Source organism: Desmodus rotundus, chromosome 8 (assembly GCF_022682495.2).
Source record: "Desmodus rotundus isolate HL8 chromosome 8, HLdesRot8A.1, whole genome shotgun sequence".
In the NCBI taxonomy this organism is placed as follows: Eukaryota; Metazoa; Chordata; class Mammalia; order Chiroptera; family Phyllostomidae; genus Desmodus; species Desmodus rotundus.
The window spans coordinates 4,608,336-4,891,698 of NC_071394.1; the positions used below are offsets into that span (position 1 = coordinate 4,608,336).

The 283,363-nt window shown below is 53.0% G+C and overlaps 1 protein-coding gene and 1 long non-coding RNA gene across 5 annotated transcripts in view; both read left to right on the forward strand.

Moving 5' to 3' along the window:
* The window catches only part of LOC112315351 (uncharacterized), a 30,900-nt gene extending 16,699 nt beyond the window's left edge, over positions 1–14,201 (forward strand). For all 3 annotated transcript variants that reach the window (XR_011651523.1, XR_011651524.1, XR_011651522.1), the window contains 2 exons: positions 6,149–7,111; positions 13,538–14,201. This is a non-coding gene — a long non-coding RNA (uncharacterized lncRNA). The remainder of the gene's footprint in view (positions 1–6,148; positions 7,112–13,537) is intronic.
* A 33,988-nt stretch (positions 14,202–48,189) lies between these two features.
* Positions 48,190–176,585, forward strand: ZFAT (zinc finger and AT-hook domain containing). Of its 2 annotated transcripts, none has more exons than XM_024572202.3 (16): positions 48,190–48,383; positions 68,895–69,071; positions 80,554–80,805; positions 91,866–92,054; positions 93,981–94,131; positions 98,614–100,070; positions 100,820–101,052; positions 112,012–112,099; positions 113,283–113,432; positions 115,136–115,309; positions 124,338–124,426; positions 143,570–143,708; positions 153,163–153,281; positions 156,161–156,287; positions 159,055–159,185; positions 175,667–176,585. In XM_024572202.3, exons 1-16 carry the CDS (start codon positions 48,365–48,367, stop codon positions 175,904–175,906), a joined length of 3,735 nt encoding a protein of 1,244 aa, XP_024427970.2. In that variant the 5' UTR covers positions 48,190–48,364; the 3' UTR covers positions 175,907–176,585. The 2 variants fall into 2 exon arrangements, with proteins under 2 accessions (XP_024427970.2, XP_053786139.1); XM_053930164.2 differs by lacking the exon at positions 175,667–176,585 and adding an exon at positions 159,437–159,922.
* The last annotated feature ends 106,778 nt before the right edge of the window (positions 176,586–283,363 follow it).

The following is a 283,363-nucleotide window of genomic DNA, read 5'->3' on the forward strand; positions in this document are numbered from 1 at the left end:
GGTTTCGATCGAAAGCAGATTTACTGTATTTTGCCTAGTCTTTCTCTCTTTCAGGAAAACTGGGTGAGAAGCAAAATGATTTCAGTGTCAAACCCAAGGTCATGAGTTTGTTCCTTTTTTTATTGACTTGTTGATTTCCGTGCACTGTGTGTCCCTAACCGAAGTCGACCAGAGACAGAGAAGGAAGTGGCTGGCTCCTACTCAGTGGACATCACTGCCAGCACAGCCCACCGTGCAGCGTCTGAGCCGAGACACTCTAATGAAGGGTCGCTTTTAATAGTAATAGGACAAGGGGAATAAATGGGGACTCCGGGCGCAGATGTGTGGTCACTAATCATTAGGATTGTCATTCTAGTGTGTTTATTATTTTAAATCTCAAGATTTAGGGAGAAAAGGAACTCATTTTTGCATGTAGCAAATAGAAAAATGTATCTTCATGTAAGACAGCTGGGTAATACTTTAATGCGTATCTGCCAACATAAATTTATAATGCAAATTTTGTAATTAAAATATGTAGGAAAAATTATGATTGATGAACCACTTACTATCTTGAGAATAGCATTGACTTACTATTTTTGTTCCAAGATGTCGCAGAAGTCACCCCGCACTGGAGAACCTACGAGTCACGGATACTGCCGGTGACCGGCAACATTTGGGCCTTCCCCTCCGTTCGTTGTCCGGAAAGCCTGCGGCTGTAAACATCCCCGACTGGAAGCTGTAAGACACAGCTGAGCTTTCAGTCAGATGTTTGCTGCTCCCGGCTCTTCACAGACGTCACTGGGGTGCACTCCTGTCTGGAATGGGAGTGGGGGGGGGGCTGTGAAATGTGTGGGACCGCGGGAGGCCCTGAGACCCCTTCCCTGACCATGCCGTGAGGGAGCGGAGTGTAGAACACTGCCCTGACCACAGGACACCCTGTCGCAGATGCCCTTCCCGCTCCCCCGGCCTCAAATGCTGCCTCTGGGACGCAGAGAATTTACTTTCCCCCCACTATGGGTTCTCATTTCTGTTTTTGCCCTATTGGAGGAATTTTAATTTGCTGCTTTTCCTAGTAGCTGCAGTTTAACCTTCTGGCAGTTGCGGAGACTGCCTCCTCCTCTAGAAATGCCATGGGTGTTCTGGAGGGTCCTTCCCCACCACCACCCAGCGGCACGCAGCCTCGGGTGCCAGTCTTCTCTGGGGAGAGGGGGTGCGCGTGGCCATCTCCCTCCTTTCAGTGCCGCCCCGCAGCTTCTTGGTCTCACCCCGGGTGATGTCACAGCTCCTCATCAGAACTCTTGCAAAAGCTTCCATAACTTCAGACCGCCGAACCTGCTCATGACATTTATCATTGGTTGTGTTTGGCTGTGTTCATTGAGTGTATTTCCCTGAGTGCTGTCGGGCTGTAGCTCTAGCCTCTTCCCTTCCTCGGTAGAGCGCGGATGCTCCGTGAGCAGGCGGGCTGTGTCTGTTTCCTGTGTTTGCGATCAGAGCTGAGTGACACAAGGCTGCTGCGTAGGTGACACTCAGTGCGGACAAATGGGCAGTGTATAATTTTATAACAGCTTTCTTTCCTGAGTTTTAAAAATGCTTTATTTCTGTTTGTCTTTTAGACACTGTGAAACATTTCATTCTAATTTTTCTTCAGTAAAACATTGTACTTACATAATTTTTTATTATTAAATTGCTAAGCATTCTGTGTTAGGTTCAGTGCATAATTAAAGAAAAAGGTAAAGTTTTGCTAATTTAATTTTAAACACTTCTCTTCCTTGATTAGATTACAAGCTTTTTTAAGGGCATGGACATAAATAAAGCACCTTGCACGTAGAGGACTCTAGTAACAATTTAATTTTATCGTAGCAGTGTCTACTGTTTCCTTTTATTTTTTATCCAGATGAGCAAATGGCAGTTTGAGTCATAATGTAGCTACTCTGAATGTATCTGGGCTACAGCATTGATTTGCAAATGTTCCTTTGTTCAAGTGGCAGCTTGAAGACAGACTTGGCCAAGAGTGGACGGAAGGAGGGGGGTAGTTGCTTCAGGCACAGGTAGCTTTGCGACTCGCAAGCGTGATCTCTCTGCCTGCTGATTGGCATGCCTCAGGTGTCCCTTCCTGCTCAACTCTTAATAAAGCAGATTTATTGTACATCCTGTGAAGCCTTGGGTTCCAGGGAGTGAATGGATAGAGCCAATTGAGAGCCCAGGAACTATTTCCCGGCAGAGGAAAAAAAGAGTTCTCTTTACAGGATTATTTTGTTAGACTGGGTGACATTTTTTATTTCCAATGAAAAAGTTGGTTATGTAGCTTTAAAGTTCAGTAAGATGGATAAAAACCACCTACTTCACACAGCTCAATTAGAAAGGTGGTCCAAATCCAAGCTAACAATGGGGTAGCGTTCTGCGTGAAGCTTTGATGCAGCTAGTCCAGTTGTCCCTGGATGCTGCGGGACTCCTGGGGCCATCGGTGTCACATAACACTTGTTCCATGATGTTCTGCCCTGATGAGGTCGGGGACCATGGCAGCTTTAATCCCGGTGCCCTTGCTTCACTGCACTCGAGCACAGCTTTTTAGTCGTTTGCAGATGACTTCCGTGTGTGTTCATTTTGAAGCATCACAGACTCCCATTGGCCTGCAGATTGAGCAGTTGACTGTTTAGAACTGATGCCTTAAAATGTTAGGTCACCAGTATTCACCAGTAACCTGTAACAGCTTGGTGCCCGTCCTCTGTTCGTATTTAGGGAGAAATACTAACAGAGGTCTGTGGTCTTTATTGACAGGTCACAGAAAGCTCAGAAATTCTTCACTACTTAAGGAGATTCTTAAAATCTAATATTAAAATATTTTTAGTTACTGAGCATCATTCAGAAAATGACTTTTTTTCTTAGTATTTGCTTTGAGATTATTTAGGGATTACTTTTTTGAGAAAACCACTATAAAATTGTGTCTTCAAGTTCATTTCCAATTAGATATGCTTGTGTACAGATACTCTTGGTTAAAGTTGCATTGTTGGGTGGGTTCTCATTGGTCTCTGTGCCTGAGGCTTTTCTGCACAGTCAAGGCCTGGGGGTGACCAGAAGTGGACAGTGAGCCTTAAACCCTAACGTGCCTTGCTCGTTCCATGTAGCACATTCTGACTCCCTTCCGGTCCTCTGGTTAGAACTTCATTCACTGAAAGAATGAATGAGTCTTTGTCTTCTGTGCATATTCAGGGAAAAAAATGTTTTTAAGTCTGAATATCAGTCTGAGCTTAATTACTTTTTACAGTTACGCTGTTACAGATCGTCTCTGCAGCAGTTTCCCCAGCCTGGGTAATTACAGGTGGACATATGATACATGTTTTGACATTGCCTTTTTAAAAAATCTGCAGTGTATTACAGACCTCCTAATAACTGAATGTTTGTTGCTGTCTTTGCTTTGTCTTTCAACATATTTGGTGAAACAGCCGGCTGGTTTTCAAATGTTAGTGTGTATCACAGTTAGTTGGAGGGCTTCTTCATTCAAAAAGAGATTGCTGGGCCCTGCGAGAGTTTCTGATTCTGCCATAGGTCTGGGGCCGGGCTTGAGAACGGGCATGTTTTCCCCTCAGTTCCCATGCCCTGCCGGTGGCGGTTCTGAATTCCTGCTGTCCGAACTCCAGGGCTCGTCTCAAAGTTTTCCCCCGTCCAGTGTTATGTCCAATTAGTGGCTGAAGAAAAGTACATAAAATCCCAACTTAAAATACATAGTAATACAGAAGTTTGAGTTGTACTATGATGTGTCTTGCCAATGATACCTTGGACAAGGGTTTGATCTCCAAAATATATAAAAATTCACACGACTCCACTCCAGGAAGACAATCCAATTTAAAAAAAAAAAATGAGCAAAGGACTTGAACAGACACTTCCCCAAGGAGGACATACAGGGGGCCCAGAGACGTATGAAATGATGCTCAGCATCACTCGCTATCAGAGAGATGCAAATTAAAACCGCAGTGAGATATCACTTCACACCAGTCAGAATGGCCAACATAAACAAATCAACAAACAAGTGTTGGAGAAGGTGCGGAGAAAAGGGGACCCTAGTGCACTGTTGGTGGGAATGCAGCCTGGTGAGGCCACTGTGGAAACAGTATGGAATTTCCTCAAAAAACTAAAAATGGAACTGCCTTTTGACCCAGCAATTCTACTGCTGAGATTATACCCTAAGAACCCTGAAACACCAATCCAAAAGAACCTGTGTACCCCAATGTTCATAGCAGCACAATTTACAATAGCCAAGTGCTGGATGCAGCCTAAGTGCCCATCGGTAAATGAGTGGATCAAAAAAACTGGTACGTTTACACGATGGAATACTACGTGGCAGAAAGAAAAAGAAGGAGCACCTACCCTTTGCGACAGCATGGATGGAACTGCTGGATTTTCACTTAGCATTATGCTAAGTGAAATAATCCAGGCGGTGAAAGACAAATACCATATGATCTCACCTGTAAGTGGAACCTAATCAACAAAACAAACAAGCAAGCAAAGTGTAACCAGAGACATTGAAATAAAGAACAAACTGACAGTGACCAGAGGGAAGGGGGGAGGGAGATAATGGGAAAGAAGGGGAAGGGTTGTCATGGAACATGTATAAAGGACCTGTGGACAAAGCCAAAGGAGGGAAGGGTGGGGGTGATGGCAGGAAAATGGAGACAACTCTATTTGAACAAAAATTTTTTTTAAAAGATTGATTTTTTAAAAGATTTGTTGGAAGCCTGAGACCTATTTTTCTCCCAGGGAAAGTATCACTTTCATTGTCTAGCGCCCAAAAACCTTTTTGAATGTATTTGCAAAGAAAAGCAGAAGAAAAAATACTGCAGTAGGAGTAGCGGAAGCAGGAAAACAATGTACTCATTGAGGGGTGGAGGAAGGCGTGCAGGTCTTGAGAGCTGATGCTTCAGGAATAGTAGCCAGAAGGGGATGAGAGGCCAGGTTTCTGGGGGCAGAATCGGGTGCCTGTGACATTCCAAAGATTTTTAGAGTTTTCTGGCAGTGGTTCCTATATTTAATTTTACTTCTGAATTTGAGGGCTTCCTTCTTCATGCAAGAGTCTCGATAGGGCCACTGTCGATGCTTCGTGGTGGTACTGTCACTGTGTTTGAATCAGAGGGACCGGGTTACTGCGGGGCAGCTGAGGATGCGGGGGGCCATGAAGGTGGAAAAAGATCAGGGCGTGCGGGGAGGGTGCTCCTGGGGTGCAATTACCCGAATTAAGAGTGTGGGGGAAGACATGGGGAGAGGCAGCTGGAGGGGAGAGAAGTGAGGAAAAGGCCACAGCTAAGCCTGGAGCTCCGCAGAGGTGTTTTATGAACTTTGTCTTTTACCCGAAACAAGGATCTTCTTAATGAGGAAGAACGGCTGATCAGGGCCCCATACTGGCCATCAAATGAGCTCCCTCAAGTTCAGTGGTTTTGAAGACAGGGATGTCGGCAGACGAAAGGCTGGCTGTGAAGGCAGCCCGTTGAGATTGGGACATTTACAGAATGTCTGCATGTACTGCCATCCGTGACTGCAGTGGAGAGAGTGTCACTTCTGCCTTTTCCCTGATTCCCAGTTTTCTCTTTCACCTTGACTCGTGCCTCGTCCGTGTGAGTCACGGTAACTGCTCTTTTTTCAACCGATTCTGTAAAAGTTATCTTTTTAAAATAGAATAATTCGTCATGTGTACCTTAATGTGAATTTGAGTCTCAGGTGAAAGACCAGTATAAACGTAGTAAAGCGTTTTGGAAGTCCTGCTTTAAACCAAGTCCAGTTCATGTAAACATCCTACACTCAGCTGTAATGCATGGATTGGCTGGGAGGTGGATGTTTACTTCAGCTGTCTTGGAATATCAGCCATTGACACCAATGCTGTATTCGGCAAGGGGAGTATGTAGAGGCAGGGTTTTTTAAATGTGATTGCTATAAATTTAAACTACCATCCTGTCTTTTCATCTGTGCTTCCCTATCTGTAACATGACAAGACTGCGTACTGAGACGACAGTGTCATTGGATGTTGGGTCAGGTTTGTGGGCGTCCCGGTGCCCTTTAGCAAGCCTGGCTTTGACCTCACAGCCTGCAGCCATCTGGGCGCGCTCAGTGAGATTGCTGCGTGGTTTGGAGGAGGAGACAGAGCTGCTGTTTCACACTCCGGTGCTTTTCTCATTTACAGAACAGGTACAGGACCTGCTTCAGCTGGGAGGATGAACCTGCACGACGATGGGAAAGTGGCTCATTAGGCAGCGCCGTCCGCCGAGTACTCGGGAAAACCTCGCCCTCACTGGTGCTCGCTGCAGGGCCCCGCACAGCGCATGCCCAAGTTTAGGTGTGCAGTAAGTCACCGCTGGTACGTCTCCAGGAGACCTGGCTGTTTTCATCTTAGCAACAGAGAGGATGTCGGCTTTCTGATTCAATGGAAATGTTTTGAACCCTGGGTACCACCGTAACTTGGTGATAAAGAGTTTTGAAGCCCAGCTTCTTGAGCTTGTGTTCTGGTCCTGCCACTTACCAGCTGTGTTACTTTGGGGATGTTCTCAACCTCCCCAGGCCTCAGTTTTCACAGTCTGCTGAAGGGGGTGGTAACAATACCTGCCTAACAGGATCTTTATGAAGTGAAGTTAGTTAATACCAGCAGTGTGTTAGAGTAATTCCTGTACATACTAAGGTCTTGATAAGTGGTAGCTGCTATTATTATTTTAATACGTGTGTCATCTTTTACGTTTTCCCAGAGTAAAGTTGTGTCATACATTTCTAAATAATTTAAAGATAATACCTGATAATTCTAGATATGTATTACTTGGTTTAAATGACATTTTCATATTTTGTGCTCTTACTGAAGATACTTAAAATTTTCTTTAACTTTGTTTTTTGACTCCATGAAATCAGCTTTTCGGTTTTTTTAGTAACATAACCATATTCTGGATAGGTTAAAAAACAAACAACTACCACAAAACCAAAGTCACTTAAGTACACATTGTTCTAGCAGCTTGGAAGGGGACTCTGAATGCGTATTTGTGCCTGAGTCGGAGATGGGAACTTACGTTTGATGCTCCCCTGTGGGAGACACGTACGTGGTGTGAGAAGTTCACATAAATAACCGCGTTAAATGAAGGCACAGAGACTTGTTCCGGGAAAGGTGGGTGCCGTCTCTCTAATTATATTTGTTCAGTAAACTAATTTTTCATTAATTTCTTTGTTATTAAATGGGAACTGTTCTGTTATGTTCTTGGATGCAAAACGTATATCTCAGTGAGTTCCACATGTTCATTCAAAACTTGTCAAGCATTTAAATTATTTTGTAATTTATAACACTTCAAGAACAGTATTACAATGCATTCAGAAAGCATCATAAAATCAAAAGGTGGTCTTATGAAATTTATTTTTCAAATTAAGCATATTTGGGAGTTCCTATCGACTTACTTTAGAACCTCTGAATAAAATAACAAATTTACTTTCATATTCTCCAGTATAAAAAATATTTTGCATATTGTGTGTTTTAGGCTATCAGATGGCCTACAGGCCTAATTCTAGTGTTTTTTTACTTCATTACTTTTTTCCTTTGTTTAATGGTCCTGTGTTTATGTCTTTATATTACATACTTTCCTGGTGACATAATGGGGTCTTTGATGATGTGGGTTATCAGCCTGTCCCCCTTTGTCACTTAGAAAAACTCTGCATAATGTTGAGTTGTAGTAAGTGAAAATTGGAGTGTTTATCTTGTTTTAATTAATCCAGTGAAACATTCTAAGTTATACTGAGCTGTTTCCACCCTTATAGGAAAATATGTGTCTTGATATCTTTAAAAACTGTACTTTTATTAGAAATATAAAGGAAACTTATTTTCTGATGAATATGTGCTTATCAGTTTTAAATGTTACAGAATTTCACTAAGATGGTTGAGGAGTAAGCCACACTAACCTCCTCCTGGGATAAGTGTTACAAAATTTGGGTAAATGTTAAAGTGTCCCATTTCTCCCAATTACCATTTGTTATTTGATTGATAGAGAACAATATCAAGTTGGATTTCTTTAATATTTGGGTATGTTCTGAAATTAAACTTTTCTGTCATTTGAAGCTTTACTCTTTCTTCTTACCATAATTTTGTCAGTGTTTGGCATATATTTAACTTGTCCCAGTTTTGTTATATCTTGCTCATCTCATCGATTCCCAATAGAATTTTATAGTTCCAAATACATGTTTCCTGCAGACCTCAGTAAGTAAAAAGGTTGGTTAAAGTGGGGACTCTGTGATGCGCGAGAACTCACCTTTTGGCTCTGTTCATGTCGGCGACTCTGCTTTCTCATGAAGGGCACGGGGGTGTCCAGGCAATTGTCATAAGCGACTACGTGATCTTTGTTTATTGTTAATTGCCTGATGTTAAGATTTTTTCAAAAGTAGGAATATGCTAGTATCAAATTCTGGGTGAAAATGAAGGGGTGGTTTCAAAAATAAAATGAAAAGTGGGCTGGTTTTCACTTTTAGATCTTCGTGGAGCTACCAGTCAGTATATTGTGAAACCGACAGCAGTCTCACATTTGGCATTTTTATTTGTATGTAAGTTAGGGCTACTCTCTTTATGAGCCTTGACTTCCTTTAATGTGATGGAAGAGAAGCAGTCCCAAAGGCGTTCTTATAGTTTAATACACACTCCTCCTGTGAGGCTGAGTGAGCAGCAGGACCTGCTCGGCCGCTGCGCTGTCTGGGGACTAGCGAGGTGCAGTTGGAGCCGGTTTGAAAGCGCTGACCTTGCCTTCCTTTCCCTTCCTTACTCGGAGCGCTGCCTTAAAGACTCCTCAGCTGCGTGTTCACTGTCTGTCCTTCTGTCTAAAAAGACTTAAAAACAGGATTTGGGCTGTTTGTTTTGTTTCTTTCAAACTAGTTTGAGACGGTTCCTTGGCTACTTGTTCTCCACACAAATTTATGAGTTCCATTCCCCAGAAGAAAGGATTTTTGCAAGGTTTCTTTGATTGGAAAAGTATCAGAGGTCCCTAAAGGTATACAGTTGCCTTAAGTGTGACATCATAAGTTCTCCTTTTTCTGTGGGTTATCTGTGAAAACATTTGTTTTGGGTATCCTGTGTATATGTAACAATCACTTGCTAACACGACCTTCTGTGTGTGGTCAGCAGCACAGCCAGACTCCATGTTGACCGGAGTACAGTCACTTTGCGTAAAGGTGTGAGTGCGAATGAGAAACAGAGTTTGGGGACTGGTAAGCCCTTCGTTTTCAGATAGCGTTCCAAAGGTTTGGGCGTTTGCTCTGCACTGTTTAGAGTAAAACGTACAGGTGCCCTGTTTCCCTTCGCTTTCACGTCCCTCCCACAGCCCTCCCTTCCCTTACACGGAGTTGTTGACAGCGACACACCTTCCAAACTCCTGTGTTTGCACACAGGTACCCGGCTGACATGGGTGGTGTTTTCAATATCGCCATGAGATCACACTATGTGTATCTTGTCCTCTTTCGTGCATTTTGGAGAACTTTCCTTATTTGTGTGTCAAATTTTAAAAATCCTCGTATGAATGTACCATGACCTATTTCCTTCCCTGTCGGTGGATTTGGAGGTGGCTCCAATCTTTCACTATTATCGGCATTCCTGCAAAACACAAATACGTGTTTTCATGCAAAGCTGTGACTGTTTTTACAGGACAGTTTATAAAGGCGTAGCTGCTGTGTCAAGGAACAAGTCCATTTAAAATATGGGTAGATGCTGCTCAATTAATCTCGAAGAGGCTGTGCCAGTTTATACTTTGATTAACAGCGTAGGAGAGTACATTTCCTCACGTCCATGCCAGGGCCTTCTCGCCTTGTTCACGTTTTGCTTGCCTGAAGGGTAACCTGAAGTAGTGTGTCTTTTCTATTGCGCTCCCTTGTGGAACGGTCAAGTTAGCGTGTTTTCATGTATTTATTGGCTTCCTTCTCTCATTGCTTTTTATTGTGTGTTCATACCCTTTGCCCATATTTCTCTAAGCTTGTTAGTTTGTTCTTGCTGCTTTCTAGTAACTCTACGTATTTTGGATATTTTTTTCTTACATGTGTTACCAATATTTCCTCCTAATCTGTTATGTGTTTTTTAACTTTATCTAAAACTGTTATGTAATCTTTTGTGACTTCTGGGTCTTGTTGTCTTTTATAGGAATGCCTTTTCTACCCTCAGTATCATAAATACATGATCCTAAATACATTATCTTCCAGTGTTTTAAAACAGTATTTCACCAATGCTCAGAAATGCCACTGATTATACACCGGAATTTTATATACTTAAGAAGAAAAAACAAACTTGAGAAACAGTATGTTCTAACCATTTCAGGTTTTATTTTATAGTTAAAGAGCTGTATTAGACATTTATCCAGATCAATTTTTTAAATGATAAAACATATCAAAAGGAAGGTATTTTATCAATTCTAGATCTTTGCATTAGTAATCCTTGGTCTCTGGGCGTTCCTCGGAACTGTCACTCACTTGAACACACCTTTCCTTATTGAGCCCCGAGTACTCGTAAGTACTGCCGTGTGTGCGAAGCGCCTGTTACGGTACAGATGTTACCTAAGTGCTTCCATGCACGTTCTCACGTAACCCTTGCAGTGGGTCTTCAGGGCGACTGCTTTTCACACATTTTACAGTTGAGGGGTCTGCGCCTGGAAAAGTGAGGCTGCTCGTTGCCGCGAAGCAGTTCCAGCGTCGGAGACCCCTGCCTCCAGCGACGGTGCCCGGACGCTGCGGGTGGTTCGCGCCCAGGGTCCGGGTCTGAGTCACGTGTGGAGGGTAGAACAGTTCAGACGTGGGAGACGTCTGCCCTGGTGTAGTCACTCTAGAACGGACCACCCGTGACTCAAAGTGTGTGATAAAACGTGTGATTCTGGTGTTCGTGCCTTTTCAGAACCAGCATATGCTTTGCTCCCAAGTAAATGTTTACTTACTGATAAGTGTGATATTGTTTGTCTCCTGTCATTTTCATATTGAGAGTTTTAGAATCAATAGCATTTTTAATGGGTCTTCACTTTAAGGTGGGAAATAAACACAGTGACTCCAAGAAAAGTGTGTATTACTCTTCCCATTTGCATGTTAAACTGAACCGGAACAAGAGGGCGTGGTTGCACACTAGCCTTGAGCAAAGTCATCTACGTTAGAACCCTGGTCAGCATTAATGGTTGCCCGCCTTGCACCTTTAAAGTCTATAAAACTGCACGCACGATAAGAATAATTAGGTTTTCATTATGACCCTAAGGAAGTCAAACTGAGTTTCACATAAGCATTGAAACATTTAGCTTCAAACTGAGCAAACAAGATAAACAATTGGCACTCTTTGCTCATGTGTAAAAAATGACTGGCCATGTGCCAGGCAGCTCAGACAGGGCAGACAGAGGACGACCGAGGGCTGCCGTCGGGACAGCGCGAATCAGAGCGCTCAGGAAATGTGATGCGGCCGTGCCGTTCAGGGCAGTGTAACTGAGGGCTGGGGAGCGAGCTCCGGGTAGGCCCGCGCACAGGTCTCCCCTGCAGTCGTGTCCCAGCGCCTGGGGGCGGGATGCGTGCCTTGTACGTGCGTCCACACAGTCGGTCCCGTGTGTGAGCAGCAGTGTTCCACACAGTCGGTCCCGTGTGTGAGCAGCAGTGTCCCTAAAAGCTGGCAAATCTGTGTTACTTGTTTCTTAGTCTTGCAGATCATTGTTTATCAAACACTGACATTTACGGTAAACACCTTGTTTTAAACACAGGCTGGGCCTGTGAAGTCCAGTGTCCTTGTGCTGCCCTCGGTCAGTGACACCCCCTCCAGTGAGCTGGCACGTGACCCGAGGTGTTCTCAGTGCCAGCAGAGTGCTGGAAGGAGCTAAAGGGAAAAGCAGGAAGAGAGTCACATTTTCGGGAAAAGGTGATCACGCAGCAGACAGGCCCTTGAGAGAAGAAAGAATGTCTCTGTCTTTTTATGTGACCTTTGGCTCGTTCCTGAAGTCTGCTGACCTCATATTCCTTGTACATAAATGAGAACATTGTAGTCTTAAAAGTCCTTTTACCTCCGTGACTCCATCCAGTGGCCTGGTGGTTCTTTGTGTGCTTGTATTTGTGTGTGGCAGTAGAGCGCGGTATTTAGGAGTGTGAGTTCAGGGTAAACCACTTGGACTCATCTGTGAAATGGGCTTCCTAGCTCCTCAGTTGTAATGAGGGTTTAATTAGATAATCCAGATGGCACTTAGCACGCTGCCTGGCACATACTGAGCACTCCGGGATACCCCATTCTTCAAAGCTCAGTTCCGATAGCAAGTCGCACTGTCTGGACAGCTCTGAGCTTGAGCTGCAAGCCACTCGGAGCTGGGGATGGTACTCTTGGCGCAGAGCCTCACAGGCGGATGGTGGGACTTCAAGAGTGAGAGCCGTGGCTGACGGAATGCAGGGAAGGCCACCTTTGACCAAGGCCCTCGGGGAGGGGAGCAGAGCTCCACGCAGCAGCTGCCAGGGAGGGGCGGAGCACCCCTGGGAAGGAGCTGAGTGCACAGGGCAGTCTTTCTCACCGAGGGGCGGCCCCACTGCACTAAAACTCCTGCGAGCTGCCCTGGCTGCGGGGCTCGGTTGCTTGGGTGCTGTCCTGCACGTGGAAGGTTGCGGGTTTGACCCCTGGTCAGGGCACACACCTGGGTCACCGGTTTGATCCAGGTCAGGTTGTGTACAAGAGGCGCTTAGCGATCAGTGTTCCTCTCTCATCATTTCTCCCCTTTCCTTTCCCTCTGAAACCGATAAACATGTCCTTGGGTAAGAAGTTTTAAAAAAATTATGGCAAGCACCTCCTTCATGTGCCAGCATGAGAAGCAGCCCCTGAGAAAGAGCTGAGGTGACACTGCGGTCTCTCACGGTGTCCGTGCTAACTTAGACGTGACCGTGGCACCCGCCTTACTGTGCCGGCACCGGGAGGTACTCGCCGAAAGCAGGGAGCAGCTCGGAAGTTCCTGCCCGCTTGGGCCTCCTGTTCAGGAAGAATTTACTTACGTGTCTCAGACACACCTGAAGACAGTTTTTGAAATGTCATTTAGGAATAAGCTAGAAACAGTCTTAACTCTAGCTAGAAAATAGTTTGATATTTGTTTCCTATTCAGCTACCTGTGAAGACAGTAATAAGGATCTGTGAACTACACTGTCTCCTACATTGGTCATATTTTGGCTTTCCACAGCTGTCTAAGGCTTACTTCATAACCTTGACATTCATGCTCACAAAGGGTGCAGTCCATATTAGGAGAAAGTATGCGTAATAAAACACTGACAAAACGTTCCCTTCTCTGCGTGTGTCATAGCAGGAAAACAACAGAGCGATTTGTTGCTTATGGTAAAATGTACATAATATAGAACTTCAGTATTTCTGAGACCTTTGCTTTAATCTACTAGTATCTGAGACGGGTTTTATATTTAGTTCACTAGTTTGTGAATGCAGTTTCCTTATTAAGAAAGGCTGACATTTTATATTCTTGCATCTAAATCATGTTTAAGTCTCAGTGATTAGCATTATAGATTGATTTTCTTTTAAAAAGAGTGACATATTTTACCCATGTCTGATTGCACATTTTCATTTCTGAAGGGCGGACGTGTGCCGTCGTCCCCAGGACACGGAGCGAACGCCTACCACAGGACATGTTTGAGATGGTAGAGGAAGGCGGCGACTTCTGCCCCGACACTGGGGTCTGCGCTACCGTGCCGCCCGTGGCCCTGGAACTGAGAGCAGCTTAGGTACTGGTGCAGTGAAGGACCGACTTGGCAGAGCTGGCCGTTCGCATCCTGCACATTCCAAAGAGAGGGCTGGCCCTCGACCAGCTCCTGAGAGAGAACCTCTGGACTCGGAATGTCCTGCCCCAGACCCGTGAGCGCGTTTGTTTACCTGGGGCCTTGAGCAACAGCAGATAGGTATGCTGACCACGAGGTGTGGAGGGGCCTCGCGCCACGCAGTACCAGCTGACCGCTGGAGGACCTGAAACTGAGTGGGGTGGGCCCCGTGGGTGTTCCGGGCCCACGGCCCCCAATACAAACCTTGGACATGAAGCCTCAGGTGAGTTTCCCCAGCTGGCAGCACTCCCTGTGTGTCTCCGCACATCGTCTGTGGAAGGTAAATGACATGTCCTCACAGGGGCGGGGGAACCACCAGAAGCTCGCCTCTGGTCTTGCGGACTCTGCCCTTCCTGTGTGCCTTTCACGTTTGTGGATTTTAAACTGTTTGTTTTTGCTACAATAAATTGTGACTCATCATAGCCGTTTTTCTGAGTTCCGTGAGTCATTGAACTACAAGATGGTCTTGGGGACCCCACACAATGTGTGAAGGATTATGTTGTAATGTGCAGTGGCACCGTTAAGTGTCCTGCAGGGCCTAAACTGCTCTCTGACTCTTTACAGAGAACATTTGTCAGCTAGTGCAGAGACGTAGTAAATAAATCACCTGTATGGTGTTTTACACCGAGCCCCTAACAGTAAAAATGGGTGAATATCGATATAAACAAATCTCAAATTTTATTAAATGAAAGAAGTAACAGAGGGTAATACGTTACCATACTGTTTATGCTGTGTGTAAATGTACACGTAAACCGAAAAGATCCCGTCAGGGGGTGTCCACGGATTCAGAAGAGTGGTGACCTCGGCGCGGGGGGGGGGGGGGGGGGGCGGGATGGAATGGGAGGTGGGACTTAACTACTGTATCATTCTTAAAAAGAGATTCGAGGGGAATCAGATCTTATAAACCAAATGGAAATGCAGTTTTATTTTGTCATATTTTCATTTATTTCCTTAAATCAGCTTAGCTCAGAATTATAAAATGATTGTCCTAAAGACCTCAGCTGCTTCAAACTCCTCTTGTGCTAAGTTAAGGAACCAGCCTCAGTGGGTGAATTGCCCAAGGTCCTGCTGAGTTCTTGTTTGTTTAGAGGCCATTTTACTGGCGGCCTGTTAGCGCTGGCAGGTGCCTTACGTACCTAAACACAGAGGCGTAACGGCCGCGCCTGTGGCACTTCAGTTCTCTGTCCGCTCTGTGAGTCTGTGAATCGAAGACCATTGAGAGATGAGGTTAGTCAGGAAAAAGAAACACTCTGAAAATTCACGAACTGTCTCTACAAATGACAAAGCATCTCCTTCTCACAGGTTGATGTCCTTTCTGCTGGGGCCGCTGACCTCATTGTGGGTTCACAATGGGAGCCATGTACTTAATTCGTTGGGGTCTTTTTTTAATTATTTGTGCTTTGTGGCAGTCATAAAGATCATACCACGTGTCCATTGATAGCTAGGAGATTTTTAAGGGTATCAAAATTTAAGGACTATTAGGATCTTAAGTTATCAAATAAGAAAAGTTTGTTTTAATGATTTGTAAACTGTTAATTAGGATACAAATGTTACTACTAATATTAAGCACACGGTATTAAGATTTCCAGTATATAAAATTTAATGACACCTTTCCTGCCTACATTCTGGGAGTCACTGGAAAAATCAAATGAGACAATAAACCCAAAAAATGTTCTTTATAAATGCTGAAATACTTTGTAAGTGAGTTTTATTAAAAGTATTACTGTCACCCTGCCTGTGGTGACACTCACTGGGCTAAATATGACAGCGAGGAGGAAAAAATCACCTACTCTCTTTGGTTTCCTGAGGCCAAAGGTGAGTTGTGTCAGCTGTAAATAAAGAAGAGTGACTAACTACCATTCATCTAGTCTTGTCTTTAGTCTGTATCAGGTTATATGAAACATTTATTGAGCACCTACTATGTGTTAGGTGGAGGGAAGCTAAATACTTTATGAATTGTGCTCACATTTGCCTGACAAGATACTATCCTTGTTTCTCTATGGAAAATGAAGCACAGATAAGTAACTTAAAATCTGATAGATGCAGAGCTAGCATTTGAACCTGTTTCTCCCATCAAAACATACCCTTAACAAAACAACCAACAATACAAGAAAGCTAGGGGCTGAGTGTTAAAAAGTCTGGTCAAGAGAAATCATAATATATGAGGCAAGTGAAAGAAGGCACTAGTGTGGGAGGAGCCACTTAGGAGAGGCTTCTCGAAACAGGTAGGACTTGAAGGAGAGCTAGAACTTGGCGGGTGAAGATGGGCATTGTTAGCAAGGGGAAGCAGTAACTGTGGCTCCCTTCTCCTGGGTTCCCTGCCTCGGGGTGCTGAGCACTGTGGCTTGGAGAGGAGAACACCCACGCTGGCTGTGCCACCTCTGGCAGTCCTTGGGTCCTGGGACAAGGTGGGCGAGTGGGGGTGTCCTGAGACCGTGTGGGGAGTTGAAGACACATGGGGGTGATGAAAGAGTTGGCTCATTTCAGACCTTGGGAACAAGGCCAACCCCAAGGTCAGGACAAAGGCTGTGATACCATATCCATTCTTTTGTAAACGCACCATATCAGAGAACTATTGAAATGTTTTGTGGATGGCAGCTGACTTTTTAGGATCCTTTTCACAGTAGGCATTAAGGTGAGTGACGGGTTGGTGGCTGGAATCCCTGGGGTAGGGTTCGGTAGGCCTGGACTCTGCCTTGTCCGTTTGCACAACTCGCTGATAATTTGCACTTAGGTGAATGCATCAGGCCTCCGTCGCCACATCCATCCTACCTTTGGGGCCATGAGTGCAAAGTAATCGACATAAAAATACTTTGGAAGAGATCGAGATTGGTGTCGGTGACAAGTGTCACTTTAAAGCATCAGTGACACTTACTACAGAAATGATTGTGGTAGGGAGTTCATCCTTACATGCGCTAATACGGTTTTAAAGGCTTTCCCCCAACTTTGAAAGGCTTATAAAATAGGTGTTTATGGGTGTTTTATTTCTATTGGCAGTGACTTTCAAAGAGGACCGAATCACACCCCTGTAGCCAGACTTCCCTAATGGAAGCGGTAACCAGAGCCACGGGAAGCCTCCCATTGGACTGTAAGTCCTTGTGGGTGTTGTAACTGTTGAGTTTCCACGTGTTTAGTAACTAACTAGAACGAACTGCTGGTGAACTCCCCTACTTGCACGTTCTCTGCTGGCTTCCGGAGTCCGGAGGGGGTGTGAGCCACCAGGTAGGTGTGTCCCTGCACCCTCAGTGTGTCCCACGCTGCACGCGTTGAGCGGCACAGCAGCGCTTTGCAGCATTTTAACCCACATCCCACCAGCCGACTTTGTCAGGGCCCGTTTCCTACAGTTAGTATTGCTGAAACAGCACCCAGGTTTTTCACAGCCGAAGCTCCTGTTGAGACGCACTGCCTTTGGGGAATGAGGCAAAAACGAGACGTTCTCTCCCTCAATGTGACGATAAAGCCCAAATTCCTCCTCTTAGCACAGACCGTTATCTAGATGGGTGGTTTCCGAGTATTAGTTGTGGTGGAACTTACTCTCTAAAGAGAGGTCTTTCACTGGAGCCCAGCGTTCCAGGCCCACATGAGCCCACCCCCTGAGCCCCTTCCCCAGTCTTCCCTGGGAGCATGTGAGGGCGCGGCTCGAAGGCCAGGGATGAGATCCTGCCCTCTGGACCGTCCTCTTCGGCCACTGGCCTCAGAGAAGTCTCCACTCTAGTCATTCCTAACTGTGTTTAGTTCTCCAGAAAGTTCTGCTTTGTAGTCCTGTGCCTTTGCTGGCCTTCGGTCGGGAGTGCTCCACCATCCTCCTGAGCCTGTATTTCAATGGCACTTAATTTTCCCCTATATGATCTTTTCCTAGGATTCTTCCTAATACCCTTGGTCTGGACTCGCAGGGCATTCATTTTATTCCTCTGACGTGGAAGTTACTACATTATAATAGTTATTTGTCCAACTCTTCCATGCTGCGATTGTGGGGGTTTTTTGTTTGTTTTTTGAGGGCAGGAACACATTTAATAATCTTCTTCCAGTTTGAGGCACATAGTTGGTAATAAAATCTTTTGTAAAATACATATTTTTAGGGGAAGGGAGCGAGAAGGAGGGAATAGAAACATTGATGTGAGGGAGACACATCGATCGATGGCCTCACGTGCGCCCCAACCCGGGACCAAACCCGCAGCCCAGGTGTGTGCCATGGCCAGGGACTGAACCAGCCACCCTTTGCCTTGCGGAATGGTGCCCAGCCCACTGAGCCATACCAGTCAGGGCAATACAAATGTTTGATGGCTGGCTGGACAGACAACAGAACTAGAGACAAAGCAGGCACTGACTAATGGGCCATGTGAATGAAGTGTCCCAATACTTTGCACCAAGACAGAGTAGAAGGGACTGACAAAGAAGAGAATGCTCTTACTGTGGCGGGCCGGTGTGGAATGTGCTGTAGGTCAGGAGTGGGCCTGGTACCACTGCCCAGAATGCAGTCATCTCTGAGTTAGCCCTGGGGAGCCGGCCAACATGAGTCATATGCCTTCTCCTCGTATCTGGTGCCGGGTATTTATAGCTAATGCTGGTGGCGTTTCACTTGTTAAACAGCACAAGGAAGATGGTTGTATGACGGCCAAGCAAAAGACTAATGGAAATGGTTTTAATAATTAATTTTTTAAAAGCTTACAAATGACAATTCAGCTGAGAAGCTATAGAAACATTTAAGCTGAAATTTTAGCTGAAGGATGCTGCTCTTTGGATTGTACTTCTGGAGTTGAATGGGGGTAATATAAAAACTGGAAGGAAGAAGGCCAATGATTTCTTTATTCGCTTGCATTTTCTTCCTCTTTAAACAGCAAACCATATCCATGAAAGGAAGATTTTTTTTTTCTTCACATTTAAGAGCTACAAATTAGAGTCAGTAAAACATAGAGTGCAATGAATTGGAAGCTGTATGACTTAATACACATTTTATTGTATAACAGTTTTCAAAATCACTCTTCGATAGTGTTTTAGCTTCTTTTATCTTATGCCCTACTTGGCATATGACTTCCCCCAGACAATTATCACAGAGCAAAGTTCTGTGGAGGTGTTTACTTGAATTTTTCTCTTCCATATGTAATTCCATGAATGGGCTTCAATGAACTCAATAAATGGTTAACAAAATTTAATTCATAAGTTCAGCAGTTCCTCTATATGAAAGAGAAAATGGAACTCACATTTATTAAGCACCTACCAGCCCAGAACACTGTTAGGCACTTTTTCATGAGGTATCTCAAGAAATGTTCACAATTACCCCAAAAGGCAATTCCTACTTTAGAGGTAAAGACGCAGGCTTGGAGAGGCTAGGGAGTTTTCCCGCCCACGCAGCATGTGTCTCGGGTGGAGTTAGACCAGGTCCGTCTGACTTAAGTCCATATTTTCCACTTTGTGACCCAGGGACTCTGCAGTAGGAAACCTTGTTATCAGAGGTGAATGGAAGAGGCAGAGAGGAGTGCCCCTAAGCTGTTAGTTTCCGAGCTCCTTCGCTCTCCTCTGGAGAAGGTGGACGAACCTGGCACCCAGCTCCCCTTTCACCATCCTGTTCAGTGCCCAGACTGATGTTATAAAAAGATGGTAGTTTACATTTGAACAGTAATTAAAGCGTTTGCAACACCTCATTTCATCCTCATTTACAAAGGAGAAAAATTAAAAACCAGACTTGTGACTTACCCATAGTCGCATAGCTAATTAACAGCAGAGGAATTTTAACTAAATCCAGAATTCCTGATTTCAGATACTCTCCACTACATCCTCAAGTGAGGACGTGTGATATTTCTCTAAAGATGAGAATTTTACTCTCCAGGGATTCATCTGTTTCTTCTCTTTAAAAAAAAAAAAAAAAAAAAAAAAAGCTTATCCCTCCAAGGCATCAAATTTACTAGGCGCTCTCTTACAAGTCTCTCCATATCCTGTGGTAATTGTCTAGATGTGCAGGTACCACTCTGCACTGAAAAACAGACCACTCCACAAATGGGTGTAGGGGGATGCATGCGAATGGTTAAACCATCATTTACTCTTAGTGATGTGAGAGCGGTCCTCACTCAGAGCAATAGAGAAAGTACAGATGGTAAATCTCACATATCAGTAGTACCAAACCCTGAAAAACAAGCGAATTCTGATCTCAGCAGATTTCTAGAAGCCATTGGCAGTGTTTGGCAGCAGCTTAGACACAGAGAGAATGAACAAGAAGCTTAGAAGAAGTTACACAGAATGAATGGAAAGAAAAGTATGGGAAGTGAGAAATAAACAGGAGTAGTTTTAAAGAATTCACTGTGAGGCTCTAGATGTTTCATCGAAGTCCCAGGAGAGAATTGGAGTTCATTTTGTATTTTCTGGAAATGGTGAAAGGCATTAGCCCACAGGTTCAAGAGACTATACAAATGTCAAGGAAAATAAAAAGGAATCCACAACATAGTGAAATTGTAGAAAACTAAAGATAATTAGAAAATCTTAAAAGCATACAAAATAGGGGGAAAGTGAGAAGTAGACTCAGCATTAAGAGGAATCAAAAGAGTGATGAAGTGAGGAAAAGAAATTGTCGAACTAGAACTGAACACTTAAAATACCCTCCGAGAAGGAGGGACAAAGGTATTCCCGGTGATCAAGTCCGAGAGGTTAGCACCAATAGCGCCGCACGAGGGAAACCCTGATGGTAATCTTCGAGCCAATAGAAGGTTGCCGATGCCAGAGTGAATGACGAGCAGAGATGTGATAGTATCTTGTGGAGTAAAAATATTTGGAACTAAAATGCACGGCACCAGGATATCAACCAGGAAGCAGGAAAGTGCAGCTAACGTTCCAAGGCCCTCGCGTTGTGTGAGAAGAACGTAAAGGTGCCAGGTTCGCGTCACACTCGGACAAGTCAACGGTGTGTGTGTGCTAATTCGCGTGACCGCCAAAAGGATAAAAGCGTGTTCCTCCCGATGGATGGTGAGTCCAAAGTGGGATGATTCAAAAGGACATAAGCAGGACAAATAAACAGTTAATAAAGTTAGATTTAAATCTAAATACATCATTAATGTCCAATGTAAATGGAATAAATGCTCCAGTTAAAAGATAAGGATTGTGAGACTGATTTTTTTAAAAGTCCAATTGTATGCTATTTACGAGAGTCATCTAAAGCATGTGAATACCAGTAATTTGAAAGTGATGGAATTAAGTTATACCATAGTATTATCACATGAAATAGAATTTAAGGCACAAAGCATTACTAAGAATAAAGATCACTTTATAACGATAACAGGTCTGAACCACCAGCAGAATGTACTAATCCTAGATTTTTATCTACTCATAATATGACTTCAAAACACATGAAGGAAAAACTAGTATCTACAAGGAGAACTATATAAATCCATAATTATAATGAGAGACTTTAACATGTTAAAATCCCATGGGCAACCCTTACCCACCAGGGGATGAAAGCCAATTGAAAAATATTTGCCCACCCTCAGGCAATGGCTTCTGCATGGCCCCCCGGCAAAATATCGCCCCGGTTCCTCTCAGCAGTGATCAGCTCAGTAAAGCCCCCTTGGGTGGATTGTGTCCCTTCCCTGTGTTACTCTTTCTGGTCCCATTCCTTTGCCTTGAGCTAAGACCCCCAAATAAACGTGTATGCAAGTACTTCAACCCACTACCTTGGGAATCCAGGCTAAGACCTTTGGTATCACAAGCAGTATTGAACCAATCAGGAGTGAGAGGGCCCCCATTAATGTTGGGAAGGGACGGGGCAGCATCGCCATCGCTGAGATCTCCACCAGTGGTGAGTTGGAATGAGGAAGGTGGGAGGAGCAGCCCTAGGCCGTGTGCTCGTGGTAATGTCAAAAACGTGGGGTCAGTGTCAATTATAAGGAATGTGGGACTCACTGACTTTGGTTCCTGGTCTTTAGAAGTCTCCGGAAAGGAAAAGAAGATGGCAGGCTTGGTGAGAGCCAACCACCAACCTCGAGCGGTGCCGTGGAAGTCAGAATGCTCCCACAGCAGCACAGAGGCCCCCTCTTCCACTGCCGTGGGAGGGCGGCTGAGATACTGTCCCAAGGCCAACTGTGAGTGGGCACAGTTTTCTCAGAGGACAAGTCCAGCCTTGACAGCCCCGGACGTCATCGTCAGGGCTCAGATAAGGAGCAAGGAGACCTTGAGACGTGGGAGAGGGATATTTGGCCAGACAAATCTGCGAACCTTGAACCCCAGAGAGCTCGGAATACCAGGAGGAGCAGCAACCTCCCCTGCCCCGCTGCCAGAGGAGAGCTGTCGTCTTTGACTGTGGACACTGCAAAGACACGGCCAGAAGCAGAAGCCCCACAGAATGACCTTTGTCCTAAGATCTGCCTCTACCTCCCTTATTTCCTCCAGACCAACAGAGTCGGGTCAAGCCCAGCCCACACTGGCCAATCAAAGCCCTTCTCCAGGAAGAAATATTGTATACATCCAAAGAATTGCAAGATTTGCAAATACGCACTGACGTGAATCAGGAGAGCCGTGTTGGAGTGGGTCTGACGGACAGCTGGGGAAATACGACTTCTGCTTGTTCGTTCATCTGTCAGGCCTGACCACTAGTGCCTTCCAACCTACTTCCGTAGTTACTGGAGTAAACGAAACGAACATTCATAGTGAGCTCACCATGAGGCTCTGTGTCGGACACTTGACCTAAATTAATTAGGGTCAAATTGGGTAAGTGTAAACTTCTAAAAGTTACAGTCTGGTTTAGAACATTTATAAATGGTATGCCCTAGGAAAACTCAGTTCGAAGATCTGTGAAACATCGATGTGTAGCAGTTAAAAGGGAAGAAGAAGGAAAGGAGCCTGACATTTTGAATTACAAACATGTTAGAATATGGCTTTAAATGAATCATTCTGTTGTCTGGGGGAGGGTGGACCCCCTGAGTTGTCTTTTAAGGAAAGTATTCACCGGGCTTGAGAAGCACTTGTCAGTGACCAGTCCCACGCAGAAGCTCTGGGTGAGCGTTGAGCCCAACGATGTGAAGTCCAGGGTAGACGCATTGTGGCGTGGTGGCTAAAGACGGCGCCTCTGCACCCAGAGGGCCTGGGCGTGAATTCCAGCCCTGGCGTTTCATTGACTGGATGATGATGGACAAGTTACTTAATCTTGGTGCTTCAGATTCTGCTGGAATTAAATTGTTTAACATACAAGACAAGAAGCATTGTGGCGAGTGTCATACAGCGGTCACACCACACTGGAGCGACTGCTTGCCCTGAGGAATTGTGTACACAGCGCACAGTGTCTGGATGTAAATTGAGTACATGAGATGCCCTGACGTCTGTGTCGGGGGATGCATGAAACACAACCAGCTGTGCGTTGAGAATAGTGGAAGCTTAGTAGTGGGTATGGGGAGATTTGTTATACTGTTTCCCCTCCTTCTTTGTACATTTGAAATTTTCCTAACTAAAAAGCTTTTTTTTAAATGTTGGACTAGGAAATCCAACAGTTTCATATCTGTGTGCTGTCACTTTAGTTCACCTCTGTACTTGACCATTTAACGGTCTGGAAGGTCGAGAACTGATGTAATTATATAAAGTAATGTTCATCTATTCCCATTTTTAGAGAGCATTGGATTTATAAAATATTTGAACTAAGTCATCGAAGAAGTAACTTTGCCCAACTCTCTGGTCTCAAACCGTGGCTGGCTGTTGGTTCTCCTCTCAAAGTCCTTTCTTCCCTTCTTCTTAGGCCCAGAACACCCCAGCCGAAGACTAGATGCCCCAGTCTCCCTTGCAGCCAGGGGCGGCCAAGTAATCACTCGAATGTGAGCAGAAAGGACGTGTGCCTCTTCCTGGGGCCTGAGCCTGGCATGCTGCAGGCCAGCTTCAACCCCGCCGATGAGGCAACACCCCGAGGGATGTCAGAACAGCAAGGCAGAAGGATCCGTGTCCCTGAACGACCTCCTGGAGCAGATTTACTCCACTAACTCGGTCAGTTAGGCTACTGTTGGAGAGAGAAATAAACTTTCATTGTCGTGAACCTACCTTCTGGTAGGAAAGCTTTTGGTGCTTCTTTGTTCTTGCAGCTTGGCCCTTACTCTAACCCATATGTAAGATGAAGAGTTTGAGTGCCAGATAGGAGAAATGACTTCCTGCTCAAGTAAGCAACACTGAACTTGAACCAGGGTCTCCTGAAACCCATTACGTTGTGTTTCTCCCCTTGCTTAATCGATAAACAGTGTAATCTGTGCCAGAGTGATCTCATTCAAGCTAGATCTTTCTACATTTGTTTCTTTTGGTAAAGGGCCCAAGTTACCATTTCTTGGGCCAAAGAGACTTATCAGTGTCCCGAAGTTTGGATTAAGCTATGAAAGTAGTTACCCCATGCTTTGGTCTGAATGTTTGTGTTCCCCCAACCCCCACCGAAATTTTTGTGTTGAAATCCTAACCTCCTAGGTGATAATATTAGGTGGCAGCACCTTTGTCAGATGATTAGGTCATGTGCGCCAAGTCCTCATGAATGGGACTAGTGCCTGAAGAAAGGAGGCCCAGAGAGCTTGCTTGCCCCTTCCACCATGAGGGGGCACAGCGAGAAGTCGGCAGTCTGCCACCCTGAGGAGAGCCTCTGCCAGCACCCAACCAAGCATACTGGCACCTTGCCCTTGGACTTCCAGCCTCCAGAACTGTGAGAAATGCATCTCTGTTGTTGAGGAGCAGCCTGTGGTATCTCGTTCCAGCAGGCTGAATGGACTAAGACAGTCCCACGGCCTTTGCACATGCCTCCACTGTGGGCCTTAATCAGAGTTGCACAGCTCAGCTGCAGCGTCGTCCTGATAGGCCAAGGCTGCGGGTTCAATCCCCAGTCAGGGCACATACAAGAAGCAGCCAATGGATGCATCGATAAGTAGAACTACAAATCTATGTCTGTCTGTCTGTCTCTCTCTCTCTCAAATCAATAAATAAAAATTTTAAATGTATGTTTCTCATGCTGGACTATTAATTCCTGAAGTTCAGGGACATACTTTATTCATTCTCATTTCCCCTGTGTCTTGTAAATAACAGGGGCTTTGTCCATGTTCTTTGATGACTGAGTTACTGAATGAGTGAGATAACAGGTATTTGAAAATAAGAAGAAAATATGGCTAAATGTTAAGGCGCGCTCCAGGGACAATTTAGGAAGTGCTTCTGTGTAAACAAACACCCAGGTTAGCGACGCGGCAGAGACAGGGTCCAGACCCCCAGCACGCAGACAGCGTTATTCATTAATCAACGCTGCAAAGTGAAGCAGGGGCTAAAACGCCTGAGCCAACGTGTGGAGGGCTGGTCCTTGCCGCCTCCCAGCACCTCGCTGAGAGCGGGCTCCTTCACTTTGCTTGCGCGCTGTAAGCCGCGGCACCTGGGCTGCAGGACGGAGCTGCGGCCAGGAGTTAGTGAAGCTCAGTTGGGAAGCGGATGTTTCCCAAAGCTGCTTTGCTGGGCTCCGCACTGTACCCTGGTGCTGGCAGCCAATGACTTTTCTTTAAAAAAAGAAAAAAAAGTACATTGGTGGTGGTCAGGTAAGGAGGTTTTTAGAGTCTAAATGGCAGAGCTCCTAAATTTCATCCAAGTCCACATCTGAGATAGACCTGGGCCTCCGTCCAGTGTTTTCCTCCTGAAAGTTGTAGGGTTTGGGGTAAGTTTCCTAACTGTCTGAGCCTTATTTTCCTCGTTTATAAAGGAGGGTCTCTGTCAGTCTCCAGCAACTGGTAAATGTTTCACAGTTGGCTCTCAGGGCAAAAAAACAAAAACAAAAACAAAACCCACCAAAACCCTGGTTTTATAGCGTTTGCTGACCTCCATGGTGTAATTCTTCCCACCATGGCGTATTTCACACTGGCGGCGTGATGTCCCACACTCGGGGCAGGGACGAGACCCTCAGCAGTAGGACGATGTTAGGTGCTATTCCACTGCACAGTAGGACGCAGTGACCTCCAGGGCCTAACAGCAGCACAGTGTAGCGAAGTAGTGAGGAAGTGGTGGGGTTGAAGTACGTATTTCTTTTGGTTGTAATGTCATACTTGTATACAATATACACGATATACTCACATAGGTACTCCAACTTTTAGTGATGGCCCAATATAGAAACCAGCTCGGCAAATGCCTGGAATTTTAACCGTTGCCCCTCACGTGCTGTACACACCAGTTCCCAACGCACAGCCGCCCCCACCCCCACAGCTGCTGGATGTCGTAAACACCTCTGTAATGGATTGCCCCGTGGCGCACACCTGCGTCGTCACAGGTGTGAGTGGGATGCAACCCAGCGTGCGTCCAGGCTGTTCTCCAGAATGGCCGTGCAGGCCTGCCCTCCCACCAGCAGTGTCCCCCGACGAGGGGCGTCACCCAGGGGGAACTGAAATGTGGGTGCTGCGGTGCTGAGCAGGGCTCCAAGTGGCCGCCAGGCACCTACCCTGGAATGTGGACGGGTCCCCTACGCATAGTACTTAGTGACTACAAGTAAAAGCAGAGAGATTTGGAGCACAATGTTGTCATTTAAATGCATACAAAACAATAGATTTTTTTCCAAGAGCGTTAAGAAAATGTACATCAGGTATATGGGAATGGCTGCCCCTGGAAGACAGGGTTTCCTGTGTTGGCAATGTTTATTGTGTACCGAGCCCTAAATGGGATGGTGTATCTGTAAGTTTCTAACGTGGTTCTTGCCGCGTGGTCTTTTCCCTCACCTCTGGCCAGCAAAAGCCGTGCTGACTTTAGGAGCCACGTTCACGGTTGTATTCTTACTGCCTTTAATGATTTGTGCAAGATTGATTGCATGTTTAAATAATTTATTTCCCAGAAAAAATGCATGGACCCTGCATTCACGCTAGTCCCATAGTTAAGCAATGTTTTCAGTATAGGAGCTACCTGTGGCAATCTTCGAGCCGCTGTCTGCAGACCTTCCCGGCCAGTTTGTCTGTGTTGGCAGTATTTGCTACAGTTGCGGGGCGACAGCAATTTCAACTCTGTCTTAAGTATATTGCCCCACTTCATCTTCACAAAAGAGATTTGAAGCTTACAGAAGTCAGATGTTTTGCCCGAGACGAGAGAACTAACAAGGACAAGGGCAGCGGCCGCTCAGCAAACCCACGAGTTCCTGGCAGTCTGCCAGGGAAAAGGAAGGGCCGCGTGGACTTTGCAGGGTATGAGGCCACGGAGCTACACATCTACATCTTGATTAGGTACAAGGTCCCCTGCATTTTGTGTTCTAAGGCAGGAAAAAATACTACGACAGTGATTAACCTACAAGTGTGCATTTAAAGCTGGTAGGGACCTTGGAGATTTTAGAACAGCCCTTGCCTTTATTTGCGTGATTAGAATAACGTGGCTGAGAAAACTCACGTTTTCTAGTTCGCCCAGGATCACAGGATTGCCCACATGGCCAGGACAGAGAGCCCAATTTTCTAACTCTTAGGCCAGGTGTGGTTTAATGGAATCGGACAGACGAGGAACCCTTTAGAAGTCCACAGGGTCATTCTCTAGCTATAATGCTTGTGCCTGCTGCTGGCCATTCTCAGGCTTCTGTTTCTTCAGTCATAAAAGGCGGCGGTGCTTCATGTGGCTTCCCTGGTTCATGGCTGCTGCAAAGATCATTAATTCACACATTTATTCATTTACTCAACGAATATTTACAGAGGCATCTTCTGTATGCCAGGCACTGTTGTAGGCACAGGGATACAGTAGTGAGTATTTCAAAATCCCTACACTTGTGGAGCCCTCCCTTCTAGTAAATTTATATTCAAGTAGCTAATACAGGAGTTGGCAAAATAGGTTTACAGTCGTAATACAAATAAGTAAAATAATAAATAATAATACAAGAATCAGCTGTGCTTTGCGTACTCACAACTGGAAGCCTATTTTTGCCCAGCCCTGTGTGTATGTCAGTAAATCGGTCAGTGAACTCTGTAAGAAAATAGAATAATAAGGCAGAGTAAGGATGTGGAGAGTGATGGAGAAGGCTGCGTTTCGTTAGGGAGGTCCAGTATAAGACTGGAGCAGAGACCTCTCACTCTGTCCCTCTCAAGCCTGCAGCTTTCCAGGATCCTGTGGGGAGCTCTGGAGCTACGGTGGCCTTTCCCTTGTTGCCCACTGAAGCGAGGAGGCCATTCGGTGGCCTTGAGTGGCAGTGCAGTCCCTGCTGCTGAGAGCGGTTCCCAGCGAGGGACACGGCCGTGCGAATCTGCAGCCAAGGAGCCAGCGCCCAAGAGGATGGTGTGCAGGCCCTGAGGAGCTCGGGGTGGAGCTGCTCAGGATCCACACACCTGACCACTTTCCTTGGGGAGTGGGGGGACCAGGGGTCTGGCACTGGGGGCTGTGTGTGTGTGTCTGGTCCCTGTACTTACTCACCACGTGGCTGAACGTCTGATTCCTCATGTGAGAAGTGGACGTGGTCATAGGAGCCCCTCGCCCCGCCGCCGCACACAGCTATCGTCGGACGGGAAACTGCATGTGGCCATTGACGAAACGCTGCACGAATGGGAGGGCTCATTATGAATGTGGTCTGACTTCAGAGGAGAGTGTGGCGGGGCTGGTGAGCTCCAAATTCTTCCTCTGTAAGAGCGGTTGTTCTAGTGGAAGACTTCCGCTTGCAAGTGAAAGAAAATCCAAGTCAAACTGTCTGAAGTAAAACTGAACTTGGACTAGCTCAATTAAGCAAAGCAAACAGAAAGAAAAGGAACATGTGTGCTCTACAAGCCGAGGGAAGGGCCGGTAAGAGAATAACTTGATGCCTGGACTGCAGGGGTGCCCCGAGGTGCGACTTCTGTCTTCCCTCTCCCAGCTCCGCCTCCCACCCCACTGGCAGTGCCCTCGGTGCCTTCGTGTCCACTGGGATGGCAGCAGCTCCAGCCTTTCCCGGCCGGCTCCAGATCCACTGAGGACAAGGACCTGTCTACTGCCTCCTCCGTTCCTGCCCAGATCTCACCCTCCGCACCTGTCCTTGGGTCACACACCCTCCCCCACCCCCACCCATGTCCAGGGAAATAAGACGGTGCACGGCCCCAGGCCCACACAGAGCACGTGGACTGAGAACCGGGGAGCAGAGGTTCTGCAGGGGGGCGCAGTTATAAGGACTGGTGTCGTGGGCAGACGCAGAGCTGCCCAAGCGGAGGATCCCCTCAGGGGCCTTCACTCCATTGCACAGGCGAGGGAATTGGTGCTGACAAGGCTGGCCCGCCCAGGGGCGCCACACTGTCCTACTGGTTGTTGGAGGGAAGGCACCGGGGAGACCTAGTTAGAAAGTAGCAGTTCTAGAGTTTCAAACTCGGTCTGTACAACTCTAAAGCTCTGTTTCTATTCTGATACTATAGACTGAGCAGAATCCAGCCATAAGTAGTGCCAAGTATATGGTTCTCTCTCTTTCCAGTACTGGTGTCAGGTGAGAACAAGCTCAGCTTTGCTTCCCTGCAGCTCACAGGTGCACAGGGGTCACGTTTCTCATCCTGCACATGGAAGACCACGGATGCTCTGGCCTGAGCGAGTGGTCCCTTCAACAGTTCAAGTCCTCCTTAACCCCGCGTGCCCTGGTACCACTGTTCCGTGCCTCACCGTAAACCACGTGCTTCTTCCCACTGTACTGACCCCAGATATTTCTCCAGTGGCCCTGAAGGCCAGGCATTCATTCGGGCCGGCTGCAAACCAGGACAACTTTGCGAGGCTCCGCCTGCAGACCAATGGGCCAGACGACCTGTGACCTGTGCGTGGGCCGGTGGCTTGCAGCGACCTCACACACGGTCTGTGGTCATTTTTCCCAGTGTTCCCCTGTCGTTTTGTGCCTCTGCTGTCACTGTGTTTATACAGCGGTGGGCCTCTCTTGTTACTATTTTATATTTTGTTCATTTTACTTACTTTGAAGACTTTTTTCATGCGGTTCACCTGGACTACTTGACTGTTTTAGTTTCCACTTCATATTCAGCAAGCATTGTTAGTTCGTTCAGCAAACGTTTATTTGATAACTACTTAAGCATTCCTCTGTGGGTTTCTCTGTTTTCATTACTGTAAATAATGTAATAAATATCGTTGTGCACACACCTCTCTTGATCTTGCGGATTACTTTCTTAGGATAAATTCCCCAAAGTGGGATTATTAGGATGGGCATTTTTATAGCTCTTCAAGCTAATCACCAACCACGTGTGAATGTGTCCTGGAACCTGTTTGCTCCTGCTCCTAGTCATTCAGGAGATACACTCTGTGCTTCTTGGTGAATACAGACCCTCCCACGAACTGGCCTTGGCCTGTCTCTCCTCATTTTTCAACACTCCCCACCTTTGCATTTTCCTCACTTCCGCCCAGACACAATGTGGGCCGTTTGTTGTGTGCAGGGTGCCTTGCTCAGAACGTGGAATTCCTGCCCCCGTGGATGCTGTGATAAACCCCTCCCCTCTTTGCTCAGTGCCGTGGGTTGAACTGGGCCCCTTGCCCAGTTCACATGTGGAAACCCTGGCCCCCAGGGGGATGATGGCACCTGGCCATGGAGCCTTTGGGAGGTGGAGACTTCAGATGAAGCCGTGAGGGTGGGGTCCTACTGAGGGGCTAGGGTCCTCAAGAGAAGACAGCAGAGAGCTTTGCATGTCTCTCTCTGCCCTGCGAGGACACCGGCAAGCAGGCAGCCATCTGCGAGTCAGGACGCCAAGTGGCTGGCGCCTTGATCTTGGACTCTCAGCCTCCCGAACTGTGAGGAACAAAGGTCCATTGTTTAAGCCTCCCGGTTACGGTGTTTTTTATGGCAGCCCAGGCAGATGGTACACTCAGAGCCTATCAGTCTTACCGTTTGTAGTGTTCATAGATGATTGAATTGATATCTAAATACATCATTTAGAACTGACTCTATTTCCACATCTTACTCTATTGACTTGTCGTGTAGCCCAGTAGACATACCCATTTTATAGAAATGAAGGTCAACAGGGACATTTGGGGACACATGAATGGTTCAAGATGGCTTAAGGGTGAGGGGTGGTATATGAGGGAAGTAACTAAATGAGAGGACCAGGGATGGAAGGGGGCCAGAGCGTGACAGGACCGCCTACCAGACTCAGGAGCTTGGCATTTGGCCAAGACAGGCTGGTATGTGGGAAGTTTCAGCAGAGGAGTGCCGTGGTCAGATCAACAGGTTCAAGTGCCTCTGCACAGTATGGCGGGAGGACTAGGCTGGACAAACTCCCCAAACTGTCCCCTCAGGCACGTTCCATCGGCCCTTGTCTTTCTTCCCGCTCACTTCACCTGCTGCTTTGGTCCCTTTTTCTCTGGCAGCAAGTCCCAGCCCAAGATGACTAAATTTTAAGTCACTTCTGCTGCTCTCCCAGCCCTGTGCAGAGGCTGGGACCCTGGGGGCCACGCGTGGGCCCTCCTTAGAGGGAGCAGCCACTGGGACTCCTTGTACTGCCCCTTCTCTGCCACTGCCGATCTGTTATCTCATGGATTCCCCCAAGAACCTCCCGAGCGAAGGAGTGTCATTTCCATTTTACAGCCATGGGGACGGAGGCGTACGGAATGTAAGAAACTCATCAGCGATACACCGCTGGTGGTGGCAGGGCCGCCTGCCTTGTCCTTGTACCCTGGTGCCTCTGTGGGAGTCAGACTTGCCTCAGAACCCTGCGTCTCAGTGAACTTCCTGCCGCTACTTCCCACTTTATCTTGTAACCCCGAGAAACCTCTCTTACCAAGGTCACCATAACATAGGGGTGTCCCTGTGCGGCCCTCCCCAGGCCTGACTACCTAGGTCAATTCTCCATCAAGTTCATCCACCATAGATTCTGGCCCAGGAAAGCAGAGCAGGCAAGCAGCATGCTTCTCTGGCTTTTTTTTTTTTTTTTTTTTTTTTTTTTTTTTTTTTTTTGAGGGCTAAATGAGGTGGGGAGGGAGAAGAACTTTTGAAAATTTGCATCGAGAATTCAAAATTATCTCAAACCTCTACACATCATTGTAAGAGAACTCTGTTGGCTTCACACTCAGAAGATCAGATAGGAAAGGGCAGCTGGAAACAGCAACCACTCAAGCTGAGCACGGGAGCCAGGAACCAGGAGGGGGGCCTAAGTGGAGAGGTTTCGATGGGAGCCATGAGCCCCAAGTTTAGTCTGGTTTCACTTTCAATCGGTAAGGGCCCTTTCACTGAACAGGTAAGATGGATCGCAAGGTGCGGGAAGGTCGGGGAGGGGGAGCACGGCTTCTCTGCTACCCTTGCAGAATAATTGTGTGTGACGGGAAAGAGAGACAGGACAGTCGTCATTGGGAGGAGGAGGGAGGCGGCTTGCTAAAGACACTGCGTTTGGCCTTGTCGCCACCATGGCGGACACTGTGGTAGGCATTCAGTATATCTTTAATTCATTTATTTTAAATTACTTAATTGAAGAAGCTAGGGAAGTACAGGTAGGAGGGGGTGATGTATGTGGTATATTTTATACAGCGTGCTCCTCTACAGCAAGAAAATAAATATTTTAGATGTATGCCCACAGTGTGATACACCTTGCCATGTTGAGTCAAAAAAGCAAGTCACAAAGAATGATACCATGTAGCTCCATTTTTAAACAGTTTAGAAACAGGTAAAACTAATGTGTATGGTGCAGGGATGCATCCAAGAGGAATAAACCTACGAAGACAAACAAGGAAATTATTCCCATAAAAGGAAAGCGGTCACCCCTGGAGGGCAGGGGTTGGTGCTGATAAAGGCTCCAGAGGGGCTTTGTGGTGCTGCTAGTAGCGTCTCTTGGGCCCCGGATGGGGGGCGGGGTGCAGGAGGGGGTTGCGTGGGTGTTCACTTCACAGCCATCTGTTAAACCAACTGGGCATGTGTGTTTAATGCACTTGTCTTCTTACTATATTTTAAATTAAAAAATGCTTTGGAAAAGACAGCCCAAGTCCCCTGATATTTCTGAGATGCAATGGATACTTGATATTAAAATGATATGGACAGGTGTAACCAGCCAACATGCGCTGCAGGTTTCGTGTGGGAAGTAAGCTTTGATTCTTCTTTGCCACACTTCACGTATTCCAGACCTCCTCAGGAACAAAACCCAGGTTGCTTTCAAATGGCACCAGAGACCAGAGATGCTTCAGATCGATTTCCATCTCCTCTGGTCTACTCAGACCTGGATAGAGGATGATGCCTTCGCGTGATAAAACAGGGGAATTAGAAACACAAAATCCGAAGGCCTCAGGAAAAGGGAGGCAAAGATTATCTCAACATAAGGACACAGAGAAACAAGTGGCCTAGATTCCTGCAGATCTCAAGGTCGTGACTTACCTGAATTTGGTCTTCACAGTTACAAGTTCCATGAATGTATTTCACAAGCTTGGTATATTTAGCTATCTCTTGAAAGTATGTGGATTATAAATAGCAGCAGTTAGAAACATTGTTAGAACCTTGCTGATTTGGTGTTTTGAAGAAGTGTTAAATTTTTTAGAAAATCTAGTAGGAAAAATATTCACATAAGTCAATTATTTATATAAACGAGATTTCAGAAAGTACGCTTAAACAGGTTTCCAAACACTCTAAAGAGCTTTAGACAGGGGAAGAAGTTCTATTCCAGGAATAACTTATAATAGCATCAATCCTCCGAAAACACGAGGCTATCATTTTTGGCAGATGGTTAGTGATTATTAGTAATGACTAAGATCAGCATGGTTTTTCCAAGGGAAGATTATTTCTCATTAATCTCATTTCCATTTTTAAGAGAATTACCAGGTGCTCGGGGAAGGAGAGTATCACAGACAAACCGTGTCTCAGTTCTCACCAGGCATGGGTGCTAGTTCAATCAAGACATTAATAATTCTTTTAGAACTGTCAGGTTATGCCCTGGCCAGGTGGCTCAGTTAGATGGAACATCGTCTCATACACCAAAAGGTTGCAGGTTCAATCCCTGGTCAGGGCACATACCCAAGTTGTGGGTTCAGTCCCCAGTCGAGGTGCATACCGGAGGCAACCGATCGATGTTTCTCCCTCTCCCTTCCTCTCGCTTTAAAATCAGTAAACATATCCTCAGGTGAGGATTTAAAAAAAAAAACAAAACTGTCATGTTAAAGAAATTTTCTTGCCACCCTCAAAGAACTTGGTTCTTCCCTTTCGGTTAAAACACTGTATTAATATCTGAATGCAGAGGTACTTCCCTAGCGCATGTACAGATGACCCAGAACTGACAGAAGGGCTAACCCACACTGCCTTGCAGACTCGCAGGTGAAAGGGTCTGAGCGTGTTCTAAAAGAGAGCTGAAACACGACGGAAAAGAGCAGCTTCCTGAAGTTCAGCAACACACGTTCGGGATTGAGAGGGTCTGGTCTGACGTCAGTATGATTGAGAGAGACCCCGAGTTCAGCCAAGTGCCATCGAAATACGAGCCAGCGATGCGGCGCGGCTGTTTACAAAGAGAGTGTGACGCTCAAGTCATACTCACGTGTGCATTGGTACAAGTGCAATGCCCATATCAAGTGAGTGATGGTGTCACGTGCTCTAGATGTGCCCGGCTTAGCAGGAATGCTTGTCACTTTGGGGTGTCTCGTGATGAGAGGATGGGCCAGAGGCCTGGCGGGGTTTGGAAAGGTCGGAAGTCAAGCCGTGTGCGCAGATCTGGGAAGGGTTAGACGGAGGGGAAGGCCAGAGAGGCCTGTAAGCGTCAGAGCGGCTACTAGTAGGAGGGGCTTCTTTTCACTGAAGGCTGGCTGGTTGATTGTCCGACGTGCTGCAAAGGGTGGAATTAAGATGAACTTCGCCAAATGACAGATTTCAGATTCGAGGATTTCCACAGTCAGGGCAATGAAACCTGAAAGGGCCGCCTTGTAAAGTAGCAACGGGACTCCAGAGGGCGAAGAGCGCAGGGAAAGGGGCTGGGTGGGGAGGGAACACCATACTTCACACACAGTCACCAGCCAGGGCTCTGGAGCCAGGCCTGTGACCAATCCCACCCTCTAGACGTCAGAGCTCTGTGGCTTTCAGCAAGTTACCTGACCTCTCTCGGCTTCGGGTTCCTTATTTATAAACTGGGGATGATAATGGTAATATAGTATTCCCACTGGGGTTTATTTTTATTTATTTATTTATTTTGGTGATTGAGTAAAGCAATGCTATTTTCAGTGGGATCTTAGATCAAACCCGCAAGGAAGCAAGGGAGGGAAACCTTGGCTTTTTGTCCCCTGATAATATCTCCTTTGCCTAGAAATTACGTCTGCCTATGTTGGATGCTTACATTAAAGTTGGGGTGTATACAGCATTTGTACTAACCAAATCAGGCAAAATAAAGTCGTGATTCCATGTCGTCATCGGTCACGGAGAAAGCACTAAAGTTCAAAACCACCTCTCCTACTTAGCTCTCCCCTCTTCTTACTGGAACACTGGCCCAGCTGTATCAGGGCTCGGCCTCTCTGCATGCAGCCCCGTGGCCCAGCAAGCTTGGTCAGCCGTAGGGGGCAGGACTGTGCGAACTACGGCAGAATGCCACCTGAGCTCAGGGACTTTGGGGCAGGAGGTTGGGTGGGGTCGGGTCATCTAATGCTTGTTTTCTTTGTGCTCATAAAATGACTTCCTTTTCTACGCTGATGGGAAACCGAGGTAAAAGCCACATTAGACCAGAGGGATGGAGACCATGACAAGAGGGTGTTCTCACCGTTGCTGTGCCCTGTGAGTGGGTGAAGTGGGGCCCCACGTGTTCACAGTAACTGCTACAAGAACCGGGTGGAACCACATGCACAGCGACCTCCTGGCACACAGATGAGCCCTTGCCTCTCTCTTGAGGAAATGAGGTCCTTTGCTTGAATATTTGATCAGAAAGCCCCAATCTTGAAGACCATGAGGAGGATAGGAGTTAAGAGACAGGGGTCTGAGGAGTGGCAGAGTCAGACTCCTCCTTACACCCACCACCCGCCTCTGGGCGCATCGCCTGCCTCGTTCTGGACTCGATCTGACTTGAAATTTTAGTGAACCGATGGGCCTCAGCTCCTCCCCGTCCCACTTGGGTTCCCCGCTGCTCGACCCCTGACCGAGCTGGGCAGTCCCAGCTTCCACATGTAGCATTAGAACCCCAAAGATAGATCCTCAAAATCCAGTGTTCGAAAGGGGGTTTATTCCCTCATCTGTAGACAGCTTTTTGTATCTGCTTGGCTCCGATTGAACACACAGAGCCCTGACTTAGTGTCTGGGAGCTCTAACAAACCCATTGAGTGCTTTTCCCCAGCTTATTATTGGTGCCATAGCTGTCACTGCCCTTATTTTCATAAAATAATAATTCTGGTAAGGATAATAGAACTATATTTGACATTTTAAAAAAATGTTCCAACAGCAGTACCTTTTCTTCAAATGAAATCTTGCAGGGAGCCTCCTATAGCGGCTGGCGAGGACAGAACTGGTCGCACTGGAGGACTTCCGGGGACGTGGAGCCCCCCTTCCTCCAGTGACCACTTGATTCCAGGGGGCGGGCAGGGCCACCATGTCATACCTGAGCTGTGTGCTTACAGTCCCCCAAACTTGGGAGAGGCGAGCAGGTCTGCTTTTTGCATGGCCCGTGGTCATGGGGGCCAACCAAGAAAGAACCTGCTGGCTGTGAGAAGAATAAGCAAGCAAGGCGGCCTGCAGCAGGTGGCTGGAGTGTGGTCGCTTTAATTTCTTCTCCGCCTCCATCCCTTCTCCGCTCCCTCCCTAGGGTGCTCTGATTTTAATAATTGGGGTCCTGGCTGTGCTCTTCACCCATCACCCAGCTAACGGACTTCACTTCTAACGCCCGGGACCAGTGCAAGCTGGGAGCCTCTCCAGCCTTCTTTGGAGGGTCCTCTGAGACCCTATCCAGCTAGGACCTGCCTGCTCACCTCCTTGGAGACCGTGTCCCACCTGCCTCCTGAACTTGCCATCATGGCCGACAGTGGCATTCAAAAATGCCCGACGTTATTTTTGTTGTTGTTTTGACTCCTCACAAATCCTGACTGGTGTTTTATTTTACATAATCCCGGAAGTAGTGAAAAACCCCTGTTTTAACCTCTTGGAATCAAGGATTCCGGTGTAAGCTCACCCTATGCATTTAATCTCCACTGGAGGCCTCGTGAGGGAGAGATTTATGTTATAACGAACGAAGAAACACGCAAAACCGCACTCCCTCGGGTCTCGTGACTTCCTCGGAATTTCATTTATAGGTTAGCTTGTCAGAGAACCCCCACTGGTAAGGGAAAGGAGAGCAAAGCATGGAAGCACACAAATGTTTAAGAAAAAGCCATTTAAAACCACGACAATATTGGATAAACTAAATAGTTGAGTAAATCATCACTTCAGGGGCCGCAGGATCAGCTTCCCCCACTGTCTGAGTTCAGTGCTGGTCCCCAGGCTGCCCCTCAATGTGTCCCTGCTCTTGGTAAAAAGAGCCCGTGCCTCTGGGGAGCTTTGGTTGGGTGTTAGCCAATGAAAGGGCCTGAGAACCTTTCAGGCTCTGAGAAAACCTTGGGAAACTTTCCCGACAAAACGTTGCCTACGATTGCAGGATGGTCACATGTCCCCCGGAACACTGGACCCAGCTGAAGACGCCTGCTCTGAAAGCCCTCCAGCTCCGAGCTCAGCGGGGATGACCAAGCAGACCTGTGCTGGATGGAGCAGGGGCTGGACCGCCTCCCCTAATAAATCATGGAGCAGGAACAGGTGATCAGCAGACGTCTGTACCCACGTGACCTCGCTCCCACCAGCCCACCCCAGCAGGAATTAATTGCAGGTGTGGTTCACACGCCCCGGATGGTGACCTGCTGACAAGCTCCAGAACGACAGAGGGGCCAGGAGTGGAGGCAGGACCCAGGGACGCAAAGCTGATAAGCGGATTAGGTTTCAGCTTCCCTCCCCATCCCTCATGCCCGCAGACTCTGCAGCTGCGGGAGCTCGCTCTTTCTCCGCTGGAAAATGACTCTCTGCCTGGGCCATGGCTGCAGGCCAGCACCCCTGAACCCCCCGCCTTTCCTGAACACACCCTGTGCTTTCACACCTGAGCCCGTGCTGTGCCCTGGGCTGGCGTGCCCAGTGTCAGTCAGGTACCCACTTGCTCTGCAGGACCTGGCTCGGGTTTCGGCTCTCAGTCCTGGGGTGGGTTTAGCAGCAGCGTGTTCCTGTGCTCTCCTGGCCCCACTGATCTTTTTGCTGTCTCTCTTCTTCCCCAGCATGTCATGTGGTTGGAAACATACAGTATGCAGCCTTGTCAGACAGGCCTCTTTCACTTAGCATTTAAGGTTTCTTCAGGTAGCTCCTAAGTTTTAACTATTGAGAGCTCACTGAAATTGTTGCAAAGCACAGAAAGGCAGACCTTCACCCTGCACCATTCTCTGTGTGGGAGGAGGTGGGAACTTTCTCTTGCTTTTTACACTCAGTATTGGAAGCTGGGGCGGGGCAGGGTGGAGGGTGAGCAAGAGGGAGAATTCTGTCAGTAGTGTCCAATGTGAGGGTCAGTGGCTCCTGACCTGGGCATGGCTTCTGGTTTCCAGGCCCATTCAGCTTGTGACAAGTCCCTTCACCCACAGTGTGCCTGCCCTGCCTTCCAGCCTGCCCTTGCTGGGAACCAGCGACAGCCAGCCTCTCGCCTTGTTCCCAATGTCCTTTCTCCCATGCTCACCCCCCACCGCTTACTTCAAAGAGAGAAACCACAGTGAAAACGCCTTGGGAGGCCAGGTCTGTCCCAGCTGGGCCCGTGGCCAGTGCTGGCCCAGAAGCAGCCAGCACAGTTGACCACTAATAAGATTTAGCCGTCCTGGCCACAGGCAGCCGAAGCCAGTGATAACTGGATAATATTTCTTAGTGTGGGGCTTACCATTTATTTTGATACTCATGCAGTGCTCCTATAAGAACCACGTTAGCATTTAAAGCCTGTGGAACAGCTCAGGAGGGTCAGAATCTGATGGGCCCGGGACCCCATGACATTTTTGCTGCCGCACACTAGGTTCATACCCTCCCTGGGCCTCAGTTTCCGCATTGGCAAAAATGAGCACGACAATTCCAGAGAGTTATTAGGGGGGTTGACTTTTAGATGGGCCTTGCACACAGGGAATGTTCACTGGGTATCGATTCCTTCTCCTCATGGGGACCTGGGTTTCTGTACCAGTTTGGGGATTATCTAGCTTTGTGACCAGGGACTAGTCACAGACTCAGAGACAGAGATTCTCACAGGCGAACAGCTGCCCTGTATTTATCTATTTTTAAACTTTCTACTGGAAAACTTTCTTATTTTAATTTATTGATTTGAGAGAGAGAGAGAGAGATCGATTTGTTTTTCTACTTATTCATGCGTTCATTGGTTGCTTCTTGTATGCGCCCTGACCGGGAATCAAACCTGCAACCTTGGCCTATTGGGATAACACTCTAACCAACTGAGCTAGCTGTCCAGGGCCAACACTTTTCTTATTGAAAATCTTTTTATATAGACATACTCAGAAATACCCATATCATAACTGGGCATCTCGATGAACTTTCAAACACCGAGCACACTGTGTACGGTGGCCCCAGACAGGAAACAGAATCGCAGGAGCCTGCTCCTTCCCCTTCCAGGCCCACCCTCAGGGGTGCAGCTCTCATCCTGGCTCCCACGCCTTGGACAGCAGCTCGGCCTGGCCCGCACCCGCCTGACACAAAGGGAGCCAGGCACTGTGTGCTCAGGGTCTGGCTCCCTGGGCCCGATGTTGCATCCGTGGTGCTGGCCCACGTTGTTGGATATGACGACCGTAGGCTGTCCGTTCTCAAGGCTGTGCCGCAGGGGTTGGCCGGCACGCCGAATCCAGCCTTCCATCACATTTTGGCTTTTTTTTTTAACCACAGCCAGGGAGACCGTGTGTTCTGGCCCTTTACAGAACACGTTTGATGACCCCTGCTGTGTGGTAGCCCATCGCGTGAACATACCACAGTCTGTTCCCTCTGCGGCCCGTGAGCAGGCACCGAGTTTCCAGGGTAGGGCTCTTCTGAGTGGTCTGAGCTCTTCTGCGCGTCTTTTGGTGGAACAGGCCTGTTGAGTCTGTTCCTGGGAGCGAACTGGTTGGACCACAGGGTACATGTACGCCTAGCCCGATTACCGACTGCCCACCAGTGCTCCAGAGTGGATGCATGCCCCCCTGCCCCCACTCCCACAGCGGTGTCTGGGGGTCCCAGTCGCTCCACGTCCTCAAGAGACTGGGTATGTCTGTCTGTATCATTTTAGCCCTTTCCCCTGCACCTGTCTTCATGCTTCTCTTCTCTCTGTAAGTTACCGCTCAGCTTGTGCTGGGGCACCTCCGGCCACACAGCACTCACCGCGTCTGGGGCCACGGTTCATCTTCGGGTGCTCCTGGTCTCTTAAGAAGCTCTTCTCTGAACACTGGCCCTTCAGATCTTTATCTATATCTGTATCATCTATATATCTAATCTCTATATATTGATGCTCCTGTTCCTGCCTAATGCTATCTTCTCCATGAAAAGAAGAAAACACAATTCCAGCTTCTCTAAAGTTGCTTGGAAAACAGAGATTTGCGTGTCCTCGTCATCCTGGGGAACATGTTAAGCTTCTCTGGGCCTCAGTTTCCCCACCTGTTAAATGAAGGGATTTGATTGACAGATTGTGGAAGTCATTTTCACTCCAACACCCCGTCGAACGTTGTTTTGGGAACTCTCGCAGAGATGTCTGCGTGCGTCTAGATGAGAGACCTTCCCCCGCCAAGTGGCCCCATGAACGTTTACCTGCTGACAGTAGAGAACAGAGACATTTCTTCCTTCAGTGTCTCCTCCTTCTGACACATAGTTCCTGAGCACCAAGGACGTTCCCGGTTTTCCAGATGGTGACCTGGTCTGGGTCTTTCCCGCACACTGTGCGCCTGGGGACCCTGTGGCTTCCATGGGATGCTGTCACAGTGCCAAGTGTATTGCAAAAAGGCAAGAGTTGTGAGACATGTTGACACCGATGAACATCAGCAGAGGCTGGAGGGTGGCTGGGGCAGGCGCCCGGTCCCTGGGGCAGTGCGGCTAGGGAGGGGGGTGGGAGCAGGCTTCCCCCCAATACTCTCGAGATTCCCTTTGCTTGCAGCAATGAATTCCAACCCCAGACTCCTCTTCCTGATGTAGGCGTAGGCCGGCCAGCCGGTCTGGCTGGCAGTCCCCTCGGATATGCGAAGTTTTCAGATACCAGCCCACATGAACTGACCCAAACCCTGTCAAAATGCAAAGGCAGGGGGAGAAAACAGAAATACTAATTATGTTTGCGAGATGTCAAACTCCATGGTCTAGTAGGAACACCGGTTTGAATATTTTAAAAGAAAACCCAGCTAACTGCATGTTAATTCATTTAAGTCTCACAGCAAGCCCAGGCCTTCGATATCGTCATCCTTGTTATGTAAGCGGGGACGCAGCAGAGACACAGTTTTAGAGTTTGCCCAGGGCACCAGTTTGTGAGGGTGGGGCCGGGATTACAGACTCAGGCAGCCTGGCTTCAGATTGCTCTCACTCCTGAGGCTACGTCGAGTGGAAGGGCAGGGATTTTCCTGTTCGGAAGGAAGGAAACCTTCCCAGGCAGGTCAGAATCGGAGGCCTGGCCGCCTGGCTGACCCTGGTGCTGGAAAGGGGGGCTGGGTGACACCCTAGGAGGAGCTCCCTGATCTAATCTTCCCTGAACTTCACTGCAGAGCCCAGGAACCTGTGCCGCAGGCTCCCAGGGCTCAGCAGTGTCGGTGACAGAGTCTGTACTGGTGACAGAAAACCTCTCTCCACAAGGGCAGGAAGTTGCCTGAGAGGAAGCAGGAGGGAGTGTAGCTCACCAACGAAGGGCAGAGCCAAACTGGAATCCACATCCTTCCATCGAAGCCCGTGCAGCAAGTACATCACCTTTTTATACCAAACCCTACTGGGGAGTCTTCCCACCTTTACTCAGCCAAGCCTGTGGACGGTCCTCTGTTTGGAAAGAAAAACACTTTACAGGTGTTTTTCTGTGGGCGTATGATGGTTTGTGTGGTCGGGGGCATTCATGGCCCCAAATGTTCGCCCCACGGAATGGCATGCCCCTTCCCACATGACTATCTTCTCTCACCATCAAAGCAGAATACATCTCCCTGCCTATTGATTCTGAGTTTGGCCACATCACTTCCTTTGGTCGGTGGATGGTAGGAGAGACTTGAAGAGGTGTTGGACACGTCTACTTGCCATTTTTGGCCTTGGCCATCACCATGGCCTTACACATCACAGCGTGTAACAATCATGGAGAAGGTGTCTGGGAGTCACTAACTCTGCCTGGGAAGTAGACGGCTTCCCAGAGCAAGGGACATTTGGTTAGGGTTTTGAAGGATGTGAAGGAGTCCAACAGATGGAGAAATGCAGGCGATATACTCTAGACACTTGTGAAGGTTCTGAGTGGTAAAAAGGCCCGACATCTTCAAGAAATGGTTGGCTGTTAGGTGAGGTGTAGCTTGTCCGCTCTGACACAAAGCAGTTAAAACGTGCACCAGAAACCACCGAGTGGTCAAGAACATTCATTTCCTCCACGCCGTATCCTCCTATTCCACCAGCCCGTGAGCTCTTCAGTTTGGGCTGAAAAGGCTTGAACGAGAATTTTATTCCTTCCTGTGATGGAGGCGGCAGAGGGCAGGCAGGCATAGCAGCTGGCTCCTGAGCTTGAGTTCGCTTTAGAAGAAAAGCAGCCGACCGTTTCCAGGGAAGCTGTAACTCCAGCAGCCTACTCATCAGACACTCGGGGGAAACCGTGGGGACGCGCGGAATGCCCTGGGTCAAATACAGGCCAGCAGGGCGAGTGGGACGCGGCATCTCACAGCGAAGATCTGGGCCAGGCAGGCCGGGCGTAACCTTTTACTAATGAGGCTTCCTCTGCCACGCTGCTCCCACTCCACACTTCTGGCTCAACCCCCACGGGGCTGCTGTGCCCCGGCCGGCCTGCCTGCCTGTCTGCTTGCTCCGTGAGCCGCAGAGAGAAAACGGCGTCTCCCACGATGCACCACGTACCACCTATGCCCTGGACAAAGCTTTAGAACCCGGGTGGGTGATGGAGGAGTCGTGCAGAAAGGCCTGGGCTGATTGTCACTGGGCTCTGTTTCCAGTCCAGAGGTTACCGTTGTCCCTGTGACTTTGGGGAAGTCACTTAACCGCTTTCCTTTGCTGTTCCCTTGCCTTTAGAATGAGGCTTCTTCTCCACGCCCTCCCTACCCCGCCGGTCGGTGGTGGAGGCTGTGGTGGAGGCTGTGCCAGAGGATGAGCAGGAAGGGGCCTGGCCAACGCCAGGAGGCTGGTCACCACTGTTTGTTTTACTGGGCTTCCTCTCCAGCTGCCCTGGCAGCAGCCGCTGACTCACTTCCCCAGCAGCTAATCTGGCCATCAGAGTGTCTGGGCCCCAAGTGCTGGATGCGGTTTGACAGCTGCCCAGCCAAGAGCCGAGCACAGTCACTGACTCTGGGGTTCTTCGGGAAATGCCTGCTTTCTGCCGCCTCCCGTGCTCGCTTCCCGCACAACTCACCTCTACCCTAGAAAACTGTTCACCGACCGCAGCGTGCCCCGAACACTCTGCACCCCGCCTTTTTGCCCTGCAACATGTCTCAGCGCACGCCCTCATCCCTCATCTCTATTGATTCACTCTGTGAGGCGGCCACATGGTATTTCCACGTTTGGATGAACCATCCGTTCCACCAGCCCTCCGGCCACGGACACGCAGCTGCCTGTGGCTTTTCCCTGTTCAAACATCTAAAACCGTGCTGCTCACACCACAACCACGAAATGCATGTCCAGTTACGCACGGTCCCTTCCCCTCACCCCCTGGCTTCCCCCCAGTGCTCCCCTCCCCCACCTCTCCACCCTTCCGTCCACAACTGTTTTATGAATGAGTCCCCACAATGGGCCTGGCACTGTGCTAGGCTCTGGGTGCTCCCCTGTTTTTTCCTTCATGTTGTTGGGATCCCCATTTTTTCATGCCTCTCAGTACTACCGCTTGTAGTTGGTTTAAGGTCAGTCTGTTACCCTTATAAATCTACTAACTGTTTCTCTGAACTCTTTCAACACTGACAGCTGGTCAAAGCTTAGGACCTCACAAAATAAACTGCCTTTAGCATTTGCACACTTAGTCAAATTATCCTGTTTCAGTGTGTCTGCTATCACTTCTCCTGACTGCTTCAGACACCTTAAAAGCACCCACGTTTTTACTGTACCCACACCTAAGCCCATTTGTAAAAATCGTAACAATTGTACTGGTCAATATGTTATCCCTACAAAACTTATTTTTGTACTTTTCCAGGATTGTAAGAGCAGACCCAAAAGAGAAAGATGAACTCCGTCCCAGGTGCACTGGAGGAAATCCCAGCCTCTGGGTCCGTGGTGACTGATGGATTTTTGGTTGGAACACAGAATCCTTCAAGGTGACTCAAATGGCAGCTGGTTGGGGCTCCCTGTCTCAGGCCAGGTTCACCTGCTTTGTCAACAGGACTTGGAGGCAAGTCCTTGCAGTCTTTACCTCTGTGTACCTTAAATCCCGGGCACATGGTGTTCTGCCTCAGTTTACAATTAACTTCATAATGCATCATTAGCCTTTCGTTTTAATTAGCAGGGCCATAGGACAGCGTCCTCTAGCAGCCACTCTCCCAGCACACTTGGCTAATGCATGAAGTCACAAAGCCAATCAATCACCAAACTCTCTCTCTCCCTGGTGATTTGTGAGATCACTGGTCTTGACCCACCCTTCCTGATTTTCATGCAGTTCCTACTCTTTCTGGAAATCTCTGACTTGCTTATAGTAAGCTCATCTGCTCTTCTCCCCTTATATAGCTGTAGCATTTTATAAACAGATATACAGAACTTCAAGTGAAAAGTGAACCCCCTGTATGCCAAACTTACCTACTCACTAAAATAGCCTATTTTTACCCTTTGAATTACAACTAGCACTGTGATTACACATTTATATGTGTGCTTCAACACATGTAACATTAACCTTTCCTTTTTATCATGGTTTTCCATAGACTCAGGCTGAACTTGGTCAACAAGGGTAGATCGAGTTATCTTCTGTGACAGGCATGTTGTCACCAGCTGGCCAGAGGGACACCCTTTCCCTTTCCCCGACTCCTCTGTCTTTTCAGCGCCGGCCCAGGGTTGTTTGCAGCATCTTGGTTTGCCAGCAACAGCGACACGTGTCAGGCCGTCCTGATTCTCCTGGCTCCCAAACAAGGTCTCAGCTCTTTTGCAGGGGCCCTGGCTCCTGCTAATGAAATACTCTGCCAGGACCGATATGTGGGTGCAGAGGGGAAGTGGACTGAAAAGACAGAACAACGAAAGGTGTGCTTGCTCGGGCCATAATTATCTGCACTGTGAGACTGCTTGTATCGCTCTACCAACACTGTACTTTCTTTCATGCAATTTTATAAAGATTTTATTTATTTTTAGAAAGAGGGGAAAGGAAGGAGAAACATCAATGTGAGGTTGCCTCTCGTGCACCCGCTACTGGGGACCTGGCCTGCAACCCAGGCATGTGCCCTGACTGGGAATTGAACCAGCGACCCTTTAGTTCGCAGGCTGATGCTCAATCCACTGAGCCACACCAGCCAGGGCTCTTTCATTCAATTTTAAATGGACTCTATAACGTGCCTACTGATTTTTTAACACTTCACTCAGACTGATCATCCCCATCTCTGACTTTATCATTGCTGTGTACCTCAAGGACCATTGTTTTGAGGTCACCTGTATGTATTCTTTAACGAGAAAGCACCTTATGTGTACAATTAATCTGTTTTCATGTGAATGCATATGTGCCACATGGCTTTTAGACATAACTATAAAATTATTAACACAAATACAATTATGTAAAGTAACTGCTGACTTGTCACTAAATGCCACCTCAAGTTGACACATTTATTGACACAAATTCATTCATGTGTGGGCTGTCAGAGGCTGGTTGCCACCAGCGGGCCCTCTGGGAGGCTGAGCTCCTCTAGGGACCGTCGAGGAAGCAGGATGCCATTAATTATATAATTTTGAACAATTTACATTTAATTCCACTAACGCCTTTTCATTAATTGAGGGCATTGGAGATACTCCTGGCAAATGAAAAGAATAAAGATGGTTACTGATTGCAATCACCCAGCAAAGTGATGGACGAGCCAAGGGTGGACTCATCTCTCCATTTGCAAACCTGGTCCCTTGGAAAGGGACTTGGTCATTTCTGCACGTCTGTGGCCAGGACGGTTTTCAGTGTAGCAGGTGCTAAGCGACTCTTCTTTGGATGGAGAAGGAAGAAAATGATGGAGAAAATCATAGCTGTCCCAATAACCCAGGACTGTCACCCGAAGTCCACAGTTCCCTTTTTTTAAGATTTGACTCTGATACATTCTGAGATAATGGGGTTTTGAAACACTTTCTAAATTGCTTCATTTCCAAAATTCACTGTGGTTCCATCCAGGAGCAATCCATCTGCTAATCAATAAATAACATTAAATGCCACTGCAAGAAAGGCATTCAGCACAAAACCAATACTGTCAGCAACCCAGAGCAACTCCAGTTTCCTGACAGAAATCGATCCACAGCAAAATAGTGATTATTGTCAATATTTATTGTTCCAGAAGGAAGAGCGTGTCAACGCGGCGTTCTGACGGGTGGCTCGTTTCCAAACGAGACAAGTGTTGGGCTCCACTGAGCATCCATCTCCCGATGAGGGTGAGGTGGGCATGTCGCGATGACCCAGCGTTGCCTTGGACGTGGCTCTTGTGGGGTGTGGCGGGCCATCTGGGTGCCTCCCGGACGACAAGGCGATGATGTGGGAAGAACACTGGGCATGGAGAGACCAGTTCCACACCTGGGCCTTCGCCGACTTCCTGTGTGATCTCAGAGAGCACATAACCGTTCTGAACACGCCTTTCTGCATCTGCCAGAGAATGATCCTCCTCTGGGCCGGTTTCGCCCATCAGTTAGTGGTGGGGACGAAATGAGGGGCAGCCGGCAGAGCTATCTCTGAACGTATATTTAACTGGCAAATTTGGGGTCTGGTCCTGACTGCTTACATCCCGAGAACAGGATTAAGGACCAAAGTGGAAAGGCTCCTGAGACATCGGATGCCATCAACCTGCGCTCACTGTTCTCAGAGTTTTGTTCCTGACAACCAGGAGGCAGTGGGCGTGAGCGTGAGCCCTCAGCAGCCTACTGGGCCCTGGGTGCTGGCAGACACGGACAGCAGGGACCCGGGCCAGGCTTCTCCTGGGCTCATGGAGCTCATGGGGCGAGGGCTGTGCAGACAGGTAAGTGTGAGGGGGGTGGGGAACACAAGGCGGGCGCGTGTGAGCAGAGCCCTGGAACGCGGGGCACAGCCGCGGGGCTGTGTGACGGAGAGTTTCTTCAAACCCAGCAGCAGCAGAGGGCAGGTTGTTCCAGGATCAGACACGACAGGCAAACGGGGGCACTGCAGGAGAACTGTAAAAATAAATCGGTCTCCCAACCTTCTCATCACTTGAGGTTCCCTTTGACATTTTTTTTTTTGCTTTGTTCCTGCTCCATGTGTAACTTAAAAGAGATGTGCATAGTTGTATTTGAAAAGAAAACTTACTACTACCATAAATGAAAAAAACCCCTATTATTTGTTATGAACAGAAGATAGCCTTAACAATACAAGCAACACAGGCTCATTAATTTCTTGAATAAATAGCTGTCAGGCTCCGTTCTAGTTTCTGGGGCTACAGGGGTGAGCGACGGACAAAGGGAAGCAAATGAGAAAAATTAATGTCGGGTCGTAGTAGATACTATGAAGAAAACGGTGACCCAGAAGGGTTACTTTAGAGGGGGTGGTCTGGGAGGACCCCCTTGGAGATGTCATCTGAGCAGAGACCTGAAAGCGCCTAGCTAACCAGCTAACCACTTTAGTATCGAAAACCGAAAACAAGGCCATGACTTCTCAACCAGATACTGCTGCGGGCAGGAGGCTGTGCTGACTTGCCGCAAAGCAATCCTGAGGGCGGAAGGGAGGCACGTTCTCAAGGTGGTTCCAGGTTTGTTCTGTCTGCACGGACCCCTCCAAGTCTGGTACCTTCAGGTGAAAGCATCCCCTTCGCTTCGGGAAACGGGAAACGCTGCAACCTGAGAGGGAGTCAGGCCGAGACCAAGGACTGACATGGTGAAGTGAGACCAAGTACAGTTACTTCGCTGCCCCAGGGTAGTTAGTTAGGAAAGGGACACCAACTCTGAAGGCTCCTTCCAAGTCCAGCCCCATCGCTGTACACCAGGCGGGTCCAAGCACTGGCTGGCAGGTAGCAGAACTGGGGAGACTCCCAATCCTGCGATCCGCATTCCAGGACTACCGACAGCCCCTTTCCAGACATGGCCCAAAACGCGGAGCGGCGGAATTTACGGATCGGGATACGAAGCGTGGCCCCCGGCGCGATCATGCGCAGTAATCCGAGCCAGCCAGGCCGCGCTCGGCGCTGGGGGTGGGCCATCCGAGGCGGACGTCCGCTACGCCGGCGTCAGCACCCCGTGAAGAGGAGGGCGAAGACTCCATCCGCCATGTTGGATGCCGCAGATTCGCCATAAGCTAGACGGCTCTTTTCTTAAAAAAATAAAAATAAAGAGCGAAGCATCAGCGGGGCGCCCCGCTTTCTCGGTGGGCACGGGAGGGGGTCCGGAAGAACCCGAGGCTTTTTTTTCCTCCGCGGTGGGGGCGTTGCCATGGAGACGCGGGCCGCAGGTGAGCCGGGCTGGGGGTTGGGGTGGAGAAGAGGTGGGGGTGGGGCACGGCGCAACTCGCGAAGCCGCTTCGAGTTTGGAGTCGGGAAGAAGCGCGCAGGCCTCCGGGCGGCGGAGGGATTCGCGGTCCGGGGCGGAGAACGGACGTAGCGGCGTCCTTCGACAGCACGCTCAGTCACTGGCAGTATACCGCTAGTATCCCGCCGCCTTGGGTTTTTATTAAAAAGAAAAAAAAAAAAAAAAACAAGGGTGCTAGCGGAAAAGGGGAGACGGCGCACGCGCGTACTCGGGCCATTTCCAGGGCAACGGGTTGGGCTGGCGCTCGCGCCAGCGACGGCTAGCTGGGGAAGACCCGGAGGGAGGTTCGAATCCCAACGTTGCCAATTTTACGACCGAGTGGTCGTGCCTCCTTTCCTGGTTTCCGTTCCTTCCTCTGTGAAATGGGTAGCTCCTTTAGACCACGTACTCGGCCAGGATGCTTTGAAGGGACAGGATTCAATTGAGCTACTGAAGGAAAGTTTGTGTCCTAACGAGGAGGCAATAAACGGGAGGGATTAGCGTTGCAACTGTGTAATCGTGTATGAATTGTAATTTACCCTCTGCTGCTGCCGCCAAGCTCTGCGGGGGCCTTGATTCCCCTCTCCCACACGCTTTAAAGTTAAGCACAAATGCTACCTCCACCAGGCAGCCCTTTCTGGTTTTTGGCCTCCCAGCAGAGGCAGCCTCCTGGCTGGCTGGATGCAATGGCGTGATGGGCCTTTCACTTCACACCAGGTGCAAGTCCCTTAACCTTGAACTTGTCACCCTTCCACACCCCAGCACTGACCTCAGGTTTTACTGCTCAGTTCTCCCAAGAACTCTAATTTGGGTGGCATTTACTGATGGGGAACAAAAGTTTAGAGAGGCCCATTTCATCCACTTTTTAAATGGCAGAGCTGAGGCTTTCAAAATCCACTTCCTCCCATTTGGGATGAAGTCCAAACTCCGGTCTGTCCACAGTCAGGGCTCAGTGTAAATGTATTGGATGAAAACATGGATGCAGACCCGCTCCCTCACCACCTTCTGTCCCTGTGGGTCTGCTTTCCTCGAAGAGCCCGGTGCCCCTTCGCAAATGCAAACTTAATATCCCTCGGACTTACCCTCCACAACTCCCCCTCTCCAGCTGCTTCTGAGCCTGCTGATTCATCCTGAAGCAGCTATAGTGTCTCCAGAAGACTCCAGGACCTTATATTTGCTGGCTGTTGGGTGCCTTTCCCCCATCTCCAGGAGCACCTTCCCCGGGCTGAGTTTACGACAGTTGCTGTGGATGGTGCCCTACACACCAGGCGGGGCTAAGGAGCCCTTCCAGCCTTGGTCCTGCCCTCATCCTGCTGATGTGTCTTATTCAGGCGTGGGTGGCGTGGAGTGACAGCGGTCGCACCCCTAGCCAAGAGTGTCAGGGCTCTGAACTAGCTGGCCACACTTTCCTAGGTCGATGTGAAAACGTCCAAACCTGGAGAGCACGTTTACAGTAATGTATTTGAGCCAAACAGAGGACATGCCTGGAAGCAAGACCTCAACAGGCTGAAAAAAATGCTTCCAAGAAATGAGAGTTTTCAGCTCCTTTTATGCGTTTGGAATTAAGGAGGGAATGCAAGGAAGATGACGTGAACACGTGGGAAAAAGCCAGGCTGGGGTTGGCTTACTGGGTGGTTAAGGAGATCACCAGTTCTTTTGAGGCCCCTCGCACTTTAGAAGGAGGGTCTGAAAGGGGCCCCTGGAGGGTAACAGGACTGGCTTAAGGCAAAGATAAGCCTTTTACTAAAGAAGTTAGAGGCCTAGGGCATAATCACCCCTCCAGGCCTGCCCAGTTAGGGATTGGAGATCTCGCCCAGTGAGGTTGCTTTCCCTGGAACCGAAAAATCGTGACTTCTTGGTTTGGGGGCCCCTCCTCCAAGTCAGCCAGCCAACTACTGATTCACAACGTGAATTGCCCTTCTCTGGAATTGGCAGTTTTAAAAAAGAAAGCTGGGCATTTGCAGTAGTTTCCTTTCCTTTCTGGTAATAATAAATGAGAAAAGACCACATTTTTAAATTAATTGCTGTCAACCTGTGGTCAACTAACTTCTGAAGGTTCCTGTTTCGTTTGGTTATATAATTGAGGAGAGGCAGCGCAATCACTAGCGAGACAGGGTTGCAGAAGGTCCTCGAGGCCCAGCCTTTAGGTGGTAAACTAGCTGAGACGTCACTGCTGCAAATTAGATTTTTTACTACCTGGTTCCCTTCTCAGCTGGCTTCTCCTTTTCCTTGTAAAATGGTTCCTGTTTACTTTGCAATTCACATACCTTTTCAAAGATAGCCATCAGAAGTCTTTGGGTTTCCGCCCAGGGCAAGGGCAGTCAAGAATTAGAAATATTAAAAAGAATGTCCTCTGTTGCATTTCCTTTTATAGATAGGTCCATGCCTGCCACCTCTGAGCATCTCCCCATCCAGACGGGCTGATTTAATTACGTGGAAGGAATTTAGCCTAGAGTTAAGTTTTCTCTTTGTTCTCATCTGTTTATTCTTTTAAGATTCCACTGTTTTTGAAATTTCTCAAGGGCAAGTGTCAACTGTGAGGGCTGGAACTGTTGGGAGGGTGGAGGGAAGATGTGCTCTGGGTCCAGAGATCTGCAACTCACCAGATTCCTCATTCGGGCAAGTCCGGGGACTCTGGGAACGCTGCCTCTGCTTCCTGCTTCCTGCTTCCGCAGGAGCCTTGCCTGCCCCTCGCCCTCCCTACTTGGACCCGACCTCTCTCTCCATTGGGTAGCTCCCTGCAGTGTCACCCAGTGGCTTCCTGAACACATTTGTGGATGGAAAGGGGGATAGAATTTAATTCGTAAAAGAAAAGGAAGTTGCCCTGGCCAGGTAGCTCAGTCGGTTACAGTATTGTCCGGATAGGGGTCTGTCTCTACTCAGGGCGCAGACAAGAAGCAACCGATGAATCCGTAAATGAGTGGAACAGCAGATTGATGGCTTTCTCTCTCTCAAAAAAAAAAAAAAAAATCAATAAAGACAAAAGAAAACAGTAGTCTGAGAGTGAAGCAAGTAGACATTAACACTTATTGTAGGTTTGAAGTTTTTCCCTCCCCCCTGTTTTAAGAACATAAAATATATAGATAATTGAGTTTCCTGATAAAAAGGTTATATTTGGCATATCGATATCAAAACTGGGGTTGTAATATGGGTAACGGGCTTTGTTGTTGTTCTTTTAAATCACGTAACAAGTGGAATTGCAAATTGTTGAACTCTGGATTCTGGCACCTTCTGCCCCAGACTGGGTCTGGGCTGAGGCGGGTTGGGCAGAAGGGAACAAAGTCATCAGGAAAACCACCTGCAGTTTTTGTCAATTCACCCCTTTGCTCTCTAGGTGGAGCCACGCGAGAAGTGCCCACGGGAGGGGCTTGATCAGGAGTAGAGTTTGGTGGCAGGAACTGGCCAGAAGGAATGGAAAGACATGAGTGGGTAGGGACATGATTGGGATGTGGTGACTGCCTCCTGGCTCGTGTCCAGGGCCAGGGTCAAAGGTGAAAAGAAGCCAGGAGACTGCTGTGCCCTAGTCCTCTGGTGATCCCCAGGAAGCTGGTCTTGTCGGGTAGGACAAGAGTCCTGGTTTGGACATTGGACATTTGGTTGGATGGTTCCATTGACCTTTGGAGGTTGGAGCCTGAGCTGTGGGCTGGAAGGACTACAGGTGTGAGCAGGGCATCCTTTGCTCTCCTGTCTTTATCTTAAATAAGAACTCCAGGGCTCGTCTGAGTGAGCGGTCCTGCTCTCTCTGGCCCTCCAGTGTCTCTCGAGGTGGCGCTCTGTGTCCCTTTCACCTGGTCTCGCCTTTTCTGCTGCTGCTGGTCTTAGGTAGTTCTGCCTGCGTTCTGACCCGCTCTGGTGACTGGCTCTTCCCCACGGTCCCGAACGGTGCTCCCTCTGTGCGGTCTGTCGGGTGAGAGGAACATGCGAAGTGAGGGTTCCGTGGCTAAAGACTGGGTGTGTCGGGTGTTGTGGGCGCATTTCTTCATGAGGGTGTCTCAGAATTTCTAACGTGCCCTCTCCCTGCCTTAACCATTTGAGATCAAGTGGCAGATGTAGTGCCCTTTTACCCACTCCTGAATACTTTGTAAAAACAAGGACTTTCTCTTACGTAACCACACTGCAGTTGCCAAGGTGAGACAGTAACGCTGACGCAGTGCTCTCCCGAGTTCATCAGCAGAAATTCATAGTTTGACCCGCGGTGTTCTAATAACTGTACATAAAGCCGAGGGAAGTCCTGGGTCACGCACGGCACTCAGTGGTCGTGCCCTGCCCCCTGTTTGTCTGGGGCATTTCCTGTCTTTGTGTTCCAGGAGATGCATAATTTTGAAGAACACAGGCCAGTTATTTTGTAGAGTGCCCTTCCTTTGGGCTGTGTGTGACGTTTCCTCGTGACTGTGCTCGAGTTCTGCTGTTTGGGAGGAATACAGAGAGGCCACGCTGAATTCTCGGCCATCCCGTCAGGAGGCCACACAGTCCTCTGTCCCATCGGGGGTGATGCTGCATTCGAGGTCAGGTTCTTTCACGTGAAGTTACAGTTGTTCTCCTTTGTAATGAAAAGTCTCACAACTAGCTACTCGGACCCTGTGTACTTGCTCTGCTAGTCCTCACTCCCAAACTCCCTTCCCTCACCAGCGTTAGCGTCCACTGATGGTTCTCGCGGGAATCAGTTACTACCCTGGTTGCTGGGTGATTGGTTTCTAATTCCATCCTTGCTTCTGCATCTGCCAGTTGTCCTTCTGTGTGACCAAAAATGTCCTCTTCTCCTTCGCCTACCTCTTTATATTAATGCGAGCTCCTGACTTCTCATTTCCGTTAGTGGTTTATAATCCTTTATCATTATGTAATCTAGCACTGAAGGTGCCGTCTGTGGCCGTTGGAAGTGCCTGTGCCACACCCTCTTTCTGGGAGCGCCTGCTTACTCCCCGTGCAGCGGGACAGAGCTTTCCGGGCTCTGGAACGAGGAGACCCGGCTTCTTTTTACAGAGAATGGTGTTTAGAAGCCGTGATCTGGGCACGAGGTGAGCGCGGTGTTGCTGGGGTGTGGTGACTTCTCAGCCTGCCGGGTAAACACAGCTGGGAAACAGATGTGTGTGTGCGTGTGAGAGAGAGGCATGCACAGAAGTTCACACCTGCTCGCACATCTGTGTCTGCTTTTATCTTAGAAACCATCGAGTTCATACGGATCTTTCCAATTCTGACCCAGTGGCCCAGGGTTTGTTCTCCCCTCTCCCCTTCCATAGTTGTAACCCTCTTCCGACAGAGAGCGCACCGCCTCCCACTGCGCACGGCGTAGCCGCGGGCTTGCTCAGCCCTAGACCGGTGCAGGGTCGTGTCCGCAGGAGGAGCCTGCTGACTGAGGTTTAGTATTTGCCCACGGTAGTCCCCGCCTGCCACGGCCTCCCTTTCCGCAGTCTCAGTTACCTGCCCAGAGACAGCCGTGGCTCAAAAATATTGAAGGGAAAATTCCAGAAATAGCCAACTCGAGGGCTTTAAATTGTGCACCATTCCAAGTAGCGTGGTCAAACCTCGTGCCGTCCTCGGGACGTGGACGGTCCCTTTGTCCACATCCCCGCGCTGTGGACGCTCCCGGCCGCATCTCGGTGGTGGGATCGGCTGTCGGGGTGTCCCGGGGCTTGGGTTCAGATCCCCCCGACTGTGATAACGGCCCCAAAGTGCAGGAGCGGCGACGCTGGCCCTTCGATGCGCCAGAGACCCGCTCAAAGGGCTTTTTAAAAGTGAAAACGTGGAAGTCCCAACTTGGAGTGCAGCCTAGGGCATATGGCCAGTGACGCTGTAATGACTGTGTGGGGCTGGGGGGCACCAGACTTATCCGGGGAGCACTTGGTAAAGTATACAAACCTCTAGCCGTACGCTGTGCACCTGACACTAATACGAAATAATACTAAATGTCAAGTGTAAGTGAAAAATTAAAAAAAATAAAAATTCTAAGGAAACATGCATTGGTGTTGGTTGCAATGAAAGCTTTCTCTTTGAAATTAAGAATAAAGTAAGAATGCTTTTAACTGTCACTTCTATTTCCCATTTTATTGAAGATGCTAGCCAATGAGAAAAACCTAGCAAAGGGATAGAAGTTGAAATAAACATATAAGCGCTGGCCGGTGTGGCTCCGCAGGGTGGAGCGTCACCCTGTAAGCTGAAAGGTGGCGGGTGGGATTCCCAGGCAGGGCGCACGCCTGGCCTGCGGGTTCCGTCCCGGTCGGGGCAGGTGCGAGAGGAAACCGGGCCACGTTTCTCTGTGACGTTGATGTTCCCCCCCCCCCCCCCCCCCCCCCCCCCGTCTCCCTCCCGTTTCCTCTCTCTCAAATCAGTAAGCATGCCCTTGGGAGAGAATGAAAAGAAGAAACAAATAAACAGGTAACATGTATTGCTCACAGAGAACATGACTGTGTATGGAAAGTATCTGTGAAGAAAACATTAGAATTCCTAAACAGGAGTCCTCAGCTCAGCGAGGAAGAGAGCCTCGAGTGCTGAGTCTGCAGAGGTATCTGGTCACACTGCGCATGGTGCTTCGTGGCGCTGAGTGAAGATGGAAAAGACGTTAAGTCTGTGGGTGGAAGACACGAGCTGAAGGTGTGTCCCGACTGATGGCAGCGTGTCGTGCCATTTGAGCCCCTACGAGGACTTCCGGCAAGGCATCCCCGGGAGCAGAGGACACCGAGACATTGACTGCCCGTGAGGGGCAGTGGCAGGGACCCAGGAACGGGTCTGGCCTCTTACCTGACACTGTCACACAGACGGTGAGCACGATACAGCGCGCTTTCCAGAGAGACTGCATTCCCGTAGCTTTTATTGCAGCGTGTGGTTACAGTTACTCTGTTCGGTTAGTTACTCTCGTTGATCGCTTATTGTGCCTGATTTATGAATTACACTTCATCACACGTACGTGCACAGAGGAAAAGCAGTACACGCAGAGTTTGGCACTGTCTGTGGTCTCAGGCATCCATGGGCTCTCAGGCCGTGTGCCCTGTGGACAAGGCGGGGCCACTGTGGGTCTCTTCTTCTCGTAGCCTGAGGCCTGTGGCGCAGCCAGCTTCCCGAGTTGCTTGGGTTTGTCCCCCCGCCCCTCCCGTGTCGGTGCCCTCGTGGATGGGTGCTTCTGTCAGATAGGTTCCATTCACTTGTTTCTGTCTGTGTTTCTTTTCAGGGTTTCCCCTCACGCTTGTTTGCTTATTTATTTTTTAACTTCTTTAAGTATGTGACTTTTTGGATGGGTTATATTTCTTGTATTTAAGGGAAAGGAGTGAATTTTGCTTCTCTTTTTGTGGGGACTCCGGCATAGGAAGTGGCAGAGACGCCCAGGGGGAAGGCTTCCCAGGAGGAGTGGAAGACGGATGTGGGACTCCCCCTGTGCTCTGAGCTTCCATCTGGGCTCTGCCCACCTGCCCCTTCCGGGGCACCTGTCTTCCAGCCCCTTTGTCTGGGTCTGGTTTCTCTTCCTCATGACCTCCATTCCGGATGCCATGTCTGTTCCCATGCTGTAGACAGGACTCCAGGACCAAAGAGGTCAAGTGCTTCCCCTCTGCCGGGTCGGCTGGCGGCTGTCCCCCCCGCCAGCTCTGGCCTTTCTTCCCGCACACTGCCTTTTTGGGGGGTCGGAGTTTCAAGGGACTTGGTTAACTTGCGTGTTTCTCAGGGCTTTTCCCGAGGACACACTGGAAATGATCTCGTGACAGGAAGTGTAGCGTTTCTCTGTGTATTGTAAATATGTTTATTGACCTTTAACACTGATCTCTTTAAGCTTTTAACTGTATTTGGAATTAAATGATATTGATCGTTTCGGGGGGGGCAGATTTAACAAACATACCATTAAATACTTGATTACAAATTGTAGTGATTTCTACTAAGGTGAATATTGCGGGGTGGGGGGCGGGTGGGCAAGGGAAAGTAAGGGAACCTAGCTTATATTGAAGGGTCTCTAAGAAAAGTCTCTCTGAGAAAGTGAGGTTGGAGCTGAGACTTCAATAATCAGGCTCCTGAACTAAAGCACAAAAACCAGTCTGATAACCAAGAGCAGGCGCCTGCCAGTTCTCTCCACTTTGCGGAAAGAATTTCAAGCACGCAGCTCAGAACCGGGTCCCTGAGGCCTGTTCTCCTTTGCCCTTCACTTCCCACTAGGGGACATGCATGCCAGTGGACCCATGCAGGTCACATGGGAGATGCCCCTGTCTGCAGAGGTGGGGGCTGTGAGCTGAGCTGGGACTGTGGGCCCCGCCGGAGTCAGGGCCTGTCCAGCTGGGCTGGGGACTGGGTGCTGACCACAGGAGAGAAGTCCGGGGGTTGAGTGAGGCTTGCAGATGCTTACAGGGCTGGGTGGGAGCAGTGGCCTTGCCGGGGTCGCCCTGCAGGTGCACCAGCTGGAGCTGGGTCTGGGAGAAGGGTGGATTGCCTGCCCTTCTAGAGCTGCCCAAACACAGTGGGGGTGAGGGTCAGGCAGGGCTCTGGGGGTGAGAGCCCCCAGCCCCCCACCTCTGGCCCCAGATACTGGCTGGGAGGCTGGACCTGCTCCCTCTCTATCCCTTCCAGGGCAAGAGTCTATGAAATCAGACCACAGACAATAACACTACAGTCACTTAAAATTAGTGTCATCAACAAAATGGAATTATTTATGTTCCTGGAGGGCAGGTCTGTGCCTTACTCATTGCTAAATGTGCCTAGCATACTGTGTGATTTATTTTATGCACTCATTAAATGTTGAGCTACGAGATTAATGAACAAAATAAGTTAAAACTTTTTCCCCCTCCAATCAGAACAGAGTGGCCCAGGTATTTGGAGAATGAATACTTCTAATACTTGTTTCATATCTCAGTTACCAGGAAGTATGGGCCAGATCATTCTGGTAGGGTGTGGATGGGAGCTGGTAGGGTTTAGAGAATTCCTTTTTTCCCAGTTTCTCTTGCTTAAATTTAAAGATCTCTTCTGGAATTAAAAAAAACCTTAGACATGTTTGAATATTAAAGAGCAGTTCTTTCTCCTAGAATTAAATGTTTTTAAAAGATTTCATTTATTTTTATTTTTGGAGAGAGGGGAAGAAAGGGGAAAGAGAAGGATAGAAACATCGAAACCAGAGAGAACCATTGATTGGTTGCCTCTCGCACTCACCCTGATGCGGGGACGGAACCCGAAACCCAGGCATGTGCCCTGACCGGGAATTGAATCAGTGACCTCTTGCTTTTCTGGATGACACCCAACCAACTGAGCCACAGTGGCCAGGGCTCTCCTAGAATTAATTGTCGAGTTCAGAACACTTTATAACTGAGACTGGCCTCAGCCTTTTGTAATAAATAAAGTGCATATTTGAAGTCTGAAGATGAATTTGCATGTCTCCGACATCTGCCTTCAGTTCCACCCAGGCTGTTATTTCATCTCTTTGATTACGGCCCCGCGAGCCCAGAACAAGCAGCCAGCTTCCGAGCCTGCAGCAGTAATAAATGAAAACGTGTCTCTCTGTTCTCCTCTGCACTAGCAGTGTGGACAGGGACTCTGGTGGGGAAGTTCTGAGTTTCCTAATTCTTCCCCTTCAGAAGTAAGAAGCATGCATCAGCCGCATAAAGGAACCAAAATAGACCAAAATAACAAAACTGGAAGCTCAGGGCCTGGTGGCAGAGTGGCTGCGGGCATTGCTGTCCCCTCAAATCCGCTGTAAAATGGGAGGGGACTTGGCACATTCTTTTATAACCCTTACCCAAGGATACCTTTATTGATTTTAGAGAGAAGGGAAGGGAGAGGAAAAGGAACGTCAATATGGGAGAGAAACATCCATCAGTTGCCTCCAGAATGTGCCCCGACCAGGGGTCCAACCCACCACCTAGGTATGCTCCCTGGCCTGGGGTCTGACCCACAGCCTTTTTTGGTGTGGGGGTCGATGCTCCAACCAACTGAGCCACCCAGCCAGGGCTGCACATTTGTTTTATCATGGTGACCCCGGAGACCTGGGCACGTGAGAGGCACAGCGAGTTCTGGGGCCAGCTTGGTAATTGTACAGGGCAGCTGTGGCATCAGAGGGCTCCCTGTGATTGGTGGGGGGCTCCCCACATCCTAAGAGGTCCCTGTATTTCTGTCTGGGGTCTGCTGGCACATGGAGAGCGGGCGCTGTTCCTGCTTCCCCAGGGAAAGGCCCGACCTCCGGCAATGACAGTGTTAAAGGCGAGCCTGCTCCATTGCCAGGGCTCTTGCTTTGAGAGCGCTTAACGATGACTTAAAAACATGCCAAGTTTTAACATGGAAGAAATGTGGATGCATAAAATTAAAATGCCGCTATTGGCCCAGCCTTAATTATAGCTGACACCCAGCATTTCTCATGTTGTTTTGTTAATCCAGTTTCAGCAAAGGAACACTCATGGGATTTCTCCTTTGCATTTAATAAAAATGTTAACTTTGTGAGCTATAGAAGTCGGCACATGCATCAGCGTTTCATGAGATGCATGATAATAATGCCACAAATTAGGGTGAGCATGTGTGGGAACTGCTGCCCCTGAACCTCGGAGCTGGGAGAGCACCACGGAGATTATTTGCTGGTGGGGGTGGGAAGCAGGAGGGCGGGTGCGGAAGGAGCCCCTCCAGGCTGATGGGGACATGGGTGCTGGGTGGGGCTGTCCTCACATCCTAGTGTTGGTCCAGGTGGTCTGTCCATCTGCGTACATGTTGGCCTCTGGGTGAGACTTGAAGACCAGATACTTGAAGTGTAAAACACTTGAAGGCCTCTTCTAATTAGGACCCCTCATCTCTCAGAGGGGAACACTGAGGCCTAAGGAGGTTCAGAGTCTCAGTACACGCCATATTGGAAGTGAGCTGCCAGGGGTGGGGGACCCAGGCCCTGACCCAGGTACACTGCCTCTGGAAGGACAGTTCCTGGGGTGTGGGGGTCACTGATGAGCTGGGCACATCACAGACACCATGCCCTGCCACCCTCGATGGCCCTGTGCAGATGAGCAAGTGTAAGCTCAAACGCCAAGTACACGAGCAGGGGTCGCAGGCTACAGGGGCGAAGGCAGGTCCCAGTCTGGGCTGCAGGGCCGCTCTTCTCTCTCACCCCACTGTGCCATCCTAAGTAAGAGATTCACTTGTGAGTCCGAACCTACTCTTCTGCCAGTGTCTTCCTCCAAATTCACCATTTAAAGTTGTAAAATTTGACACGTACCTTGTATGTACAAATGTGTATGAAATAGAGGTGTGGCTCCATGCATGTTCACAAACATGCATGAATTCCCCATGTGACCAGCCAGAGCTCCACCTCCCCAAAGCCCCCGGCTCCAGCTCCCACCCAAGGGTAACCCGTCGCAGCTCAAACAGGTCCGAGAAGTCGTGCCCCTTTCCCCTGACTGTGGCTGGAAGCGCAGGCCGCTGAGCCACGCTTCCTCGCTCGGCACCGTCTCTGTCGCACAGAGGGGTGTGCGTGTGGGAAAGCTCCCCCTAAGAGGTGAGACTCACTAGCGTGTGCATTGAGACCTGGCCAAGCAAGCAGGGCCTGACTGCCTCCATCGTCTGTGGCATGGCCAGGCCTGGGCTGCAGGGACAGATCCAGCCTCAGCAGCACTTCACGAGGTGACCCCTGCCTAGGGCCTCGAGCAGCCTGGGTTCGCCCCTGCTGCGGGTTCCCCTGCCGTGTGACTGCGGCCCTCTCCCCGGGCCCAGCTGACTCATCTTAACATGGGGAAAGCAGCCCCCTTACAGGGCTGATGTGAAGGCCAAACGGGTGGCAGCCAAGGATGGCTTCGGGCAGAGGTAGGGGTCAGGGATGGGAGCCCTCTTTCCTGCACCCTGCTCAGCCCTGGTAGCGGCTCCTCAGTGCGCGGAGGGTGTAGTGCCCTGGACGGCCACCAGGGGGAGCCGCTAGCACGTGTATGTGCTGCCCAGGAATGCCAGAGGCCCTGTGCTTTCTGTATGGGTGACAGCCCTTGTCTTTGTTTTCTGCTGAAGTAGCTGTCCGCCCTGGGCATGGTGGTCCCCTTCCCCTGGCTCCGGACCCGGTGCCGACCTGTGCAGTGGGTGTGGTCCCTAAGTGTGTGGTCTGGGTGAGTGCTAGCACCCACCGCCGGTCCCCCCATCTTCCAGCTCACTGCTGCCCTGAAATGAATTGCTGCAGTGAATTGTTAACAGACTCCGGGAGCAAAGTCCCCCTTCTGGTGTAGCTGCTCTTCTTAGCTGTGATTAGTTGTGTGAAATGTCCCTGTGACCGTGATGCCAGCTGTGGGCTGGGGACCACGGCTTGTCTTCCTCACAGTGACCCCTGTCCCGTTACAGGAAAGAGCACATTATCTCCTGGCAGGGTGCTGGGCGCTGGGGGGAAGGGTGGTGGGGTGGGCAGAGGTGGTGGTCAGCTTGGAAGGTCAGCTGGGTCCAGTGTGGGCTTTTTAATGTGTCTGGCTGGGGCTCCTTGGCAACTCACTCACTGTCTGTGCCCCAGCTTCCTGCTCCATAACGTGGGGTGATGGTGGTGGTGGAGGTGGGGATGGTGACGGTACAGTCCCCTCCCAGGCCACTCCACAGGACAGCAGGGAGGATCCAGTGCAGGCACAGATGACACTCTGTGTGAACACAGGAGGGAGCTTAATATTATCCTGCAGCCAGGGTGGGTGGGGAAGGTGGGTGCGCCACTCTGAGCCGTGAGCTCCTGAAGCTTTTCCTCCCCGTGGCCACACGTGGGAGTTTCCCCAGAACACGCAGCTCTGGGAGCTTGCCTTCCCCTGCCTGGCCTGCCCGACCACGGGCCCTCTGGTACCTGGGCGCCATGCTCGCCTGACCCAGAGCTGGACAGCGCACACCCACCCAGTAGCTCATCGCATCGAGTGTCTCCTGTGTCAGGAACACCTCTTCCCCGTGGGTTCTACATCTGTCTCCCTCCCTCCCTCCCTCTCTTTCTCTCTCTCTTTCTCCCCTCCCTCCATTCCTCTCCTTTCCTTTTTTACCCTGAATATCTGCACTTCTCTTTACCTGACATGCCAGCATGAGGGGACGACAGGTGGAGCGCAAGTCGTAGCGTCCCCTTCCAGTCCTCCCCGGCCCAGCCAAGTGTCTAATCAGCCTCAAGGAGAAACACCAAAAACTCATCAGTCGTGAGGAAACCTCTTTAATTGACGGCATTTAAAAATCAGGAGACTCAGGACCCAGATTCAGCCTTCCCGCCCCGGTGACTGCACCTGGGAGGTCGCTGCCCTTCCCCACAGGGAAGGCTTTCTGGGTGCCTTGCCCTGGCCTCTCTCTGACGGGCCTCCTGCTGGGGAGGCCGGTGCCCCTTGCCATCCCACGTTGGGTCTCCGAGGACCGGGAGCTGCTGTGACTCTCCTTGGCTGCTGCGTGCTCCAGAGGCACCCAGCTCGCCTTGAGTTTGCGCTCCCCATCTCTACCTGAAAGGCTCTGCGAGGGGCACTGGCCAGCCTGCGTGCGTGCCCGGCCTGCAGGGGTCCCCTTCTCTTACTGCTCTGCCTCCAGCTGTCTCGCCCAGGAAGCCTCCCCAGTGCCGCAGCCACAGGGAATTTGTGTTCTCCACGCGCTCCCTGTGGCAGGCACGTGGTTGGAATGTCCTGGTATAGAGCCCTGCACACCATGCACGCCAGTGCACTCTGCTTTCCTGCCTCGTGTTTAAGCTGCTTGTGAGCGGACTGAGTAGCTCTGGAACCACCCAGGCTTGAATGTGCTCTTGTTAGGCAACTTACAGCTTCCTCACCTGTAACCACGTGGGGTGCCGTCTTCATAGCTGGCTTGTTAGCAGGGCCGGGCACAGCTGTGCAGGTGGCACACTGTGGGAGGGCGCCGCGTTGATGGGGACCCACTTCATACGATGGATTTGCATTCGTTAGGACAGTTGTCAGGAACTGGCAGTAAAGTGTCTTATTCCAATAAAATCATAATATCGTGACCACTTTCTGATGGGGAGCTGGGATCTTAAGGAAGGGGTGCATTTTTCTGTGTCTCCCGGGGGGTGCCCCTTGGGCTGGCAGCGGCCCTGCTGGTGGGAGTAAGTGTGACCAGGGGTGTGGAAGCACCTGGCACTCAGAACACGTTTGCCTCCTCCCCGCTCTGGACATCAGGGTGTGACGGACTGCTATGGCGTCACCCCCTGCCCCGGAAGGGGGGCTCCCAGCCCGACCGTGTGTGGAGGGTACTGAGTACGGAAATGTGGCCTGAAAGGGAAAGAGCCGGAGTCGGGGGTTGGGCTTTCCCAAGTTCATGTCCAGCCTCCCCGCACTTCCACCGTGCTGCACCTGACGTGGAATCTGGAAATGTCACCGAATGTCATGACTCACATTTTCACATCTCTAAAATCAAGAGGCATCTTTCGATCGGTGTGATAAGAGGCTGGGGCCCCTTAGTTTACGTGGTGGTGTTTCCTTATTCAGTGGCGTGCGTGTCAGAGCAAGTGGTTTGCAATTCAGCGCCTCCCGAGGTGGCTGTGTCAGATGGGCGGCAAGGCAATAGTGAAACCCATTCCACGGGGCTGTTGTGAAGGTTAAGGAGGCCTCGCCTGGGCCTTGCGCGGCGTGTCGCACATGGAGGGTGTTCATCTTCCCCTCTGAACCCCGTTACTTGCTTACTGCAAGTTCTCGGTGAGTGTGGTGATGGTGATGATGGCGATGACGTTGCATGTGGTCCGTAAAAGAAACTAGTTGTAAGTGGAAGGACAGCTTTTTGTCCCAACCCAAGCCTCTTTCCTGAAGGTAAAGGAAGCAGGCCTTTTAAATCGTGCTGAGCTCTGCCCCGTGAGACTGCGTTTGTTACGAGGGCCCTGATGGCCATCGGGCTCTGCGCTGTTAAAATGCTCCCGTTCCTGTTGGGAAGCTGCCCGCCCTCCTGAATTTAGTAACTTCTGGGCAAGTGGAAAACACAAAAACAAAACTACAAGTCCGAAAGCATTTGCCACCCCACTTCTCATCAGCCGGATAATTTAATAGGAGCCGAGCTTTGGCCGTGGAGCTCTCCTTACGGTTAATCAATCCCGGTAAAAAATAGTCACGGAGCAGAGAGGATGATTTATACTAATCAAGGGCAAGAAGGGAGGGAGTTTTTTTTTTTTAAAGCTGTAGCTTTTAAGTGAAGTAATTTGACCGTCTGGTGATGTAGCTTTATCTTCCTGTGGTTATTGATAGATGTCTGGCACGGCTGTGACCCTTGGTTGCTCTGGCACTTACTGCGTGCCCACTGTGTCCCCGGCAGCACCGTTGTTGGGGGAAACGGCCCTGGGCCGGGTGGGGCTCCAGCTACAGGTGGTACACGCAGTGACGTGGATGGCACCCCGCAAAGGCATGGGGTGCAAGGCAGTCTCTCAGAGCTCGCGTCTCTCCTCCATCCTGAGGTTTGGGGAGGCAGCACTCAGGAGCAGACCAGCACCAGCTGTCATGTGTGCCTCTGGTGCCCAAAGGAAGGGGGGGACCTGTCGGAGACCAGCAACCCTGCCCAGAGCTTGAAGGGGCCCCATCAACCTCCTGGGACCTCCCAGCCCATCCCCGTGCATGGCCTTCTCCCAGGAGGAGTGGGGTGAGAGGCCCTCATTTGTTCCTGGGTCCCCAGGCAGGGTGACGGTCAGTAGGGGCATGTCAGAGGTCACAGACAGGACCTAGCTGATTGCAAGCCAGCGTTTGGAAACCAGGACTTGTTTATTTTAAGGCTTTCCTTTTTAATAGTACTGAGTAGCAGATTAAAAACCAGCACATAATTCAGAGACATTGAGCTCTCAGACCCCAAACTTCTGTGGTTTCCCTTGTGCCGAACACGTCATTTTCTTTTGAATCCTTTTGTTAGGACAAGTGCATAGTAATCGGGCCTAAAAATGCGTCCAAATTACAGCGTCTTCATCATGATTAGCTGACAACATAATAACGGTGTTGCAGGGTGTAAGACACATTTTTGCACGTGAGCCTGCTGGAACAGTGAAGACAGCTCCTTTGCTGTTATCTGGCAGATGAACGGTGCCTGGTGCTCGGGGAAGGCAGCCTGATCTGACACTGGCTCCGCGTGTGCGGGCTGTCTGCTGTCTCCGAGTGGCTCTGTGACATCACCGGCCCTGGGGGGCAGTCACAGATCCTGGGCAAGAGCGGACACCGTGCCCTCTGCCCGGCTTTTGCTCTTAAATAAAGATTGCATCGTTGGCAGCAAAACAGCCTCACTCCTCACCGGTGCTGGCCCTGGGAGGGTCATGGGGCTCTGCGGGGGCCCTGGGCTGGGTCGGGTAAAGCCGGGCTCCACCTTGACCCTGCGCTTGGCCAGCTGGCTGTGTGGCTGAGAGAGGTCTGCCTCTCTGAGTGCCAGCCCTCCACCTATAGAGGGCTCATAAGCCTGGGCTGGCCAGGAGGCAGGGACCGCCTAGGCTAATGCGTGGAGGGTGGCTTTGAGTCCACGTCTGGTGCACTCCTGAGTACCAGTATCCTTCATGGGATTGCGTGTCCTGTTCCTGGCCTCTTTTCACTTGAACAGCCAAGCACCTCCTCCTGGAAGCCTTCCAAGCATGTCATTCAAGGATTCCTGCCTTCCCTCACTCATGTTGTTTGTCATCTGCAGTGTGGCTGTTGGCTCACACAGTAGTTGGACCGTCATGTGCCAGCCTGGGGGATGTGGCCTTGAACACGACGCCGTCCTTGCCTGAGCAGCTCCAAGCTCCTCCTTTAGAACTACGTCCCAACCTCTGTGCTTGTCTGTTATCTTGCTTTTTAGACGGTCTTTCCGTTTTTATGACTTACACAGGCTCCTTGTGAAAACATGTAGGTGATAAAGAGTCCGACAGTCAGGATTTGGGGGCATTTCTCCCACCCTGGCTGGCTGCTCTTCCATCCACCCACTCGTAAGTAGCGCCCCTCCACCAGCGGCACAGGCACATTCCCCCGGGGTGGTTGTCCCACTCTTTCACACTTAACGTTCATTAGGAGCCTTTCCCCACGTCATCCGAGATTCTTTGAAAATCCCATTTTGAGCGGCTGTACCGAATTTCCTGGTGGGGATGTGTCACGGCTTGCCCGAGCGAGCACAGAGGTGGTTTGGAGCTCGCCACCCAAAACACCTCCGTGTGGAGTGTCTCCGTGCAGAGGCCCTGTCTGCATTTGAGTGATTGTGTGGCAGGGTCTTGAGAAGTAAGGCCACTGGTGAGCATCCCGGGGGCTCCTAGCCCCTCTGCCGGTGGCAGCCAGGCCCCGTGGCCCTTCCTGCATGCCCCTACTGCACGAGCCAGGGGTCTCGGGCACAGGGCTGGGGCTGTGTACCAGGCTTTCCAGAAGCCTTTGAGCTGTCTTCTGAGGACGAGTGACCTGGAGGAGACTGTGTTGCAGGCCCAGCGCTGCTGAGGCTCCGGGAGCACTTGCCTGTCTCCTCGGTGACCTGTGGTGCCCTCCTGCAGCCAATGCCACCCTGCTGACTAGGCCCCTGGTTGTTCCGTGACTTCAGTTCAGAGGCTGGCCAGTCCCACGGTCTGCATCGCACGGCTGAGCCCGGGGTTGACAGTCATCCTAGGTCCTGTGTGCTGTCCCCACTTGCACCCGGGGAGCTGCAGGTCCAGCCCCCTCACCTCACAGGGCTGGACACACGGCAGATACTCGGGAAACACAGGCTGGTTGATAGCAGGTGGCCAAGGCCTGGCGCCCCCCGGGGCTGCTGAGTCCTCCTGCTTGTACCGCAGCCCCCAGCACTCTGGCAGCCCCCTGACAGTGCTTGCCTGGGGACTGAGACCCCTCACGACAGCTCTGTGGTCCCCAGGAGCTCTCTCCGTGAGATGTCACAGCAGTCCTTTTCTCCTGAAAGCAGACAGGAATCACGATTACTTACAGGCCCATTGGGAGGTAGTGTAAGTAAAAATGCCAAGATGCAGTTGTTCTGTGATGTGTCTGCTTGTCTGTCTCTCCCATGAAGCTGTGGCCCCCTCTGTGGCAGGGCCTCATGCCTGCGTCATCTCTGTGTCCTGGTGCCTGCTGTGGGCCCACCCCATGGCCGCTGCACACCAGCTGCTGAAATGAATAAGGGAGACACTGACAAGTGATCTGGGGATTATGTGCTTCTCAGCGATGATTGTCATTTCAGATATTGTTGCGGCAGTGGTAAGCACTTCAGCTTTCACTCGGAGGAACTCGGCTCGCGGTCTGCAGCCAAACAGCTCCTGTCAGAAGCAGGTAGCAGCAAGTCTGGTCTCTGCCTCCGCCAGCTGTGACGTGGGTGGGCTTCTTGTCCTCTCTCAGCCTCGGTTTCCCCACCCTTGGAGTGGGGGTTACAGACCCCTTTTTCCTAAACGATGGGCTCTCTGCAGGACCAGCAGAAGTACGTTGAAGACAGCATGGCCCCACACGAAGAGCGAGCTATGACTGCAATCTCTTCTTAGTGGGGAAGCCTTTTGGGTTCTTTAGGAATAAAGCATATCTTGGAAAAAATAAAATATCGATTGACAGTATTCACGGGAGGTTTTCGTTGATGAGGCAGTGTTCTGCTCTGTTAAATTTCTATTTCACGTGCTGCTGGGGAGGAAAGCAGTCTCTCGGGCGGTACTTCGCCAGCCTGCTCGCAGAGAAGCCCTTTCTTTTAGTCTGGAGGGGACTCGTTCCTGTGACTGGTGGGTCCTGTCCACACCGTGGCCGGCTCGTGTTGGCCGACTGCCTTTCTTTCTGGTCTCTGCCCTATGGGGGAGAAAAACGAGGTGGGGGAGAGCGGGGAGTGGGGAGCAAGAGGTTTTGTTTGAAGATGGGAGAACTAGTAGCAGTAGGGAGCACAGAGAGGGAAGACTTGACCATCTAGAGGGAGAAGCAGACGTCCCTGCCTCAGTGCCGCTGGCGGGTGCCCGAGAGCCTTCACCATGCCCTTTGCCCTTTGGCCTTCTGGGGCCAGAGCTGAGAGGAGTCCTTCCAGGTGCAGGCGTGGAGGGTGCGCCGTCTGCAGAGTCTGAAAGCTCTGCCAGCGACTCAGCAGTGTCCGTCTGCTTCTCTCCACGAGCCACCAATTGCAAACAAAGGCAGCGATGGAAACACTGCCAACCCAGGTGGGCCTGTCCCCTGGCCTCCCGCCCTGCTCGCACATAGCTGGCCACAACTGCCTCACGCCAACAGGAGCGAGGCTGGTGGACGGGCGGAGGTGTGGGGCTGCAGGTGTGGTGGGTGAGGCTCGGGGAGGCCTCTCCTGGCTGCTTCAGTGACACAGGAAGCAAGGTGAGCAGCTGGAAGTGAGGCTGGGGTTGCGGAGTGCAGGAGGGATGGTATGTTCGTTCGCCAGCATGGAGAGTCCGTGGCCTCGAGACTTGGTAGGACTGCCAGGTGGCCTTCAGAGGCTGGGGATGGTGAGTGCCTGCGGGACCCATGAGGGTTCCAGCTGTGCTGCTGGGTGGGCGGGGACACAAAGTGGTACGGGGGGTGGGGGGGGGTGGGGGGGGGTTGGCTCAGGCTGCAGTTTTCCGAGTGCCTACTGTGTTCCGGCTGCAGAGTGGGCCCGCTGCCTGAAGTTCCTGTGAAATTCTGCACCCGACAGGTGACTGCCGCTCCTCCAGGGTCACCACCACTACGGCATTCAGGGACCAGGGCTGGACATCAGACCTGGGTGTCTGGCTGCAAGGCCATTGTCCTGTCCTTCCTTTCAGTGTAAATGTTTAAAAAAAAAAACAAATCTAGCTTTTAATTGTTATTGGATCCTAAATTTAATATGTATTTTTTAGCTTATTGATTTTTTGGAGAGAGAGAGAGAAACATCAATTTGTTGTTCCACTTACTGATGCATTCATAGGTTGCTGCTTGCGTGTGCCCTGACTGGGGACTGAGCCCACACACAGCCTTGGTGTATCGGGACAATGCTCCAGCCAACTGAGCTAGCCAGCCGGGGTCCAAAGTTTAATATTCTTCTATGTGCCCGCAGTTATTTTATCAGACTCAAAAATCCGTGTTTTTCCACCATGTCTTCCTGCCTAGTACGATGGATGAACATGATGGACTATCAGGAAGTATTTGTGAATGGTGGTGATGCTTTAAACAGGAAAGCAGTGGCTTAGAAAAGTGACAGGTTCCTGTGCTGCTTCTCAGTTTCTGTGCCAGCCAGTGAAAAGGTCTCAGCTCTTGAGAAGTGTTATTTTGGTCGTTTCTTCTTGCGCCTGACTTAGGAGGGTGCAGCTAGAATACCTGATTGCCATCGGTGTGGTTACTCATTTGAAGGTTGGATATAATTTTCAAGTCCCATACTCGTTTTCTCCTTTGCTGTGCTGCTTCTGAAATCTAGGCTGTGGAGTAGGTCTGGGTCACAGGGAAGTCCATATTAGACTTGATCCAGAGGACTGAGGTTCTGAAAAACTGAAGAAAGACTTTTCTGGCAACAGGGGCGGCCGGAAGGTGGGAGTGAGCTTCCTGGCTGGGCAGGAGTCCACGAGAGACACGGTCAGCTGGAGGCCAGCGGTGGCCCAGACTGGTGACCTTCAGTGTTTTGCTTAGGCGGTTGGAGATAATTATTGTTTCTAGGAAGATGCAGTAACATAATAATACCTTTTTTCTTACAGAAAACCCGGCCATCTTCATGTGTAAATGCTGTAACCTGTTCTCACCGAGTCAGTCGGAACTCCTCTCCCACGTGTCCGAGAAGCACACAGAAGAAGGGGTTAATGTTGACGAGATCATCATTCCCCTCCGGCCTCTGAGCACGCCTGAACCCACCAACCCGAGCAGAACAGGAGATGGTAAGGGGGTGGGGGTGCCGGGCGGGAGCCGTCCCCACAGGTGTGTATGTCTGTGATGACGATGCTGATGTGCTGTCAAATACACTGACTCCAGGTTTCTGTCTGGTGTCTTTGGCTTTTGTCTGGGGCATAGATACGTGGAAAATCCAAATAGCCAGCCCAGAAGTCCGATAACAGTCTAGGTGTCGATCTGCTCAAGTGAGGTTGTGTTTGAATTCCCTGTGCCTGGTTGGTAGATGGAGGAAGGAGTGAGTGACTGAGTGATTGAATGAATGAGGGAAGGTGGCGTCATCCAACAGGCTAAAGGCGTGAACTTGTTGTCAGGTGAGTGGGGGTTTAACCCAACTCCAGCACCTACTGGCTGCATTCCCTGAAGCAAACGATGTTACCTGTCTAAGCCTCAGGCAGGTATTCCTGTGGCAAGGCAGGCTGTGAGGATTAAGTCGAAGAATACAGCTCTAGGAAGCTGTTCTTATAACATACGTGATAAATAAATATGTGTACTCTTAAAGACAGCATTTCTGAACTGATTGTGTATACTTGGACCAAGGATTCTAATTGCAGAAAGCTTTGCTTTGCACAGGATCCTGCATGGTCACAGCGTGCGAAGGGAGGTGCACCTGGGGTGCAGTGTCCAGTCATCTCCCGAGTGGCATCAGATGCAGCAGGCGGATGGGTCGGAGGAAGCGTCCGGCAGTGTAATGAGGTCCCCACAGACGAAGGGCGTATTCGGCACAGGAGGAGCAGCTGCAGACAGGAGTTAGCAAAGGCCCCCACAAACCTCTCGTTGCCAGGTGACAGACAATGGCCAGTCCCCTGTGCAGAAGCCCTGTCTGGGGCGGCGACCGTCCGTCCCCTTGTAGGGTTCATTAGCCACACCAGTAATCCAATTGCTCGTGCCTGGGGATTCTCAGATGCATTTCTAGTAAACGGGCCGGCTCATTGATCCTCTGCCTGACTCAGCGAGGAGACTCCAGACAGCAAACGTGTTGGTTAATGAGTCTCTGGCCGTTCCCGGGGTGCTCGGAAGAGTACACCTGACGGAGTGTTATGTTGTTGAGACGTGAGAAGTTGTTCCGGTCACTCTGAGCTGTGCGAGATGAAAGTGGAGAGAACCCACACCCGTGGCACTCACAGTAAACAAGAAGCCTGCCCCGTCGACTGCCGTGGGTAGGGTGTCCGGGCCTCCCCCAGCCCATCCTGGGCCTGTGAACAGATCTGCCCTCTTGGCACGGGGAAGGCAGGGGCGAGGCGGGCAGTTTCTCGTGCTCATGTCCTACCGGCAGTTCACATTTGATTCTGTTTGTGCTGGGGATGGGGAGGGGGCACGAAGGTCCGTGTCAGGCCCCAGGAATCTACCAAATAACCCGATACAAAACAGGCAAACACCTGAGTCGACTTTGTCCAAAGATGATGTTCAAGTGGCCGACAGGTACGTGCACATCATCTCAGCATCACTACTAGTCGTGAGGGGAATGAGCGTCGGCGCTGCCGCGAGAGGGTCACTGCACGCCTGTCAGAACGGCGGTCACGAAAGAGACGAGAGCCCGTGCGCTGGAGGGGACGTGGAGGGAAGGGAACCCTTGTCGCCTGGTGGGGGAGTGTGACTTGGTGTGGCCACCGTGGAAAAACAACATGGAGCTCCCTCAGGAAATTAAAGATGGAGCTGTCACAGGACTCGGCAGTCCCTCTTCTGGGCACGCGTCCAAAGGAAGTTAAGTGGGTCTCTCAGAGGGATGCCAGCCTTCCCGTGTTCACTGCAGTGCCCTTCACGATAGATGAGCTGTGGGCAAGACCGAAGCATCAACGGACAGGTGAACGGACCTGGCAGATGTCTCTCTCTCTCTATCTCTCTCTCTCTCTCTCTCACACACACACACACACACACACACACGTGAACGTTACTCAGCCATAAAAAATAGGGCGGTCCTGCCACTGGCAGCGTGGATGAATCTGGAGGGCGTTCTGCTAAGTGAAATAAGCCAGACACAGAAAGACAAGTCCTGTGTGGTCTCATTCACGCATGGAATCTAAGATAGCAAACTCCATAGAGCCAGAGGAAAGAACATGGGTTGCCAGGGCTTGGGGGGAGGGGAGGTGTTGACGAGAGTGCACAGACGTGCAGGTGAGACCTGGGGATCGAATGTACAGCGTGCTGATTGCAGGTAGTAGTGCTGTGTCTGTCCGTCTACTGGAAATTTGCTGACAGCGTCGGCCTTCAGTGTTCGCACCACACACCCAAAGGTGGTTACGACGTGAGGTGATAGACCTGCTCATGAACTTGATTGCAGCAAGCATTTCACAATATATGCGTATACTAAGTCATCTTGTGCATCTTGAAAATCGCATGTACAACCTAAATATGCACAATCTTTATTTGGCAATGATTTCTTAATAAAGCTGGGGGAAAAAAGAGTCTCCTAGTGCCAGGGGCCTCGAAGCTCAGCCAGCCCGCTCTCTGCCACCCAGTCTGGGGGTAAGTTAGGCGTAGCCTTCCTGACCTTGCAGGTGGAGCCTCGGTGACCCCGCGGCCACTCCCTGCGGAGCCGTTCAGGTGTCTTGGCTCTCCAAAGGGTATAGCTGAGCAGGTAGATGGCATCGGAGTTTCAGTCAAGAACTTCAAGGGTTTGTGTCCCTGCCTCCGGAGTTGAACCTGTCAGCTCAGGACAATGGGTAATCTCTTTTGTAAAATTCATTGGCAGACGGAAGTCTGAAGGATTAACATGAAAAGAACTCTGAGAAAGCCTGTTACAAAGCTTTTAATTCTCTTTTTACTCAGCTTGGCTTATTAAGATCTTCCTACTAAAATGAAAGGTGAACAAGAGATAAAGCAATTGGCATTTTTCACTTCCCTCACAAACAGTAAATGCAGGGCTGCAAGCAGATAGAAGGACCCGTGGAGTTGCGTGCGTTGGTGTTTTATAAGGTGTACACACCTGACTTCCACCCCGTCCCTCTGTACTGATGCTAGTGCAAGACAGCACAGGGCTTCACTCTGAACTCCGCCGTCCTTCCTGGGGACCCCTCCTCTGTGCCTCTCCTGCAGTCAGCACCCCCCCCACCCCCCCACCCCCTGCCCCATGCGCATCCTGTCTCTCTTGCTATCAGTCTGCAGCCACGGGCCACCGCTCTTCCCGGAAAGCCCCTCGGAGGGGTCTCAGCCTGGATCACCCTGCACATTCTCAAGACTTGTTCCATTTGAGGTGGCCTCTAGGAACTTGACCTTGGCCTGCTTGGGGTAGGAGGCCCTTCTCTGGGCTCCAGCAACCCCACAAGCGTGCCTCGGTTCTGCCCTTCCTGGGAGTGCTTTCATTGCCTCTGTCCCTTTCTCTTGCTTGTCAGGAATGCCGGAGGAAGGCATGTGGGTCGTTTCCACTCTTTGGTCCCGGGTCCTGGCACAGAGCCTGACATAGGGCACATCCCCATCCCTGTGGGACAATTGAATCAACCACCTTGTGTTGTTTGTTTTTGTACCTGTGGGTTTGCTGCCCCTCTGCCTTCCAGAGGAAACATTCCATGCCACCCATCACCAGTCACTCGAAAAGGTTCGTGGCTCCCCCTCATCCCAACGAGAGCTCCCCAGACTTTTGAGACCTGGGAGCCCTGCCAAGGAGCTAACCCTTCTTACTGTCTGTGCAGTGCTTTGGTGGTGTGATTTCATGGGTGGGCCCGTTCCTCCTCTTTGTCTGGCACTGGGGGCCCCACTAACAGCTCTCAACAGGGTCTCGAGACCCCAGAACTTGCCCTCCTTGCTGTTGCAGGTGGACCCACAGGTGTAAAGCTCCCATCACTCCCCAGGACACTTGGGTGCCTCTCCTGGGTCAGGCTCAGTGCAGGTAAACACATCAGAGCCGTTTTATTATTCCTTTGTACCTCCTTTTTTTGAATTGCAAAAGTAATAGCACCTCGTTGAAAAGATTAAAACAGTGTGAAATGAGGAAGCACGTCTCTCCCCCCACGTTCCTCACTGGGTGGTCTATATCCCCTTGTCAGAAATCCTTGACCTCAGAAGTATGGGTTCAGTCTGGATTCTCAGTTCTCGTCCACTAGTCTGTGCGTCTGTCCTCAGACCAGTAGTACATTTTGAGATGGGGGAGCTGTGTCCTCTAACTTGGATCTTTTTCAAGATTGTTTGGACTCTTCAGGGTGTCAGAGTTTGTATGATTTTTAGGACCAGTGAGTCTGCGTCTTCAAGGAAAGCACTTCGACCTTGGTAGAGACCGTGTCGAATCTGTAGATCAGTTTGGGGACTATTGCTGTGTTAACACTAAGCCTTCCTATCCACGAACATGGCGTGCCTTTTTATTCATTTAGGTCTTTAATTTCATTTAGCGGTGTTTTGTATTTTTCAGTGTATAGGTCTTATACCTCCTTGGTTTTTTAATTTCTAAGTATTTTATATGTGTTAATGCTGCTGATAAGGAAGTGAATTTGTTAGTTTTAGTTTTAGGCTGTTCACTGCTAGTTAATAAACATAACTGTTATTTGTGTATCGCTCATGTGTCCCGCCGCCTTGCCGAACTTGTTCGTTAATCTAATAGTGTTTTGTAGATTCTGTAGGAATCTACCTTTGTAAGGTCTTGTCACCCGCGGCTAGAGGTAGTCTTACTTCTCCCGTCCCAACCCGGGCGCCTTCTATCTGACCTCCCTGCCTCACTGCCCTGGCTAGGAAGAGACTCTGGTTCGGTGTCGAATGCACGCGATACGAGCGGACTTCTTGCTTGGCTCCTGACCCCGGGGAGAAAGCGTCCAGCCCTTCATGGACTGTTAGGGAGGGTGTTACCTGCGGTACCTACTTTAAATATACTTTGTCGGGTTAAGGGAGTTCCTGTCTCAGTTTTTTGAGTGTTTTTATCATAAAAAGGTGTTGGACTTTGTCGGACATCTTTTCTGTGTCTGTGGAGAGGCTCATGTGGTTTTTCCCTTCATTCTATTGATCAGGTGTGTTACATGGGTGGCGTTTCGTTCGTGGAATCACCCTTGCGTTCCCGGGGTAAGTCCTCCTTGGTCATATTGTATAATCCTTTTAACGTGCTGATGGATTTGGTTTGCTAGAATTTTGGTGAAAATATCTAATTCAGAGACATTGACCTATGGTCTTTTTCTCTAATGTCTTGGTCTGGTTTTGCAATCGGTTAATAGTGACCTCATAGAATGAGTTAGGAAGTGTTCCCTCCTCTTCGATTTTTGGACGATTTCTGAGAGTGTTGGTGTTAATTCCTCTCATATGTTTGATAGAATTTACCAGTGAGGCCATTTAGTCAGGCTTTTTATTTTTGGTGGGAAGTTTTTTGATTTCTGATTCACTCTGTTTGCTTGTCATAAGGATATTCCTGTTTTTCTGTTTCTTCTTGAATTAGCTTAGGAGTTTGTGTCTTTCCAGGACATTTTCTGTTTCATCAAGTGTATCTGATTTGTTGACCTACAGCAGTTCATGGTGTTAGGATTTCTTTGATTTTTGTCAGGTCGATGGTAATATCCCCTCCTTCATCCTTGATTGTGGTGATTGAACCTTAGCCGCTTCTGGCTGAGCTGAGCTAAAGGTTTGTCATTTTTGTTGACTTTCTCGATATTCTATATCCTCCTTTTTCCATGCTAATCTTTATTATTTTTGTCCTTCTGCTTGCTTTATGTTTAGTTCACCTCTGTTTTTCTAGTTTGTTAAGTTGGAGGGGAAGGCTGTTGATTGGAGATCTTTCTTCTCTATTTACCAGGCATTTGCAGCTATAAGTTGTCCCCCAGGAACTGCTTTCACTGCATCCTGTAAGTTTTGGGGTGTCGTGCTTTTGTTTTGTTCATCTCGGTCAACGGGTTTTGTAATTTCCCTTACAACTTCTGCTTTGACCGTTTGTTATTTAGGAGAGGACATTTAGTTTTTGTTCTTTTTTGGAGTTTTCAGATTTCTTTCTGTCATTTTAAATTTTAGTCTACATATGATCTCAGTCCTTTTAAATTTATTGAGATTGGATTTAATATGTATGCAGTCTCTCTGGGAGGATGATCCGTGTCCACTGGGGAAGAATTCGGATTCTGCTGCTGCTGGGTGGCATGTTCTCTCCGTATGTGTTGGGTGGTGTTGGTTAACACTGTTGTTCAGGCCCTCTAATCCCACTCGGGTGCCCCGACTTTGTGATTGAGGAATGTGGGGCTCAGAGGGCAGAGGAGGGCAGATAGGGTACAGGCACACCTGGGAGGTACTGCAGGTTTGGCTCTGACCGCCCCGGTAAAGTGACTACCGCAGTAAAGCGAGTCGGGACCGTTTGGCTGTTGAAGAGTCTCACCTTCACGCTGGAAGACATGCAGCGTCTGTGAAGCGCAGTAAAGCGTAGCACATGGGGTGGGGTGGGCCTGCTCTCCCGGTTACCTAGTCAGTAAGCAGGGGGATGGGATCTGGGGCCAGGTACTGTCAAAATGTCCTCGTGTTCCTTTGGAACTCTGGGTATGGTCAAATTCTTACCACTGAGCTACTTTTGTAAATTATTTTCCTTATTAACCAATTTATTTTTTAAATTTTATTTATTTACTTATTTGATTATTTTTAGAGAGAGGGGAAGGGAGGGAGAAAGAGAGAGAGAGACATCAATGAGCAAGAGATACATCAATTGGTTGCCTCTCGCATGCCCCAGCTGGGGACCTGGCCCACAATCCAGGCTTGTGCCCTGACTGGGAATCGAACTAGTGACCTTTTGATTCACAGGCTGGTGCTCCGTCACTGAGCCACACCAACCAGGGCTAATTTACTTTTGACTTAAATTCTTAAATACATTTTCTCTTATTTACTTGTATATACAAAGATTAGTTGCCTGTGATAACTTAAAAAAGTATTTCTTAAGTCTTTAGTAACTCAAACTCTAAATATGAGAAAATTTCTTCAAAAATCTTTTATTAAGAATTCCAAGTTCTTCTATTTTTCTATGTGCAAGTCCATAAAATTTGAGGCTTGTAAAGGCTTAGTTTGTCTCTTTAATGATTTCTATTCAGGTTTAACCTCCACAATTCATTTTAGGTTGAGAGATACTTGAAATGGTTTAATTAAACTTTTAACTGAGTAGTAATTGATTTATTATTTTGGTCTCCCTTTATAACACGAAGGTTCCTAAATCCTCTGGTTTATTTTATAGCCTTTAATCTTCTTGGTCATGTAGGAAGTGGTCTGCAAAAGACCCTTCTGTTTTTCTTCCCTTTTTCTAATCAAACCTGTGTGTGGTCCAAGAACAAGTTGTCGAACGGACCAAGCTCATTCTCCCTCTTGTGCATGTGTGTGTGTGTGTGTATAAGAGAATGTGTGTGTGCACACTCATGCATCCTGAGGGAGGCTGGGCAGTTGGGCTTGCCCGAGGAGGAGTTTCCGTGGGGCTCCTGGGAGTCTTGTTTGGCTCCTCCATCTCCTTCCTGCTTTCAGACTTTCCGTAGAAGGTCTTCTCTTCTCCTTTTTGTCTTTCTTTCCCTCCCCTCCCGTTTCCTTATTACATTTCTTTATTTGGTAGCTGGGCACCTGCAGTGTGCCTGGGGGCAGTGCTGGGTGCGGTGCTGGGTGCTGGGTCTGGGTGGGCCCGGGCTCTCCTCCTGTTGGGTCTGTTTCCTGGCTTGCTGGGCGGCAGCTGGGCACAAACCGACTCCAGAGCTTCTCTGGATTAAGTCTGGGCTGGAAGGGGGTGCTTAGTCCAGGCACCAGGTTAAAGGATGTGTCCCAGGGGTGGTGGACATCTCAGTTTAAACCTGTGCTGCCTCTTCTGGGCACTTAGCCCAAGTAAGGCCATCCTGCGTGCATGTAGGCACATGGTACTTGTTGTTCCGGTGGCCACTGGAAGCTGAGCCACTCCCTCTACTGGGGCAGGCAGCGCAGGGCAGGGGAAGGAGTCTTAGACTTGGGTTTCAGTCCTGGCAGGGCTGAGGCTGGCCTGTAGTCCTTCGTGCGGGTCACAGAAAGGAGCCCCATGTCTGGGCCGATGAGTTAGGAACAGCCTTGCTCTCCGAGTAGACAAGCATGAAATGTGCTCAGGGCTAATGCACCAGTGCCAGGGAGCTCAGCTTGGCTCAGGGAGTGTCAGCTCCCACCGTCCTCCATGGGCCTAGTGCAGGGCTCAGCCTGCACGGCAGCCATGGATAGTGCTGGTGGTGCAGGCGGGGGGCTCTTGTCATCTGTTCACTGGACATAAGACGCTGGCCCTCTTTTAGAAGAGGCTCTGAGACAGATACTCATAATGCCTTAGTCCCTGCCAGGCGCACAATGGGCTTAGTAGCCCTCCCCTTGCCTTTGTACCCACCTGGTGTTCAGGTCAGGGGTCAGCTTGCGCTGAGGCAGGTGGCTGGGCGGCACCGTCGTCATTTGTCCGCAGCACTTAACAGGTCAAAAGGTGTTATTTCCATGCTGGGATTTTACCCGAGCCAACACAGAGGTGAAGTTCACTGACTCTGAGGCCAACAGGACTGGGTTCCCGTCACACCTCTGCCATTGATTAGTTCTGTTTTGGGGCCAAGAACTCACCTTCTGAAGCCTCAGCACCCTCCTTGGCAGAAAGGGGGTCACACTAAAGCTTCCCCGGGGCTGTGATGAGGATGTGTGCGGGAGTGCTCTGCGCAGGGCTGAGATGTGCGTGCTTCATAAGTAATGATCCCTGATTGGTGTGGCGTGTCCCCGTTATTGCTGGTGACATGCAGGCAGGCAGCAGGGTCAGGGTGCCTTCGGCCTCCTGCTGCCTCGCGTCCCAGGCCCGGCTGCAGTCTGTCCCACAGAGCGGTTTCTGTGTGGCCCATCGGCCTGGAAGGTGCGTGCACCCTTATTTCTCATCAATAATTCATCATCTCCCTGTTACTTCCTGGGCTGGTTGGAAATAAACATCATGGAGATCGACCGTCAGGGCCTATCGGTGTGAATGTTTGGGATTTTTCTAAGTTCTCCAGTTGGTTTGATGAGAGATTGAGCTGCAAAGTGAGAGATTGGAAGGCTGGCCCTGTCTGTGTGTCCGTGGGCTCAGGCGTAATGAAGCCACTAAGTCTGTGTTGGCGTTCTTGGTGTGTGAGGTGTTTTTAAATGAAGAAATCGGGGAAAAGAGCCCTAATGAACATGAATGGGGGTACATAGAGGAGTCACATGACCTACCAGTGGACTGGCTGGGCGGGGGCCAGTTTCTTCAGAGAGAGTCCACGGCAGAATACTGATGACTGTGTCCGTAGCCCCTCCTGAGTCCTGGGCTCAGCATTTCGGTGGATTTCTCTTATTAACAGTGACTCGGTACGATAGTCAGTCTGTGTTTCTCTTTCATGTTGGAAAGCAGGTCTCTGGGAGGATTTGAACCCAGGTCCACCTCCCCCTCGGCCAGTATTCTCAGCACCCCACACACGAGCTTTCTTTACCTGTCTAGAACCCACCTGAGGGCCACGTGACTGAGCAGAAGGGTCTGGGCTGAGAGGAAACCCAGACCCGAGCTCTGTGAGTGCAGCAGCTACTTGGAAAACCAGCCAAGTCCCTCAGCCTCTGGGACCCTCGTTTCTTTTCCTAGAGTGAAAACTGCATTGGTTCCATCCATCTTTAAGGTTTTTATGAAGATAAAATGAGGTAATAGTCGGGAAAGTGCCTTTCAATTTTGACTGATGTGCAAATAAAGGGCTTATGTTATTAGATTTTTGATAACGTTGGGCTATTTTTTTCGTAATGCTCACGTTGACTTTGAGTAAAAATCTTGGGCTGATTCTTTCTGTTCCTGGCTAGCTTTTGTCCCTGGGTGGGCAAGGACTGTTCTCTGACTGCGGGGATGCTGTCCCCGCACTGTGGGTTTGGGACAGGCTTGAGATACGCTTTGCTCACCCCTTTCTTCCTACTGGAAACTTGGGCCAAAGCAGACGACTTATTTGCCAAATGCTTCTTTTCCTATGTTAAAAATGATTAAAGAAGGTAATTTAGGTGATATAAACAAACTTCAATGCTTCACAAAGTAGACAGTCTCCATTCAGAGAACTACAAAATGAGCAGAAGGCAGGAAGCTTTTATAGGATAAAGAAGAGGAATAAGAAGGAAGTACAGCCCTGGCTGGTGTGGCTCAGTTGTTTGGGCATCGTCCTGCAAAGGGAGAGGTTGCTAGTTCGATCTGAGGTCAGGGCACATGTCTGGGTTGCGGGTTTGGTCCCCGATTGGGGTGCACACGAGAGGTAACAGATTGATGTTTCTCTCATCCACGTTTCTCTTTCTCTCCCTCCCTGCATCTCTCTCTCTAAAGATAAATAAGTAAAATCTTTAAAAAAGAAAGAGAAGGAAGTACAGAGGCCAGAGCTGGCTTGGCGTTTGGGGCGACACAGCCTCCCTGAGTTCTCGGGGTCCTGTGTCCAGAGCCCTCTCCACCGTGCTGCTCCTGCCCTGCAGACTACGCTCCAGGGCCGTCCTGGGGCCTCCCTGTCTGGCTTGGGAGCAACAGTGACACGCGTAGAGGTTCTTCACAGTGGTCTCAGTGGGCGGTGTGGCCGCCCTGCCGTGCAGAATCGTAGCCACAGAGAGAGCAGGGAGGGACCTTGAAGGCATCCGAATCCTGCAGGTGGCCATTCCCCCAAGATGGTACTAGAACCTGAGACCCCACCCCCAATGCTCTGACTTGAAGAGGATGCTGAAATGTGTGCCTGGCTGGACAGGTGATTAAGGTGGGATGTCAGCCAGGAGGTGCCGACTCCCTGCTCCGCCTTGCTCAGCATCTCTCAAGTCACATCGCCTAGGACCCTGCCACTCACCCTCACACCAGAGCACCAGGCTCCCAGACCCCATTCACCCCTCTTTGTTCCCACCTGTGTTCTGGAGACGGGTGCCTGAAAAACTAATGCTAATTAAGAAGAAACACAAGCGGTGAAATGACTTGAAACTTGCTCTAAAGCAGCTCTGACCATAACATTTAAATCATTAGGTCGCTAGAAAACGTGCAAATATTGTTATCTTTAGTCCTGTAATTTGTGGCTTTAGATTATAATTATGTTTTCTTTTTTATCTGAAAAATTTGGCCGTGATGATTTGCCTGGAAATAATTTGAATAGGTATGTACTCGGCCTCTCTGTGAGAAGCCCTCAGGCGGTTCTGACACCTGGAGGGGCAGGGAGCCCCGGGGTTGGGGGGGGCGGGGCTGACGGCCACTTCACAGAGGCGGCACGTGCACGGGCCCCGCCAGAGGACTGCTTCAGTCACAGCATTGCAGAACCGATGGTGCAGGTTTACAGTTGTGCCTACACACAACACAGAGAGTTCTTCTGTTACCACTTACTAATTGTGTACTCTTTTGCACGCGAACCACTGTAGACCTGCTTTTGCCCCACCCCGCCCTTTAGCCCCTGGACGCAGATGTGTTAGCGTTAAGGGTATTGTTTGCAGTTGTTAATTTCTGGAACGGCCTCACACTCTTTTCAATACAACGTGGCAGCAAACCCGCTCCCAGGCGTGGAAGTTGCGTGCCTTCCTGCGCTGTCGCCAGTGTGACTCCATTGCTCCCTCTGGTTTCCTTGGCAGAGCTCTCCGTCATGAAGAGGAAGAGGGGCAGGCCTAAGGGGTCCACGAAGAAGCCGAGCACTGAGGAGGAGCTGGCAGAAAGCATCGTGGGTCCGAGCGAGGCCTGCCCGCTGGCCCCGGAGGAGGGCCGCAGCCCGGCTCCGAGCCGCCTGGAGTGCGCCAAGTGCGCGCGGAAGTTCTCCAACATGCGCCAGCTGAGGAAGCACATCTGCATCATCGTGCTGAACCTGGGCGAGGACGAGGGCGACGCAGGTAACTGCTGCGCCGCGCTGGCCGTGTGGGTGGCTGGTAAAGAGCTCCAACCGTGCTGAGCAGCGTCTGCTGGTTCCGTTATTACCTGGAAGTGGCACATACTTATACCAACCTCGCCTCTCTGGGAAAGTGCTTCTGTTGTAGTGATTGTGGGCTCTGACCCCGTGTGGTGTTTGAATTGAACGAGTCATCTGGGGTCCGATGCCCACCGAGCCCAAGTCTCAGGGGTATCTTAGTCGGTGATGAGGGGTTGCAGAGAGGGCCAGACAGTCTCTGCCCTGAATGAGGTAAGACAGATATATATTCGACTCATAAATATGGGCAAAGGGATTGTCTTCTTACATGCAATCTGGTAGATAAAATATTTCAAACTGCAGGGTCCACAGAGAAAATAACAACAGTCTGGTTCAAAGTCTAAGAAACCCTTTAAAAGATGAAACTTTTACTTTGAAAATAATGATGGAGTCACAGGAATTTGCAAAGATCATAGAGCGAGGTGTCGGGTACGCTTCACCCTACTCCCCCAGTAGTCACGTCTGACACAGCGTCAACATCAGGCCGTCACAGGAGGTGGTGCATGGGTTTGTGCAGCCACTGCTGCCATCGGAGACAGGAGTGCTCATCACCAGAGGTCTCCCTGCTGCTCCCACGTCACAGCCACCCCCCCACCCCCGGCACCTGCCCGTGTTCTCCCAGTTCTGTAAGTTTGCCATTTCAAGAATAATAACTGAGCCCCACAGTATGGGGCCCCTTAGGATTGGCGTAGAAACCCGCCTTTTCAGACCCAGTTTCATAATTTTAGACTTGAGGAAGCTAGGGGCCCGGAGCCACACTCACTTGAGGCGGGGTTGGGGCACCATCCTACGTCTCCCCACTCCCACCCTCGGCCAGCCCCACGCTACCCCCTCGTGTTGTGTAGCCGGGCTCGCCCCTGCTTCATGGATGTGGGTTGCCTTCGTGGGTGTGCGCCTCTCTCAGCTCCTGCTCTACCTCCTGAGAAATGGAAGTGCCCTCCGTGTGGTTCTGATGCTTGTTTTCTGCTCTGCAATGAATACGGCGGGGTCTCCAGCAATGGCAGCAGACACAGGCCTTCCAGTGAGATTGCCACCTTGCTGTCGTCACAGGCTGTAGGAAACGGCCTTCTGCGCCATCGATCTGAGTGACTGAGTGGACCTCACCGAACACCACATGGGAAGGGAGCAGCTCTGGCCGCTGCCGGAGCCGTGCAGGAGTGACCTTCTGCCCAGCCGTCCTGCGGCCGGCGGCCGCCCCATCGCTCCGCGTTTCTTAGCGTGCCAAGCACAACATCACACTTCGGAAAAGTCTCACGTAATTGTTTTAATACGTGCTCTCTAAGGAGCAGCTTAGTGACATTTCCAACAATTGACCTTGACTCTGTAGCTTGTTAAAACAATTAGAGGAAAACAAAACAGACTTCTTCTGTGCACTGAACCATAGCAAGTTAAAATAACACTTTTGGTATGTATTCAACATTTGTTTTAAACTGCATTTGAAGAGTAAAAGAAACCAGGAAAACAGATTTTTTTTTATGCCATTATGTGCAACAGCTGGTGTTTTTGAAAACCATTTTGCAGCCTACAGAAATCACTGTGTCAGGTTTATAAAAGTGACTTCTGAACCTTTCCCAGCTTGTTATTTCTGGGGTCATTTTATGCAGAGAGAGTTGTAAAAGGTGCTCTTGCTCTTGTGAAATCCTTTTTAGAGAAGACAGGGCATTTATGTTAAGATTTGTTTCGAGGTCTTCTGCCGTATTCGTGTTGGCGGCACGGCTGACTCGATGATAGCTGTGTGGATGGGAACATTCGGAGTGAGTCATGTTTGGGAATGCACAGTCGGGCGGGGAGGGCAGCGCTGGGCTCCACGTGTCACACTCGTCTCCGTGCCCAGCATGTAACACTCACGTCCTCTCTCCGTGCTGCCTTGTCAGCCCTCCCCTGATGTCCGCACTAGTCAGGCGAACGGAACCCAGAGGTGACCTGGGCCGGGGTCTCAGCCCTACCCTGTCTTCGGCACGCTCGCAATGTGGGGTCTGCCCTGGACAGTAACGCTCCCTTCCTGGAACCCCTCTCTCCCCACTCTGTCCACCTTGCAAGAGGGGAGGGGAGCTCTGATGGTTTCCCTTGGCTCAGGGTGGCATCTGTCGTTTCTGCCCATGCAGTTCATTGGTCAGAACTGATCGCGTGGCCCCATCCGACTTCACGGGGCCAGGAAGTGCAGCCCTGCCTGCGCCCAGGGTGGGGAGCGCTGGCCGTGTTTGCCGACTGTCCCTACACGCTGCTGCGTGGCTCCTCTTCATGTGCTGTGGGTTGTGTCCCGGGCGGTTCGCGCTGAGTGGTGTGTGCGGTCCTGCGCTCGGTGTCCAGCTCCTTGTAAGTGTCCCCCCTGCTCCGCTCCAGTGGCCAGCCCCACTGTTCAGATGTCTCAGCTAGAAACCGCTCCCCAAAAGCAGGACTTGTGCCGGGGACACTTTTGTTTGAGGGAAGACTTTCTTGTTCAGCATCCTGGAGGCCAGCGTGGGGCTGTGCTGCTTGGCGACAGTGGTGGAAGCCTGCTCCATGGTGCTGGGAGGCAAGGGGCTGACTCTGTCGCATTTGCTCTCTGAGGTTCCGTGGGCTGTCGCATGTCCTGCGTGGAGGAACTTGGTGGCATGTGACCGAGACTGTGACACAGTGGGCCTTACTCTAAGTAACGGTTCTTCCCGAGACAAGTCTCTGCTGAGCATTGTGATCCCCATTTGAAAAGGAGTGCTCTCTCCCGCTACGGCCGTCCTGATGGGTGAGAGGTGCTGGATCAGGTGGCCACGCCGTGGCCTTGGCCCAGCAGCCTTTAAAGTCAGAGGCACAGCTGTGCCTGGTGCTGCCAGGCTGCGTGGAGCCCACTCCGCAGGAGGTGAGGAGGTCCCACACCAGCAGAGGAGGACAGAGAGGTGAATGAATAGGTAGTAGAAGTCAGGCCCACCTCGTGTGAGAGGGCAGGGCAGGGCAGGGCCCCGGGTTCAGGGGGAGCATCCTGGAGGGCGTCCGGACTGGCGTGGTAGGGGCGGGGGAGCAGGTGGGGTAGGTATCGTCCCCTCACAACAGTTCACGCAACAGCCTGCAGCTGTGGGAGCGCAGGCACCTCCGAGGAGTGCCGGGTGGTTCTCCGCAGTGCGTGTGCCGTGAGGGGGTCACCTGGAAGACAAGGTCGCGCTGCCCTTCCTGTGCTGGTTTTCCTGGCTGGCTCTCTGGGGACGACTGCAGGCTGCAAGCAGGAGCTCACCTGGCCTTCCCTCAGAGCAGGGAGATGGGCGGACGTGGGAAGGCCTGAGCGAAAGGGGAGCAGCGCATATTCAGCAGGTCGGACAGAATTATCGTGGGCTAGTTCGTTTCTTAAACGGCTGTGTGAGCGTTGGGGGCCGGGTTGTGGGAGCCCAGAATGCAATCCCTTATCAGTCTGCTGTTCTGGCGACTGTCCTGGGCCTTGGAGTGATATGGCCGGCGGCACTGGGCTCTCCGCGGTGCTCTGAGAGTTAATACTTCTTGGGCAACGTAGAGTGGGTTCTTTAGGGTGTGAGCGCAGCGTTAGTTATGAATGAATGCGTGCGAACATTGCTGCCCATGTGCGATTGCCTATACAGTTAGCTCCTCACCCGCCCGTTCCCACCTCAGCCTGTCCTGTTGGAAGGCATGGCCTGTGAGGACCCTGTGAGGGGAAAAACCCAGAAGCAGTCCCCCCTCTACAGGTGTGGGGTCAGGAAACGGAGCAGCACCCCTCCTGAAGGACTCATGTAGGACAGGGGAAGGGGGTTGGTGAGCCCAGAGTGAGGGCATGGTGATGTGAAAGGAACTTATTTCGGATGTTTGTACTGATGAGCTTTGTTTTTCTTTGCAAGGTTTCAGAAGCTCGTTGGAGTTAAGGGTGTGCTCATGTGCGCATGCCTGGGCTGCAGGTGGATGTGCACGTGTGGGTGTGCACCTGCGTGTGTGCACGTGAGGTTATGGGCTGGAATATGGGGGTGGTTTTGAACCCTCGCGGTAGGTCACTCATTCATGGATCCCAGCAAGGACTGAGCCCCGCGGTGTGGGTGCAAGGCGGGGGTGGTCACTGGCCGTGTGATGTCAAGGGACGGTCATGTGCTGGTGGCTGCTCGGTTCAGTGGGCCGGGCAGACAGTGACAGGGACCCTTTGTGTTCAGCGTGACGAGCATCTGTGGACTCAGGGTCTTGGGGGAGCTCAGAGAAGGTGCTTCCAAAGCAGCCTGGGGGAGCAAGGTGGTGGTCAGCGAGGGCTTGGGTTGGAGGTCTGGGGGCCCTGGGGCCTCGTATTCTGAAGAAGGGCTGGCAGTGGAGTGAGGGCAGGGAGAAGAGGGTAGGAGGTGAGGATTGCAGTGCTGGCGGAGGGAGCAGAATTTGTTAAGTCCACACGTGGCCCATGTGGGGATGGTGAGGGAGGGGGTGCCGTGGCATGACGAGATCACAGTGTCTGAATTCAGCAGTGGTGCCAGGGGGGTGAAAGAAGGGGACATATTCTGGAGCTGTTGAGGACGTGGGACTCCCAGGACCAGGGCAGAGTTCGGAGTGGGCAGGAAGCTGGAAGGGCTGAGAGGGGCCATCTAGGTTCTGGCTTGGGTGCTGGGGTGGAGGATGACCTCGAGAACCCATGGGGGGAAGCAGGTTTGGGGGAAAGAGGATGAGTTAGTTTTGGTCCCATGTTGAGTTTGGTGGCTGGTGGGTTTCCCTGGGGATGTCATGTACCTGTGTGTGTAGCCCTGGCTTTGGGGCCCCCAGCAGCTGGCCATCGGAGACAGGATGGAAGCAGAAGAATAGGACAGCAGGGTGGACTGCTGAGGACCCTGCTGCCGGGCATCCCTGGGGATGGGGGAGGACGGTCAGTGATGGAAGTGATGTAGGGAATGATCGTGAGACAAGCCTGGGTGAAGCGTCCACCCATTGGTCCTGGGACCGAGCCTCGTACTGACCTGGGTGGGAGCCGTGTCAGTTGCTTTAAATGGGAGGGAATGAAGATGAGACTGGGGACGGAAAGAGGAGCCAGCTGGGATGGCCCTGGGGAGCCCGCAGGATGCAGTAGGAGGCCAGTGGTGCACTCAGGTTGACAACTTGAGAGTTTGACAGAGGATTGTTGGTGACGGTGTGGGCAAGGCCAGGTCCTGGGGAATGTGGGGACAGCAGGTGGTGTTGTCACCTTGGGCTGAGAGGAGGAGGGGACCGTGGTCACCAACACTCTGTGGGAGAGCAGGAGGCCTTGGTAGAGGATGGAGCCAATCTAAGATGACCTGATGGGGACTGCTCTGTTCCTGCCCATCTCCTGCTGGTGCCTCCATCGGCCAAACCCAGCAGGGAGCCAGGGGACAGTGGGCCCTGTGTGAACCCCGCAGGTCAGCCTCTGGGAGCTGGGCGGAGAGTCCTGGAGGGTGGACCTGGAGGGGCGAGTGGAACTTTCTACAATAACAGGGACATTGGATTTTTGCTCATTACTCCTAAAACAGGATGTGTGCTTGATCTCTGCTCCTTAGGCAGTGCTGCCAGTTTTGTCGTCAGAGCACCTCCCTGTGTGTGAGCTGCCAGGGGCCTGCAGGGTGGGGGTGTCAGCCCCGAGGGGCGCGTGGCCCCACCTGTGAGCATCTGCTCCCACGGCAGGGTTTGCACTCCACCTCGTCCAGTGGGACCGCTTTTTAAAACACTTTCTTTTTACAAGGAAATGAAACACACAGAATTGTGTTAATGTGCTGGGGTTGAAGAGCAGTAACGTACAGATGTCAAAAAATTACAAGTCACGGTTCCTGATGTCAGAAACCCGGCAGACACGCAAGCTGGAGGCTGGCGTGGGGTGACCACTGCTGAGGTCACCTTTATCTGCACAAACCAGAGGGAACCATGAGGCAGTGGGAATTCCAGCCCCAGGCCTCAGAGTGATATGACTCTGCCATCATCCTGCCCCCTCCACCCCCACCCCGCTCCCGACTGGCACCTCACAAAGACTGTAAGGTTAGAGAGTTCCCAACGGATTCAGCTAAAAGGCAGCACCTGGCCTTGAGCTCACTTACCCGTGACCCTCCCTAGGCCCTTGGAGCAGGGGCCGTTATTAGAAGCATTATTTATTTTTTAAATTATATTTTATTGATTATGCTATTACAGTTGCCCTGGTTTCCCCCCTTTGTTCCCCTCCACCCAGCACTCCCTACTCCGTCAGGCAATCCGCCACCATTGTTCATGTCCATGGGTCATGCGTGTAAGTTCTTTGCTATGCCATTCCCTACACTGCACTTCACATCCCCGTGGCTATTCTGTAACTGCCTATCTGTGCTTCTTAATCCCTCACCTCTTCACCCGTCCCCCACACCCCCCTCCCATCGGGCAACCGTCAAAATGCTCACAGTATCCATGATTCTGTCTCAGTTCCTGTTTGCTTAGTTTGTTTTTAGATTCAATTGTTGATAGATATGTGGGGTTTTTTGACATTTTATTGTTCATAGTTTTGATCTTCTTTTTCTTAAATAAGTCCCTTTAACATTTCATATAAAAATGGTTTGGTGATGATGAGCTTCTTTAGCTTTACCTTGTCTGGGAAGTTCTTATCTGCCCTTGGATTCTAAATGACAGCTTTGCTGGGTAGAGCAGTCTTGGCTGTACGTCCCTGTTTTTCATCACTTTGAATATTTCTTGCTGATCCATTCTAGCTTGCAAAGTTTCTTTTGAGAAATCAGCTGACAGTCTTATGGGAACTCCCCTGTAGGTAATTAACTGATTTCTCTCGCTACTTATAAGATTCTCTCTTTATCTTTAACCTTTGGCATTTTAATTACAGTGTGCCTTGGAGGGGGCCTCTTTGCATCCATCTTGTTTGGGACTCTGTGCTTCCTGGACTTAATTGTCTATTTCCTTCACCAAATGAAGGAAGTTTTCTTTCATTGTTTTTGCAAATACATTTCCAGTTTCTTGCTCTTTGTCTTCTCCTCCTGGCTCCCCTGTGATGCAATGTTGGACCTCTTGACGTTGTCCCAGAGGCTGCTTACACTATCCTCATTTTGCGGGGATTTTTTTTCTTGTTGTTCTGATTGGTTGTTTTTTGTTTCCTTATATTCCAAGTCATTGATCTGATTCTCAGCTTCACCCACTCTACTGTTGTTTCCCTGTAAATTGTTCTTTATTTCAATTAGTGTGTCCTTTGTTTCTGAGCGAATCTTTTTTATGCTGTTGAGATCCTCACTAAGTTCCTTGAGCATCCTTATAACCAGTGTTTTGAACTCTGCATCTGATAGATTGCTTATCCCATTTTATTTAGCTCTTTTTCTATAGTTTTGATCCGGTCTTTCATTTGGGCCGTGTTCCTTTGTCTCCTCATTTCGGGAGCCTCCCTGTGTTTGTGTCTATGTATTAAGTAGAGCTGCTTTGACTCTGTGTCGTGGTAGTGTGGCCTAATGCAGTAGGTGTCCTGTAGGGTCCAGTGGCACAACCTCCCCTCTCAAGGTACACCCTTTCTGTGGGTTGAGTACACCCTCCTCTTGTAATTGAGTCTTGGTTGCTGTTGCCAGATCAGTGGGAGGGATTTGCCCAGGTCAGCTGCAAGGATTGGCTGTGACCACTGACCACCAACCTCCACCCTCAGTGGAGGATCAGTTGTGCAGGGGCAGGGTGGTGGTGCTCCGATGTGGCCTGTAGCTGCCCACTGGGTATGCTAACCCTGGTGCAGGCCAAGGTCAGCCCCCACCTATAGTTCAGGCAGGGTGTTTGGCCCCGGGGCCACCCTGCCTGAACTATAAAGCAATCTGAGAAGGCTGCTACTTGTGTTGGGCTTGGAGATTCCCAGGTGAAGACAAGCTATGAAGCTAATCTTGCTGCTGATAGGGCCCGGCCTAGAGCTTACTGAGGCCAGCTGTTGCTTGTTTGATAGGAGTTAAGAAGTTGTGAAGCATGAGCCAAGACCAGCCATTCATCTAGGAAAGCAGCTTGGGTGGGCCCTTAAGTTGGGTGTGGCAGAGTCTTAGGGGATCTCCAAGGCAGGTCAAACAGCATTAGCCAAGTTGCTAGGGTCTCAGATACGGCACCAGCTTGTCAGCTATGTGTGGGGAGGGTTCAAAAGGGACCATAGCCTCTGCTTTGATGTGAGACACTTCGGTTCCTCCCTTCATGTCACTGGTGCCTTTCAAGCTGCTATCCTGTGCTGGAGCTCAGAGGGAGTGAGTCTGAGTAGGTGAGTCCATGTGTAGGTTCTTTAAGAGGAATTTCTTGGGGCTCCAGAAGTTTCTTCCACCAACTCAGTCCCTGCTGGTTTTAGCAGCCAACAGTTGTGGGAACTTATCTTCCTGGCACCGGAACCCTGTGCTAGGAGATCTGGTGTGGGGCTGGGACTCCTCGCTCCTGAGATAGCCCTCCTGAATTTTTATCCACCACACGTGGGTGAGAGACCAGCCCCTTCCTCGTCTGTGCCCCTCCTACCAGTCTGAATGGATGTGGTTTCTTTAATGCCGTAGTTGTCAGACTTCTATTCAACTTGATTTCTGACAGTTCTGAGTGATGGTTGCTCTATATTTTAGTTGTAATTTTGATGTGGTTGTTCAAAGAGGCAAGCCATGTCTGCCTACACTGCCATCTTCCCGATTATTTATGTCAGAGCATTATTTAAAAAGCGCAAAAAAATCCCATAATGCATTGTTTCTACCTCTTGACATCATCCTACATTCTGCTGTAGATATTAATGCAGGTGGTCACCCAATGTAGAGGCCACAAAAAGAGCTTCTGTGACTCAGGCAATTTGTAGACCTTTCAACATGTTTTTATTACAACCATTAAACAGTGAAATAAAATGAAACAAAACCCGCCACCAGGGACGATGCAAATCAGACATCACAGAAAACCCGTCACTGGCAGCGACTTTGGAGATCACTTGTTCAGCCCCGTCCTTTAGCTCTTCAGGGGCCATTGTGTTCTTTGAGGGACGGGCATGCACACCCGTCCTTGCCTTTTTCCCTCTGGCCGCAGAGAGTGATGTACCGCTGTGTGTGATCCTGATCTCATCTGCCATCATTTCCTCTCAGTTCTATGTTAACGTCTTTAGTGTTGGTACTAATTATATGCCTAAGGACCTTGTCCATTCGGTTCATAAAAATCCATAGAACTGCTTCCACCAGGTCTGAAAATGTGCCGAGCCCCTGATGGTGGGGACAGGCAGCCAAAGACTTCCTTTCATAGCACATAGGAAGCCAGCGTTGGCTTTGGTCAGTCCGCATGAGCCAGGCCCTTCCCTGCCTCCTCTTGAGAGAGACTTGTCTTCCTAAACATCAGTGCCTGGCCATCCTATCTCTGCCTTCAGGCATGTGTTGGGACGTGGACTGTTTGTTGGGTCTGGCTGTAGGCGGACCTGAATCACAGGAAGCTCGGAGTTACCCAGGCCATCTCTCTTTGGTCTCTCCCACGTTCTTGCTTCTGCTGCATCACTGCATGGTTCCAACCTTGCCTCTGATAACTCAGCCCTTTGCAAGTCCCCGCTGTCCGCCTGCCTGCCTGCTGGTCCCGCAGCCAGCCATCTGCCCCTCGGCTCCTCTCTGATCGAAGGCCGTGTATGTTTGTCATACGTTCTGAGGAAGTGGTCCTCGGACAGATGATTTGAGGTCTGCGGCTGTGATTCTGTGTAAGGGAAGAGCCCTGCCCCTTCCTTCTCTCTCTTTGCATCTTGCTCTGGAATCTGGGACGGCTGTGCATTCAAGAGCTTGCTCCCTCCTTCGCCTTCACTTGGATGTCCAAGCGGCTCCCACCCCTCAGGCTAACACCAAGCTTGGCCGTGTGGAGTTAACTCTTGTTCTGCTTGTGGCTGACACAGCCATCCTGTGGTGTGTTTGAATGTCTTTTGAATGCATTCAGTTCATTCTCCCAGTGGTGGTGCAGATTTAAAGCACAAATTTAATTAAGCCCCCCGCCCCCCAAACAATGGTTCCTTGGCTCACCATCGCTTCCAAATTGGCAGGGGAGGGGCAGGTCCCATGGGGCCACACACATGTTTTGGTTGGCTGCCCCCATTATTTTAAAAATCTTTAGATTAGAGTCAACCCTGAAAATACTAGATTTCATATAAAAATCTGGATTTCCAGTCTGCCTTTGAACAGCCACAAGATTTGGTAGCTGTGTCCCATGACCTGGCAGCGCAGCCCTGGCTGCTCAGGAGCTGGGGCCTGTGTCCTGTCCCCTGAGCCTCGCCTGACGGTGTCGGTCACTTGTGCTGCTCGGGCCTCGTGAGCATCGGCATTCGCGGAGGTGCCAGACTTCTCACGGCCTTCCGGTCCTCTGGGACCTAGCTGTTCCTCCTCTGGCTTTATTTCTACCGCCCTGCTTCTCCACAAAGTGAGCCACGCGGGGCACCTGGGTAACAGTTACTCCTCATCTCTGCGACCTTTTCTTCGAGTGGAATGCTGCCCTTTTTACCACCCGCCTGTCCTTTGTTCCGTATACCGTTGGCACTGCCCGTTGCCGCAAACGCTTGTTTTTTGTATTTAATGGAAGGGTTGCCTCCTTAGAAAGTCTTTTCTGACCTGTCAGCTAGAATCTGCCCTCCCTCCCCGCCATTGCACCAGCCCCTTCCCAGTTGAGGTGGTGTGTGGGCCTCTCCCCGGAGCACGGGCCTCAGGCAGGGTCTGCGACTGTGCCCTAGAAGGCTAGGTCCATGTGCCTGGCGTGCGCGAGGCACCTACTCAACCATAGGATGAGAAAGTGCCAATTTCTTCTCAGGCTGTAGGTCTCGGTGGTCTTCTCTACCCCCCAGAGTTGTTTGATACTGACTGTGAAGTCTGGTGGGGTTCATGCCAACAAGATGGGGGCATCCCAGTGCCTGGGCCTTGGCCTGCGGCAGGTGCAGTGACTGTTACTGACTCAGTGACAGGCGGAAGAACCCAGGATGACGCCTGAAGGGACGCGGTGGCCTGCCCCACAGGGGACCAGTGTGCATGTCACACGCACATTCCCTCACCACCCCCTAGACGGGTTCTGGGGGCCCTCCAGCTCTCTCTGCTCAGAAAGGGTGTCTTATCCATCACGGTGCTTGCTCTTCAGGTAACGAATCCGACATGGAACTGGAGAAGAAGTTTAAGGAAGAAGATCGAGAAAAGGCCCCGAGGCGACCGCGGACGCAGAGAATGGAGAAAGTCCAGAAGGTCTCCTCGGGAAAGGAGGCCGGGCAGGTTTCTGGAGCAAAGAAGCCCATCATCAGCGTGGTTTTAACTGCCCACGAAGCCATCCCAGGTGACCGGGACAAGCAGGAAGTGACCAGATGGGGACCTTTGGGCAAGGCGGTACCGAGGGCAGCCTGACCACTTGGACCCTGGGGTCCCCATTTCATCACCCATTAACCTGGCACGACGGCAGGGCTCTGTGTGCTGTGTACGGGAAAGGTGGGAGGGCCCCTCCTGCCGCGGTCGCCCACTCTGCAGCCGCCACCTGCCCATCCACCCCCATGGCTGCACAGGCGCCGCCGCCAAGGACAGGCTCTCTGTCTTCACTCTCTAACCCAGCCCCTCTCCTGGATGCCCTCCTTCCCCTCCCCACGCTCAGCCGGGCTGCTGCTTCTTCAAAACCCATGCTGATTATTCAGTTCCCTGCCTCACCCCTTTTGTGATTTGTAGTGGGTTCATCAAATATTTTATAATGCTGGAAATTTCTGTCTCCCTTTCCTTTCACATAAAGTAGCAAGTGGATATATTATGCTACTTTTTTTTAAAGTCTCTTGCAGGAAGGGTTACTTTAGACTAAGAGCAGTTTGTTATTGTGGGTTCCAAAGTAAAATAATGTTTTTTTCCCTAACCATTTGTAATGATAGGTGTGAATTTAAAAACAAGCTACTGCCTTTTAAGCATCTTTTTTTCAATACTAACAGTAATTCGTTATTTAAAATAAGAATGCTGAATAAATGCCTCTTAATACTTCAGTGCTGAGAAAGTAGATAAGTGAAGAATAATCCACGTAAAATTTGTAACTGGAAGAACTTTCTGGAAAGTCACTTTACCTGCCCCACCCTACTTCAGAGCAGTGTCACTCTGTTCCGGGGCGTGAAAACCCTAGGTTCCTGTTCTCAGCCATCTCTAGAGGAAGTTTCTACAATAATTTCTTAAAACTTGAAGGTGGTATGTGTTGAGATTTCTGTTAAATGGGAGTGAAAAGTAGAGTTGATTTCCTTTGCTATTGCAGAAGCGAGAGGTAGACGGGAGCCTTTCCTTTAACGCACCCGATGGACACCTGTGCGTGTGTGCACACTCGTCTGAAGTGCCCGCTGCCGTGAAAGGTCTTCGACCATTTCGCAGCATAGAGCTGCACTCGGGAAGGTGACCTCCGAGTGTGTTCACTCCCAGCCCTTCACCCCGTGTGTGGACGCGGAGGCCGTGGGATGGGAAGGGAATGGACCTCACACGAGCGCTGGACCCCAGGCGGCGTGCGTGCCTGTTCACTGGGGGCTGGTGGCTTCTCTGCTCCGTGCTGCTTTGCTTTTTTCAGCTGTTACTTTTAAATTTTTAATATATTTTTATTTTTGTTCAATTGCAGTTGTCCCACCTTTTTTCCCATTGCTCCCCCCTGCCCCGCCCACCACCCTGTTTTTTTTTTTTAATAAAGATTTTATTTATTTTTAAAGAGAGGAAGAGAGGGAGAAAGAGAGCAAGAGAAATATCTGTGTGAAAAACATCAATTGGTTGCCTCTCACACGCTCCCTACTGGGTGCCTGGACTGCAACCTAGGCATGTACCCTGACTGGGAATCAAACTGGCGATCCTTCGGTTTGTGGGACGATGCCCAGCCCACCGAACACATTATCCAGGGCCACTACCCTGTGCTATCGGTGCAAGTTTACATTTACATAAAGTTCAACTCATGTGATTTCACCTAACACCTGGCAGGTAAACATGTCTGTATCTATCTCTCTGTGTATTTTTAATAAACAGATCAAGTGAAAATGGACCTCAGGACTGATAGGGAGGTCCCTATTGATAGGTTATTAGAAAGTGTCCCCATTTCCCCCAAGTGCACACGCAGGTTAAAGGTGTGACCTGAAGGGAAACTGATGCCTGGGTGTCATCCAGGACAGAAATGTGCTTCCCAGGCTCTGCTCCCTGCATGGGGCTGCAGTCCGGGCCACTTGTGGTGCCTCTTTAACACATGGTGCAATCTGCCTCCTCTCAGGTGCTACCAAGATTGTTCCTGTGGAGGCCGGACCCCCAGAAACAGGAACCACAAACCCCGAGGCCACCTCAGCCGAGCTGGCGCCCCGGAGAGGGTACCAGGAGTACGCGATCCAGCAGACACCCTACGAGCAGCCCATGAAGTCAAGCAGGTAGAGTGTGTGTCCTGTGTGACTCCTGCCAGAGGCTGGCGCCAGTGCCGCCACAGAGGACGAGAGGACAGCGCGCTAGCTGATCGGGGCTGTGCTCTGTGAAGGACACTGTTGTCTTGGTTTAAGCGCAGAATCCGCTTCTCTCTCATGGCGATGCTGTAGCCCCCAGTGAAGGAGGGCGTGTCCCCTCCACGTGCTCCCCGGGCCCCTGTCTCAGCCATGTGTGTGCCTGCTGAGGTGGGGTAGCAAACTGATCCCCTGAGCTCTGCAGATGTTTTTGCAGCTGAGAGGAAAAGCAAAGAAAATGCTAGACGACAGGGGCTCCCTCTGTTTCTGGAGGGGGAACGAGGTGTTCCTGAAGAGAGAGTAAGCTTTAGTGCTGAATCGACCTGGGTTGGTTCTAGACTCTCCTAGAGTTCAGCTCGGCAGGTAAACACCTGGTCTGGGTCCGGGACTGGGGATGTGAGAGGGGACAGGACAGACATGGCCGCTGCTGGGACAAAGCTCTCCCTCTGCTGTGACACAGGTGATTTTGCCTCTGAGCTCCTGTGACGCCAGCCAGTAGAGTGGGACTCAGCCTAGTGGGGAGAATGAATGAAAACAGCCGAGAAGCGTCTGACGCCCGCGGTGCTCTTTCTCCATTGGAAGGTGGTGCCACGTGGGGCTTCCTTACTTCGTAGGCTCAGTCCCCTCTTCTCGAAAATGTAGGGGACGGAATTTATTGATGAAGCTGTAAAAGTACTCATTCCTTTGGCAAACCTGTAATGGAATTCAATTTGAAGATCATTCGGGTCTCAACTCAGGTTGATTTGTAGCCCTTAGCTGATTATCTTCATGCTGTTTCAAGGTCTGTTGGGGAGGGCTTCCGCTAGTTGCAGGTGTATATACTCAGTATTTAATCAACAGATCTAGGCTGTATTTCTATTGTTACACATTCTATTAATATTTGATAATGTTCGTTATGAAAGAGACTTTTTTGGCATGACAGTTTTGCTTTGTAAAACATAGGCGCAAACCTTTCGGTTACAGCAATCTGTCACTTAGGCCATCTTAGTTAAGGTCCTCGTGCAAATGTTCAGATTTCGTACGTAGGAATTTTAGGGTGTCTGGAAAAGTACCAGTAAAACCGTTTGTGATCTCACTACCCTGAGGTAACCACTGCTAGTAGTTCAGTGTATTCCCTTTCAGCCTTTTTGCAGCCCATATATTTTACAGAATTGAGTTTATGTTTTAGGAGTGATTTTGTATCCTGCTTTTAATACTAGCCACATTGTGCTTTCTTTTTGCTGAAATTATTCACGAGCTCTGTTTCGGGGCGACATGCTGTACCATGATGAGGATATGCCATAACCTTTTCCACTCTGGACACGGTAGCCAAGGGGGTCTTTGTAAAATGCCCATTGGATTGTACCCTCTAAGGCCTCCCATTGCTGTCAGGAGAACTTGGCCTCAGGCCTTCCAGGGCTGCCCCCTCTCCCGCCTGGCCTGGCCCCCTCCCATGTGCCCTCTGGTTCTGTGGCTCCAGCCATCTGGTCACGTTTTACTTCCTTAACCTCTACTTGCAGGTGCCTCCTGCTCTTCCCGGATACCTCCCCTCCCCCTGGTCATGCCTCAGCTCTCTGCTCAGCTGCCCAGTCCTCAGGGAGGCCTGCACTGCCCCTTAGGGAACTCAGTCTGCCCTCACCCGGGTTCCTGCCGGGTCCTGCCCTCTCCCATCACAGTCTGGAGCCCGCAGTCTTCCCTGCTCAGTGTTGGGACTGTTGGGCTGGCCCATGCTCCTCTACAAGGTTAGCTCTAAGAGAGCATGGGGTATGTTTGCTCACGTACATTCTGAACAACACAGTCCTCCTCCTCCTCCAGCCTCCCTTCTCCTTGTTCTGTGCCTGAACTCTCAGACATCTGTGCTTCAGCAAGTTTCCTAGCCACCTCCATCGGGGTTAGGGGTGGCTTTCTCTTTTACCCTGCTCACATTCCTGTGCATGTGTCCCACACGGTGGCGCAGCCATGTGTTAGCCTGTGCATCCCCAGTGTCTGGAATACTTTTTTGAAATAACAAATGAATGAAAAAAAACATGCAAAGTCATTTCCTATGTTGGGAGCCTCAAACAGCTTCCTGCTCCGAGCTATGGTAAGAGAGAAACAGCTCAGTGAGCCCCTTCATTGGAATTTTGTATTCCTTTTTCTGGATCCAGTGGCCTGGCCCTTCGAATGGAGTGCCCAACTGCATTCTCCCGCAGTGGGTTGGGGGGGGTGGGTATCGGCAGCATAACCTAACAGGAGCTGGCTGGGGGGGCCTGGCAGCCCGGTGCGTCTGTTCATGGTCACAGGCAGCAGCCTGCACTTGAGAGTCAGACATAGGCTGCTTAGCGTCCGCGTCGGATTCACCCCCTTCGCAGGAAACGGGGCACCAAGGACGTTCTCAGGTATTTGTCTGATGGCACACCACAGCAGAGGATTCTCCTAAGACCATTTAGATCTTGCATTAGAGAAGGAAGTGCCGTGAGATGTTTGTTTAATTAACGTTCTGAGTCCAGGCTTGCTTCCTTTGGTGTTCTTTGCACCAATAAAATTTGTCGCCTTCTGGATATCTTTATCATTTGAGAAAAGTCCAAATGACTTTCCTTAAATTAGCCTTGGATTTAGCATGCAGGCTTACCAGTAACTTCCAGATTTGAATATTTTAATTATACCCTGTGAAGTGTACCCTCTAGGGTTCGTGGACCGCGATCCATTTGAATATTTTTGATTTAAGGACAAGGCAGCTTGCGGTGATCAAACACAGTCGTGGGGAGAGTCCCGTAATTACAGGCTTAGCAGTTCCGGTGGGGGTGGCTCAGCGCTCTCTGGTTCACAGCGGAGTGTGGTTGCTCCTGTCTCCATGGGGAACCTGGACATGCGTCCAGAGGGAGCCCTTGTGGGGGAGGAGGCCTCACCTGCCCCCTTGGCTCATTGCCAGCTCCCATTCCCGCGCTTGTGGTAGTGGTTTGGTGACCGGCGCTTGCTGATTTCAGGAACAAGGCACGGCTGTTCCAACAGCCACTGACGCCCCGCACAGGGGCCTTCTCCCTGTGCACGGTCCCCCTGCACAGGGGTTGGTGTGTGCGGTGTTCTCAGACAGTTCGGAGGATGAGGAGGAATGAGCAAGCTCTGGAGGCAGTCTGTCTGCTCAGGTTCAGACCCGGGTCTCTGGGCTCACTGTATGACCTTAGGCAACGGCTCAGTCTTTGTATCTGTGACATAGGTGTAATGATAGGGTTGGATTAGAGACAGAGCACAGGGGGCTGGTGTAGCTAAGTGCTCAGTAGTCAGTAGCTGTTACTACTACTGGCCCTTCCCACACATACATCGCCCTGTTGAAAGGGAAGGGGCCCCGAGGGGGACTGTGCTTCTCTTCTCCACCCCATAAGTGAGACCCACCAGTGCCTGAAGCACATGGCAAGTGTTAATCAATGGCACTCATTTGTTGATCAGTGACGAACGAGGTTAATAACCGACCGCTGAACTTAGCTGTCCAGTTTCAAAGCCAGCGTGACTCTGGAGGAGGAAGATGGGGATTCTCTGTCAGTGGGAGAAAGTAACATGGCACAAGTCAGCACTGGGCCTCCGGCGACTGCCAGAGAACTAGACAGCTGACCCCCACCTGCTCCACCCTGCAGCCCTTCACTGCGGCTGGCCAGGCCCGTGGATGCCCACCTCACTAAGAGCTTGGTGCCACACGCGTCCACGGGCAGACTTGTCCTCAGCAGAAAGGGGGAGGTAGCTCAGTTCTAAAGGCTTGGTCCTGCTCCAGACTCCCGGTCAGACACCACAGTGTACTTTTCCTGGGAGAAGTACGCATCTGGAGAAAGGCTGGGGTCTTTCGCTAATGGGCGGCCCTCCCATGGGAACTCACAGCAGAAGTAAAGGCTGCCACCCCTGACAGCTGGTTGAAGGGACAGGTGAGTCTGCGTTACTGGAGCTATTGAGTGAGCCGAAGCAGGTGGTGGTAGTCTCACGGGGCATACTGGGTTCATTCTGTTAGGACTGGCCCTGTTGACTTTCCCGGGACCCTTGTAGGCCAGCTCTGGCACACAGCAGGTGCTCTCGTACATTCTGAACTACAGAGTCCTCCTCCTCCTCCTCCTCCGGCCTCCCTCCTCCTTGTTCTGTGCCTGAACTCTCAGACATCTGCGCTTCAGCAAGTTTCCTAGCCACCTCCATCCGGGTTAGGGGTGGCTTTCTCTTTCACCCTGCTCACATTCCTATGCACGTGTCCCACACGGTGGCGCAGCCATGTGCCAGCTTGTCCTCCCTCCCCCTAGACTGTGGGCGCAGGATCACCGGCCCCCGCTTCCATCCTCAATGGTCCTTGGTCCCATTGGTTGATAAGTGCATGCGTCCCTCCACCCTGAGCCCCACTTAGTTCCCTCTCAAGCCTTTGCTGCTTGCTTCCTAGGAGGAGGTAGAGTCTCCAGCAGTAACCATGCTGTCGTCTGTTTCTAGGCTAGGGCCCACCCAGCTCAAGATCTTCACCTGTGAGTACTGCAACAAGGTCTTCAAGTTCAAGCACTCGCTGCAGGCCCACCTGAGGATCCACACCAACGAGAAGCCGTACAAGTGCTCCCACTGCAGCTACGCCAGCGCCATCAAGGCCAACCTCAACGTGCACCTGCGCAAGCACACGGGCGAGAAGTTCTCCTGCGACTACTGCTCCTTCACCTGCCTGAGCAAGGGCCACCTCAAGGTGCACATCGAGCGGGTGCACAAGAAGATCAAGCAGCACTGCCGCTTCTGCAGGAAGAAGTACTCCGATGTCAAGAACCTCATCAAGCACACCCGACACGCCCACGACCCGCAGGACAAGCAGGTCCAGGAGGCCCTGGACGAGCTCTGCCTCATGACCAGGGAGGGCAAGCGGCAGCTGCTCTACGACTGCCACATCTGCGAGCGCAAGTTCAAGAACGAGCTGGACCGCGACCGCCACATGCTGGTCCACGGCGACAAGTGGCCCTTTGCCTGTGAGCTCTGCGGCCATGGGGCCACCAAGTACCAGGCGCTGGAGCTGCACGTCAGGAAGCACCCCTTCGTGTACGTCTGCGCCATATGCCTCAAGAAGTTCGTCAGCTCCATCCGGCTGCGCACCCATATCCGGGAGGTGCATGGGGCCGCCCAGGAGACGGCCGTCTTCACCAGCTCCATCAACCAGAGCTTCTGCCTCCTGGAGCCTGGGGGCGACATCCAGCAGGAGTCCCTGGGCAGTCAGCTGCAGCTGGCCGAAGAGGAGTTTGTGTTCCAGGGAGTCAGCGCGCCCAAGGAGGTGGCCTGCCCTGGAGATGTGGAGCCTGAGGGGGGACAGAAGGAGCCGGAGGCCCTGCTGCAGGTGCCTGCCCCGGCCTTGCACTTAGCCAGTGCCTCCCAGGCTGAAAGCACTGCCCTGCCGCCCTGCATGCTGGGAGCTGCCGCTGCGGTGCCCTCAGACCTGCACTCCCACGAGGCCGTTTCCGGTGAGCTGCTGTTGAAAAATGACACCTTCTCTGCCAAGGCTCAGGCTGCTCCTGAGAAGACTCAGGACCCCCAGCCTGGAGGCCCCACCCAGACTCAGGGCCAAGAAGTCACCCTGCTGCTGCCCAAGGCCGGAACCCCTGCCGCAAACCAGGAGACCCAGGCCTCCGAGAGCCCCCCAGGGGAAGGGCGGAAGGCCACTGTCCTCCCGCCGGAGGGGCCAGATCCCAGTAGCTGCCCCAGGTCAAACCCAGCTGAGGCCTCGGACCCGCCTCCAGTAGCCGGCAGGAAGGACGCGGCCGTGGGCCAGGCCGACTTCCGCACCCCTGCGCCCGAGCACCGGGCGAACATGAACGCCTTCATGCGGGTCCTGGACAGCTTGCAGAAGAGGCGCATGGACACTGGCCTGTGCGAGAGGCTCCGGAAGGTGTACGGAGACCTGGAGTGTGAATACTGTGGTAAGAGAGGCGCAGGGTGCAGCTGGCGGGCCTCTCATCCCATCCGCCCACATTGTGTGCGGTTGGAGCGCACGTCTCTGCCAAGAGCAGCTCCCAGAGAAGCTGTCCTCCGTCTGTAGGGAGGCACGAGCGGCCGCCTGTGTGCGATCTTTGCGGAGATGGCCGGGGTGACGGGACGGAGAGCCATGCGGCTCAGTCAGGCTGCATGTGGAGGTTTAGCCCACGGCCTCTGCCGGAGCTTTACCCAAGAAGTGTCTTTCTTCTGGCGCAGGACGCAGTTGACGTAGAGCTTTATGTTGTGGCCGAGGTCTAGATGAGCAGAGAGAGAGGTTAGGGATGTGGCGGCAGCCCTGTGTAGGGAGGCCCTGAATAGAACCTTCCAGCAACAGAGCAGGCACGGCCTCTGCATTCCTGGGAGCGGGAGGTCGGCGCTGCCCCGGTGACCCAGGTGTCACCGGCGTATGAGCGTGTGCATAACAGTACTGGGCACCGTAATCGGTCCTCGGCAAACGTTCGTGTCCTCCCCTCCCGGCTCTGACATCAGGTGGAAGAAGTAGCCCCCTTAATGTTTGCAGCCGCCCGCTCTGAAAAGCAGCCCCCGACAGCAGCGTGGTGGGGAGTGTGAAGGGTGGCCTGCACAGGCAGGAGGCATAGAGGAATGTGGTCGTTACAGAGTGGTGATAATTTTTAAAAAGTCAAATTCAGTCTAAAAGAAACTTTCTTCTTCTCACATGAACATATTTTTTTAGGCAAACTTTTTTGGTACCAAGTGCATTTTGACATGCATGTCCGCACCCACACCCGGGAACATCTGTATTATTGCTCCCAGTGTCATTACTCTTCCATCACCAAAAACTGCCTTAAACGCCATGTAATTCAGAAACACAGTAACATCTTGCTGAAGTGTCCCACTGATGGCTGTGACTACTCGACTCCAGATAAATATAAGCTGCAGGCACACCTTAAAGTGCACACAGAGCTGGTAAGTAGAAGCCCGAGTGGCAGCCCCGTCCCCCCTGGGTGCTCCCGGCTTGCTCACTGTCATGCATTTGGAGGTGTCCCCGCTGCGTGTCAATCTGGCGTGTCAGTGTCCACCCTGAAACCAGAGAGGTCCTTCCCATGGGACCGGCTCTGCGGCTTACAAGAGCCTTCACCCCAGGGTGCCTTTTGGATTGAGTACATTCGCTTTCTGTGTGAAATTTCCCACCTGGGATGGAGTCTGCAGGACAAAGGTCTACAGAGCAGAAGGGAAGCGAGGGTGTCCAGTGCTGCGCTGAAGGGTCACTGCCCACAGTGATGGCAGTGGCGATGATGACAGCACCACGGGAAGTCGTGGAGAGATCAAACCAGATAACGCCCGGCAAGGGCTAAGCCTGCTGTCTGGCTCATAGTGACAGCAGCATGCACCTGCTACCTAGTAATTGTGTTGTTTGTAGGAGATCGAGAGGCTACCTGTGAAGCAATTTTATTTTTTAAAAAAAGGATGTTTATTCAGGGTGCTGGTAGTGTTCACGATGGTGAATCGGTGTCATTCTTTGGTTGGGAGATCTCGTAGCCCAGTGAGTGAATGTTTGTTTGGCGAACCCTGACCTACTGAGGAGGCTGACACCCAGGAGTGATCAAGACGCGTTGTCAAGGGGACGTGGTAGCCCCGACAGACGTGCTCTGTTCTCTCTGCGTCCCCTTCTGTGCTGCAGGCGGCGCCGGTGGAGGCTCCACACGGGAGGTTCACGCTGCTGTCTTCTGGCATCAGTGTTGCTGACACTGTAGCACTTTGCCACCAAGGGCGAAGGCGGGGTTTTTCAGGTTTTGTGGGTAGGTCGGAACATGCCCTTTGGGATTAGAACCCTGCATTCAAATGCTGTCTCTAACGCTTGCACTGGCTGGGTGACATTGGACAAGTCACTTGTCCTTTCTGAGACTGGGTAGCCTTCGGTATGAAATACATATTAAAAAGGACACATCCCTTTTATGCACACACACACATATACACACCTATGCACAGACGCTAAATCCTCACCCGAGGATGTGTTTATTAGTTTAGGGAGAGAGAGAAACATTGACGTGAGAGGAACATTGACTTGTTGCCTCCCCTAGGCACCCCGACCTATAATGGAACCTGCAACCTAGGTGAGTGCCCTCACTGGGGATTGCACCTGCCACCTTTTGGTGCACAGGATGGTGCTCCAGCCAACTGAGCCACCCGGCCACGGCCACTAAACGTAGTTTTTAAATGACTTTTTTCAGTTACAGTTGGCATTCAGTGTTGCATTTTGCTGTACATAATGCACACCCACGTTTTTGGCCCAAACTTTCAGAAAAAAAGCTTTCATTTTAATTTCTTAATTCAATTTTGTATGTATATTTAGAAACAAAACCGATTATCGTATCCAGAAACAAAATAATTATCGTGTTATTCTGCATATGGATACCATTATTGCTTTCTAGATTTACACTTTTAATGCATAAGCATAAATCAAAGAATTAAAAGCATTTACATAGATGCGGAATTAGTACTACCATGTACAATGCGCACCCTTATTTTTCCCTTAAAAATCTGGGCAAAAAGTGTGCATTATACATGGTGAATACATAGCACAGGGGTTAGACATTTATATAATTTATGAAGTGACCCCCTGTAAGTCTCATACATGTGCACACATCACACACTATGAACACAGTACACACATGCACGCGCGTGCACACATCTGTATGTTTGTATCTGCGCATAGCTCTCCGAGAGTTGCCAGCAGGTTACGGTGGAGTGCTCTGGATAAGGAACTCGGCTCGGTGCCAGTGTGGTTGGCTGTGCCAGCTGTGGCGCGTCGCCTGGCTCACTTAGGACGTGTTCCTGTTCCCTTCCAGGGTTGCTGTCAGGTCGCTCTTGCCTCCAGTCATCTCTCAGGGGCAGGTGGCAGAGGTCATTACCGTGACTTCCCCAGGAGCTCGTGTGAGGTCACGAGGCAGTGAGCGACAGGAGGACAGCGCGGGTCCTCAGGGGCAGCCCTGCAGGGTAGCTGGAGCCGGACTGCCCCCCGCTGCTCCAGCCTCGAGATGAGTCACAGAACCGTGCCTCAGTTTACCCACCCTCAGAACAGTGCCAGCGTGGAATGAGCATTACAGACTCACGACCTCAGTCACTGTCACTGTTTAGTCCGCTTACCATTTGGGGACTTGGGGCTCTGGAGTTAGAGAGTTCGAAACGCAGCCTGTGGACCGATGGGCGTGAGGGAGCTGGGAAAGAGGCTGACGGTCTGGGCCTGCCTGTTTCTTCCACCCCCATTTCCCTCTCCCGTTGTGCGGGACAGAGGGACTCGGGGGCCCAGCCCAGCCGAGCTCTTGCCCCTGCACGTGGTGCTCAGTCTGCTGGCCGCATCCCTGGAGCTCCTGGTGAACAGGTGCGCTGGGGACACGCCCTTCGATCTTCAGCCCCAATTTCATATGCTTTTATTCTTGGTAAACTCGCATTTAAAGAACCTTCTCTTTTCAACTTCCTGTGGTTATGAACCTCGCTTCAGGGAGGCCCTCTCCTCAGTCTTGGCACTCGCGAAGGAGCCAGGTGGGGGTGCGGTGTGCTGGGGGAAGAGCCCTCGGGTGACCTTGCTTAGTTCTCATGCCACCTCTAGGGGGGAGGGGATGACTTCCGCCACTGTGCAGGCTAGGACCTCCTGTCGTGGAGTCCTGCGGTAAGCTGCCCGTGGACACGCTGCTGGGAAGGGACAGAGGCGCAACTCAAGCCCCTGTGTTTCTCCATGAGCCACGCTCTTGTGACTGCACCCCACTGTGGTTGTGAATTCCCAGCATGTCATTCTTGGCAGGTCTCTGGGCCACTGGCACATCATTTGAAGGAGTGTGGCGGCAGCAGACTTTGTCCCCGGAGAGCGGGGACTGAGTGGTGCTTCTGTGCTGTGCTTCATGCCGTGGTGATGAACCATCTGGGAGTGACCACCAGGGAGAAGCGGGAGTGAGGGAGCGCGACTCCCTTGACCTGAGAGAACAGGAGGGTGTCCTGGCTCTCATCAACACCCCCGTAGTCTCGGAGGTGGTTCAGGTTTAATGTCAGCCTTTCCCCTCGCTGACACAGGCAGTTCTTCCGTGTGAGACGCTCCTAAAGGTGAACGTGCACTGCTGCCCCTGAAGCTCTGCACACCAGGCCTTGGGGTGTCCCGTGTGGGTAAGAGCTGACCCTGCCTTCAAGGTGCCCTGGATGTTGTGGGGTGGACAGGTGGACAGGATGGCCGCAAGGGAGGTAAGCAAGGCCAATGCAGACAGACCTGGAGAGGGCCAGGTTGAGGTAAAGGAGGGCTGCTTGGAGGAGGTGTTCTCAGTTTGCTGAGTAGGACTTGGTCTGAGAAGCGGTGGAGGAAGCCCTCAGCAGAGCAGGCAGCACGCACCACGGGGAAGCCTTCCGCACTTACGTGAGGGCACAGAGGGGCTGAGCATGTTCCCCGGAGCAGGTGGTCTGCCTTGCCGGTGTAGGAAGATAGCATCTCTCATGAAAACGGGTCCAGTATTACAAGTTTAGACAACATTTGTCTTTCGAGCCTGTAAATTGTTTTTGTAATGGAGCCAAAGGTACCAAGATATGCCGATGTGGTAGGAAGCTCTCTTGTTATTGTCACTGCTGACTTTCCCTCCCCGAGCCCTAGGCAGCCGTTCCTCTGCTTCTGTCTCTGTGGATTCACCTGTTCTGAACACTTTACATGGAATAGTGGGGTGAATGCTGTGCCCACCTTTCTCAGGCAGTGGTGGGGCTCCCCCCAGGTGGCACGAATGAGCTTCGTGCTGAAAAGGTTCTGTGCAGACGCCCTTGTCCAGCTGAGGACTCAGCTCAGGGGTGGGTCTGGCTGGGTCGGGAGTGTGGTGCTGTCCTGACCTGGACGAGCCCTTGTGTCTGCTGGGGGCTTGGATCCCCTACCTGTGACCCAGGGAGTGAGGCCAGGTGTGTTGGAAGTCTGGCTGGACCCTCCCATTTGATCCAGGACTTAACCTGTTTTCAACACAGATTCCCTTGCAGTGCGAAAGGAAGGAAATTTAGAGTTACCCCCATTCCCACGCTCCACCCCAAATGGCCCTACGTCCAGGTCCGTTCTCATTGTGAGAGGACTCCAGGATAACTTGGCTAGGTTCCCGTGTGACTCTCGAAAACCAGGTCTCAGCCAAGGAGCCACCTGAGGATTGGAAGGTGTGTACACGCTTAATGCAGTTTCTCCCCAGCACGCCCCACCCACCCATCAGTAACTAGAAGGGGTGACCGACCATCCAGGATGTATCCGAATCAAGGGAATGTGGGGGCCCAGTCGAGGGCACGAGTCCCCAACGTTCCCGGAGCAAGCCCACTTTTCACAGTGCAGGGCAAGCTTTGCGAAGGGAGTTCCCAAGAGAACATGGTGTTTGTCCAGTGGGAGGGGCTCTGTGACCTAGGGTGAGGCCTTCAGCCTCCTTGAGCCCCACCTTTGTCCTCCAGCGGGGATAAGGCGCTCTGTCCTGTCCTCGGGGTTGTGCGACTTAGACTAGAAAGCATGTACGGCGCCCCAGGCCGGTGTGCTTCCGTCCCGGGTCACGATCCCTACAGAATCGGTGACTTGGTGTAGGGGACCACAGCTGCTTTGTCCGAGAAGGGAAATGGAGTAGAGTAAGATAGAAATCACTGGCGTGGTTCACCCTTGCCGAAGGTAAGTGTTCTTTTGCTGAGACCTTTGTTTCCGTGATTCAGTACGTGCATGTGTCAGTATGTACATGTATGTGCGGGGCGGCCGTGGGAAGTGGGTGATCACCTGTGAGTCCCATTAAATAAGCGTGTAAGTCCCTGTCCCAGGTGATGTAATTCGCAACGTCTGGAATCAGAGTCCCAAGGGGGTGATTGTTACGATGACCCTCCTGGGCTCACGCCCCTGTCATCACGTGAGAGGGGCCCTGGGAGTTTGTTAATTGAGTAAGTCTCTCCTGACACCGACTTCTGAACTGTCAGGAAGTGCAGCATGTGGTGGATGTGCAGAGCGTGTCAGTGCGTCCCCCTTGTCTCCGGCTTGTGCTCCTGCTCCACAGACCTCGCAGGTAACCGGCACGGGGTGCAGTCACGGCTCTGCACCCAAGCTGGGAGTGGGCACGTGTTTGGTGTTGCGTTCGACTCTATCACTTGTAAGCGGTGTGGCCTCACCACCTCACCTCTCCGGGCCCTGGGCTGTACAGTGGGGATAACAGGCCCCACCTCCAGGGCGTGGTGCGAATTTAGTGAGATGGCCTTTGTACAGGGCACAGCACAGGTCCTTGTTCTCAGGAGCAGGGACAGCAGGAGGTGGACGGGGGTGGTGATTTTTCACAGGTTTAAAGTTGACACTGGCCCTTGTCTTTGAGAATTGCGTAGTCTATTTTTGGCTAAAAAAGGTACACATAGTTTAAAAAACCTTACCTGTACTTGCTGGAAGTAAGCTAAGACCACATGTTTCCAGCAATGCACAGAGCAAGTAGAGGGAGCGACCCCCAGTATCCTTCTGCAAATAAGTGGGTCAGTCTTGGTTTTTTCTTAAGTGGAGGAGAATGTTACTGAACCTAAGTGATTGGATATAAGTTTTCCTTTCTCGGAGCTCCAAGAGGATGGTCTTCTCTTACTTGATCACAGGCTGGCTTGTTCCTGTGTCGTCCTGCTGGGTGCTTGTCCGCAGCACGGAGACCTCGGCTCGCCAGGGCGTCCTGTGCACAAAACGGCTTCCTGTTGGCAGCCCGAGGCCCAGCCCCGAAGGGGCTCGGCCTGGCAAACCCGCTGCTGTCGGTTAAAGGAAAATCCTTGAGCCGAAATGCCCCGTGGAGCCCCTTTCTGGCTGTTTTCTAACTGTTCAAATTAGCCACAGCCTCAGTGTTGCCTGTGGTGTCCTCTCCATGCTGTGGCATACCCCCGATGCTGTTGGCCTCTGGGTGTTGGCATTCTCTTTCTGTTGCAGCCCATGAGCCCCTCAGGGGCAGGCTCAGTGTCTCACCCCCTTGTCCTTGGCACAAAGCCCAGTACTTAATAGGCCCTGGGAGGTCTGAGGGATGAAGGGTGGGTCCAGGGAGGACAGCAGGTGCACTAACTGTGACCTTTATTCCCTATATACTGCTCAGAATGGAGTGTCCTTATATTTTTAAGGTAGTATCAAATCCTTCATAGGTGAACCTTTTATGCAACGGTTAATGGCGGTGCAGAGGTGGAGACCGGGGCCAGGGTTGCCCAGAGCAGAGCTGGGCTCTGAGCCTGGGCCCTGGGCTGCATCTGCCCCGGGGCCTGGGCCTCCTGCTGACACCTCCCTTCTTGCAGAGTCTTGTGTTGCTTTGAAGGTCACTTCCCTCAGAACAAACAAACTCCCGGGCTGGGCTCTCTTACCGTCACTAGGCGCAGATCTCTCATTCTCTGCCGCTGCCAGGAACGCTTTTAACTGCTGCTCTTTGTAGGTCTGCTTTGTCAGTTTGGGTTTTCATCTCCGGTACGGAACTGAGGTTTTAAAAAAGGAACAAATGAGTCCTAAGAGTGCACCCTTCTCCCAGCACCCTTTCCCGCAGCCTGTGTCCTTCCGACAATCTTCAAAGGCATCAAGAATGAGGGGCCCTGATAAGCTCTAAGATAAATTGCTTTCAGACTACCAGAGATTAAAAGAAAAGAATCAAATAGCAAGGACTCAGGGGCGATCACTGTAAACTCCTTCAAAGCCCTCCTGAAAGCCTCCATCATCTCCGGTGACAAGGACACCAGGGCGGCAGGGGCTGGTCTCCTCCAGGACGAGTGCCGGCCCCTGGTGTCTTTCAGAATGTCATTGTGAACACAAGTTCCTGTGCATGGATCTGGGAGTGCTGAGGTCCCGTGGAAGCATCAAGGGCAGAGGAGGACAGTGACGGGTGGGCTGAGATGCCTTGAGCCCATGATGCAGTCTGGGCGGATGTCTGTGGCACGGACTGGGCAGAAAGCTCAAGACAGCTTCCCGGGGCTGCCGCCTGGACCCCTCGGACATCGGAGCTCGGCAGGCATCGCTCGGAACCCAGATGTTTGCTGGGAAGGGCGTCCACCCACACTGTTTGGTTGTCCAGAGGGACATTCTGCAGTGGCAGGAGACATTCTGCAACGGCAGCTGACCACAGGAGTCTGGAGGCGCGCTGGTTCAGATCTGCCTTCGGAGGGTCCCAGGGCATGTGGCCTGCAAGAGGTTTGTCATCTCTGGCTAAGTACAGCCTAACCTCCGTTCTCGAGTGTCTCCATCTCGAACAATTCGGTGCTTGACCAGGTTGTTCACGGAAAAAATGTCCTGGCTGTTGGACAGACTTCGGTTTTCGACCTGACAGCCCTTTCATGCGGATACTGCATTTCTAATGGGAAGAAACGATTCACTTTTCGAACAAATGGATTCTCGAACCGCCTTCCAGAACGAGGTGTGAGAACCGAGGCTGCACTGTGACTCTGCACCGCAGCAGCGGTCTTTCAGCTGTGCTGAGCTCTCACACTGTTCCCAGCACTTCGTTTCTCTTAATAAACGTCAGCCGTGAGAGCAGTTTTAGGGGCACTGTGAAATTAAGCAGAAAGTACAGGGAAGTCCCGTGTACCCCCTCCCGACACATGCCTTGCACACCTGGGACGAGCCCCACTTGGTCGTGGTGCACAGGTCTTTTTCTACATCGTTGGGTTTGATGTGCTGATGTTTTGTTGAGGGTTTTTGCGTCGATGTTCACGAGAGATACCGGCCTGTACTTTTCTTTTCTTGTAATGTCTTTGTCTTGGTATGAGGGTAATGCTGGCCTCCTAGAATGAGTTAGGAAGCATCCCCTCTGCTTCTGTTTTCTATAAGAGATTGTAGAGAATTAGTATAATTTCTTAATTGTTTGGTAGAATTCCCTGGTGAACCCATCTGGGCATGATGCTTTTTGTTTTGGATGATTACTAACTATTGGTTCAATTTCTTCAATAGATATAAGCCTGTTCGCATTGTCTTTTTGTGTGTGTGTGTGAGTTTTGGCAGTTGGTATCATTTAAGGAATTGTTGTATTTCACGTCGGTTGTCGAATCTGTGGACAGTTTTTCATGGTGTTCCCTTCCTGCCCTTTCAGTGGCCACGTGGCCTCGAGTGCGTCCCCTCGTTTGCTTCTGATACTACTAATTTGTGGCATCTCTCTTCTTAGCCTGGCTAACGGCTCAATTATTGTATTGATCTTTGCAAAAATCCAGCATTTGGTTCCATTGATTTATTTCATTATTAATTTTCTATTTCATTGATTTCTGCTGTAATTTTTATTTCTTCTGCTTAGTTTGAGTTTAATGTACTCTTTTTTCCCCCTACTTTCTTAACGTGGAAGCTAAGACGATGATTTGGGATCTTGCCTCTTTTCTAACGTCCGTGTCAGTGCTATAAGTTTCCCCTAAGCATAGCTTTCACTGCTTTCTACAGATTTTCTTAAGTTTTTATTTTGTTGAGAATATTTAAATTTGTTTCTTCGACTTGTGTTAGTTGAAAGTGTGCTTTTATCTGCATGCGTTTGGGGACATTCCACCCGTCTTTCTTTACTGACTCCTTGTTTACTCCCGGGGGTCTGTGCAGACACGAGGTGGGTCCCCATCTTGCCTGTTGGCTGCATTGCTAGTTTCCCCTGAGGGCGGGCTGGGTGAAGAGGAGGAGGAAGTTCTGGCGTATCTCAGAGTGGTGCCTTTTCCCCTCCCCTGCTGGTAGCTGAGACAGCTTTTCTCTGATAGTTACTGTGGGAACAGGCTGAACTTGTGTGGGTAAAACTCAACAAGAGTTTGGGGTCTTCACATCTCTGGGCCCCCTGGAAGTGCCCCACAGTTGTCTGGCTTCTCAGGGAGGGTTTGCGTGTGGGGTTTTGCCACAGGCAGCATAGTTCTCTGCTTTCACCTGTTTGGGGGCGGTGACTTTCCCTGTGACCTCCTGCGGGCCTAAGAAGAGTTGCTGCTTTTTCAGCTTATTCGAATTTTCATTTGTGGGCCTGCAGCTGGAAGTCCACTTTGTGTGTGTAGTCTCCCTGACCCTCCCAGCAATCCTATGGGGGAGGCGGTCTTCACTGACATTTTGACGAAACTAAGGTGCTGATATGTGTCCCGTCGCTTGCCCCAGGCTGCCCCAGCTGGCACGTGGTCAAAACAGGGTTTGAACGCAGGGGTTCCGAGCCCCGAGACTCACAGGGCGGTGCTCCGGAGTGCGGAGGCCTGGTCTGGACCTCCAGCTCTGCTCTCTGTGGTGGTGTGGCCTGGGGCAGGCGCTCAAACGCCTGTGAGCACGGGGCACGTGGTCAGTTACTAAGGCATGGCTGCTCTTGCTATCATGATTACTTAGGGGTGTGAGTGGACTGCACTTGGGGGGCTGTGTGGACGGCAGTCAGTTGCTAACTCACAGAGCACTTGGAGCCCCACCGAGCTCCCGGAGGTGCTCAGTTGTGGCGGGACTCAGCCCTGTAAACCCGAGGGGCGGGGCCATGTTCCAGCCTCCGGAGCACGTGGCCCGGTGCGCTTCCCGGCTGCCGTGGCCCCTGCAGCTCCGCGTTGGCTTTGAGCTCATCTGGCCACGCAGGGTCCTCACCACCAGGTCTTGACATGCTGTCACACGTGGACGCATGAAGGTTGTTCATGCTGCTCACACTTGTGAGGCTTGCTGTGTGTGCATCTGCCCCTGTCTCTCTGCTGGCCCAGCGTGCACTGAGGCTGCCTCACTTGGGTGTCTGCCCTGCCGGGGGCACTACGGGTGAGAGCAGGAACGGAACCCGACGCCCGGGACTAGCTGCTGCTTCTCTGTCCACCTTCTGCAGCACCTGCCCCTGTGTTGCCAGGGAGCCTTGGCTGCTGTTCTGTTTCCTCGCTCAGTGAGAGCCCTGTCCTTGCCTCTCATGCCCTGCACGCTGAGTGGCTGGAGCAGCAGCTGTGCATGTCCCGCGGTTGGTTCTGGAGGCGAGGAATCAGCGACCAAGGTGTTGGCCTGACACTGCTCCCCAGGCGGCAGGGCTCTCCCTGCTGGCAGTCTTCTGGGTGCCTGGGCTTGTGGACTAGTCCCCCGTGCTCTGCCTTCACCTTCACAGGGCATCCTCCTGGGGTGCATGTCTGTGTCCAAGTGTCCCTTTTAAGACACTTAAAAGGGACATTGGATCACAGTCTTCCCTGATGGCCTCATCGACCTAATTACACCTGCCATGACCCTGCTTCCAAGTAAGGGCTGAGACGTGGGGGTTAGGACTTTCATATGTGCATTTGGGGGACACAGTTTAACCCCTGACACATACCTTCTGGGATAATTGTCCCGTGAAGGAGCCCCTGAGTGAGCTCGGGGCGAAAAGGCAGATGAGCAAAGGCCACAGCCTGGTGGCTCACAGGGGCATCTCAGTCGCTGAGAGCGTGGTCCCGCAGTCAGCCGGGTCAGTGAGCTCCGTGCCCACAGCCTCAGTGGGACACGACCTCGGGTGGCAGGAGGAGCCTGGGGGCATCCGTACTCTGTACACTCGGGCGCCGACTCTGGTTCTTCCTCACAGCCCTTGGCCTCAGTTTCTGAACCTGCCGCCTGAGCACGATAGTGCCTGTCCATGGGGAGTCGCGGTAAAGGGCCTGTGGACCCCCATGCCCACCCTGCCCTGGCGCCAGAGGCCATGGTGGCGTGGAGCCGTGGAGCAGCGCTGGTCTATGTGTGAATTTGAGGCCCAGCCCGGCCTCCCCTGGCTGCTCACCTCTTCAGGACTGCCGCCCCTCCCTCAGCCCGTCCCTCCTGCTGACATGGAGGTCACGTCGGTCCCCTGCCATTGTTGAGCTTGCCAGGCTGTGCGGGGCCAGGTGCCAGCTGCATGTCATGTCCTTGGAAAGGTGCACCACGCATCTGGCTGCTATGGTGGTGGCGATGGTGGTGGCGGAGGTGACGGTGGTGGTGGTGTCTCCACAGAGCCCCGGGGGCAACAGACAGCCAATTGATTATGTTCTCTTTCTGTTAAGGACAAAAGGAGTTATTCTTGTCCTGTGTGTGAAAAGTCTTTTTCAGAAGATCGATTGATAAAGTCGCATATCAAGACGAACCATCCCGGTAAGGTTCTGCAGCTCAGAGTGGGAGGTCGCTGCCGAGATCTCACACTTATTTTAGGACAGCGTTGCCCATCAGCTGCACTTGATGGAGGCCGGGGGGGCGACGACAGGGGTAGACTCGAAGGAACAGCTATCCTCATTTAGAGCTGGGAGTTTGTACAATCACGTACCTCATTTACCCCCGCAGTGGCACGAGTCCCCCCCTCTCTCGAACGTGAACTTGGAGTTGCCTCTGCGCGGCCACTTCAGTGCACGGCTGACCTAGAGCCCACCTCCAGGCGCCTCTGCTGCCCCTTCCGTCCATAAGTTCCTGCTGCCCGATAGGGTGGCTTAGGAGGGGTGCGGGCTTCCTCCCCAGCCCAGGAGCCTCTGTGGGGGGGAGCGGCTGCCACCTGTGGTCAGTTCCACACCACTGAGCTGCGTGAGGGTGAGGCTCCAGCGCCTGGGCACTCCTGTCTTGTCGCTGCTATTCTCACCGCCCAGGATACGTTGCCTCCACTCTGCCCAGTTGATGCCTGGTGGTTTTTTGTGTTCTGTCTCAGAGCCCTGCCCTCAGGGAGGCCTTGGCGGCCCGTCTGGGGGGCAGAGCTCCAAGTTCCTGCTACCGAGCCCCGCAGTTGTCTCCATGTTGCTGGACGTGTCCCTGTGTCAGCCCCAGACTGCTTTTCCTGGAGTATTTGGAAGTGTGTGCCGGACATCCTGTCATTTCCCCATGAGCAAAATGTCATAATGCATCTTTAGTTCCGGTGTTGTCAACGTGGCCCCTATGCCAACATTAAGACCGAGAATCCCCAGTACCCTTCTTACCACCTCCTATCAGTCCATTTAAAACGTGCCCGGTTGGCACAGGGTTTATTTTCGCCCTTGGCCCACTTGAATCAAGATCCAAGCGCTTTGCTTTCGGTTGTTGTATCACATCAGTTTCCCATACGGGACACGCCCGCCGCCCCCGCCTCGTGTTCCTGCACCGCCCCCCCCCCCACGTGAACGTGTGTTTACACTTGAGGCTCGATCAGGTTCTGGGGCAACTTTGGGGAAGGACTCCTCTCTCATGACCCCGCGAGGCGCGTGCTGGTTTGCCTCCTTGGCTGCTGGGATGGACCGGGGCTCAGGGGCTCTCGAGAGGCTCGTTTGTACATCACCTGACCTGAGGTCCTCTGATGACCCGCCTGCACTTCTTCCAGAGGTCTCCATGAGCACCATCTCCGAGGTGCTTGGGAGGAGGGTTCAGCTGAAAGGGCTGATTGGAAAGAGAGCCATGAAGTGCCCGTATTGTGACTTCTATTTCATGAAGAACGGCTCCGACCTCCAGCGGCACATTTGGGCTCATGAAGGTGAGTGTGTCCCTTTCCAGGTGGAACACCCTTTGCGTTTTGTGCCCTCACACTTCACGGGGGAGTGAGTTAGGAGGAAGCCATGTCTTTGGGTCTGCTGTGGTCAGTATTTCCTTAGCACGCTGGGAAGCGGGTCCACCAGTCTGCTGTGGCCAGTGGTTTAAATGCTACTGATTTAGTTGCAGTTGCAGTGATGAGAGACCTGCAGTTCGTCATAGCTCTCATTGCTATGTCAATAAATCTCCGTGACTCCTGCACCAGGAAGCAAGGACCAGCAATCTCAGTTACAGCAGTACCTCCGGTGCCCTCAAGGGTGCGCTGTGCCTGGCAGGTGCTGAGCGAGTGAGTGTTGGTGTTCTGAGTGGATGAAGGCCAGGAGGACCTCAGAACTCAGAGCAGGGAGGAGATGAGTATGGATGAGGTAGCAGAAGGAGGAATGCAGTTGGTGCTTTTGGGGTGCTTGCCCATGAAGGGAAGTGTGGGGAGCACTCTGGGACTTGGGGGAGTTGGAGGTGAGGGCACTGTTAGAGGCAGCAGGCCACCAACTCTGTTTTCTCCCCCAGGGCCAGGACTCGGCTCCTTGGGGATGAGGCTCAGAGCTGTGGGGTCCGGGGGAGCCCACCCAGATGTCTGCGTGGGCCCCTTCCTATGAGTCAGGGACCTGGTGCTCTGCAGGGGGAGCAGGGAGGATCCTGGAGGGGTGGAGGCCTCAGTCCTTTCCACAAATGGGATAACAGTGGCCTGTTTTTAGCCCACAGGGAGGGGGCCCTTCAGAAGGGAGACAGTAACAGTGGGCAGAGGGGCTGGTTGTGAGGGAGGAGGAAGCGGGCGAGACGGGAGGAGCTGGGGTCAGAGCACGGCTGGGCTTTCCCGCTGAGCTCACATGAGCACCTCAGCTCTGCGCTCCTGAGCGCCTGCCACAGCGTGGTCCAGCCTGGTTTCCTCCACTGCGAGGTCACGGGTGCATAGGTCAGGGGTGAGCAGGCCGGGCTCCCTGAGGTCTATTATACCCCTGTGCTCAAGTGCAGGCACAGCCTTTCCCCATGTCACATCAGGTTCTAGTGGCCCTTTTGCTGGTCTGCATTTCCCGTGGGACAGGGCAGGTGGGGCTGGGCCCCTCAGCCTCAGATCAGGCCTCAGTCTTTACTGCGAGGCAGGTGCTGTGGGTGGTTGAGGAATGACAGGGGCCGTGGGGGCCAGGGCGCCCACAGTCCCAGTCGTCACCCAGCCCGCACTAGCGTGGGGAGCTCTGCTGGTCTCAGGAAGTAAAAAGTGCTGTCACATCTGGCCCTGTGCACCCGACCCCACTGATGTTTGCAGAGGCTCGTGGCTGCTTTAATTCTGTTCAGTTTAACTCAGTTCAGCTGGGTTGAACAAACACCTGGTAGATAAACCGCTTGGGGCCTGTGCCCTGGCGGGGTTCCCAGGCGTCGGGGAGAGGCAGGTGGTGAGAGCTCACTGTGGGGCGCCTTGAGCAGGCTGCTGGTTGGGAGTTGTAGGCTTTGGGCATGTTGATGGGGAAGCAAGGACTGTCTTTGAGAAGGTCTGCGAAGGCTGCAGAGGGGGGGCCTCCCTGTCTGGACAGTGAGGAGGGGGAAGTGCGCGGGGCACTGAGGGACCAGCACTCACACCGCTTCATTCCAAATGGGCACGGACACACACAAATAAGTAAACGTGCGCGTGTATTTTCTCTCCTCCGGTAGGTGTGAAGCCCTTCAAATGCTCTCTGTGTGAGTATGCAACTCGCAGCAAGAGCAACCTCAAGGCTCACATGAACCGTCACAGCTCTGAGAAAACCCACCTCTGTGACATGTGTGGCAAGAAATTCAAATCGAAAGGGACATTGAAAAGTCACAAGCTCCTTCACACTGCTGACGGTGAGTGAGTGAAAGTGAGGCTTGAGGCTGACCCCCCAGTGCAGCAGAAGCTGCGGGTGCCCTGGAGGCAGGTGAGGGTGTGTGCCTTGTGGCGTTCCCACCCCGAGACGAGCAGCCACGGATACCTCGCCCGCCTGCTCGCGGCCCTGAGCTCCGACAGTGCTGGGGCCTGCTGAGGGCCTCCAGGGCTCGGTAAACACCCTGAGTGTGTGCACGAGTGTGTGCTGTGGGGGTGGGGGGCTGGCTCAGGGAGTGAGGCATCCGCAGATGGCCTCCACCTTTGGTTCTGCAGACGGCAGTTCCCTTCAAGCCTCCATCCCCACCCGAGCCGGAGAATCCTGAATGTCCATGGTCACCCCTGGCCAACGTGCCCGGTGGACGCTCCTGTCATCCAAACTGCGTCAGGGTCTTCATGTTCAGTCCAAAGAGTGACTGAGTCCAAAATACACACAGTGTCGGGCATGTTTGACCTTAATAAAGTGTTGAATGGATTTCTAACTCCATTCATTCGTGAAGAACCATTGATTGTGTTCTTACCACATGCCAGCTGTGAAGGCAGGTTCTGGGGAGGGACAGGGTCAATAAGAACAGTTCCTGACTTCAAGGGGTATACAGTCCCGAGGGAGGAAGAGGAGCATGCGGCCTTGGGGAAGGTAGGTGCCATGATGGCAGGGCAGATGGGCGCTCCGGGGAGGCGGGTGTGAGCCGTGGTGGGTGGAGGTCACAGTGGTGGGAACAGCATCCTGAGAGGGGCTGGGTGGAGGGAATCTTGCCTACCTACCACTGCCTAGTAGGATGACCTTGGTCGGATGACTGTTTCTCTGAGCCTCAGTTTCCTTGTCAGTGAAATGGGGAGAACTGTACCCCTGCTCCCTAGCTGCTCGTGTTCGGGTCCTCCGTGGCTCTGATCTGTGTGGCCTAGGAGGCCACAGGGCTCAGTTGGTGGCCCCTTCTTTCTACGCTCATGCCCTAGGTGACCTCTGCAGTCTTTAACCACTTACATGGAAGGCTTCCAGACTCCTATTTAGCTCTATCCTCCCCTCTATGCTCCAGCCTTCACACCTGCCGTCTCGGCATCTGTTCCTACAGGTCAAGAAGGTACCTTGGTGCAGCACCGAGCTCCTTGTCCCCTAAGTCCATGTCTCCTGTGGTCCAGGCGTCGCCATGCTCTGTAAAGAGAGAGTAAATATTTTATGTTCCGAGTGCCATCTAAGGCTTCTGCTACATGTTTTTGTTTTCTGTGTTTGTCTTGTTTTGTGGAACAAACCTTGTGAGAGCATTCCTTACTCCCAGCTGTGCAAAAGCGGGCAGCAGGCTGGATGGGGCCCCTGCCGTCCCCATCTCAGTCACCGCTCCTTTGCCGTTGCTCCAGTCACGAACCTGGGGTCATTCTGGACTGTCTGGGAGCAGACCCTGGGTGACCTCCCTTCGGCGTGACCCAGGATCCCACTTCTCCACAGCCTCGCAGCACGGTTTTCGTACAAGCCATGAGCCTCCTAGCAGTCCCCCTGCGTCTGCCCTTGTCCCCTGCAGTCCGTTCTGCCATAGCAGCCAGTTCCCCTGTTGAAAAAATGTCAGAGTAACAGCCCAAGTCCTTGCTGAGACCTGGCTGACCCCTCACCCCCTCTGCATGTCCGACTCATCTGCTCCACGCCCCTGACCCACCTCTCCAGACGGGTTGGTCGCCTTCCCGTTCCTTAGACCCACCAGGTCCAGGCCCATGTCAGGGCGCCAGCCTGTGCCTGGCACATTCTCTCCCCCAGTCCTCAGTGTGTACTTGGTTCACGGCCTTCGGGTCTGTACTGGACAGTCCCTTCCCCAGGATGGCCTTCCCGCCCCACTGTGTGCTGTCAAGTCTCACACCCACCCAGGCAGCCATGCCACCCGCGTCTCTCATTTCTCGCTTGGCTTGTCTCTCCCTTGGGAACTGTGTGGTGCCCTGCTTTATCATTTTTCGTCTGCACCCCCGGGCTCTCCACCCATCACTTCCTACTCTTTCCCCATTTCCCTCTTTCTGCACTTCCTGCCATTTCTCCGCAGACTGTTCTCGGATGCGCAGTGTTCTCGTACGTCCTTATTTGTGGTTTTCCGTGCTCCCACTGGACCGTAAGCTCCACAGGCAGGGGATTTTCACCTTATTGTTTTCTATCCCCAGCACCTAAAATAGTGCCTGATTTGTAGAAGGTTTTTGTTGATGGAAGTTTTGTTGATCGAATGGGGGGCAGGGGAGACAACATGCAAGTACCCTGCATAAAATGGTTGGGACAGAGTGACACTGAAAAAGGGCCAGTCATTTTCCCCGTCTCATCCCTCAGTTGTATTACATCACATGCTTGCGAATTAGGTACTTTAAAGTGTCGTAGAGGCATTCACTATAAATGGATTTTCTTGGGCATCTTTTAACGAAGTAGCAAGGAAGCGAGTAAATACCCTGTCCTTTACCTGCTTGTGAATTTAATGTTTCACATTTATTGTCATCTTGAAAGCAGTCTGTCCCTGCTTGTTCATTCTCGTTTCCCAAAGGAGCTCGTTACTGTGCCTTCTAAGGGGTAGGTCAGTCTGGGCGAAGACTTCAGTTAAACAGGCCTGCCAGTCGGCGTGGACGAAGAGAGACACCGATCGGTACAAGGCCTGGTTAAGCCCTTCGTGTGCACACCAACGGTGTGCAAGAATATGCTGCCAGCACTGGGCTGAAACACAGGTCCCCTTCCGGACTTCAGAGAGGGCCTGGACACGGCGTGTGGTCTGGAGGCTGACTCCTGACTGTGCTCCCCTGTCTTAGGTGGAGAAGGGTAAATGGCCCAGTGCCTGTATGTTATGTAATCAAGCTAGAATTCCCCAATCACAAAATGAAAAGCTCTTTGAAGTTCGGTGCTGATTCCCCTGGATTCCCCCTCCCTGCAATCAGACCTGGCCTCTGCACTTGAGTGAAGAAGCGTTCTGGTAGAATTTGTGGAGAGAAGTTATCCAAGCTCCAGGCAGTCTCGTGCCAGGGCTAATAGACCAGTGGGCGGAGAGTTCCATGTGGAAATGAGGCCTGAGTGCAGAAAGCACCTTTTTCCTTGCTTCTTCAGTTTGCAGTAAGAGGTCTCGTGACTGCACCTTCCAGGAGAGTAAGTGTGGAATTTTCCCTCCCTCTTTCCTCTAAAAAGCAGGAGCCCTCTAGGATAAAGTAGCCCAGCAGCCCATGGGTCCAAAAAACATGCGCTCTAAAAGCAGGGAGTCGATAGCAAATGGTCCCTGAGTTGCCAGCTGGTTGATCTCCCCACGGTCATTTACTGGGCATCAGGGACTGGTGTCTGCAGCATCCTTGCCCCTCTGTCACCGTCCCTAGTATGGGACAGGGATAGGCCCGGGCAGCACAAACAGGGCAGTCTGTGGCATGTCTTTGTGCACAGGATCTGGGTAGCAGGCAGGAGCTGGGCTGACCTCAGGGCCCAGGGTGCCGCTCTGTATGTGCACCCTGTGTGGGTCCCCTGACGCTCTCGTTCTCGGTTTTCAGGAGCGACAAGGTGCATTGGAATCACAGAGTCCACACTGTAAAGTGAACCATGCAGCTTACAGAACAGATTTACCTGGACTAAAGCTCGGTTCCCCGAACCATCCCAGGTGGCGGGGTCTTGGCTGCCCGTGCCCGGCACAGCGGCAGTCCCTGCAATCTGGTTCTGGTCCTGTGCTCTCTCCCATCCTTTCACCCGACTCTGGGCCGCCTCTAGTTTCTTCCCCAGGCTCATCCTGACCCGGCCCTCCTGGCATCAGAGCTGATGTACTAATTACAGAGAATCGGCACTCTCAAAGTCTGCAGCGGCTTTAAGTTCAGCCTTTCAAGCACAGGGACTTCTTAAGCTGCATTTTTATAGCCGAGGCTATTTCTGTTCTGATTTGCTGTTGCAGAAATTGCTGCAGATGCTGGAGCTGTGGGGCCGTGTGCTCTGCAGAGCGCCTGCCTGCTGCAGAACGCGCTGTGCCCTTGCCTCACATCAGGTGGCAGAATGCTGCGTGCAGGGGCGGCAGGAAGGAGGGGCAGAGCCCTGGGCCTGCACGGCCTCGGGCGAGTGCTTTGCCGTCCCCATTTGTAACGTGGGTGTGTGCGTTTCCCGTGGCTGCTGTCACGAACTCCCACAAGACTAGTGGCTTACAGATTTATTATGTGACAGCTCTGGAGGTCAGAAGCCTTAAATCGAGGTGTCAGCAGGCTGCACTCCTTCTAGAGCCTCTGAGGGAGAAGCTGTTCCCTTCACCATCCCAGCTTGTAGGGGCTGCCCCGTCCTCAGGCTTGGGAGCCCCTTCCTTCCTCTCCGAAACTGGCCGCGTAGCAGCTTCCAGCCCCTTTCCATCCCTTCGCTCTGGCGTCAAGCCTCCTGTCTGACTCCTACCCCCCTGCTACTCTCAGAGACTCCCCTGATTTCATTGGGTCCGTCAGAATGATCCAGGGAATCTCCCATCCTGAGATCCTTAACTGGATCACATGTGCAAAATCCCTTTTGCCGCAGAAGAGGACATAGCCAGGTTCTGGTAACGTTGGGACCTGGATGTCTTTGGGGAGGGTGTGACCAGCCTGCCACGGTGGGGTGTGGGACGACTGTGTTCATATTAAGTGTGTCCGGTCATTCTAAGTGTTGAGCAGATGTACTTGTTCTTTGCGGTCTGTGTTCCCACAGTCCCCCAAACTCAGCGGCACAGTGTGAGAATGACGTCTGTAGTGATGAACCTCCGTCATCTGTGTACACAGGGAAGATCAGATTACCCTCCTCTCAGATACACTCTCGGTAGGAAGCCGCCGTGCGATACTTCGTACTTGAAGAGTGTCTGTGTCGAAAGGGTCAAGTCAGTTTTCTGAAAAATTGACTTACGTAAAATACCACCTTTTGCAGTAAGAATGGATACAGTCATGTGAAGGCATCTTCACTTTCCTGCCCCTAGCTGTTATTGCTAGTAACAGTTGGATTTATGGAGACTTCATTTTCTAAGTATTTTAATCTCCTTCAAGTTCGAGGGGCACATGAAGTTGGGTTTGGCAGGGCCGATTGACTTTAACAAGCATTTAAACAAGGTGCTTAAAGTGGGAGGAACTCTACTTCACAGTCTCGCTCTGGGATCTGGTGGACTCCACACGCTGGAAGGTGAGGGGGATGGTTTTGTTTTCATGGGATGGTGTCAGATCTCTCTGTCACTCTGTTGCTCTGTAGTCCCACACAGAACTCTATTTAAAGGAACTGAGCAGCTGGAACTGTCCTTGGGGAAATTTATCAAGCAGATGAGGCTGTAGACACAGGGAAAGGACAGGTGCTGAGCTGTTGTTCACCAGGCGGGGCTCCTCTGTCTGAGAGTGAGCCCCACAGCTGCCTGGGCGAGGGGACGGGGGTGGCCCTTCCTGCCCGAGCACGGGGCCTCTGCGAGCAGGTGCTCTGCTGGCTCCCCAGCCTCTGGCTCGCTCACTGTCCTCCCCAGCAGAAACAGGTTCAACAGGAAGGGCCGTCCTGACCCTGCTGGGTTTGCGGTGCCTCTCTTTGTCTAACCCAAAGCAGAGGAACAAGGATTTCGGCTCCTTCCTTCTTCCTTCCTCCTTTCCAGTCTTGTTCCCTCTGTCCTAACAGGACAAGCTGAGTACCTTTCCACCAGAGTGAGACCCCAATAAAGGGCCGGCTGCCTCCAGCCCCAGGCTTTCCTTTCCTCTCGGTGGTACTTGACCTTGCAGAGACTCCGGTCTTTGTGTTTTCGGTGACTTCTTCCCAGGCAAGTTGCTCAGATTCTGGACCCTGGAGCCTCATCCTTGTGTAGGGGCGCTGCTGCCTGCCTCCCCAGGCTTTGGGGTGCGTGGTCAAGTTTAGCACAGCTGCTGATGGCCAGTCGCTCAGCAGGTCCAGCTGGTCAGGTGTGTTGTGTGAAGTTTATAAAAAAGTCAATCTTTTTTTTTCTCTGTAATCTTACTTTCCTTTTCCTGGGGTGCTGTGTGACTTGAATCCAGATGCAGCCACTGGGTATTTGTCTGCCAGCCCTTTGAAGTCAATCTACCCTCAAGGAAATGCTAGGTCCCTGCAGTTCTCAGGAGTACACTAATAGAAAACAATCTCTCTCGGTGTCTCACAGTGCTTTTGTGAGTATCACGAATCTGCACTGCACTTTCTTAATTAGGCAGCAAAGGATTATGTCAGGCGCTCTCCCAGGCCTGCTGGGCAGCCCTCTCCGTGGCTGCTGAAAACGGCAGGTGGCATTTCCTGCCTGGCCTCTGGCTTCAGGGGTGGCTTGTAGGAGCCGCTGCCTTTCTCGTGTTCTGCAGACTTGGGAGGGTGCCCACAGGCGGCTGACTCTGGGTCTCCAACGAGGTGACGCCGTGTGTTCAGTGCTGGGCATCTTTTTTGCATGTGTTCTTTCCCTCTCTGATCCTCTCTGAGCCTTTCTTTGTAATGAGTGGAAATGCCCATCAGCTCAGAGAACGGTCCTCCCAGCTTTCCCCCCATGGCTGGTGGGGCCCCCAGACCCTCCATGGCTCAGGTGCCCGGCACAGCGATGATAAGGAGCCGTGAGTCAGCGGCGAAGTATGGGTGGCCACGATTGTACTGAAGATGCAGAGAGATGTGTGAGAAAAATGATACTGTGTTTAAGAAAAAGTGTTAATTCCTTTCTAATTGTGACTTAACTGCCTTACATGTGAAAAAGGTTTTTTTGGACTTGCAGACTTAGTGAAGTCTAGAATTCGGGGCTGGTTCAGCTGCAGTGGTGGGTGTAATTGCAGTGCTGATGTGTTTACACTGTTGGTTCCTCATGCTGCTCCTACTGAAGGTGTTATCATGTCAGCTGTTTCAGATTTCCTCTTTGTTTCAGTTCAGTCTAATAAAATGCACAGAATGTGGTCCATACGTGCCACCTACTCAGGTGCCGGGGTGCCAGGCTGAGGAAGGCGTGGCCCCTGCCCAGCCCCAGGCTTGTGAGCAGGTGGTGACAGTGCAGGGACAGGAGTGGGTGGTGTGTGTGCGTGGCAGCAGGTGGAGGGGGGCTGGCCCTTAGCCTGGTGGCTGAGATGTTCAACTTGTGTTTTGAGTTAAAGTGAAGAACGCTTGATCTGAGACAGTGCATCCCGGGATGGAAAATGTTAGCAAAGGCTTGGCGGTGGTGGTGGGGGGGGGGTGTTCTGAGACTACAGAGGCAGAGTGGAATGCTCCAGAACTCAGGGGCTCTGTGTTCCCGAGCCTGATCGGGGAGGAGAAGCCGGGCAGGAAGCCGGGCGGGGAGAGTGAGCTCTGGCTCTGGGGGCCCTTCTGGGCCATGCTCCAGGCCTAGGTGGGTTCTGCAGCTGGAGGCGTCCGTGGGTTACTCAGGAAGGGCTGTGGGAGAATTCGTGTTAGGCGATCTGGCCGGAGGATGCGGCATCGGAATGTGTGTGTGAAGGGGTGTGTGTTGGATGGATGTTCGATGGGTGGGTGGATGGGAGGGTTAGTTGAAGCCAAGGAAGCTGATCCAGAGGTTTGGCCACTGTCCAGGAGAGAAATTCAGAGGGCCTGAAACAGGGGTGGGAGTGAGGGTGGCTGGTATCAGAAACAGATCAAATGGACAGACACATCTGGGAGAGAGAAGCAGAGAAGTGAGTTGAGTCGAGTCAGGGCCATGGCAAGGCTGAGGAAGGCCAGCAGGTGTCTGACTTGTGTGACCAGGTGAGCAATAAACTGGGGAGGCTGGAGGTGGAACCCATTTGGTGGGCACCACAGCGAGTCCAATTTAGGGCATTTGGGACGGCTGAGCGGGTCATTAGCAGGTACTTGGGTATTCAAGTCCAAGTTCAGGGAAGAGATCAGAGTGGAAGTTGCAGATTTGGGCACCAAAGGTTTATAGAAGCCCACAGGGGACAGCGATGTGCAGGGAGCTTGCAGAATGGGAAGAACAGGAGTGCGGGCCAGGGTATTGTGGAATGTCAGCATGTGAAGGTGGTGGGGGGAGAGAACGCCTCCGGGATACTCAGGAGGACTCGTCAGAGGGGCGTCAGGAGGCAGCGGAGGTGCGGACTCAGCGGAGCGGTTGCCAGGGCTCGGCCTCCTGCGGTGGAGTCTGGTGAAACAAGGGCTGGAACTTGTCGTTGGCCTGGCATCACGGAGTTCACTGGTCTCCTTGGTGAGAAGGGGTGAGCTGGTGCCCTCAGCCAGTTTTTTCGGGTTCCAGAGCGCACAGGAAGGGAGAGCAGGGGCTGCGGAGGGAGACGACTACTTCACATGGCTGGTCTGAAAGTTGTGAGGCCCCTGCAGGAGCCGGGGTTTCCATGGCCACATGCAGGGGCTGTGGTTGTGTCCCGAGCAGCAGGCTTGCACCACGGGAAGAAGCTGCTCGGCGCACACTTACTGCTGGGAGCGGTGGGTCGCATTTATGTTGGGCTGCTCGTGTTTGTGTTCTTGCAAGTTGACGCTAGTCAGGGTAAAACGTGTCGTGGGCCCTGTGTATCCATCCCATTAGTGAATGCCTGCGTAAACATTAATCCCCTTGAAAGAGCTACATTTTTCATTCTTCTGCAGTTTCCTTCCTAGCATCCCCTTCCTGAGTTAGTAGCTCCTGAACACAGACGTTGCTCCTCAGCTCTTGGCCTTCTGCAGGCTCTCCCCACTTTCCCAGAATAGTGCCCACACTTCTAGTGAGTTCTGGCCACTCGGCCTCCCTAGTACTGGCTCGTGACCTTATAAACTCTCTCCAGACCTTATAAACTAGGCCCCAGAAGAGACACGCTGCTTCTCCACTTTCCTGACCGCCCCAGGGTCCACGCCTCTGTGCTCTCCTGTCCCTCCCGTGTCTCTCCTCTAGTCATCTGGACACACTTTCACTCGGGTGTCATTGCTCACGGGCCTCCCCAGGCCGAGCTGGGTGTCCCCTCCCCACCTATGGTGGGCCCAGCAGGCTGCGTTGTGGCTGTGTCCCTACCTGCTAGGACCTCGTCTGAGGTGCTGGATGGGTGTCTTCATGTGCTCGGCTTTGTGCCTGGCACCGCCTTCATGCGCAGGAGCTGGCATTTCCTGGGGACACTGACCTTGTCCCCCCTTCTTTCCAGGGAAGCAGTTCAAGTGCACGGTGTGTGACTACACGGCGGCGCAGAAGCCACAGCTGCTTCGGCACATGGAGCAGCACGCCTCCTTCAAGGTAAGGGTGTGGGGGGGTGCATGGGCGTCCGATGCGGGCTTTTCCAAGGGAGGTGGGCATAGCCTCGCTCATCATTCCTGGTGTTCCCTTCACTTCTGGGCCCCGTAGCTGGTACTCAGGGAACAAAGGATCTGTGCCCTGGCCTCCCTTCAGAAGGGCGGCGTTTCTCTGTCCTTCCGAGACCAAGGCCAGGAGGAGTGTGTGAAAGGATGCACAGCAGAGGAAAGGCATGCTGTTGCCCTCGGAAACTGGAGTGATTTAGAGGAAGGGAAGGGGGCTTTAGCGATAAGTATGTGTGCCCTCGGATCCCGGATTCCTCAGGTACATCCCCTGATCTGACAGGTGTGAAGGTGCCCACGGGTGACTGTTGGAGGAGCTGAGAGTGTCCTCAGGGAGCGCCCGCTGCTGTGCCCAGCACACAGTGGGCTCGGGCGGCGGTGGCCTGTGCATCCCTCTAGTCCCTCTAACGGGTGTTTCTGTCACATAGATGGTTGTCGTCACTTGGCCATTGCTCCTGGTTCAGTTACTGACGACAGCTCTGCTCCAGGGAATTTGTTTCATAGAGAATCCTGCCCAGCACGTGGCAACTGGAGCCTTACGGCGGGTGCCGGTGCAGCTGCTCCTGGCATCGATTGGCACATGGGCCTGGCGGGTGCGATGCTCTGGCTGGCAGGGGTCCCGCCTTTGGGCATCTCCAGGCCGCACTGGAAGAAGAAGAGTTGTCTTGGGCCACACAGTAAATACATAGCGACATGTAATCACAAAAGAACCTCATGTTTTAAGTAAATTTACGATTTGTGTTGGGCCGTATTCATAGCCATCCTGAGCTGCACGTGGCCCAGGGGCCACGGGTTGGACACCCCTGCCACATTTGCTGAAACTGTGTCCACTGCTAGCCCCCCAAGCATGGCGGGCGGTGGAGGGACCACTGGTCACACTCAGGTGGTGCTCATCCAGCATCTGCTCCGTGCCCCTCAACTCGGGTGTCCCCACCGTGGGGCTCCTCTCCCTGGCTGGACAGAGGAAGAACCTGACCCTCAGAAAAGTTAACTGAACACCTGTTGGTCTTTTCCGCCAAGCCCATACCCACAGATTTCAGTCTCCATTGTCACATCGACCAACCTGTGTTGTCACCACGTCTGAGGTGAGGAGGACCCACCCCTTCAACAGGCTCATCGGATGCTTAGAGCAGCCTTGGGAGACAGGAGTTCTGCTGCCCTCTCCTCTTGTAGTTCAGAAGCCAAGTGGCTCGCTGAGGGTAAGGGCTCGTGTGCCTTCGATACCCAGGAAGTGAGGGAATGAGAACTCGGGCTTCGTCTCCGAGTGCTCGGCCTGAACTCTCCCCTGTGCTGCCTCAGTTACTCACGCGGGCAGAGAGGGGCACCGGGGAAAGGAGGAGCTGCCGGTGTTGCTCGCGCAGCTGCTTTAACGTCTGTCCTGAGCATGAGTTTAGGTCAGACCCACGTCACCTGCTGGGAGTGTCGCAGTGTCTCTCCAGTGTTTGCGTAGTTTGTACGTGATCAACATTAGGACTTTATTCTGCGTTTCACCGCAGACAGGTGTGGATCGGGGGAGGACTCTGGATTTCCGCAGGCAAGTGCAGTTGTGGTTCTAGAGAACCGAGAGCTAAGGCAGCGCCCACGGTCCAGACGGGGAACCGAGACCAGTCCGGTTCATTGTCATCCCCGCCGTTCCAGAAGAGCAGCTAGACTTTTCACTCACTGCTTGCTTTTCCATGTGGGATGTTTCCTTTTCTAAGCAGACATAGCTGAACGGTGGTCTGCCCTGAAATCCTCATTTCCCTCCTGAGATGTGCGGACTTTCTGGTGCATGTGCAGAAGCAGTGGATTTGGGGGGAAGGTTTGATTTAAGGTCTAACTCTCACACATGTTGCAATTCTCAACCTTTTCCTGCCACCAACAGTTCCTGCCCACTGCGGGGCCTCTGGAGCTGCCGAGCTAAGCTTGGCATCCGCTCATGGCCATTTCCCATGGGCTCCCTGTGGGTCTAGGCATCCTCCCTTCTGAGTGGCACCCCACTGTGAAGGAGGCTCAGGCCTGAGAACCACTGAACCAGACCTTGGCTTCTCTCATCCTACAGGCCAGGCCCTCTTCTGGGACCGGAGAGTCTGAGTTGTGTATCTCAGGTGACAGGGACCGACAGAGCCGCATGGAGGGGCTCCTGCCAACCCCCCTCCTCCTAACAGTAGTGACTTGCTTTCCTTTTCCTCCGCCTACCCGTGTTCGTTTCCGTTACCACTGTAACAGATTACCCCCGACTTCACTTAAAGTGCAACACAGACTGAGTGTCTCAGAGTCTTACAGTCAGGGTGAGGCCTGACTGTGTTCTCTCTGGAGGCCTGGGGGCAAAACCCGCTCCCTGGCCTTTTCTGGCTCCTAGTGGCCACCTGCACTCCTTGGCTCACAGCCTCCCCCCAACCCCCCGCCCCGTTTTCAGAGCCAGCGACATGGCATCCCTCCCCTTCTTCTCTAACGCTCTTCTGCCTCCTCCCCCTGCTGGCCAGGACCTCGTGACTCCCGTGGGCCCCTCGAATAACCCAGGACAATGTCCTTATGTTGAGGTCAGACAACCAACAACCCTAATTCCACCTGTGGCCTTAATTCTTTTTTGCCATGTCAGGTTCCAGGGGTTGGGACAGGGACATTCGGGGGCGTGGGGGGCATTATGCTGCTTCCTACATTCTCCGCTCCTCTTCACATTCACTCCATGGTAGAAAGTCTTCGTCAAAGTCAGGACATAGCATGTGCTCTCCTCCGCTCCTTTGTCGTACCAGTGACAAATGTCATCGAGAAACTCGCCCTCCCTGTTTTACTGAACCCGAGATGAGGCCTCACAGCCTTCGGGGGGCCCTGCTAGTCTTCCACGGCTGGCTTGCGAGAGGAAACTGGTCTGCGTTTCTGGGTCTAGATCTATAATTAACAGTGTGTCATTGGTGTCCGGAAACACTGTAATAAGAGCTCTTCTACTGCCTTTTACAATTACATGTTTTTATTTATACATCTTAAAAATAAAGCCAGTCGCATTCATTAACTAAGATTTAGAGTGTGCTTTTCGGTCCCGTGTGGAACTGCCGGATGTGTACTTTTTCTGGACGTGGTGTGGTCACACTGCACATGAGCCTCTTCTTGCCGCAGATGGACACGCCCACGCCACCGCTGGCGAAGGCGTGTCGGAGAGCGTGGCTGAGGGGAGCGGCCGGACGGTTTGCGGAGAACCGTCACCTCTGAGTCAGACGACCACCCCCGGCCAGAGGCAGCGCTGTGCGCCAGCGTGCGCTAGGCGTCCCAGCTCCGCCTTGTTTGTGTGTCGTCCTTTCGTAGGCCTTGAATCCTTGGGTGAAAATGTGCTTATTAACCACTTTCCGTAGCCGCTGAAGGAGGAGTAGTTTACTTAACCCTTCATGATTGGCGGTAGGCTCAGGCCCGGGTTTGGGTGTTCTAAGTGACCCTACCGTGGCCATGTGCATGCCGAGAGTGTTCCTGTCCTCAGGAGTCCGAAGGACTCGAAACCCGGTGAGGCCCAGCCCGGCAGTGAGAATTCACAAAGGCGTCAGGTGTGCTTCTGGCTGCTGTGGTCAACGGGCATGCCCCGTGGTGGGGCCAGGATGCCGTCAGCCCCAGCAGTGCCGGGAAGCTGCTGCTGTGCCAGGGGTCTCTGAACAAATGCCGTGTCCTGGCCGAGCTGTGCGGCGCTCTGCCTTCCGGCACGCAAACGAGCCGCCCCTGTTCTGTAGGCCAGTGGTCTGTAGGTGGGGTTGCCTCGTGGAGTCTCCTCGCCGCCAGGCTTGGGCGAACCCGTACCTGTTGACAGAAGTGCTCTGCTCCAGGGCTGATCAACTCAGTGCCAGTCTCCATGCACATGGATAAATACGGGACTTTATTTTATTGAAAGTTTTTTTGAAATAATTTTAGACTCACAGAGTTGCAGAGAGTTCCTGTGTCCCTATCACTCAGCTTCCCCAATGATAACACCTTTAAAATTTTTGTTTTTTACCCTCACCTGAAGACATTTTTTTTTTCATTGCTTTTAGAGAGAGAGGAAGGGAGAGGCAGAAACATCGGTGCGAGAGAGAAGCATTGATTGGGTGCCTCCTGTATGTGTCCAGACCGGGAGTTACATGCACCTGGATGAGGGATCAACTCGCACCCTGAGTATGTGCCCTGACCAGGTTTCGAACCGGCCACATTTTGGTTATGGGACAACGCTCCAACCAACTGAGCCACACCGGCCAGGGCCATAGCATCTTACTAATTAACCGTAGTATATTATCAAAACTCAGAAGTTGGCTTTGGTATATTACTGTCAACTAAACTGTGGGCCTTATTGGGATGGTACCAGTCTTATCTCTTTTTTACATTAATAAACTATTTTTAGGGTAGTTCTAGGTTCACAGCAAAATTGAGAGGAAAATACAGAAAGTCCACCTATGCCACCTGTCCCCTCTGTCCCCCCACATACAGCCTCCCCTGTTTTCAGTATCCCCACCACAGTGGCGCATTTGTCACAGCTGATAAACCTATGTGGACACATCGCCATCCCCCGAAGCCCACAGCTGGCATTAGGGCTTCCTCCTGGTGCACAGTCCCTGGGTTTGACGGATGTGTAAGGACAGGTATCCACCATGATAGTTAAAAAGCCAACTCATCCCTGTGGAGGGACATGCTATCAAATACCTCACCAGTGCCCTTCAAAACGGCCAAAGTCATCAAAAGTAGGAAAAGTCCAGGAAACTGGCACTTGTGAGGGGAGCCTAAAACATCCCGACTCAATGCCGTGTGGTGCCATGGACTCAGGAAGGGACATCGGGTGGAATCTAAGGGAACCTGAGCGAGACATGAGCTTCAGGCGGTATCATGTGTCAACGTGGGCTGGTTGGGCGTAGGATGCTGCCTCTGGCGTCAGTTCACGTGGGGCAGCCCCTCACAAAACTCAGCATGCCTCAGCGTGCCACCCCGCTACTGCATCCTTGGTGCTGTTTCCTTAATGTCCATCCTTCTGCCGACGTTGCGCACCTGAGACTGTGCAGTCGTGAGAGTTCAGGCCCGGGACTCAGAGACAGAGCCCAAGTTCTCTCTCCTTCATTTCCTGGATATTGGAAGCACACAGAAGCTCTTCTCCCCTCCGAGCCCCTGGGGGCTGGGATGAGTCCCCTCTCTCCTCTCCCAGCCCAGGGGCTCCCAGCCTTCCGCCCTGTTCCTTGTGTTCAGTGAAGTCCCCGTTTCTCAGGGAAGAGGTTAGGGACAGAAGCAACCACTGCTCTCTGTTCTCCTGGGCAATGCTTGTCCCTTCTGGAATTTGGCTTACACGGGTTTCTCCCTGTACTTAGTGGTCCGATGGATTTTAAGAAGCCATGTGTCACGTTGTTTGCGTGGGAGCAGCAGTCCCTCCTGATTTTCCACATCCTCAGTGGAAGCAGGAACGCCCCACCCATGATTGTTGACACGCCTGCCGTGGCGCCTGCACCGAGTGGGTGCCAGTCCATGCTCACAGTGGCCCCCTCTCCTGCGCGCCCTGGACGTAAGTAGCAAGGAGGGTAACTGAGGCAGCAGACTGCTACTGTCACCAGTAACCTAAGTGGATGCAGTCACCAGGAGCTCTGCCAGCCCCCTGTGAGGGTGTCCTCCAGGCGGCGTGGCCCACGGGCAGGGCAGGGAGAAGGAACAGTGTGCAGCTTTGGCGTGAGCCCTTCCCTGACGGTACGAGTCCTTTCTTTTTTGATGTTGTGCGTCGGGGCCCTGTGGCCACACTGTCTCAGAGCCCAGCCTTGCCACATACTACGTGAGGGGCCTCTGTAACAGTCCTGTAGCACAGGGACAAGGCAGCGTCTCCGTCACTCCATAGACCGTGAGCAGCAAGTGCTCACAGGACGGCTCGGCCCGTAAACCGCCAATGTCCATTCTGTCTGAAGTCCATCCTGGCGTGTTCCCCTCTCCGTTCGTCGAAAGGAGGTCCTGTCTGTACAGGGCCGTCCTCTTGCTCAGGCCTTCGTTTAAGATTCTAGGTGCCCGGGGTTGTTCTGTTTGCTGAAGGAGTCGTACCTCATTCCACTGATGGGGTGTGTTCCTGTGAAACACGCCTGACCGCATCCCGTGTCACTTAGCACGAGGACCTTTCACAGGGCCCATTTCCCATACAGAGTTCCTCGTAAGTCCACCTCCTTCCCCCGGAGGGACGGTCTGCCCCGGGCGGTGCTGCCCAGCACTGCTGGACCAGCCCTGCTTTCCCTGAGCGAGGGGCCTGGCCCGAACCCGTCTTTCTCTCCTCACGACTCCCCACCCGTTGTTCCATGTCACGCTGAGACACGTCTGCGGGCCCCAGTGCTGAGGACAGGTTGTGCTTTGGGTCTTTGCTCTGTGAGGCTACAAGTGCACCAGCGGGTTCCTGGGTTCTGGGAAGCAAGTCAGAATTTTGGTGTGTGAGTGTGCAGGTCTGCAAAAAAAATCTAGCCCGCAATCAGCAGTTTCTAAGTCTGTCTCTTTTGGACACTGTTCAGTGTGACTTATTGCTGACCTTGCTTTGCCGCCTTAGACTCCGCGTCTGAAACGAGGCCGGGCTTTTTGACAAGTAGTGCTGATCCTTCTTCCGCCCTGGGTTTCCCCCCGGGAGGGCTGGCCTTCTCCTCACCTGCGGCCATGACCTTAAAGGAGGAGGTGAGCCTGTGCTTTCAAAAGGGAAACCAACCACAATGTCATCTTGAAGACACTGCTAGATTTATGTTTGATGTGTGTCTAAAACCCACCAAGTCCTCAAACATTTGTACCGTGAGGCCTGGAGAATGTATTGCCTATTGTCAGATTAAAGTTGCTCAGTTAGCCCCGGCTGGTGCGGCTCAGTGGATTGAGCACTGGCCTACGAACCAAAGGGTCACTGGTTTGATTCCCAGTCAGGGCACACGACTGGGTTGGGGGACAGGTCCCCAGTTGGGGCACATGAGGGGCAACCACACATTGACGTTTCTCTCCTTCTCTTTCTCATTTCCTTCCTCTCTTTCTAAAAATAAATAAAGTAAAATATTTTTAAAAATTACCTCAACTACGGTATTTTCACAAAACTAGTGAGGCCCTGGCCAGTGTGGCTCAGTTGGTTGGCCACCATCCTGCAAACCAAGTGGTCCCAGGTTCGATTCTCGGTGAGGGCACATGCCTGGGTTGCAGGTTTGGTCCCCAGTCAGGGAGCGTCCGAGAGGCACCCGATCAATATTTGTCTCCCATATAGATGTTTCTTTCACTGTCTTTCTCCCTGCCTCCCCCTCTCTGGAATCAATAGAAGAAAAAAAAAGACTAGTGAGAAGTCAGGGAGGTTTAATCATTGATTTGTTGTCATTGGCAGACTTTCCCTAAGTATTTCAGAGGAAGTATGTGACACCGCAGTCTGGCATTTGGGATTCTAAGAGACAACATCAGGATACGTAACGTACTGAATTGTCATCTGGACTTTGATGCAACACAATGTTTACTCGTGCCTTGGACACGCCTGTGTGCGCGCCCTCGTGGGCCAGGCAGCACGCCAGGGGCAGGGGCTGCGGGATGAGTCCCGGCCTCTGTCCCCCGGCTCCCTTGGCGCGGAAATAGCAGCAAGTGTGCTGAGCACTGGAAGAAAGGAATGTGCTGCGTGCCCTGGGAACCCGGGAGGCCACCTCATTACTTCAGCTCCGTCGTTTTTTAAAGCCATGTTTTAATTGGGTTATATACTATCCTATCATGTCCAACCTATTGCTTTTACAACCTAGAGCAGCCAGAAAGTTCTCTGGTGGACAGATACCCACTTGCATCCCGGAGAATTAAACAGTTCCCCACGGCGTTCACATCCCAGTGTGTCCCCGGGACGCTGAACTGAGTACCACTCACGGAAGACCCCAGGCAGCTGAGCTCTCAGAATGGGTCAGGGGCTTCGATGCTGAGCTGTCAGGTGAGGTCGGCCAGGGTGTAGCTGTGCAGATGACACGCTCCTCATCGCGGTCTGGACTCGTGCGCACGGGGGTGAAAGCGCCGCAGTGGCCTCAGTCCAGCAGAGCTTTTGGAAGCACACGTTGTGAACAGGTTCAAGTCCGTCCTCCGACTGAGATTCCCAGTGCCCCTCAGAATGCTGAATCACCTGCATGCTCGATGCCCTGTGCCTTTCTTTCTGCTGCGGTTCTCCTCTTGCCCGTGAGATGGTCCCATCTCCCCTCAGAAAGGTCCACAGCAAGGCGGAATGCTTAAACATGTAGTGTTGGAATAAAGAAGGCGGGTGGGCGGTCCCTTTATAGTAGCGTTAGGTTAGGCCTGACAGCAGGTGTTCTGCGCATGTTACCTGATTTTTCCCTAAAACTCCCTGCGCTGGAGGTGCTGATGTTCCCATTTCGTAGACGAGGAGACTGAGGCCAGAGTGAAGTTTAGTAACGTGCTCACTGGCCTGTGAGTGGCGGAGCTGGACTTCATCCTGGTCTCTGTGGACAGAGCATCCCTCCATCCAGAGCTGTCCCCCTCTCAGGCCAGGCAGAGGGACGTTTTGCCCCCTACACCGTTTTTCCTCTCACTTGTTTGGTTATACAAGCCTGCAGTTATGTTTCGTTATCCAACTCAAGCAAAATCTTTAAGCAAAATGCTGACAGAGGGTAAACTCAGCAGCCGGGGCGTTCTCCAAGTTCAGCGGCAATTACTGAACCGTAGGCAAAGCGGAGGGAAGGAGAGTGCGGGGTTTTGGCTGCTGCTGTTTGTTTGGCTTTCTGGTTCTTAACGTAGGTGGAAGTGAAGAATTTGGGATTACACATTTTCCCTTTGTCCTTGAAGCGCGGCGTGTCCGTGTGTGAGGAGAAAGAAGGGTGGGCGGGGAGGCAGTGGTCAGAGGGGCCGTTTACTGAATTGTCAGGGCTGAAATGTCCCTGCCGAAAACCAATTAGGCTACCTTCTGCTGCTTTGAACGCTAGATTTTTAAAGCACTTCTGGAAAAAAAGGGAAATTGGATTGACTTATGTTAAATTAAAACGCTGTCTGTCTAATAACGTGCTGTATATTTTCTGGAAATATTGCACTTTTGACAGCACAAGTGATTACAAAAAATCAATAATCAGGGAATGCAGAAGAGACTTCTAAGCTCCGGCACGAAAAGCAATTAGTGTGGATTGATTTACTGTTATTTATTGTGATGAGATAATTGCCTCAATGAAGCCATTTTTGAACTTGTGGCACCCTGTGGTTTTAAAACGTTTATTCTTTTAAATTGTTTAATTTGTCCCTGGCCGTATTTTATGAGAGATGGCTTTGTGCTTGTTGAAGGGTAGGAGGACCTGGCCCTTCCTCCCTGAATCCTTAGCCCCAGGCACTCTTTTGTCCCTGTGGTGGCTGATCCTGGAACGGGATCTCGGCCTTGGGACCTCAGGCTCAAAAACTTTAAGAACAAGGGCCAAAAAAACCCCACCAGACTCTTCTCTCTTGCACAAATGGTGGTGGTGGCTTTGGGGGGATTGGGTGTGGCCAGTGAGACACAGGGAGGGGTGGTAGGGTCGTCCAGAATGGTGACATGGCTTTGAAATCTTGGGGGCTGACCGTCGGGAACACAAGTCCTCAGCAGTCCAGGTGCCCCTGCTGCTCCTTGGCACACAGGTGCTTCCCTTTCTCTGCATGTGCATGCAGTTCGTGTTTATCCCCGTGCTGGGGGTTGGGGTCAGGGGGTGTGGGTGCGAAGAAGTCAGTATGCTCTTTAGGAGTCTCCCTCATAAGCTTTGCCATGGATCTTCAATTTACGGTCTTGGTTCTTTTTCTTATGACTGTGCCCTTTTCCATTTGGGGGTAGCTGCCTTCCCAGCCGAGGGGTGCAGATGTGGTCTTTGGCAATAGCTCTGACCCAGGTTTCTCTTGCAGCAGGTCGGGCCGCACAGGGCTCTGTGGGCATGACTCTCGGAGCAGCCCATGGGGATCACTCTGTGTGTGTGTGTATGAGACCTTCCTGACTGCTGGCCGTGTCCTCCCCCAGAACATTCCAGAAGGCCCTCAGCTTTGCCGGGTGACCGTATGTGGGTAATGGGACTTGGCAGTTAAGAAATTAGGTATGATGACGTTTCTCTGAGTGGAGAGGAAGTTTCTTGTGGGCACATTAACCATGATGATGTTTCTCTCAGAGGAAGTTTCTCACGGGCACATTAACCTGAGCAGGGAGGTTAAGCCCGCAGCCAACCAATCAGGGTTTTTGTTTCCGCATGTTTGGTTTTGCCAGTCTCTAGGACCCAGTGGTCCACGGGCTACAGTGGGCAGGCCCACAGAGGTGTCGGCCATGCAGGGCATGGCACCTGACCTCTGGGTATGCGTGGGCTTCCTCCCTCCGGAGTTTCCAGAAAGTTCCTTAGAACACTAGTTCCTTGCGGTGTTAGAAGGTGCCGTGTGGAGGTTACAGCATGCAGTGACCCTCAAACTTGTTTGTCCACAGAAGCCCCTCCTCCCTTTCTTTTTCCCCACGTGCGTGCCAGCACTTAGGTTTTGTGAAGCAACTTGGCGAATATCGGTCATCAGAGAATCCAAAAGTAGAAAAAAGTAACGTCTCACGATGAACCCCGTGATGCCTGCCACGCTCGGAGAGGGAGCCCCATCCTCAGAGGGCTGCACACGCCTGCCCCGCCTGGGCCTGGCTCCTCTGGCCTGGCCCCCCACCTTCCCGTCGCTGCCCCACTGCAGATGCAGCGGGTCTGCCACCCGCTCCTGCTGGCGCCCCCCCCTCCCCGCCTGCCCCTCCTCTCGCCACCCGCTTCTCCCAGAAAGCCATGCAGCCTCTCACCTCCTCTGGTTTGGGCTCAAATGCTTTCCTTTTTTTCTGTGATGTTTGACAACCTGGCAGATGATTTACTTGTTTATGACGCTAGAACGTAAGCTGCGTAAGGCACTTTGCTTTAGTTTCTATTCTGTTCCAGGTACGCAGGCTGCACTTAAAAATAGTCTGTTGACTGACCAGGTGAGTAAATGAATAGATTTTGTAGGACTTGAGTGTGATAGAGTCATCACGGGAGACATCTAGGTGGAGGTGGCACTCTGAGCCACAGGGCGTGGGTTCAGCAGCTCTCCCATTCCTGGGTCCTGCATGGTTCTCACTGGGTCTCATTCACCGTGTGCCGTTGAGCACTCAGCACTTCCCTCCCCTTGTGGGAGCGCGGGGCGGTGAGGTAGGATGAGATCCAACATGTGTAATTGCTTTAGAAGTGAAGTGCTCGGCCCTGGGCCAGCCAAGCCTGGGCCTGAGGTCATGGGACTGTTTAATCTCCCAGCAGGGTCGACCCTGCCGTGAGCCAGGCCCTGCATCCTGGAGGGGCCCAGGGGCCCCCGCCAGCGGCTCTCCTCTCCCTCAGCAAAGAGCAGATTTACTCTCCATAAGTAGATTGTTTTCCTGTGTCAGGTGCAGGAAGCCTTGCTTCATTATTGCATTACGTTCCAGAACTCTCCCAGCGGAGACCCCCGTCAAAGGGAGTGTGCCTAATCTTCTGGTGTGCTCTTTGGGAGCCTGTGGAGACGCAGGCGTGACAGATCTGCAGAACAGCGCGCTGTTAACTGGGTCTGCCCCTGAGTTTGCAGGTAGCAGTTCTCCGAGGGCTGTCCAGGTGGGGGGCTGTGCAGAGCCGGGGCCCCGGGGAAGTAGGGAGGCCAGGGGAAGAGCAGGTGAGTGGTTTGTGCTAATAGACTTTATGCGTTGGAAATGCCGCCATGCAGACATCACAATCCTGCTAATCCTGGGGCGGGAAACAAGAGTCATGTGCAGAAGTGGAAATACATCATCACGGGAAAGCTGTCCAACCCACCAGCCGGGGCTCGTCTGCAGTGCGCCTGTGGTCACTGTGCCCCCACCGAGGGGAGTGCACGAGGGCTTGGGGGCAGACAGACCTCAGCCCACAGCCTGGTTTGGCTGGTGACCTTCAGCAGCCACGCAGCCTCTCAGGGCTCCCGCATCCCCATCTGTAAAGTGAGAACAGCTGTTTCCTTCCCTGTGGCTGTGAGGCATGTGGTGGGGACGCAGAGACCACCATCCCCATCACCATGCATCTCAGTCCCCCTCCTCTCTGAGTCGTCCTCTGCTGCGGCAAGTGTGAACGTGGAAATCCCCAAATCCCAAATGCGAGCACTTGGGCAGGGGGGAGCCCCACACTTCCTTTTCCTTTAAGCAAGGCAGTGTGCCCTGAGGCTGCGGTGGCGCAGTCGGTGATGTGACCGATGAGCCTTCCTGTGTGGGCTGCCACATCGGCACCATCGCTCCGTGTGCTGAAAAGACACTCGCCAAGTCTCACAGCCATTGAGCAGTCAAACCCCGAATGGGGCCAGGTCTCTCTGACCCAGAAACCCCTGACACTCAACAGTCTGGAGAAATGACCTGGGCCCCGGGGCTCCCCATGGGAAGTGGGGAAGCACGACATTCTCAAGGTTTGTCCGTGTGGTCACGCGTGGTAGTGCTTCATCTCTTCTTTCGGCCGAGTCGTCCTCCACTGCATGTGTTTCCCGCACCTTCTCCCTCTGGTCACTTATCAAACCTCAGTTGCTGCCCTCGCTTGGCCACTGTGAAAAGGCTGCTGTGAACATAGGGGCACATGGATCTTTACAAAAAAGTATTTTTAAATTTGGGGGGTAAATACCTAAAAGAGGGGTTGCTTTATTCTGAATTTTTGGAGGAGCCTCCGTACTATTTTCCGTAGTGGCCGAGTCAGTCTGCATCCCCAGCAACAGTGAACGAGGGTTCCGTTTCCTCCACAACCTCTGCCACGCTTCCTGCTACTTGGAGCCGTTCTGACAGGTGTGAGGTGGCGTCTCATTGTAGTTGATTTGCATTTCCCTAATAGCTAGTGAGGCTGAGCATCTTTTCCTGTATCTGTCCACCGTTAGTGTGTCTTCTTGGGAGAAGTGTCTGTTCAGGTCCCCTGCCCATTTTTTAATTGGGTTGTTTGTTTGTTTGGTGTTGAGTTGTCTGAGTTCTTGATGTATTTCAGTTATTAACCCCTTGTTGGAAGTGTTGTTTGCAAGTATCTTCTCGCATTCGCTTGGTTGCCTTTTTGTCTTGTTCACAGGTTTTGGTTTTGTTTTTGTTTGGCTGTGCAGAAGCTTTTTAGTTTGTTACAGTCCCATTGAGAATATCACTCTAAGCAAAGTAAGATGGAAAAAGTAAAGATCCATGATTTCCCTCGTATGTGGGGCATAAAACTGAACACAAGAAGTGAACCAACAAGAAAAACAAAAACTCGTAGACACAAACAACAGTGTGGTGGTGGCCACAGAGAAAGGGTGTGGGAGTAGTAAAGGGTGAGGGGGTCAAATATTTGGTGATGGAAGACGATTTGACTTTGGCTGGTGGGCTCACAATGCAATATACAGACGATGTATTGTAGAAATGGTCACTTGAAGCCTGTATAATCTTATTGACCAGCGTCACCCAAACAAACTTAAAAATGGTGGGGAAGCATCTGTTCTGATTGTTTTTTCCAGAGATGAAACCCAGGAAGATTCAGTCGGAAGGAGCTCCCTTCGGCCTGTTCTTTCCAGGCTCTGACTCAGACAGCAGGGCCTCGTGAGCATCAGAAGCCGCTGAATGAAGGCTGGGAGGGAGCAGAGCCCCGGGTTAGAGCTTCTCAGGAACTGGGGGTCCCACACGCCCCCAGCTCAGCTGTGCACTTCTCAGGGTGACTCAGTGCTCACTTGCGTGTTAGGGGATTCGTGGCCACCTGTGACGTTAACGAGAAAACCTCCATCTTCCTGCCGAGTTTTCTCAGCGGGGCCGTGGGTCATTAACCTTCCAGGTGTCCTGCAGGCAAGGCCCCGGGGCAGCTCCTGAGGATCCAGGACCACCTCTCCACCCTCGTCACTTGTCACTCGATTTGAGTTGGGCGATGCCGAACTCACAGTTAACAGCTCCTCTGGGCCTGTCGCCGGCTTTAGAGAGGCGCTCCGCTCCTGCTGTCTCTTTTGGGACATTTGGGATTACAGTGGGCGTGTTAGCGTGCCGTTCTCTGTCCACGAAAACTTCATCACGCGGGTGAAGAAAGCACTTCACATGCCGGGGAAAAAGCGGCGGTGTTAGGGTTACTGACGCTAATGGCAGCGGCCACTTGTCGGGTGCTGCGTGTCGTTCTGGGCGTTTCATGGGAGTCATCTCTCGTCCTCACGAAAGCCTTGTGAAGAGGGCTTTCTGTCTTTTTGTGACATTCGGGTATTATCTCATGTTAGTTTCAGGTGCACACCATAGTGGTTAGTGGCCAGACACTTACATCGTTTATGAAATGAAAGAGGGTTTTCATGTCATACGTTCACCTATTTCGTCATCCGTTTCTTCACTTTCCTTGTTGTGAAGTAGGAGGTGCATGGAGAATGCCGCGCACCCGCCCGCATCGTGGCGCCGTGCGCAGTCAGGAAGTGAGCACGCAGCCCAGGTCCACAGACTCCTTCTTCTGCGCTTTGGACCCAAGTTCACCTGGGTGCCAATTAGACTGGTGCTTGGTCCCCTGAGTCTCTGTCTCTGCATCAACTGGGTCTAAGGTTGTGAAACGGTGACTTGTGGCCATAGTTTTACTTCACTAGTCATCCAGAACCTTCTTTCTTCTCATTTTCTTTGTCCCCTGCAGAGGGCAGTGGGCCCGTCACGGAGGGGCAGGCTCCCGTTCCCATCTCTGAGCCTTGGACGTCGTGTGACCATGAGGCCACACATGGCCCCTGTGTTCTGTGAGCGGGGCCGAGCACCCTCTGCTTCCACCAGCACTGTCTGGCGCTTTGCAGTCGGTCCCCAATGTCACGGCTTCGGACACTGGGGAGATGTCCTCTCTCCAGCTTCACAGAGCCCGATTTCGCATGTCAGGCAAGACTGGCCGTCCTCTAGTATTCCTTCCTTCTGTTTGAAGAATCAGAACAGCAAGTCCTCAGCTTGTGAGAAAGTGACATCTCCCTGCTGTCTTGACACAGCTCTGGGAACTTAGAGTCTCAGCCTAGGCAAGCTCACTCGCACTTCTTCCTTGCCGCTCACACTGATGGTCTTTAGCGCCCCGTGAGAAGGACCCTCGCGTCACTGAACACCAAGCGCTGCCCCGTGCCTGTGCTCCTAGGCCTGCCTTTTGTTCTCAGCACGTTGCTGACTCTCCTCCTCTTTCTCCGTGAGGCCGCTTGTGGCCCATCCCCAGGGGCCGGGTCCAGTGGACATCTGTTAGGCCGCATCTGATTGGATTCCGTACTGCACTCGACTGTCATCCCTCGCTCCACGAGGGAACTCATTCCCCAGACTCCATGAGAGCAGACACCCAGATCCTCCTCCCTGCTGTCCTTCCCTCTGTCCTTCCTCACGAGCTCATCTTCCTTTGCCACGCTCCAGGGGGCCGTCCAGATGCCCTCCCCCACTCACAAGCTCTCCAATGGCTGAGCTCCGTCCCAGGGCATCTGCTCCTGGCCTGTGCTCAGCTCCGCCTCCAGAGCCCAGAACTTTCCCCTCAGTCTTACACTCATGTTTCAAGCCCCTTTCTGGACCCGCCCTCCTGGGGGTCCAGGGTGCTGGCCTGCCGCCCCCTCTCTCACAGCTGGCAGGATGCCTTCCTCCTGCATACCCTGGGAATGGACACTTGTCCACTTCTCTGCTCTCCGCAGCATCTCGGCCACCAGGCCTGGCTGGCTTTCCCTCCCCCATCTCTCTCAGACTCTCTCTTGAAATCTGTTGTCGGTAGATTGGTTCCCTGCCTCCTGCCTTGCTTCTTTCAAAGCCACCCTCCATTAATTCCAGAGTGAAATTTCTAAATGTGAAGTTGGGGTGCCACCCCCCACTCGACACCTGCAGAGACTCGCATTGCCTGAGGTCCCTTTCCTGACGTGGTACGTATCCCACGCAGTCTGGCTGTGCTCCAGTTGTGTCTTGCCAGCCTCCATGCTGCCACCTCACTGCCGTCACCCAGCAGCTGCCTCCATTTCTCCCAGTCCACCAGGGTGTTTCTCGTTTTTGGAGTTGATCTGGGCTGCCTGTGTGGTAATCAGAGAAAACCAAATCATACCCCTCCCCGGGGGGCTCCCAGGCCAGACAGATGCTCCGAAAATAGTGGTTAATGGGCAACCAAATCATCTCTTTGGTGCTGGCTGGCCCCGGGGCCCCAGGGGGGATCCCAGGTAGAAGTTAGGAGCTGATTGATCTTGAGTGAAAAGTTATGGTGGGCGTGAGGGAGTAGAAGCAAAGCCTGTGAAGGACACAGACAGGAGGTTTCTCCTGCTAAGCCCCGGCACTGCGAGGGGCCGCAGGGGCTGTGCCCTCCCTGCACGTGACAGGCGCTGAGCTCACAGACTGTTGTAGGCCCCAGGTGACTGTCTCCTCGTGGAGGGAAGGCGGGTCAAAATCAGTCTTCAAAAGCATCCCTTCCAACTGTGAGAATTGAAGATTTTCTTAGAACTCAGTAGCTTAGAAACTGGTTTCTTGTCTGGGCTCACCTGCACAAGGCTTGCTTACCTGCTCCTGTTTTGGCACTTTTTCTCCTCATTAGCAGCTCCCCCCCCCCCCCCCCCCCGGGGGAGGGCACGGGGAATGGAAGGAGCGGAGGCGCTCCGGTGGCAGTTTCTCAGCTTTGCCACAAGGAGGCTGAGCACGAAGTGAGGTTTGTAGGGCAGTTCCTCACTTAGTTGCCCCTCCCTGCCTCTCCACCCAGGGCAGCTCAGCGCTGGCAGTGCAGCTTCCGGTGGTTCTTTTTGATTGTTGTGTGCGCGCTAATGTTCTGAACACACTGTGTTGTATTTGCTAATTAGGGGTGGACACACTTGAAAACTGTCTTAGCTTTTATTTCAGTTTTGCAAACAACTATGGATTGGCATTGTTTTAGGCTCTGCTCCGTAGATAGCTGACTAGTGTTTGCCTTTGTTCCAGGTCTCCCGGTGGGCCGAACCACAGGGTTCTCCTGCATGAAAAACCCACTGCAGCCCATGCACTGTAGCAAAAAGCGTCTCCACCAAAGGGTGACCTTGATGTAGGGCGGAGCCCCTGGGGACAGGACGTTTCAGAGCAGGGTGGCTCATCCCATTACCTTCCCCGTGTCTCCATCTCTGAGAAGGATCCGCCTGGGGGCCACAGCAGGTCCTTCATAGCTGGGCACAGTGCCTTTCTCCGTGCTCAGCGGCAGGTGGAGACGAGCAGAGGCAGGCTCTGGAGAGGCTTCCGAGGAAGCCTGCGCGAGACTCAGACAGTGGAACAGGAAGAGAAGAAAACGTCTCGGGTGACGCTCAGGTTTCTGTCTTTGGGTGATTAGTTGATTTTGCAGAAAGATCGTGAGTCTGAAATTGTGTATGTTTATCTGGAGGTGCCTACAGACTGTCCCTGTAGAGAAACCTGCAAGGTAGTTGAAAGTTCCTGCCTGTGGTTCAGGAGGAATCGTAACTGGATATAGAGACCCAGCAGTCAAGCAGGTGATCAGGATCCCTGGTACCACAGCAGAAGGCAAAACGGGCCAGCACTTACCATCAGCCTGGGAAGGGGATCTAGCAAATAAACCGGGACTGCTCAGACCCCCGGGAGAGCCTGCTGATTGCCCTGTCACTGGTAGCAAATGTCGGACTGGGAGGTGGCAGCCAGCTAAAGATGCCGGGGTGTGTGCAAGGTCTGGGAAGAGAGCACTCCCTGTACTGCAGGAGGGGATCCCCAGACCTGAGACTAGGTGGTGAACCCCGGAGGGCCAGCGTGGGTGGGGCCTGCTCTTCAAGACTGGAGAGGGCGGGGCCTCAGGAAGGATAGTGACTTGTAAACTAGGACAAGGCAGACAGAAGGTTCTCCTTTTCTTTTTCTTCCCTCCCCTCCTCCATCCCCATTCCCCTCTCGATCTCTTTCTGTGGGAAGGCTGCAGCACATCTGCAGACCTGAAAGGAAGAAGCCGTTGAAAGAGGGGCTGATGAAAGCCTCAGAGGGCAGAGGACCTTTCCCCAACTTGCTGGTGCAGCACTTGACCTTCACAGATGCGCAGTTGTTGGTCTAGCCTTTGGGGTGACGGTGGTAAGAGGTTAATGAATGGGCCACTGCGGAGTCAGGGTGGGTTGAGGCCGCAGCAGACACGGCGGAGCATCACTCCCACCAGCATGGCATGGGCTGTGTGGAAGTGCTGATGTAAACAACTAATGACAGTTTCTGTGGCGTCCAAGTGTCTGTTCACGTGGTGTCCTTTGACGCTCACAACCTTACAAGGGGGCGTCATTATCCCCACTTTACTGATGAGAAGCCAGTGCTCAGAGAGCCTCACCACCTGCCCAAGGTCCCATCGTCGGGCAGCGCCGGGGGTCAGTTGAACCTGCCCTGACAGGACCCCATGCACCGTGGGCTGCTCCACGCCCCCTCCACCATTCCCACCCGCCAGGAAGGTGCCACAGTGCCAAAAGGGCCCGGAGTGCCCAGCAGGGGTTTCTCCAGCCGCCACTGTGAAGGTGCACAGCACGTGGTTCAGAGAGACACTCAGACAGTGCCCTGGCCTGGAGTAAGGGCGTGGGGTACAACCATGACCTGGATGTCCTCTGCCGCCCAGCCGATGGCCATGTCTCCTTGGGCCCCCAGCGGTCTGAGCAGGACAGGGCTGCAGGGCCTGTTTGTGTCCTCCCCCTGAAAGTGCCTTGTCCGGCCCAGGTGGGGGGCAGGTGGAAATAGATGGTAACAGGTGGCCTTCACTCGTGGTGGACATTGGGTCGACACTTGTATCTAGGCAGGTGCCCACAGGCAGACCTGGAGGAAGAGCTCAGTTAGAGAGGCAGGCGCATCAGGGGATGACTTGTCAGGGGAGCCGCATGGAACGGCATCCTCTGAACCAGAAGGGATGGGTTGCTTTATTGCTTTCTTCTCATTTTCTTCTTGAGCAAGAACTGTAAGTTCTGGGGCGAACAAAAGAGAACAGATAGGAAAGACATGAAAGCACCCACGTGTGCAGAGGCCCCTCCTAGTCGGGGACACATTGCCCTGTCACTTGGTTGGTCCCACAGAGGCAGGACTCAACAATAAGGCCATGCTTTCCCTAGAGCGTACCCAGTGGGGCAGGCTCGCTCCTGCAGACTTCTGGGGTCTCAGACACGCACAGCTGGGAGGGTAGTGACTGACAGCAGATGTTTGGGGGAGCCATGCATACCCCTTCTCCTGAGGGCCTGGTTGTGACCGGGCTCACACATCCCTAATGCGTCCCCCTTGTCCCCACAGCCTTTCCGCTGCGCCCACTGCCATTACTCCTGCAACATCTCAGGCTCCCTGAAGAGGCACTACAACCGGAAGCACCCCAATGAAGAGTACGCCAACGTGGGTGCCGGCGAGCTGGCGGCCGATGCGCTTGTCCAGCAAGGTAGGCGACATGCGGCCTGGGGCCATGCTCCTCCCGCTTGTGCTGTGACGTCTGATCCCCGAGTCCTAACCCCTGAGCGTTCTGTTCCTTCTCCATCATCGGCGTGTCCTCCTCCTCTTCCTCATTGATAGTGACCAGCATCCCTTAGGGGCGGGCAACCTTAGTGGAACTCTAAAACGAAAAAGTAATGATGCACCCAAAGATCTTAGCCCCCGCCCCCCCCAACTCAGGGCTCATTTCTCTGCATTGCCTCTGCATTCTGTCTGGGGTACTTTTTGCAGGAAGGAAAGTTCATGGCTTCCTTTCTTTACTTAACATTGATTAGCATGGGCATGCTGTTCTCCTTTGGGCCTCCTAGTTACAACCGCTAAGTCTCCTTGTAACACAGCATCCAGGGGCAGCGCCACACTTTACGTATCCGTGCTCCTCTGCTTGAACATTTGAGGGTTTCCAGATCCTTCCTTTACTGCAATTATAAAGAATGCTGTGGCAAACATATTTATTGTGGGCTTCTTTAGATTATCCAAAAATATTTATTGAGTCTGTACATGACTGGTCCTGGAAAGGAAAAGCCATTCAGAACATTTCACCTAAAGAGAATGGATGAATCCTCTAATGTTACTGGAAAGGTCGAGGTGTTTGTTGCCTCTGTTTTCAGTGAGTAATCACATACTCCCACTGGAGAGGCTTTAGCTCGCGTGCTGTTGCCGGACAGAGAAGTGCTGTTGTGTTTATGTCTGCACTTTATTAACCCCGCTAAGACATGGCTGCAGCAGGCAGCATTTCAGCTGCCACCCTTTCCTGAGTCCTGTGTCTAAGTGAAGCCAAAGACAGTTTTAGAAATTTGCCCCCGGGACACGGGTGTGGGATGGCAGACTCGGCTGCTCCAAGTTTCCCGATGCGGTGTGAAGCTCCGCTCACTGAAATTGCCGTAAAGTGCACCTTAATGTAAAGCCAATGAATTGACTGTGTCCCTTAGCACTTTGTGTGACAGAGCTGATGCACGGAGGTGGATGAACCACATAAAACACTGGGGTAGTTTGAAAGCCACCCATTGGGGTAGGGGGAGTGTGTGCCTTGTGTGTTCTTGAATGGCAGCTGCGTGGAGCTGGGTGGTGGGGGCGGGTGGGCCTGGCTGAGATCTGTGTCCTGTCTTAGCTGTGCCCTTGGGCAGGCCACCAGACCTCTCTACCCCAGGCCCTTTAACCAAGAGTAGGGTCCCTGGCAGCCACCTCCCATGGTGGCGGGCAGGGTGCAAGGAGAGGACACTTGTCCAGCCCTTGGTACACTTTTATTCCTTTCTTTTGTAGTATTCTTCTGAAATTAGCTGAGACCTGCAGAACCATTGCATCATTTTTGATGATGTCCAGGCATCACTGAGGAGAGAATGGATGCCTTAGAGTCCCAGCAAATGCCTTAAAGTAGCGGGCGAGAGATTCCTTTAACATCCCCCCCCACCCCCACCCCGGGTCGGATTGGCAGGAAACTCACGTTTACCATGGCTGCTGGGACAGGCGTGGGCAGCTGGTTGATAATAACGTCATTGCTCGGAACTTCCGAAGTTTCACCGTTGCCTGGCGGGAATGTGCTGAGTTCTAGCTGTCTCGTGGTCTGAGTTTCAGTCCACCGTCTAAGACTCCATCATAAGTGGGCGTTCCCATTGGCACGGGCCAGGTTTCATTCTTCATCTCTGCAGGGGTGTGTTTGGTATTTTTTCCTGCTATGTATGTGTTAGATGTATGTACATGTGTGCGTATGTGCTGTCATCCCCCCCGTCAAGGGGACATGTTGAGGGAGAAACACCCCATGTCTCTTGGCTCCTAAGAGACGTACTTTAGCAGGAGAGCCGGCTCTGAGATCAGACAGCTGGTGGGCTGTGGACACAGCTGGGAGACATCGGCGGGGCAGGAAGCCCATGTCGTGTCTGGGAGGGGAAGGAGAAAGGAGGGAGAGGTAATTCTCCCCAACCCCACTCTGTTTATGTTCCTCTTCTCCTCAAAAAATATCCTCACGGGACGTTGTCATTTTGTGTTTTGATGCAAAGGACTTGTCCACCGACTGTGTTTAAACGGTGTCACGCAGTGGCGCAGGCAGAGCCCCTGCCTGCTGGGGAACTCTCTCCTGTCCCCCATGCTAAGGGGTCTGGGAGGGGACCATGCGGGCCGGGGAGGCCTTGGAGGCCGACATGTGCCCAGTCAGAGGCTCTGCCCCCTGTAGGTTTCTGTGGGAAGGGACCACGGTGTTTTCCCGAGCTGGAGGTGTTTTCAGCCTGCTCCAGAGGCTCCCCCCGAATGTGTGCTGATAACGTCCAACAACCAGCTGCCCCCAGGGCCACGGGAGGAGAGCCTGATTCGTAGCGTTTGCAGGCTTCTGTGGTGCAAACGTTCCCATCAGGGCCAGCTGCCCTCCACCAGCGTGTGGCTGAGCCGGGAAGAGCTGTGCATAGTAGGCCTGTAGGCTGCTTCCAGCCGGGCCCAGCTCGCCTCCCGCCCGAGGGAGCAGGGGGGACCCTGCAGCAGCAAGCCAGCGAGGCCCCTGCAGGGTGCCCGATGCCCTTAGAGCTCCAGTGCTGTTGGGTAATTAGACTAGTGGACGCTGTGCAAATGCTCTGTGCCCTGCTTATGATTTACGCACTTCTGACCGTTTGAAGGCAGGTTGGACAATCTCGTTTGTGCCCTCAGCCCAACGCTTGCTCGTTACTGTGGATTCGAGGCGTTTTCCCACATAAACCCACGTCTTCGTGTTGCACTGCCTCAGTGGGTCTGCGCCCTTCCTTCCCTGACGTGTGCCTGATGCAGCTAGCTCCCGCGCTGGCCGACTGCAGCACAGGGTGTGAGGAGCGTGAGATTTAGGCTTTGGTGCTGAGCTCCACAGGGTATTAGCTCACTCCTGGAGCTCACAGCAGGATAAAGAGGGGACTTAGCGGGCTGGTCATCTTCCAGTGGCCTTGAAGTGCTCCTTCAAGTGGCCCCACGTCATTGGCCCAAGCACAGGGTTGGAGGCAGATGGACCTGGAGCCAGGCTCTCTGCTCACTGTGGCCTGGGGCCAGTTGCTAACGTCTCTGAACATCCATGCCTGTCTTCAAAGAGGCAGGGCTGATGCCTGCCCAGGGGAGTTGCAAAGACTGGAAACTTCTCTCCTAAATCCCAGACCGTACCTGACGTGTTGTAAGGACGCGATGAGTGGGTCAAGTTTACGATCGGGTAATTTCCCATATTCCTTGTCACCATGTGACTCTTGTACTCCTGGTATGCCTGGTGCTGGGCCTGGCGCTGGGCCTGGTGCTGGCTACAGTGGCATTTACAGTTGCCGCTGCCTGGCTTGAGGGTGAAGGCCAGCAGCCCCTCCACGGCTCTGTAACAGAAGGTGAGCCCTCCCCCAACAGGCCCTGTGCTGTTCATGTTGGGGCGGTTAGCTGCTGCTCCCCGGGGCCGACGCTTCTCTCCAGCCCGTTTCAGAGGCTCTTTGCAGTGGGGGCAGGTCACGGAGATAAGAGAAGCAATGGGGGGGGGGTCATGGAGAAGGTAGTTTTTGACTTCTGCTAAAATCTTCCTGTTATTCCGAACTGATTAGAAGAATGTAAATATGTACATGCACATGGGTACCTTGGATATATATTCATATCCTAGTTTTTCCACGAGATTTAGGGAAAATAGTGTAGAAGAAATTCCAGAGACTGTCAGCTAACTGAAAAGTCATCTATCTGTTCTACTTTGGGGCATTTTTATTTTAAAATTGTTGTTGTTAGGGCCCAGATTCCGTACATTACCGGCAGAGGCACTGGCGGTGGATGTCAGGGCTGTGGTGTTGGCGAGTCCTCTCTCACAGAGGCCCTGGGAGGTCGGCCCCTCCTTTCTGTTTTAAAGTGAGGAGGAAACGCAGGGCGGACAAATGACCGGCCCAGGCCACCATGTGCAGAGGCGGCTGAGCCTGACCGGGTCTGGAGTCAGTCTGGTTCCTAACCATCCACGGGCTGACGTCCCTGAAGTTCGTCTCAAGTTTGTACTTGTTTAAAGAGCAGGAGGAAGTGGAGGAAGAGTGGGGTGAGGGGGAGGTACGGCCCGTTGTGAGGTGCCCGTGGGTTCTCATTTGCTAGAGGCCACACGATGAGGTGCTGGAAGGTCACACGCAGAGCGCTGTCTAGCAGCTTCTCTGACTAAGGCCGACTTTAGGACCTGTCTCTCTTTCTGCTGCTTCCCCGTGGTTGTCCAAGGGCTCTGGGGACCCACGGTGTGGGGCAGCATGTGAGGGACCAGCAGGGATGGGGGAGGCCTTGCTTAAGCTCCACCTATCACATCACCCTCACTGGGGTCCTGCGCGTCAGCCTGGCCGATAATAAAAGGCACTGTGCTTTTCCTCTGCTGTATGTTCCCTTACGCTCTTTCTCTTGGGGGTCTCGCAGGAAGTGGGGCTGGGGTTTAGGATGGGTTTCAGATATCCCTTCGTCCCAAGGCCATGGCTGTGCCCTTGGGCAGGCACTGCACTAAGAGACCCCGGGAGGTGGGCGTGTCAGTGAAGTCCGACGCATGTTTCAGTTGTTAGTACTGTGAGGTCACATTGCTCCATGTGCACGCACCCTCTTTTCGTAACCGAGCTGCACTTGTCCTGCTCTCCCTGGAGTGCCTGCACCCTATTGCTGCGGTGACCTGTGACCGCAGCCTTCGTGGTGGTCCCACACCACTCAACTCCGTGTCTTTCAGCTCCGAAGGTCAGAGTCCAAGGTGGGCCCCACGGAGGGTAAAGTCGAGTTTGCTAACGAGCCTGTGCTCCTGGAGGCTCTGGGGGAGAATGTGTTTCCTCTCTTTTTCCAGCTTCCCGAGGCGCCCACACTCCCTGGCTCCAGCTCCTTCCTCTGTGTTCAGAGCCAGCAACGGCCAGCAGAGCCTCAGGTCACATCATTATGACCTTCTGTCTGCCTCCATCTTACTAGGACCCTGTGGTTACATGCCCCCCCCCCCACCCCCCCGGTAATCCAGAATCATCTCCCCATCTATAAATCCTCAACTGAATCACATCTTTGAAGTCCCTCTGGCCACATAAGGTGGCGTCTTGGCGTGTTGCAGGGACTAGGACGTGAAAGTCTCAGGGGCCCGTCTTCTGCCCAGTGCAGCGCCTTTTTGTCAGGACATGCGCTCTGGTGTTTCCCCCTGAGAGAGCTCCCTGAGAGTTTAAGGAGGGTCCTGGGTCACGGGAGCGAGTGCTGGGCTCAGTTCTCCCGGCTCCCGGAACGTGCAGTCCGTGCCATCCCGAGAAACAGATTACTGAAAATGAAATTAAATTTTCAATAATGTCAGCCACCACAAAGGAGCTCGCATTTTAATGCCTGAAACTCCTCCAGAATATATTGCGTTCCAAAAAGAGCAAAAGATGCCAGGATCGATTTTTAAAATTGCTCCTGAAATCCCTCCTGCTGCCTGGGTCGTCATTCCTTATGAGGAAACTGGTTTGCGGGTGTGCAGTTTCTGTGGCGGCCGCTTAATGTGTCAACACTGCCAGTGACTTCACCGCGTGTCCTCCTGACCTTTCACTGTGCATTGCCTAAAAATTTAATGAAACGAGATAGAAATTAACTTCTCTCAGCTTTGATGTGAATTAACTGGCAGAGTTATTCGTTTGGTCTAGATTTCAAATTTCCATTTGTTCTTTAATTAATGCCACTGTGGCAAAGGTTGAAGTTTTAATTAACGTGGGGCATTATCATATTAATTTTAATTTAAACATAAGGGTGTTTTCCTCCCTAAATTCGTTTTCCATTAAAAAGGACCCCGTGCGGAATTTGTAATTTCGTGGTAGAGCCTACGTGTAGGCCTAGGGAGTTAGCTCTTGTTCATTGCCTCGTATTTGGTCTTTATAGAACCAGCATCAGTTAAAAAAAAAGTGATGAGTCTCACACCCTGGAGGTTTTAAAAGGTGATCATAGGAAAATACACCATTTTAGATGATTAATAAATGAGAACAGGAGGCTGAAAACTAAGTTTCATTACCCTCCAGCCAAGAAAGAGCAAGTTCATTAGATTTTGCCTAAAAAAAGGTGCAGACTGCTTAAGTTTCAGGAAATAGCATCTATGGGAGCTGCCTTTCTTGTAGAATCTTCTCGAAGTTTAGAATTTAGCGTCTGTTGCTAGTCTTTTGCTGACTCTGTCCTCGGTCTCTGTCAGACCCCTGTGCCCTCCCAGCATCGGGAGGGGACACTCTGTCACCACTGGGGTGGCTTCCATCTCCGCTAATGGCTCTGTGGGGAGCCCCCTGCCACCTCAGCGGGTAGACAAGAAATGCCAATTACAGCGGTGCTCTGCAGGGCTCCACTGATGGGGAATGGATTCAGGCTATCCAGCACTATACCTGGGAGGTGCATCCCCATGAGGTGTGTCTGGTCCTGTGTACTTCAGCAAGTCAGCCGTGTCTTCAGGACAGAACTCTCCTACACCCCCCTTGGCGTCCCAGTGAGCAGCAAGTCCATGGGGCAGCCTGAGCACCTCTGTGTTCTGCCCAGGTCTTCCCCCGCCCAGGCCGAGCTCCCTTGTGATATTGGAGCAAGGAGCACTTTTGGACATCGCTGGATGTGCATATCAGGGACACAAAGGGACTGAGTATTTGGGAAGCTGTGGGGCTCCAGACGGAGGCCAAAGAGCCTGGACAAGAGTGCGAATCGAGCGACGCTTGGTGGCAGCACCGGGAGTGAGTGGTGTCACAGAAGCCCAAGAGGAAGAGCCTTGGCCAGAGAATGTTGTCAACAAGGTGACATAACACCCAGAAGTCATATTGGATGGCCGCACAGCTAGCAGTCCAGGATATGGGCCCTGCAGTGACCAGGCTCGGATTCAGTTCTTGACTTTGCAGAGTGACCTCAGAAGGGTCCCCAGCCACCCTGAACCTCCCACCTGATCATGCTACCAGGCAGCTGTGAGGAACACGTGACTTCATGTGTGTGCATCGGGCACAGGGCGGCTGCCCAGAAGTGGAAGATGTGTTTGTTGGTGGCGGTGGTGGCAGCTGTGAGACTAGTAGTAAAATGAAGAGTGCACAGTGTTCCTTGGACTAACCCATGAGCCAAGGAACGGATGAGGAAGTCAGTGACCTCGCAGGTGCAGTGCCAGGAGGGGCAAGGGGCAGAGAGCAGCTTGCTGCGGCATCAGTGTGCGGGGCTTCTCAGGTTCAGCACTGCCTATGTGCAGGGCCAGGCTACCCTTTGTGGTGGGCTGTGCGGTGCTTCCTAGGGTGTTTGGCAGCACCCTTGCTGTCTGCCCGCCAGATGCCCCAAGCCCTCCCAGGTGTAACAACCAGAGATTTCTCCAGACAATGCCAGATGTCCCCTGTCTGAGAGGCAGGGTTACCCTGGTGGAGAGCCGCCTGCCTAAGTAATGAAGAGAGGTGTATTACTTTCTGCTTTAGATTTACAATCTGAATTTCATGATTTTTTGGGTAGGCAGTTACAGTCATGTAGAATAAAATGTAGAAGATTTGGGAGGCCATTTAGCAGGAACTGGCCTCTGAGCCGTGGTCTGTCTCAGAAGGAGCAGGGGCACTAGTCCCCTGGGAGTTCTTGGACTCGGGGACCCTTCCAGTTGGGCTGTGCCTCGGCGGGGTGATGGGCTTTGTCCCCTTTGGGTAAGACTGAACAGAAGTATTTGCTGAGTGCAGAGCAGAGGGGCGAAAATACGAAGGAGAGTGGGGGTTGGCTGGAGAAAGACCTGAGGAAAAAGAGGGTTTTCCAAGACGCAGAGTCGGTAGGACGCATGGACTGAGGACCGGTGGGGTGCCAGGAGCTGGGGCCGGAGCGTGAAACAGCTGGACCCCCTGCCCTCAGCAAAGCGCCACTGGAGAAGGGAGACAGACAGCCGACAGGCACAGGAACGATGCACAGTGCAGTTGCGGGCCCCCATCACGGCTGTGACAAATACACAACCAGGAAGCCCTGCTTTGGCAGGTTCTGTGGGTTTGGAGGGCTGCCTGAGCTAGGGGTGTCAGAGCAGCTTTCTGAAGAGGTGATACTGGAGTTGAGACCCTAGTGTGGGAACAGGGTTGTGGGGGAAGAGCTTCAGGTGAGTGTCCTGAGAGGGGGTGAGCCTGGCTAGTGCAGAGACAGAGACGGAGAGCAGAGGGGAAGGAGGGGGAAGAGACTGGGTCAGAGGAGGCGGGGCTGAGGTTGCAGGGGCCGCAGGCCACAGTGCGTGGCTGGGTCTGTTCCCAGTGGGAGGGGAAGCCACTGGGGGTTGCACGGCTCTGGGGGATGTGGAGTCGTTTGTGGGTTCCACGAGGGTTCTGCGTGCTGGCTGCAGAGTAGAGCAGCAGTGGCTGCCAGGGGACGGGTCACGAGCTGATTGCTCCCCACCGTGCAGAAGATGGTAGTGGCCTGGGCTGGGAGGGGCTGGGATGCTCGGTTGTTGAGTAGGGGGGCATGGCTTCTGTTGGACCGGCATCTCAGGCTGCAGTGGAGGGCAGAGGTCTGTACTGGAGTTATGGGTGGCACTGTCACCAGCTTACAGGTACTGTGCAAAGTGTGACGATTCCCCTAGGAATCAGAGGGCAGGAGGAGGAGCCTGGGGCAGAATGTCTGAGCACCCAGCCAGGGGGCATGGCCTGGGGGGTGTGCAGCAGGCAGCAGACAGACAGTATGAGGGCTCAGTCAGGAGAGAGGGTGGCCTGGTGGGTGGCTGACATCGGAGGCCTGAGGGTCGGGGTGCTCAGTGGAGTGGTACCTCCCTGTACCCAGCGGAGTTTGGAAACTTGGAGCCTTTTAAAAAACTTCTGTAATTGCATCTGAGCATTCACAGTTTACCATATATGTCAGTTAACTGTAAGGCACAGTCCACTTGTCCCATTAGCCGAAGGAATCGCATTACTCATCTTCTGTCTGGCACCTGAAGTACTGGGTGTGCACACGCATCTGTAGGTGTCGGTGGGGGGTGGTTCCAGGCCCCCTCGCGGACACCAGAACTGACAGGCGCTGAATCCCTTACGTGAACTGTCATGGTGTTTGCCCGTGACCCCTGCACCTCCTCCAGCGTACTTTACATCACCTCTAGGTTACTTTCAATACCTAATCCAGTGGACGTGCTGTGCAGATAGATGTATTGTTCAGGGGACAGCGACAAGAACAGGAAGTCCCTGCGGACACAACCGTAGGAGGCCCGTGTGGGACATGTGAGCAACAACATAACTTTGAGAGCGTTTCAGTCCGTGGTTGATGGACTCGTGGACGGGGAACCCTGGGTGTGGAGGGCCGGCAGAATCAAGCTCTCCGCAGGTGTTATTCAATAAAAGGGAAAAAATACATTAAGTTTTAAAACCTCTGCCTCAAAAACAAACCGTTGCTGTTCTGTTCTGACACTAAAGTGAGCTTGGATTGAACACAAAAACAAAAATACTCCCTGGACTCGAGGCGTCTGGGTGGAGGGGGAACTGCTGTGCTTCTCCTGCTGCGAGCGCTCCTTCTCACCCGTCTGCCTCCAGGTGGCCTGAAGTGCCCGGTCTGCAGCTTTGTCTACGGCACCAAGTGGGAGTTCAACAGGCACTTGAAGAACAAGCACGGCCTGAAGCTGGTGGAGAGCGAAGGAGAGCCCAAATGGGAGGTAAGGCTCCGGAGTGTGTTGTTGACCTTGACATTTCTAAATGCAGATACAAACCAGGCAAGCCCAGGCCCCGGGCGCAGACAGTCCCTTGGAACCCTGGGTTTTCTGGCTGGAAAATCTGGGGTCTTTTCAAGTCGTGTGTCATATCGGAGGGGAGTGACTGGGTGGGGTCTGGGCCACGCTGCATCTCTTCCTCCGGGTGGTGTTTAGTCTCTTTTGCGAAGGTCTGTTTGGCTCACCGACATTTTCACTTCAGTTACTCACAAACCCAGAGTTTACTCACCATCAGGGCTACCGATGACCCTGACCCAGATAGTTCTTCTGTAGGGCTGTGCTGTGCGGTTTAGGATCTTTGGTAGCATTGCCGACCTGTGCCTGCTAGGTAGCGCCCCCAGCTGTGAACACCAAAACCATCACCGCCAGTCCTGCCCTGGAGTCACATCCCGTCCCCCCGTCCCCCCGTTCCCCCCCCCCCCCCCCCCCCCGCTGAGGAGCTTTGTCTGAGGAGTCAGCTCAGGACAGCCAGTGGTCAGGAGTAGGCTCGGAGAAGGCTCCTGCAACGTGGGAGGAAAGTCGCACTTCCTGGCTGTGCGGGAGGGTCCCAGAGTGTACGGGCGGGCATTGCACTGGGAGGGGTGTGCCAGTGTGATCCACCAGGTCACACGGAACTGGGGGGGGAACAAAGCGCTCATCTTCCGCAGAAAAGGCATTCGCCGAAGTTCAGGGTCCCCTGACTAAAAACAGTCCGTGGAGTGGAATGTGATGAATGTATCTGTGAGGTGAAAAAATAAGTGTCTGAGTCTCAGCCCCATCAGCCTCTTCCTTCCTGGGCAGACAGTAGAGGGCGTCTCCCTGAAGTGAGGGGAGCTGAAGGTTCCAGGGCGCTGCTCCGCTGGTGCACTGTCCCAGGCAGAGTGAACAGAGATGGGAAGGGGTGAAGGAGCGAAGTGTGGGTATCTGTAGGGGACAGGGTTACATTTTTGGAAAATTCAATAAAAGCAATGGAAAACTACCATAGATGATATATTAAATCAACAATATACTGTCATCAATGGCTTATACATAGAGAAAGCCTTAAGCCAAAGGAGCAGAGATTTAAATGTAAAACAGTGATATTTGACAAATACCAGAAGAAAGCATTAGTGAATTCATTTGTAAGTCAACAGTGTGGAGACCTTTCCCAGCTAGAACTCAAAATCCAGATTCAGTAAGGGAAAAGACTGGGGAAAAAATGACTGCATGGAAAAAATTTTTAAAATCTTCCAGAATAGAACTAAGAGAGACAAATGACAATAAATAAATAAATAAATAAATAAATAAATAAATAAATAAATTCAGCCCTATCATAGAAAAAGGACAAACATCTTTACTTTATAACAGTCTTCTAAAAATAATGACAAAGATCAACAGTCCAATAAGAAAATGAGCAAGAGATCTGAAAACATGGTCAACCTCACACATAATAAATGTTCATTAAAACTAGACAGAGGCAGAGCTTGCTTGGCAAGTCAGCTTGGCAAGAACCCAAACAAGTTCTACCTCCTCCCTGCTGCAGAGGCTCAGGAGAAACAGGTGCCCATGCATTGCTGGTGGGCACGCCAGGTGCTGCAGCCTCTGAAGGGGTCCCCACACCTCCGGTGGAGCTCCGAACCCAACAGACAGGGCTGGTGCAAAGCCAGGCACCCAGGTCCAGAAGGGAGGGAGCAGGCCAGCCCAGACGCTGTTCGCGGGCTCACCTGAACAGCAAGTACTTGCTCCAGCAGCTGCACTGCCACCTGGCTCCCGGGAGTGCCTTGTGAAGACCCCGTCTTTCCTGCACATGGTTATTGTCACACAGAGCTCCCCACGGAGAAGGGGAAGCCATCCCCTATGAACATCCCGGTTTTCACAGACTCAGGTGATCTAGGATCCGGTTGGTGTCGGCTGACACACTGCCTCATCGCAGTTGAAACATGCTTCTCCTGCTTGTTCACACATCCATCAAGTATTTATTGGGTGTGATACATCTGTGAGGCCGAAACACCTAAATGAACATGGCTGCGAAAGAATCGCCCCTGCTCGTCCGAGCCTGTCAGTTGCTGATACCTGCCCGGAGAGCGTACCTGGCTGCTCTGAACTTGGTGTACAGCCCTCCCATCCCCTGTTCATTATCGGTGACAGTAACGCTTCCCACCTTCCAGTTCTGCTCGGACTCCTCATCCATTCCAGAGAGAGGTCATTGTTAGTATCCAGTTCTTGTGGAAGTTGCATTCTCTCCCCCCAGGGACGAGGCACCTAGGAACCTCACTTCAGCTCCTCCTAGCTCGAAGTCCTCTCTTTGCACAGACATGTTTTCTGTGTCCACTTTTGTTTTCTCATGCCCATCACACAAAAATAAGAAAGGCACGAGTAGCTTAGGGTGCCTGGGCTGGGATGTGTGCTGCAGGCTCACACGTGTTCTGTGACTACCACGGCAGCCCCATCCTTCTGCCCTCGCCACTGCTGGGGCGTTCTGCTGGCCAGGTGGCATGAGGCCCTGGGCATGGGGACCACCAGAGGCAGTGCCTGTGGCAGTGGGAGGAGATGGGAGCCACCAGAAGAACACACACAGGAGTCTTTCAGCGCATCTCATCTCTGGGTCTGAACTGCACGGCCTGTTCCCCGAGGCAGGGATGTGCAGCAGGAGGCTCTCGCCCAAAGCTGGTTTTAGAGACTTGTATTTGCAAAGAGAAGGCTTCTCTGTGGGAAGTAGGATTTTCGTTGGAGCAGCTGCCTTCTCAGGTCTGCTAGGTGAATGAGGTGGTGCAAAGTGCTTTGGTTTTGCCTTCTTACATTGCCCTGGGATCCTGGGTAACAGCTGGTCTTCCGGAAGGTCACTCGGGTATCTTGTGTTTATGTAGCCAGCAACAGAAGCTCCCGAGGAGCCCTCCACGCAGTATCTGCACATCACGGAAGCTGAAGAGGACGTTCAGGGGACACAGGCCGCCGTGGCCGCGCTCCAGGACCTGAGATACACCTCCGAGAGTGGTGAGAGGCCATGCCCGTCTCCCCGACGCCTCCAAGTGGGTCTGTGCTGGGCACACGGAATGAGTGGACTTGTGAATGAGTGAGGTCTGTCGTTTGTCCGTCAGTGGATTGGCTTCCCAGTCCCTGCCACGTTTAGACTGCAGAAGTGGCCCCATTGCCAGGCAGGGAGCCCTCTGCCTCCTGAAGGGGAGCCGCTGCACACAGGTGCCATCCTGGAGGTGTGGTTCATGGCCACACTGCCAGGCTTCCCCAAGCAAGGTCACATTGAATGCGCAGGACAACCCCTGAGAGCAGCGGGGCCTCCTGTCCCCTCTCACAGACTCAGGGCTCTTCAGCATGAGCGCTCCTCCGAGAGACACCCCTTTCAGGGCTGGAGCTGGCCCTGCAGTGTAGTCCCCTGAATTCTCACTGGGGCGCTGTCCCCGTTCCACGCTTCATGGTCATCATTCCAGGTGGCTTGTCCCAGGGTCTGCGGGGCCCAGCAGGCGGTGCAGGGGTGGCAGGGCCAAGACTGAGGGCACAGTCTATTCCCATGCAGCAGCTACCTGCAGAGCTGTGGGCCCAGGGCTGCCTGCTTTACACGTCTCCTGAAAAGCCCCAAATCAGGATTTTTATAGCAAATGTCCTCATTTTCAGATATGAGATCCATTTTAAAAACAAGCCACTGTGACAGCCTAGTGGTGATTGGGACATTATGCTAAGAAAACACGTCTTTAATGCTCTTTTTGGAATAGGAGCGGCACCCAAGTTCATATAATGGACCACAGCCCCACTTGTGTTTGGGGGACAGAGGACAGACAAGGGGGATGGATGAAGAAGAAGTATTAAATGGTGACAGGAGATAGGAGTTAGAAAATCGCTGTTTCGGGCCAGTTCTTAAGTCCCCAAACCCCAGGCTATAAGACACCAGCGTGGAGACCTTCCTTGAGCCAGTCGCTAAGGGACGGCGAATCGCCAGGGCTGTGCTGCTGGGGCTGCAGGAGGAAGGGCCCCCGCTTTGCAGCCCTCAGAGCCATGGGTTCTGCAGATGGGCTGGGGAGGCCCCAGCTGTTAACTGCAGTTCCCAGAGTGGAGGCCTTGTGTGAATGTGTTTCCTTCCTTTCTGTTGTGATTGCTGCAGCCCCGCCAAGGCAGCCTGTGCAGCTCCCTCCCCATGGGCTGGCTCATGTCTTCTACAGCCTCCCAGCGATCCAGGGTCTCCTCCTCCTGGCACATGGTCCAGACCTTGTAGTGCACCCGCCCGCCCTGGCTCCCCGCCCAACCCACCTCCTACCTCTGGGCCCTGCTGGCCTCCCCCAGGCCCTGCAGCTCTCCAAGCGATCTGGCCCCTCCCCAGGCACTCCAGTGCTCTCCGAGATGGGGTCCATTTCCTCCCCCACAGCACTGTCCTGCCAACTCCTGCCCATCGTCAGGATTCCCTGCCAGCAGCCCACCTGACTCTGCCACAGGGTCCCCGAATTGCCTTCCTCGCGTGGAGCCATCTGGGAGCTGTAGTAATTTGCTCACAGATCTGTCTCGGGGGCCTTGGAGCCCTGGAAGGGGACGGGAATGTTAGATCTTTGTCTGTGTCCCCTGGGCTGAGCCCTGGGCCTGGCTGCCGGGCAGACTTGATACAAAGTCACTGAGGGAGTAAATGGATGAGGGGTCACACCTTATCTCAGTGAGTTCTTAAGGAAATGAGCTCTGTTATTCTTTGGATTAATCTTTATCTCAGTGAGTTTTAAAGGTAAATGTTTTATTTAGTCTCTGAATGTTCAGAGTTGTTGGCTGTAAGGCACAACTTATATAGCGGGAGAAGAGAGAGAGAATGAGTCGTGAGTGAGTGAGTGTGAGTGTGAGTGTGTGTGTGAGAAGGGAGAAGTGCCTCCCTGGGAGAAGGCCAGGGAGGCACATTTTGAGTGTTCTCCGGTCACGAACATCGTCACTGCGTTGTCATGCCACATCCTACCCTTACACAGAGCAGGGCTTCCCCCGTCTCTTCCTAACCCACCCGCAGTGGGACGTGGCTCTCTGCAAGCCTGTCCAGAAGGATGCGCACGTTGGCGGAGGCTTCATAGTATTCTGGGGACCGGGCAGTGATTTCCCTTTGGTGAAGGAGTGAGGAGGGTCGAGTGCCGTGTCTGGGAGAGTCCCGGGTGGCCCAGCAGACGGTGTGAGCAGCAGGTCTACCCGGTAGCTACCTGACCATGTGGATTCCAACCTTGGGAGAGGATCAGACCAGAGCCCCAGGCTTCAGTTGATTTGGAATGGCCAAGCCCATTGGCTCAGCGATTGAGATGCCCTTGGTTTTCCCAGAGCCCGTGTATTTGGCTCTTGCTGACCCCCTGCCTGCATGCACAAGGGTACCCACCACCGCCTTTGATGCGGTAGCTGGTGCTGCTCAGGCTTCCGTTTTGAGAGGCAGGCTTGTGCCACCGTGTTTGGCTTCAGAACATCTGGGCTTCTGGTGTAACTGCCCAGTGGCCTGAGGCAAGTCTCCCGGCCTTTCCGTGTGGAAAGGCCTAAACTGTACAGTGGGGGTGATACCGTCACGGTGTCCTCTCCTCACGGGGCCGTGGAGGATTTCAGGATGTTTCTATAAAAAGTGCTTTGCAAGCCATCAGGTACCCTATAAATTATTTCTGCTGTCATGGTGAGCAATCACCAAGCGGCCGTTCACCCCCGGGAGGAGGCCCCACCCCAGAGTGGCCGCTCTTGGGGGCTGCCTCTGCAGGCGGCAACCTTCAGTACTGGCGCCCTCAATGGTCTGTTTGTCCCTTCCTCGAAGGTGACCGACTGGACCCCACCGCTGTGAACATTCTCCAGCAGATCATTGAGCTGGGCACCGAGACGCACGATGCCGCAGCCGTCGCCTCTGTGGTTGCCATGGCTCCAGGGACGGTGACTGTCGTGAAGCAGGTAAGGGCCCCCCGCCCCCACCTCTTAAATACTGTCTCCTTGCACTGCCACCCACCCTCTGTTTTTCGGGGCTTTCACTTCCCTAAGGAGAGTTCAGCGTGGAATTGGTGTAGTCTCGAGCTTTCCTTTTTCTGCCTTTGATGATTATGGGTTATATTGTCAGTAGCTCCGTATGACCAGGTGTGTTTCAAGGCAAAGGTATAATAAATATTTGAAAATTCTGGAAACTTTTCATTCATTTCCTTTGGAAGGGTTCCAGAGTGACAGTGAGCATAATGTGGACACATTGGGACACGTCTGTTGTGAGAAGCACCCTCGGTGCCTGGGGCACCAATGAGTGAGGACTGCAGGGACAGCCAGAGAAGCCAGGAGGGGTCCGCAGTGCCTGGGCCTTGTAAATGTCCAGCATCACTCCGATCAGATTTATACAGGATGACTGAACCGATAGGAGGCAAATGATCAATTTGTGAATAAAGGTTACTCCACTTAATTGTCATGCTGTTTGGCTCATTCCTTCCTCTCTGTCCTCAGAGAGTTCACCGTATGTTAAAGTGCAGTGTACCTGATAATTAGATCATCCTTTTCTGCCATTTGTACTGTCTTCTGCGTCATTTTACAAACGATTTAGTCTGCTTCACACAAACACCTAAAAAAACAAAAGCACCAAGCACATCAGAACCAGCATAGACAAAAGTTCAAGTTCATGCAGAAGGTTGGCATGCAGACTGTGGAGTTTTACATAGTTACCCGTTGTTTTAGTCTTTTGGTCGGCAAGCATTCAGTCACTGCCGACCGTTGTCCGGCAGAGTATTGGGGCTCCAGGAGGGACCCGGTGCCTGCCATCGAGGTGTTTGCTCTCGAGTGGGAAGAGACGAAACACAAGTAAGCATGATCGAAAGGATGCTACGTGGTGAGCCAGCGCAGTGGGACAGCAACACAAGGAAAGGGCAGTGAGTGCGGGCTGGGGGCGGTGCCGTAAAGGGCGTCGGGGCAGATCGCCGACGTCTGGGCAGACACCTGGAAGTGGTGTGTGTTAGGGGAGCTGTCGCAGCCCCACTGTGAGCGCGGCCCCACTGTGAGCGCAGCCCCACTGTGAGCGCGGCCCCACTGTGAGGGCCCTGAATGTCGTAACAGAAAAGGAGGAAACGTGCAGCGGCTAACTTAGCGAAAGGGGTCAGATTTGGGGCACTCACAGGGGCATTTCTTACACTGCCCCTCGCCCAGGGACCCTGAGCGGTGGGCCCCAGCCACCCGCCTTTGATGAGGCAGAGACGGCCCTGGCCGTCTGTCTTTAGGATGGTGCCCAGGCCCAGGGTACCCCGCGGAGCGCGAGGTCCCAGCTGCGTAGTTCTCCACATCGACTGCATTTCTTGGTCCATAGAGAAGACTTCCACACCTCAGTGGTGGTCTGACTGCATGTCCTGAAACCCTCCGCCACACAGCGGGCTCTCTCAGGAGTCGGGCGGGAGGAGCCCCACACTTCATCCACCAGGGCCTGCTGTTCCACGTGGTGGAGACAGATCCCTCTTCTTCCGTGCCGAGCACCCCCGTAGCCTGAGTTCGTGCTTCCCAGTCTGCGGTCTCGGGCGGTCTTGTTCCTCCCCTCTGAAAGGCCTCCCTGGCACGGTGACATGTGGTGCCCTGGGCCTGCCTGGCACTCAGGAAGGGTCAGCTTGGGAGGGTGTCAGGAGGATGCCGGACGTCTCGGCAGGCCAGACCCTTTGAGAACTGTAGGAAGGCGGCACCGTCTGTGGTTGGCGTCTCCTTCCCAGGAACTGGGCCGGTCGCTGCTGCTGGGGGCAGGACTTGCTGCACACCTCAGGCAGAGCAGGGCTGCGGGGAGTTGCGGGCCTAGGGCGCAGCGCAGAAGTGCCGCAGGGCATCGGACTGACAGCGTGACCAGGGAGGCAGACGAGCGTCTGTACAACCCGCGCGAACAGCTGTGCCGGGTTCGCAGTGGCGGGCGGTGGCACAGTTCAGACACTCTTCCAGCTCACTGAAAATGCAGGGCTGAGAGAGCGGCGCTGTTGAACAGTCTTGAGTAACTGTATGAGGGGAACGGCCCCCGAGAACGTGTGTCCCGGCCATTCTCCTGTCCGTCTGGCCCAGCACCGAGGACACTCGCCCCCCCCCACCCCCCCCCACCCCCGCCTGCGGTGCAGGGATTGCAGTGCGGCGGGCTCTCTGGAAAGAACACCCTCTGATTTTAGTTGTCCTGTCGTTTAAATTTAAACAGCCCTTTTTGTCAGAGAAATAAACTAGTTTCCGTTTTCTCCTTTGAATAAAATGGTTCAGGGCTTTGCGGCAGGGAGCGTGTACCTGTTTAGGAGGGCGCCCAGGCCACTTGCACAGGCGCTGGCGCTCGGGTCAAGGCTCCCCCTTCACCGGGCCGGACTGTGATGTCGGGACTTCGTCTCTGTCCAGCTCAACACATCACACAGAGCAGTTGCTCAAGAAATGCTTATGAATAGGGTACACTGTGGGTTTCACGTTTTGATTCTCCAATTATGTCCTATAAATTATTACATCCCATAGAGAAAAAAGCAGGAACACCTTGTCATAGAGTACATGCTCTGTATTGCAGGAAACGTGTAAAGTTACTGTCGGAGAGCCCATTTTGAGATCTTTTTAAAGTCTCCTTGCGCACACACACACACACACACACACATCTGCCACAGGGCCAAAAACAAATTTTCTTTTCCATGTTAAAAGGTACAGTTTATGCTGTTTATAATTTATTCTTTCATGCTGCATTGGTGTAAGTTAAAAAGAATCTTTGCATCAGAGTTTGCCAGTGATAATGGGAAGTAATGAATCTGCAGTCCTTTTGGGCTTTGGGTTTCGGGATGAAAATCAGGGCAGGCCTGGATGCTGTATGGACTGAGGGAGGTCGGGAAGCAAAAAGCGGACCTCTGACTCCAGCGCCCCATGACCACCCCTGGGCTGACCCTCCTGCCTCCCAGTGCTTCCGTTTGGCCCACCTGGGTGATCCAGGGCACCCTCCTTGTTTCGATTTACCCTCATTGGCAGAGTCCCCTTTGTCATGCAAGGTAGCATTCTCAAGTCCCAGGGATTCTGAGACCCTCGTCTTTGGGGGGTGGAGAGCACTCTTCTGCCTACCAGGCCCGGTTACAGGGTTCAGCCAGATTCTGATCTCAAGACGCAAGTAGTCTCTTGAGGGAAATGATTTCTTCCTGCCTGCCAGCCACCGTCTGGGCCCTTGGGATGTCGCAGTGAACAAAACAGATGAGTAGTGTGGTTGAGGGCCTGCGATCTACTGAGAGAGTTAGCTGATGCGTGTGCATATCATAAATTAGTAGATAACATAGTTTGTTAGAAGAAGATGGAAAAAAACAAGCAGAACCGGTCAAGAGAGTGGAAAACGCAGATGTCAGTCGGCAGTTCCCAGCAAGAGTGATGACTGCTTTGGAGAGGTCGGCCAGTGCCCGGAGTGCTGCCAGAGCACCGGGGGTTCCCCTCCTTGAGCCTGGGTCTGGGGTAGGGCAGGGGTGGGCGCCCTGGTGCCCCAGGGGAGTCCTGGAGGGCTGCTGGGCGTTGTGGGGGGCTGGGCTCCCGCAGAGGTAGAAGTCGTTCTTGTTGGGCCCCCTCCCTCAGAGTGACCCCTGCAGTAGTGACTGACCAGCGGTGCCTTTTGTTGACAGCCCTGTGTCTCCAGCCCTGTCCCTGGTTCTCTGCGTGTCCCTCAGGATTGCCACTCTTCTGTTTATTGTTTTCCCTCCATGTGCTGGACGCTTCAAAGCTGTCAGTCAGGGCCCAGTGGCGGGGGGGACAGGGAAGGATCAGTGCCCGCTTCCCCATGCAGACCCTCAGCCTGGCGTGGTGCAGAATTATGCCGCCATAATCTTGTTCAGATTCCCAGGTGCTCTTCCCACATGCTTACCTGCTGATTTAGAAAAACAACAACACCCCCACCCTCAAATTCCAGTGTTGCCCAAAACAGCCCACCTCTCCCAGCGGCTTCACGTGCCTTCGTCAGCTCGGGCAGGTCCCCCGTGGTGGTTGGAGCTGGAGGGTGAAGTTGAGGGCAGGGCAGGAGGAGAGGAGCAGGCAGAGCCCCTTCCCGGGACCAGTACGCAGTCTGAGCCGCAGTTTCAGCCGCAGACCTCTCTGGAAGAAGGCGTGTCGCGTGTGGGTGACCAGCCGACACCGGAACTGCGGCGTGCTGTACAGAGCTCATTGGTTTTGCAAGGACGTGCAGTCCAGTGCTGTGGCGGACCACAAAGACCAGTTACCTGCGTGCAGGGAAGCTCAGATCCAGCCCGCCCTGTGTTTAATGCGAGGCCCTGAGCCCTCTGGTCCCTGGACCCCTCTCGCCCTGTCTGCCCGTCTGTACAAGGGCATCTGGTGGGTGGAAGCCGCTCTGCTCAGAGGCGCCTCACCCTCTATGGTTGCTGGAAGGGGAGCCCAGAACCAGCCCTCCCCCGCCCCAGGGGGTGGGTGTTGACCATTTCTTGACTCGTGGCAAAATAATGGGATGAGGGGACCAGAAGGTAATTTGTGTGAGGCTTCAAAACCCATTTTCCTTATTTTCTAAAAAACAATTATTCCATTCTATTAACTCGATTGTTTAGCTGCACAACAAGAGGCTAAGAGAAGATTTGAATCAATGTAAGAAACTCATCCTCCCCCTGCGGCCAGGACACAGGAGACGCGCGCCACCTGTGTTGCAAAGTGGGACTGAGCTGAGATCGCCCCCACCCTACCCACAAAAGGGGTGTGGTGAAGTACTTCCTGTGTTGGTGTCCCTTTAAGCTCAGATACATTGTGAGTCACTGGGATTGGCCTTTCCGTGTCCCCCAGAGGCACTTTGGGGCTCACACTGTAGTGCAGACAGATCCCCCCTGACTCAAGGCATCCGTCAGAGTGCTGGAAGGAGTGGGAAGACCAGTCCTCTCTCCGCCCTGCACTGTCCCCTTCAGAACCTCCTTTGTGTTCCGGTCACGTGCCTGGGAGTGTGAGGCAGCGTCAGCACGGCAGGTTTGCGTGTTTCTACGCCGCAGTGAAAGCCTGGCATCTTCCGTCCTGTTACTCATTCCACTTCCCCCGCCGGTGGCGGTGCCCCTGCTCCGGCTTGGCTAAGCAGTCTTTCCCGCAAGGTTAAGAGTGTCTGTGTCGCATGAGAACCGGTAGTGCCTGCAGCTTCTGCCTGCTGTAACTGCTCCTGCGTTCTGTCACTCCACTGTGCGCTGGGGTTGTCCCATCCGTCCCACACCCGCTGACCCTGCGGTGCAGTGACCCTCGTGATGGATTCACCTGCCTGCGGAAGGCCCGTGCGAGGGGATCGCATGCGTCTCCCATGGGCGAGCGGACCCTTGCACACTCGGGCTGAGAGCGACGAGGCCCCTGCCTCCTAGCCTCAGATGCGCCAGCTCGGTTCTGTCACTCGGCCCACAGATGCCGACGGCCCACACGGACGTCTTCCACCTTTGCAGTCCCTGTCGTTTTGGTCTTTATCCTGAAGTCCTGGTGACTGCTTTCTTTTCTCTTCGTCCCTTATCATGGCCCATGTTGCGGGGGTGACCAGTTTTCAACTGCCTGCTCTGGTTAGTTAGGTTTGGCTCCTGCCTGGAGACGGCGTGGTGCCATTTATTTGATCCTGGGGCTTGTGCCGACGTTAATCACACCAAGCTCCTACTGGTGCATCCAGGAAGATCCTCTGGAGACACTTTCATACCCCTCACCCCTCACAGCACGACTGTTCCACTGTCACCAAAAGGGGACCTTCAGCATAAGCATCCAGAGACAAAGACCTCACTGAGGTTCTTGGCCAGGGGCTCCTGTCCCTTGTCACTTCATGCCGTCTGTGGTGCTTTGTAGCCTTCCTTTGTTCCCCCTTCACCACTTGAGTCTTTTTTCTTTGCCTTCAATAAAACTCAGCTCAGAGGTTCCTGCCTCTGGTATGATTTCTGGCGGCTGATACCCCAAACCGCATTCTCTGCCATCGCTTCTATGGCTTGCCGAGTCCTCTTGTTCCAGAGTAGTGACTGCAAATTCTGTTTCTCTGTGAAAGTTTAAAAGCAAAAATAAGGCCCGTGATGTATCTGTGGCCCTTTGGGGAACTGTCTGAAAAAGTAGAGGGTAAAGGCTTTCCCCTCTCCTGCTCCAGCCCCCTCTTTCACATGGAACATCTTGAACCCGAACGTTGCTTCTCTCTCCTCTTCCTCTCCCTAAGCCCCAATTTTCCTATTACGGCCCACACCGTTGCTGCATGGTTGGTATAATTTGCAGGGTCCCACTTTCTTTGAGTTTGAATACTGTTGGTTTACTCCTGTTTGCGTGGGTGCCCACTTCCTGGTGCAAGTCCATGGCCAGGGCGGCTGGGTTGCCATTGGTCCTCCCTGCTCTGCTTGGTCACCCTGCCAGCTGAGATCACTCAGTCTCTTTGAGGTTTGGGGCAAGTTTTTTGCTCGCTCCAGGAAGGCAAGCACGTTTCATTGTGTAAAAGTTGCATTAATTTTGTGTCTGGGAATAATTTAACCCCACAGCCCCCCGTCCTGGAGCCATTCTGAGTAACTCTCTTAGAGGAGGCCCTGGCAGGCTGATTTGGAAGAGCAGATGCGGTGACATCATGCAGCCTCGGGCCCAGAGTAAAGGGGAGTGGGGGCAGGGGCCCAGAGCAAGAGGGGTGCAGAGATGGGAGAGCCGGCCAAGGGGCAGATGCACCAGGAGAGTCAGGGCTGGCAGCCCTTCCTACCCTGAGAGAGAAGCCCAGAGAGCCAGGAAGCATGGGCGTGTGGGTTTGCCAGCCAGGAGGCAATGTCCTCGCAGAATTTTAGCTCAGGGTCTCAGACTGTGCGCTCCGCGCAGGGGGAGGGATTTCTAAGCTGAGATGGTGCTCAGGGTGGAATGGAGAACAGAGGACCCGTGAGAGTGGGGTCCACAGTTCCCCTTTCTGACCTTAGACCTACTTGGCCACTAACGCACTCACCTGGCTCCATTTGATGAGTGATAGAAGTGGTTTACGTTTTGTTTAGATAAACGTTGTTCAGCAGAACATGGAAATGCTCCACCCTGGGAGTTCAGCTTGTCTTTCTCTCTTGGGCAGGGGCTGTGGCTGTGGGAGGCCCTGGGAAGAACCCACTGCCACTGCTTCCAGCTGCATTTTCCTTGTCCCCTCCGCCTCAGGGAGGCTGCAGGTCACCTCTGTGGACAGGGAAGGAAACTGGGAGGAGACGGATTGTTGAGTCCCAGGGTGAAGAGTCCGCCCTGGGGGAAGGAAGCCCAGTGCTTCCCCAGCACACAGAGGGAGGCCCTGGGGAGCGAAGTCAGGAAGGTGGGGTCAGTCGTGTCCTGCAGCTTCATGGAGCACCTGCCCGTCAGGTAGCCACGGTGCTCGCAGTGAGAAAGGCAGGAGCCTGCCAGGACGGCTGCCTGGGGAATGTCGGTGAACATCAGGAGGGTGGAGGGCGTTCTTCCTGAGTGACTTGCAGAGGGAATGTTTTTCAGTGGTGGATAGGATTTCAGTGACAGGAATGTAAGCAAGCCCTGCCCAACCCCAAGAGCTGCCCGTCTGGAGGGGCTGCCTGGCAGCACTGAGGCTTGCCAGGGAGAAGCACGTCCCCACGTGTGAGGTGCCCGCCGACAACGCGGTGCCCCCGTGCAGTGCCTGGCACGAAATAGAACATCAGCCCGTGTATCTGTGCTTAGAGGTCAAGAAAGTCCAGCATTGTGCACAATGAACTGTCTGAAGCCTGGGCAGTGAGGAGCTCCCTCCTGCCCCCGCTGTCCCTGTGCGTGGGCCCTGACTCTCTTGCAGGGAGGTTTCCAGTCATCTCTTGGGGTGCACACTGGAATAATACGGCTCGATGAGTACTGAGGGCCTGCTGTGAGCCAGGTGCCCTGTGGACGTGCTGTGGAGGGGGATGTGCTGGGCGCCCCCTGGGGGGATGGCCCCCGGTAGCACCCTCCCCGCACAGGCACACAGGTGCCCCATCGGCTCAGTTCTCACACTGTCCGCCCATCTACCACAACTGGCCAGGGAAGGACGTTCACCTCAGTCAGATGGCTGCGGAGACCCCACTCAGTGTGTGGACTCCTGGGCACAAGGCACACGAGCTGTGCTTGCCATGTACCCCTCTTTCTGCCGCCTAGGTGTCTTTCTCTGACCCCTTCTGCCTGTTGAGCCGTCTGGCCCACGTGGAACCCTTTCATCCTCGTGTGGGGGTGGATGGGCCCTGGGAGGTACCTCTCTCCCAGCCATGAGCCTCGTCCTTCCTGTTCCCGGCAGGTGAGAGCCAGTGGACAGGTTCCTTCCGGTGCCCTGGTGCGAGGGACAGGGTGGAGATGCTGGCCAGCGAGACCCTGCAGTGGCCCAGAGAGCAGGAGGCACGCACGGGATGGGCCTGGCTGTGTTTAGCTGGAAATCTTTACAGTTCAGGCTGTGGACTGTTGGTGGGATCGGTACTTTCAGAAAAGAAAAAGTGTCAGCTGTCTACTCACAACGTGGGGGAAAACGGGGGGAGGGGGGCTCCTGCCCTCTTCCCGGGGCCATGAGTCACTCACTACTCAGACTCCCCCCTTTCAAAGGCTTTAAATCTCCGCTGACCTGTGCATGGTCTCTCCCTGCCTGTGAATATCTTTTGCTGCTTCCACAAGTTTCTTTCCTTTTTTTGGTCCTATGTATATATATATATATATATATATATATATATTTCTACAGTTGGGGATTTATGATGCTTCGCCCCCCATAAACCATACTTATTTATACCTTTTCTTTCCTCTATTGAATTCAGGGTGCTATTTACTGGTTCCCTTAGTTTCCAGCGCACACCACCCCACCCCAGCCTGGGGCTGAGAAAGTTGGTGTGCTTGCTCGTTGACCTTGCAAAGTGGGCCGGCCACTTTGAGCATGCCAGAGGAAGCCCTGGACCAGTAATAGTTTAAGGGAGTGACACCCCACCTGCTGGGGAAAAGCTCCTTCCCCAGAGCTTACGTGCACCCAGGGGGCTAGTCCACCTAAAAGGATGGACTGGGTTTCATTCTCAGCGTTTGGTTCTGGGTGGGCTTTTGTCTCCCTCCCATGAATCCTCGCCCTATCATGGAGTCTGAGACTTTCTGTGATGGAAGGGATCGTAGAAGGCGTTCATAATGTCTGACTCCTGGGAATCCCAGTGTCCAAAGCCAGGGTCCACCCCTTCAGGAGGCCGTCCCTGACCACCGCCCACTCCCTGCCCTGGGTGTTCAGAAGGGCCCAGGTCCTTCCTGCTGGACCACGGGCTCTCAGCGTGGGGAGCGGGTATGGGACTCACGGGTGTTTCCGGCGTCCACCAGAGTGTCTTACGTGTGGGACGTTCTCGGTGGAACAGCAGAGAGCTGAGAAGGAACCTGACACACCTGGGAATCTGCGTAGGAGAAACGTGAGTGCGCTTCTGTCAGTGATGGCTGTTCCCTCAGCAGCTCGCCTCTTAGAGGGGCCATGCACGGGGGCCACTCCCCGTGTGTCCCCCGGAGCAAGTGCTAATGTGATGTTGTCGCATGTCCCTGACGCCATCTGAGGATGTGACACCTTCGTGCCCATACACATGCCCGTTGCACACACACGCCCCTGAGCCCGTACACGTGCACACACGCACACCCCCGTATGCCTGCATGGAGGCATGCACATTTGCACATAGACATGCGTACACAAATATAGACACAAGCACACCCACTCCCCACACTCACGTGCACGCACACCCACACTGCACACACCGGCCCACCTCCTCATGGGAGCTCCTGTCTGAGACTCTTTGCATCTCCCAGACTGGGTCCCGTTAAGCCCTGCCCATCACGGGCGCTCAGCACCGTCTGTGTGCTGACGACAATGGCTGGGCCCCCAGTGGCGTTCTCAGTGCTGCGTGCTTCCCCAGACCACAGAGGGCCGATGGTGGCCGGCCGCCCGCAGGTCCCGAGAGCCAACCCTGGGAGCCGAGGGGCATCGGCAGGGCTTCCCTGTGTGCTGCCTGCTGCAGCCCTGGGTGCCGTCCCTTTCAAGGACATTAATGACACTTGCGAGAGGACTGTTCCTCAAGGCACGGTTTAATAAATAGGCACCTGGTTCAGCTTATTTAAAAATGGGTTTGAGGTGGGAAAGTGCCTGGAGCGAGACCGTCTCCCTGCCGTGGCAGAGCTGAGCCGACAGTGGTTTTTCCCCAGAAAACGGGAAGGATGATCCCTGTCCTGGAGTCCCTCAGACTGGGACGTCCCAAGTGAAGGTGCTCAGCAGCTTCCCAGCCTGACAAGGGTGACAGGCTTGAGGGAGGGTGCTGCGGACGTGGGCAGCCCCAGAATGCAGGGGCTTTGGTGGCGATTTTCATTCCAAAGGGTGATAAACTGAATAGACATTAAACTGATCCCCCCCCCCGCCCCCCGCCGCTGGTGTCATTCTGGTTTCCCATTTTCAGGCCAACAGAGGCTTTATTTATCTTTCTTTACTATTTGTCACGGATTTACGTGCCAGGAGCTGCGTTAAAACAGTGTGGTAGGTTCCACTGAGCCTGACTGTGCATGAGAAGCCTAGTGGCCGTCTGGACGGGAGTCGCAGGCGTCTGTTCAGGTGGTTGAGCCTGGGAGGAGCCTCTGGGGACCGCAGCCCCTGTGGCACGAGCGTGGGACAGGGGGCCCGGGCTCCAGGAGGCACTCCACAGTGTTCCGAAAGCTCGGGTGAGAGGCATGGTGCAGAGAGTGCTGTTTCCTGTAGTCACCAGCAGCTTTTGAAACGTTCCCTTACAATTCCCAGCTAATAGGAGCCTTCGCTCTTTTCTCCCTGCCGCCTCTGTGGGATCCAGTCTTTGTTCCCTGATTAGCTTTTCTTTGTCATATTCCCACGTCCTTGGATGTCTCTGGGCTGTTTGGATGTCCTGGGGAGGGATCGTGGTTGGGGCATTGTATGACATGGAAAAACACGTGTTAGGGTGTGGAAGAGCCACTCCGGGCTGGCTTCCCCACAGGCCCCCACTTTCTGGCTTCTTCCTGTTTGGCAGGACAGCTCCCTTCACACACTCCGGCCAGTGTCAGGTCTCCGTGCCGACCTGGTGGCCGGGAGGAAGCTGTGCTCCCTATCTCTGCCTCTCTTGGGCATTCTGTGGCATCTTTTCTGAGGCAGGGGGCAGTCCACAGTGTGTTCTTATATTTTTAAATTGACTTTAGAGAGAGAAAGGGTTGGGGAGAGAGAGGGAGAGAAACATGGATTTGTTCCACTTATTGATGTATTCCTTGGTTGATTCTTCTATGTGCCCTGACTGGGGCTTGAACCCTGCAACCTTGGCATATAGGGATGATGCTCTAACCAACTGAGCCACCCAGCCAGGGCCAGGGCATTCTTACTAAAGAGGACATAGGAGTGTGAGGAAAGATGGCACCAGGGTCACATGCTAGAGGGGGAACCAAGATAATGTGTCCCCGGCACTGCAGCCCCTACTGGCCGGGCCCTGTGCTGTGGATGATGACCTGGCATCATCTCTCCATCAAAGGGGCCTGGGGACCATGCTGTTGCCTGCACTGAACTGTCTCACAGCCTGGGAGGAGGCTAGGGGCACAGGAGTGGCCAGAGAGCAGGTGCGGGGCCCCTGGCCTGCCCTTAACCCACAGTCCCCTCTGCAGCTGGGGCACTAAGACTCTGAGGGTGTGGTGAGGAGGACTGGCTACAGGCCAAGTGCTTGACATGGGGTCCGACACAGCCCCGGGAGCTCTTCTTCCTCCTCTCCTCCTCTTCCTTCTTCCTCCTGTTCCTTTCTTCCTCCTCCTCCTCCTCCTCCTTACAGATTGTTTGGAAAGCTCTTAGCCATGACAAGACGGTGTGACCTCAGAGCCTCAGATGTGTCCTCAACACCACTCTGTGTTTGCGGGACAGCCTGTTACCATTTACCCGAGGGCCAGGCACCACAGCACATTTTACCCATGTTCTCCCAGGAAGCAAACCCGCCCTGCAGCTCAGACCGAGCCGTTTCTTGGAGTGGATGGGGAGGGGCAGCGTTAAGACCAGAAGGTGGAAGATCAGGCCCTGGTCCCAGACCTGGGGCCCTGGGCAGTTGTTTCCTCTCTGGGCCTGAGTTCCTCTTCTGCAAGATGAGGGATGGACCTTCGGGACTTTAGGAGCCAAAAGGGGTCGTTCCATGGACGGTGTGCCCCCTCCCCACCTCTGAATCATCTGGGTGGGCTCCTGTCTGACAGAAACAGGGCTGGCCACTGCTCCAGACTGTTCTCTGCGTCATCACTTCCAGGTTCTTCTACCCATGGAAAGCTCTGGACCTGCCACCAGCCCCTCCCACGTGCCTGCCCAGACTGTGGCTCGGGGTGGGGACAGAGAAGCTCGTCCTTGCTGTGGGAGGCGGGTGCAGCAACGCATGGAATATAATAGAGCCATGGGAAAGGGTTCTGTGGGGGCCACACAGGGATGGGAGTGCAGGGAACCCCTTTTCCTTGAGGGTTCCCCCAGTCAGGGCACTTCTAGGGAGTGTCTGGGATGTAGGGAGAAAGCATAACCTGCTTGGAATGGTGTTTTCAAAGGAAGTGGAGAGGGCAGCGGGGGTGGGGGAGCAAGCAGGACAGGCAGGAGAGGAGGGAGAAGGCAAGACAAGTGAGGCACGTGCACTAGAGAGCGAGCAGGCACCCGCCAGTCAGCCTGCAGCCCTGAAGGGCAGGGCCGGTGGGCAGCTGAAGCTCCTCCTCCTCCGCAGCGGAGCCAGCAGAGTGCCTGGCCTGACAGTCAGGTCCAGATCCCGGAAGGACACTGGAGGCGGGCAGAAGTGTGGGACTCGGGCCCGGTTTCAGGAATAATTTGTACGGTCCCCCAGGTTAAGGATTTCTATTAAGCTATCTATGCTCCTCATAATTTATCTGCAAGATGTGTTAGATCCAGCGTTTGGGGAGAATGGAGTACCCATCTCGAGGGATAATGGTGCTGTGGAGCCGTATTATTTCCCCTGTGGAGAGCAATTTTCAGCCCGTGCTAACAGATTAGGCTCCTGGAGGGATCATTTGAACAAGGAAGGTTGAGAGCTAGACAGCCAGCCATAAACTGCCTGGGATGGGTCAGAGTAAGAATTAGCCTGTCCACCTGTGACAGGTGGTCCCTTCAGCCCCTGTCACACTGCACCCTCTGAGGCAGGTCTCTGGACTTGGGGTCACCCAGAGCAAGGTCCAGCTCTTGCTTTTTCCAGCTGTTTGACTTCCGATGAGTCCCTGGACCACTGGAAGCTTCCGTGTCCCTGCTTGTGAATGGGAACAGAAATGCCCCCCCCCCCCAGAAGACGTTGTGCAGAGATGCTCAGGATGACGCATGGGAGAGTGTCCAGTGAGCTGCAGGGGCGGGGTGGACGCCGGGCTCTGCGGGATGGAAGGAAGTCCATGGTTTGCAACAACATAAACGAGAAACAGAGTGTGAATCATATCATGCTGGGGTGCATGGAGGCGGGGGAGGAGCACACTCCTCAGAAGCCTCATGAACCCCTTTGTAAAGCAGCCTCCCACCGCGTAACCCTCTACAGCGTTGGTTCCCACATCGGCTGCATGCAGAGCACGGTGGCTGTGGGGTGGTGCCTGCGGGGCTGGCACAGCTGCTCAGACAGCTCATGGGAATGGAGAGGTGGCCCCAGGGCGGGCGGCAGAGGGCCTTTCTGGACGTTGCTAGCGTTAGATGCTCCATGAAATGACCACAGCAGGGTGCAGCCCCCATTGCACGTGTGCCGACTGAGAAGATGCTTTTTGCGGGGCTTTTGTGGAAGGCACTTCCACCTCTGTCTCCATCGCTCTCTCGGTCCCAAAGGACCCTGTTGGCTATTCTCGTAATTAGCAGTGGATGCATTTAATGGAGATTCTAGCAGACAAAATGCTGGAGCTGAAAACTGGAAGGAGAAATGGAGAAAGGATTACCTTTAAGTGGACTTAATACTTAGAAAAGGAATATGGTCAAATAAGAGTCAGCGTTTTTTGGTGAGTGAGGTGTAATGCCCGTTCCAGGCAGGTTTCCATCCACAGAGGCTGCAGGGTGGGTGACAGCAGGGCCCTCCTTTGAAAACCTGCCCTGCCTTCCCCTGCAAAGTCACGTCTCAGTCTTTCAGCCGGTGATTGGGGCTCAAGGTCTGACTGTGAACTTCGTTTCAGGCCTCCTCTGCCCCTGCTTCCCCACCGCTTGCTCTCCTCTGGCTTAGACGCGTTAGGCCTCCCTGAGAAGCTCCCACATGCTCTCCACTCAGGAGTGGGGGCTGGCGCCTGGCTCTGCCAGGAGCTGAAGCCTCGGAGCAGGTGGGGAGTCCAGAGGAGAAGTTGGGGAGGGGATGGAGCAGTGCTCCAGGCTTCGTGGGTGGGCAGAGGAGCAGCGGGGGTGCCTACAGTCTGGGAGAGGGCTCGGAATGGAGCCCGGGGAGGGTTGTGGAAGCAGCCAGGAGGCCGGCTCACAGCATCAGGTGGCACACTGTCTTCTGGAAAGGTGAAGACAGAACTCTGTCCGGTGGGTTGGCCACTGAGGGGTGGCTGGTGGCCGGGGTGGGGGGATACGGGCAGCTGCGTGCTCTTTGCCCAGGCCCTTCCCTCCACCTGTATCATCTGTTCACCTGATGAGCAGTGGGTTTGCTTTGCACAGCGAGGTCATGGGACCTTGGCATAAATCACCCGTGTCCCTGTCTTTTTCCTTTGTGTGGATGTGACTGACAGCTAAGAGGAGAGAAGCATTAGTGTGTGTTCCCTCCCCTGTCCCCTACTTTCTGTCAGGTCCTCGCTTTCAGAGTGAAATAAATCAATGTTTACTTCTAAAGTCTTAGTTCATAGTACCTTTTCCCATTTAAATGAAATTGAAACAAGCAGTAAGAGAAGGAAAAAAGGTCTCGATTCACTCCAGAAAAACAAATGTATTAATACATTTATCAGGCTAAATGTATTAATAATTTCCACTCAGAGCAGCTCTCTACCTTCTGGTGAGTTCTGTCACCCAGATTAAAAGTCCCTTCCAATGCACGCCTGTGGGGGGTCCCGCCCCAGCGGACCTTTTCCATTGCTCTCTCTGAACAAAACATGAGCCCTCCCAGCTGTCACAACGCCTCCTGCTCACAGGGATCGGTACAGTCATGGGGCTGGAGTGAGACCCCTCTAAGTCAGCTGGGGTCTCCAGAGATGGTGTGGAGTTATGGCATGTCACCGAGGGATGGGCAGACAGGAAGAAGCCCCCAGGGGCAGCCGGGATAGGAGTCAGAAGTGTCACGAACAGGACCTCATGGAAGCTGCCTGAACAAGTGCTCCTCTCTCCATCTCTCTTGGGAGTCATTGCTACCTTCTGCCCTTTCTGCTCCGCTGACCCCACCCACCCACCCTCCGTGCACTGCCGCCTCTCAGAGCAGCTCAGAGCAGCGTGGCCCTGCAGCCCGTGGCCCTGTCTGCGGCTGTCTTCCCCAGCACACCGGTTGTGGTCTCTGGCAGCTAGTGGATCATTATTCAGCAAGTACGGATCCTGTGCTGTGTGCCGGGCATCAGGCTTGGCTCTGGGGAGGGACTGTGCGAGGCAGCACGGTCCCTGCCTTCATTCAGCTTAGTGAGGTAGCACCTGATGGACTGACAGCAGTGGGTTCAGTGAGTGAGTGCGTGGCATCCGCAGGCCCTTCAGGTAGGGGTAAGGAGCACTGGGAGTGAACAAACGAAGGCATAGGAAGGGCAGTGATGTGAGAAAGCGCCTACTGTGTGCACAGAGCTCCTTGAGCTCTCCCGGCATCCCTCAGATGTGGCGAAACTGAGGGTCGTGGGCCAAGGTGTCTGGTGCTGGGCCTCCCGGCTGCGAGTGGTAGAGCTGCTGTTGGAGCCATGCTTCGAGCAGCACAGAGCAGGCGCTCTTCCCACGTTGCTGTCGGAGCCCCCTTGGAGAGTCTGTGTCTCTCACATCCTCCAGGAGTCCTCGGACTCTCCTGGCCCTAGGATTCAGCAGGTCCCCTCCCCTGGCAGGTGCACTTGCCTGCCCAGCCGTGTGGCAGGGGACTTGCCCGGGCAGGCCGCCGCCCCCCAGGGCTGAGGAGTTAGTGTTGATAGACACCGCCTGGGGAAAGTCATCCCACAGGGTACCCACTCCTTCCTAGGTGAGGCTGCTCTTCAGACCCAGAGGGGAGCTCCCAGAGCGTGTGGAGAGGCAGACAGCACAGATACACCTAGTCCCTTTCTCGCCGCCAAATGGACCAGCTCTGAAGTTCCAGCTGTCCGCGCCCACCCACTAGCACAGCCTCAGTAAAAAAGTGCTAAGGTGCCTCCTAACCTCACACCCTTGGCGACCCCCACATCTGGGGGAGCCAGCTTGGCATCAAGAAAAGAGCTTGGACGTTGGGTCTGAACTTGGGTTCCATTATCAGCGACAGCTGGGCCCTGGCCGCGTGGCCTGGCCGCACGGGGCGTCGCTCTGCACCTGCAAACTAGGTGCTCCGTGAGCAGCTGTGGTGGCTCTGTGGCCACGGCCACGGCCAGACCCAGAAGCAGTACACATGTGACCTTTCTTTTGCCCTCCACAGGTCACCGATGAGGAGCCCAGCACCAACCACACGGTCATGATTCAGGAGACCCTGCAGCAGGCGTCCGTGGAGCTGGCCGAGCAGCACCACCTGGTTGTGTCCTCTGACGACGTGGAGGGCATCGAGACGGTGACCGTCTACACGCAGGGTGGGGAGGCGTCGGAGTTCATCGTCTACGTGCAGGAGGCCGTCCAGCCCCTGGAGGAGCCGGCTGTGGGGCCGCCGGCGCAGGAGCTCTAGGGGACGCGCATGTCGCACAGAGCCAGGGGGGTCTGCGGGCTCTGCAGGGCACCTGGGGTCCCGGGGCAGCGAGGCTGCAGACCGGTACTCCCCCTCCACAGTGCTCTTCTCGGTGCTCCCTGCCAGTCGGCCCCCAGGGCCGCTCTCCCTGTCCTACTTTGGGTGGGCAAGGCGACTGGCATCACCAGCAATACAGGACCCCGGCCCCAGCACACACACCTCTCCCCCCTTACCTGGTATGACCTGCTTCTGGAAAGACCTGTGCACCAGTTCTCACACGGCGCACACTACATTGGCCCTTTCCGTCAAGTGTCAGAGGCCCCACACTCCCCGTCGGCATCCTCCTGAATCACCCAACTCCTTGACCCCACCGAGGTGCCGAATCTTCTTATGGGACTGCCATGCAGCCTGGTGCCAGGGAGACAGCCATCACGGGAAAGTGACCTTACAAGGGAAAGGAGGGGGTCCAGGCTTATTAGTTATTCCCTCCTCCAGTACCGAGGGTGCTTCTTATTGCGGGGGGGTGACCACAACTTGGGGACTCATCCACTGCCCTCACACGTGGGGTCTCAGCTTACAGTCTTGCCATTCTTTTGCATTTAAAAAAATTGCACTTTCTACTATCCGCCTCCTGTCCTAAGGAGGTGAGGTGGATAGAATAAAACCAATCTCTGCCTGGTTTCGGTTCCTCTGTTAGGTTGTATGGTTTACATTTCCCACTCCTGAACCGAGATCTTGGATTTGGGCCCCACCCAGACCCACTCACCCAAGACCAGGGTCCTTAGAATGCAGACTGAGACGTCTGTCTCCCTCTATAGCAGGGGTGTCAGACTCAGTCTCACCGGGGGCCACATCAGCCTTGTGGTTGCCTTCAAACGGCTGAAATAATTTTAGGACTGTATACATGTAAGTACTCAACTGTTGAGTTGAAACTATGTTCAGCCCTTGGAAGGCAACCACGAGGCTGATGTGGCCCCCGGTGAGAATGAGTCTGACAGCCCTGCTCTAGAGCATTGGGTTTGCTCCGGGGCCCAGGGTCAGAGGTCAGAGATCTTGCCCTCCGTGTCCCGTGCCAGCATTCGATGGGCCGCCAGCCCAGACGGGCAGCACCCCTCTGTTCCACTTTGTACACTTGGAGCTGACAGTAGGGTCTTCGTGACACATTGTGAGTTCCAATCCAGGCGCTCAGGTAAGCCTCACACCTGTCTGAGCCTCACCCTGCTCTCTGCACAGCACTGGAGACATCTGGGCGGGTCCCACTGTGCCCTGCCCAGCTCTGGGGTCGCCTGACTTCATCACCCACTATCCAGCTCACTGAGGTCAAGATTTGTGGCCTCTAAGAGCCCTTTATTGAAATAAAATCTCATGCAGGTATGTTAGCAGATGGACAAACAGATGCAGTGGTAGTTGGTCTCAGCGGGAAGAATCCACAGCACCATGTACTTGGCCTTCACTGTTACCACCCTCTCACCTGACCCTAGCAGAGCCTGAAGGCTGCTCTAATATAGGAAGGGAAGTGATCACTTGTCCTAAGCCAGGAAGGGAAGAAATGCATCAGGTCTTCTGGGGAAGTAAGGACACTTCCCACCTGGTTTGAATTAGGGAGAGCTTCCTGGTGGAGGTGGCCTGTGATCAGGGCTTTGTAGACTGGACAGGCTTTCCACTTCTAGTGTTTGCAGGAACTAGAGTGAGAGAGGGGCAAGGGAATTCCAAAGAAGCGTAACAGTGGAGCTGACCCCTGGGAGCCATAGCATTCCGTTGGCTGGTGGGGAGCTCTAAGGGGAAAGGCACAAAGATCAACCAGAAGCCAGAATCTAGAACAGGGATGAAGGATGATGCGTATCAGTTTTACTCAGTAAACCACGGGGAGTTGTGGCCATTTGATAGGCCCAGGTGTGAGGGCAGAGCAACATTGCAGAAAGGTGGTCTTGTCCAAGCATCAGGTGGGCTATGCTCAGATGGTGCAGCGTCCAGACCAGAGGCAGAGACCTGTGCTCTGTCGCTTCCTATCTGAGCCACCTTGGCATATGCCTATGCCTGTCTGAGCTTTAGTTTACTCATCTCTGAAATGGGTCTGATGATAAAAAAGCGAAAAGCCCTGTAGCCATTAGCAGAGTACCTGGCCCACATTCTTAATATCAGTTATTATTTGTACTCCTAGGCGTGGAGGACACAAACATGAATATCCCTCAAACTCCACCCTCAAAGGGTCACAGTGTAGTGGGAGAGACGGTTGTGAACACACAATAGGAAAAGAGTCCTTGGATGTGCTCAGTGTTCTGAGTGAGGCTTGAGGGGAGGAGCCTGGCCTGCCTAGATCCCCTGCGCCAGGGCCTTGGGCCAGAACTGGTGGGGCTGCGTGACACTGAGGAGTCACTGCCCAGCTGCTCAGCAGGAGCTCGCGACTGCACGACTGTCCACACAGCTCAGAGCCCGGGCTTGGCCAGTCCCATGTGCTGATCACTGCAGAAGCTGGACACGGTTATTTCTCAGGTGCATATCCAACGTGTGCCACCTCTGCATCGTCAGGGACCCTGAAGTCATTAAAAGATCTCGTTTTCTTACTTACAAATCCCCATGAAGAACGATAACTGCCCTGGGCTGGTGTTCGGTGTGGGTGCACTGGGTATGAGTCCCTTTAAGTCCTTGTGTACCTCTGAAGTTGAATGTAGATGTGAGGGAGAAGTGGCTTTAAATGTTGTCAAAGTTCAGGGCCTGTGCGAGAGCAGTGGGGCAGGCTTCAGTTTGAGTGCTGATCCCACGTTTATGATTTGTTGTGCTGTCGGTTAACCTTGATAAAGGTCAGCTTCATCATCTGTAAAATGGGGTAAATAACTTCACCCCCTTTGCATCTGTTTTAAGTATTAACTATGATAAGAACATTGCCAAAGCACCCAGCACATCGTACCGCACATAGTAGGGATACAATATTTATTTCCCTTACCGTTGTTCACAGTGGGTTCCTAGTGGGGTCACGTGACAAATGGCAGCTTGAGCAGGGCGGTATCATTGTTCATCTGTGAGCAGGGTGCGGTTCACATCCAGTGTTGTCTAACCCTGCAACTGCACGGTCCTCGGCTGTCTGCCCTCTGCTGGGCCTGCCACAGTGCCTACTGCGCACTCATTCACTCACTGGTTCAGCAACGACTACTTCCAGCTGCCAGCCACTGAGCTATGAACTGGGAACACAACCTAGTAATGATGCATGGCCCTGGGCCTCAAGAAATTCTCCACCGGTGAGTGGGTAGAGGAGGGGACAGGTGATGGGAAGACCGAGAGGAAATGTCTGCAGGAGCAGAGCAGAAACACTAGCAAGTGTTAGGATGTGTCCTTGAGGCCAGGCAAAGAGGCAGCACGACAGAGTCTTCAACTAACCTGACCGCCTCCCCAGGAAATGGCAAATGTCGACCCCAAGAATTAATATACCTACCCAAAAAGACTCCTAGGGGTAACAGCCCAAATTCGTAATCAGAGGCTGGCAGCCATTGTTTACAGAGGCCTCTCTGGGGCACGTTCACATCAGGGAAAAGCCTCCTGTGCTAAGTTCCTGTCCGAACCTTACAAAGGAGTTCTTGGAATCCATTTTGACCAGTGGGTGGAGATTTGCCCTGTCCAATCAGGGCTGCACAGCTATAGGTCATTTGCATCTTTACTGGCCAATCAGAGTGGCTCCCCTAGTGCCCAATCAGGATGCATGATTCTGACCAATCAGGACAGTGCCGGTTGGACTGTAACCGCGCAGACACTTTAAGTAAATGGGCTTTCCCATTACCGCGAGGCGCGCCCTGTCAGATCTCGCTGGGGGAAGTGTTTCCAGTTCGCAAATTATTTACCTGAGTCAAGTTTCTCCTTTCACTGCACCCCAGATTGGGGTCACCTGTTGGCGTTAGCTTGGTGGCAGTGACCTTCTGCTGACACAAGTAATAAAGACCAAGAATGAATGTGGACCAGCCCTGCTAAACACTCCCGGGCGTCCCATCATTGCCTCCCACGCCACACCTGCGGGTAAGTTCCAGTTTGTCCTCCGACCGAGAACGACACAGGTGTAACCAAAGCCTGCGGCCAGGGAGAGGCCAAGCCAATGGCGCAGTGGGCCGCCTGACCCTTGGACCTCGCAGTCCTGCCTGTGGCTCCTTCTTGCAACTGGAACCTCCAGGGCCTGGGCGTCTGGCCAGAGCGAAGGCCCCAGAGGAGGAGGCAGGGCACCCGACGGGGAGACCTAACACGGGGGTGTATGGAAGGAAGGAAGGGAGGGCGGGAAGGAAGGAAAGAATTTTGCCGTTTGATGCCGTTGAGTGCCATTCGCATCTCCAGACTGTCTCTCCATCAGGGTCACTAAGTCACCGTGTCTTTACCCCCTGCAGGGTTGTTCCTGGGGAGCATTTGCTCACAGCAGTGCGGTGCAGCAGGCGGTTTATTTTTGTGTTCCCCCACCCCGACTCCCACCCCCACATTACTGGAAACATAGTTCAGTTGTCTGAGATACAGGACCCCTGCAGTTGTTTGGGTAGGGGTGGGGGTGTCTGGTTCTCCAGGGTTCTTTCCTGCTGAAGGGGGGTTGGCTTTTCTGAGCCACATGGTGCAATTTGAGCAATCAGTGCCCCCTGGGCCGTTGTACTCAGATACTTTTTGGTCCACCTGTTTGCCCAGGGTTTGTGCAGAGAAGTGTGAAGGATGGCGCTGAAAGGCTGAAGGGGCGCCTCCTCCCTGTTCTCTAATGTGTCCCACGTGCCTCCTGTGTGCCAGGCCCCATCCCAGGGTCTTCAGTCTCCCCATCCACCTGTGTCTTACGATTTGCACTGTGGGCACTGCCAGCGTTCTGCGCGTGGAAGTTCTCATGTCACCCTCACGGCAGCCCAGCAAGTTAGGCGCTGTCGCTCGAGTTTTATCGGCGAGAATACTGGCACAGAGAGGTTCAGAAACCAGCTCAGGTCCCACGAGAAGTATCAGCGCTAGAACGCGAGCCTGGACAAGATCGGCACTCATAACCGAGGTGCCCTCTGCCAACTCTTCTCCCCCTTTACACCCGAGAAAACGGGCTCCCTGAGTAACCTGCAGCGGGTGACCTTTGAGGCCAGAGTGCTGTGTCTGGGGCTTGAATCCGGTATGAGGGTCCCTATGCCAGGCTGCCTCCCCTGTCACCTTCCAGGCCTGACTCCGGTGGGGCAGAGCAAGGGCAGAGTGTGGGGGCAATGTCCAGTTCCGGGGAGGCTGAGAAGCAGCACGCCCATTCCCACTACATGGAGTAAAAGCCTAGGCCTCCTGTGGCCACGAGGTGAGAGCAGGTGTGAACAGGAGTAGGTGGAGGCCCCGGAAGTCAGAGATAGCCCACCTGGGTCCAGGTGGGAGATAGGGGCCAGCTCGTGGGACTGGGGAGGAGGCCCGGGGCCCCGGGCTCTGTCCCCCAGGTGCCCCTTCAGCTAGTCGACTCTAACTAACCCCCACCCTGCTGTGCTGCAGTGTCTCACACTGCCCAGGCTTCCATATGTTCCTGGACAGGGAGAAGTCCAGCCAAGGCAAACCCGAGTCTGGCCCCGCTTCCTGGCGCTTGAGTAATGTGGAAAGTTGTGTCACCTCACCATTGTGCTAATGGGAGTGACAAGGGGACCTTCCCTCCAGTGTGGGCGGGGGCTGCTGGGAGGGAGCCCTGTGCATTCATTTAGGACAGCACGGGGCCAGAGCGGGGTGCTGTTCTCACCTGCTGTGTAGATGACCATCCCGTGGGCTTCAGAAAACCGCCCGGAGGCAGTGAGGCTCACAGAGACCAGAGACGGTGTCTGCGAAGTGCTAGCACAGTGTCGGGGTGGAGGGTCGGCTCTGGCCCCTGGAGGCAGCGCTCGCTCATGAGGAGGGGGTGACCCTCCGAGTGGCCCCCGGCAGATGCGGCCCCACCCCACTGACTTCCGTGCTCTTGGGATTTGCGTTTTTTAGGAGGCAGCGACTCATTTTTATAACCTGTGTCTACAGGGCCAATTTAGCAAATTAATTTTTCTTTAGCAAATCAAATTTCAAATTAAGTATTTGAAATTTATTAGCTGTTGTCACTGGTGAATTTTCCCTTGTTCTTTGGATCCATCTTTCAAGGCTGGAGAGAAAAGACTGTCTGATTTCAAATCCACGCCCACCCCACCCCTTTCAAATTTCTAAGTGAACTGTCCATTCTGATCTTGGATGGAATCCAGGCCCACATCCGTCTCCTCCCGGTCGCAATAGTTGTAAGAGTAGCAGGACGTATTTGGGAATCGGTTAACTGGACCAATACTTTGCTGGAAGAAAAAAAAGTGTGCTCAAGGTGGGGGACTTAATTTACCATACATCACAAAGCTTTCTGAGTAAATTACTTTCCAGTCACCTCAGCCCTTCTCTTAGCCATGTCGGGGACATGTTTGGATTTGATTGAAAATTCTAATCTGTCGCAGTCACCTGCCCTGCTGCAATTTAAGGCTTCGGCGGTTTGTGGTAGATAACAGTTGTTCCACTTCCTGCAGGCTAAGAACGCACCGATGGTCTGGTATATTAACTATCACAAAACAGACAACAGGGAAAAGGCAGGTCTGTGTACACAGAGGACGCTGAGTCAGGTGCCCGGGCGTTTGCTCCCTCCCCCGGTGCCCAGCTCTGGCCCGTCCGTTCTCCACAGCTTTTCTGACCTTCCCAGGACCAGACTGGAGGGTGACAGAGAGATGTCCCAGGCAGCAGCCCCACCCTTGGGGAGCTGGTGGTGACAGGAGAAGCTACTAAGGGGAGGGCTGGTAGCAGAACCACCTTGAATGGGTACTTAAGGTCACCTGTGCCCTACCCAGGCATCTAGATGGAAATTAGCCCTGAAAACCAGATTCTGCAGGCCTCGGAGGGAGGGCTGCTTGGCTGGTTTCTGTCCCTTGCAGGTCACAGCGTGTTGACAGCAGTAGTCAGTGCAGCCTGCCCGGTCTGGGGTCGCTGTGACCTGGCCGGTGGCTCTCTGAGAAGCAGCGTGGGTGTGGTGGGGCAGCTGGAGCTTCACCGTGTCTGAGGTGGGAGTCGCAGGCCCACCACTTACTGGCTGGGCCCTCCCTGAGCCCCAGTGTTTTCGTTGCTCAGGTGCAGCTCAGGCCGCACCCTCTTCCTCGAGTTGTCTCGAGGCTCCACTGGTGAGTGTCCCCTTCCCAACAGAGTGCAGCCACCCAACTGAGGGTTACTGTGACCTGTGTGGCTATCGTCATCGTCTCCATCCTGAAGTCACCACGTTGAGTGCCTGAAGGAGGGCAGAGGGGCCCCGGAAGCCGCAGGAGCTGGGGGTGACTTCCCAGTGTGGTGACAGGGAGGAACAGTGAGAAGTGGCTGTGATCCTCAGGGCACTTCCTTCTCGTGATGTGCCCACACTCCAAGCTCCTAGTGTCCCTAGGTAATAAGCGCTCGCAGTGTCTCTGACATGTAATGTATCTGCTGGGGCTGTTTTCATACAGCTGCAATTGTCGGCCTCGGCACTGCCTGGCACCCTGGGCACTTACCTCCTAGTCCTTGCAGGTGACCTGTGGCCGCAGTCTCCTGGGTGTGGAAGCCTGGCTTTCAGAGGTCAGGTTGCTCTGAGAGGAGCCCATTCATTGGCTGGAGGTCAGAGCCAGCTGGTGGAGGGGCAAGGGCTTGAACTCAGGCACGCCCAGCTCCAAAGCCCTCCCTTTCCGGCCTTCTTCCCCACAGCATGCTTTGCTGCATCTCAGTTAGCTGAAGCCTGTGGAATCTCTTTGCAGTCTGTGAGTGCAAGGCCTAGGTGGGAATGATGCGGGCCCAGAGTAGGTTTTTAACTAGAGAAACTGAGAAATGGAGCTGTGGCAACTGTGCACCAGCAGGGGGAGCTAGGAGCCTCCTGGTGACCCAAGCCGCTGCCCTGGGGTTGGTGCAGGCCTAGCGGCAGTGAGTGCAGAGGACTCACTGACTGTCCTGGGGAGCGGGGAGGGGGGTGGCCCTTCTCTGCTGCTCTGACAGGCCCAGTGCCCCGGACAGCCTGAGGTGGTGGCAGAAAGCAGACTTGGAACTCAGGAGCGTTTGTGCCTTGGCTCCATTGGCCGTGTGCCCTGGGATGCATTCCTTTCTAGTTCCTGCCTCAGTTAACTGTGTGTGACAAATGGGGGTGATGAGACTCAAGCCCATGGCTGCTGTGTAGATGGAGAGAAGGTCTGTTACCTGCCTAGTGCCCCCCCCGACCCACAGGTGCTGGTCCGGCTGGGGGGCATGGGGCTTGGCGGGGAGCCGGAGCCCTGGGCCCTTGCCCCTTCTCTGTCACGGGCTGTCTGAGTGACCTTGGAGGCCATTCCCACACTGTGGTGAGCAGGTTGGGCCTGGGGGACCTCTGGCCCACACCTGGGGAAGAAAGGCACCGGCGGGGTGTGGGGGAGCCTGGCATCCGAGCAGCAGGGTGCAATGAGGCTTGTCCATGGCTCGGGGCTTGGGGCGCCGTGGCCTCGGGCAGTTGCTGAGCCTCTCTCAGCTTCTGGTAGCTCCTCCGTCAGTGGGGATCTTTTCACCCTTCTGCAGGGTGATGCAAGGGTTAACTGTGGCTAGAAGTCCTCATCGGGGTCCTCAGTATACAGTGTGTCCTCAGGACTTGACAGCCAGCCTTTAATGCTCTGTTTGCTGAAGGATGGCATTTTGGTTCATCAGCTCTTGGAGGGTTCCTGACGGAACCACGGGCTTCTGCCGCTCTGCAGGGGTGGGCAAATGGTTCTTGTAAAGAGCAGATGGACCTTTTCGGCCTTGCGAGCTTCAGGTCTGTTGCAGCTCCTCCGCTCTGCGGTCGTCACCTGAAAGCCCATAATGAGCAGGTGTGCCCGTCCCCTCACAACTTCATTTACGAAGGTGGCGGCGGCCCACACGGCTCCCAGACTGCAGGTGCCGGGTGCTGGGTCCGAGGGGCCAGGTGCATGAATCTGGTCAGGTGTTTGTGTTTCATTTTGACTTCCAGAAACCAGGCACTTTTACACACGTGATCACATTACATTTTCACAGATATCATGCCATTTTAGAGAAGAATACACCAGGTCGCTGGTCGAAGATTACAGCCCTGGGTGGCGGGGAAGATGGGGAAGGCAGAGGGTGGGTTTGTCACTCTCTGGTCCTGCCTCTCTGCCCTCCTGTGACCCTGAGGGTGTCCCCCTCCTCCCTGTGCCTGGTTTCTGGCTCTGGGTCAGGGGTTGGGGCTCTCTGAGCTGTCCTGTGACCCCTGTTCTGATAGGGAAACACCCGCAGTCGGATCAGCATTAGTGGCTCCTAATTCCTTTAATGCTGCTCTGAGGGAAATGAGACATCACTGCACAGGCAAAGATCCTTTAATTAAATTGCTGGGAATTGCAAGGATTGACTGATTGAAAGCAGAGGGGGATGCAGAGGCCAGGGCGCTCTCTGTGGATTAATTAGATGCCACTGGGCACCCCCCCTCCCTGCTCCCCACGACCGACCTTGGACTCCAGAGGCCTGACCCCCAGGAACAGTTAGCAGGCCCACCACCGGTGGGGGTTCTTGGTGGGGGTTCTTGCTCCGCACAGCGGCTGCTCCCCCAGGCCTCCTTCCTCCCCTCCCACTGCAGGCTGCCCTCCTGCTATGTCCGCCACAGCTGATAGGGTTCACAGGAAGGGCCAATCTTAATTAAGTTGGCTGATCTTTCTGGAGCTTGCAAAAGCAGTTAATGTTTCCTGCCTCAGCCAGGGGTGGGGGTTCCATTGGTTTAGCTCCCCTCCTGGGGAGGCCGGGAAATGTCTTACAATACAGGCTGTGTTGCTCAGTAGGGTGACCCCCCCATGGACCCCATGAGAGTGCAGTGTGAATTTGGACGAGGCTTTGGGACGCCATTAAAAGCAGGAGTGTGCTCCCCGTGGCCCTGCATCTTCCCCTCTCTCCAAGGCCTGCCTCCTCCTGGAAGCCTTCCTGGCTTGGTCCCACGGGACTTCTTTCCCACGTCTGGGCTGGCAGATCCTTGTGCGGATCACTGGGCTGTTGTTGTCTCCTGGATGTGCAGGGGTCGCTTCCTCCGGGGAGACACACACAGCTCTTCCGGGGTGTAGATGACACAGCCCACGTGTCCTTTCCCCATGGAGTCTAGCCCATTCGGTGCAGCTTTAAAACAAGTGCACCCACTATTTACTGAGGATTCATTCTGTCCTGAGAGGGGGCCCCCCTCCCCCAGTCCCAGCCCGGTAAGGCAGGACGTCACTGGCAGTGACAATAACGAGTGATAAGTAAAGGGGGTCCCAAGGGCTGCGGGGGCACCAGGGAGGGAACCCCAACCCAGCTTCGAGCCTTAGGCTCAGTGGGTGCTGGGCATGCTGAAGCCAAGCCCTCCCAGGTGTGCAGGCTTCGGCCAGACGAAGGACGTGGGTGTCCCACGGCATGCTCTTACTGGCCGTTAGGCCTTGGGACACACCATGTCCTTCATCTGGCCAAACACAGGAAGAATTTGGATTGGGGGCGGGGATGGGTGAGGTAGGGAAGGACGAGGAGAATGTGGGGGAGGGGAGCACGCAAACTCCATGCTAAGGACGCCGTTGGCTGGCATCCAGCCCGGAGCAAGCTCTCCCTGTCACCACCCCGATGGTGGCTCGGGGTCTGTGGACTGGAACAGCCCTCAGACTCCCCCTGGAGTAGCCGGCCCTGTGGCTCCTCCGGGGGGCACCTGAGCCCGTCTGAGGAGAGGAATGGCGTGTGGGTGGGTGTTTGAGGAGTCGAGAGAGGGGCCAGGCGGTCACCAGCTGCTTCTTGGGGTCACCCATTCTCACAGACATCGCCTTTCAACCAGTGACAACACAGAGACACTCCGGGAGGCTGTCCTGCTGCCCTGGTGTCCTGGCGAGGGAGGGAGGTCAGGTTGGTCTCCCTCACACCACACTCACCTACAGACCACACAGCATGGATACCACACACACACAACACCGTGCGCGGACGCGTACCACACGCTAAACTACACCCCTCCCCCCCACTGCCATGGGCACAGGAGTGAGGGAGAGCCTCCCACCCGCTGGCCCGGTCATCCTCCTGCCGCTGGGCCTGGGCACCAGGTGAAGACGGATTCCAGGAGATGTGAAATGTTCTCAGCACAGAAGCCTCGATTCACGCGCTTTGAAGATGAGAACAAGTTTTACTCCTCCTGCCCCCCTTCTGGCTCTGAATTATTGTAAAAACGTTCCTCCAGAACGCTCTGCACCCTGTGGTGCTAAAAGCAAGGGGCTCCTGGCCGGAGCGGCCACTCACTCCGCCGCTGCCTCACGCCAGCCTGCCGCCAGCACGTCACCCGTGTGGCCCGCTGGGTCCGGGTGTAGGCCCGCAGCAGGAGGGAGGGGGCATTATGACCCCGTTTTGCAGGAAAGAAGGGAGAGGCTATGGGGACCCAGGACGGCCTCAGGTCAGAGCAGACGGTAGGGCCCAGGCCAGGTTTTAAACTTCATGTGGTGGTAATTCCTGCAGATGGAAGGCAATTTGGAAAATGCAGAACAGAGCGAAGGAGGAAACATTTAAAGAACGAGACTATTTACGCTCTGGTGGGTGTATTTTCAGTGTGTTTATGTAAGTGTGTTTTATTCAATGAGATGGGTTTATATCACCTGTATGATTTATATGCAGCTCCCCGCCACCCCACCTCCCCAGTTGCTCCTTTCCAAAGACCAAAAACTGAGGGAGGAGGGCAGGGACAGGGAGTGGGGCGGGAATAACTCCGGTGCACTGTGAGTCCCGGGCCTGAAGAGGGTCTCAGTTTGCAGTTAGTGGCAGGGGCCCTTGCATGCTGGGATCAAGACTAGGAAGTGGTCAGCAGCCAGGGCACCCGTTGTGTGGTGGCTCCCTGCCTGCCAGCCCCGGGGGGCAGAGACTCTGTGGGGTGGTCCCCGCACACCCTGGCCATCTCATGTGTCTCCACCCGCTCTGTGAGCCGGCTGGGGACTGGCTGGGGGTGTGTGACCAGGCCTGGCACAGCGCCTGCACCCCGGGGGCCCTCAGCACAGGCAAGTTGTGTTTCCTCGTTTTCTCACATTCCCCTTTGGGGACAGCATGAGGGACCCCTCAGCCATGTCTGAGCTAGTCCAGCGCATGGGGTCCCGGGTTCACTCACCTGCCCCATGGGAGGGCACCTGGGCAGCGCCTTTCTTCCAGAGAGGGGGTCATCCACACCTTCACAGCTACCCGCTAGGCCCCTGGACACTTGCTAACCACTGCTTTACCCCACCTCCTGGAGCAGGGCTGACACACTATCCGTGCTGCATAAAGAGCTATTGGAAGAGGAATGAGCCATGGGCAGGTAAATGGGGGAAGAGCAGCGGGGCCCAAGACAGCCGATGGGATGAGGGTCTGGTGTGTGCTGGCCCTGTCCCCATCCCGATGACACCTTCAGTGACGGCCTCAGCTTTATTTATTGTGGCTGTGTTGAGGTTCCAGGCTTCCTGGGGGCTGCAGCCACTGCTCCAGCATGGGGAGGAGGCCTGAGTCACGTGTCCCCTGCTTCCCGTGGGGACTGCATGACCGCCACCATGGTAATGGGGTGGGCCACTGGGAGGACTGGAGTGGGGCAGGAGCAGGAGAGATGTCCTGAAACCCTGTTCAGCCAAGGAAAGGGAAGGTCTGCCTGGGGATTTGCTGGGACAAACTGCACCAGGAATTTTGTGGGGGTAGGACAGAGGAAAGAGCCCCTCAATCCTGCCCAGTGGCTCTTGGAAGCACCTGGGACATCTCTGAAGGCTGGTCACAGGGCAGGACCTTGAGGCTCCCACTTGATAGGCCTCCGCAGGGGGCTGGGGCCAGTGGGAGCTGAGGCCTGTGTCCCAGGGGACGAGGGGCAGAGGGGAGGCGGGGCACAGTGGGAGGGAGGGTAGGCCACCACACTGCAGCCCATTTGCTTTGGGTGGGGGGTGGGGAATGTCAGCATTTGTCAAGGGCTTGTCAGGTGCTTCTGGTCCCAGGCGGAGAGGGGGGCAGGCGGTCCCCCGCAGGGGTCTGTGACAGGGAGCGGGTGCTGAGGCTGGCGCCGGCTCTGTAGGCATCTAGCTGCAGCATGCATTGTTGATGGGTGGCTGTCACGTGAGCACACACGTGCACACGCAGGGCTGAGCAGCGCGGGCCGTCACTCAGCTCCTGCTTGTCCTGTGCCGTGGTGATGTCCGTGCCACTTGATTGGTGGGGGGCGGGGGGAAGGGCGTGTTCCCGAGAGGACTGTCACTTCGCCTTAGTGTTCGTGGACGATGGCGCGGGCACTGTCTGTGCTGGGCCCTTGTAGCTCTGACGTCGCTGGCTGGCCCTCTCCCCACGCCTCACCTCTCTTCCGGTTTTCCTTTCTTTCCAGCCATTTTTCTGTCTGAAGGAAGGGTCTTGCCACCTCACTGTCCGGTGTGTCTGTCCCTCTGTGTCCCCAGCTGCTTCCTGGCTGATGCCTTCCAGAGCCTGGGCCCAGCACCTGGACCGCTGCTCTGGGCCAGGAGCTGGGTGTGCAGCTGGAGTCTGTCCTGACCTTGGTCAGGGAGATAGAGAAGAGAGGAGAGGTGGGGTGCAGACTGTTCTGGAGGCGAATGTTCCAGAAGGTTCTCAGGCATTTATAGCTGTTCCTGCTAATGGAAGATGAGGTGCCACGTGCAGGCTCAGCCTCTCCGAGCACCTTTCTTCACTCTTCAACGTGCCGACACCCTCGGAGACGTGGGCGGTCCCTCGGGCCCTGGTTCTTTGCACCTGCCAGTGCCTCCACCTGTGGCTCTGTTGCCCCACCTCTTTTTAAAATTTAACTGACTTGAGAGACAGAGACAGACAGACATTGATTTGTTGCTCCACTTGTGTATGCATTCATTGGTTGGTTCTTGTATGTGTCCTGACTGGGGATCGAACTCACAGTCTTGGCATATCAGGATGTTGCTCTGACCAACTGCGCTACCCGGCCAGGGCTGCCCCACCTCTTCCTGTGAAAATCCCCTGCCTTCCCACGAGGTCTTCCTCATCTCCCTCACAGGGGAGTGTCTTCTGGAGCTCCCAAAGCCACCTTCCAATTTTCATTTCTTCAGAAGTTTTTTAAATGTCCTTTTCAGTTACAGTTGACATACTGTTGCATTCGTTCCGGGTGTACGACACGGGGCAGACGTTTATGTCCCCTGCGGAGTGATCCCCTGAGACTAGTACTCACCCGGTGCCACGCCCAGTTACTGCCACGTCACCATCCTTTCCGCTGTGCTGGACTTCACATCCTCGTGACTGTTTCTGTAACTTGCAAGTCACACTGCTTAGTCCTTTAACCTTTTCACCTGCCCCCACCCCCAGTCTCACAACTGTTGGTCTGTTCTCTGTGCTACGAGGTCATTCCTGTTTTGTTTGTCTGTGCGTTTGGCTTTTTAGATTCCGCACATAAGCGAGATCACATGGTGTGTGTCTCTCTTGGTCTGACTTATTTCACTTGGTGCACGGTCCTCTGGCCCATCCATACCGTGCAGACGGAAGGGTTTCATTCTGTTCACAGCCGGGCGTGGTCTGTCGTGCACAGGTACTGCTTCTTCTCTACCCGCTTGCCAGCCGGTGGGCACTTAGGGGGCTTCCATGCTTGGCCATTGTAAGTGACGCCGCGGTGAGCATAGGAACACACACATATGTATTTTGGAATTAGTGTTTGGGATTTCTTCAGATGAATACCCAGAAGTGGAATCGCCGGCTCCTAAGGCAGTTCTATTTTTAATTTTTTGAGGCGTCTCCGCACTGTTTTCCACAGGGGCTGCACCCGCTTTTGCACGCCCACCAGCAGTGTGTGAGGGCCCCCTCTCCACACCCTCTCCAGCGCTTGCTTGCTTGCTGACGTATTGAGGGCAGCCAGCTTACATTTCATTGAGTCCTCTGGGCAGCGCCTGGGCGGCCTTGGCTTCACGTCCCCATTTCCCAGCTGAGAGGGAGCCGCTGGGAGAGGCTGACGAGTAACACGCCCAGGGGCTCGTGGACACCATCATGAGTGCCCGGGCCAGCCGAGAGTTAGCTGTGCGGGAAATTCGCCTCTGCGTGTTCTAGGTGTCCTCTGAAGCCCACGCCCTGCCGGGGGGAGGGGTTGGGCTCTGCAATTGTCAGTTCATTGTACGTCTTTGCCTGATTTTCTTCAGTTTCCAGGAGTCTTGGGTATTTGTTCCACTTCTTCCAGGTAAATAGGCCCATTTTTGGATTTCTCCCTGTCCACTGGTTCCTTCCCAGGTCAGCCTGTAGTGTTTGAGGTCCTCACAACCATGTGGGGCCGGGCGAGAGGGGTCTGCAAGGGACGATGATGGCACCGAGTGGGATCCGGCCTCTGGAGGCACGGGGCACCCCTCTGGGTTGGGCCAGGGAGGCACCAGCAATCTCCGTGTCCTTGGGGCCACCCATACCTTTCTGGATGTGTATGTTACCTGGTGGCCTCCAAGGGACTGGAGAGATGAGGACAGTGTTTTCTGGTCTCTCTCTTGTCCCTGACATCGCTCCCAGCCCCCTTTGACCTCATACCCCCAAAGGTCAGAGGGACAAGCTTCCGTTTTCTTCTTCCCGTCCGGAGGGGACTTTCTCTCTGTCACTTTCTCCTTCCAGACTACAGGGCAAGAGGCCAGCTTAGCCCATCGCTGAGAAGGCCAGTGAGGGTCCTGGCTGCCCCGCTCTGGTTCCAGCCTAGCTCTGACACTGCTGCGGACCAGATGGGCCTTCGTCTGCCCATCCGTCTGTCCGTCTGTTGGTCAGGTGGTTCTGGGCCAGGCCCTGCGCCGGCCCAGACCCCTGTCCCTGCAACACTGGCCTGCTCTGCTGCTCTGTCTTACCTGCAGTGTGCAGAGCTCGCCAAATGTCAGGGCTCCTGTGACGGTGACGTGGGGTTGTCTGTGCGGAGGGCCTGGCTTGCAGCAAGAACTCCGAGTCACCCGCTGTCGTTAGTTCGGGATTTCACTTCCTGATCTGAAAGGGGAAAGGGCCGCCCTGGAAGGAGACTGAGGGGTTTAATTGGGATGATAGAATTAAAATTGAAAGTGTGGTCTTGAAGAGGTATCTGTATTCCCATGTTCTTTTTTAAAAAAGCTTTCTGTTTTTTCCACTGCCATTTCGCTCCCTATGCTCTCTCCCCCCAGCCATCACCACACTGTTGTCCATGAACCCTTTTTCCTTTTTGCTCTATCCCTCCACCCCTCACATCCCCGCCCCATAGCTGTCACCCTGCTCTCCATCTATGAGTCTGTCTCTCTTTTGCTTGGTAGTTCAGTTAGTTCTTTGCAGCATCATTCACAGCCCAGATGTGGAGGCAACACAACCATTGACCAACAAGTAGATAAGGAGGTCCCCCCGCAAGCACTGACAGTCACTGATGGCCATGCCTGCCACGCCCCCTCTCTCGGGGTGGCCTTCATGGGGACTGTGTTCGGGACAGGGGTGCACTGGGAAGTAGGCTGCTTGGGCGTCTCTCCTGGTTAGTTGTTGACCACATCCTCAAAAATGCTGCTTGTACCCGCCTACTTCCTGTCACCTGCTTACTCTGAGCAAACCCCCCTTACCTCTCGCCTGGGTGACCAGAGCCCCTAACCGCTCTCCCTTGCCCTACCCTTGACCTCCTGACCCAGCAGCATCCCAGGCCGTCTTACAGACATGCATGGGACCCTCTCACTTCCTGCTGGCTTCCTGTGATATCTGTGAGCACATCTAACCTTCCTCCATTGGGTCCAGCCCCACTCCCTTTTTCCTATCTCATCTCTAACCTCTTTCTTACTTGCTCAGCAACCTTCAGCCATATTAGTCTCCTTTCTGTTTCTGGAACATTCAAAGCTCTTCCATGCCTCTGAAATTCCCATGCCTGGATTGCCCTCCCTCCTCCTCTTCTTTGTGAGACCACTCCATTTGCATCCTCAGGGTCTCTGCTCAGATGTCCCCAGGAGAGGCCCACCCTGACCACCCATCTGAACAGCCTGCACCCCAGGCTGATTGGCACAGTTCACATCAGTCAGCTTACTTCCCTCCCAGTACTCATCACGCCTGATGTCTTCGTGTTATTGACACTGTGAGTGGCCTCCGCTGGCACAGGAGCTCTGTAGGGGCAGGGACTTGGTGTGGGTCTCCTCTGCATCCGTCCCAGTCCCTGCGTCTGGCACAGTAGTCCTTCAGCGGGTGCTGGATGAGCGAGTGAGAACCAAGTGAGGTGTGAAGGCTAACGGTGCCCCTTCCTTTGGGGGGGGTAAATGGGGGGTGGGGAGACACTGCAGGCACCTTGTAGGTGTCCTGGGCCACGCCCACCGACCTGCCCAGAGCAGCACCCAGGGTACGACAGGAGTTCCCTACGGCCTTTCCCGCCGAAAGTCCTCAGCACATTAGCACTCTTAGTTTTAAAAGAAAAGAAAAAGTATTTATGGGCAAGGCCACTTATCTCTGTAGCACCTGGAAATAAATTTCCTAATTTATGGTGAGCTGACACCCTCCAAGAGCCAAAATCAATGTGTGTCACCATAAATCCAAGCTGGGTCCCCGTATCGACATGCTGGCTGGTTGATGGCCTTTGCTTTTGCCTCGGGCCCGACAGGCATCCTCGTGGGGCAGATACCGGGGGGAGGGCGCCCCACCTCCTCACAGGGTGGGTCCTCAGCTCTTGGAAGGTGCAGACTCTTAGACGTCACAATAATTGGTGGCCCTCCAAAGCTCAACTCTACTCGGCAAAATTGTACTCCTCCTTGCTATTTCCCGTCTTCGGTTAGGGAGAAACCACATTTAAATCTCATTTTCCTCCTTAAGGGGCAAAAGTGAAACAGGAGTCAGACCAGCACCATGCTGACATCTAGGTGGCCAAGGGTCCACGGTGGCTGTCCCTGGCCACCAGCCTCGTCACCCAGCTCCTCTGTGCGGCTCAGCTCTGCAGAATCCGCACTCCTCACACACAGTGGGAAGATCCCTGCCCCTGAGGCCTTTGACTTTTGTCCCTGATGGTGCCTTATTTAGGAAGTTTTCTCCCAGCTTCCGACCTGCTCCTCCTGGGTGAGACCCTGCCAGGAAGGAATTGCCTTTCCAGAGCCTGCCGATTATGCCTATTAGAGCAGGAATTCAACTTCTGTCCTGATGGAGTGACAGTGGAACAGGGAGAGATACACAATTGCCGTCCTCTCGCCCACCACACTTCTTCTAGGGCGAGAGGAGGCCCCCCCTGCTTACACAGGCGGGAGCTGCAGACAGGATCTGCATTCTGGCTCCCACCAGAATTCCCTGGGGTGTGGCTTCTTTGTGCCCTTACTTAGCTCTGTGTCCCCCACTTCTCCAGCCTAACCCCAGTGCGGGGAATCCCTGCTGTCTGCTGGCGCCCTGGCCGGGGCATTGTAACCCAGAGCTGTAGCTGTAATGCCCCCGGATGTGCTCTCGATACTGTGTGTCCTGTGTGGCTTTTCCTAACTAAGTTCTGCCCCTGGGTGTCCTTTCCTGCTCGCCCTTGCTTACCTGCCTGCATTTGCAACAACCCCCCTCCCACCCCCCTGCCATTTTGGGTGCTGGAGTTTCAGCTGCATCCTGGTTTTAGGATGAAACAGCTCACATGACTAATGTGTCCTGTCTGGTTCCATCCCTTCCTGCCTGTCTAACCCAATCTTACACCCCTGCCCCATCCCATTCTACATGTCGGACTCCCCCCCGATACGCACAGGTAGCGTCATGCTTCCGCCTACCACAGAGCCTTTGCGCAGGCCGCTCCCTCTGCCTGGAGAGCCCCTTCTCCTGCACTCACTCACATTAACGCCCGCCGTGCCTCATGTCAAAGTCGAGTCGTCCTCCTCCACAGCAACCCGCCCTGGCCTCACGCTTCCGTCAGATCTCCAGTGACAGCGCTCACAGGGCTGCCCCCTCACGGTGCCTGTCGGGGGTGCAGCGCCTCGGTCACCTGTGAGTGTTGCTTTGGGAGCCTCTCCGTTCGGTACAGATCAGTGGCTCACTGAGCCATCCCAGTTTCTTGAGTGAGCACTCAGCAAGTATTTGTTGAAATAAAGAAAAGGTGAAAGAGAGAAAGGAGGAGAGGGAAGAAGGCAGGCTGGCCACTTGGCTCCCAGTGTCACAGCTGGTCGTGGGCTGAACCAGACGTTCACCGGGGCCCTCGGCCTCCAGACTGCGTGTCCTTTCCTGTCCCCCACAGCTGCCCCCTCCGTCCTGGCTCTGTCGGTGTCTGCAGGCCTGGGTGGCTCCCTCGGGTGGCACGGGAGAGCGTCAGTGGTCCTGGTCACACTCTGTGTTGTCCTTTTTACCGTGTTTTCATTGCAGATGAAACCTGGTTTAATAATTTCCATCAAGAAATTCATTGCATGGATTCCCCCCGCAGTTTCAATGAAAAGGAGGCAATTCTCTGAATGTCAGATACGTGAAGGCAGGCTGTGCTGGGCCTGGTGCCTGGGGGAGGGTTCCCCCACTACACAGCCAGGCTTGCGGCGATGACGCCGCTCTGTGCTCCTAACTGCACTGGCCTTGCGGGGCTCGGGCTCCTCGGTGACCGGGGTGTTACTGGGCACGGCCGCAGTGACCTGACGGCCCCACACTGTCAGGGCTCAGCCATCTAGCCCTCCAGTAACTCATTCAGCTGCCTGCACAGTCACAAAGCAGTTCGGATTGGCTGGGAGCCCCTCTGCTACCCTCTGCCTGGGAGAGGGAGGTATTCTAAAAGCCCTGATTGCCACCCGCCAGCACTGTGACCTGGAGCAGGTCCCTCAACTCTTTGAACCTCAGTTTCCTCATCTGTAAAGTGGGACTAAGAGTGCCTGCCTCTTGGTGTGGCTGTGTTGGTTACCAGGGTGCTGCTGTGGCCTGGACGTTTGAGTCCCTCCCAAAGTCTCATCTTGAAACCCTTCCTCCTATTTAAAGATGGGGATTGGGAGGTGGGCCTTTGGGCAGTGGCTCCATCCTGAGGATGGATCCTCCTGAATGCATTGGTACCCTTTGCAGCAAGGCAGCTGTCTGTGAACCAGGAAGCGGGCTCTCACCTGACCCCGACTCTGCCCTGCACCCCGGCCCTCCAGCCGCCACACTGCGAGGAGAGAGTCCTGCTGTTGGTGAGCCCCCCCGGGCTGCGGTGTTCTGCTGGAGCCCGGAGGGAGGCAGAGAGCAGTGTGAGGAGCACCTGGCCCAAACACTGAGTTGGACGCCTCTCCTCCCCGCCATTATCGAAGAGAGTGTGATGTGTCACAGTGGGCTTTGTCACTGCCAGCTGGGTGACCTTGGGCACTTATCTTGGCTGTGCCTCAGATTCCTCATCTGCCTAATGTGCGGAACAATTCCTGTTTTATCTAACTCGGTAAGGCCGGGTGAGGTCATCACTCAGGAAATGGTTGTGAAAGCGTTTTGAAGTGTGCATCCCACAAACGCTGCCTCCTTTCGGCTGCTGTTTCTGCAGATACCGTGTCTTTGGCTAATGACAGAAGAGCACCTCCCAAAGCCCTTGGAATGGCATCCCCGAGGCCATAAAATGATACGTTCTATCGTAATTCGACTCAAGGAACCTTTACTGATGGCCTGAGTGTCCCAGGCACATTGGTGTGCTTCGCAGTCCTTAAAACAAAAATCAGCAAATGGCCCATGGAGCAGTACGTAGGGATTAGATGTGGAGAAATCATGTTTCCACTCCACTGAGGACTTCATAGGGTCCCCAGTGTCCCCTAACAAGCTGCAGGCGGGGGACATGTCCCGTGGCGTGAACTCCGGAAGGTCACGGGGGTGGCCCTGCCTTGGTGTGACCATTCGCTTATGGAACGTCAGCCTCTCCAGGCTCCGCTTTGCAGAGTTCACATCAAGGATCAGCCCCTCGCATCTGGCTGGTGGGCCGTCACTCCCTCCACCTGCGTGGGGAGCAGTGCGGGCATTTCTGAGAGTTGCCAGGTGTGTCTCGGAAGCGCTAGGGACAACTCTTACGTGCCGTGTGCTCTGCTTCAGCCCTAGCAGACGGGAGCCCATCGGTGGTTCATCGCAGAGCGTGCTGTGAAAGCACCGAAGCTCTGCTGTAGGCGGCTCACACGGTGTGCATGTCTCCCAGAGCCACGCAGTGCCTGGGTACGTCTCTTCTGGGCTGGGCTGGCTCTTCCAAGCGTCAGCAGTTAGCTGGCGGGACAGTGGCTGGGGCCACTGCTTTACAGGTATTGTCCTGTTTAATTCTCACACTTCACAACGGCCCCAGGAAGTGTGTATTTTTTATTATTCCTGTTGACAAATAAGGAAGTGAAGGCTGAGAGAGGCTAAGTAACTTGCTGCCACCCCTCACTTGGGTTTCCAGCACAGCTCCTCCAGCTCCAGGCTCTTGGCTTCTATTTAATCACACCCACTGGTTGACTCAAACAAGGCTGGTCTGCGCCTAGGACACCAGAGCGGTCTTAGTGCCGAGTGCGTGTATTTGCGTGGTGCATTCGGGAGTGACTGCCAGCCTCTGTGTGTGGGCTCCTGTGACCAGGCCTGCGTCACCACCCCCCCACCTCCCGGACGCACCTCGGACCCCGGCCAGACCACTGGCCCAGTTAGCTCGCCCCCATTGGAAGGCCTGAGAATGTGATCCTGTGTGATTCTACTTTTACTCAAACGCTGAGACCCTGGCAGGCACAGTCTGCGCTCCCAGCTCCGGGCGGCGGAATTCTCAGTTGGCTTGGTGTTTGCAACAAAGGTGTGAGACGGAGCAGCGTCCGGGCCCCTCGGGAAGTAGTGCCCTTGGCTTCTCCTGTTGTGCTTGTCCGGGGAAAGGTGACACTGATGCAGACGGAGAGCTCCTCTCTCTGTCTCCACGGGGCCCAGGGAGCATTGAAATCTTGCCTTTGAAAGGGTACGTCCAGGCTTGGAGTCCATTTTTGCTCATGTATTAATTAATTTGCTCATTAATTCACTTCACGGATAGCTACAGGGGCTCTGAACTTGCTACAAGGTGGTACAAAGATGAATTAAGCATTGTTATTGTCCGTTTCCTGGCTATATTTCTGGATCATTTTAACAATGAGCTTAGTCTAGCTATGTCTGCTTCTGAGCTTAGTAACAGATCAGAGGTCGCCCAGAGAGCAAGTGACAAGCCAGATCTGAATGCTGATCTCTTCACTGCAGTGCTGAGATTCTGCTACCTCAGGTCCGTGTGTGCTTGGCTGCTCTGCCAGGCCCCTTCTGGTCTTTAGATTGAAAACAGGGAACTGGTGGTTTCCTTTGGAGAACAGCAGCAGCCGTTACCACTAACTCGTCCCTCCACCTGTCCCTTCAGCGTTGGCTGATTCACTGAGCATTTGTGATGGCCAGGCGGGTGCTGGGTGCCCGGTGCCCGGATGCAGGGCTGGACCAGATAGAATCTGAGCCCTGGAGGAGCTCGTGCTGTCCTGGAGGGCAAAGGTGGGACAGAGCGTCGTCAGAGGAGCTGAGTAGGAGTAGCACGCACAGCATTGGGGGAGCACAGAGGATGGGGCTTGGTGGAGGGCAGAGCAGTCAGCAGAGCTTCGAAGGGAGCACAGGTGGCTGAGGGTGGTGAGGAGGCGCTGAGGTTGGGCAGCAGCAGACACAAGAGTGTGGCAGTTTGAGAGAAGGGGCTAGAATCAGGAACCAATTGCCATTCCCTGCGTGTGTTTTTGCGGGGGGGTGGGGTGGGGAGGGATGGAGATTCTGAGAGGCCTTTTTTACCTTCAGGAAAAGAAGAAAACGTAAAGGGCTTTAGTCAGAAGGATCGCAACTGGCCATGTTTTAGAAAACTCAGCCTGGTGGTAGTAGGGAGAAGGGGTCGCAGGTGAGTGTGAGGTGAGCAAGGGCAGAGAAAGGGGAATGAGTTGGGGGGTTCCAAGACGAGTAGCACCTTCCGTGTGTCAGGGCTGTCTGAGGCCCTTTTGTCCCCGTTCGCTGACAAGTGGCACTTGGAGAGTGTCACCCTCAGGCCCTGGAGGGTCTTCAGCTCTCCTGTGAGGGCGGCAGTGTCATCGTTCCACACCTGCGCAGAGGGCTCCCTAGAGACTCGCTCGGGCCCAGGGGAAGGCCGGGGGGCGGGGGTGGGGGGAGCTTTGAAAGGTGATGCACTGTGTGCTGGGGGCGGGGGTGGGTCTTCGTGGGCACAACGTAAGGGGAATAAACTAACACACAGCTCATGTTCAATTTGTATGTTCCTTTTTCTTTCAAGTGGGTCCTCCTCAATTAATCCATGCTTGAGTAATTGCAGTCATTAGAATCAGTACTGTTTCATGTTTGTCAAGTGCTAAACTGTGTGGAAATGCCAAAGTCATGTTTGTCCAAAGCTTTCCCTCGGAGCGTTGGTCCGGTGGAACGTTAGTGCATTCACGGGTCCTCATCAAGTATGTGGCGGGGGTGTTGGGATTCAAAGTCCTGCCCAGCGACAGCGAAGCCCGTGCTCTGCATCAGGGCGCCAGACGGGTCTGAGGGGTGGGAGGGAGTCTCTGCCAAGCCCGCACCCCGTCGCCCCCACCACGTGCAGGGTGACTGCCCCGTGCCGCGTGTTTCTGCTGGCTGGGCAGAGACCGTGCAGAACACGCCTCCGCTCTCTCCAGTACTGGGTCGGCAACTCCGTGAGGGAGTGGACAGGTGTCTCTGGGCCTTTAAATGGCCCAGAGTGTCCCTGGCCATAGCGTGGTCCTGTCAGACCAACTTCTACTCACTGAGACCCCTCCAACACTCCATGGCCCTTGGCAATGGCCATTCCACACACCTGGGCCACTTCCCCCTCTTCTCTCCAATCTCTCCCTAGACACAGGCTGGGAGGGCTCCCTGTCGCAGGCTCCAGGCCACCTTGGTGCTGCAGTGTGTGGCAGAGCTAAGCCCAGACAGACGTCTTCAGAATGCAGAGGGAAAGGGAACCCCACCCTTTGACTGCCGGCCAGCGCCCTCCGTGGGGAGGCACAAAGAAAGAACACGTGGCCTTGCATCCCTGAACCAGCTGCCGTGACAGCGCTGTGCTCTGGTTACCGAACGCGTGAGTCAGCAATGGATTTCCGGCTGGGAGATCAATGTGAAACAAGACTGCAGTGCAGGAGTGCGAAGAGGCCACCGTGACCCCACACTCAGGCAGCAGCCACGTACCCCCCACCCTACAGCCCTGTCACCATGTTGTAATTGTACATCTGCTAGTTGGCGTGGGCCACCGAACTTCCGAAGGCTGGAGGCCATGGCCGGCTTGTTTCCAGCAGCTGCCTGTGTAGGGTAGGTACTGGATTTACGATGACCGCAGCAGGCCCTGCTTGGTAATGAGGAGCAGAGGCACAGAGCCCTCCTGTTACTTGGCCAAAAGTTAATAAGGTGCAGCATGGGGGTCTGACCCCAAGTCAGCCTCACGGCAGTCTCAGTCTGGAGAGTTGAAGAGCGTCCATCTCTGCCCGGTGGGGCTCATTGCCACAGGTACGTACTTCCTCCAGGCTTTCCTGAAGGGTGGAGAGCCATTTGCTCACAGGAGTGCTTGTGCTCCAGGAAAGCAGAAATGTCTGGGCTTTGAGGTTTACTAGACATTAGCTTTAAATTGACACTGATTTCTGAGGACCCCCAATGCCACTGTGGATCACCAAAGTGGGGGGTCATTGTGGTCAAGGGATAAATGAAGTATTAGCTCTCATCCAGCTACATTTCACGGACCCACCTTGTGCTTATGCCCCAGCTTCCCAGGAAAATTACAGCAGAGTTAATACCACCATCCACGTCTGGGCGGGTGCACAGGGCGTGACACCATCACTGTCCATGGAACTCACCAGTTGGACCAATGCAAAGTGAGATGAGATCGGAGTGTGACCAGACTGCCGTGAACTTGGCCAGGCTGGGCTCTAACAGCAGTTGCGGTCCCACATGTAGTATTTACACTGGAGCAGACCGACAGGACCCCTTGCACTGGGGATGGAGCTGTTGACCTGACTGGTGGCCGGTTCCTCCACGCCCATCTGCAGGGACCACCAGGGCAGCAGCACCCCGTCAGGAGCTTGCTCCAGGGCTACAGCGTTTCTCCTGCTCTCCGTCGTGATACAGCACACAGAGCTCTTGCTATTTTGAAATTTCGCAAAGCGGTACTGATTTGGCACAGTGACAACATGCTGACTGGGTCTGGTTAGCCAGACATAGCAAGTGTTTTTGATGCTTTAGAAAGACTGAAGTGAATTAAAGAGTAGAAGGTGAACCCTATGAAAATTTAGAGCCTTCCACCTCAGAGAAGTTTCTGGGTGTTTTATGGTCTTGAGAACGTTGAGATAGCCCCTCCCAGGGGAAGGGCATGTTGCCGAGTCTCACTCTACCTATCATGAAAAAAATGATTTGGATTTGTATAACACATTTGAGTGTGCCACTCTGACTCACATACATACTGTCATCGGAAAGCTGCCGGTTTCATTAGGGGACCAGAGCAGGAGAAGGCTGTGCAGCAAGTTCAGGCAGGAGCACAGGCATCTCCTGCACTTGGACCTCACAGTCTGGCAGATCCAGTGATGCTGATGGAAGGGGGGAGACTGCACGAAGCCTCCGGACCATGTTAGTAGAAGGAGCACAGTGCAGACCTCTAAGACTTTGGAGAAAATCTAATCCCTCTTCTGCGAGTAATGATTATCCTCTTGAAAAACAGATCCTGCCTTGCTCCCGGGCCTTGGCAGAGGTGCAGTGCCTCACCGGGAGACATCAGGAGACCGAGTGGGCTGCGCTTCCTCTCATAAACTGAGCGTTCCCAGCCCACTGAGCCGTGGGGAGGGAGTGCGCAGCAGCAGTCCGTCGGCTGGTGGAGCTGGTCATGAGGGACTGAGCTGGGCAGGCTTCACGGGGACAAATAAGTCGCATGAGCAGATGGCTCAGAATGCTGTAACACTAGCTCCCTGTCGGCTCAGCACCGTGGACTCCGTATTTCCGAGACTGACTGGGCTAATGCTACTGCTAAGGGTGAGAGTGAGCAATAAGCCCCTGGTCTCGCACTGTTCCCTGGGGCACCACCATCCACCAAGTGCTGTGATGATTTTGGTCCTGTTCCGTCGTGAAGGCACAAAGATACATCCCCGTTGTAGTAGACACGCATTCTAGGTCTAGGGTTGCCTGTGCACCGTCATGCCATTCCGCACAGCATTATCTCTGGCCAAGGAACATAATTCACAGCAAAGCAAGTGCAAGAGTGGGCTCGTGCCCAGGGAAAGCGGAGGCATCACCGCCTCCATCTTCAGTGATGGAGGTGTGTCTGATCTCGTTGAAATGTGGAATGGCTTCCCGAAGCTGTGGCCACAGCTAGGAGATGGCACCTTGAAAAGTTGTCATTCTGCATTATTGGATGTGGTACAATTTTTTTTTAAGTCAAGGACAATTACATGGTTCAGTCTTTTCCATAGCCTGAGTACATGAACCCAGATGTCAAAGGATGAACTTGAAAGTGGTACCTCTGTTTAATAATCCACTGCAGAGTTTCTGCTTTTTTGTAGGTGCAAACCAACGAGTCCTCGAGATTCCTGAGAGATGGCAGGTGCGAAGCCAGTAGAAGAGGGTGATGCTATAGAGGTGGTGGGGAAGGGGCCAGGCTACTGTAGACCAAGGTGACAGGGTGGCCTTTGTGAAGAGAGGCTGTTTGAGATGAGCTTTTGTCATTTGATGGCGAAGGTGGAGGGAGAAGCAGTAGTGCAATGGCCCGAAGGCAGGCACAAGCTTGGCAAGCTGGAACGGAAGGGGAGGGGTGTTTCTCAAACATGAGGCACAGGGTGGGGTGAGAGTGACGCATGTGGGCTAGATTGTGGCGAAACGTGGGGCTTTGTCTGGAGGCAGCAGAAAGCTATGGAAGTCTTTTAAGGGAGATGGTGCTGTAATTTGATTGCACTTTCCAGAAAGATCACTGTGCCTGCTGTATGGAGAGTGAGCCGTAATGGGGCAAATGAGGGCGCAGGCAGACCAGGAAGGGTCTGCTCACCCAGCAGTGAAGACCATGGTTCTGGCTAATCTCTGAAATTCTTCATAATCCCATTGTCCCACAGTGGTTTGAAATTTTATCCAAATAAACCCACTTTGTGTCTTCCGATTTTGTCAGTCTTTCCCCCCTTGCACCAGGGGAGACTGACAAGTGGAGTAGTGTGTGCCCAGGAGCAGGGGGATACTCTCAAGCTGGCAGCAGCCTGGAATTCTAGAAGGGCCAGGGAGACTGGCATGGGGACTTGAGTGGGAGGCATAGACCCATGTTGAGCTTTAGAAATGCTTTTGAGCCGAGTTGTGCACGATGAACATGAGGGAGCCAGTCCGAGAAGGAAAGGGAGGACTGGGCAGCGGGAGCAGCGCTGGCAGTGGCAGGTGCATAGTGGACCTCAGGGGCACTTCACATAGTTGCCAGTCATTCAGTTTGGGGGGAACATCACTAAGGGTGTGCAGGGACAGGGTCAGGGAAGGGACTGGGAGCAGTGACCACATGCGGCAGGTTCAAGTCCAGCTTTTCTTCTGTCTGAGAGACCACTTTGAATCAGGCTTACAACGTAAGTGTCCCTGGATGATGCATTAGTTAGGATCCTTGTTTGCAAGAAATGAGAAGGTAACAGTTGAACCAAATAGCAGTATTTGTCATTAAGTTTCAGGGACACATGATGGATTTCAAAGGAGGGTATCTCTGGGCCTCTGGTATGAGCCCAAACCAGGGTTCATATGACTATAAAAAATCTAAAAGGTTTTCCAGCCTTCATCTCTGCCTCTATCTCTGTGTTTATTGAATGATTCTCACTGCAGACTGATCCATTTCTCAGTCTTCAAGGTCACAGACACCCCTCTAGTTATTAATCTTCTCTATTCACTAAGATCAGCAGAATAAAGCAAAAATAGAAGTCAGATCCAGATTCCCAGGAAAAGCATTATCATTAGCCCATTTTGAGTAAAGTCTTCACTCCAGTAACCTGTGTCTAGGAAGGTCAGACCAGGCAGTAAAACGTGGCTCTGGGAGCCACCCTTGTGGCTCATGAGCTAATTCATATGAAATTCTGAGCAATGTCCCTGGCATGCGGTGATTGTTCCATGAATGCAATTTCAGTGTGGTAGGAGATGTGGGCAGGAAGGGTCATGGTCAAGACTATTATAGTGTTTGATAGTGACAGAGGAGAAGCTTGGTAAATGGTATGTGCTGTTATTGCTCTGTCAGGATCTCTGCGCATGCTTTTGTCCCCGCGTGAGCCTGTTTGCTTCTTGGCTACTGAGAGTTCATTTCAAGCCTGTATTTCAGCACCGCGGACAGCTCCCAACTCCACATTGTAACCAGTGCAGCCCGCCGGGTCTCCTACCCAGAGGACTGTCTAGGGTCTCCCGCCTGCTGCCCCTGCAAGCTTGGACTTTCCCGACTTTCCAGAGCTTGAGCCCTGAGTCCACTGTGCCCCCGGACACTACATTTGGGATCACTGCACACTGTCTTTAGCCTTCTTCCCACCGTCTCCTGTCGGCAGGGTCCCAGCATGCCTTGCAGCCGGCAGTGCCTGAGTTACCGCACTGACGAGACACATTTGCTAGCTAGCACATTTGCTGCTTTAATTAGACCAGCTTTGACAAGCTCCAAAACTTTGTTTTTGATTTTTATCTCTGGGATGATTTAAAGCGCCATAGAGCTGTGAAATGTCGTGGGCAGGGTCTCATACCCGCCAACATCCATCTGCCTCCTCAGAAAACTAAGTATCCGGAGCTTGGAATGGAGTGTGCAAGGGAGACAATAAAAAGAGATTGCCAGAGGTTAATGCTTTGTCTCATGGCAAACAGTGCTCTTTTCAAACGAGCTCTTGTGTTCTTGGCAGTATACTGAAGTCACCGTTTTGACCTTCCTTTCATTTCCAACCAATAAAAAAAATTAACATGCTGTATTGTGGGGTTATTGCATTCAGAGAAGGTGAACGTGTTTGCATAGTGCCTGGGATTTTACAAAGAAAATTTCATGTGAATTATCTCGTGTAACACAAGCCTAGGAAGCAGTGCACAGTGGCTTTTATTGGTCCCATTTTACAGACAAGAAACCTGAAGCTTAACAAGGTAAAACGCATGTAGCAATATAAATTAAGCTTAATGACATAAGCATTTATTGAGCATCCCCTTTACCGCGGCGGCAGTGAGAAGATGCCAAGTGTAATAAAAAGTCACCTGGAACTGCTCTAGGGTGCCCTCTTCCTTGCAGACATGCCACTCTCGCCTGCGCCGAGTTTTGGTCAGGGCAGTTTGCCTCAGTGCAGCGTCTTGTTACACTTACTAAGGCCACTGGGGAGCCCCACAGTGGGGTCAGCCACGTGGAAGGCGAAGTCATCGAAGTCTTTGAGTGGTTTTTCTCTAACTCCTCTGCTAGTCTGGGCCGGAACAGGCTTGTTCCCCGGCTGGTCTCAGATGACCCTCGTGATTCGAGTCAGTGGTTGCCGCGTGGGGAAGGTGCTGTTCAGGGGCAGGAAGCTCAGCAGGTACTTAGGCAGGATGCTAATCCAAACTGCTTAAGAATAAAAAGAAGTTACCGTATTTTTCAGACCATAAGACACACCTAGGTTTTAGAGGAGGAAAATAGGAAAAGAAATTTGAAGCAAAAAATGTGGTAAAATATTTAATAATATAATATTTCACCAATGTAAATATAAGCTACATTTGGAATCTAAGACGCACCCCCATTTTCCTCCCATGGGAGGAAATGCCTGAAAAATGCCGTACTGGCTATGGCCAGGAGAAGGGGTGGGTGCAGCTTCAGGTAGGAAAGGACCGGGGGATTAGGACTCTGCACTCAGTGCCTCTGGGGCCGTCACTCAGCTGGGCCTCCCTCTGTGTTACCTGTGTTCTTATACAGCTTCTCTAGCCCTGCGCTGGTTTGGAGTTCCTCTGGGTTACATCCTATCAGTTCAGCAATCCCAGAGGCGAGGGACAGACCCCATCTCAGTATTTCCAGCAAAGTCCCAGGATTGACCTCACTGAACAAATCTGGATGACCTTGAAAGAGGTCATCAGGAGGTGACTCAAAAGTGGGACTTGGCAGTCAGAGGCTCCCCTGTCCTTGGCACTTAGGCTCTGCTCATCGTTCCCACAGTGGGAGTGGCTTCCAGGGACACAGCCTGGGGAGAACAAGGGGGTGTCAAGACCATCCGGACTGGGGGTGTGATGAGCCCCGGTAAGGCAGAGGCTCCTGCATAAGCTTCAACAACTCTGGCGGAGCTCTGCGGAGATCTACTCCTCTTTGGGCCCAAGACAAGCCTCCAGCATAATTTTCCTTAAACCTGCCACCCCGCAATCTGGAGTGGTCTGCCCTTCTTTGGGTCTCTCCTTACCCTCCATGTACGCGGTCAGTTTTGGAGCCCACAGGTTTGTACCACGTGATCAAACTGAAGCCATCACTGTTGTCGGGGGTGGAGTGTACCCAGTGGTCTGGCTAGGGGACTGCCACCCCCCACGGCCCCTGTGGAGGTCGGCCCTGCGTGGGCCAGGTGGGCTGAAAAGGGCGGGGAAGGAGGGCTTCTTCCATCAGAGGGCAGATCAGCGAATCTGTTTCGCTGCAGCTCCACACAGGTGGTTTTTCATGCTTCTGTCCCACAGCTGTATCTCTGTCCCAGAGCTGTAGCGGGCACAGGCATGGCAAAGGCCAGGGCCGTGAGTTCATTGCCACTGGCGAGCTCAGGACACCACTGCCTTGACAAGTCCTACTTGGCGCTGGGCTTGCAAAGGGGGTCCGCATTGGCATCTGCCAGTGTTCACGATGAAGGCAAGCTCCCTGGTTCATAACTGACAGAGTTTTGGTCCGTCTCAGAGGAGTGAGAGCATCCGGCAGCCCGCAGTTTGCAACCTCTACAGACATTTGTTAACCTCGCAAAGCTCAAGAGCTTAGCTTCGACATTTTGTCGCTGGTCCTGTCCATTTCGAGACAGGTGACCTCCCCCCAGTCTCTTCTGGCTGTTTCTCTCCTTAAATTCGGGTTATTCTCCTTGGATGAGGCCAGGGCCGGAAGCTTGAATACTGTTGTCTGCCGACTTGCGTCACTGCCGGGAGAGTCATTTTCTGGCTGCGATGTGAAATTGGCTTTTCATTTCATTTCTGGTGACCATCCAGTGCAGCTCACGTCTTCTGTGTTTGGAGGCACCAGATCCACAGAGGGGGTGTGGACGTGAGCACTGAGAATCGGGCTGCAAACCTGCAGAGAGTTGCACAGAAGTGATCTCTGAGATAGCTCTGAGTTATTCTAGAAGTTGTCCTTAATACTTTGTCATTTAAAAATAATAGTTGCAATGCAGAGGCTCTAGGGATTTTGTTCATGTGTTGGGGGAAAACCTCCTTCTGTTTCTACATATCTCCGTTTGTTTCTCTGTGATAACACCCCGCCCTCCATCCTGGGAATATTCGTGTGGGGGTCTTTCTTGGACATGAGTCTGGATTATAAACTCGGGAGCGCTCCTCCATTCAGCTGTGAATTTAGTGAGCATTTTGATTTAAGCTTGGGTAAAAGTCACGTGGGTGGTGGAACAGCCGGGTGGTTTGTTGGGTTTGGAGTGAGGCGGGGATCAGGGTGTGGACTGTGGGCAGAGTGGGATCTGGGGCAGAGTCCCACGAGCCAGGCAGAGCCTGTTCCAGCTTCACCTGTGTCGTGGACACTTGTCGGGCCCTGTGACAGGTGCTGGTACACAGAGATCACCATGTCACGTTACCCTCCCTGGGGGAGCTCACTCATGGTCAAGTCTGTGGGGACACAGGCAAGCACAGACCTGTAACACAGTGCAGCAGGCGGGCCTGGCCGAGCCGGACACCCTGTTCTCATAGTTCCTCACCGGGGGAGGTTCTGCCACCCTCACGGGCAACTGAAAACGGGCAGGGGAAGTTTGCTGTATCCCCGGGTTGGACTTTTAACGGCTGAGATGTCGCATGTCCTGCAGTACGTGGGACCCCACAGAAAACCGAGTGGCTCCACCAAAAGCCGACAGTAAAAAGAAGCCTTGGCTTGTAGGGCCGTGAGGACAGGCGTCCCGTGTGCCGCTGTGCCCCCAGTGCTTGGCACAGAGCTGGCACGTGGCAGTCCCTAGAGACATGGTTAGAAGAGACCACGCGGGGTGGGAGAAGACAGGCAGCCCTGTATGGGAGGAGGTGCACACACATCTGAATCTCATGCCAGGCACACGGGACGCCAGCGAAGGCAATGAGGCTCTTCAACATGCCACTTGCCTGTGGACAGGAGGTCTCTACCTGTCTTCCTGCCCAGCCTGGACTGGCTCAGGGCCTGGGAGGGGCAGTGCCGTGTTGAAGCCCTGCGGGTCTGAACCCAAGCAGGCCTGCAGAGGAGAGTAGCTCATGTCACACCCCGCAACTTCTCAGTCCCCCTCCTCCCCGCACCCCCTCCCCCCACACTTAGAGCAATTCCCTTGGAGATCAGGAGGAGACCCTGGTTAAGAACACACGCACTCAGCTCGCTGACTTCCTCCCACGCGCCTCCTTCAGCAACTCTCTGCGGTTCTTACTGAGGTGAGGGCATCGCTCCAGGCACTCAGAGCAGATAGTCCCTGCGCTCGTGGAGCTTGCATCCGCTTGGGAAGCGACAGCTCGCAGGCACCTGAGTGAGCAGACACAGGATGCAGTGGTTGTGGGTGCACATGGGGAAGTGGGGGGGCAAGTCGGAGGGGGAGCTGCTTTGTCTGGGGGAGATGTCTCTAATGGGGGGGAGGCTAGGGGCCATCTGGGGAAAGCACGTCCTGTTCCAGCAGCAGTGTGTGCCTGGTGCACCTGAGGAGGGAGGAGGCCAGGGTATGGCTAGCACGGAGGCCACAGTGATGGGGGATGGCGTTGCAAAGGTACTGTCGTAAGGGCTATGGGTGTTACTCTGGGTCAGCCCGGAAGGCCTCAGAAGGTTTCAAGGAGAGGGAGTTGCTGAGCAGGCTGGTGTGAAAGCGTCCGTTTCCCTTACCTGTTGCCAGTGGCTGAGAACATCAGTGGTTTGTTATGTCCCCCCCATCCCCCGACATCCTGAGGGTCCGCAGGGCTGTCAGTCAGCCAGCTTCACACCTGAGCTTGCTCAGCGGGGGATGGGACTCTGCCAGGACAGCTGGCCTCTCTTCATGGGTGGCTGTTCCTCCTCGAGAAGGCTGCACCTGCTGGGTGCCCTTCTGGGTGGTGGCAGCACTCCTGGAGGACACACACCTGCTGAGTTCCTGCCTCACGTGTGCTGAGCCACGTCGCATGCCCGCAGGACTGCACACTGGTGTGCGTCTCAGAAGGCCTGGGTAGTTGGGACAGTTAATGTAATGAGCTGCCATCTGGCTGCTCTCGTGAGAAGAGACTTGGTGGGAGGAATCCTGGGCTGAGAGTGGAGGCCAGTTAGGAGGCCACCTAGCGGTGCGGGTGGAAGTGGTGGTTCCCCGGTGCAGGGTGATAGCAGTGTGGTGGGAGGCACGGTCTGATTATGGTTCTGTTGTTGGTGGAGCCTGAGTGGTTTGCTGACGGGTGGTGCGTGAGATGGGGGTAAGCACGCCCCCGAGATGTCTGTCTCCAGCAGCTCCACAGATGGGGCCGTCATATGCTTGGAGGGTGTGCCGTGGGAGGGGAGAGTTGTTGCCAGTTGTCAAGTGGGAGTTGTTTTGGGCCCGTTAAGTTTGCATTAAGTTTATATATATTAGACGGTAGTTGGCTACACTGTGGAGGACTTGGGGAGATGCATCGGGCTGGACAGACAAACCTGGGAAACATCAGCCTGTGATGGGATCGAACATGCTGAGCCTGGAGGGGTCACCAAGGGGGTGGGGGGGCAGAGCAGAGAAGAGGTGTGCAGCCTGAGAGCCAGGTCCCCCAGCGTTTCAAGGTCAGGCAGGTGAGAGGAGCCAGCTAAGGAGACAGAGCAGGGTGGGCTAGTGGCGTGGAAGGGAATCGGAGGGGCGGGAGGCCACTGAGGAAAGCACGTTAGGAATGGCGCACGAGCGTGTGACCCAGAAGCTGCCTCTCAAACCCAAGGAGACAGCTGGCCTGGGGGCTCGGGATGGCGACAAGGAGGATGGTGGACAGGTCTTGTCCTGTCCTGCAGGGCACTTCCCCAGCTTCCAAAACTGCAGCTGCACCCCGGAACCCGGACTGAGATTTCACACTGGGGGTAATTCTCCGGGACAAGTTTGAGGGAGGTTGGCAGCTCAGAGTCAGGAAACGTGCTTTGCTATCCCCTTGGTTAAACTTATGTTCTGTCTCAATAGAAGTCTTCAATTTTTATGCTTTTTAGCCTAGTGGTAATAAATTCAGCACCAAGAAGAACATTTATTTGCAAGAGTGCCTCTGGTTTGCTGACTTTGCAGAATAGCAAAAACGGGACATTGTTCCCTTGTTTCTGTCTGCCAAGCTGTTGTTTTTCATTTTCAAACGTGAATATCGACCCCACCTGCCTTTCATCACTCCTTCCCTCGTTTTCCTGCTTCCCCCACTTTTCCTCCTCCAGATTTAGCAGGGCTCCGCCGGCCATACAGAAAATGTATTGCACATCCTCTCGATCCGTTACGGCATTTTCCGGGAGCCTTTCACAGCGGATCCTGATGGCAAATTGGTTGTCGGAACTTCCTTGGCCTGCTGTCAGTGACAGGGCTGATGGATGGGCCCTCTTTGTGCGGAACGGCTCAGCACGTGCAGAGTTACATGGCTCCGTGCCACGCTCGGTGGGTTGGAAGGAGAGCGCCAGGGGTACCACTGTGGAGACCCTCACCTGCTGCCTCTTCATGTGGCACTCAGAAGAGGCCAGTGGTGGGCACAGGCTGGGAAGGGCCAGGGAGGCTGACTCCAGTCCTGGCCCAGCCACACAGCCTTGTGGGCCCCAAAGAACGAAGGCCTGGAATAACGTGGGGGTTGCAGGGTTAAGGGCGTAGCCGACGGCGTACACTGACAGGTGTGGAGCCCCCGCTGCGCCATTCGGTAGTTAGTGTCCCCAGCTGAAGGGATGGAGGTGACCTCCTCCTTGGGGGCTTTGCGATTTTTGCAGAACTGCCCATCTCTCCATTGAGTCCAACCGGGGGGAGCAATCTTGGAATAGTAGAAGAGGGGGGGACCCAGTACGCTTCATTGTCAAATTAATGAGCTAGGATCTGAGGTGGGAGTGGAGAGAGTTCTTCCTTCTGTTAAAGCCTGAGAAGGTCAAAGTCACATTCCTTGGAGGAATGTGACACCCTCATGGTGACCTGCTGAGAGTTTATCAGGAAATTAGTCTACGTTTTTTAGGGATTTTGGGTTTATTTTAGATAATTGACACATCAGATATGAACTCTTCGGTTGCAAGCAAAACAAGTAGGAGCCCCAATGGATTAAGAACAAAGGGAATTTCCTAGCTCACTTAATAGAGAAAACTCTAGGTGGACTCAGATTCAAGTGTGGTTTGGTTCAGAGACTAGAACTATCTCAGCAGGACCCAGTTTTGCCTGCATTGTCTCAGCTCCTTTTCCTTTCTGTGGTTGGACAGGTTCTTTCCTCGTGGTTGCCATATGGCTGCCACAGCGCCAGCTTCATCTTCCTGTGACTCCAAATCCCGTGGACCACGTTTCCTTCCCAGGTATTTATTGTGTCTCGGCTGGGCTATGGCAGAGTGGGGGCAGTGCCCACTGGCCCGGCTGAGCTGCATGCTCGTTTCTGGAGCCAGGAGTTGAGCCTGAGCTTCCACAAGCGTATGTATTAAGGGTGGGGTGATCTGCCAGAGGGACATCAGGGTGCTATTCGCAGAAACAGGACAAGTGAATTCTGGGTGGTCGAAACACACCTGCAGTTCACTGTACCTCGAGAGAAAACTGACTGAAATCGGAACGGGAGGGTCCCCTCCTTCAGAGTTCCTCCTCCCACGCTTCTGGCCTAGGGCAGAGATGCAGCCATGAGGGGAAGGCACCCCCCAGATGCTCAGTGAGGGCTTGTGGGAGGGAGGGAGGGAGGGAGGGAGGAAGGAAGGAGTTCACTTACCCAAAGGCCATGAAATTGACATGTCACAATGGGGCTTTGAGAACTTCCGAGGGATGGACAGTGTGCTCTGTCGGTTGGGAGGGATGGATTCAAGGCGTGCCTCTGTGCCCAGGGAGGAGGGCAATTCTGGGAGGGGCTGTGACGGCGTAGGGGCCTGCGTGGGAACAGGGTCTGGAGCGGGACACTGCAGAGGAAGTGGGGGCAGCGCACAGAGGCGGGCCCTTTTTACAGGGTTGCCAGGGAGTGTCCTGGGCTGGTGCCTTTTTGGCTGTGGGTTACTCAGGGGATGGATCTACATTTTAGTGTGAGTCCTCTTGTTAATCACGCGGCCTCTGGAATGCACCGTGCCTCCCTGAGTCTCGGTTTCTCGGTCTGTAAAACGGAAGAGCCTCCTCCTGCATCACAGGGCGTCGTGATGGCCGAGTGTGACAGTGGACTCCCCAGTGCTCCCTGAGCGGAGCGCTCTGGGTGTTATCACCCACGGTTCTGGGTGTTACCCCGTGGGCTCTCCCTTGGTCCCTGCTTGAGTTCCTGGTTTGTATTTGGCGGTGCGTTTTGTTTAATTTCCTCTGGGTCTTTCCATTTGTCACTCAGGAGGAGTCGGTCACACTCGGCTCTGATCCCGAGAGCTGTGATGTGTGGCTTTGTGCTATTTCTTTTACATCTGTGGCCTTTCTTATGGTTCTGTCACTTCCAGAAAGTGAAAGGAAAACAAAGCCATCCTCCCCGCCTGGGTTTTGGCACCTCTCCAAGGCTCCTACCTCCTTCGGAGGAAATGAATGTTCTGAGTCCTGGACTCATTTCCCTGGGGCTCCCTGGCTGTGCGTGCTAAGTGGGGCTTGCAGACCTGGAGACGTTAAGTGGGGCTCCAGTGGGGCCTGGTGCGAGCCAGGGTGGGGGGCGTGTCTGCAGTCCCTCCCACCTCCCTTTCTGTGTCCCCCCTGACCTCCTAGAGTGTTCTGTTCCTGTTCTCATAACTCTCATCCCCCCACCCCCAATGTCATCACCCTCGGAAGCCTGGGGTGGGTCACTTACCTGAATGAGCTTCCCCAAGGAATGACGGAGCTGCACAGGGATGTTCTCCCAAAGTGAATTCTGCAGACCACAGCTCTGCGATGTGCTCCGTGTACAGTGGTTCATGGTTACGTTCGGCAGACTCTGCTTAGGATGGTCTCTCCTGCGTATTTTATAAATTCTTCATCTTATTAAGGGTTCTGAGAATTCTAGGTTTTATCCAAGGACCCATTATTTCTTCAAAAAAAAAAAAAAGGTTTTTTCTTTCCCTGTTCTCATTTCCTTTTCCTTCTGGGATTCTTATTACGCACATATTGTCCCACAGGTCTGGGGGGGCGGGTCCTTGATGTCCTCCCCCAGGTTCCTGTTCACTTGTTTAGTCTCTGGGCCTCCGCTGGAGAGTTTCTGCTGGTCCAGTGTCAAGTTCATTGACTCTTTCTTTTGTAATGTTTGATTTGCTGTTCCGCCCGCACAGTTATGTTATCTCAGTTTTCAAGTTTAGAATTTCCATTTGGTTCTTTGGTATAGGTTTTATTTCTTTGCTGAGATTCTTTAAACATTTACTCATGCAGACCCCGCTTGACTGCCGTGAGCCCCAAGGCCGCCTCGAAGCCTGCTCTGCTACACGGCACATCCGCGCTGGCTCAGGTCTGGGGTGCGGTTGACTTTTCTCGACTACAGGTCATGTTTTCTGTTTTGAATTTTTACTGAACAAAGTAGATAAAAGAGTATTGATTTCTTTTTTTTTATTGGAAGTGGCTCAAGTAATAGCTGATCCCTTTGCACTTGTGTTGGTTTGGTTTTGTGCTTTGTCAAGATTGAAGAACCTAAGCCGTTTCTCAAGGCCTGTGATTTTGGAGGACCCACCCCCTAAACTCTACCTGTGTGGTGGGTCTTGTCATAACTTTGGGGTCTGTCAGGGTGTGTCCAGGAGAGGCCGCACTGCAGGGTGTGGTCTTGAACCCTAAATCGGGCCATTCTGTGAGCTCAGCCTGGTGGCTGGGATGTTCACGAGGCTAGTCGCTCTCCCTGGGGCTGGACGTCGTGCCCCCCGGGCCCTGCTTGCTCGGGCTCTGGCGCCTCTGTGCTGCTCTCTGGGGGTTCTGCTGGTGCCTATACCAGCGATTTTCAGCCGGTGCGCTGCAAGAATTTTTAAAACATACCGTACCTGACTGTTTAGTCAGGGGTACTGACCTCTTTTCCCTTAGCGCACAGGCGGCAAACACAAGGCCCGTGGGCTGAATCCGGCCCTCCACCTTGTTCCATCTGGCCCTTGTTTCTACCCGGCAGCAGCGCCGAGTTCCTTGCCCCTACTTAAGGAATAGTTACATTTACACAGTCCTAAAGTTACATTCGGCCCTTTGAAGGCACCCTCGAGGCCGATGTGGCCTGTCTCTCCCTCATGTGAGTGCAGCCCTCCCACACCTTCACCCCCTGCCCCCCAGACCTGCCCCAGGACGATACCTCCGCAGGGCCTTGTTCACTTGGGAAGGACCCTGGACGTCCGCTAGAGAGCGGAGGTAAGAAAAGCAGATTTTTTTCAGAGGACTTTTTCTAAATAAACAGAAGCCGAACTTTGCCTTCTTATCTAAAAGAATGTTCTTATTTAATAATTTGAAAAGTAAAAGAGATTGTCAAGGTTATCTTCTCTATTATCCTTTCAGCAGCTGCTTCTTTCATTTACCTTGTTTTTCACTAATTTATTCAATAAGTATGTGTGTGTGTGGATAGTAAGACACACTGACTCCCGGAAGGCACAAAGCAGGCGCCGGGTGTGGCGCGCCGTGAGGAACAGACTCGGTCTGTACTCCTGTAGCCGGTGAAGTAGGGGAAACGGGTGTAAAGAGGTCACAGCAGAGACAGGTCTGGGGCACAGGGCGCGCCCCCTGCTCTCTGGCACACAGAGGGGCTCGGGGATTGTGAGGCAGGTGGAGCACACCTGGTTCAGGCGGGTGCTGTTCGGGCTGAGGAAAGGACAGGGAGGCGGTCACTCGGGGAAGAGTGGTCAGGGAAAAGGAGGGAATCCAGGTGAAGCGACCCACAGGGAAGACGGTTGGTTGCAAGGGGGGAGAAGTGGCGTTTTCCATGTTAGAGAAATGGGCAGCCCCTGTGGCTGGAGTGCGGTGGGGGTGGGGGGCTGGCAGGTGTGGAAGTCGCAGGAAGGAAGAGGTGAGTCATGTGAAGAGTTTGGGGATGAAGTTCACAGGGAGAGCACACAAACAACCCTGGCCAGTCAGTAGCAGGCCTCCTTTCGGGGCAGGTGGTCCGTGATGCTCCCTAGGAAGCCCAAGGTCAGTGGAGGGTGTTAGTCCCTGGGCTTGGAAGACCTGGGGTGAAGATAGGATAATATGTCACTAGCCTTGCGATTTTGAGAAAGCCCTCCTCCTCTGGTCCTGGACGCCCTTACCACCAACCCCAGTGATGATGCTGTTACTGCTGTGTAAGCGGATAATGCCCACCCTGCCCACTGGTGGGGAAGGAACCAGGCCTCCCAGAGAGTGAGCAGAGTTAGGATGCAGCTCTGCTGTCACAGGGGAGACTGCCTGCTGCAGGAGATGGTTCTCAGCAGGGGTGGCAGGGTACTGGCATTGGAGCCCAGTGGGGGAGGGGTAAGTGGGAGAGGGTTTGAGTGAGGGAGGTGGGGGTGGGGGCCTAGCAGGGCCCAGGCAAAGAGGTGGGTGTGCGCGGGGAGAACTGAAGGTCAGGCTGGCCCCTGCACAGGCCGGGACAGGAGAGCGTTCCGGTGTGCGTCCTGTCCATCCTGCCTGACTACTGGGGAAGGGCTAGTGCTCCCTTAATTAAACAGCAAAATCCCTGGAAACGAAGCCTTCCCATCCTTTTAGCTGCTCTTCTTGGCTCCTAGGGGCTCTGCTGCACCCAGTGAGTGGCGGAAGGCGGGGGGAGAGTGCTTTTCCACTCTCCATGCCTGATCCCACTGGCCCCCGACCTCCGTGAGGCCATGCCTGTGGCTCCAGTGGTGGGCTTGCGTCCATCACTCCATTTCAGCCTGAAAGAACCCCTCAGCCCCTAAAGGGCTCCGACCCACTCCCCTGCTCCGGCTGCTGAGAAGCTGGGTGAGGGAGTGGCAGGAACCTGTGCCCAGTGACATCTGGTTGAGTTTTCTCCCTTTTACGAGCTGGCTGTTGTCACACTTTCCTGAGAGATGGCGGAGGGCAGCTGTCAGAGTCCTGGAAGACTGGCTGCCAGGGTTCAAGTCCCGGCTTTGTCACCACTTGCTTTGTGACCTGGGGGAAGCTGCCTGCCCTCTCTGTACCTCTGTTTCCTGATGGATAAAACATAGGGATATAGCACCCTTTTTCTCATTAGGTTGTTGTAAAGACGAAACTATTTAATTGATGTCAAGTCCTCCTCAAGAAGTACTTCACAGGGAGCTCAGCCAGTGCGTGCTTTCTGCCAGGTGGGGCCAATCAATTCCACTGTGGGAGGGGCTTCCACACCCTGGTAGACTCATTAGATTAAGAAAGCCTCTCCCTTCTGTATTAAGAAACAATAAGAAGTAAATCAGGATACCTTTGGGAAGGAATTTAATAGAGACAGGCCGAGCAGTGGGACAGTAGGCAGACAAAAATCCAGTCCTGTTTACCAAGGCAGGCTCCTTCCCGGGAGATCAGAGGCAGCCGCTCCGAGACCCCTCCCGCCCTGCTCTGCGCTCTCAGTGCCTGTGCTCACCCCAGCCCACTGACCGACACAGCGTCCAGGCCGTTTGTCTTGCTTTCTGACTTTGACGTGCTGGGTCTCAGAATGAAACTCTGACCCCCGGTAACCTCTCTTAAGGACTTCATAGCAAAGGTGAAAACAAGCACTCACACAGGGAACTCTGTGAATCTCTGTCCCTCTCTCTGCCTCCTCTCCCCCTCCTCACCAGCTCATTTGCCACCAACTAGCTACCTGCCTTTTTGGCTTCCGGACTTTTTCCTGGCCTCTTCATTAACAAACTACCCTCTCCTGAGGGTTCCGGTGCTCAGGTGCAGAAAAAACACGCTGTACAGTGTACCCTTACCTTGCTACGTTAGCAGGTCTGGAGATAGTCGAGGCCTGTAAGGAGGGGCTCTGCCAAAGCTCAGGAAAACACACAGAAACCTGCCACAGAATGCGAGACTGTGTTAGGGTCTTATTGTTTCAGAATTCCAGATCTGCTCCAATTGTTTCACTTGTTAAAGCCCTTTGGTTGGGGAACATGATTCAGAGTTGCAGGAGGAGAAAGACCACAAGAGGCTGTCCATGGTTACCAAAAAAAAAAAAAAAGCCTTTAGAAGACATCAAATATAGAAAATGTTCTTCGTATTCCTCTGGAGTTGTTTGAACAAAGATTCAAAATTGTAAGCAAAATGAAAATGAATCAAGTGAAACTTTAAAAATAGACTCTGACATTTGAAAACAATATTCTAGGTAGATCCCACAGCTTAGGTGAAGGGAGCCTTGTCTTCTTTCTGTAAACAATCTCAGACATGACTTGGGGGGAAAATGCAGACCCAGTTAACCCCAGATGGTCATCAATTCTCAACTCCAAGCACAGCGCCTCCCTGCTGCCTCCTCCTGGCCTGCTGTGGGGGGGGGGGGTCGGCCGAGCGTGGCCCTCACGGTGAGACAGAGCGGGTTCAGGATCTGGAGGAGCTTGGGCGGCGGGTGCCCAGGGGGACAGACGCTGGAGGGCAGCGTGGCTGGGTGCCGGGCTGTGGGCTGTCGTCCGCTTGTCTGCCTCCGAGCCTGTGCGGACTCCTGTGTGGGGCAGCAGCGCCCCTGCCGTCCCAGATCTGGGTCAGTCTGCAAGCTCTGGACATCTGGGGGCTGGGGAGGTGGGGGGAGAGAAAGGGAGAAGAGAAGGGGAAGGGAGGGGGAAGGACACATCACTAAACCAAACCAGGTTTGGTTCAAACAGATTGAAAAGTGGCCTCTCTGTTGAGAACGTTGACATGTCAGTCCAAGAACACGGTGACCTGGAATGAAGCCCTCAGAGAAGAGAAAATGAAATGCATTAGGCTGCATCTTTCCAGGCCAATCCGTCTGAGGGGAGAAGGAGGCCAGGATGCCTGGTCGGCTTGCTGAAAACGTGTCATCGGGTGCGTCTTCTCTCTGCGAGGCTGCTATCCCCTCTTCACATTGCAGGCGTCTGCTGGTCACAGGAGCCTCAGCTGCTGGGCAGGGTTGTTTGGCACCAACAGCTCCCGAATGGGGTGTCACAAGCCTCCCCTCCCCCCCGTTCCTGACTTTGCACCTTCAGAATGTGGCCCTGCTGGGCTCTGCCCTTGAACGTGTTCACCCAGCTTTTATGGAGAGTGGGAGTCCTCGGTCCGCATCAGAAGGGGGACTTAACAAATGCCTGGGTCAGTGCCACTGAGCTCTCCGTTAGAGGCTGCACCCGTCCCTCTGTGCTGGGGCATTTTGCAGGGCCAACCGTGACTGTCTCGTGGGGTCCTGTTTGCAGAACGTTCTGGGGCCTACCTGCTGCGGTGTGGGGCCGCTCCCTCAGGTGTGGTAGCGGAATCAGTGTGTGACATTTAGGGGTGATCTTCAGTGACGAGGGCAGAACTCACAGCTGTTGTGCACGAGATCTTGGAAAGCATGGTTATTTCCATCAGCTCTCGGGCAGACCATGCATTAGAGGGATAGAACACGATCTGTGCAGGCAGACTGCCTGGGCTCGAGTTTGGCTTCATGATTCACTGGCGGAATGATAGTCTGGGTCTCATTTCCCCCTTCTGTGCGATGGGGGTGACCATGTGTCTGCCTGCAGTGCTGCGGCGAGAGCCCCCCCGCAAGGCCCGGCATAGCCGCGGCACTAAGTCTGCGCTGGTCCCTGCTGTCGCCGTGGTGGGGGAGCCCTGGCCCACTCTGCCCACGGGACACATGCAGAGCTCCTCTCCGGGGCCCCGAGCTGTGGGGCTCAGTGTGGTCAGTCTGAGTGGCCCTGGGGGTCGGGGAGAAGTCCCTGGAGCGCGCTGCGGGGCACCCGCGGGTTCTGTGCCCCTGAGCCTGTTGGTGCAGCCTCTGGAACGGGGGCCAGAGGCAAAAAGGAAACCAGTGGGTCACGAGAAGCCAACAGATGTGAAGGAAAGGTTCCCCCGATTCTCTGGCAAAAACATTTATGTGACTCCCTGACATCCAACCAGTGACGTCTTAGTGTTGGAGCCCTGGCTGACGAAGGTGACAACGCCTTGCAGTTTGCCGCGTGGGAAACGCAGTCCCAGTCTCGGAGGACGGTCACTCCCCACGCCACGACCTGCATGAGCCCCAGGCCCGAAGTCGGGGCTGCCTGACCGGTGGACTCTGACACTCCATGGGGCGCGGGGGGGCACTGCTGGGGATGGACGGGGATGTCAAGACGTCACGAGTCCGTCTGCCCCCAGTAGTCAGCACCCCTCCTCGAGTCCTCTCAGACCAGCAGAAGTGGGGGTGTGGGGTCGCAGGACACTGGGTCCCCACAGAACTGGCTGCTTCTCTGCTGTGCCTCGGTTTGTGCCATCAGCACATCAGGTTCGGGAAGTGAGGACCTGCCACAGGTCACCCCCGGGTCCATCGTCTGCCTGTGCCAGGGATGCAGGTCACCCCCGCTCTGGCTCATCTTGCTGAGGACCCGGAGGCCATGCCTCCCTGTCTCAGTGCCAAGGGGGACCGGACCTCAGGCTTGGTCTACTTTTCCCTCACGGTGCCCTTGTCGGGGAGCAGGAGTTAGGCCAGGTCAGGTGGGCGCAACAGCTCGTGGAAGGCAGCTTCTGTCCTCCATGCAGCTCCCGGTTGGTGGTGAACACAGACACCAGATACTTAATTACAGCTATTTTAGCAGTTGAGAACATTCCAGGTTGACCCACCTTCCGGAACGCTCTGGCCTGCAGTTCTGGCAAATGTGGAAGTCGTCGGTGACCGCATGTTCAGTGACAGTCGTGGCTGCGCCTCACGCCTGCCCTGTGCTTTACTTTCTCCTTTCACGGTTGTTCACAGACTAAGCTGTCTTGTAAGCTGTCTTCAATCTTGCCTGGAACAAAGCAAGCTGTGTGTTTAAAGTAACTACACAGAGACTCAGTGATTGCCGTTCAATGAGAGTGGCTCCAATTTTGCCCGGCTTCGTCCTGTCTGTGGGGGTGGGATACACGGGGACAGGACACAGCACTTCCCCTCCTGCGGGGCAGATGGTGTGCATCTGACAGCCCAGCCAGCACTGCTGGGTCGTGGCTGGACACCAATCTGGGGGAGAGGGAACGTGCCCGTCCTCTTGCTTAGCAATCACTCAGAGCCAAGTACATGCTTGCTGTGTAACAGCTGCCTTGTCAATGTTTGCTGGATGTTTAATGCAGCAAGGATGGTACTCAGGACTTGGGGATTTATTAGGCACCTTCTCAGCCCTCTCTCCCAGGATCCCACAGGCACCCTGTGGGGTCTGCTTCAGGGTAATGCTAGCTGCTATGACATACAGACCCCAAGACGCACAGAGGCTCAGGTTCAGTTGGGGCATCTGTGGGTCAGGTGTGACGGTGGATCAGCTGCTTGGCTAACTGGACGCTGCCTTTCCGTGCATGAGGGGCTTTGCCGTGGTTGTGGACACGTGCAGACTGTGTCCCAGCTCAGTGCTCCGCCAGCTTCACTGTGGTGGCAGACCGCGTGGGACCTCATGAACACGCAGGCTGTGGCGTCGAAGGGCCCAGGGCGGGCCCCATGGTAGTGCGTTTCTGACGAGAGCCCAGGTGACGCACGGTGCCCTGCGTACGGCAGGGACCTTACGTTTGCTGAAGAGTTTGCTTCGAAATGATTCAAAAGTTGTTCTTTGAATGTGACCCAGTCTTTTACTCTCCTGGTGGTTCTGAATCGCAGCTGCTTTGATTAGAGGTGTTCAGATCGGGTTAAAAAGAGGAAGTCATCTGTACTTGGTTTTATTAGTGTTCTGCAGGGCTCCCACGTAGACAGGCAGCGCTGACAATGGTGATAGTATCGGGTGAGAGTTACTGTTTGTTTTCTATACCTGGCGTGTTGCACACACGCATTACATGGCCCTCACAGCCACACTCCCGATTACTCTTCTCATTTCTGCACGAGGAAACCGCAGCTTAGGAGGCTGGAGCGCATCTCTGAGAAACACAGCGTCAGAGCAGAGAGCTCCACGCACTGCGTCCAATTCCAAAGGGCCAAGTGCTTGCCGCTCTCCGGCCTCGGCCGTCCCATCTGGGCCGCTGGTGCTCGATAGGCTCCGTTCCGTGTGCCCTCTTCACACACTCGCCCTGCCCCCACGAGGAACATGGCCTCAGACGGATGCTCGGTGCTCCCTCCAGGTGCCTGGTGTCGAGGCAGAATAAATGGGTAGATAATTCCTGCCTGTCAGGTGCCGGGCACCTCTCCCCATCTGGATATCTTGATCACAGACTGTGATCCTTGGGATCGCTCCCCGCAGACTTTATGGGCCTTTCTCCGCTTTCCCATCAAGGTTCAGAAATGCGCCGGTCATGTTATCCCGAGTTAATTGCCTCACGCGGTGATTTTCTCCTTCCTGAACATCCCCGAGCATTAAGTCACTCTCGGAGTTCCTATTTCATCAGGGATGTTGCCTATCTGGGCTGGTGTCATCCAACATTAAATCATCACTCCCGGGAGGAAAGGCTCGTTTTCTCATCCACTTAGTTTATAGTCCCGGGTGGGGTAGGAAGGAGTGCACGAGGGGCTTCATTACTGGTCTTGCTGGTTACTCTTCAGGCTGTTAGGGCCTTTGAGTGAGCTGGCAGTGATGACGGTGGGAAAGCGGGAGTGTCACTGATGAAAACGTCAGCACAGCCCTGTGCTTTGCAGTGTGATCACTGCCGTGCACCTCCACGTGTGTGTCTTCGTTGTTTTTATTGGTGTCTCGCACAACCCAGAGTCGTGACCTGGGCACAGGTCAATCAGACAGCCACACAGATGCAAGTCCCGGGGAGTTCCAGCCGTTGGGTCAGCCTGTCAGTCCCCATGCAGCCCAAGGAAGCTCCGTGCTCGGAGGGGAAAGAGGGGGTCTGGGACTGAATTCCAGCTCTGCTGCTTGCGTAGGGAGAGCGTAGGCACCACGTGGAGCCTCCACCCCCAGCGTCCTCTCCTCTCAAACGGGGAAGTCTCGTAAGGCTCTTTGCCTGGGTGGAATGGATACACGAAGTAGGTGTGGACGGCATGGGCTTGAGTGGCAGTGTGCATGGCAGCCCAGTGCTGGCAGGCTCCCCGGCCTCACCGGGCAGGAGGTGGGCCCGCCCTCTGCCCGCTGGACTCAGACGCCCACGTGCCTCCCCACTCTGTCCATGAGACCATCTTGGTTTCGATACCTGCACAAGCATCTGTTCTTCCAGACCACAGTCTTTGCAACGGTCTTTTTACTTTCCCGCAGTTGTCATCAGTCACCCTTCTGGGATCAGGGCGAAGGGGGCCTCGCCCATACCCTGAGCCTTGTCCTGTTGTGTTCCCTCCAACGCCCTCACTTTTGCCAGACTGTCCTCCTCGCGTTCACTCTGTGTGCCTGGGCACCTGGTCCCCCACGCAGGTGCTCACACGTGATGTGCCCTCCTTGCTCCCAGCCCTCTGCCTGCTGAAAATCTCAGCTCTCAACCCTCATGTCAAGTGTCTTCCCTGTGAAGTCTTCCTTGGACCTGCCTTAGAAGTGACCCCGTGGTCCCTAACCTTGCCTTTGCTCGTGGGGGAAATCGCGTCGTCACGGAGGTCATGGTAGGGTCTGGACACTATGCAGGTGCTGGGACCAGGGCCGCGCGTGGGAGACAGACTGGGGGATGCGGAGTGTGCAGCTGGGCCGCAGGACAGTGACTGCCATGCGGGCACTCTCCTCTGATGCGAGATTTAATGTCCTGGCAAGGACAGCCTGGAGCCTGTCCTCTTCCGCTGGGCTGTCACCCTGCAGCTTGGAAACAGTGACGGCTTAATGAGATGGAGAGGCCAGAACGAGCTCAGCGGAGCAATGGGAGGGGTCAGAGACTCAGAGAGATGGGAGCAATGGGCTGGATCTGTTGTGAGAGCAGAGGGCACGGGGCGTGGTTGGCCCCCCGGAGAGGGGGGCGCACTGCTGGGGGCGGGGGCAGGGTCTTTCAGGGCTCAGTGTGGTTCTTCATAGATTCCAGAGTAGCAGGAGCCAGGTGTCGACTCTTCGCCACCAGGGTCAGGAGGACACGGTTACAGTAAGGGGACAGCAAGACCAGAGGACAGCCGGGGAGCCTTGGACTTACAAGACCCACAGTGACAGCCAGTGGACCGCAGTGAGCTGAGGGGCACTGCAGATGAACAGGGAGCCCACGAGGCCGTGGCTCGCCTTGTGGGACTGGGAGAAGTGCAGTGCTGGTGAAGAGAGGGTGGAGCCAGCCACCACAGGGGGCGAATTGTGGCCTGTCACCTGGTTCCTAGATCCAGGGCAGTTCTCAGACCCAGAGCGCCCTCGTGAAGAGACCTACCAATGGCAGCGAGTGAATATAGTGACCGTCCCTCGGTGGTCCCCAAGGAACTTGTCATGGGAACCATGCACTGCCAGAAGGGACCAGCCTGACCCTTTCTGTTCCTTGCCCTCGGCTGATGGAGGAGGAGGAACCCCCAGGCCTGGGCAGTAGCTGGGCTAGCCGAGAGAAGAGGGCGCGTGCCAGCACAAGCCCTGCCGCCCTGCCTCCCGCTCCGGTGGCCCTGCGTGACGGTGGGAAGGCGCTCTCCCAGCAGCAGAGCCGCGGGCTGCCGGTGCGCTGGGTGGTGGCGGGAGAGCGCTGAGGCGGGGCGGGTTCTTGGGCTCAGGGCCGGTGTCAGGCTAGACGGCAGTCTGGGGAGAGGCTTGTGGAGAGCCTTTCGTGAGTGTTCTGGACGGGGGAGCTGTGTATCCCTCTCCAGTGCCCTCCTGAGAGCATCCCCAAGGAGAAGGAGCCCCACAACCAGGAGACCAGGAAGGTTCCCCAGGACAGCCAGTGTCCCCGTCGGCCGCTCCCGTGACCGTACCAGCATCTCATGACATTGCATGTATCGTCTGTCTGGGACTCAGGCTGCACGGTGGCAGGCACTTTGTCACTTTGTCCCCTCTGTGACCTTTGTTGCCTGGAGCAGGCCTGGGCCTGGGGAGGCCAGTGGAGACTTGTCCAGGGAGCAGATGTGACAGGCGTGCCTCACCTCCTTGACACGTCGTGATGCTCTTCTTAGGCCAGCTTCCCAGGAGCCGCTTCCAGATGATGAATCACTCTAACTTTTAACTTAATAAGTGTACTTCAAATATTGATACAGGTCTACCTGGCTGTTAAAATTTTTAAGAGCATCCATATTGCACAACTATTTATCTACTAATTTACACTTCCCTCAGAGTCCCTAACTCATCACTGCTTTCCTTAGAAGCCTAAATTTGTAAATTTTTTTTTAACAGCTAGGTGGAAAAATTCTTCCATATTTATTTATAAAATTGAATGTTTGTTCACTATTTGCTTTTCTTCTGTCCGTATTATTTATTCATTTCCAGTCGGAGATGCGTCCAATCTGAATGAAGTCTTTAAGTAAAAATACCAAACGCTGGTTTATTGGGTTCACTTCGTTCAGGCTCTTGCCGCCATCTACATTTTGTTAGTTCCCACGGTGAGGTAGCACGCCCTTCAGTTCCCGTTTGCGGTTCCCTCCGTGGCTTTTGTGCTGAGCAAGTCTCTCCTCCCTGTAGTGGATCAATACTCTTGTTTGCATCTCGTTTCCTCACACGTACAGGTCATTAACCAGGATGCGTTTTGCTGTAGGGTGGGAGAATCTAAATTTGATGTGTTTTTTTAAGCAAGAGCCGTTTTTTACAGTGTCCCGAACCCTCTGTTCCTCCCTACTGCTGTGCTGTTCTTTCTCCTTCACGTGGTGACTCCTGTTTGTGTGAGGGTGTGTTTCCGGTCTGTGCGTGCCGATTCATCGATTCATCGACAGTGCTGTCAGACCCAGAGTGAGTTCTGTGCTAAAAGACTTAAAAACTAACGGCGTTATTTGGGCACAGTTCAGATACTGTATGATTTGTCCTCTAAAAGTGTGCCATGTTTGTGCTGTGCAGCCACTGCCACCCCCTGATCTCAGTGCGTCTCATTGTCCCCAGAGACGCCCTGTAGCAACCCCCTTTTCCCTCCCACCAGCCCGGGAACCTCTGATCTACGTTTCTGTCTCTGTGGATTTGCTCTTCTGGACATCCTCTGTGGTCTGTAGTTCGTGGCTCTTTGTGCCTGGCTTCCTCCGCCTCACGCAGAGTTGCGTGGCGCGTCCACAGTGCAGCTTGCGTGAGTCCTTCGTTTCTTTTCCTGCCCAGCAACGGCCCGTTGTACGCACAGGCCGCGTTTCGTCCGTCCTTCACCAGTTAAGGGCTGTGGGTGGGCCCTGCTTGTCACCTGCTGTGAGTGCTGCTGCTGCGACACGGGTGCACGAGTTGTGGGTGCACGTGTCCCCGTTTCTCCGTGGGAATACCTCCGAGCAGGATTGCCGGCTGACTAAGCACTAGCGTCTTGAGGAAGTGGGAAGCCCCTTTCCCGCTGACTGACCCAGTTCACATTCCCAGCGGCCACGCACGAGGGCTCACCCTCATTTAAAAATCTGTCCTTCTACTTAGCACCTTCTAAATTTTTAATTTTTTCTAACATTTTTATAAACTTTATTTTCCAACTTCTTAATAATATCTATTTTAATACACTACTGTGTTCTTGCTATTTTTTAAGCACAAGCATTTTCCTAGCTTATTAAAAGTAAAGGATTCAAAACTATGATTTTACTTGTGTATATAATTTTGGACACATTTTTTTTTTCATTTTTAATATTTAAAACATTTGTAATTATTTTGCATTTTCTGTTTGACTCAAATAATTTAGGTGAGTGTTCTTGCCTTCAAGGGGTGAGGCAATAGTTATGCAGCCATCCAATAAATATTATTGGATGTCTACTGCCTACCCTCTTCTTCCTCAGAGTATTTAGGGGTATTACGTAATTAATGTTACTGTGGGTCGAATCAGCAGAGTTGCTTGGTAAAAAGGGCAGGTTCACAAGCTCTGCCACCCGACTCTGGCGCAGTGAGAGTGAGTGAGGCTGAGGATGTGTTATCACACATACCTTGGGTGTCTCTGGTGTAGGTGGGCCACGCCAGACCACAGTGGGGAGCTGGGGCGGAGAAGGGAGGCGGCTGACGGGAGGCTCCTGGCTGAGTTCTGAGCGTGGCTCTGTCCCTTACTAGTTACATAACCCATTACACAATCAACTCCTGACATCTCACATGTGCTCAAGGACTACTTGTTGAGTCGAGAGCTTATTTCTGTTTCCTTATCTCTAATACCAAGGTTACAAAGAGCTCCTGCCATAAATGCAATGCGTGTGAAATGACGTGGAGGAGAGAACGCACCCTGACACGGGAGTACGTGCGTGGCTCACAGAAAGTGCCCCCTGCCTGCTGCAAGTTGCTTTCATAGATTTATTATTGTTTGGAGCAATACATAGTAGAGGATTTCTGGCCTTAATCAGAGTCAGAGGAGCTGAGCTTAGACCGTTGCCCTTCGACGTGGCCGGAGATGACTCTTTTGTCACACAGGCACAGCAGCAGTGTTTATTTTTGTCCCGACCCAGAGTGCGGCGTGACCCTTCAGCCGCAGAAGCCGCCAGCCCGACAGCAACACCCGTCGTTCGGTGTGACATTGTCCTTGGTGGGGTTGGGGTGGGAGCCGCGTCCTTGTCCCCCCCAGAGGTTGTGTTCATTGCCTTTAGGCCATGGTTCCACTTCTCAGTAAACATGTCATGCATTCAACAGATTAGGGTTTGTAGGGTAACTGATTAGGCAGTAAAAGTACTTCCACTCTGAACACTAATGCACAATCTGGAAATACGAGCAAAGGCCGACTGGCTACAGTCTAAGAGTAAGATAAAATGTTTACATCTGGCAATTGGAAAGTATCCAAAAGCGTAAGCAAAGTATATTACCTTGCGCTTCTCAGAGTGAGGATGGATGCCCTGAAAATGTGAAGTATAAATACTTGGAAATGTTGTTAGGATACAAAAAGCATCTGGCGGAGGCTCTCGGGCGTTTGGGAAGCAGATTAATGTGTGTGAAGACTGCTGTATTCACGCTCTCCTTTCCTCCTCCAGCCCCCCCCCCCCCCAATCTGGGCACTTCTGCACAGGCCTGACCGTCTCACACGTGACTGGAAGGAGGTGCGTGAGTCGTCTCGCCTCGGGATGGCACATCGAGGCTGAGGACAGGTAGGAGGCTCTCTGGCCTCTACTCCCCAGGCTCTCTCTACTCGGTCTTTCTCTTTGTTGTGCAGAAGCTGTTCCTTCAGCCCCCAGTTGTCTCCCAGGAGTAATTGTCGCCTGTGTAATTCAGTCTTCTCCAGGGAGGGGTGAATTCAGCGTCCCCTAGCCACGGCCCTCTTGGACCTCCTCGCCAGTTTCATCTCCCGGAAGACAATTCTAGCGAAACGCCGGTGTTGTTCCCGTCGAGTCTGTGCGGTTGTGGCGTCCTTCAGTGCCGGGGCTCTGGAAGCCATGATGGAGTGGTTAGATGGGCACATAAATGGAAATGATTGGCCATCCCTGGGTGGTACCAGGTCACACAGCCCGGGTTTCAGTTCTAGGGCTTTATGGTCCCACACAGGCAGCTTTCTCAGCACATAGGTGTCGGATGGCACAGACCAGCGGTGAGAGGGAGGAGGGGCCCTTCTGCATGCCCAGCCTCGGCGCTCGCTCTGTGGGGAGTGTGGCCTCAAACGAGTCCCATCGCACTCTGGGCCTGTGTGTGCGGATGGAGTTCGGGATGATGATGATCCCTCTCACGGCGTTATGAACAGCAGAGGAGGTAGTGGACGTGTGCATGTCTTTCACGATGGGATGTCGGTGCGTTTGTGCTGTTCCAGTCAAACCCGGCTCCCCAGAACCTCGAGGCAGCTCTTCTTTCCAGGTGTCTGGGGAGTTAGCCTTTCAAATGCACATATTTTGTGTTAAGTGTTTTAGTTGGAAGTTTTCCTATAAGGGTTACATACTTTGTTGATCTTTTAAGCAGGACACAATAAACGTAATTTGATCATCCAGATGACTTACTGGCATTAAGAAAATTAACTTTTATAAGACAACTCCCAGGGACTTCTGAGACATGCTGGAACATTGATCTCCCCAGTGACCGACTCTGAGCACCTGTGGCTTTTGTGACTTCCCATGTCCCCTCTTAATGAATTTGTTCAGCCTTCTCTTCTGTTCTTAACTGACAAGTCTCTTCCTTCTAATCAGGCGTCTCCTAGGAGTGCTTCCCTCCTCTGAAATGCTTGTCTGCCTTGCCGTGGATCAGTAAATAGACAATCAGGTTTTTGTGGCGTATCAAATCATGGCCACGTCACCGACACTGACATTTATTGGGGGCTCACCACGTGCCGGCCTTCTTCTCTTTACAGCTGGTCAGAATCTCAAAGGTATCCCCACTCCTCTCTGATTCTTACACCACGTGGTCCGTCCTCCAGAATCTGACCACTTCTTACCACTTCCACGATTACTATCTTGTCTAAGCCGTCACTGCCTCCCACCTGCCTATTATTGGGGTCTGCTTCTGGAGACCCTCAAACGGGGGTTCATTTACTGAGCCAGGGAAGCCCAGGGAGAACCAGGCATAGGAGAAGGCCGGGAGTTCTGCTGTAAATGTAGTGTCTGCAGTACCCTTGTGGGGTACAAGGAGACTGGCTGGAGCGCGTGTGTGGAGTGAAGGGGAAACATCTCTGCTGGAGACAGGGTCGTGAGACCTACTAGCATTTAGAATGCAGTGCGCTCACTGTCTAGTGGGAGGAGAGAGGCAGTTAGGGACGGCTCCAAGGCAGTGGGAAACGCAGCTTTAAAGGTAAGGGCCAAGGGCAGCAGGAGCACAGAGGAGACTTGTTGACTTAGCCAGGGTGGGGAGGGGGGGTGGGGTCAGGGAAGGCTTTGTGACTAGTGGGGGAAAAGGGGACTGGACTGGTGTCCCACACCACAGGGGCTGGGGCGCGTGTGTAAATCTTATGTTGTGTGTGAAGAGAAAGAATGGAATGTTTTCATCTGGGAAAGCTCTCAGAGGAGCTAGAGGAGCAATGCTCAAGGTATCAGAGTGTAAGATTAAGTGCTCAGAGGGAAGACCAGGTAGTCACATCGTTGAGACAGTCCACAGGGCAGAGGCCGGGGGTGCCGACGACAGCTGTCAGGTGGACCGTGCTCAGCCCACACAACAAATGCAGCTGGCAGCCCGGCAGCAGCGGCCCTGGGCACGGGGCCGAGGACAGTAACGATGGGCACGTGTACTGAGTGCCGGCGCGTGCCAGCCTCCCTTCCAGGGCTCTGTGCGATCGGATGTGTCACCACCGTTGTTACTATTCCTGGGGAAACTGCGACAAGGACAGACTAAAGGAGCGTGACCCCGGTCACGCAGCTCATGGTGGTGGAGGGAGGTGCTGAGCCCCCAGCCCAGCTCCCAGCTCCGGGTTCTTAGCCACAGCTGCTGGGCCCCTACGAGGCTGCTCGGCCTGGTGCAGTGCAGAGAGCACGGACCTTGGCTCACAGCCACCTGGGTTGCCGTGGCTGCTGTTTCCGAGCACCGGGATGCCTGCGAAGGGGCTTCCCCTGGCTGGACCCATTTCCCCATCTCTGAGGGGGTTAATGATGGATGGCTGGGGTCGCTGGGTGACATAAAGGGGACAGCATGCCAGTGCATCAACCCAGGAAGGTGTTGAATAAATATGAGCTGAAGTGAAATGAGGGATCACAGAATATTGCTTTACCTTCAATTTCACTTAAAAATATGAACTGTAAGAATTATAATTTTTAAAAACAAGACTGTTAAGCCTATTAATGTCCCATGAAATGATATTTTCTTTTGGTAGCTACCACACATAAATGGCATTAAGTGGAAGCTTCTTGGGCGATTATAGGAAGGGCCCTAATTATTGAGAGCTACGCTAACGAAACAGTGCACAGCAGCCGGGCGGAGGAACGTCTCGTGGGGCGTCTGCACGATGGAGACAGACACACTGAATGGTTAGCAGCAATAACCACTCTTCCTCCTGGGGAGAATCACAGCAGGTAGTGTTTATTTCAATTATCAGTTAAAAAACTGTCCTGAATCTTACTTTTATTGCAGGAAGAAAATCGTGAGAAAACAAGGAAAACAAAGAATAAGGTCTGCCCCAGAAACCTCTTTTGGGGAGACACAGAGACCACACTCTGATGGGGTCCCTGTTTTGCCTGGTTGATTGCTGGGCCAGTCGTGGTAACAAAGATGGGGAGGGCCAAGGCTCTTCGCCGTTCTGAGTGGGGTGGCTTCACTCGCAAGTACTGCCAGGTCTGGAAGATACACTCACGGGCAGGGGGGCGGCCTTCCCAGGGAGCTGGCTGAGAGCAGGCTCTGCACTGGGCTCTGCCCTGCACTCCCAGGGCTTCCACCCCCCTCACCTCGTGGTGGCCTCAGGCTTGACCTGTGCTGGCATCCCAGTCAGAGAAGAGGGTTGGGTCTGATGGGCAAACAGGGGAGAAGGTCAAGGTCAGTGGGCAGTGGTGAAGGCAAGCAGGTGAGAGAGAGCGTGGCAAGTTCAGAGAGGTGGAAATCCTCGTGAAGTTCCAGGGTTTGGGGAGGTGGTGAGTGGCTGGCTGGGCCTGGGTGACATTATACAAAAGTATACATCAGACCATTGTCCCCGGTGCCAGGCAGGGAGCTCCTAACACTCTTAGAATTTGCTGCATCATAGGAGTGTCTCTTGTTATCCATAATGAACCCTTTTGACCATGCCCGAGTTTATACTAATGAGGCCACTTGTGGTGGGTCCCTGATAGCGTGTAGGTGGGGCCTGGTTGCCAGAAGTACCAACCCTGTGATTAGAGTTAGAGCTTTCAGCCCCACCCTGACCTCTGGGGAGGAGAGAGGGGCTGGGCATTGAGTTCCATCACCAGTGGCCAGTGATTTAATCCATCACGCCTAAACCCCTACACTTGGGGGTTTAGGAGCTTCGGGGTTGGTGACACATTGACGTGCTAGCCTTTCGGTTCTCCTGCAGCCCTGTGGGGGGGCACGCCGCCCTGACGGACGTCCTGTTACCTAGCACGGCTGTGGCAGTGCTGGTGTGCGGGCAGACCCCAGCAGTGGTGACGCAGCAAAGCTCCGGCTGCGCCCGAACGCCAGGCTTTTGGTGCCTAACCAACGGCCTTGCAAGGAGTGACTGCTTACGTGCATTATTACAAAACCAAGGGCATTTGGAAGCCACATTGGACTTATTGTATATCTTATGCATCTGTCTTATGTGGGCTCTTGTTCTTCATTTTTCACAAATCCGAACATCTCCTAGTTTCCAGAACTAGCCAAGAACTTTCCTGTCTCCTGGCCTTTTGTGTATTGTTTGCACATGTGCCATGTGTGCGTGCCTGAGTGTGCGTGTGCATATATGTGTGCCTGTATGTGTGTGCACCTGTGTCCAGTGTGCACATGTGTGTCTGTTTACACACGCGTGTGCATGTGTGTAGTTGGGAAATGGGACTGTTTATACCTTTGGTCTTCTGTGGGCCCTTTTCCTCCTAAATAATTTGGTCTGTGACTATTTAATTATACAGTTATAGCAGGATGAAGAAGGGTCTTTTTTAGTCTCAGTTTTGCCTGGAAAACCAAAGCCTTTCTCTCCTAAATTATTTAGTCTTTAATTATTTAACTATACAAGTGAAACGGGGCATTAAAAAGGATCCTTTGTCTCAGTTTTGGCTGAGACATTGAAGGCTAATGTAGCTGGTGCCAAGAACAGCCCCAACATGGAGGGGTCACTTACGCAGGGCCTGCTAGGGGCTGGCGTCTGCTCTGTCACCATTGGAAGCCACCCACTCCAACTCTAAGGAGGTGGGGAGTGAAGGGTTGAGGGGATGGAGGGTTGGAGTGCTATTCACCCTGTACCCCAAATCTTTCTACCCTGGCACTTGCTCCTTGCCTCCGGCTGAGTTGGAGAGCTTGCCCCGTGTCCCTGCAACAGCACAGGGGGTTGGGAGGACAAATGAGGTCACAGAGCTGTGCCTGGAATCTCGTATCATCGTTCCCTAGAGCTGCTTTCGTGCATTACCACAAACTGGTGGCTGAAAGCCACAGAAACTCACAGTCTCACGGTGCTGGAGGCTAGATGTCTAAAACTGAGGTGTCAGGAGGGCCAGAGCCCCTCTGAAGGATACGGAGAAGGGTCCTTCGTTGCCTCTTGTGGCTTCCAGGGGCCCCATCCTTGGTGTTTCTTGGCTCACAGCTGTATCCCTCCAATGTCTGCTCTGCCATCGTATGGCCTTCTCCCCAGTGCGGCGCCATGCTAGTCTCGTGCAGCCTCGCGGTAACTGGATTACATCTGCAAAGACCCAGATAAGTTCACATTCACAGAAACCAGAGGTGAGGATGTCCCCACATCTTTCTGGGAGACACCATTAAACCCATACTCACTGAAGGTAGCTATCACTGTTAATGATAGTGTGTCCTGTACGGGCTGGAAAGAGAGTATTAACTTTATAGAGGAAGGAGCCACACTCCCAAATTAAAATCACAGGGCAAATCACAGCCCTATTTTTTTTTATGTCAGCTACACAGTTCAGGCTGAATCACCTAAGGTCACCCACCATCACACGTAATGCAGAGCAATTATGAAGTGTTGGGGAGATTCTGTGAGCTTTGGAAGGATGGAGCTCGGTGCACAGTGTTGGAGCGTCCCCCTGACAGCGCTGTGGCCCACAGCGACATCTCTGTGAGTTGCCAACTCCAAACCCCACGTTCCCTTCTGATTCACCTGCACCTGCTGATGGCCTCTGTTGCCGAGGCAACAGCAGCACAGTGTCTCCCAGACCAAGGTGTCTCAGCCTCAGCACTGTGACATCTTGACTAGATAGTTGCTTGTGGTGGGGTCATCCTGTGTGTCATAGTAGTCTTAATAGCATCCCCGGCCCCACCCACTCGATGTCACCAGCCCTCCCCAGCTGTGGCCCCAAAAGCGGATTGCAGCTCCCTCTCAGCAGAGAACCACTGGGTTGGAGGAGGCAAATGAGTGAATAAACAATGGGAAATATGTGGAAATTGTCAGTCGGGGAAGCAGTAGGCATTGGGGATGCTGTCTTGCTGTTCTCCAAACTCAGCATCATGCCTTTGAGGACAGACCCCTTCAGGTCTACTGACTAGGCTCTACGGCGTTTGCTGTGAAGAACTTGAATTCATGGCATGTTTGGTAAATCATCTCATCCGTCCATTCATTCTCCCATCCTTTGTCCACTAAACACTCACTGGGTACTGTCCATGCGCCAGGTGCTGCACACATGGTACCCGGAGGTACCATATCTCCAGGTATGAGAGACATATATGGGTGCGCCTGGTTAAACGGGACCAGGTTCTGACATCCAGGAACTGTCTGATGGAAGAAACGTGAGTGTCCCTCCCCAAAGCCACGTGGAATGTTGAATGCAGCTGAAGCTGGGAGTGCGAGACACGAAATACCGTTGAGAAGGCATTATGGACGCTAGCGGATGGGGTGGGGCGAGCAGGGATGTTTTCAGAGATGCTGCATTATACGGGAGCTCTAAGAAGAGATCAGCTGTTGGAGGCGGGAGAGGAGTTCTAGGCCGAGGGAATAAACAGTCGGTGGAAAGGCGAGGTTGTCCGTGACATCATGGCTGGTTAGGAAACCCACGGGCGCATAAAACATCCAATTACCGGAAGCTACAAACACTGTCACAGACTTCATGCCAACTGCATGTGTGTGCTTTTGGCCCAAAGAATGACTGAGTGAGTGAGTGAGTGATGTCGTTTGGAGACCTAGCTCTTCTGTGGACCATGTGGTGACTCTGGACAAGCTCCTCACCCTCATCAAGCCTTGCTTTTTGCATGTGACCGACCAGGCTCACAAAGGAACTGTCTCCTCATAGTTGCTACAAGGATTAAATGGCCAGGATGGTGCAGGGGCAAGACAGCGTCCAGCTTAATAAAATCTGTGGTTGTCATCGTCCTATTAATGTGTAAGAGGATCAGCCGCTCATCTGTGTATGCTCGTTTTCTCTGCCCTCTAAGCTCCACTCTCCAGAGTCAGTGCTTTGGACACAGGTAAATAGCAACCCACCCGTTCTCCCACCACATGGCCACTGAAGCTCCGTGGCAGACCTGTGTGGGAGGAATGTGTTTCTTAGTTTTCCCAACGAGGCCACTGAGGCCCAGAGTGCCGACGTTTTCTAACTAATGGGAAATGGAGCCGGGATTCAAGCCCAAGGCTCTGACTGCGGCCTCGCTCCTCGAAGCCACAGCTGGACTCATCCTAACGCAGTGCAGTCAGAAAGCGTTGTTCAGTTTACCAATGACTCGAACGTCCATGACCCGACTTGTGCGTCCTCGCCAAGAGGCACGGTGGGGTCGCTAGGGTGCAGGCACCGTGGGCCATGGCTAGCTGGCGATGGCCGGAGGCAGGACCCCATTCTGTGCTGTGCTCTGCAGGCAGCCTCCCTATGGGAGATGTGCCCAGTGGTCTGTTCTGGGACCTCAGAGGTCCTTCCTGGGTTGGACCCAGGTCTGCTTTAGGACGTTCAGCTCCAAGCCTCCCATAGCCCTCCTGTTGGGCTGGGGGGAGAGGGAGGGAGGGGTGGGCGAGCCCCTCTCTCCTGGTACAGACTCTCACATGGGCCCCGCCGACTCACTCCTGATGGCTGTTTCCCCTCTCCAGGGTGGGAGCCAGAAAACTCTGACTCCACCAGCAGTGCCCGGGGGTGCCCAGCACCGGCAGACCCCAGGGCATTCCCTCCATCGTGAATCTGCCCCACAGGTTGGCATCAGCTTCACTGGCTCGGCCTCTCCCAGCCACCCGGGACAAAGGACAAGGAGTCATTCTCCTCACTTCCTTCCCAGACTGAAGCAAAAGCAGACAACGAAGTGAGCCTGAAAATAGCCTGTGTGGAAGAACCCTGGGGTTCTGAAGACTCAGCAAGAGTGGTTCTCTCCTCCCGAGTCGGGCTCCGTAGGGCAGCTGATGGACAGCCCAGGCAACATAACGGGAGGAAGCTGCCTTGGGACCAGGACCGTCTCTGGCATCAGGCTGTATAGGAGCCCGTGCCGCCGCTTTGTTCAGGTGGCACACCGCGTGTCTGCTGGGGAAGAGTCACCTCTAGTGAGCTCTGTTCGATAAGCCAGCAGCTGGATGCAGCAAGAACACGTTAGCCTAGGAAACCAGACAGGGTTTCAGAATTGAAAAAAAAGAAGCTCTCCGTTTTGTTGTGAAATACGTGTATTGCGTTCCTCTCACATGGGAGCACAATTTGGAGGTAGGGAATTAGCTATGTTGTGCACCTGTTTTGTGCTAAGAGGTTTATTCATAGTATCACCATTTAGTTTTGTGAAAGATTTTGTTTTTGGTGTAATACATGGTCATGATTAAGACACCTTAAGGCTAGGTTAGCCCATTTGGCAAGGGACCCAGTTCAGCTAAGTGCCGGCTGTGGGGGAGTGCGGTCTGGAATGGGCAGCGGAAGGGGCGACAGCAGGCTCAGCTGTGGCCTTGGCACTGCTGTGGCAGTGGGGACTGGAGCTTGTCCGACACCATCCCCGCCCCCCGGCTTCTTTTGGGTCGTTTTAGGTTGGTTTGAAGGTGGCGTCAGCACATGTGAGGCTTGGCAGGGTCGTCGTGGTGCCAGCGATGGGCGGTCACAGGCCCTGCCCCTGTTCAATCCCCTCCCTTGGCTCCTCACCCTGTTCCTAAGGCCAGCGTCTCCTCCTTCGTCAGCCTGCCTGAGGACCTGGTGGCCTGGCGTGGCCCAGGAATCAGCTCCTCCCAGGGGAAGTGCTTGCCTGTTGGCCAAGATAATTCTGAGATTTTTTTCCTGCCGTTTTCCATGCTTCCCCCTGGGATTAAGCTCTAACAGCCCACTTCAGTAAGTGGCTGGACAACGCAGTCCCCGCTGGCCACCCGTCCTTCCTGGACCACACCCCTCCTTCCCGATCTGCGTTCCTTGCACTAACAGCAAACAAACGGCTGGCTCCCGAGTCCGGTGCTGGCTGCAGGGCTCAGCAGGTGCCTGTTCACGGCCGTTCACCGGCTGGTTTCCATGAATAACATGTTATTGGACGCAGCCCTGTCATTCCTTTGTGCTGTCCACGGCTGTTCTCATGCAACAAGGACAGAGAAAGTGGGAAGGTTGTGACAGACGGTGTGACCTGGAAAGGTGCATGTATTGGCCCTTTACAGAAAAAGTTTGCTGACCCCAGCTTAGTATGCGTCCGGCGGGACCCAGACTAAAGCGCCAGGCCCTGCTGGGTGAAGGAAGTTGCGTGGTTACTGGAAGCGGGGAGGGGTGGGGCTGTGGAGAGAGAATTGCCTTGAGAGGAGCAGAGACTGGGCAAGGAGGATCTGAGGCCGCTGGTGAAGGACTCACCTGGGGATATAGGTACCCCAGCCTCACTTCCTGTTTCTCAGGTGAAGTGACAACTATCTTCCACGTAAATCACCGGCTGGCCCGGGCAACCTCCCCTCTCCGATGCCGTCTTTGTTGTGACAGCACTTGCTGCTCCCTTTGCTCTGGCTTCAGGGGTGGCTAGTCTCCCCGGTGCCCTGAAGGCAGGGCACTGGCCTTGTTATCTGCTCACGCCACTGAGCTGGGAGGCCGTACTCCAGTTCTAGTGGGCCCTCCATCAAAGTCTCTGCATCGAGTGACCGGCTGCCATTTTTCTCCTTGACAACCAGTGCCGTATGCTCACAAAGCCAGCAGGGCTGGAGGTAGTCCAGCAACCGTGGGCCCATAATTTCCTATCACCTTCTGCAAACTAGTTGGCTCAGATGTACATGAACTTGACCCTGTAACCTTAGATTCATTATCTCTGTGTGCCAGCACTCTGAGCCCATCACTGCTAGACAGATGGCTCTTCAAGGCCAGGAGGGTGGGGTTTGGAGCGGCCGCTGCTCAGACTGTGACTTCATTCCAGCCGATTCTTATTATCTGTGTCCCAGCCTGCCAGTGAGTTCGAGGCGGTCCTGGCCATTGTCTGAAAGGGCTCCCTCCCTCCAGTAGGCCAAACTGCCAGGCTTTCCCCACACTTAGCTGGTGAGCCAAAGGTTGAAGTCCATACTTTCCAAAAGGGCACCTTTTCAAATTCATCACGAGTCCCCCCGAAACGTGCTAAGTAATGCATTCAGTCCCTGCTGACGGATGAAATGCCAATACCATTATCATAATGCAGTGCCTTATTTTTTTGCCTGAAAATTATATTGGGTTTTTGACATGAGAAACAAAGCAGCAAATTGCAATAAACCGCAAGAGAAATCAGTTATAATTCAACAGTCGCAGAGGCCCCTTGAGGAAATAGTAACACTAACAATAATAAGAACAGCCCCCCGCTAAGTTTCTCATCAGGTCCGGGGACTCGGAGTGGGTAATATTTTGATTATGCTGCTGGGCCAGCAGATCAAATCTCAATTCCACTGATGGGCAAACATCAGTCACGCTGACGGCGCTGATGGAGCCGAGCAGCACGTCCATTTGATGATTGCTCCGTGAGATTTATCGTCCCTGCAAGCGTGGTCACACATTCCAAACACCACCACCCGCAGGACCAGTGCGAGGGACTGTGGGGGGGGCACTAAACCCAGGCCTGCCATTCCTGGCGCAGTACCCACACTCTGAACTCCACCAACGTCGGCCCCTTCTCCAGGGAGGGCCTGGCCATGGTGATTGGGAATTAAGTTTGGAGTTGCCTGAATGCTCAGGTGTATGAATCTGGGCCAGACACTGGGCAATTTCAGAGTTATTTTGCTGGTTGGACTTCTTTCAGATATAAACACACGTCTCATCTCACTCAGCCCGAGCAGGAAGGGGAAAGAACTGGACTCTGACTGCAAGGGCTTGAGGTCTAGTGTCCAGACCCAGAGCTTATGCAGGAGAGAACAGAGCCGGGGGGTGGGGGTGGGGGGGGAGGGAGGGAGGATGGTCTGGAGAAATGCACACCCTCGCACATACCACACCCACATACACACAGACCGGTGCACATTCTATACATGCACATGCAAGTATTTTTGTAATTAAGCAAGTGGCTTTTGGGGGTAGCATTTAAAAAAAACTAGACAGATCGAATTCTGCTAGACAGCTGTGGGAAAGACACAATACCCTGCCCCCCTCTGCCCCCCGCCCACACACAGATCCGAGCCTGCTTTTTCCTTGAGGTCTCGAAGCCTGTCCCGGCTATCCTGTGTAACCTTACTCCTCCAAACCCTCAGACGTCTGGTTTCTTCCGCTATAAGGCTCTGTGTGAAGGTGCCTCTATTTCTCCATGGTCTGGGCTTCTGTCTCCCCCTGGTTCAGTGGGATTTACCTCTGCCCAAGGTCTCCCTGGCCTCCTGACGCCCTGTGCTCTAGTAGGGCCTGACTTGCTGGGAGCCTCTGCCACCTTTGTGGCCACGCCACACCCACGTGGACCTGTGCCGTGGGGAAGTGTGGCAGGGCCCTGAACGCCAGGACTCGGACCCCTGTGGAAATGACCACCCCTGTCACGTGGACATTGCCTGGAGGGGAGAGAGTGGCCGGCCACCCTCTGACCTCCCCAAGAAGTGTTCGTGTCCTTCCTGACTGCCTTAGTAACCCGCTGTCAGCCTCATACGTTCACATGTACCGGAACATTGAAAGATAGTCGACATGTTTGTGGCATGTTTTACCTCCTCCAGCCTCATTCAAGTTTCTTCCCTGCCAGGAAGCTCAGAGCTACATTAAAAAATCAGCTGCCGATAGTCTGTTTGGTACATGTACCTTTCCTTTGAGTCTGTTACGTTGGTAATACATTTTTATTGCTGGTACTCTTTTGCAACTTTTTAAGACAAATTTAAAATATCAGAAAAGTTCTGTGAGTAAAAACAACACTCAAATGATATTCACCTGTACTTACCAGTTAGCATGAGGTTTCATCATGTGACTCAGTGTGACGCATGGTTTAAAACTTAAGGATCATTTATACCTGGAATTTTTCATTTAATATTTTTGGACTGTGGCTGACCGTGAGTAGCTGAGATCGTGGCAAGCGGAACTGCGGTTAAGGGGACCATGACTCTGGTCCCATCTGCAGCTCCTACTCAGGTTTTGCCGATTATCCCATAACATCTTCACAGCATTTTCCCCTGGTCTTGGTTCTATTCCAAGACCATGCGTTGCCTCTCTTGCTCCCTTATGTGTTCTCACTCGCCTTTCTTTGGGGGGAGCCCTCAGGCTCTGCTTTTGCCTCTCGTGACTGTTAGGTCGGGTTCTCCAGGGTTATCCACTTCCCCTGCACATCCAGTGTGGCCCCTGGCGAGGCCCACACACAAGTCCTGGGCCAGGGAGCGCCGAGGGCATGGGGGCGGGAGAGGGGCACCGACAGCATCGGCACCAGTTAGGCCGGTGCTTTTAAGAACACACACCAGGTATTTCGTAGAACGTCCCTCAGTTAGGGCTGGTCTCCTCGTTTCCTCTCGTTTGGACCCAAGTGGCCTCTCAGGACACCGAATTCGGAGGCACACAATGTGATGTGCCCCATCATTGGTGAGACCGACCTTGATCTCTTGCTTTTGAGGTGGCGTCTGTCAGGTTTCCACCGTAAAAGAATCTCCTTTCCCTTTGTGACAAATAATCTTTGAGAAATACTTTGTGTAAATACTCTCTTGTCCAGTAAAGCTCCCGCCCAATTACTCTAACACATGGGGCAGTTCATAAACTGTGACCCCCAAATTCTTTGGGTCTTCTCCCATTGGGAGGTGGGGACCACTCCTTTCCCCTTGAACTGGATGAGGCTTGCTTCAGGCACTAGAGGAGAGAGGAAGTGTGCTGCGTGACCTTGGAGGTTATCTCTCTGAAGGTCATGCAACTCCTGCCTTGTCCTCCCAGGACACCAGACTTGGGCAAAGCAAGGCACCCAGTAGGAGACCTGACCGCCCTGAGGGGGCCGTGCTGGTGAGGCCAAGAGCAGGCACTCTGGTCACCAGCCCAGCCGAGCAGCCAACAGCCAGCACCAGCTGCCGCCACGTGAGGGACTCGCCTTGTCACCTGCGGGGGCTGAAGATCCATTTGACTTCTGACTGCAGCCACGCAGGTGACTGCAAGTGAGGGCGCCCAGACCAGCACACTCTGAGATGCCTGGTCCACAAAACCATGACCGAATGAAAGGGCCCCTGGGATTCGGGGGACTGCTGGGCGGCACGGCGAGCGGAACAGCACCCAGTGGTGACCCCACCTTTCTAACTTGGTTGCTCTTCCTGCAGACATCCCCTCCCAGACGGTGTCCTCAGACCCTCCCAGGGATTGCTCTGCTCATCACGTGATTTCTCCAGAAGAGAAGGCCCTGTGAGCCGAGACCGCACCAAAACCAGAATCTACTTCTCACGGACGGCTAGCAAATAGGCCAGGGGCCACTGCGTCAGTGTCTTAGAGCAAAATGACATTTTCGCCCTTCCCTGTGCTGGGAGTGAATTGCAGGTCTGCACCAGAAATCATGGAAGACCCTAGAAGTACGTTTTTTTCTGCTTGCGCCACGCTGGCTTCGTCAGATCAAATTTATGTCGTTTTCTCCATCAAAAGAAGTCCCTCTAAAAGCAGTACTTTCAAAGTGCAAGTGTAAAGAGAGAGCTAGACAGACAGCCTTGTCCCCCTGCCTCCCCTGCCTCCCCACCCCGCCCCTCCTGACCTGCACCACCAAGCCAGGCACGGTCTGGCTGGCCTTCCTGCAGAGAGGACCCGTGCATGACAGGCCCGAATCGGGCTGCTTCGGCGCATTGGGAAGGAGCACGTGTGAAGGTAATAAAAGGGAAGAGCTGGCCTCTCAAAGTCCTTTAGGAACCCAATGAAGAGAATAAATCTCGGTCTTAGAAGAGCCGGTGGGTTAAACTCACTAAAGAATCTCAAGGGAGGAAATACTCATTAGCTGGAGGAGGAGAGCGCATAGAATTTGGAATAGGCACACGTCCGCATCTTTCTCAGGCTGTGTAGGTGCAAAAGCCAGGCTTCTGCCGAGGGGAGAGCTTTGTGCCTTCAACTCCATAGGCAGGGACCTACTGTGTGCTCAGCCTCATGATAGGAGCCAGGGAGGCAGAATTAGAAATGCGAGACATTGCTTTTGGCCTCAAGGAATTTTGTGGGGAGACGAGACATACACAGATGTGTTATATCTCCCCCCATCTTCCTCCTCTATCTCTGTCCCCTCCATTGTCTGCCCCCGCCCACAGTCATCTCCTCTCCAGGGGTTAAGAATTCAAGCTTAGCACTATATGACCTTGAGGGAGTTACTTACCCTTCTTATACCCTTCTTTCACAGGGCCCCCGCCAGCACCCCCCACCCCCGAGTTGTTCCCCCTCAGAGACCGTCTCTCTGCCCACAGGACCTCGCTCGTGCCCTCGGACCCAGCCCCCAACTGCAGAGTGGCACAGGTTCTCCCCTATTGCCCACTCTCCCCTGAGCTGTCCACCTGGTGAGTCCTGTTTCCGTTCCTCCTCATCAGAGTTGCAGGTTCCGCTGGCAGGTGTGCATTGGGTAAAGGTGAGGTGACAAGGGCCTGGGTTCCCTTCTTGTCTCATCTCCATGATCACTCCAGGTTCATAGGTCCCTGCCCTGCTCTCTTCTCCCAGGGCCCCACGGAGCAGGACAGGCACTTGGCTGTGGGTGTCCTAAAGCTTAGCTCCCAAACTGAGACTCAGGTCAGAGTGTTTCCCTCACGGCCAGCTATCCACGTCCTTCTCTGTGCCCACGCTGCTCTGCCCTCTGCAGATGTGGGCGGCAGCCCTGCTGAGCTGATCTTCCCTGCCTGCTTCCCGGTCTCCAGCCGCCAGCCTCTGGAGGGCAAGGGCCACCCCTACCTGTGGGTCACACACAGGACCAGCCCTTGCTGGTGCCGGGGCCTAACTGTATACGTGGATGCAAACTGCCCAGACCCCAGACACGGACCCCCAGAAACGTGGCCTTGGCAGACCGCACTTCTCATCAGGGTGACACAGAACAGCATCACAGCTCTGATTCCGTGACAGGCCTTAGGTAGGCGCCTTAAGTCCATCCGCCTATTTAATCATCGTGACAAGCTTAGGAGGCTGCTCTCTTATTTTTTTAGTGGTTTTTATTTTATAATGGAGGCAGGTCTGTCTTAATCCCCACTTGGAAAAGGAGGGAACCAAGGCAAAAGCGGGCAGGGCAGGTTCCTGAGCCTTGCTCCCCTGACGAGCTGGTGTTGGAACCGCGGCAGGCTGTCTGCTTCCAGAGTTGGACTCATCCGGCAAGTTCCCTCTCTAGTTCTTCTGACTGTTTGAAGTTCAGTCGCAGGGATCACAAGGCTTTCTCAGCAGCCCCCTCCCCTTGCTCTGCCCTCCTCCTTCCTGGGCTTAGCTGGCGGTTGCTGGCCCCACCAGGCTCCCTGGCTGCGCCCACCCCGTGCCTCTGATGCCTTTCCAGTGTGGCTCCCTATCTAGATAACCGTTTCTCTTCCCAGCACACTCGGGTGTCTGGGCGACGGGCGTCGTGTACCCCTGGGCTGGATGCTGTTGGTGTGCAGGGTCCAGGGGCCTCGCCTCTGTTTCTTCAGTACCAAGGACAGTGCCCAACACCTGTGGGAATGCACTGAGGGTGCGTGCTGAAGGCGGTAACTGAGGACGATTGTTTTTATGAGTGAATGTAGTCAGCTAACATCTTAAGACTTCTGGAGCCCTGGGCAGATTGCTTTGTCCTTGTTACCTTCCAGCCTGGGATCGCCATGCCTGAAATGCTGCCATTACTGAGGCATCCTTGTGAAGTAAGTATTTCTTCGTCCAGGTGCCCTTGGTACAACAAAATATATTTGTGGGCAGAGGAGCGTGTTAATCTCTGAACCATCTGTGAGACTTGGAGGCAGGTGTGGAGTCTACGCCCAGAGTTCTGGGGACACAGGGAGAAAGGACAGGAAGCAGGGAAGGGAGGTGGGGTTGCTAAAGCGAGCCTCTCTTCCTTCCCAATTTTGTCGGGAGCCAGTCTGCACGCACCCCTTTTAGCACTTCTAAGTGGCAGCACAAGTCTTCCAGATGGCTGTGGAGCGACTTGTAGGGCAGCCTGCAGATTATCCTTGGAAAAAAAGAAAGTTCTCATTAAACGTGAATGAAAGCGTGAATTTTCAACATGTCCATTTAAACTCTAAGAAATTCAGGCGAATTGGCCTTATGTGCAATGAGGTGCACTCACAGCCCCTTAAAGCTCGGAAAGCCTGCCTCGATCAGCAGGCGCCACGCCAGCGGCGTGCCCCTGCTCTGTGTACTCTGGAGCAGGGGTCAGTGCCGGGGAGGCTGGAAGAAGACAGGGCCCCGCGCTGCAGGGACTCGTGGTGGCGTCCACACACCAGCAGCTTGTCTTTGTGGCAGTGATCAGGGTCCCCCTGTAGTTTTCAGCAGTTGAAACCCTGAACAGTGTCTCCTATGTTTAGCCGTACTCGCTCACGTCAGCAGAATGGGAACACCGTCTCTTTGCCGGCGCCCAGAATTGGGCTGTCTCAGTGTTTCACCACAGCGTGTCTCATTGGAATACGTTTCTTTCTTCCATAAGATGCAAGGGTGGTTGCTGACACTGACAGAGCTCGGTCTCTTGCCCGACTTGAGATTCACAGGAGGAAAGAGCGGCAGATCTTCTGGGTGGTGATGGTTTTGCAGAGCTCAGGCACAAGAGGTCATGGATTTGTCTCTGTGAGAGACGTGCTGGGAGGAAGGCCTGTAGGCCAACCTCTGCTGGTACCACCCGTGCCCCTCAGCTTCCCGGAGGCCACCTGCGGGCAGACCCCCACACCTATGGCATCACGAGTCCGCCTGGCTCCCGGAGGGCGCTCTGTCCGTGTGCAGGGCAGGCCGGAAGAGCCTGAGCCAAGCACCCCGGAGCACTCCTCGAGCAGAGAGGGAGGACAGCAGGCGGGTGCGAGCCCTGGCCTCTTCGCCCGTGGGGGGCCCACTTCTAGACCGTGTGCCACAGTCTCCTCGTTCCTGCCGTAGTGACTTGCTCATCATGAACCTCAGCGTCCTGGGCTTCCTTCTCGTCCATTTCACTGTCACTCTTGCACCAAGCTTCCTGGAGTCTTCTTCCAAACAAGGTACCTGGACCAAATTCCGATCTTGGGGTTGCCTCTGGGGACATGTGAACCTCAGAGAATGCCTCAGAGTACCAAGGATGTGTAGAACGCCTGCAGCTGAGAAGCTCTGGTGGGGCTCCTGGCTGGGGTGCCTGGATGCTTCCGCAGCACACGGCCCCTGGTGGTCCTGGGATAACCCAGGGAGGCACACACGGGACCCTTGGTGTGAGCTTGTCTAAAAGCCTCAGTATCTCCACTCGTGCCTTCCACCTGGACCAGTGGGGGCACCCTGGAAGTTGTCTGTCACGCCCCTTTCCTGTCTCCTCCCCTTCTTGCACGACAGGACGTGTAAGACTCTGTGTGCCAAGGAACCAAGGGCCAGCTGTGTTTATACTCACCACGTAGCCTCAGAGGATCGCCCAGCACCTGTGCGTTTACCCTTCCGCTCCCCGGAGCGCCAGGCTTCCCACAGAGGACAGCTCGCACGGCCCTCCCGGCTAACGGGAACACACGGTGTCCGTCAGGAGTGCAGAGAGCCTTTCAACCATGTAGACGCCTCTCCTCCAGCCCAGGACTTCTCAAGATGCACATTTAAGATTCAGCTAGAGAGATGGTTATAACATAAAATTCTGGGCCCCAAGCCAAAAGATTCTGATTCTGGTGTGGGACCTGAGAATTTGCATTTCTAACAAGCTCCTACGGATGCCGGGGACCACACTTTGCGTTTGGGGGCTCAGTTTCCTATCCCGACCTCAGCTGTCGGTCATGCTAACAGCTGCATCGTTATGAGCATGAAATTCACTGCTCAGCACCATTCAGGGGCCTGGGACTAGCCTCCTGTTCTCACCGGCTGTGCCGGGCCTTTCTGCACCTCACCGCTGCTGTTGGACCCCAGCGGAGACTGAGTGCGTCCTGATGGGCAGAGAGACGTGTTCCCATCAGTTTCAGAGCCTGACTGCTGTGGAATGGTATTCATTTGCTAAGGCTGCCGTGACCAAATGCCACAGGCTTTCATCACGCTCGAGCTTTCCTGAGGTTCGATCTTAGCCCATGTGTACTCCGGCTGGTGAGAAAATCACGTGTTTCCCTTCTCCGAGGGGTACTTCCTGCCTTCGAGGGTTGCGGCAGTGATGGGAGGGCGTGTGAAAATCCACAGAGGACTTAGGAAGAGCCCAGTGGTGTGGAGGACTGTTCCCGTGCTCCGTCTGTGTTTCAGGAAAGGATACAGTGCTGGTTACATGATGTTCTGCATGTGTGATGTGGGCAGGGTCAGCGTGCAGTCCATGTAACTGGAACTCCGAGGAATTAAGTGACCTGCCCAAGGTCACAGGCTGAGAGACGGGCTGAGCTGGCAGCAATCTCAGCTCTGCTGGCTCCACAGAGTGCTCTCCTCGGGAGCAGGAAGTCCTGGGGGCTGGCAGGTTGGCACAGAACACTGCTCTAAACCCCTTTTGTGAGAACAGGCGTTTTATAAAACGAGAACTGTTCAAAAACACAAGACCTGCTGCTTGATCGGTCCGTGGGTCAGCTGCCTGGCTACTTGGATAGCAGGAGATGACAGCTTTGAGCCCCGAAGCCGTGTGGGCGCTGCTCTGGGAAGGGCTCCTGGAGTCTGTCTGAGGGGCAGACGGAGCTCATGCCAGTGGCCGTCAGGGTTCCCGTGAGGAGCCCGGCGGTTCACTGCTGCTCGGTGCAGGGGAGGTCAGCCCGGCAGCCTGCTGTGTGGCCGACAAGCAGGAAAGCAGGTGTTCATGAGAGGCTTTTTAAAAACGTAAATAATAAAACTCCTTAAGTTAGCGAAGTAGTAATCTTGAGAATGCTTGAGTTAATAAGAGTGTTTACATTTTAGAGTTTGGTGAGGGTTTTTATTTTCTGCTAAATATCATTGATTTTTATTACTTAATTGATTTGAGAGAGAGATGGAGAGAAACATCGACTTGTTGTTCCCCTGGTCGGTGCCTTCATCGGCTGACTCCAGTGTGTGCCCTGCGGGGCACCGAATCTGCAACCTCGGCGCATCGGGCCGGCCCTCCGACCAGCTGAGCTACCCGTCCGGGGCTCGTTGGTCTTTAAATGTCAGTGCATTGGAATTCTTCTGTGCTGTTTTTCTGATTTCACGAGTCATATTGTGCCCACTTCAAGCAGAATTCTATAAAAACAAAACGAATAAAAGAGAGAAACATACATCAGAATCCCCAGTGCATCAAAGTGTCTTTATTTGTCTTTGTTCTGCTTAGGTCGCCACATTGGCAAACAGCCATCACTTGTACATTCTTCTACTCTTGATATCGGTATAACCTTATACTAAAGTCCTTTTAGGGTTTGCACCTCACAGGACAGGTTGGTGTTAGTTAGGTACAACTGTGGTCATACCAGCACACTCAGTGAGGGATGCAGGACTTCCTACCTTTAACTGGTGAGGAGGCCCCGCTTGAGCCCGCAGGACCGCAGAGCGGGCACGAGCGTCCTTTGCAGACGGAAGGATGGATGCAACACCAAAGAGGAACCTGCAAGAGGCTGAGTTGAAAGAAACCCTTACCAAACAGAAATGTATGTGTGCAAACATATAAATACCCATTTATTTTCAAGATTTGGCAAAAGATGCATGTTTAGTTTAAAAAAAGCATCATCTCCCCAGTCTGGAATCTTCCGGCTTGTCCAATTTGCATAACAAGGCATGTTACACAACACATTGCAAAAACGTACATTAATTGAAAAGGTTAATGTTGGGAAGGATTAATTTCTTCTCCCTAGCAACATGGACCTAATTAAATCTTTCCAGAAGCAGATGGACAGTTCCGCCCTCCAGATCGAGGTGTTTATGCAAATATCACCGAGCTAATTGATACTCAGCTGAATCATGGGAAGGTAAACAACACGCTCTCCTGGTATCAACAGTTGTGATTTTGATTTACTGCGTTAACGAACTTCCTGGAACGAGCTGGTACCCAGTGTGAAAGAGATTCTGGGATCTAATTTATTTTCTTGGTTATCAGAGTCACATTGAGAGTGAGCCCTGTTTATAGGATCCACCCCAGTTTGGGCGTGGGGCCTTCACGCAGGTCCCTGTGGTCTGGGGCAAGAGCATCTGCCAAGGACTGCAGGGCATTTGGGGACACTGGAGCGGCTTATGTGGGGGGTCCTGCCCGTCTGCAGTGACTCCTGCGAGTCGGGGCCCGAGGAGGAGTAGCTCCTGGCAGCTCATGCTCAGGCTGTGGGCTGGAAAGTGGGAGAGGGGGTGGTAAGTGCATTCTGAGGCACAGAAGACTATGTACGTGGACATCATCATCGTTACCAGGCTATTAACATCAGTATTTCATTCCATCTCTTTCCTCTTCAGGCCACGCCAGCCTGCAGGCAAAGTGGTCACTTCCACCCTCCAGTGTCATTGGCCACCTTTAGGTCCTCCGATCTTTCCCTTCTTCGGGCCTTCTGGAATCCTCTTCCCTCTGCCCCGTGCAGGACTGGCCCCTCTCCCATAAAGCCGGACTCATCGGAAATGTCCCCTCTTGGGGACTCCTCCTCCATTCAGTCTAAAACAGTGTCCCCCATCCCCCCGTTTTTCTTCATCCCACATCTTGTCTGTGCTCATGACAAGATGCGTGTTTGTTTTCTTGGTTACCGTCTGCCTCTCCTATGAGGCTCTAAATTCTAGGACTTTACAGGGCAGGGCTGTGTCTGCTTCAGTCCCCAGTGGGTTCCCAGCACTCAGCACAGTGCCTGGCGCTAATGGGGGCTCAGTGAGCATTTGTGGAGTGATGAGCAGTGGTCCCCACTATTAGAGAGTATTAATACATCGTAATTGATATACTGGCTGTAGCCTACACCAGAGAGACTCTGGGAGCACCGCACGTCCTGCCTTGAGGGTCATTAGGAATTCCCGCAGTCCGAACGGTCCGCGACGTGGCCACCGAGCTGCTGCACAGGGGTCAGGAGAGAGAACCGGAGTTCTAAATGAGGCCAGAACCTGACAGCCGCCGAGGGCTGTGTTAGGCCATTGGGAAGGTGAAGCTCCTGAAACAAGGCAGTCCCCACACAGGTGCCAGCTCCCTGTGCACCCGGGCATCAGGCAGTTTGAGCCCTCGGGCTGTGCAGGTTTCTCCGCCTGGAAGACCCGTCACCCTTCTGTGTCATCGGCATCCACTCTTCCTGGAAAGCCCAGGCCCGGTGTCACCTCCTCTGTGAAGGCTCCCCACTGAAAACCAGCCAGCAGCACACTGTAACAGCACTTTGCGGAAGTGTCACATCTGCTTGCACACACACAGCACACATTTCTACGTTTCTTGAGGAGAACAATAATGAAAGAGCAAAAATTAGTGAACAAAATTGTTTGCCAAACAGCCCTTTCAGTTTCACAGAGGCACAGTGGGCACATTTGCTGTTCGTTAAGCATCGGTGATGTGCCCAGACACGCCCAGCCTCCCGCACACATCCTGTGGTCCAACCCCTCCATCAGCACACCTGTGCCTGGCCACGCTCTGGGACAGAAGATGCTGAAGCCTGGGAAGAAAGATTGAGCCGTGCACTGAAACGTGCCCAGCTGGGGCCTCACGCTAGCTCTTTCTATTTGGGCAATCCTAGGACTTTCCAGAAAGAGACTGACGTGAGTGGAGACGGCCATGGACGCGGTGGTGGACGGGCCCTTTGTCCACTGCACTTCCACGGGGCACCATGCCTGGCTCCTTCCCACGGTGACCGGACCTGCTGTTCTGTGCTGCGCATGGCCATTCCGGCTCAAACGTGGTGGCTGCTTGGGAGCAGTCCCTCATCACAACAGCATCGTCTAGGTCCAGGTTGCTTGCCAGGGGCACCTGGAGCACCATCTTGTAGAATCTGTTGCTCTCCTGAGTTTTGGGTGTTTCTTTCTTCACTTCCTGGCCGCCGGCAGGTGTCCCGTGCACAGAGAATGTGCGTAAGCCAGCTCTGCACAGCTGGGGGATTGTCTCCTGCCAGTCAGGTGGGCTGCAGGGCTCTGCAGCTCTCTGATGCAGGGGGTCCCCGGGGCTCCTGCAGAACCGCTCCCGTCCTCGCTCTCGCCTCCCCTGCTCACTGTCGATCTGGCGTTCATTCCAAGGGGAAGTTCAGCGTGGCCTTCCTTCTCTGGGGTCGGACTAACTCCTGTCCCCTCTTTGTTCCTTCCTGGCCACCAGACCACGGAGCCATGTACAACAGCGGTTAAGAGCATGTGATGTGGAGGAAGATTCCTTGGGCTGAGGTCTGCCCTGGTTTCCTCATGTATAGACCAGAAATAAAAACTTCCTTTTTTGGGTGGAAGGGTGCCTACAGCGCTGCCAGGCACTCAATAAGCAGCCCATCAACACTGCCCATGATTACTGCCGTGGCTCTTACTGCTTCTCCGTTTAAGGGGCACCCTGGAGAGACCACGCTGGACCGACTCCTCGTGTCTGCAGAGCCACCCTTGCTACGTTCTTTTCCCCTGTCTCCACCTGCCTTTTGAGTCTTTCAAACCACCCTAGACCTAGAGGGGACCTGCTGCGTCCATCTGGGCCCCCGATTTCAAGTGAAGTGCACAGTCTTTCTAGGCAGCCAGGTGCATTTGTTAAGCAGACTGGAGCTGTCTAGCATCAAACTGAAATGAAACCACCGTGTTCCCGGGAACCTGCCTGGCTACATCTGTTCTTTTTGCCCAGGAATACCCATCCCTCAATCTTCTCTCTTTTTTTTGTTTCTACCTGTAGATCAAGTCGCAGAACACTTGCCCTCCCGATGGCCTTCTCTGCCTCTGAACCAACCCCCTGGAGGTGCTGCAGAGAGACAGGTAAGTGCCGGTTCTTCCCCGTCACTCACGTTCAGAGGGAGCTGCGAGAATTCTGGTAAGTACCGTTCTTGCCTGGTGGCACTGCGACCTTGCTGGCTTTGGGAAGCCCATGTAGGGCCGCTTGGCTGCTGTCCAGGGAGGGGTCGTGGGCTTCAGGCTGAACGTCAGCTATGATTGTGCTCGTTCCAGGGTGTAGATGGGGAGACATAGTCTCGGTGAGGTTGGTACCTTTCTGAGGTTAGGCTGCTTGCAAGGGGCAAAACCAAGGTGGGGCCAGGGTAACAGGTTGAGAACGAGTACAGCGTGTGGTAAAAAAGAGGGGCCATCGGACCAAGGATGATCTCCAGTCCTGTTCGAAGGCACTGGCTATGCGACCTGGGCCAGTGGCTTCGCCCCTCGAGTGAAGTGGTCTCTGAGTGTCGGTGTTCCTCTCTGTCAGACGCGTGCGTAGGAACGCCCTCCTCACAGTGCGGGGCGAGGGTTCCGGGAGCTTCTGTGGGGAAGTGCTTCGCACAGTGGCAGCAGCCCCCCCAGGAAGGGTGCCCCCGCCTGACTCTGGAAGCAGTGCTCCATCCCGGGCTTCCTGGGCACTGGCCCCTCCTTACACGTGCTGCTCCCCATTCAGTCCTTCACATGGCTGGTCGAGGTCTTGACCCCAGCCCAAACCAGAAAGGCTGAGTCTCACACGCCCAGCGGCCTTTGCCAGGATGCTGTTGTCCGAGCTTCCTTTGCTTTGCTCAGTGTTCCATCTGTCTCCCCTGGCCCGCGGGGCCTGGAGGGCACAGACCGTCTGAGCGACTTGCAAGCTTGGCGCCTCATGGGGCTGAGAGGAGAAGACACGCTGCTCTGATACAAATTCGGGGCACCGATTCTTTTGCCATTCGGGAAAGCATGTCAACCCTTTGGGACCTCAATTTCCTTGTTTTGTAAAATAGAACTTGTATCAGCTTCTTTGTTAGGGCTACTGTGATAAAATACCCCAAAGTGGGTGGCTTAAAACAACCGAAACTCTCTGACAGTTCTAGTGGCCAGATGTCTGAAGTCCAGGTGTTGGCAGGTGCCCCTTCTGGAGGCTCTGAGGGAGCCACTCCCTTCCCTCTGCCAGCTTCTGGTGTCACTGCCCGTCATTGGCTTTGGGCAGCCTTGCTCCAGTCTCCCCCTCCACCCGGCCTTCGTCCTGTGTGCCTGTGTCCAAGCTTCCCTGTTCCTCTAAGGACACCAGCCCATGGGTCAGGGTCCACCCATGTCCAGTCTGACCTCATCTCAACTTAATGACACCTGCAGAGACACTGTTTCCAGATGAGCGCACGGTCACCAGTGCTGGGGGTTAGGGGCGGAACGTATGTTCGCTTGGGACATGACTCATGCCCCAGCAGAGCTGTAACAAACAGTGATGACTGGGATGCCCATTACTGAGCAGCTGTAAATGTGTGCTGTCACTTGCTGTTTGTGTGTGTTGCCGTTTTGACTGCTCATAAAGGGTGTGTGCTTCTTCCCAGTTTTCAGACGAGGAGGCAGAGCCCTCGAGAGTGTGGGGAAGTCCCTCAAGGTCACAGAGGTAGGGGACCGTGGAGCTGGGACACACACGAGCAGACTGCGCTGCTCCCACTCCGAAGCTCTGTGTCGTTCGGGAATAACACCTCCCTCATAACGGGGTGGAATGAGATAGGGTATAAAGCCTAATTGATGGCATGTGGCAAACACTCACCTCTGAGCAGTAGTTTGAAGCTGCCCTGCACTTCCCCGTTTCAGCTCCCTCACCTGGCTGCCTCCTCCTCTCCATCTTCCTCAGGCTCCGTTCTCACACTTGCCCTGTCCCCTCGGACGTCACATAGGCACCTCAGCCCTGACGCATCCCCGACGGGCCTGTGGCTTTTCCCCTGCAAGTCTGCCCACCCCTCACCAAGCAGCAGACCTGGTGCTGCCGTCCACGGAGCTGCTCGGGCCACGCACCTTGGGGTCTGACTGGCTCCCTTCTGCCCATAAGCCACTCTCCTCCCTCCCCTGGGACGTCCTATGCACGTTCCCACCAGGTGCCATCGCCATGTTCCTCTCACTCAGACAGAAGGGCGGGAGCAGTGGTTCTAACTGGTCCACCTGCCTCCAGCCTCGCTCCTCTGCAGCCCGTTCTCCATGCAGAGGCTGAGTGCTCTTCTCGCAGGCAATTTGGATAACCTCAGCCTTTCCCTTAAGCCCTTCAGTGCCTTCCCGTCACATTTAGAGTAAGCTCCAAAGCTGTCCGGAGCTGCAGCCTGTGTGTAGACCACACCCACTGCCACCTCCCACCGCCAGCTGGCCTGCCCGCCGGTCAGCCTGCAACCCGAACAGTCTCTCCAGGGTAGTGTTTACTACACAGGAGGTCTCAGGAGCTGTTTGTTGACCTCACTGAGTGTCAGAGGTGTGACGTCAGGGACTGTCGCATCCTCAGTGACCAGGGCCCATGGTGCCCGTTTTTAGCACATGAAACTGTGTATGTGCTAGATGTGGTTGCAGAGTGAGGACCTGGGCAAAGACACCCACGCTTGTCCCATGTTGTCCGCTCAGCTTTCCTGGGGCGGCCTCTGTTCAGAAGACGATAGACACCCCTGACTTTCTAACATCCTTCTGAAGGGCAGTCTTTTAAGTTCCCTGCTCCGTGTCGTGTCCGCCAGTCCGCGTTTCAGTGGTAAGCAGGGCAGGGAGGCTGGAGACTGAGGCCTTTCCCTCTGGGGAGAAGCTGCCCCTAGTTCTGGCGCCCGCCCCCAGTCCTGGCCACAGCCGGGAACTCAGCCCTCGGCTGGATAGGTGGACAGCGGTGCCGACGAAGTGAAGATACTCATGGAAATGCCACTGAGCAAACTGACGCTCAGCTGGACTACAAGAAGGGAAATGGGGCAGGCACACAATGTTAACTGCTGGGAGGATCGTTTGCCACATTAACGACTTTTCCCAGCAAGCTGCTCTCGGGGGCGCAGGGAGTCGGGATCGAATTCATTTTCTTGGTCAGTGAAGCTGAGTGCAGAGGTGACACCCACTGCATGGAGCTGATGAGTCCCACAGCTTGTAGACCACCTGGCCCTGCTAGGAAGTTCCCGGGTGCTCATGTTGGGGGGCTTTCCCCCAGGGGACAGGCTTTCGGCGGGAGCTAAATAGCTTTGTTGTTCTCGAGCGTGACATTTTTCAGAGCCGCTGTGTGCCACTCTGCCTGGCGTGGAGACTAAAAAGACGCAGCCAGTCTTCTGAGACTGCGTCTGTCCAGGAGGTGGAGTTGTAGTGTGTACAGCACCGGGTTATAGAGACGTGGCTAGAAATGCCCACAGTGGGAGGACACAGGACAAGGCAGTCGCCTTTGCACTGGGTTGGGAATTGTGGAGGCTTCCTGGAGGCAGTGACACTTGTGAAGATTGATAACAGCTCAACACAGATGACCAGGTCAACGTGGGCAGAGAGGGCAGCAAGAACAGTGGACTGGGGTTTGGAGAACTGTGAGCAATAGGATGAAAACAGGGTTGAGGGATGCAGTGGGGTGGGGGGGTGGCCTGGGGGGTGCGCGTGCGGAAATACCCAGCACCTGACTGGGAGGGGCTCTGGACGAGCAAAGCAAGGAGGGCTCTCTCCTCCAGGTGTGGGCAGCCCCACCAGATCAGGTCTGTACTATCGAAATGCCTCTGGGCTGCGTGGGGAAGGTGGATTTGAGCTTTACAAAAACCGTTTAGACAGATTAAACGGGAGAAACAGAGGTGCAGAGACAGAAAGGTGGGTGCCAATGGAGTTGTAAGTATCTTGTCGTTCTGGGGCCTGGGATGTGAGACGCAAGTCTAGGAAGGTCAGTGAGGGCCACCTAACCCAGTGGCTTGATAGAGTATTTGGACTGGGTAAAGCGCTACAGGGTTTTAAGCAAGAGAGTGGCATGACAAGGTCTGTGTTTTAGGAAGCTCCCTCCGGTAGTAGAGGGGTTCTGATGTGAACTGGAAGGCAAGATGCTGCTAAGCCGGGAGGGCGGGTGGCAAGCCACTCCGTTTGCTCAGTCACGTGATGGTGGAGGTTGGAAACACACGGGTTTGTGGGGTGAGTCGTGTCCCTGAAAAAGGTAAGTTCAAGTCCTAACCCCTGTGTGTCTGAACATGACCTTTTTGTGGGCAGGGCCTCTGATGTGATCGAGTTAAGATGAGATCATACCGGACGGGAGCCCTGACTAAGTCAGTAACTGCTGTCCTTAGAGGAAGGGGACGTTCGGACACAACGCACATGGGTGACAGCTGGCGGCTGTGAGAGCAGGGCAGGGTCTCTGGCGACTGCGGAGGCTGCAAAGAGACAAGGAGGGGCCTTCAGAGGGAAGATGGCCCCTCCCCACGCCCAGATTTCAGAGCTTCCACTGCCTCCTCTTCTCAGGGGAGAAGCACCCTATCACGGGCTGCTTTTCATGCACACTCAGGTCCCCGAGTCTGTCCTGAACGAACATTGCTGGGCATGGGGCTCAGGAATCTGCGTTTCATCAGTCCCTCCCGATATTCTTATGCTCACTTACTGTTGAGAACTACTAGTCAACATCAAGAGAAATACTCTGCTTGGCTAGACAATTAACATCTCCAGCGCCACCCACTACCCCCACCCGCCAAGCGAAGTACAGATAATTACCAGGGGGTGCACAGATGGACCGGGCAGGGAGCAGCAGAGGCAGAAGGGCACTGCAGAGCTCGGAGGCCTGAGGGACAACTAGAGGCCAGGGTAGCTCAGTCTCCAGGTCCTCAAAATACCAGAATATCAGTGGGCATTTTCTTTTGCTCACTTTGGGTTGAGAGTTGATTTTGTAATTATCTCCACAAGCTGTGGGGTAGGATGTCCTGACTTCGGCTGCCTAATCGTGTCCACACGGGACATGTCGACTTTCTCGCTGAGGTTAAAGCTAACTGGAACAGCCTTGAAGATCTCTTCTTTCTTTTAAATCTAACTTTAGGAAAATCTCTTTTTTTCCCACTGAATAATTCAAAATTTTAAAATTTGCATATTTCAAACCTCTATTGAGCATTCCGTTTTCCTCCCCAAATCACACCATTCTAGAGTCCTTTTCAAAGTATTATCTCCTGTGCCATTTTCTAAAGAACACGCTTGAGATGCAGCTATGGGACTGCGAGGCTGAGTGTGAAACCTCCCAGGCAGGAAGCACAGAGTCCTGTCTCACTAACCGGCGGGCGACCTTGAGGGAGGGTCTCTGCTTATCACACTTGCTTTTCCTCACTTTCCTGCAACCGCGAGCACAGCATCTCCCGCAGGAGAGTGGTCACTCCTGCACGAGCTCATGTGTACCACGTGGCTACTTCTGTACCTGACACGGAAGAGTGGGTTAATGAATGCCAGTTTGCGTGGTGGGTGCGTTTCTTCATTCCTTCACCCACATCACTCTTGACGTGGGGGGCCACATCACAGAAAACTCTCACCTTCACGAACCGTTGCTGTTTGGGTGGGTTCGGCAGTTCTGGTGGTGACAGGAGTGGCTGCCCTGGGGCTGACGTCAGTGTTTCTCAGCACAAGATAACTCGGAGATCTCCTTCACGTGTGGGTGCCTATGTTGAGGCTTGAGCCTCTGTGTTCCTGAGAAGGTCGCAGGTGCTGCCTGGGCTGCAAGTCATGACTGCCCTTCCCTCCAAGAGGTCTAAGGTGGGGCCTGGATGTCACTTGTGGTGACTGGCCAGATGTTCAACTGCCCCATTCACTCTGCCTGGACACCAGGGGGGCGCTAGAGCCCCTTGCCACCAGGGCCATTGGGCTGGTATCTGGCCAGTGGCACAGGGAGGAAGGAACAGACTCCTGATTGTTGGATGTCCTGTGACACTCCCCAGCTCTCTCTCTGCTCATCAGTGGGCTGTGTGCAAAGCACCCAGGGAAGGATTCCCGGGGGGCCTAGAACATAGCAGGTCCATAAGACACAGGAGCTGTGATCCCCAATCTGCTCCTTAGGAAGCCAGTTCATGCGTGGAATGCCTGATGAGACAAGGACCTAAATTAAAAAATACACCCGTCACCACAGCTGGTATGAATGCCTAACAGACAGGTGTGATGAGTTACTGATGCCCCTGGCCCTTGCAGTGGGCTGGCCGGGCAGCCGGAACCTCAGACAGACGTTGACATTGCTCTGTGCAGCTTCACGTGACAGAACTGGGACACGCTCTGCGTGGGCTGGGGTGTTAGGGAGAGCTGGCGTCCCATCGAGCACTTCTGTGTTTCACGACGTCACCTCTTCCGTCTTGTTCCCTCCCTTTGCCTCAGTTTTCTCAAGTGCCCCGCCCCACTTGACGTGACCATTTCATAAGGCAAGTGTTAGAAAGGTTCAGGACGCTTGGTCGTGTCAAGGGAAAGTCGAGTGGGGTTGATCCTTGGGTGGGGCAGAAGAAACTTAGCCGTGGACAGGGCATAGAGGACGGCAGAGGCTGAAGAGCAGCCCGGGGCTCGTGGGCTTGATCTGCAAGTGAGGAATGGGGCTCATTTGGGGAAATCAATTGGGTGTCATGGAGTATTTATGGTTCTCTGCTCCTGGCAAAGCATTTCATTCAGCTGACGCGCCTCCTTTGCAGCCAGCCCCTGGGCAAATATCTCCTCTTCGTGACTATAGGCAGGGTTGCTGGCTCCTTCCTGATGGGCTTTTCAGGTCTTGAGTGTTCCGGGATGTGGGTTTTGTTCTCGGCCATCAGACACCCTGGCGTGTAGCTGGCTTCCGGTGCCATCCTTGTGGGTGGGGCCATTCGGGCGCTGTGCTTGAAGGCAGAAACATATTTACTTTGCAGAAATTGTAGAATTCATAGACTCACAGATGTAGCACTTCTATGTGTGGCCTCTTCGTTTTACAGCTGAGGCCTGAGAAGGGAACGTCACCTGCCCAGGTGAGCTTTACGGTGGGACTAGCCCCTCCCCGGTTAACCACAGGGGGCGGTAGCCAGTACAAGCTCACCATTTCCCGTGGAGAGCAGTGGCCATCCGTGGTGGGCTGACGTCCGTGGCCGCGTCTGCTACAACGCCCCCTCCTAGCCAAAAAGGGGCCGCGTGAGTGGATGCTGCCGAAATTAAAATCACTGCCTTTATTTGCTAGGCAGCAGGCCCCCTCAAGCAGATGTGAAGTATTTAGGGGGCTGCCAAAAAGCAGCGTACGCGATGTCACACGAGCAGAGGAAGGGCCGCAGCTAGTGACCGTCTGACTTTTAGTGGGTGATGTGGACATGTGTTCTCATTTAACTCTACAAAGACATTGTTACTTTATAAAGATGACTTGAAGAGGGGAGGTGGCATCACAAAGCGTAGGGGAGAGCAGGGTGGGGGTCACAACTCAAAGGAAGATTGACTGTGAGACTCCTCTTGCAGTTCGGGGCTTTGGATTTGAAGATGGGGACTTGAAGACGAAGTTCTCTGTCTTCCTATAAAACCCACTCAGTTCAGTGTTAGGGTCTTCCCCAGCAACCAGAAGCGGGGGTTTCTTCCTTCCTTTCCTGGAGAAAGCCAGGCGTGTTTGCCTTTGGGGAGCAAACAACATGCGATTCCTTTTGTTAACTAAAAGCAAATAACCCGTCCCTAGAACTCTGTGGGGAAACAATAAGCTTTGAAACACAGTGTCCAAAGGACTAGAAATGAGGACAAAAGTGGGTTCTTTAGATTAAAAAAGGGAACTCGGCACCTGCAGAGAACAATGGGCTCTTAATGCTGGTTTCTAGTTTCAGGGTCTCTGCAACACAGCGATTGTATCAGCAGACTGTGCTGCGCCCTGACGGCAGCGCTCCTGAAGGTCGTGCTCCTGAAGGTCAGGGTCAGCTGGGCGGTCCCACAGCAGGGCAGGTTTTCATGGTGGGGGTCGGGCCGCCCGGGCCTGGACTGAGTCTCACTTCCATTCGCTCGTTGAGTAATTGGGAATAAGTTGCTTGTCTCGCTGAACCCTGAATCTCCCTCTTCTATTTTTCCTTAGCGTGGAGGGAGTGTGTTCAAAGTAGCCGACTCGCAAGGTGATGGAAAAAGTCAGGAGCAGAGGTCACTTTCCCAGTCACGTGTGTACGGAGCTCCCACTAAATGGCTTGACCAAAGTCAGAGTCCATTAGCCGCAGGGTAAGCACCCGAACCTGGTCCCTCTGACTTCCAGTCCACTGAGCTCTGCATCACCTGTAATGCATTTAGATGACGTAAGGGTGTCAGAGGTGACAGAAGGGAGAGGTGGATACGTGTTGAGGAAGCTCGGCCTGTCCTGTGCTTGATGTGCTCTGGTGCCGGCTGTGAATGTGGCCACTGCGCCTGCTCATGTCTCTCTCCTCTGCCTCCCTCGCTCCACTGTCCCGCCCTGTTACCTAATTTCTAGCCTGTGGCTGGAGCCACCTTCCTAAAGCAAGCCTGATGTGTTTGTGCCTTCTGTGGCGCCCTGTCAACTAAAAAGAAAGTGCAAGGTAAAGTGCAAGGTGAGGTGTCTTAGGCAGGGTCTAACCGGCAGGCGGAGGCCACATGAGTGTTGAGTACAGGGCCTCTAACACAGGGCGCTGGTTACAGTGGTGGTCGCAGGGGCAGAGGCAGCCCAGAGGTTAGGGACTGAGGCCAGAGGGACAAAGGGAGGAAGCATTATTACTGGTGCTCAGGGACCAGGGTACCCTGAAACCTGCACCCGTCCTGGGAAGGTCAGTCTGGGATGGAGGGAGCTTGGAGAGCAGCCACACCGGATGCCATGCAAAGCAGGGGAACCCCCTGGCTTTTCCCATCTGCTGCTGCTCCCCCTCCCCCCAGTCTCATTGTCAGCATGTGGGTGGGACCCAGCTGACATGGAGCCTGCAGGGCCAGCTTCGATGTGGTTCAGAGCAGGACAGGGAGGAGGAGGACCGGGCCTGAGAGCCCGCTGGCCTGGGACCCACACCACAGCTTATTAGACCACTGTCCCCCATCTCTGGACACGGCCTCCAGGTCTGCCTTCTTTCTGGTGCTCCACACGCCTAAACCGATCAGCTGTCTTCCTGGAAGTTTCTCCTCCTCACCAACCAGATGCTGAGCAAGCTCCCTCTCGGTTTTCCAGACCTTTATTTTACACATCAGCTCCTGTACAGAGACTTTCCCGAACGTCGGAGAAGCAGCCCATCGGCCTCACTGAATAGACTCGCATTCACTTCCCATTTCCATTCCCATCGGCATCTCACATGTGAAGTCAAGACCACATCAAGGGTCCTCCACACTGAACACAGGGTCGGGTACATAGTAGGTCCTTAATATGTGTTTGGAGAGTGGATAAATGAAAGATGACTCTGAGCTCGACGGTTCAAAGGCACAATAACTGGACTCACATGAGCTTAGATTTGTTTAAATCCAGTGACCCCCAGCATTAGTAGTGAGGGCTGGCATAGTAAAACACTGCAGACCTGTGGCTGAGACAGCAGAAGTTCATGTCTCGTGGCTTTGTCAGCTAGAAGTCCAAGGTCAAGGCGCTACCATGTTGGGTTTCTCCTGAAGCCTCTCTTTTTGGCTTGGAGGTGGCTGCCTTCTTCCCGTGTCCTCTGTGTGTGCACCTCCCTGGTGTCCTTTTCTTAGAAGGACATTAGTCATATTGGATAAGGTCCTCACCCTTAGGACCCCATTTGACCTTAATTTCCTATTTGAAGACTCTATCCCCAAACACAGTCACTTCGGGAGTGGGGCTTCAGCCTAGGAATTTTGGGGAAACACAGCTCAGTCCCTAATGCCACTCCTCTAGGGGACATTACAGGGCCCCAGACGGGCCTTGTCAGGGAGTTTGTTCTTCCAATGGTGGACCTTTGTTCTGAGGTGCCCCGGGCCCACCTGTGAGCAGTTTCCTTCGGCTTCCTACTGTCCATCCGTGGCTGGGTCAGTGAGTCACACCCCCCCAGGCCACTCCAGTGCTTTCGACCCACGGAGGAAGAGTGACCCTCGCCAGGCTGTTCTGAACCTCCCTGTCTGGCAACTCCTTATCACCTCAGACTTCAACAACGACCTCAGCTGGAGATGGGGGAGAATAATGAGCCATTTATTCACATCCAAGACACTAATTAAAAAGGCACGGTTTTGTTTTCATGAGTTGTGCTGATGACTTAATTATAGCCAGACTGTGCGAGGGAACGAACGTCTCATGTTGAGGATTCAAAGTGACTGGAATTTAAAAGCACCTGGTGACCGCCACGAGCGTGTGGGAGGACAGGGACGAGCAGGGAGGAGACGACACAGCAGGCCTTGCAGGTCTGGCTCTGGGTCCAGTGCTCACTGCGGGCTGAGCAACCCCAGGCAGAGCTCTGCTCTCTGGGCCTGTTTCTTCCTGAAGGAGAACGATGAAGGTGTCGGACCCACCACACTTACTACCTGCTGTGGGGTCACCTCCAAGGCTGGCCAGCTGCCACGCTGCTGCCTGGCAAAGGAGCCGGACCTGCCTCCCTCCCAGTAGACCATCCGTGGTGACACCGTGCTGTTTCCTCATCCGAGTGGCCGTCATTAGGAAGAGGGAGAACTTGGTTGAGTGAAGAGCTAGAACCACAGGAAATGGGCACAAACGGAAGAGGGGAAGGGTGGCGGACAGAGAGCACCTTCCTCGCACCAAGAACTACCCCTCATCTCCTTTAGCCTCTCTCTTGGGGTGGGAGCCACTGCCGGGCTTAAAGGCGAGGGCGAGGGCTCGGGGTCATTGGTGTCCCAGCCTGCAGGGACCCCGATTGCCTCTCTCTGCGGGTGGCTGGTGGCTGTGACCCACGAATTCATGCTCGTTTTTAAAGTTGTGGCCACTTCATCTCATTCCTGTCTCCTCCCCACGCTCTCTGTCTGGGGGGATGTGCACGTTCGCACTTCTCCACCGATAATTTAGTAGGGCTGCGTTCCGTCTCGTTTTACTGTAAGTTTTCTATATTTTAGAATTAAAAAATTATTTATTGCTTTTTAAGACTAATTCCTAGAACAGTGTTAGGGTCACAGGAAAACTGAGAGAAAGGTAGAGATACCTCCTACTTCCATATAAGAAAGAGCCCCCCCATATCAGTGTCCCCTGCCAGAGTGGTACGTTCCTTCCAATTGTCCAGCCTACACTGACACATCAAAATCAGGCAGAGTCAGAGTTTGTCAGGGCTCACTCTCGGTGCGCACTCTGTGGGTTTGGACAAACAGTGACAGGCAGTCTCCCACCGGTGTGGTGTCACACAGAGCTCACTGTCCCCAGGCCCTCCGCCCCCCGCCCCTCCACCGTCTGCACTCCCAGCCCCTGGCAACCTCTGCTTCTTCAGCGTCTTCATGGTCTCTCCCCTTCTAGAATGTTGTACATTGGAATCCCACAGTCTGGAGCCTCTTCAGATTGGCAGTGTATACATTTTTATCTAAAAGAAAAAAGCAAGTCTTTGATATTGAATATATGGGTTGACACCATCTTTCCTTCTGTTTCTGTTCATGTTTCATAAAACATATAACATTAGCACTTAATTTGCGTACATCATATAGCTTAGCATGTGCATGTATGTGCGTTAGTACTATGTCATTTACATGTAAGTATGTATTTCATCCACCAGCAAGTGTGTACTGGAGGCACATGCTGAAAAGTTACCATGGATAGGAGGCAGGGGCAGAGACTTTGGAGACCACGGTACTTTTTCTAAGAGTTTGCCTCATTGTTTAGTTCTATTCGCTCCCAGGCCCCCTCCAGTTTAGAGAAGGCATTTCTGGCCCTCATTTACCTCTACTTGTTTTTTTCAGTAAATCAGAGACAAGGATAGATATCATCCTCAAGTTCACTGATGATTCATCCCATTTATCCTGATAAATGAAAACTACATCACTATTCACCAGCCTCTGATACCATGGCCTTGAGGCCGGCTGACTCATACAAACCTCCGTCACTCGGGAGGCAGAAAATAATGTCAAGAAGACCAATATTTAGTAACAAAAAAAGAAGAAGAAGAAAGAAAGAAAGAAAGAAAGAAAGAAAAACAGTGTGGAAAGTATCATCCCAGGGGGAATGTGAAGCGCTGGAGAAGAGGCCTTTATCTGAAGAATGCTTCAGGAGGGGAGACCCGGGAGTCCCAGAGAGGGTGAGGCTTTCTGACCGGAAACCGTGGGTGGAGGCCTGGAGACAGGAGGGCTCTGGGTGAAGAGGCGTGGCCCCAGGCCGTGGCCAGACAATTTCGGGGGTGAGGATGAACAGAGAGGCCCGATCTGGAATGGATCTACTCGGATTTCTCCCGAAGGTCAGACAGAGTCCCAGAAGCCTTTTCCAGAAAACGCACATGGTGACGTGGTCACTTATTTACTTGTTTTTTCACCCATCTGTTCCACGGCAAACGAGGAGCAGGAAAGCCGCAGGCGTGTAGCTCACAGAACCTGTGCGGTCACTTAATCAGGAGAAATTATTAAGCAAACCTTGGGGGGACCCCAAGAGCATTTTGAAAACTGCAGCCTGGGCAGCCACCATTAGGCAGGGCCTCACTCGGGCCGGCAGGTTCCACAAGGCTCACGGGGGACGCCGCCCTGTCCTTTGGCTCCCACGCATGGCCTACTTTACAGAGACCCTACTTAACCTGTCCAGTGGGTTCTTGACAAAGTGTTACGATAAGGGTATAAAAACACGCGTTTTCCTCGTGGAGAGGAATGTGGATATTCACAGCGTGTGCAGGTGACCCCTTGGGAGGGGGTTGGGGAGAGAGCTGTGAGTTGTTATTGCTGTATACCAAGTGTTCTGCATACGGTGCCTTGAGTAATGTTTATGATCATCTTTTTTAAAAAGATTTTATTTATTTAATTTTAGAGAGAGGGGAAGGGAAGGAGAAAGAGAGGGAGAGAAACATCAATGTGTGGTTCCTCTCACGCCCCCCAACTGGCGTCCTGGCCCACAACCCAGGCATGTGCCCTGCTGGGAATTGAACCGGTGACCCTTTGGTTCTCAGGCTGGCACTCAATCCACTGAGCCACGCCAGCCAGGGCTGTTTATGATCATCTTGAAAAGAAGGCATCGAGAATCGTTGTTCCGGAAGAGAAACCAGAAACTGGGAGTCTCTGCCGCACTGCTGAGCTGGTGAGCAGCAACTCACGACGGAGGCAGAGTGCACCCCGCCTGCTTCCCGAATCCTTGCTCCCCGAATCCTTGCTCGTTCCCCCACCTCACAGCACTGGGGAAATTCAGGGATGGCCCCCCCCAAATCACCAAGAGGTTCTCAGCAATGTGGGGAGTGGTCCTTAGAGATGCCAGACCAAAAAGGTGGGACTCTGTAAGTCTGGAGGAACCCAAGTTCGGGGCTGCTATGGCTCATCTGCATAAAGTGGGGAAGATTGACAAGTACAGTGAAAACCTGACTTAGCATCATACAAAGAGTCAAGGGTTTCATCCATTATTTCTAAATAAAGCACCTATTATAGGCCAGGATCTTGTAGTTACCGGGGCCGACCAGAAGACATATTTCCCGCTCTCGGAGGCTTTCAGAACGAGGTAGAAGGTGAACGACAGGAGCAGCTAATGAACACATCATAAACAAATAAGATAGTTTCAGGGAATGAGAAATTTTATGTCATCATTAAAGCAAGGTGTTATGATGGAGAGGAACTGGGGAGCTGGCTACTTTAGGTTGGGGTGTCTGGGAAGGCTTCTCTGGGCCTTTTAATTTGAAAGGTGAGATTGGAATCAGAAGAAAGGACCCACTTATGCAAAGATCTGAAGGCCAAACACCCCATGGAATGGCTCTCAGTCAGAGTGTCTGTCTGGCTCTCAGGAAGCCGCCCTTCTCCCCTCGTGGTTTCCAGGCCCTACCCTGCAGCTCTGGCAGGGGAGGCGGGGGGCTCAGGCTTTGCCAATGGTGATACATTTGCCTTGTCATAAGAGCTTGGTGTCTTCCCTCCAGCATAGCTTTCCACCTTGCCGTGCAATGCAATGGTAAGGTGAGGAGTAGTTTTGGCTTTATGGGAATTAAGTCTCATGGCACAGCCTGGTTTATTAGTTTTGCACTGGGTTCTGGGAACAAAACCCAGCTAATAGAAATGGTCTTTGCGTTGCCAGGCAGGTTCTGTGCATGTATCGTCCCTGGGAGCCTTGGGGCGCTGGCAGGACGATCTGGCAGGACGAGCGAGCTTCCAGACTCTCTGAATGAAATGTCATTTAGTGGCACCCCTGTTTACCTTGACTTGTGACAGCAGTCTGGAGGCAGCCACCCACCGGCTCCACCCTGGCTCTGCCCCCCCTTCCCCCCCAGCCCGGGTCTTGTCCCAGTGCTGCCTTTTCCAGTTCTGGGATGGGGACGAGGTGCCACGTCCTCTTCCAACCATGTTGTCTGACAAGGTCCGGACATGGAAAGAAGGAATTCAAGGAATCCATCTTTCTGGAGGAGAACGTGGCATACAAAGGGGGGCGGTAATTTTCCTGGGATTGCTCCTAGTAACTTCCTTGTTGTTATTATTCATGGTCTTACTTTGAACCTTGATTCCCATGAGGAGAAAGAGGCTCGAACCTTGAGGGAACTTCTGAAGGGACAACTAGTTCTCCCCAGACTACTGAATCATGCCCAAAATTGTTTAAACAATGTGTTTATAAACCTGAGTAAGAAATAATCCCCTCTAATGAAATAGCCCCTGAATGTCTAAAAGTTGGTGGAGAACAGCTCCTCCTTTACCTTAAATAAGAATATATATCAATTAGACAGCCATAGAAATAAGAAAAGCTGGTTAGCTATTAAGCATATAGAAACAGTTACTATGAAGCTAAAGTTTATAGTACACAGAGAAACATTTTAGACAGAAAAGATAGATAGCTAAGTTAGATATCACAAAGGACTTATTGCCTCTGCTCAATCTACCGTATACTTTTGCCCTATGAACAATTTCTGAAAATGCCTAATCTTCTGATTTATAACTCTCCTAGTTAAAATAATCTTTGTTCACTATAACTGAATCTATGGAAACTTTGGTCAAAACAATCTTTGTTTAATATAATTATATCCATGGAAACTTTCGTACTTTTCATGGTTACCTTTGTATTGATGTTTCTGCTTAACTGATCATGCTATACACTTGCAAATGTTAATCTATGCCAAAAAGGAAAATATAAAAATCCATTTGTACTTGCAATAAACAGAACAGAGCTTCACTGTCCTCTGAGGCGTGATGTCGTCTGTCTCCCATCGCCGACGCCTTACCCACCTTTCAGGAACCCCTGGACCCTGCTGCGGCTGGACCGCAGCAACGAGGTGCCCTGCTGCTCCCGTCTTCAGTGTCCCTGTCTTCTGAGTGCATGTCGGTGGACGTCCTCACTGTTGCTAGTGCCCAGCCACTGAGCGAACGTGTAGGGAATGCTCTGCCAGTCCCAGAGGTCTGCGCTCACGTGTAAGGGAATAAGGCTTCACGTTGGGTTTTCAATGTAGAAGTAACTAGAGATGCTAGGATTTAAATCAAGCCTTTTTTAGGGGGGTGGGGGGGAGACTACAGAAAATTATAGCAGTCAGTTCAAAGGGCCAGGTTTGTACTGAGCTGATTGTTTTAAATAGCGTGCGCTCACCCGCAGTGTCAGTGCAAGTTGGAAACGCAGAACCAGGTAAGTGTATTTAAGTTCCGCTGTGTCCGAGGTAATGAACAAAAGGAGTAACTTACACAAATCAGCCTCTCTGAGAGGTACATTTCATCAGTCTGTGCAACTATCTAAAACATGTTCCTCAAACACTGACATCAGTACCGACACAGAAGTCTCCATTTCGGGCGGCTCAGTGACAACACAATCAGCAGGAAGGGGCCCTTGACGTCGCCTCACACTGACTGATAGAGCATCGGCCCAGAAGGCGTCCACGAGGGACAGCAGAGCCCCGGCATGGCTCTTTCCGAGGACTCTGCTTCTCCCTCCCTAGTTAGAAAATGAGTTGCTTCTTTGGGTCTCAGAGTCAGAGAGTCTGGGTATTTATCTCTGTCACCGAGAGACCGCAGCGGCAAATCAGAACCTGACTTAGCAGTGCGGCTTATCTCCAAGTCCCTCGTGCAGGGCTTACCGTCAGCTGAAGGGCTCCTGTTCCTGCAGGGAGACTCCTGTGTCTGAGCTTGTGTTTTCTCTTCCCAGGGAATGGGAGTTAGCGTCACCACTAGAGCCATCACTAGTAATGATCAACATCTATATCGATTATCTACTGCCACATAACAAGTACCTCAACTTCTAGCGGCTTCCACAACCATAAACATTAACGGCAACTCACGATTTCTGAGAGTCGGCCGCTTGGAAGTGACTTAGCTGGGTAGCTCTGGCTTAGGGTCTGTCGTGGGTTCGCAGCTCAGGTGTGGGCTGGGGCTGCTGCTCTTCAAAGACTCGACGGGGGCAGGACGGGAGCATCTGTTTCTACAGTGGCTCACTCGCGTGGCTGGCACATTGGTCCCGGCAGTGGGTGGGAGGCTCAGTTCCTCACCGTGTGGATCCGTTGCAGTAGCGTGGGAGGGTGTCCGGGGGCTGCCCGCTCACTCAGCAACCTTCCGAGAGAGCAAGGTGGAAGCAGGGACGGCTTTCCTGCCCTAACCCTGGCGTGCAGCCACACAGGGTCATGTCAACAGCACCCGTTGTTTGTATGGGTCCGTCCTCTCTCACGTGGGGGAATTCTCCCACGGGCTTGAGAGCCAGGCAGCATCAATTATTGGGGGGCTACTTTGGAGGCTGCTCTCCCCACCAGCATCATAAGTTTCTGAATGAAGGAATGACTGAAGAAATGAGAAATACAGAAACATTTAAGGAAAATGCTGTCAAGATAGATCTTCTCTGAGGGGATGGTGCCTCTGTGGCTGTGCTTCCTCCACTCTTCACGGGCCACACTGTGGTTTGAGTGGGGCGTAGGCAACGATCATTTCTATCTGAACTTTATGTCAGTTACCACGGTAATTACAAGACAGTAACTACTCTCACACAATAATTGATGGTAATTGCTTCCTGCTTTAATTGTTATATAAACAAGACTGTGCAATAGGAATCCAAATATGCCCTCAAAAGGAAAAAGACTATCAAAGAAGAAAACGCCGGATTAATTTGCAGGCTGACGGGGCGCTAACACATCCAGCCCGCGTACCGACAACGACCCACGCAGCAGCTGCCCGGGCTTGGCACCGCCTCGGAGCTGGCAAGGGTCACGGTGGAAGCGAGGGCACCAGGCCAGCTGGCGTCGGCTCCAGGACGCCGCCGAGCTGGCTGCTGCTGCCCAGCTGTCCACCACAGTCATGCCCAGGCTGCCAACATGAGGGACCAAAGCAGGCTCGTCAGGGGAAGATGTCTTTTCCCTGTTGCTTCCTGTGCCTTCCAGAAAGATGGGTTCAAAGCACATGGGGAGGGGACAAAGGCTAGGGTTGGTTTTGAGGTGAAGGCCTCTGGAAGCTAAAGGGGAGGAAGCACAGGCTGGGCAGACACTTATTCACAGACACAGGTGAGCCCATGTTTGCTAGAGAGGGAAGGGGCTAGTGGATGAGGCAGGTGAAGCTCCTAGAACCCTGATGTGTCCCCATTGACTAGTAGGCGAGTGGCCGGTGGAAATAATTAATATCAGTGTGTCCAAATACAGAGAAAATACAAGAAGATGTAGAAGAAAGAACTGCTATCCAAGACCAGGAACTTTGAAAAGCTGAGGGAGACAACACCTCGAGGGCCCCCCATAAAGGCCTCTGTCCACCCTGTGCCCTCGAAGACAGACGCCTCAGTGACATCGTAGCAGTTTCTGTTCAGAAGTCCACGGGTGATGCTCCCTGGTGGGGACAATGTGGGGACCAGAGGGAAGATAACACCCTAGGAAGTCGGCAGCTCAGGTCCAGGCAATTCCAGTGAGGAAGCAGCATCAGCCACCTTGGGCACGCGGGGGCAGAGGGCTGCCCACAGCACTGCGGAGGTGACTTCGCGACAGCGTCAGCACAACTCATTGTGAGCTGCATGACATGCAGGCCTTGGAGGGAAAACAGACGCGGAGAGTTCTGAAGGTGCAGGATGAGAAGGGGAGGCATGTCAAGTTAGAGCTGATGTCCAGGGATGTCACCACGGTACAACTGGAAACTTTGCTAAATGGGGACGGCTTCTCAAATGCTCCTGTCAGGGAGATGAGGAAGTGGGCAGCAGGGGCCCCTCCCAACCTGGCAACACGGCTCTGTCGTCCCCTCTCTGGGCGGTGGTTCCCGGTTGTACTCGGCTTCATGAACCCTGGGCAACAACCGCCATTGGACTGAGCAATAACGTGGCCGAATAACTTGGCCAGGATGATGTTTTATTGAACCCCCTTTTGCTCCACCTCCCTTCTTCAGTTTCATCTTTGGTGGTAGTGACTCTTAGGAACGTCATTTGGCGAGACAACGCTGTCTAGAATTGGGGTTTGTTTGTTTTCCGGAGTTCATGGGCTGTGAGGATCTTACGTGTCGTATTAACAGTGCGGCCTCCTGATGAATGAAGTGCAGCAGCCACGTGTTCACTGTGGTCCTGAATGAGCAGATTCCCAAGCAGCCCAGACTGGGTTCCTAAAGGAGCCTCAACCCGCTTACACCTCTGAGCAAGCACCTAGGCCGAGGCTGAGCCTGATGTAACGGAAGTGAGGGTGTGGGTTTTAGCCTTTGATTTCCTTCCACTCTCCTGTGACGAAGGCAACGTTAGCTGCTGTGACGAGCCAGCCCTGGGCTTTTCACACGGGACAGCCTTGGCGACGGTGACGGGCAGTGACTGCTCAGTGACAGTCATGCGGGAGCACAGGTTGGGGGGAGCTTTGGTAATACGGGACGCTGGCCTTTAGGGTCATGCTTGGGGTCAGTCCCCAGCAGGCAGGGGAGAGAAGTGGGAGAGACAGTGGAAGGTCATGTCCAGGCTTTTATAAGGGTGGCCTGGAAGTGGGCATGTGTGTCGCTCCCGTCCCCGTGTCGTTGGCCAGAACCCAGGTATTCGGTCACACTGAGATGAAAGGGAAGTGTTGTTGGCAGCCACTTCCCCACAGCTGCATCTCACGAATGTGGCATCCGGGTCCCTCATGGACAGCTTTGCCGTAGTCCATAGATTTTGGTTTACAAAGGCAAGGCCATTTGATTTGGCTTTTAATTTCTTTAGGCCTTAAATTCTTCAGGTGTATATTGCGAAAGGATTTTACTTCAGGAGTTTGATTTTTTTTCCCTACAAATACGATAATGGAAATGGTTTTCTCCAACTTTGGGACATTTCTGTGTGGTTGGTCTGAAGTTATCAGAGCATCTTCCCGCCGTTGTTCAGTTTTATCACAGAATCTACAATGAACTGTGTTACACAATTTGCCTGAACCTAACTGGAGGGCGGAAAAAGAATTAGCAGTGTATTTTCAGCTTACGTACAAAGGTTTTTTGGAGCTTATGTAACGAACTGATTCTTTGGACTATTTCTGAACCTTTTGGGGACAAAATCGAAATTACCCATCTGTGGTTCCAGAGTGACCCACAGTGGAACAGTGGCTGGTATTGGAGGTGAGGTCCTCCCCGGAGGACATAGCCTCACCCCTGAGGGACTAAGAGAGCCTGGCCCCAGGGCGTTCCTGGTGGGTTGCTTGTTTCACTGTCCCTCCTTTTGCTTTCTGCAGACTTCCTTAGCGCGGTACTGCTGGCCCCTTGCTCACTGAGCACTGGGCTTGAGGGGCCCTGGCCTGCTCCCTCTCACCTGGGGGTGCACCTGCAAAGAGAATGCCTCCCTACCTGGGCCCTTTGGTAGAGAGCACAGGGCGGCAAGGGCCGGCCTGCTGGAGGGAGGGCAGCTTCAGTTCCCTGTAGTGTCATGAAGCTTGTTGGTTGCCACGTCCTCCTTCCTCCTCTTCACTGGTAATTGAGCTGGCATTGCGAGTCCATCTCCTGACTCCATATGACCATGTGTCGGTTGGTTTGAACTTGAGGGCTGTTAGTTTTGGAGCCCATCAAGCCACGACTGTGGACTGGGTTGGGGTCCAGGCTCTCCTGTTTCCAACCTGTGTAGTGTGGAGAAGTTCGCATGGTCTCTCTGGCTTTAGCGTCCTGCCCCTTTAAGTAGGAGTACTAATCACCTCTTTACAGTCCTGTTGTGAGAATAGATGTGACAGTGGCTGTAAAATGCTCCGTATAACACCTGGCACGCAGCAAGGACTCAACGAATTATATCTTTTATTATTATGACAGACTTTTCAGGGTTATCTTATATCATGTGTCCTGGGAAATAATTAGCTTTCACTTTGGAGGGGTTATTCATGGGGACCTATGATGTGTTATCTACAAGTACCAGAAATTAAAATTTCAATGTGGGCAGTGACAGCGGCTCAGGAGGGTGTGGGGAAGAGCTGCGCGGTGTGCGGCCCCCAGTGCAGAGACGGGAGTGTGCGTGCAGCTCAGGCTCGGAGCAGTGATGGGCTCTTGTCCTGCCCCCTTCGCCGTCCTTCCTGCCCCTCCACCACGTCTGATGCTAGCTAGGCACCCGCACACTCAGGTCACTCGTGGAGAGAGACCAGTGGTATTCAAGTGGACACGGGTCCAGTTACCCATGTAAGCACTGGGATCCGGAGCGGGGAGGAAAGAGGACAGCTGGCCGCTGTCCCAGGAGGCCAGGGCCTTTGAGGCTGCGCTCTCGTTCAGGTCGGAGTGTCAGAGGCAGAAGACGGGGAGAAGGTAGACGCGGGACTTCAGCGACCCCTCCTCCCAGTGCACACAGCCCAGCACACAGCTGGGACGCTGAGCAATGGATGAACAAGTTCTGCAGTCGCTGGGAAGGGTTGGCTGAGACCAACACTATCTCCCCACAAGGAGCAGGAGGAAATGTCTCCTCCCTTCAGAGAACGTTGGGGGAGAGAAGCACCTCAGCCTGGGGGGTGGGATGTGTTTCACCCTGGGTGGGAATATGGGGCAGGGGGGAGGTTTACAAATAAGAGAGCCTGTGCAACGAGTTACTGTGGCTTGACGTCCAGAGTACAGAGTCACAGACGGGGGTGGTATATTGTTACTGTGTCCCTACGACTACTGCTTGCATGTTATGTAATAAAGCACATGAATAGTTCTGTGATGTCCCAATACTATCTTTTTAAATCTCATCAAAAATATGGATGCTCGGCATGGGAGAAAAGAGATACTAATGTAAGTTAAGAAATCTAGGTAAAAACCATGAAGCTTGAAATCTGAATCAAAACTAGCACTATGTATTTGCAGTGTGTTTTATTACTTTTTTTAATCCTCAACTGAGGATAGGGGTGTGTGTGTGTGTGTGTGTGTGTGTGTATTATCAGTTTCAGATAGGGAGGGTGGGAGGGGAGGTCCCTGGGGTAGACAGAGAGAGAGAGACAGACAGATGGACTCACTGGCTGCTTTCTGTGAACACCCCGAATGGGGATCGAACCCTCAGCCAGGTATGTGTTCTGGCCAGTATTGAACACAACCTTTCTGGTGTACAGGACGATGCTCCAGCAACCTGAGCCACCCAGCCAGGGTGCTGTGCTTTATTTTTTTAAAGTATTTCCTGGCCCAGCCCTTTGAAAAGACAGAAGGAGTCACCTGTCCGGTGGCCTGAGCATTCCTATGGCCAAATTGTGGTTTCAAAATACCGTTTCTCACAGAAGGACACAGAGCTTCTTGGAAATGCTGAAGAAGAGTCTTACGGGTATTTCAAAGGAGAGGACAAGGAGGTTATACAATCACTAGGGTCATGTCTAAAGGACGTGGGACCCAACTTGAAGTGGCCCCCACTGGCTGGAGACAGCATTCGAGCAATGGAAGAGAACCTCAGGGGAATGAGACACCCCACACGTTTAAATCCTGAATGTACAGGGACTCCAACCAAAACCGGCAGGTCACCTGTTGTCAGCTGTCAGTGAGTCCACTTAAGGTTTGAAAAATGATAAAGGAAAAGAATCAGACATTCATTCTGCCTTTTCTTTGTGACCGAGTCAGTGAGTTACCACACAGCAACGAGGGGAAGTTTTTCTGTGTGAACCTATCCCAGCTAATCCCTGAAGCACAGATGACAAAATAGAGATTTTCATGATTCTCAGGAATTACATGTAGTAAGCCAAGGTAATTGGTCCCTTTTCGTGGCTGTAGAAGCTGAGCCAGCTGTTAAGACTTGCCCCAAACCGTGCAACCTGGCCCTGCTCTCCTGACCCTCTGTCCAGCCAGTGGTCTTGGGGTCAGCTGGCCTCAGTGGCCCGTCACACACTCTGCTGGCCTCCCTCCTCACCTTGGGCCCCAAACTCTGTGTCTGACGGAGGGAGGCAGCTCACTGAGACCTTTCCTGGTCTGCTCTAACCTGGCCTCACCTGTAGCCTTCCTGCGATGAGGGAATTAGTCTAATGAGGAAGGAGACAGGAAGGAGTGGAGTGGGGGGGGGGGGGGGAAGGAAGGAAGGCGCGAGCATGTACTTTGCGTTGAGGAAGACACATTTACAAATACTGTACTTGTACAACTAGGCACTGTCTCAAATATCAGCAAAGCCCTGGGACTTCGCGTCTCTGTTTCACAGACGAGGGGATCGAAGCTCGGGGGCGAGCCAATTGCCAAGAGCCTCGGCTCTGAGCGGCAGAGCCAGGACTTGGCCCCAGCAACACCCGCTCTTCCATCCAGCTCTCAGCCTCCGCCCCCATGCCCTCCGGGGCTCCCAGCTTAGCCTGCACCTGGCGCCCACACTCAGATCGTCTGCAACTGGCACTCAGCAACTGGCGCTCGGCTCCAAGGGTCCCTTCCACTGCTCCTTGGAAACGGCAAGTTCTGTTTTTAGAAGAAGATTTGTGAAAGGCATCATGTTTCTGGGCTGACAGCAGAGAGAACTTCTGTTGGCTTCCGTCTGGGAACCGAGCATTGCAGATGGGAAGACTTACTGCAGCCTTGAAGGGTAACATAAGAAGGGTAATGGTCAAAAAAGAAAGAGAGCAAGCCAGGGCTGCCAGGCAGTGCCAGACCTCGTGGCCCTTACACACTCGGACAGCCGGGTGGACAGGCTCTGCACCGGCCCCACCTCCCCGCGCTCCACGTCCAGGAGACGCAGTGACGCCCGTGTGGAAGGTGATTAAAGCTGCACTTTGGGGCAAATACCACTGACTGACATCTCAGAGGGGTATAAACGCTATTTAGGCAGAATAAAAAATTACAAAGTTGTTTAGAAGCTTAAAATATTTTTCACATGCAGTGCAGGTCTAGAGAACTTAGATGACTTACACAGTGTCACTTGACAAGAAGGTGACAGGCAGCTTATGTCAGCATCCAGAGCTGCCCGTCGGAAACTTACACCCCATTCTAGCCTGGGCAGGAATGATCAGCGTTGCTATTGGCAAGCGAGGTGTTTCTTTCCACTTTGGTTTTCACATCTTTAAATAGAGCATAACGCGGCCCGCCTTTCTGAGTTGACAGGGCATCACCCAGGCTCCTGGCTCGGGGAATCTCAGTGACAAGGTCCCGTGTTACAACCACTTTCCTGTCGGCAGAACTCGGAAGATCCCCTCCTACATGTGAGCAGCTGCCTTTGCAACCCCTGCCTGGGGCAAGAGGGAGGCCAAGGCATGAGGAGATGACTCCTTCCCCTTTATCTTTCAGGCACAAGCAGAGCACCCTTGTAAATCGTTTACAGCTGGGCCTGGGTGAGTTTGGAGCCGCCATATGATTTGACATGTGACCTGTGTCGAACTGGAAGGAGCCTAATCAAAGAGCCAAGAGAGGATGCTGACGTTCATTCACACCTCTAATGATCGCGGCCGGGCAGCCCTGTTACACCGTGAGGAAACATCCCAAAAGGCAGACTTTCTGCTCCCTGGGGCTGGCTCTGTCCAGCTTCTCACGTGCCATCCCCACCTCTCTCACCAGCCTCAGCTCCAGCAGCCCACCCGAACTCGCCTCCCCCATTCCCTCCTGGCTCTCCCTGGGCAAAGGTTTGGTTCCCTTTCTTCAGTCCCCCAGCCCACCCTGCCCCTTTCCGCTGAGTGTGTCCCTGTCTGCTCAGGCCCTGGGCGCTTGACGCCGAAAGTCTCCAGCAAGCTGGAGACAAGAGTGCTTCAGGAGTCGGGAGGAGGAAGAAGTCCAATGATCAAATGCAGCATCTCTTCAGCCGGGCGGAGGGAGAAGTTCTCACGGTTCAGAAACCCCGTCAATCTGGGAGGGGCCGAAACATTTCCGGCTGACAAGGAATTACAGTTCTAAAAACCGTGCGGAAAAAAGTAAATTTCACCACTCTTTCTACTGAAAAGCTCAAAAAGGACACATGACATTTTAAAAAGCCCATTATGATGCAGGACCTTGCTTAGAGAATGTTAATAAATCATCTACTGATCAGTTCCTTCTCAAACACTTCATTCAGTTCTCCTAGTTAAGCATTTTAATTACATGAAATAAATGGGTACTTAAGTGTGGAAAATGACCCTGGACTTTATACCGAGGCTGACTTAACCATACCGAGATCACCTTTCAAGTCTTACAGGTTTGCTGCGAGCTTCATATAACCGGTCGGGGGAAGGAGGAGGGCCCACAGCTCCCGGGGTTACTGGGTATGGGTAGTTAGATGGGGGGACTGCTAACCACTGGGAGTTACCAAGTGTGAAATAGGCTGGTGCGCTGCTTCTGTAAACACAGGAACAGGAAGGTCTCAACACAAGCACGAACCCCTAAGGAAGAAATAACTTGTGAGATTTAACCCCAAACTAATAAGCAACGTACACCACACACACTGCTCTGTCACAGAGGACCTGCAGGCCACTGGAGTAACCAGCACTTAAAATTACAACTTTAACAGTTACTGTAACAAGTTAACTCACATCCTCAAAGCTTTAGAGCTTATCTGGTGCGTTCACAAAAATCTCACTTTATCTTCATTGAAAGTATGTGAGATAGAACTTTAAAAAATACTGTTTTGAATAATGAAACTGCAGGTTAGAGGGGCGAAGAGATTTGCCCAAGGCAGTGGAGTTAATGCAGAGGGGACAGCCCAGGATTGGAAGTGAGGCCTCGTGACTCTAAGTCCCACACTCTTTTTGGCCCTGCGAGAGGGCTGCAGCAGGCTGGTGGAGAATCCGAGTGATTATGTGGAGGTGATCACTAAACTAAGTTTCTTCAGAATCTCTTTCTTCCCGGTGTGTTGCGACCTATGCAACACTGCAGGCCACGTGCTCTCCCCACTGTTAGGGGTCCGAGACTCTGTTCTCGCCTCCCTCTCGTGTTCCAACAGCATCCAGCCTTCCGTGCGTTCAGACTCACCGTCCCCTTCGACCTCTGGAAGCCTCTGAGATTGGGGTGGCAAGGAATTTGATTTTCACTTAGGAGGGAAAGGCCCTGGAACAGAGAGACAGGCAGAAACGCACACTGAGTTGATGGTTGAGTCACGATGGCGACAACGCTGTCCTCACCCCGCCTCGGGACCATGACTCCGTTGGGAACCCCGTCGTTTCCGCTGGTGACCGAGTGAACTTGCTGCGCACAGACTCCCCTCCTGCCCAGTAGCCACTGTCGTGCCCCACCCCAAGCAGAAGGAATGTGTGCAAGAGAAGGCCCGCAGAATGGACTGTGTAAAACAACGAGACGTTCTCTTTGAAATATGGGAGCCAAAAGCATTGGCTAGAAACAGTCATACAATAGCAGGAGATAATAAGAAAATGAGAGTGAACTCAATAGGGAAAAGCCATGCACTGAGTAAGAGCCGCAAAGTCCCACGAAACTGGGGGAAAAAGCTCAACCGCTGAATTATTAACAATCAAACCCAACCAAACTCAACATACTGATGTAACCCTGGTGTGGCATGCAGAAGCAAAATAGGCAACGTTGGTGAGAGTATAAACTTCCACAGGAGCAACTTGGCCGTGTCTGTTAACATGAAATGCCCACTTCCTCTGATCCAGCGCTTCCACACACACAAGAATTCATTCTTTCAATAATTAAAATTTATCTTTTGAAGGCCAAGTGCCAAGGCCCTATTAGATGTGGGAGACAAAGAGGTGAATAAATCAAAGTCCTGGCCTTCCACTGAGTAAACAAGAAAATACATAACGTTACATGCTAACAAGTGGTCTGGTTACAACAGCAGGAGCTGTGTGCCTGCAGATGATGAGGTCAGAAAAGACCTCTCGGGGGTCTCAGTGAGGGTCAGCCACGGAATTTTCTGGGGGAACTTTGCAAGCAGAGAAGAGCAACAGGAAGGTGCTGAGCGAGGAATGCACTCGCTTGTTTTGGGAACAGCAACAAGCCTGTCGGGCTGGAGTCACAGCTTGTTTGCAAAAATACCTGCGTGACTGTGGAAAAATGTATTGGTGAAGATTTCCGTGTGGTTGTCATTCCCAGAGGTCACTGCTCACCCACGGGAGACGGGTGAGAGGAATCGCAGCGTGTGCAGCAGTGGCTGGCTCTGCGGCTGTGACAGAGCGCGCAGTAGGTCCATGAGCGCCCATGTGGAACTCGGGGAAGGGAGAGGTCATAGGCTGGGATCTCTGCATGTAAGACAAAGTTATATATTTGTATCCTGTCGATATGTAAATTATCAACTTAATAATGAGCTAGGCCTTGGTTATAATTAAGAGGCAATGAATATTCCAAACTATTTAAAAATCTGTAAAGGTCAGTAGACTTGTTAGCATTGGTCCTTTAAGGAGGCAAAGTGCTCGTTAGTCAAGGTCAATTCAGTGTCTTTGCTTCTACTGTTTGTGCCTTCAGATGCCTCCTCCCTTCCCCTTCCTGGTGAACTTGTCCCTGTTCTGCGTGCTTGTTGAGTCCTTCCCAACACTCACAGCAGAGTCGTGTCCCCGAGCCGCCCTTTGCCTGCAGTTCAGCGTCGTCGTGCGCGTGGTAACTCAGAGCCCACACCCTGACAGAGTGGAGACCCACTGTGGACACCCCTGTTTGGGAGCCACACCTGGTAGCCCCACCTGGGTCTGCGGCGCCTGTTGCAGGAGTTCCGAGTGAAGGCAGGAACACAGACTCAAGTCCTAAGATGAGTCTCGTTTGGCGTTTAGGTAAAGGTCACGCCAACAACTGTCTGAAGGCGGCAGCAACGTACTCATTCCTGTGTCACAGGCACGAAAACGGAGGTTCGGAGCTCGTCAGTGACTTTAATGTCACAGTCCTTCGGGTGGAGACTTCGTGTTCACGTTGGGACCCTTGAAACCCCGCTCCGTGTTCAGATCCACCCTCGATGACAGGAGTCTTTCCTCTGATCCTGTTTCATCTTCCCTGAGCGTTCTGGTAATTGGACGAGACAGTGGTGAGAGCTGCTTGCAACATAAAAGCAGCGTCAGTTGAAGGGTTTGCTGTAACATCTGTTTCACCCACCTCGGGAGGCCGTCGACTGTGGCCAGAAGAGCTCTGGCTGTGGAGTTCTGCGTGGACTTCCTATTTTGGTCTCAGGGTTTGGCTGATGGGAACTCAACGAAGACACTGTCCAAAGTCGTTCCACAAAATTCACGTCTACTCCCTGGCATCAGAGTTCCTGCTTCCCCCCATTTTCTGTAATTGTTGACATTGCCAGACTTTGGGAGTTCTGACGAGCGCCTGGGTGTGACATCACATCTCATTGTCTTCACCTCCATTTCCCTGAGGGCTGTGGCGATGTAGGTGGGACACTACCTGGGGCTGGGCCGAACCTCACAGGGGAAGGGCATGGTCCTCACTTCAGACACTAGATGCAGACTTAGGGGTCCTGGGTCACACATTTATGACCACTGGGCATGGATCGGGGGGTTCACCTTACCCCTTCACCTTCAGCAGTTCACCAGCGTGACTTACAGAACTCGGGGAGGCACTGTAGGTGTGATTAGAGGGTTATTAGTGCAAAAAGGGTGCAAATCAGAACCAGCCAAAAGAAGAGACACTCTGGGCGTGGGGTCTGGAGGGTCTCGAATGAGAAGCTACCGTGTCCTCTCCCCACAGAGTCAGGATGTCACCTCCCTGCCATATGGACGTGCACCAAATACACCCAGAGTCCTGTTACCTCAGCCACGCCGCAGTGCCAGTGTTTTATCAGGGTTCCACCCTGTAGGCGTGACCAGTGGAATCCTAGCCACGAGCGGAACTCAGTTGGTAGCCCTTCCCTTTCCAGGTGGCCGGCTGGTGTGGAGTTGACACCTTGTAGCCCAAAGCCCCCACCTTGTAATGGCAAACTTTGCTGTCAGACTGATCAGTTTCTTCTTTGTGAGTGTTCTTACTGTATCTTGTCTAAAAATTATTTCCCATTTCAAGATCACAAAGATATTTTTCAGCATTCTGTTCTGTTATTTTTAAAGTCTTATATTATTTTAGCCATTGATCTAATTGGAATTTTTCACACAGCTTCTCTGAGCCTTGGCCTCCTCCTCTGAAAATAATGGATCGGATTAGCTAATCTTTAAGACTCTTTCTAGCTTTAAATGCAGTGACAAAAACTCTGCTGTTCACAGATTACTTTCTAGGTGCTAAGAACTGGGCTGGGACTTTCACATATTACCTTGCTTAGGCCCATCACTTTCACTCTCTACAAGCACGGGATGCAGGAGGTGAGGTTTAACACCCACGTGATGGAGGCGGATGATTTGAAGTCGAGAGATCGAGCCCGGGATCGGCGCTGTGCTGCTTCCTTTTACTCTAAACAGTGATGCCGTATGCAGCAGCCGTCACCGTGGTTTTTATCCTTCCGCTCTCAGGGCTACGCATACTCTCAGGTGGAGATGACTCTTACCAATTTATTTGAAAACAGGTCTTCCCAGCTATTCTTGATGTTTCTCTTTCTCCATGGATAACCTTCAACCGTGGGATCCAGTGCTTACGTGCTCAGCTCTGAAGTAAATATCAAGACTCACCCCTGGAGACGATCGCCCACAGCCACAGAGCCAGCAGGTGACAGACCTCCTCTTCTGTGCCGGTTTGTTTGGCAGAGAGACCAGGCTCTCGATGTGTCTGCGTGGCACCTGCCCGGCTAACTCATCCACGACGAGCCTTCTTATCATCGCCTCTCTTTAAGCGCCTAGGCTCCATGGTCTTTGGGAAGAGAGAGATGACGTGTTTGTCAGAAGCCCAGGTACTGGGAAAAGTGCAGTACATGCTTCAAAAGTGGATTTAGAGTTCACGCCATCATCTTGAAATCTCCACCAGAAACTATAGAATGGACAGTGCTCTCAGCCCCAGAGACCGGGCTCCCCCCTTCCTCAGTCTCCTGGCCCCGGCAAGCCCTCAGGCCCTTGCCGTTTCCTCTGTCAGCAGGTTGGGAGGGTGGGACAAAGATGACCAGCAACAGCCGTGCTGCCCTCCACTTACCACGTGCTCTGTTCCCGACGCCGTGCTACAGGTTCAGGGTCATGAGCTCACTTAATCCCCGCCCCCCAGCTCCCTGAGTGAGGGTTACTGTTCCCACCGCAGAGCAGCAGCACTGCGGCCAAGAAGGTTCACCGGCCCGGAGCTGCGAGCCGCAGCTGCCCGCCAGGACGCTGGCGTGTCCTCGGGCTCACCTCCGCTTGACTTCCAGGTGCGTGTCTCCTCCTCTCACGGAGGAGCGAGGCCCGATCAGCCCTTGTAGAGCTGGCACACGCCTCGAGCCAGAATGGAAACCACACAGCCACCGTGCGTCTCGAGTCGGTGGCAGAGGTATTGGGGGTGAGACGCTATTTCTTGGTTGCCCTCTTTTACCAGCACTTGGGAAAATCTCCGCTACAAAAATATCTCGGGCTTTGGAATCAGAGACAGACCTGGGGCAAGGCACTTTGGCCCCGGAGCCTCCGTTTCCCCCTCATAAAGAAGGGTTAATGCTGTGTGCCCCGTAGTGCTCTGTGGGAGCCAAAGGGCATGGTGTACGCAGCATCCAGCAGATAAGAAGGGGGCGGCAAGTAGATCGGTGATGCTCTGGTTACCCAGAACCAGACGGGTTTGGCTCCAGGCCTGCTGTTCGCTCACCGCTTGATGACCTTAGGACACAACTGAACCTCCCTCTGTCTCAGTTTCCTCTCCTGTGACTTGGGGGAGGGGAGAGCTGGGACTGCCCAGGACCATTGTGAATACAGGGCAGTGCGGGCACAGAGCAGTCACGCTGTGACAGTCTTTGTCATCACAGCCCCCTGAGTAACTGCTCACACCCGGTGGCTGCCTTCCTTCTCCCCGCTAGGAAGCCTCCCGAGACAGACTGTCTGGCTGGTCCACCTGTGGGTCCTCAGGACTCCCCCGGGGGACAAACTGGGAACCCTCCTGGTCTCAGCAGTTGGTCTCCATCTCCCAGAGTTGGCTCCCACCCCATCTGGTTTCAGAGGTGCCCCCCTAAAAGTCTGCATGATGGACCCTTTCCTGCCCGGTTAGGAGGTGAGCTTAAACCATCTAATTCTCGGCATTTGCTGGTCATTAACCGCTTAACACATGTGGGGAATGTCTCTTAACCTTATACCTCATTAGAATGAGTGATTTTGGGAGGCAATAAACCATCCGCTCCCCAATGGAGCCAGACCCTAGTGCCTTTTTTTTTTTTTTTAAAGGTCCTTACAAAGAAAGCTATTACAGGTTTGGAGAGATTGATTTTATTTAAAACCGAATATGTATGAAAGCTGGCAGAGTGGTTATGACATAAATTACTTTGATATATTGAGTGCAAAGGCAAATGCAATTTCTCTCTCCCTTTTAGCTGTGTTCAGCCAAGGGTTGCTGATTTATCTTTTTGCCCATTTCAATCTGATGGAGGTTGCTTTTAACTCTAGGGAGGAGGGGACAGACAGCCCATGTTGGAGGGACTTGCAGGAGATGGACAGATGGACAAAAAGGAAAGAAAGAGACCCACCTCCAATCTTGGGGTCCTCAGATGATACTCTGGCCTGTGCGTGCCTCCCAGCTTAGCCAGCCCGCTGTGGAAGAAAGTACACAGCAGATGAAAGAGACGTCTCCCGTGAAAATCGATGAGCAGTTTACTGTATAGTTACCTGAGCTCCGTTTTTGTAAAACAAACTATAATTATGTGTAATAAATACCAAACCCTCCTCATTGGGAACCAGATAAAGAATACGTTCCATTATAATCTCATTTCGCTTCCTCCCCCCACACACACTCCACAAACACTCGTTTGGGTGCTCCTCGTTCCCGAAGCAGGCGCAGAGAGGTGCGTGTCCTCACGCCAGAGCCTCGCTCCGCGCACTTCGTGTCGGCAGCTCATCAGGCCGTCGGGGAGTCTGGGGTTTATGCCATTCTTTTGCCTTCTGTGCATATATGTGTATATAATGGTATGATAAAAAAAAGGTGTTGAGCCATCTGAAATTTTGAGATAGTCTCCTCTAAATCCCTACCCTTTTTCCTAACACAGTTTTTTGGTTAATCACTTTTTATTTCCTGATTTGTAATTTCATCTTTGTAAAAAGCTCACTTCTGTCACATGTTAGTTTAATTCTAAATGCGCTCCTTGGCCCTGGCCGGCCTGTCCGTGCCCCAGTGCACACACTGCCTTAAAGGGGCGCTGTATTAGGGGCACAGTTGGCCTGACCTGACCCATGACTGACGTTTATTTATGTATTTTTCTATCCTGATTGCATGAACTTGTGTGCTCTACTTCAAGTTCACTGCAAAATCTGGTATTGTTCAGTTCTTTAAAAAATCACAAAGAAAAAAGGTAAGGAAAACACTTAGATTCTTTTTTGCTCACTTTTATACACGATTTTTAGCCTTCTGGAGGAATCTTTAATGTTTTCAGGTATTTTTTTAGCCTTTTGTTAATCGCTACTTAGTGTAATTAAGAAAACAGATGAGATTTTTGGCAAGAATGAACACTTCCGTGACGATCGTTGACACGTGTGTCCGCTCCGGGATCGGAGGAGGACCTGTGTTTGTAGGAACCCGGCGCCTCAGGTCCCCAGCCCTCACCAGAGTTGAGTTCTTACCCTGGCAGGTGCGGAGTCCAGATGCCAGCTTCGTGTTTACAGTGGAGTGACCTTTGGGTTCGTTTTTTACTTCCTGTGCTTCCCTCGTAATAAGATGGAGGTGACACTGTACAATTAAGAGGATTACTATGGGCCGTAAAATTCGGTTCCAGTCTCAGGCTCAGCCATTAGCTGTGTGTGACCTTTGGCACGTCCTTTAAACTCTCTCAGTCTGTTTCCGCCTCAGTGAAATTAGAGATAGCAATTTAGAACAATAAATCCTGTCTTATAAGTTGGCCATAAAGGATTAATATGTATAGCTGTTTTTTCTTATATACCATATAAAATATAATTTATGCTGGTGTTACTAGACCAGGTTACTGAGGAAGGAGCGAAGAAGGGAGGGGAGGCAGGTGGAGAAAGGAGCTGGGGGAGGCACTTGGTTTTATATCCATTAAGAAAAGGAATGCTTTTGGACATCACATTGAATGCTTGCTGCCTTACCCTCAGCCACCAGACTTGGCGGGCCACTTTTGCTCCGACACGCAGGTGGCACCCTGCTTGATTTGACCTGGTTGCATCTTTAATCTTGTTACACTACTTAGCTCGACAAAGCCAACTCCTGGAAGGCATCGCTGAGGCCCTCGGGTTGATTGAAAGTGCTTGTCGGGGTGGTGTCCCATCCATGGGCAATGAGTTCCATGAGGGCTGTGTTGTCTGCGCGGAGTAGTTGACGACATCACATGAGGGATTAGTCAGTTTCCCAGCTGACGCACTCACCCGTGGTAGTGGTAACGTGCTCGGAGGTCTCTAGCATACTGGGCTTCAAGGAATTGAGTAGAATGGTGGAGGAACCCAACTTCCAGTTAAGAAGTTGCCAAGTATTCTTTTCTAACTAGAAGATGAACCATAGCTGATAATTTTCTTCTCTTTCTCTATGATATATAAAATCCTTTTAAAAGAACCTAAACAAGGATATCACTTACATCTTTCAAATGGTAGTGCTGTTGGCTGCATCACTGAGTATAAGTGGGGTGCAATAAAAACAATAAAAACCACAAAGAAGAAAAAGAAACAAGATTTCAAGTTCATTTTGGCCTTACTCAAAAGGATAAAAAGCAATATAAATAAACGTGTTATATGTTTTTCTATATATGTGTATATAACTATGACTCTATATAGGCTACATATATTATGCCTATAGTTACATGTTACATATAACTAGGGACAATGAAATCATTGATCTGTGAAAAATGCAAAAAGAGGCTAGAGAGAGAGAACCAACCCAAGCTATCATTTCCGCCACGGGCAGCCCTCCTCCTGGTTATTACACTCATAAAATGCCTATAAAAGTGACATCATGCAGTTCCATATTTATAGTCCGTCAATGCCCCATGGATCAAATCGATTGGGTTTACAAGGCAAGAGATGGTTCCCCCATTTTAACGACTACCCTTTCCTCTGTCCTCCAGACCCTGAATGCCAGTCTGCTCCTCTGACAGTTTCGTGGCCTGGGGTACAGTACAGTCTGTAATTAAAGCTTGGGCAGTGGCAGAGGGCTCGCTAAAGTTCCAACCTCAGCCGCTCCTGCTGTCACGTCCTGCCGTCACAATGTTATCATTTTGAGTCCAGTGACCAGTTGGGTTTGAGCTGGGGGGACAGCAATTTGCCATGGAAAATGATGCTTTGGGGATGCTCCTATTTGCACTTGTCACTGGCCACCAAGGGCTAGGCCGGCTGGGGTCTGTGCCTGATGACCGTGAGAACTCTGGCTCAGCACACTGAGCCTGCAGGGTGCCGCCCACAGGTATTGAAGTAAAGACTCACGGCTAAGTTAAGATTCTCGGCTTCTGGGTTTTACTCCATTGAAAAATAAGAAGGGCTCCCTCTTTCCTCTTGGTGGGTAAACAACAGTGAGGTTCTGGAGGAAGGGTCCTGGGGGCGATGGGAGGCCTTCCCAAGGGTGCAGTGCAACTCGATCAGTACTGCTGTGCCACTTCTTACTGGTAGAAGGCTTCTACCATTTGCCTGCTGTTGAGCTGTTTGCTTCTTCCTCCATCCATCCATCCAATGCTGAGACCGAGACAGGAGGCCGTGCTGCAGGAGCCAGAGGGACTCAGGCCACCAGTGGCAGTCACTGAGGTTTATGCCAAAGCCTTGTCATCACAGACCTGGCAGTGCTGCCCCACAGCGGCCACAGCCGCCAGGGCCATGT

Coding starts and splice junctions, on each gene's coding strand:
- ZFAT (XM_024572202.3), top strand. Junction 92,055..93,980: donor TGCCCACGAAGCCATCCCAG/GTGACCGGGACA, acceptor GCCTCCTCTCAG/GTGCTACCAAGATTGTTCCT. Junction 113,433..115,135: donor GCACATTTGGGCTCATGAAG/GTGAGTGTGTCC, acceptor CTCCTCCGGTAG/GTGTGAAGCCCTTCAAATGC.